This window comes from Pogona vitticeps, chromosome 4 (genome assembly GCF_051106095.1).
Source record: "Pogona vitticeps strain Pit_001003342236 chromosome 4, PviZW2.1, whole genome shotgun sequence".
NCBI lineage: Eukaryota > Metazoa > Chordata > Lepidosauria > Squamata > Agamidae > Pogona > Pogona vitticeps.
The window spans coordinates 112900116-113188473 of NC_135786.1; the positions used below are offsets into that span (position 1 = coordinate 112900116).

At 41.0% G+C, this 288358-nt stretch overlaps 1 protein-coding gene and 2 long non-coding RNA genes across 8 annotated transcripts; 1 reads left to right on the top strand and 2 right to left on the bottom strand.

The window, feature by feature from the left end:
* Positions 1 to 25881: 25881 nt before the first annotated feature.
* Positions 25882 to 211260, bottom strand: C4H1orf21 (chromosome 4 C1orf21 homolog). 6 transcript variants are annotated; one of them, XM_020795104.3, is made up of 6 exons: positions 211166 to 211260; positions 150160 to 150383; positions 122622 to 122716; positions 55784 to 55860; positions 43032 to 43092; positions 25882 to 26651 (listed from the first exon to the last, which is right to left on the bottom strand). In XM_020795104.3, exons 2-6 carry the CDS (start codon positions 150251 to 150253, stop codon positions 26613 to 26615), a joined length of 366 nt encoding a protein of 121 aa, XP_020650763.1. In that variant the 5' UTR covers positions 150254 to 150383; positions 211166 to 211260; the 3' UTR covers positions 25882 to 26612. The 6 variants fall into 6 exon arrangements, with proteins under 6 accessions (XP_020650763.1, XP_078248472.1, XP_072854230.1 ...); XM_078392346.1 differs by lacking the exon at positions 211166 to 211260 and adding an exon at positions 210062 to 210284; XM_072998129.2 differs by lacking the exon at positions 211166 to 211260 and adding an exon at positions 209942 to 210284.
* On the bottom strand, positions 64227 to 76114 carry LOC144588865 (uncharacterized). The gene is made up of 2 exons (XR_013544602.1): positions 71349 to 76114; positions 64227 to 71200 (listed from the first exon to the last, which is right to left on the bottom strand). It is a non-coding gene; the product is annotated as an uncharacterized LOC144588865 (long non-coding RNA).
* A 133-nt stretch (positions 211261 to 211393) lies between the features above and the next one.
* Positions 211394 to 217374, top strand: LOC140706742 (uncharacterized). Its single transcript, XR_012086583.2, has 2 exons — positions 211394 to 211648; positions 212011 to 217374. It is a non-coding gene; the product is annotated as an uncharacterized LOC140706742 (long non-coding RNA).
* The last annotated feature ends 70984 nt before the right edge of the window (positions 217375 to 288358 follow it).

Here is a 288358-nt window from a genome sequence, read left to right on the forward strand (position 1 = left end):
TTTTGCTCTGAAGTCCAAGAGTTATTGATCGGCCCAATGTCTCTGAAATTATGTAACCTTTTAATCATATCTACACCTTGTTGCAGGGATTTTTCCATATACAGTATTAAGTGTGTGATCAATCCCATTCTCACTGCTAGTCTATTCAACAGGGGGAGCCCAGGTTCTAGTATTATATAAGGTATCAGGGGAGACTGTTTAGCTGGGCAGAGGGTCTTAAATTCTCAGCTGTGTACACAGAGATTACAACACATCGAAAAGGAAATTAACAAGATGATGTGCCATTCTGGAAGCATCCTAGAAGGATCCACCAGCACCGCCACAGCAGACTGAAGTTCTCTGCTGTAGAGTTTCTTCCAAGTTAACAAAGAATCTATAGCAGTGCAGTCTTCCCTTGAGTTCTGCTCCTAGCAATGCTCACATGAAAACCCTTAGCAAAAAGTTAATGATACACACAACAGGTAGAGATTTTCTCATTTAATGCATTACCGTACTGCTCTGAGGAAAGTGGCTGAGTCCGTAAGACCCCATTTTAGTATTCAGAGACCCCAATCCTTTGTCATGTTATCTATTCAGTTAAGAGCTGGCATGTTGAAGTGCTTGCCCGCCCCCCCCCCCCCGTCCTGCAGCAAGAAGGAAATGTATGTAATGCTGTGCTTGCTACTTCCTTTGTCATGGGACAGGCAGGGAGACTAGCACACAAATGTCTGAAGGAAGGAGAAGCAAGGCAGTTGCCTTGACAGTAGTTCTCAACAAAGACAAAGAAAAAAAGAGTTAAGCATAAGATGCCAGGCTGGCCACAGAGTGAAAATCTGAGCATCTAGAGCATTGTGTTAAATCAGAGAAGACAATAATAGGCTGACCAGCAGAGAGTGGACCCCTGGGACAAGGGGTGCTGCTGTTCCCCTCTTGGTTAGAAAAGGTGACGGAGGCCCCACCAATTTTCTTCCCACAAAGAATCATGTATGACCAGGAATGTCAACATGAATTTTTCCAGGAAAGAGGTGAGCTGGCATAATGTGTGCATAGAAGTGTACACCATTTCTAAACAGTATGTTTGTCTGGATCACGATATGTCATCAAGTCACATTCTGCCTTTTCGTGCCTCTTTGCAGGGTGTTCTAGGGCCTAAGTACTCAGAGGGAGAGTACCGTTTTGCTAGTGGCGCTCTAGCAGCTTGACCAAGGGTAGGCAAGCTGATTCTTCTGTTGAGAAGCACAGTAAGGAATCAAAGCCCCAACCTCTGGCTCCAGAGCCAGGTACCCAGCTCACAGTGCTATCCAGATAGCTCCATCTGTGTAGATTAATATACTAAATAAATTGAGGATTGGGGCAGGAAATGTCTGGCCCCCTGTGGACCCCCATGAGTGTGGCAGTGTGGAAGCCTCCCGAATCAATGTATTGACAAAATAAAAGGGAGTGAGGACACTCCAAAATATTATAGCACTTTAACAACTTTATTTCAGCATTCACTTCTTCAGACACAAATGCATGCCTTCTATATTTAGACATATCCCCATGGTATTGACAGTCATGATCTGGTGAGGAGACAGATAATAGACCAAGTGACAATGGTTTGTTAATACAGGAATAGGACTATTGAACTCTAAGTTACTATTACGGGTCCTGGCCAGGAGAAATATTTGTAGGTCAGGTGGAATGCTAGGAGATGCTTTTGAGACAGAGGTCAGCGTGTGTCAAGGGAGACAAGTGTTCTATACACATAATATATTACAGAAACCTAGGTTCTTAAGCTTTGTAATGCTTAAAAAGCCTTCTTCTCTATTGTAGCTCTTTGAGATGCATTGGAAATGGTGTATGTCATCAATTCTTGCTCTCTCTCTCTCTCTCTCTCTCTCTCTCTCTCTCTCTCTCTCTCTCAATCCCCCTTTTGTCATTCCTCCTTCCTCTGCCCCCAACTACACTAGCCACTCTGGTCTCTCTGTGTTGCCATGGTGGCAGTTTTCTGACCCATTGTTTATTTTTTAATTTTTTATGCAAAGGTGCCCCCTTCTGTCCTCTGTAGAAAGCAGAAGGGAAGTGCCGGCAGAAGACAACATAAACAACATTAGAGGAGAAACAAGTAAAATGACAGTTGACGTTGTGGTAGATGTTGCTAGGACTCTTGGTGGTGGTGTCAGTAATGGGGCACAGCTGGCATCTAGGTTTGTGACAGGGTCTTACTCCTGATTCCATGTTGTGTTACCTCTTGTGTGTTCATTGTTGCTTAAATCTGTCTGTAGGTAATTATACCCTGGTAAAAGAAAGCATTGTTCTCCAGAATGGGCTGCTGGTCCTTAATAGTGGGCCTCCATGGCCTCCATCGGAAGCTAGCTTGCGGTTTTTACTACTTTCTTTTTCTTTGCCAACATGCTGAGACAGACTAGCATGCCTACTCCTTTAGAAATGGAATTAACATAACATTCTTCAGTACAATTAGAACTTAGACGTCAAGAAGTTATGCTGTAGTTTCATTGCAAGGAAGGAGGAAAGGAATAAAATTAGTTGGCACCACCTATTGTTGGTTTTGGCTTCTTTTCCCTTGGCCGCCCTTGATTGGCACCAGCCACCACCAGAACCAACAATTTCTCCTTACAGAGAACTCGGTCTTCTAGCTGAAGCCGGGCCCATTAAAGAGACATTGTAGCTGCAGATACAGCTAAACTGTGTTAAGAGACTGGTGTTCAGGAAGCTTGTTCTTTAGGGTGAATGGGCTCTGCCCCATCACAGGCTTATGGTGTCCCTAGCCAGCCTCCTCAGAAACAGAACATGTATGTAAGCCACATAGGCTACATAAGTTTAAGTCTGGATCAGACAGCCTCTCTCTGTGTGTGTGTGTGTGTGTGTGTGAGAGAGAGAGAGAGAGAGAGAGTACACAAACACACCCACCCACACCCCTATATGTACTTTTGCCTGGGCTCCATCTTCCATTCGTTGTGGCCCTTCCATCCCACACATCACAACCGCTAGCTGCTGCTGGATAAATGGTAGACATAATGGTGTTTGGGAAAAGTCCCCCGCCTATTTATTTAGGACTTCTGCAAACTATAGGGCGCTTCTCAACTGACTGCTGCCTTCACTACTTGTGGAGATTGGTACCATTTTCACATCCAAAGGACCAACAAAATAAGTTCACTTGCTAGCAGACTGAATCTTTTCACCCTTGGTCGCCCACTATCTTGACATCAACAGCACTTATCCAATCCTTGGGTTTTCCCTGAGGAGTTCTTGCTGCCTCTCCCTGCAATCACAACTCAAAAGACCAGTCTTCTTAACCTTATTAGCGGTGGTATTGTATCAGACTGGAAAGAGATGGAAGGGAGGATAATGGGGGAGAAATGCAGGTGCTTCTGCTGCTATAATAGTGGTACCTCCTGAGTGAAAGACAAAGCCTCTGTATTGTCTGCTTTCCTATTTAGGGGGCTGCTTGACACAGGAGGTGCCTATGGAAGCTAAGCATTTTCATCTCCATGTTTTTAAGAGGAGGCACATACACTAAGCACGTGTCAAACACAGTAGTTGCACTCGTGTCTTCATTCAGCCTAGCACAAATGCCCCATGGGGTGTCTGCGAGGGTGGCACTCTGGAGATTTGCCGTGTGGATGACATCTGTACATGAACAAGGCCCAAAGTAATTATCTGCTTTGCTTTGGCAACAGTGTTTAAGGAGGCAGTGAAAACCCTCCACTGGATGTGAGCTAATCAGAGACTTTACTCAGAAAAAAGAAAGGTAGTTTCAGGCCACAGGAAGTGTGACATGAGCACAGGGAGTTCTGTCCTGAGTGAGAACAGTGGCCCCGATGGAGGATGGGTCAGGTAGAAGGGCTGCTGCTTCCTACTGCTTGCCCATCAAGCAAGAATCATACCTACCCTACTTTTCTGCTTACTTTTGATGGATGGCAGCCATTGGCTGGCTGGACAGCTGAGTGAGTTGGCAGGTCAGGAGTTCAATTCCCCACAGTGCTTCTCAGGAGGAGAGCCATCCTGTGTAGCCTTGGGCAAGCTACACAGTCCCAGGGTTCCCCTAGAAGGTTGTAAACAATTTCTGAGTACTCCCTATCTAGGAAATCGTGGAAAGGATTGCTATAATGAGAACCTGATGGGATTATGGTTGCTGTCTTTAAAGACAACCATTTTTAATGTGGTATTTTCAGTGGGCTTTGATCATTTTTAAGGCTATTGTACATTTTCAAGGCCTGAGAATCTTTAGGGGCCTTTGGCAGCAAGGGAAAAAAATTCTCAACAGTGCAGGCAAATTACACGTCTGCTGAAAGCTCTTCCATAGACATTGGTATATACTGTATGCAGACTCCCTACAGAGATTCTAATGAGTTGGCATTGGTTGTAATCAATTTATGCCATATACTCCCATACCTCTCACACTCGTTCTAGTTTACATAAATGGAACAGGGCTCTAAGAAAAATAATTGGGAGCATCTGAGTGCTCAGCATTGTGTCTTCACACACTTACCCTGCTCCTGCTCCGCTCTAATCCCAAAAGATGCTTACAGAAATTGACTATTTTGTTGTTGCTGTTTTACAAGAAGAGCTCCTCTACACTCTCTATTATCCAATTTTGTTGTAAAAAAAAAAACACCCCAAAACCTTTTTTAAAAAAATTTTTTATTATATAAATCCAACCATATTGATTTAACATCGTGTCACCAGGGTACATCTTATAACCATTTGTAAAACAACTGCTACACACATTACCCTCCTAATCTATATAACAACCTTCTAACCATTGATAGAATAAGTCCCATGTTTGATAATATTTTGTATCTTCTTTTCCTTTGATTTTCAGTGTTAGTCTGTCCATTTCGGCGCAATCCAATATCTTTTTAATTATTTCTTGATCTGTAGGTGTTCCTTCATTTTTCCAGTACTGTGCATAAATAATCCTCGCCGCTGTTAGAATATGCAGTATTAAATATACATTTTGTCTATCAACACTTTCTGGTATTATACCTAACAGAAAGAGCTCTGGCCTAAAATCTACATGCTTTTTGATTATTTTAACAAGCCATGTATGTATTTTGTTCCAAAAATTTTTTGCTTTATCACAAGTCCACCAGAGGTGATAATAGGTTCCAGTTTTTTTATGACATTTCCAACATTTACTTGACCTGTTAGAATACATCTTAGCCAATCTATCAGAAGGTAAATGCCATCTATAAAACATTTTGTATAAATTCTCTTTATAAGATGTTGCCATTGTCATCTTATAGTTTCTAGACCACAGCCCTTGCCATTTTTCTAAGTCAATATTGTACCCAAAATTTTTTGCCCATTGAACCATCGTTTCTTTGACCTGTTCATCCTCCATTTTCCAATTTAGAAGGACTTTGTATACTTTCCTAATTAATTTATCATCTGATGTTAACAATATTTGATCAAAAGTTGTCTGTTCTTTATAAAAATCATACATTTTAAGATCCCGTTCATATCTTGATTGTATTTGCATTATAGACCACCACGATGCATCTAACCCCTGTTCTATAAGATCTTGTTTTGGCTTTAATCTCCTATCTTTGTCTAAAATATCTGTATAAGTCAAAATTTTTCTAACATTCAAAAGGTTGGGATGAACAAATGCTTCTATGCCCTGTATTGCTTTCAAATAGGTTATGCCGAATACAGATTAATGTTCCGTAGAATAGACTTGTCCTTCTTAGCCTCCCCTTCAGAGCAGCGGACCGCTCCTCTCTTTTGTCGCCGCTTTTCTTCCACAGGTAGGGGACAGCTTAGAGTTCTTCTGTCTTTTAAGGAGTTATTTTAGTCAGGAATGTTGATAGAGTTAGTAAGAGGAGAAGAAAAATAATCTCACCCAGGTTGATAACACGATGTAAAATATCCAAAACTTAGTGCTGTTTTCTTCGGCAGCCGATGACTTGGACAAACCGCTAGCAAGCAAGCGGTTTGTTTTCCTCCTGCTGGTTTGGGGAGTTTCCTGGATCAAACGAAGACAATTGCCATTATCTTCGTGATCTACAGGTATCTCCCCCTCGCTCGTCACCTCTCCGGGGTGACTTAAGCCCCTTGGGGCTCCCTAGCAGGCTGGAAAGCAGTCTCGGGGAGCAGAGCTCTGTCTCCCTGGACTGTATCGTCACGACACGACGTCAAGCCGGTAGTCCACCCCCAAAACCTTTTAAAGGGCGATAGGTAAGGATGCTGGGGAAGGGCACTTGAAACAGAGCACAGTTGCCCCCATGTCTCCTGCCGGGTACAAGGGGACATTATGAACCAACCCATATAAATTATTTTTAAATTTTAATTATTTTTAATTTTGGAGTATGTTTAAGAGTGCTGAGGCCACAGTTGAGTCCTTTGATGTGTGGCCTTATGGCCATATATTCCTCACCTCCAACCTAGAATTAGTGGTTTCTAAATCAAGGAAGGGGGTTTACAAGTATAGAGCAGGTCCCACTCTCTAGGTAACCACCTCATGTACTGATGGGGAAAGGAGGCACTGTCCTATTATATTTCTTCCATATGAGAAACTGTGGCCCTCCAGATGTTGCTGGGCAGCTGGAAGGCTGGGGCTGCCCACCTCCACTCTCGGTGAATGTTACCAGGCAGGTGGGAACACCTGCAGGGGGCTTTACAGTAGTGGCCGTACCTTCTCTCTCCTCCCAAATTCTCATATGTTCTGAACCAAATGGGGGAGATGTGCTAGTGAAGTTCTACAGTATGTATACTATGTCAAAAGGAGAGAAATGGATCAATTATTCACTGTCCCTTTTAACAGAATGTTAAAACTTGTTGACTTTTTTACAGGCTGGGGAGAGGTGTTTGCAGGATTTCTGCCTCAGATGCCAAAATAATGTGGCAGGCTTTGGGCATGATGGGTCTTGAACTGGAAGAGAGAAGGCATTTGCTGTTTCAACTAAGATAACAAAATTGAGAAGGGCAGCCCCCCTGCCCCCCCTGCATTTTATGGCTCAACACAGGTATGAACTGATGTGTCATACTTTAAGTTCCAATTTTTAGAAATGGATAGATAACCAGCTGTGGAGGGAGCCATTCCTTTGTTAAATGTCCCAGGAGCATTGAAAGCTGTAGCCTACTATAATCAGGGCCCGTGCCAGGCTTTTTTGCACCCTAGGCAAGACTAACTGCTTGCGCTCCCCCCCCCCCCAAACCAATTTTCAAAAACAGACAAATTGTAGGAAAAACTGAAAGTACAAAAGTTGAAATTGTGAAAAAATTATTTTAAAAAACTGAGAGACCAATATAACAGTCTTCAATTTTCTTTCTCAAATACAAAACAGTTTTAGCACACAAATCATCTTGAATCATCGTATGAACTGTAATGTCTCTTAAATGCTTCTATTTTTGCCACATCAAAATCTCATTTTGTGTGCCTTTTCTTTTGCAAATTTTGTCACTGATTCCTTCAGGTCAATGGCTGATGCTTCAACATGTTCAATTTATATAGCTGACAAACCAACTAGTCTACTTTGCAGCATTGTTGGGCATAAATATGTTTTTGTAAGCTTGAGCTTTGAGAAACTGCGTTCACCACTAGCCACTGACACCGGAAGTGTAAGAAGGATCCTTAGAGCAACAGAAACATTAGGCAGACTTTCCAGGAGTTTTTCTTGCACTGTGAAGAGAAGTACTCCTTGTGGTGGCATAGACTTTGGAAGTCTTCGAGCTATTGCTATAAGGTCACAGCACAGATCAGCATCAATATCTCTGCTTCCATTGTGCATCAATGATTTTTCCAATTTCTTGCAGGCCTTAAGTACATCTTCAGTATGTTTTTTGTTGATTTTATATATTTCATACAGGAAGCCGAACAAGGAATTATATTGTTGTAGCTGTTGGAATCTCTCTTCAACAGATTGTATGGCCATGTCTAAGACAGCATAATAGAAACTTATTTTGAATTTCTGCTTTGGATCTTGTGGTGCCCCCTCTTGTGCTTCATACTCAAACTGCTTTTTTGTTCTTTTTCTAACTTGTTCTTTCTCAAAGTTTGGTAGTATTTCTAGCTCCTTTGTAATCTCAGTAGCATCCAACAAAACGTTGAAAACCCGCATCAAATCTAAAGCCCACAAATTAAATCTTAGTCACTTGCTTGTAGCTGAATTTCAATCATTTTCCTTATTTTATAACAGCTTGCTTGTAAGATTAATTTCAAAAAGAATATTGTACCATATAACAAGGGATACCACAAATTTGAATTTACAAATTGCATCAGCAAGGGCCTTAGCTTCAATTTGAGAACTATTTCCAGATAAATTCTTTAGGCTTGTGTCATCAAAGATCTCTATTAAAGCATCATATATACTACCAAGATGATATATCAGGGGTTTTAAAGCATTGATCCAACTCTCGTTTGACTCAGTGGCTTAACAGTTACGCCTGATACATGGCTAGTTAGAATATGCCAATGCCGAGTTGATGCAGAGAAATAATTATAGATCTGTGGAATCAAACTGAAAAAACTTGTTGCTTCCAGACAACATTTAGTGGCATCATTGACTACCAAGTTTAAAGAGTGTGCATTGCAGGGCACAAAAAGGTGCATGGATTTATGTCTAGGACTCTCTTTTGTATGCCATTTTCTTTGCCATTCATGTTACTCCCATTATCATAACTTTAACCACGCAGCTCGATTGGCTGTCCATTTGCTCAAGCTGTCCAAGAAGAGTTTCTGTCATAAAGACACCTGTAGTGTCCTTTAGTGGAACAAATCCCAAGAAAAGTTCTTTTATCATAACCTCAGGGTTGGACATCTCAGTATCTGATGGTTTGATCACATTGACAAAACGTACAATCATTGTCATTTGTTCAGTATGACTAACATCAGGTGTGCAATCCAGGATAACTGAATAGTATTTGGCTGCCTTTATATCTGCTAACATTTTCTGTTTTATAACATCTGCTAGAAGTTGTATGTTCATTCATGAGAGGATCAAAAAAGGCTAAATATTCTAAAAACTTCAAAATTTTCCATTGTTAGCACTGTACAACTTTTCAGTAGTACCACGGAATGCCAAGTTTTGCACACCAAGATGTCTGACCAAACCAATCAAGCATTCCAAGATTTGTTGCCAACATTATTGTTCTTGCCTGATTTTCTGCTAGTTAATATCATCAACTAAGTGAGAGAGGGAAGCTGCAGGATCTTCACCAAAATTGTCTCCCCCACTGTTGCCTGTTCATCAGCCCTGTTTGATGACTTATAACCCCAGGAATACCGTATTTGCCAGCGTATAAGACTGGGTATATAAGATGACCCCAACATTTCCACTCAAAATATAGAGCTGTATACTCGCCATATAAGACTACCCACTCCTTCTGCCTTTTACCCCCCTCCCCCCATAGCAAGGCATGCCACGAATTGGGGCCCAAGCAACGCTAGGGTTTACCTGAGGTGGGGTTTTAAAGGACGCGGATAGGTAGTGGTGGGGCAGACCGACAGGGTGAGCCCGCTTTTCATAAGATCCTCTACCCTCAATCACAGCAGCCGGAGATCCACTTGACAAGGGCTCGGAAGCTTGGAGGGGCAGACACCGCTGCGGCAGGGCAGACTGGCCGGGGTGGCCGTACCTGAGTAACCCCAGGAGGCTTTCGTTGGTTTCAGCGGCAGGCCCAGGGGTGGGGAGGAGCATCAGGGACACCCTTCCTGGATGGCGCAGCCTGCGTTCGTGGGTCGGCCTACCCACTTCTGGACGTCTTCTCTCGGCGGGTGCAGGCAGAATCCCGAAGATGGTAGCCAGAGGCCCCGGCAGCCTTGCCTTTCCCATCTGCGCTGGGAAGTCCTGTGCCTGTGTGGGCTGCCTGTCAGGGGCACACGGATATATCTGCTCTGGGCTGTTGGAGTTTTCATCAGTTTGGGTGGGGGAAGCCCCTGGTGTGAGGAGGAAGTAGCAGGACCATCAAAGAGTGAGCCGTCCCCTCAACCAACCAAGATAGAACAAGAGATAAAGCCTGAAAGGGAGTTAGGAGCGAGACCGAAAGAACAGCAAGTGACAGATGCGCACGCGAAGGAGGAAAGAAAGATCCGTGAGGCTGAGATAGGAGAGGGAGAAGGCAGGGGAAAGCGCGAGGAGGAGAAACGGAAGAAACGGTCAGAAACGCCAGTTGAAAGTGAGGGCGAAAAGTGGGACCGTGACAGGGAGAGAATAGACGTGTTTTTGACGACGGAAGAAGGGAATAGATCAAAGGAGACGCAAAAAGTAACCGTGATAGAGGAGAAAGCGACTGAAGAACCAGACGAAGAAGTGAGGGTGTTCTCAGTCCCACAGAAGAGGCTAGCCGAGAGCGAAATAGATGATGAATATAAAGATCCAGCTAAAGGAAAGTTCAAGCCGATAATACCTGGTCTTAGCCCTGAAGAATGGACAGTTCTGGTGTATCACAGGGCTCGAGGTCCAGAGAAAATGGTACATCAATTAGATCCGGAAGTAGAGAAAGAGCTGTTGAAAGAGGGGGATTGGGCCCGCCATCCCTGTTGCGGGACCCTCTGTGTAGTCCGCAACGGGTTTCAGAGAATGCCAACCGAGAAAGAGAAAAATGCGAAAACCTACTATTAAAAGAGTTACCTGTTGACAAATCGTTAGCTTGGTTTTGGGATGATTCCCCACCTCATTTGATGTTACAAAAACCTGTTGATGTTGAAAGAAGAGTTGACTCAAGATATGTTAATAAAAATTCTTTATTTCTTAATCCTGAAGCCTCTTTCGTCATTCCTGAGGCAGAGTCACATAAAGATGTAGGCGAACCCCCCCACATTGGCGCCCAACCCGGGGCTGGTTCAGAAACACCGAACGAAAGAGAAGAAAATCTTAAACAAATAATAACGCGACAAGAAAAGATGATAAAATTCTTAGCCGAGCAACAAAACCTCATTCTAAATCAGTTGGCAAAAAACCCTGAAAAGAAGACGATGGGAACTGAAGATGGTGGGAAAAATGCATGGGTGGCGGGTCCAGCCCCTATTAGATTACAGAAGATGACAGCTGAAGACGACCCTGAAGCTTACTTAAACACCTTTGAAAGAGTTGCGTTGGCGGCGGGTTGGCCGAAAGAACAATGGACTCTAATTCTCACTCCCTGTCTATCTGGTAATTTACAAGAAATAATCGACACGTTATCTCCAGTAGAAGCGATGCAGTATGATAAAGTTAAATCTACTATTTTACAAACTTTGAATTTAACTGAGGAGGCTTATAGGAAGAAATTTAGGAATTTAAGAATGAAGCACGGTTTACATCCTCGTACGTTAGTACAGAAAATGAAAGCGAACTTGTTAAGGTGGTTAAGGCCAGAAGAGAAAACCAAAGAAGAAATCCTAAATGAGATAGTTATGGAACAGCTTGTCACGACGATGACTACTAACATGAGAGCTTGGGTGCAGAGGAACCACCCACGTGATTTGGAAGCTGCAATCCAATTGGTTGAAGACTTCTGTATCGCTGACGAAGGAACACGTGAAAGCGGCTGGGCAAATCCGGAGAGGCTGAAAGCACGGGAAAAGATGGCGTCTGAAGGCAACAGTGCTGCGCAACGCGCCGGAATAGCAGGAAAAGAAGTTAAAATGGAGAAAGCCGGAGGCAGCAAGCACAGAATTATGGAAGCATACCCCAACTGGAAGGAACAGCGCGAATTTAAGGGGTCTTGCTTCCGTTGCGGGGCCGAGGGACATCAGAAAAAAAATTGCCCCGGAGTGGATTGCTCCTGGGTTAAGCAGTGGAGCCAGGTGACTGGGGGAAGTGCTGGTTTTAATAAAGAATGGGAAATAGAAGTGTTGGTTAACGGAGGGACAAAGAAAGCCTTGATCGATTCAGGGAGTGGTAAAACTCTGGTGAAGAGTTTGGATGGGGTTGACGCGAACGGAGAAATGAAAATTAGATGTATTCACGGGGATATAAAGGCGTATAAAACCGCGTACGCTACAATAGAAATAAATGGGGATAAAAGAAGGATGGAAGTTGGTGTAGTACCCGGATTGGTTAGAGAAATGTTATTGGGAAGAGACTGGTTGGGAATCGATAAACTGATGAAAGATAAAGAATGTAAAAAAATTGAATGTGTTAATATTGAAGCTGTGGATGATTTAGAAGAGATATCTCGGGAGGTAACACGATTTTGACAACAAGACGACGTATCTCTGGCTAAATTCTTTGAAAGAGCCAAGAAAGAAGGAGAAGTAAAGAAAGGGGAAATAGGATTTGAGATATGTGATGGTTTATTATATAGACTGTCTATCGACGGGGTTAAGCAACTGGTGGTGCCGGGAAAGTGGAAAGAAAAATTATTGTATTTAGCACATGATGTTCCCATGGCCGGTCATCTGGCCGTAAAAAAGATGGGTCCCAGAATTTTGCAAAGGTTTTGGTGGCCTAATGTTTGGGCAGATATTGAGAATTATTGTAAAACATGTAAACAATGTCAATTGACGCAGCCAAAAGCCGAGCCAGGGGGAGAATTAATACCTATGCCTTTGGTTGACACTCCATTTGAACGGATTGGTTTAGATATTGTGGGACCCTTAACGAAATCTGCTGGAGGGCATGTGTATATTTTAGTCATAGTTGATTATGCAACGAGATATCCTGAGGCAATACCTTTAAGAACTGTAACTTCTAAAGTTTTGGCTAAAGAATTAATGCAAATTTTTTCCAGATTGGGATTCCCTAAGGAGGTAATAACAGACCAAGGGTCAAATTTTATGAGTCAAACTTTAAAGGAAATGTGGAAGCTATTAGATGTAAAGCCCTTACATACCACCGTCTATCATCCTCAATGTAACGGATTAGTGGAAAGATTTAATAAGACTTTGAAAAGCATGCTGAGAAAATTGGTCATGGATAAACCTAAACAATGGCATCTTTTGATTGCGCCTTTAATGTTTGCAATTAGAGAAGTTCCACAGGCATCTACCGGTTTCACTCCATTTGAATTATTATATGGAAGGAATCCCAGGGGAATACTAGATTTGGTGAAAGAAAGTTGGGAGTATGGTAGAGACAAATCTCAATTGCAAATTAAACAAATTATAGAAATGAGGGAACATTTAAATCACATCTCTAAAGAAGCTAAAAAACAGTTAAAAAGAGCACAGAGTGAACAAAAACGTAGATACGATAAAAATGTTAGAAGACGGACATTTGAAGTTGGGCAAAAAGTATTGTTATTACTTCCCTCAGAACAATCTAAGTTATTTGCCAATTGGCAAGGGCCGTATGAGGTAATTAGAAAGTTGAATGACGTGGATTACGAAATAGCTACCCCTGATAAGAAAAAGGGAACAGGAATTTTTCACGTGAATTTATTAAAGGAATGGAGAGAGAGAGAGAGTTTCTTGAGTGAAATAGAAGAGGAAAATTTTGGGCCAGAAGTTAGAGAGTGTATAAAACCTGAAGAAGAATTAAAGTTGGAAGACAATCTTAACAATGAGGAAAAGATGAAAATAAGGGAAATTGAGGGAAATTATAAAGATGTATTTTGCAATAAGCCAGGATCTACGAATATGGGAATACACTGTATTAATACTATACCCGGTAAGATAGCAAGATCAGGTGGAAGAAATTGGCCGCATTATATTAAAGAAAAGATAAATAAAGAAGTGGATGAGATGTTGTCATTAGGAGTAATAGAACCATCGTATAGCCCATGGAGAAGCTATCCGGTAATGGTGCCTAAATCAGACGGTAGTGTCAGATTGTGTATAGATTTTAGAAAGCTGAATGAAATCTCTAAATTTGATGCATACCCTATGCCTAAAATAGAGGACTTGTTAGAAAAGATAGGCGGAGCTAAAATTCTGAGTTCATTAGATCTGGTAAAGGGATATTGGCAAATTCCGTTGAGGGAGGAAGACAAAGAGAAAACAGCTTTTGTCACTCCAAAAGGACTGTTTCAATATTTAAAAATGCCATTCGGTTTGCACGGAGCTTCCGCGACATTCCAGAGAGTAATGGACAAAGTACTAGAGCCAGTAGAGAAGTTTGCAGCTGCTTACATAGACGACATCTTGATTTTCAGTAAAGATTTCAAAGAACACTTAATACATTTAACTAAGGTGTTGAATGAGTTAAGGAAGGCCAATTTAAAGGTAAACCCCTCTAAGTGTAAGATTGCTAGAGAAAGTATAAAATATTTGGGATTTCTAATTGAAGATGGAAGGATACAACCCACACCCGATAAGGTTGACAAAATAACAAAATGGCACGTTCCAAAGGATAAAAGGGAAGTACAGCAATTTTTAGGCTTAGCAGGGTATTACCGGCAATTCATTCCAAATTATTCAGAGGTCACAGCGCCTTTGATAGATTTGACAAAAAAGAAAAAAATCAAAAAAATAATTTGGGGTGATAAAGAACAATTTGCTTTTGATAAAGTGAAGGAGATCTTAAACTCATTGCCTCACAGATATGCTCCTGATTTTGAATTACCATTCTTGGTGCAGACTGACGCATCAGAAAGAGGAATAGGTGCAGTGCTGTCTCAAATTAAAGATGGAAGAGAGTATCCTGTCATGTATATCAGTAAAAAGTTAAGTGAAAGAGAGAGAAAATATTCTACGATTGAAAAGGAAGCCTTGGCTGTGAAATGGGCTATCCAATCATTTAAATATTATTTACTAGGTACAACTTTTGTTTTAATGACAGACCATGCTCCTTTACAATGGTTAAACAAAATGAAAGATTCTAATGCAAGATTAACCCGGTGGTATCTTAGCCTGCAACCGTTTTCCTTCACGGTCCAATATAGAAAAGGGAAAAATCATATTAACGCAGATTATTTCTCTCGGCAGGATATCGAGGAAGAGATAGATGTCGAGAGGATGGCCCACTCAAGGGAGGGGGCGTGTGAGGAGGAAGTAGCAGGACCATCAAAGAGTGAGCCGTCCCCTCAACCAACCAAGATAGAACAAGAGATAAAGCCTGAAAGGGAGTTAGGAGCGAGACCGAAAGAAAAGCAAGTGACAGATGCGCACGCGAAGGAGGAAAGAAAGATCCGCGAGGCTGAGATAGGAGAGGGAGAAGGCAGGGGAAAGCGCGAGGAGGAGAAATGGAAGAAACGGTCAGAAACGCCAGTTGAAAGTGAGGGCGAAAAGTGGGACCGTGACAGGGAGAGAATAGACGTGTTTTTGACGACGGAAGAAGGGAATAGATCAAAGGAGACGCAAAAAGTAACCGTGATAGAGGAGAAAGCGACTGAAGAACCAGACGAAGAAGTGAGGGTGTTCTCAGTCCCACAGAAGAGGCTAGCCGAGAGCGAAATAGATGACGAATATAAAGATCCAGCTAAAGGAAAGTTCAAGCCGATAATACCTGGTCTTAGCCCTGAAGAATGGACAGTTCTGGTGTATCACAGGGCTCGAGGTCCAGAGAAAATGGTACATCAATTAGATCCGGAAGTAGAGAAAGAGCTGTTGAAAGAGGGGGATTGGGCCCGCCATCCCTGTTGCAGGACCCTCTGTGTAGTCCGCAACGGGTTTCAGAGAATGCCAACCGAGAAAGAGAAAAATGCGAAAACCTACTATTAAAAGAGTTACCTGTTGACAAATCGTTAGCTTGGTTTTGGGATGATTCCCCACCTCATTTGATGTTACAAAAACCTGTTGATGTTGAAAGAAGAGTTGACTCAAGATACGTTAATAAAAATTCTTTATTTCTTAATCCTGAAGCCTCTTTCGTCATTCCTGAGGCAGAGTCACATAAAGATGTAGGCGAACCCCCCCACACCTGGATACCGCATGATACTGGACGGTATGTAGAATGAGGTGGGCGGGCATTGGGAGGCTACTATGGGCACCGGGTGAGCATCAGAAGGCCACTACGGGCAGCTATGTCTATCCCAACTGAAGTGCACCCGGCATATAAGACGACCCCCCCCTTGGAGGCATGTTTTTCAGGGCAAAAAACTAGTCTTATACGCCAGCGGATACAGTAGGTCACAGTGGCTGGTGTCAACGGGACATTTGTAAGAAATAAGGGTTGCAGCAGGGGTCACCTCAAGGGGAGGTACTCAAGGGTACGCAGTACTGGCAACTCTGAAAGTGCTTATTTATTTATTTTTACTTACCCAGTGGTTTTTTATAGCTTATTTCCATTGACACCAGGGGTGATATATGCAACTGATTTATGCTAATGAGAGTACCAGCAGCTCTTTTTTAATGAAATGACCCAAGTTGCAGTATATAGAAAAAAATTATAAGACTTTATAAATAATTATATTCCATAGCACTGTTGTGGTATTTATCTTAAAATTTTAAAATATAAAATTTCAATTGCATTTTTTCTCAAGAAACTAGCCTGTATAAAATTGCCTCTCTCAGGTCAGTTCTGCGCTCCTGAGGTCAGTTTTGTGCCCCTCTCAGGTTTGCACTCTAGGTGGTTGTCTAGTTTATCTAGTGGTAGCTCCGGCCCTGACTATATGCAGCTCCTGCGAAAATCGTGTGTGTTGATTCTTTCGTCACTAAAGAATAATTTTCAACTCTTGGGCCAGCATAGTAGATAAACTCTTGATTAGTTCTCACTTAAGTTCAAGATAAAGAATACAGTAACATCCAGAGAAAAGATACAATGAAGAAGCTCATGCCAGAGAATCTGTGTCGTCACATTCTGCAGAAACTTTGGGTCAACCCAAGATAATTCTTTCTTATTAGGTAAAATTTATTATTTAAAAATTATGAACCGCCCAGAGACCTCTGGGTAGAGTGGGCGGCATATAAATTAAATAAATAAATAAATAAAATAAATGAACCACCACCATGGTAGACTGCTACATCAACAGGAATACAGTGTCCAGATCAAGAGAATCATGCCACTCTGTTCTGCTTTGCTCAGAACTCACCTTGAATACTGTGTCCAGTACTGGGCCAGGCCATTTACGGATGCTTACATGTCCAGATGGCAGCAGCCATGATGCTAAGCTTTCCGTGATGAGGAACAGTTGAAGAGTACATTTTGCTTGGATATGATTAAGACGTGGTAAGACAGCTGGCTTCAAATATCTGAAAATTGTTATATGGAACAAGAATGTTTTGTACAGTTCCAGAGGGTAGGAACTGGAACAATGGATTAAAATTACATGAAAAGAAATTCTGCCATAGGAAGGGCAAGGACAATGGAACATATTTTCTAAGTTGGGGGGCAGGGAAATTAACTCTCCTTTTCCGGAGACTTTTAAATAAGCTGGACAGCCATCTGTCAGTGATGCTTAGCTCTGGATCCCTGCTTTAGCAGGGGGTGTGACAAGATTCCACCTCAGGTTGCATATGACTCATTAATTGATTTCCTCTTCTTTATTTAGCCCTTCCATTTCTTTTGATTAATCATAACGTTATACATACACATGGATAGGAAACCGTGAGAGTGCTGTCTCAGACTGCATATATTGTACATATCAGCCACAGCACTGGTTCATGTGCTGCTCGCAGACATTGCATGCCTTGTTTTAAATGAAACCATGGATTGGTGTACTGGATAAGCACAGTGAGACCCACAATCTTTTAACTGAAAAAGGAGGCTCATTCCCCTTTGATACAGTTGCTGTGAGACATGAAAAACACAATTTCATACCAAATATTTTTAAAATTTCCCTTTTTGCATGCATTCAACTTGAGAAATTTAAAGGCTTGATTTCTTGAGATATCTTCCCCATCCACACAGCAACATCAATCCAATCTGGGCTTTGTCAAATTTGTAGGCTCTCTGTTACAGAGCAAGGGAAAGAAATTCAAGGTTGTACTGATCACTTTGCAATCTCATGGCGCTGGCTTTGTTTACTGACTCAATCCATTTTATTTATTTATTTATTTGATTTATACCCCGCCTATCTGGACTACCAGACCACTCTAGGCAGCTTCCAATACAAAATGAGGCAATAAAACACTGACAAGTACATGATGATTCAGTAATAGCTACAATGAAATAAAGAATAGGGAAAAGTAAGAAAAAATCAAGAGTTGGCTGGAGGGAGGCCTGAATGAACAACCATGTTTTTAATTGGGTTTTAAAGATGCCCAGCGTAGGGGCCGTGTGAATCTCCGGAGGGAGATTGTTCCAGAAGCGAGGAGCCACCACCGAGAAGGCCCAGTTTCGTGTCTTCTCCTTCCGGGCCTCTCTCGGCGTCAGGCTCCTCAGCCTCCTGACTAGTGTGGGTGATCCGGGTAGACCTTGGTGGAAGCAGACGTTCCGCCAAATATCGAGGTCCTAAACTGTTTAGGGCCTTGTAAGTAAGCATTAAAACTTTGAAGTTGATGCGGAAACAAATGGGCAGCCAATGCAATGTGGCCAGAGTTGGAGAAATATGTTGGTATTTTCTCACTCCGGTGAGGAGTCTGGCCGCCGCATTCTGCACCACCTGAAGATTCCACATCAGCCTCAAAGGCAGCCCCAAGTAGAACACGTTACAGTGGTCTAATCTTGAGATTCTGAGCGCATGCACCAAAGTAGTGAGCGCCCCCGTGTCGAGGTAGGGTCGCAGCCGGGCAATCCGCCAAAGATGGAAAAAGGTGGTGCGGACTACCGATGCCACCTGCATTTCCATGGTGAGCGTCGGGTCCAAACATATGCCCAAGCCGCGGACCCCACTCTTTGCGGCCAGGGTGACCCCCCCCAAACGTGAAAGAGCCACCCAAGCTGCCTACCACGGGAGCACCCACCCTCAGAACTTCTGTCTTGTCCGGGTTCAGCCTCAGCCCATTCTCCTGCATCCATTGCAGTATGGCCCCCAGGCAGCGCTGAAGGGACAGGACGGCATCACCTGCAGTTGGTGAAAAGATGTAGAGCTGGATGCCATCGGCATATTGATGACACAAAGCCCCACATCCCCTGATGACCCCACCCAGCGGCCTCATATAGATGTTAATCAGCATTGGGGAGATGATCGACCCCTGTGGAGCCCCACAATTGAGACTCCACGGGGCCGAGACACTCTCTCCAAGCTGTACTCTCTGGGGATGGTCCCCCAAGAAGGAATGGAGCTAGATGAGTGCCGAGCCACCAATTCCCAACTCGGAGAGCCTCCCCAGGAGGATACTGTGATCGATGGTATCAAAGGCCACCGAGATGTCGAGGAGGACCAACAGAGACATTTTGCCCCTGTCAGCCTCCCTCAACAGGTCATCGTACAGGGCGACCAATGCCGTCTCTGTACCATGGTGCGGCCTGAAGCCCGACTGAAACGGATCCAGGGCATCTGTTTCATCCATGGGCTTAGAGCTGATCAGCCACCACCCTCTCCATCACTTTGCTCATGAAAGAAACATTGGCGATGGGCCTATAATTGCCAATTTCGTCCGCCACCAAACTAGGTTTCTTTCTTATGGGCCTAATGAGTGTCTCCTTGAGGGCAGATGGAAATCTGCCCTCAAGGAAAGACCCATTTATTATTACTGTGGCCCATTCTGTTGTTATCGGCCTGGCTGCTTTGATTAGCCAGGCCGGGCAAGGGTCAAGGGAGGAGGTGGTGGCACAAAGCCCCCCTGTACCTTGGCCACAGAATCAGGCGTTACAGGCTGAAAGTAGTCGAAAATCACTGGGAAGATGGAGCGCTGGACATCTCTGCTCGACTCACTCTCCTTTTTTAGAGAGCTCCTGGCGGATGGCCTCCACTTTAGATTTAAAGAAGGCTGCAAACTGGTCAGGTGAAAAACTAGGGGGAGGCCTATCACCTGATCCAGTTCTGGATAGGTTGTGCACTATACGGAATAACTCCGCCTGCTGGTTGGATGCTTCGCTTATCCAGTTAGTGAAGAATGATCTACATGCAGCCTTTACCTTAGTCAGGTAAAGGTTAGTTGCGACCTTAACAACTATCCAGTTATAATCCCTCGGGTTCTTCCTCCATCTATGCTCTAGCCTTCTCCTATATTGCTTCATTGCTCGAAGCTCCTGGTTAAACCAGGATGCAGGCCGAGCTGTGAGCCGGAGAGGGCGTTTAGGCACGATCGTGTCTATAGCCCTAGTGGCAGCGATGGACCAGCTGTCAACCAGAGCCTCGACAGGAGCGCCAGCCAGGTTAGCTGAAACACCTCTCATGGCCTCCTGGAATCCAACAGGATCCAGTAGCCTTTGAGGGCGGACCATAGAAATAGGTCCCTGCTCCCTGCGAGGGGGGAGTGCCACTGAGAGGTTACATTTTATTAGGTGGTGATCTGACCATGACAAGGGGAGCGACACAAGGTCGGTCACCATCAGATCACACTCACTCCAATTAGTGGAAAAGACCAGGTCCAATGTATGGCCTTCCACGTGGGTGGGGTCGATGACATGTTGGGACATGTTCAAAGAAGCCATGGTTTCCAAGAACTCAAGAGCTGGCCCTGTAGTCTTTGCCCCCGCGTGCATGTTGAAATCGCCCAAGACGAGAAGCCTCAGGGATCCCAACAATGCCGCAGAGACAAAGTCGGCCAGCTCCAGTAGGGAAGTGGCTGGGTCGCGGGGAGCACGCTAACCCAGCAAAATCCCAATACCATCCTTAGCACGTGACACGAGGCACGACACGTGGAGTGCCTCTAGACCTGGCTTTACCACCAAAGAGCGCCTAGTAACATCTAAGTTGGATTTGTAAACAATGGCTACTCCCCCCATGCCTCTCCAGTCTACCCTGGTGCTGGACAGCATAACCGGGCGGGCAGATGACTCATCTTGAGTCTTCCTCTTTCCTTATGGTCTTCAACGTCTACCAACTTTGTCTTTTCCACTCAATGTGCATGTATATGTTTCATTCATGTATGTGTGTTTCCTTTTGCCTTTCCAGGGCACTGGCATAGCTGGTGCATTGAGGATGGTGAAGGAGAAATGGCAGAAGTCAGCCTTGGAGGAGGACCCAGAGCCTGCGGTGGAGGAGGGGGGAGGAGCAGCAGAGCTGTGCACCACAGTGGAGGAGGAGTCTGCCCACAGCCCATCTGAATGGACTAGTCCTGCAGCCGTGTTCACGTTTGGGTCCTGTTTCCTACCTCCTAGGTGTATAGAGGTAGTAATTGCTTGGATTAAGTTCCAGTGTGAGCAGCCCCCCTCCGGTTCCTAATTGGTGTTGGCTGGGTGGTCTGTCTGTGCAACTACTCAGCAATACCCATGGGTGGAACTGGCATGTGAAGGGTAGTGCCAAGTCTTGCGTGGGACGCCCTACTATAGGACTCCATGACGTAGCAGGCAGGACATGTATCTAGTCTTCATGGTCACTAATGATCTGGCCCACTTGTGTTTCGTGTGGTGAAGACGCTTGTCAACATCCAAATGTATGTGGTACACCCAGTATGCTACCTATAGAATAAGGTGTGCAGCCTGCATAAGTGTTTTGTCCACCTGGAGGAGAATCATTGGCAGTGGAACCTCTTCCACAACCTGGCTCAAGAGTCCAATGTGCATCAGTAAGTAGTTAATAGTTTTATTATTGAATGATTCACAAATGGCAATAGGATTTCGGCCATTATTAGAAACCAAGACTGTGATATTTATTAACATGAGCTCTTTGGCAATTAGACTCTTTCTGATATACAAGTGCATATACAATTGACTATACCAGGTTTGTATGAACATTCCATTGTACGCCTGTATATGGGCAGAGTGCCAGTATGGTTGGCAGTTGTGATTTAATTCTTCTTGGTTAGTGGGACTTGAATGTTTTGGGGAGGAAATGGGCTCTATGGCAGTTTTTAGAGTTCAGTTTAGAATCAGTTAGAGAGTTAGATATGAGAGTTTGATACAAGAGAAAGAAGTCTGCCTGAGAGCCAGGAGAGGTAACCTGTGTAAGAGTCTATTAAGACTCTGTAAAGAAGTTATTTTGGTGTTAAAATACATAAAAAATACTTTATTGTTGTTTTAACCTTTATCATTCACATCCTAGAATGTACCTTTCCATTAATATTTGCCAATCTGTGGTTCCTCAATAAAATCTTCTTGGTTTGTTTAAATCAAACTCTCCTACACATGTGAAATAACACAAAAGCTATAAATATGACATTCGTGCCATAGCTTTGCCAGTAGATGGGGGGACTGCTGAACTTCAGGAAAACGCAGAACAAGAAATAGATTTCTTGGTAATTTGGCTATCCAACAAACAACTTACCGTTCCAAGGCTGCCCATTTTTTTTACCCATTTGACTAATTCCATATAGAAACAACAGCCAAAATTAGTCCCCCCACCCCACCCGGAGAACTTAATACAATTTAGAAGTGGAACACTTTAGTAAATAGTTTTCAAGTCTTGTTTCCAAAGTCTACAAAACCTCAGAAACTGAAGTCTCTGATGCTACATAGTAGAGGGAGGGTATAAAAATGTTTGGAAGAGAAAGAAAAAGGCTGTCTACTCTACCATCTTTCCATGAACTCTGAAGACAAATGAATTGTACCTTGTTTCAGGCCCGGCAGATCCTTAAACAAAAACACTTTGGTTATAATTTGGGAATTAAGTGCAATGTTTTGTACTACAGTGGCTGTGGATCTGATCAATACAGTATTACACAATTCAGGCCCAGAACCCCAGGAGAAAACATTAGCACTGAATGCTTCATTCACATGTGCCCCCATCCCCACTGGAACAAAGCAGATTCCACATGGATGTCTGTGCAGGAAAGGGCACCTCTGTATCAAAATGCCTGCAGCCAAACATTTTAACTTCCATACAGAGCATGTTCTACTAAGGAGGGAGGCGGAGGGGAGGGATGGGGGGACCCAGCTAATTGGTACATATATACTAAAAGCACGTTTTTGCACCACTGTTAGATCCCAGCTCCCAAATTCTATCTTACAGTATTGAGAACAACTTAACACTATTAATAAATGATTTAATGTGCCCACTGGCTCAGCATTTTTTGTTCTGTTTCTTTATGCTGAGGCCTCCTGCTTGGTTTTCTTTTCTTCTCTCCGCTGGAAGAACACGGAGAAAGGGTGAAAGCAATTTATCCCACCATGGAGCTCCCATTCTATTGCTTTTCTGAAAAATCTGTGGGTTTTGAGCATTCATGCAACTCAGAAACATGAGGACATAGGAAGAGTCATGCTGGGACAGTCTAAAGGCCTAACTTAGTCCAGCATTTTGTCAACTAGGAGCCAATCAGATTCCCATAGGAAGCCTGAAACCATGAGAGGAACATATTAGTGCTCTTTGCTTGTGTTCCCCAGCAATTGATATTCAGAGGCCAAGTGCTCAGCAAGTACCTGAAAATTTGGGACAATGTGAATCAAAAAACTAAATATTTCCCTCCAGACACCGTATGGGAGGATTCAGGAGAGATGTAAGGAAAAAGAACACATTTTCTGTTTCTTTCTCCTGAAATCTTCCCAGTCACTCTATACGGCCATGAAATCATCCTGGCTGGTTGGCAGCCTCAAATCAGAGACATTTCACGGTCTTTAAAACAGCAAGGGAACAAGCAAAAGATACCCTAAAGACTGACTGCAAGACTATTTTTGTTTCAGGCTGGCTAGATCACAGAACCTCGAGGACTGGGAATCAGCTGCAGTATTTTTCTCTGGGTCTTACTTTTCCATACAGTACATGTTACTCAACTGGTAAAATCAGGTAAACATAGACAGATACTGTATGTCTTTCATATCTGGAATCTTATAATCCCTTTGGGTTCAGGTAGTTTAACTCACTGTAGAACCTGCCCCAATTCTGCCCACAGGTTAAATTTAAAAAGCCCCAAACCTCCTAATGGCAGGCTGCCTTGTTTGAAAAAAAAAAAGCATCATTCATGAAAGAAAGTCAACACCAGATAGGAGAATAAAAGCCTTGGTTTTAATTCTAGAGAAAAACTGACTCTGATCAAACAAGACACAGGGAACCCAGAACAGCAACGGTAACTTCTAGTAAAGATGGAGAAACTAGTATCAGTGACACTGTACAAATAGTCAGGAATGGATAAAATTTTGCATATGTGAATTTATCTGATACCCAGTTATCCTTATTTTTAAGGGCAATTTACCCTCCCCATTAAAAAACCCTAAATGATTGATGATATCAAGGAAAATGCTGCTTGAACAGGCTATATCATGAGTACCATGAATGTGGTTCCTGCACATGAATGCTTCTTCTACATTCTTCTTCCTATTTTCTGTGCTTGAACACTTCTTGCTGCTTGTAAGAAATCATTTCTCACTATGGAGCCAAGTCCCTGTCCAGCTCTATTGGCCTCCAGAATGGATCACTGTCCTTTCTCCCAGGTGTGATTACAGATGGCAGTGGCAGAAGATACAATTGAGCACTTATCTATGCTTTACTCTGTTTTATATGTTTACTCCTTTTATTTTCTTTGGAGATCAAAGCATGAGTGGACAACTGTGGCCCTCCGGATGTTTTGGGAATTCAACTCCCACCAGTCCTAGCTATAATGGCCAATGATGAGGGACCATGAGAACAGCTGTTCAGCAGCCTCTGGAGAAACATCTTCTAATAAGAGGGCAAGGAAACTTGGGTCCACTTCTGGTGCTTAAATTTACTAGTCCCTGCCCCAAAAGGTAATACACTCATTATTTATTTATTTATTTATTTAATTTTATTTTATTTATTTAAATTTAATTTATACCCCGCCTATCTGGTCAATTTGACCATAAGCTTCCAATGTGAAGAATACATTGCAAACAGAGGAAATTAAGGCATGAAAGTTAAGGGGAGTTAAGGACGGGGGGGAAGGCATGAAGTTAGAGGGAGAGATGGTGGCCAAAGAAAGATTAAGTGAGGAGTTAAATTTTAAGTAGTTAAACATGTTTTGTTACACACGAAGAAGTGCATCAAAGGAAATAAAATATTTATTGTGAGATAATGTCATCACAGGCAATGGAGTGGTATGGAGAACAACTGGGAGAATATGAGGTATAAGGAGAAGAACAGAAGAAGAGAGCAAGAAGGAAAGTTAAAAAAACAAAGAAGCAAGCCACTGAAGAGAATTAGAAGTTAATGCAAGGGTTTTAAATGGAAATGAAAAAGCCAAATAAAACTGATAAAAAGGCATCAATGAGACCTCTATGCTGTAACAAATTTTAAAAGACAGGTATCATTTTTTAAGCAGAACCCCTGCTTCTCATTTCACTTGAAATACTTCAATATCCCCTTAACAGATTAATATTCAAAATATTGCCATTCAAATATGCACTGCATAGTGTGTAGTAATATTTCCATTGTTTAGTTTTACAAATGTTGAGCACCAACCTTGGAAGCAAAATGCCCAAGCAGTCTGACATAAAGCCCCAAATTAAAAGACTTTCTGAGACACCTGCTAAGGCTAATGTCAGAGTGGTTCGACCAATGGCAGAAAGAAGTACAATACCTACTTGTCCTGCTAGGGCCGTGGTAACACCAGAATGAATGATTTCTCAAAATGGAGATGAGGAGAGATACTTATGTCCCACTGGACTCATGGATCATTAGGTAATGACATCTAATTCAAGAAGTTGGACACATGAAGACAAAAACTTCAGGGTCTACCTTGATTCCTGGAAACAAATATGTTACAACTGCCACAGAATGTTTCAAAGTGTGCTTCCCACCCCAACTGTCTAATTTTATTTATGCGTTGCCATCTTGATCCCTGTTAAGGCAAAAAAAAAAAGCAGTCTCTAAGAAGCATTTTTATGGTTATAACTCCCCAAAACACAAAAGCGAATCCTTAAATAATAAATGTATGTGTGTTTTAAAAATAAATCTAGAAGTGTTTTTTCCCCAAACCTTCGGATTATTTTTACTCATAACAATATTTCTTAAAAATATTACATCTTGCCTTTGAGAAGAAAGAGAATAATCTTTTTATAGTATGGAAAAATAAACTCTACAAGACGTCCCAAATTGGCCCACAGGTGCTTTAAAATAACATCCTCCCCAATTATAGTTCCAAAGTACTTTGCCCACTCCATTTTACCCAATTACTCTTAACACGCTTGGACTGTATGAAAGGGTATAAGACAAGAATACCTAAAAACAGTAAAATGTTTATTTTTCTTTAAAAAAAAAGAGGGATCCAAACTGATTGGGATCACAACTTCCATCTGCAGTCAGCAAAGCCAATACTGAAAGCTTATTCCTCCACTGAAATACCTAGGAAAAGATAAAGTGTTTTTAAAAAATACAGATTTCTGCTCCTGCATCACCATATCTGGCATTTCTGTGACAACATGCTTTTTAATTGGTAACTTCTTCCTAGCAGAGAAACGAGGTCTGTCATGGCAAAGCATCCCATCTCCAAAGCTTTAAATTGTCAGCATTAATAAGAACTCCACCATCCACGGGTGGGTTGGTGAACAGGAAGAACTGGAAGGTTCAACTGCTCAGTTATGGAAGGTTTTGTACAACACAATTTTCAGCCAATAGAAAACAGGCCAACAGCCCAAGTGAGATCTAGAATGTCACTCAGATTTCATGTTAAAGATCTGCTGAGTTCCTCGACAAGGTATTTGATGAAAATCTGCAACAAGTTTCAACCAGGCATGGCAAAGGCAGTTCCACCACAAAGCTGTTCTTCTTTCCATGAGCAATGTCCATTGTATGATCATTAAGAAACACTGTAACTGAATGGAGCATACAATGTGAAAATGATCGTTTGTTATGTAGTGCTGTTTACTTGAAAAGACTTCCAAAAAAATATCTTGACTGGACCATAATCTATTTACACAGTAGTATTCCTGTTCTGATTAGCATGGGTACTATGTGATGTCCTCCTCTTCTGAACAATAATCACGACCCTGTAAAACAGAAAAAGAAAATTAGGTTACATTTATATAATAAAAAAAATAACAATAATAATAGAACTGCAGACCTGGAAAAAAACTTAGAATAAAAATCAAAGCACTTCAAGACGCAAAACAAAGAGGAGGCTTTTGACTTCCAGATTGGTTTTTATATTATAAAGCCTGTGCTCTAGCTTGGATAGTGAATGGTTTTAGAAAATGACAGAATATTAAAACTAGGACATGATTTAAATCTAGGGCGGCATGCTTTCCGATGGCATCAAAACGCAAAAGACAATAAACCATTTAAGAACCATGTGATAAGGAAAGCTTTGAATTGGGTATGGACTAAGATCCAGGAAGAAAATTACCAAAAAGTTCCTGAATGGGTCTCACCAATGGAAGTATTCACACAACCAACTTTAATGGAAAAGAAGAAACTCTTGAGATATAGAGATTGGTTGAAAAAGGACTTAAGTATGAAATCAAGGAAAGGATTAGAAGAACAAGATATAATACTCGACTGGTAGACAAAAATGCAAATAGATTCAAGGTACACAAAAGATAAAGCAATAGGTCTTGCAAGGAACAGAAACCATTAGATAAGGTACATCTGAATGTTAAGTAAAAACTGATTAAAACATTGTGCAATTATTTACTAGAATTAAAAATGCAAGATTAAAGAATGTATGATAAAATGGACTCAAAATGTGGGCCACAATATTAACCTGGAGTCATGGTCACACGCATGGGAAAACAATATTAACAAAATCAGTTAATCATAAAGAAAATATATATAAGATTATATATGATACTGAAAATATATACACAGATTATATATGACACCTAAAAATTATCAAAATATATCAGAATACCTCTAACAAATGTTGGAAATGTGGTGGTTTTTATCATAGGTGGTAGATTTGCAGGGAAATTAAAAGCTTTTGGAAACTAGTCCATGAGATTTTACAAAAAATGTTATCTTGTAGAATTCCACATTAACCTGAACTGTTTTTGTTGAATATAGTACCAGACTAGATGGAAAAAAGAAAAAAGATACTTGATCATACATGTAATTACAGCAGCAAAATTTATATGCAAAATACTGGAAAAAGGAGGAAACATCAACAACCCAGGATTGAATAGGGGGAAAAAAAAGAGCAGCAGAGATTTATATTTTATCGGAAGTATTAAAAGACAGAGAAACTGTTGAGGCTAGAAAAAAAAGGGAACCTTTGTAAAATTGGATGAGAGATGAGAATATGAATGGGTTAAGATTATAAGAAAGAAGACTTAAGATATAAATGTAAATCTTAAAGGCTTAAAAAAAATTGGCAAGATTAGTATGGAGTAAGTTTAGTAAGAAATCATATAGGTAAAAGCAATAATGATATAAATTGTTCTCTGCCACATTCTGTATTTTTACTTACCCCTTGCCTACTTTCAAATCCCCTTTCCTGCGATCTTCATTTCCCATTGGGTCAGGGAAGATCGTATATACACTTGGAAAGACTTGGAAAGGGCCTTAGGGATCACTCAGGCCACCCCTTGCCAAGGAGGCCCAGTGGAGAATCAAACTCTCAACCTACGCCACTGAGTTATCCAGCAATTCCATTAAAACATAAAAATTAAAATGGAAAATGGAAACGAAGGATATACTGAAGAAAATAATGATTTGGGTTTATTAGAAATTTTGTTTTCTAAAAAAAGGGGAATACTTATATGCAACAAACTTCTGCTTATGCCTTGAATTTCCTAGGTAAGCCCAGACAAACCACAGCCTCATAGCCTCAGGCCTACAATATGGATAACCACGGGCAGATAACATTCACCCACAGCTGCAACATCAGGCAAAGCTGGAGAAAAGTGCCTTCTACCACGTTTGTGCCAAAAGGGGAGTAATATCCCATCCATAAAAGTGTGAACACCCCCTTTACTACATTAGATTTAAAAACTTATCTGCTGCATTTTCCCCTGTCTGTCAGTTTGCTGCTCCCCACCCCCCGGCAACCAATCCATGTCTAATCTGAGGCATTAATTCAGTTTCTTCAGTCTGTCAACGGAATCTGATAATCTGAATTGGGGGAGGGGAACTTGGGGGAGGGGCAGAGGTGCGAAACTGGCAAGCCCAGAAGCCCATTTTCTGAGGCCACAAAGTTCACCAAAATACTAAAGCCTCGCTTAACGATTTTAATTGGTGCCAAAAAATTCATCGCTAAGCGAAACACGTTTTCCCATAGAGATGCATTGAAAACCGGATTGCCATCCTTAAGCGAAAATCGCCATAGGAAACATCGCTAAGCGAAACACGGTTCCCCCACTGGAATGCACTGAAACCTTTTCAATGCATTTCAATGGGGGAGAAAAAAAATCACCAAAAATTCAAAAAGAGTCAGAATGAAGCCAAATTTGGTTAACAAAGGGTTTATTAAGTGCACCAACGATTTCAAGCACTCTAAACCCTTTAAAACAATTTAACACCTTTTAAAAATAGCAAAAACAGAGCTGTCAAAAACATTGCTAAGCGAAACAGGGGGACCTAAACTGTCATCGTTAAGCAAAGCAAGGTCCCGAATATTGCTATGCGAAATTCCCCCATTGGAAACATCACTAAACGGAGCGCAAGATTGCTCCTAAAACCTCATCGCTAAGCAAATACATTGTTAAATGAGGCAATCGCTAAGCAAGGCACCACTGTATAAAAAAATAAAATGACATAAAAGAATGAAAATACCAGTGGTTAGAAGTCCCCTTCCAGTTTTGAACATTTACTTACTTATAATTAGTACTTTTACATATCCGGGTAGGGGAGCAGGAAATCTAATGAGACTCACACCCACCCAGATATGTTACCACCCCATGCCATTCTCAATGCTGGTTTGGTGTCATCACCAGTCTCTCCTGATGATGCTTAACCCAAATCTCCACAAAATTCTCCTCAGCAGTTCCCAATATGCTGAGGGCTGTTTGCTTATTTGCTTTATTTTTTTATTATTATTATTTTTTTTTGACAAGACACAGCTCTATGGTACACTGTAGTAAAAATGCAGAGAAATAAACCTGGAAATAATCAGATAGGGGAGGAAATGTATACGGGCAGCAAGTCTCAAATAGTCAATCAAAAAAAAAAAATCTAAGAGTTGTCTAGGAGATTTAGTTGAAACACACGGTCATCTTGCCTCAGGCCCAGTCAAACCTTGGGCAACCCAAGACTGTGTTGCTGCCAAGCCCAAGCCTAAACGTAACCTGAAATAGACCTGGAACTGTAGATCCTAGAAGGGAGGGGAATCCAAGAATACCCAGAGCTGCTCATGTCTCTAGCTCCCAGCCGACACAGTTCTGGGCCCCAGAAGTGTCATGCTTAATATTATCTTCACATGCTTTTTCCCCATTTTTTACTAATGAAATAAAAAGCAGCAGCAGGAAGGCCCTAAAAAGGCAGTATGTATGAGAGGAGGAAAAACTTGTTTTCAGTTCTCTTCAGCCACCTAATCAATCCACCAGGGGGTTTTACATCCTGAGTAATTACTATCTCTGGATTTGAAATTTGGCTTAAACTCTTGCTCTATCTTTTAAAAATCTTGTCAGCTCTCTGATTGTTTTGTGTAGGAAGCCCACAGCACTTGAAAAGGGGAAAGGAGAGGACAGGAACATACACAGTGGTTAAGAAACAAGGGGTACAGCCCACGTCTTCCTGAGGCATGACAAGCAGCTCTTGAGCAAAGACAATTTCTGAAAGCAGCTACCATGGGAAAAATGGGATCATGCCCGAACTTATTAATTGAAGAAGCTACCATAGTATTATATTTTAATATAGGCCACCATCATACTAACGTCATGCTGATGTATTTCACCTTGAAGTTTTCCAAGTATAATAAGCATTCATTCTTAAACTCTGCCTCATAATATGGACCAAATAAATAAACTTCCATCAAATAATCAAATAGGGAGAACAGAAAATATTTCAGGAGGCAAAATGTCCTTTTATGTACACAAGTTGACCTGTTGCCGTCTCCCACATTTTGAAAGGACTAAAGTCTCTCTTTGAAATTAAATGGCAAGCATCGTAATGGGACAGAGGGAGAAGAAAGCAAGGCATTCACAAGTAGGTAAAAGTAAAGGTTCCCCTTGACAAATGTCCAGTCGTGTCTGACTGTAGGGGGCGATGCTCATCCCCGTTTCCAAGCGGTACAGCCAGTATTTGTCCATAGACGACCTTCAGTGGTCACGTGGTCAGCGCAACTAGACATGGAACACAGTTACCTTCCCACCGAGGTGGTACCTATTTATCTACTCGCATTTACATGCTTTCAAACTGCTAGGTTGGCAGGAGCTGGGACGACCAACGGGAGCTGACTCTGTTGCATGGATTTGATCTTCCGACTGCTGGTCTTTTGACCTTGCAGCACAGAGGCTTCTGCGGTTTAACCCACAGCGCCACCCACATAAATCCTGTAGCGTATTAGCAGGCAACAGGTATCCAAACAAGTATTTTTACATATTCTAAAATTTCCTGCCATAAGAATGGTCACTAAAACTAAATCTAAGTAAATTGTTATTCCCTGATGTATAACGTCAGCCTTCAGGTCTTCGTCTCCTTTTAATCATCTTGTCAGTTTTCAGCTTACATTGTGTGGGCAGAATTACATTAATAAGTACTAAGGCCTTAAGAACGACACTCTGTAATTGCAAGAGAGAAATATAACTCTGTACTTGAGTTAGAAAGATGTTTGAAAAATGTCGTGGGTGGTATCAGAAGATCTGAATGAGCAAAAAGAAAGAAGAATGCAAGACAAAAATCAAATTCAATTCAAAGAGAGATTTTTCAGGATTGAACAGTCTGAGGATTCATTCAGAGTCCCCTCCCTTGCCCCCATCTGAGAACATTTTAGAAAAGGAAAATTGTAAAATAAACAGAGTTGAGTCCAGTTAGCTTTGGCCAGGCCCATGAAAGTGATGCTCATGATATAAAAATGACTAAGCTCTGTAGGCACAAACAAATCACAACGTATTTCCCAAAGTGATGGCTTACATCTTACACAGACTATTTCATTCAGTGCAAAATTCAATTATTTAAAAACACACACACACACACACAAACAAACCTGATTTATGAACCTGGGATATTGTACTTGTGTATCTATGATTCAAAGCATCAGGAAATACTGATACTGCTGCACAATATTGTGCCCACATGGCCAACAGGAAAGATGATTTCAAGCTTTGCTATGTAAGGGCAGCCTGAATGTTGACAACATCAATGGCAGTTGTCAAGATTACAGCACTGTTTCCCAACCTTTTCGAATGTCATAAACCTCATTTATAATAGTTTATAATAGTCAGGTAACCTGCATCCACCCTGTTTGCATAAAAAGGCATTTTAATGAGGTAAAGTCATCCTTTCTCAGAAAGTAGAGGTTTCTTTCTCCCCTCAAAGGGCCTGTTTCTCATATACAGTGGTGCCTCGCTTAGCGATCGCTCCGTACAGTGATGAAATCGCTTTGTGATGGACTTTTTGCCATCGCAAGAGCGATCGCTTAGCAATGGTCCCTATGGGGAAAATTAGCTTTGCGATGATCGCGGGGAAGCGATTATCGCAAAGCCCCCATTTTTGCACAGCTGATCGGCAGTTTCGAAATGGCCGCCGGGAAAACAAAATGGCTGCCCGCTGTTTTGCCTCGCTTTAGAGGCACCGAAAATGGCCACTCCTATGGAGGATCTTCACTTTAAGGTTAGTTTTAAGCCCATAGGAACACATTGAAGGGGTTTCAATGCGTTTCTATGGGCTTTTTAAAATCGCTTAGCAGCGATATTTGCTGCACGGATTAACATCGCTAAGCGAGGCACCACTGTACACACATTCAGGCCAACTTTGATGTTCTACTCTGGAAGGTCAAGGAACAAATGATTTAACAAGAGCTACAATATATATAAGGCAACCTGCAACCCCCCTTGGGAGTGACAATCCCCAGGTTGGAAAACACTAGTCTATAGGATACTCTTTTGTGCTCACTGCCATTCACAAAGTGACATCATGCAAGGGAAAATCCCAGAAGATGACTCCTTTTTTAATCAGTTAACCCAGCGGTCCCCAACCTTGGGCCTCCAGATGTTCTTGCACTACAACTCCCAGAAGCCTTCACCACCACCTCTACTGGTCAGGATTTCTGGGAGATGAAGTCCAAGAACATCTGGAGGCCCAAGGTTGGGGACCCCTGAGTTAACCACTTCTCACCCAAACACAAAGCATCCATCTGTCAGGGCTATTTTTTAACAAGTATGAATGGTAGTGAGCAAAAGAAGGTATACTGTAGGCCCTCTTGACTGCTGCCACTAGCGTCAAGGTCTGAGCTGCCCTTTGTTGATCAGATCCTACTTTGAGGATACAAGAGTATACTGGACAAAAGGTCTGAGGACATGGAGACTGAAATGTCCTACAGATATATGGCCTATGGATTGGATTACTGATTGACAGAATAATCTGCCTATGGAATGGCATTGAGGAAATCTTTGGGTTGTTTCATAAATAGCACAATGGACTGTTTCCTGTTAGCAAAAAGGGCTGAGGATTCATTCCAGCCTAATATTTGCATGATGGAATGAGAAAAATAAAATAAAATAAAAAGACATATACATGATTGTTCTAACAGTATGGATAGGCTACAAGGTTGGATACTTTCAGTGGCTCCAGGTCCACAGTGTACCCTGATAGGATGCTGCAGTCACAGTGTGTGCTGCCGGACAAAAGGATGATTAACCTTCTAAAAATAAAGAAAAGTGGTGCAATACACTTTCGTACCCAGCTTGCCATCTACCAACAGAGAACTGAATTTTAGGCATGAAGGCAAGGAAGCCAGCCAGAATACAGAAAAATTAAGGGCATCAGTGGGGCAAAATACAATTGTTGCTTGGGACAAGGAGACTGAGTCACATTCTTTCACACTCACACTTACACTCACACACAGATGGTTCTCGGTTCACTTTTTCTCATGTAATTTTTACTTTTGCAGATATTGACTGCTCTTGGACATTTGAGTCTGAGTTTGTCTTGATTCTGACAGAAGCTTCAGTTTTTACAACGAGGTGGACTACTCCTTCTAGGAGATTCTTCACCTACCTAACTCCCCCGCCCCCAGTGATTTCACTACTTTATTTAAAATTTTTCCTTTTGATGTTCCCATCTAGATTCTTCTGGATCGATCCTCTTGCACATTCCCCTGAATCTTCAGGAAACTGTTCCTTGCAATAGGTAGTTGTATGTGTTTCTTTCTCAATCTTTAGGCCAAACAGCTGGAACACAGTGAGCTTCAACTAGGCTGATGGAAGATTAGGGGCAAATTGGTGGTTTATGAAGGGTGGCTAATTTTGCATAACTATAATTTCATCTGATACTTTAACACAGATTATTCTACTTTGCACTCTTCATTTCACCATTACATTGTATTGTGCCAGAAATTCATTGATTTTTCTTTTGATTTCTTTTATATATTTCTTTGATTTCTTTTATGTAGAATAGACTAACAAGAGCCTCGTGGCGCAGTGGTTAAACCACTGTACTGCAGCCAAACTGTGCTCACGACCTGGGGTTCAATCCCAGGTAGCCGGCTCAAGGCTGACTCAGCCTTCTATCCTTCCGTGGTCGGTAAAATGAGTACCCAGCTTGCTGGGGGGGGGGGCAATGTGTAGCCTGCATAATTAACTTTAAACCGCCCAGAGAGTGCTTGAAGCACTATGGGGCGTTATATAAGCAGCACGCTTTGCTTTTGCTTTACTGTGCCTTCATTTTGTCGATCTTATTTCCTGTTTATCTGCTGTGATTTAAATAAATCTTCAAATTAACTGCTCCTGTGGATAACCTCAGATCATCTCTGTTTACACCTTTTACTCACTGGGGTAAATAAAGGACCTCATTTTCACACTTTGCGATGTAAGCTTGGAATCTTTTCTCCTGCTGTCAACGTGGGCCTGATACTGTGCAGCAATATTGGGTCATTTCGTGATGCTCTGAATCATGGGTACAGAAGCAGAATATCTCGCATTGATAAACTGGACATTTTTTTAAGAACTGCATTTTGGAATCAATGCAACAGCCAGCCAGTACGGTAAAATGCACTGATAGGCAACATGTTGTCTGCAGGATACATACAGCACTTAGGAGGCATTTTTTGTGACTCACAAAGGTACCTCAGACCATTATTGGTATTAAATAGATTATTACCCCTCCTGGAGACCTACAAGGTGTAGTTTTCACTTGAAGAGTCCCTCAAGAACTCTCATTCCCCAAACCAGAAACAGCCAGTATCTCTCCACTATCATTTCTGGTTGTTTCTAGGCCTTTTGTGGTGAGATTTGGGGGCACAAATTTGTATCCCCAAGCCCAGTGAGATCTCCCACCCCCGCTGTGAGAACAGGACTGAGAAAACCAAACCTTACTCAATCACACTGAAAGGGCCATCTTGGTAAATAAAAATTTCAGTCTGACCCATTTCACACATCTGCTGTGAAAAGAATAGAAGGACAATCACGCAATCCATCACTCTTTGGATGTAAAAAGGGCTAATTCTTCTAAAGTAGTCTTCCCCAACCCAGCACTTTAAAACACATATACTGTTTCAAATAAGGGTGAGTTACCAAATGAAGAAACAGATAATCTAGGTGAATTCTAATGCTCCTATTCTGATCATGTAATCTTAAAAAGCAATAGGTAGGCATCCTTCAGTCTCAAAAGACTATGGTAACGTGCTCTGTATGGAGGACTTGGAACAGCGTCTAGTGTGGCTGAGGAGGCCAATTTGAGAGCGACAATCTCTTCCACACTGAAGACAAATCCAATCTGTCCCCTGTCCAGCTCCCTGGTTTTGCTGCTTTTGTGACTTCCTCTTTGCCTCGGCCTGCTGGACAAGGGTCTCTTCAAATTGGGAGAGGCCGTGATGCAACACCTGCCCCCAGGCTGAATGTTCAGACGTCAGAGTTTCCCATCTGTTGAGGTCTATTCCTAACGCCTTCAGATCCCGCTTGCAGATATCCTTGTATTGCAGCTGTGGTCTCCCTCTGGGGCGATTTCCCTGCACTAATTCTCCATACAGGAGATCCTTTGGAATCTGACCATCAGCCATTCTCACGACGTGCCCAAGCCAGCGTAGACGTCGCTGTTTCAGTAATATATGCATGCTGAAAATTCCAGCTCGTTCTAGGACTACTCTATTTGGAACGTTGTCCTGCCAGGTGATACCAAAAATCTGTCGGAGGCAACACATATGGAAGGTGTTCAGTTTCCTCTCCTGCCATGCACAAAGGGTCAAGGACTCACTGCAGTACAGGAGTGTGCTCAGGACACAGGCTCTATAGACCTGGATCTTCGTATGTGTCGTTAGCTTCTTATTGAGCCATACTCTCTTTGTGAGTCTTGAGAACATGGTTGCTGCTTTGCCAATGCGTTTATCCAGCTCGACATCTAGAGAGAGGATGTCAGAGATGGTTGAGCCAAGTTACACAAAATCATGAACAACCTCCAATTCTTGTGTGGAGATGGTAATAGAGGGAGGTGAGTCCACACCCTGGCCCATGACTTGGGTTTTTTTCAGGCTGATTGTTAGTCCAAAGTCTTGGCAGGCCTTGCTGAAACGATTCATGAGTTGTTGCAGGTCTTCAGCAGAGTGGGCAACAATGGCTGCATCATCTGCAAAGAGGAAGTCCCGCATGCATTTCAGTTGGCCTTTGGTCTTTGCTTTCAATCTAGAGAGATTAAAGAGCTTTCCATCTGATCTAGTCCGGAGATAGACACCTTCTGTTGCAGTTCGAAAGGAATGCTTCAGCATGACAGCAAAAAAGATCCCAAAAGGGGTTGGTGCGAGGACACAGTCCTGTTTCACTTCGCTTCGGATGTCAAAGGGATCTGATGTTGAGCCGTCAAAAACTACAGTGCCTTTCATTCCATCATGGAAGGACCTGATGATGTTAAGGAGACGAGGTGGACATCCAATCTTGGGAAGTATTTTGATAAGGCCATCCCTGCTAACCAAGTCAAATGCTTTTGTAACGTCTATGAAGGCCACTAAGAGTGGCTGTTGTTGTTCTCTGCATTTCTCCTGCAACTGTCGGAGAGAGAATACCATGTCAGTGGTGGGTCTATTAGCTCAAAATCCACACTGTGATTCTGGATAGACTCTGTCTGCAAGCACCTGGAGCCTCTTCAGCACAACACGGGCAAGCAGCTTCCCTACAACACTAAGAAGAGAGATGCCACAGTAGGTATTGCAGTCGCCCCTGTCTCCTTTGTTCTTGTACAATGTGACGATGTTTGCATCCTTCATGTCCTGTGGGACTCCACCTTCCCTCCAGCAGAGACAAAAGACTTCATACAGTTCAGTGGTGATGATCTCCTTACAGCATTTCAGTACTTCAACAGGGATGTTGTCCCTTGCAGGTGCCTTGCCGGAGGCGAGGGAATCCAAGGCCGCTTTTATTTCTGCTAAAGTTGGTTCGCTGTCCAGCTCTTCCAAGACAGGCAGGCACTCAATGTTATTTAATGCTTCTTCAGTTACTACATTCTCTCTGGAATATAGCTCAGAGTAGTGCTGCACCCAGCGTTCCATCTGCTGTGCTCAGTCCTGGATGATCACACCTGTAGCAGACTTCAAGGGACCAGATTCCTTCTGTATTGGACCTAAAGGCCTGCTTGATACCATCATACATTCCTTTGATGTTACCTGTGTCTGCTGCTATCTGTATCTGAGAGCAGAGCTGAAACCAATAATCATTGGAGCATCTCCTGGCAGCCTGTTGGACTTGGCTACGAGCAACCCGAAGAGCTTGCAAGTTGTACTCGCTAGGACAGGCTTTGTATGCTGCTAGAGCTCTTCTCTTATCCTGGATGGCTGGCATTTTGATACTTCAAAGAAATTCTTAAATTCTTAAATAAAGGCACAATTGGCACATAAAAGGATCAAATACAGAGGGATCAAGAGTTTGAATTCAGAAATCTCCTGGCTTTCACATTGCATAACCCCTAATTTTCAACTGTTAAAGATTTGTAATAGTTCTCCTGGTTCCTACTCGCATACTGCGTGCATTTACAATAGCCTTTTATTTGCTGCGTCATTGTTTTAAAATGACAGATGAATAAACAAATGCACACCATAGGAGTACAGGGGTTCTCCAGGCTAAATGACTCTTTTGTGGAGCTATAAAAAGTCTTCCACAGTGTGAAGTTGGGGAGGGAGCAGCGTGTATCTACAGCAACAGTGCTTTCTATTCCTTTAACGTTTTAACAGTGGGAATCCATTTTCTAGCTGACCTTTAACAGGAAGCAAAGGGAGAGGATGGTCTGCCTGGTGCAGCGGCAGTAACTGTGTACCAAACAGTTTCTCCTTTAACTAATTGCAAAGAGCACTGGCAAAACAGTCACCTTTTTCATGAATTTAAATTCCTCCCTGAAGCCATAAAGAGGTGGCTTCCTACTACAGGAGCTACAACTTCTGCTTTTATTGAGTTCTTCCCAGCAACCAGCCTGAGTGGGCATACACCCAAATGCGCCATGTTGAAGTTTGCCTTTACTACAGGAACAAATGATTCCCTCAAGAGTGAACCTTCTTAAGTTAAACAGCTTGCAGAGGAATAAACCCGGTCATGACAGGAAAAGTCGCAGCGTTTGTATGTTATTGAGAAAGGGCCACCATGTGCCTCTTTTCATGGTTTCACCACTAAAGTGGTCTACTGCAGCACTGCTGCAGGATAGCTCATGCTGATACTAGTCCCAACACTCACCTCTTTCCTAAACAAAAGGATATATAATGGCCTCCCCTCATTTTCAGTAGGTGTTAAATGCCATCTTCTGTATTATTACCTTTTAGGCTTACTGCGGCTTTGTTTGGAAAGGATGTGGCTTGGGCCTGAAGTACAGAGACACTTTCTCCGCAGCAAACCTCACCAAGTTTTGGATCCCTGATGTTGGTGGACTTCAGTTCCAGAAAGCTCAGGCCAGCATGAACAATTGTGGGAGTTGCTGTTCTCCACAATACCTATGGAACTCAAGACTGGGAAACACTGCTCTAAAGCAAATATCCAACAGCCCCTGCTGGTATAGAGAATGGAGGAGAAATTGGGGGAAAGGCAGCATACAGATGAAACAAATCATATAATAGATGGTGGGGAGTTGCAGTCCTAAACTATGTTCAGCCTAGGTACAGACAACGGGTGTGATCCAGTGCTGTCCGACTCTGACAGATGTTGCTTCCATGAGTAGAATCTGGGGGATGCCATTTCTTTTAGCTTGCTGCAGCATGGGCCAGAGGGCTGGGAAGCCCTCCACAGTAGGTTTTGAGGCAGCAAGAAGAACTGAAAGGGGGAACAGTAAAAGGAATGAAGATGTCAGACTGGATGTAAATATTTATCTAAAAGACGGTATTACCAGACTTCCACCCTTAGCTTAAATTGCTTTTAAAAGGTCCTATTCTCCAATAGGCCCCAAGACATTTCAGTGCCTTCTGTGGAAACCTCATATGCAGTTTCTAATCCTATGAATTTACAATTAGGTCTAATCCACCTGGAAACAACAGACAAAAGTAAGGCTCTAGTTAATTCTAATAGGACTTGCATGGAAAATTCTTCTGTGCAAGGTGGACAGATCTTTCCCCCCCATGCTAGGGTTTGCTCTCTTTCCAACAGCAAAGAGCAAGTTTCAGATGGCTTTGCCTGAATCCAACAGTATTCTTTCTGAGACTAATTAATTAGCTTCAGAGAACTATCACCTGTAGTGACTCTCTCAGAATCCTCAATTTTTTATTCTTCTTGTTTTGCTATCTCCCATATCTACAGTTTCTGATGATAATATTCATGCCTTGATTTTTAAGGTCAAGCTAATTACTTATCCTTCTGACCCAATCCCCTCTAACTGGCTCCCGGGACTCGTTCCTCAGAACTAAATGAAGCTATTAAAAATTCTCCACTCTCCATAGGGAATCTGCCCTTGTGATATTTGGCTATGCTTTGGTGAGTCTTATTTAAAATAAATCTTTAAGCTTATTAAACTTTCCCTAAATACCTCCCTGATTATCTTTGCTTCTTTGCTTCTTCCTAATTTGTGTAGCCTATTATTTATCTTGGATTATATATTAACTGCAGGATCATGTTTGCATTGAAAGGCTTGGACTCTCTAATGCTGTGACAAGATACTGGATTCAGACTCCTCTATGACACAAGATGGGAAGAAGCAGTAGGAATCTGAAGTGTTAGCTACACCTGACAGTGGCCAGCTGTTTTAGAGACTCGAGAAAACTGAACAGGGTCTGTGAATCTAATATCAAACGATGGGATATATGAACTTAATACCAAATGACTAGTAAAGTTGCAGGCTGTCAACTCCTCTTTTTTGCACTGATTTCCTTCAAGGTGTCCTAAAGCAGGTGACCATAATCATCATCAGCTGCCAAAAGCTATATATGTAATCCCCCTGCTTCTCTGAAAACCCCATTCTGCCTACGACAAAGATGGATATTCAAAAATATCTGTATCTGAATTTCTTGATGCTGAAACTAGGTGATCTAAAATGACAGTCTCTATTACAACAGAGGGTGTGGAGAGGCTTCTTTAGTTTTTTTGAAAGTTAGTTCAACACATTTTTGCCTTAACGCCTGAAAAGAAACAGATTCACCACAGCATAGTTCTAGCAGTATGATGTCCTGTCAGATTATGGACAGCAGTAGTATTTCAGCGGAATCTCCTTGACCACAGGCTGTGATTGACTTATAGTACAACAAAAGCCCAAAGTCTTTCAACTGGTTAATCAAGATTTGAATGTCCTACAAGTTCTCAGTATGTTCTGACTTCTTTTTCAGCAGCAGAATATATACAATCACTCTTAGGTTTCAACTAAAGAAATGTTTTGTGTCAAATTTTTGAGTGGTACAGACAGCTTCTGACAAATAACATTTGGGTATAGGTTTTAGATACTGTTGCTTTACAGCAGGCATGACTTGCCACACTACAAGAAATGGGTATATTATTCCCGACAAATAAGTGCTATGTATCAGTTCATTAGATTGTTATCTTATTTTGGGGGTGGGTGGCTGGGTCTCTGGTCCTCAGGGCCGACCAGTCGAAAGAAGGTTCGGGCTCCACATCCTCAAGCTCCATCCTATGTAGATGATGCTGTGAGAGGAAGAATGTGTGCTACCATCTCTCATTAGGAAGAACCTCCACTAATCATTTAAAAGGAGTCCAACATATTCTTCCACTCTTCTTGTGTAGTTTACACAGAAATAATGAGGAATGAGACTTCTAGACTTGTTTAGACTCTACTTAACACCACTCCCACAGAAGCTCAGATCATAAATTCAGCCATTCTGTTCCACTGTCCCGTGATTATAAAATAATAACAAAAACACATTTGTCCCAAAACTGAGAGATCTGAGTTCCTTTAAAGAACCAAACCAAACCGGATTCTGTTATAAATAACCCTCTGCCAGTCTCATCAAATCATTATTGACTTGAAATGTAAGAGATTGCTATTCTGCTTTGTGGCAGATAAAACAGAATGGTTTGCCTTGGCAAGTGAATTTCTGGTCCTTTGGAGGAAATAATTTTAAATGAGCTAGAAACAACCAACGACATTCCATATAATCAAGAAGTGAGAATAAAGGACCACATTTGTTCTATGACTCCTTCAATAAACATGTCATATGAAACAATTTAGGTAAATGGAGTGTATTCTTATTTGCTTACAACAACAAGTTTAGCCTCTCTTCCCCTGGTCTCCATCCTCTTCCACCATAATCATACAGAAGACAGTGTGTCCAAACCCAGCAAATTGTGGTTAATCTTACCCATAGTTGGCAGAAGCAAGACATCTTCAAATCACAGCTGTTTTCAGTAATCATAGCTGGATTTGTAATGGAAGTTTCATGTTACACAGTAAATTTAAAATGTAAGCAGGTGAATCTTATCTCTTCCTCACCACCATTTGTACCTTATTCGTACCTGCTGATGTCACTGAATTAATTATTTATAGTTACTTGCTGCATTCCTTCCACTAATAACCAGATTTTGTTACCAACGATAATGACAATATGCACCACCTTGGATGAACATGATATATTCTCAGAACAAACTAAAAAGTCATGTTAAAGGGCAAGGAGCCCTGAACAGAAGCAACAACACCAAAATACAGAACTGCAGTTGATAAATGTTAGGCCAAAGAAGAGGGAGAATAGTCACAGTACCCCATCCCTCTTAACTGCTCTACAAGCTCTCAAGCTGGGGTTGCTTGCTGCTCAGAGCAGCTAAGAGGCCTGCTCTAGCTGGCTATGGACTGCCATTGTCTGCAGCCATGGCTGGTGTACCTAATATGGCACCGATACAGAATAATTCCTAATGAAACAGAATAATGTTCTCAAAGTAATTTCTTTCCCTTTGAGATGCTTCTTTCTTCTAAAGACCCGCCTGCAAATTTATTTGCTCCCACAAAATGGCAATTAAGCACACTTTCACACATCTGATTTAAATTATACACAACAACAACAATGGAAACATAAGGCTGAATTATACTTCAACTAGTTAGCAGCTGATCATTACTAACAGAGTGTAGATAATAATCACATATCATTAAGTCAATTCCAATTTATGGCAACCCCTTCCAGGGTTTTTCAGGTCGAGAGTACTCACAAATGTTTTACTATTTCTCTTTTTTGGGGGGCACCCTGGGACCGTGGAGCCTGTCCATGGCTATACAGGCTGGCTCTTCTCTCAGGAGGCACAGTGGAAAATAGAACTCTGAATCTCTGGTTTCTCAGCCAGAAACATAAACCACTGAGCAATCCAACCGTGCACGGTGTAGACAGCACTATATTAAATTTTCTTCTGTGTCAGCAATAATCCCCCAATGGCCTTGTAACTCAGCATAAAGCTTCACATATCCCAATGTGTCACATAGGTAAAGGTTCCCCTTGATATTTTGTCCAGTCGTGTCTGACTCTAGGGTGTGGTGCTCATTCCCGTCTCCAAGCCGTAGAACCAGTGTTTGTCTGAAGACAGTTTCCGTGGTCACGTAGCCAGCGCGACTAGACATGGAACACCATTACCTTCCCACTGTGATGGTACCTATTTACCTACTCGCATTTACATGTTTTCGAACTGCTAGGTTGGCAGGAGATGGGACAAGCGATGAGAACTCACTTCGTTGCATGGATTTGATCTTACGACTGCTGGTCTTCCAACCCTGCAGCACAGAGTCTTCTGCGGTTTAACCTGCAGCACCACCACGTCACATAGAGCTAACACATTATTTTGAAATGTTTTTATACCACACTCCATCCTATTTAGTGTTTTGGGTTGGTTCTGATCAACCACATCACATTACAAATACAATAAAAGAGATTAAATGTTCTTAGTTATTCTCACCTTTTCAATTTTCTCATCTAGCATTCTGAAGAATTCTTGTTGGCTTTCAGAGATGTGCATGCTGTAACACAGAAAGAACAGCACATTATGATGCTGTGAGGTATTCACACTCTGACACGGTTCATTCAAAAATATAGTTCCTTCATCAATTTTAGGATTTAGGTTACTACTGCAAGAAAAAGAGAGCAACCCAAATCCAGTGCCTTTCTGCGTTAGCATGAGTACTAATCAAGACTAACGCCCCTCCCAATTCTGATGGATAAGTAAATGACAATTTAGTATTATAGTCAAGACCCATGTTCAGTTCTTACCCATGTCCATTTCTTATAAGCACCTTGAAAACCATCAAGTTTATAAACCAAGGCCTCAGCTGAACTATTTGTGGGCATCATTTTTAACTCTGTTATGGCAAATTTTACTGGATGAAGCCATGGTTAAGACTTCATGTGTCACATTTTACACCATTTTATTGCAATTTTCTTAACAGATCCCAAAAGGTTTTCATAATGTGTATTCTTTGAAAATCAAATAACTGGCTAACAGGCAAATTATTTAGCAGCTAAAAATACTTGATCATTCATTTATGCCATTGAAATACAGTGACTGCCAGGCACCATTCTGTATGCCCGTATTTCCCCGTGGATATGTGGTTTTGAGTAGATGAGCATGCTTATTACTTCTTTTGTGAGGTCTCGGCTCCAAAGATTTGTGGTGATGTGGTGCCACCTGTTCCCCTGCAGATATGCAAGGCAAAGAGGATGAGGAGAAGGAACAGCAGCATATCGGCACTCCACCCAACAGTGCTCATCTTCAAAGCAACTTGGGTGTTCCTGCAGTGGATGAATATTGGAGCCAGATGTCACCCTCTATCCTTTCCTGGTTGCATTCCAACTGCATATTGTATCCTTCAGCTCGAGCCCCCACCCCAAAGAGTGTAGTCTGTCCAGTAGCCATGAAAAATGCATTATAGTCACCAGCGCCTATTAAAGAACATCAACAGCTCTTGGCTAATCACAAAAAGAACAGAACTTTCACCTCTTCAGCTGAAACAGCACGGTATCATCCTGGTTAGCAAAATGCTCCCCTATGCAAAAACATCTGGAAAACGGGCTGGAGAAAAATAAAGAGATTCTGCTAGAATCTTTTGTTTTGGCACTAGAGATTTACACATACTCTTGGTGCAACTGTGTACATTTATCTTACCGGCAACAAAAATGTTTATTCTTAACATTCCCTGTTATGCATTAATGCAGCCATGAGAATTGAGGAAAAGATACCACTCTGGCCAGCCTGTGGTGTAAGTACCCACCGACAGGAAGCAGGAGTTTCTGGAAAGCCTAGACAGAAGCAGGAAGGATGGTCACCTGCCCGTGACCACATCAGACGTCCACCACTTTTATCCTCCTGGCATGTGGCTGCCATCTGCTCCTCAACCCAGCAGACTAGAGAAAAAACAACCCTGAGACACAGACAGGGTCCATCTGTGTTGTAGTATGGCACTATCTCATATTTTAGTTGAACTGTGTCCCCTCTATCATTGTTCCAAATGAGAATACAGATCCCTGCTTACATTTAGAAGACTTTATTTCATGTAACTATCTGGATTGTGTCCCTGTCCATTCCTACTAATACCGTATTTTTTGCACCATAAGACGCATTTTTCCCCACAAAACAGGGGGGTGGAAAGTCTGTGCGTCTTATAGAGCAAAGAAAACAGATTATATTTTCCTGTTTTCTTCTCCTAAAAATTTGGTGCGTCTTATGGAAAGGTGCGTCTTATGGAACGAAAAATACGGTAATTATTATGTGCTTTCACATCCATTTTGATGTATCACAGCCACTTCCAGGTTCTCTAACTATACAGCATTTGGAAGTGGATTACCATTCTCTTCTTCTGGGGATCTCTGGGATAATGCAGCTTGTTCAAGATCATGCAGCTCTTCCCCTGCAAGACACTATGCGTAATCAAACTCCCAACCACATTCCCTCTAAGGCAGTGCTCCCCAACATTTTTAGTGCCAGGGACCAGTTTTGTTGAAGACCATTGTTCCAAGGACTGGGGGGGGGGGGTTTGCCACCGCCAGCATCCATGAATGGGGGCGTGGGGGGGGTGCGTCCATGCGTGGGGGTACTTGTTATGCAGTAGTATTGGACTGCCAAAAAGACGAACAAGTGGGCCCAAGATCAAATCAAGCCTGACATTTCTTGGGAAGTTAAAATCATGAAACTGAGGCTGTCCTACTTAGGGTACCTCATGAGAAGGCAGGAGGGGTTCTTTGGAAAAGCCAATGATGCTGGGAAAGGTCGAAGGCAGCAGGAGAAGAGGAAGACCCAATAGGAGATGGACTGACTCCCTCAAGGAAGCCATAGGGTTGAGTTTATAAGAGATGAGTAGGTCTGCTGAGGGCAGGACATTCTGGGCATTAACAGGGTCACCCTAAGTGTACAGAGGGGGTGACCTGAGGGCACCCAAAAGCAGCAGCAGCAGCAACCAGAACCACTACCACCCCACACTTCAGCGGGAGTGTGGGAAGCAGTAGCACAAGTGGGATTTTGTGCTTCACGGAAACCCCACCCCAGAACGCCTCCTGCTCCTTGGCTGGTCTTCGGCTTTCTCCTGGAGGGAGGAGGCTGGGCCTTGGAACCGAGCACAGGGGGAGGGTTTTCAATGGGGCGCCTCCTGCCTGCTGACTGGCATGGTGGGGCCCACTCAGAGGCTGTCTCATGGGGCGGATGAGCAGCCTATGGTTGTCGCTGTGCCAGGCGCCGCCCCACAGGAGAGCCATGGGAGCCCCGACAGGTGTGGAAGGAAGGCTAGCCAGTCCCGACCAAACCTGGGGGGGGCCTCATGCCTCTTTTCCTCCTTCCTGCCCTCCCTCCCTCTCTCCCCCTTTGTATACCCTAGCCTCAGTCCACAGATCAGTCTGCCCAGACACAAGCCAGGCCGATCCACCTGCGAGGCACTGCCTCGGTCCCTGCTCAAGCCAGCCGGGCACGCGTGGGATGCCCACGACTCGGGCAGCCGCCCGGTGGCAACGGAGGCAGGAGCCATGGACTGATGGACGGACCGACGGATCCGGGAGCCTCGGCCTCATGTGACTTGCAAGCCAGGTGCTGTCCGCTGCTGCCCGTAGTCGCCTGGCCACGTAGCAAGGTGGGCGTGGGGGAGGGGGCGGGCTGACCGGCTGGCAACTGTGGTGCTCCCTCCGGACCCTCCAGGCCTTCAAGGCGCCAGGCAGAAGCTTTGGCCAGCTTCCAGCTTGACGCTCCCCTCTGATTTTGCTACCCCAGGCCTGCCCGCAAGGAGACCGCCCTGGAAAACTGCCTAAGGTTTGGGTCTCCACACCATTTTCGGAGGATCCCTCCCGGCGGGGACAAGGCATGGGGCCGAAGTCCCACTTTCCCTCCCCCTTGGCAGACTTGGCTCGCTGCCTCTGAAGCGCCGGCTTCGATGGGCGCTGGAGCAAGGGGCTGGAGGTGGGTGCGTGTGTGTTGCCGGGTCGGCTCAGGAGGTGCCTGTCCTCCTGCTGCCACCACTGGTGGGGACCTGAGACACGCCGGACCCACCACCAACCGTCCTCCCTGCAGGGACAGCACCAGGCTTGCAGCTCGGGCCCCGCCACTTCTTCTTGGGAGCTCGAAAGGAGGAGCCGCCACATGGGTGCCTCTGGAGCATGCGCAAAGGGGTGGGGGAGCGCTCACGCCAGTGCTGGCATGTGTGCACGTGTGCAAAGCAGCTGTGGGGAGGGGAGTGCATGCGGGGGGGCGAGGTCTGTCTTCGCAGCCCAGTCCCACTCAGGCCACGTACAGACCGACACCAGGTCGCGGACCGGGGGTTGATGACCTCTGTTCTAAGGTGTGCGCATAGAGCATGGGCAACCGGCAGCCAGTATGTATATGTCCCATTTTGGATGAAGCCCTCCCCCCCCGCCATTCACAAGCGCATGGGGCAAGGCTCCTGCATAAGCAGGAATGAAAATTAGAGGGAATGTTGCTCCCAACCCTTGGCTCTGCAGTCAGGTGTTCTATCTCCATGAGCTATCCGGTCCACCAGCCATAACTGCATTTTATAAAGGCAGGGGATAGGCCATATTCACTTGCTTTCTGGTTCTCTACTGAACTGATCTGAAATCAAAGATATCTGTTCTTCTGGCTGAAAGTATGCTAAAAAACAGCTTTAAAAAACTGCAGTGTTGTGTATTATACAATAAAATCATTTTCAAGTTCCTGTACTTACCCATGTGCACAATAGAGAAAAAGTGCATCTACATAAACAACTTTTCAGAGTTCCCCTAGATATTCTTATTATATCTGTACTGAACACTTATTTTATTTGCTTTGTATTATATTTGCTTTACATTATATTTATCATGCATACAACTCTTAGAGGTTTTTAACCTTTAAAGGCAACTGAAAAGTAATTTTAAATAAGAATAAAGATGAATAATTTTATTTTGACAATGGCTACAGGGAGGCCTAACCCTTAAGAATGTTACCTGCAGAACTCCTAGACAACAGAGGCACTCCAAAGAACAGATAAGAGGAAAAGCAGAAAAGAATAGGTACATCTAAAACATAATAGCAGACTTCAGTAAAAGGAGCAAAAACAAATAAATGTGTAAGCCTTTAATGCGAGGGTGTCTGTCCTTGGGATTTTTTTTCCAAATCATGGGAATTAGGGGTCTCATTAAGAGTACCCCCACTCCATCTCACCCCCACCAAATGTAGGCATTCTAGGTGCCTATGCCGAACATAAGGATTTTACAAAACCTCTCACAGAATCCACGGAACATATGAGAAAGTACAGCTCAAATAATATATGCCGTTCCACCCTCAAAGGTGCTTTAGATGTAGCATAGTAATTGCTTCTACATTTAGGCTAATTAGGAATCTCTGTACATGCTGACAGTTCCCAGGCCAAGTCCTCCCTCCCCCTCCCCCCAACCCCCCCCTTCTTTTCCCTCCAGGCAGAAGGTCAGATAATTTGCTTCCATTAACAACGCAATACCATGGGACAGAAGAGGGCAATGAGACTATGTTTCACTGCAGTGGACAGGACTGGGAAAACACTATTATTAGTTGTTGGCAAAGTGCTGTCAGCGCATTTCTGTGGATATAGGACACAAGACGACAGACCCTGCCCCAGGGGAGTATAAAAGCTGAACGCGGGGAGTAAGGTCAGATACTCCCCTAAAGCCAGAGGACATAGAAGGCTCAGGGAAACATCCTGAGCATTGTGTCTGTACATATTTGTTTGTCCACTTAAGAAATCAACAGAAATCTTCAGGGTATGTTTTGGTTTTAAGAGAGTCCAGTATACCAGGATACGGGAAAACATGAACTCTAGAACTTAAGAACTCAAACAAGGGAATGACACAGCTCCAGTTTATATAATGGCACTATCTGTGGCCAGTTGCTTTCTTCTCCCCACATCACAGATAAGGAACACAAATTACAAGCTGGGGCAAGGGAGTACGGGACTCATTCTTTCCAGATCAGGACCATCACAGCAGTGGCCAGCAGCAGGCTGTCAGCATTCAGAGGGGATGCACTGGCTTTCAGCAGTGCATCACTCTAAAGGTGATGCTAGGCCACACTGATCCATCATAAATAATTTGCATTCGTACTTTAAGTTACTGTAAGAGACCAGATGGTGTGGATTCTGCTGACAACAGTACTGACTGCTGGGTCAGGAAGTACACAGCAAAAACGTGCTACGGACATGCAACTTGGGCTGGAAGAGAGGTGTGCATCGCGCCTGGAAGATGGTGTTGGAGGTGTTGGTCCCTGATGTGGTGATAGTCCACCTGGGCAAAAACAATCTGCCTGCACAAAAGAACTTGAACTTTGATCAAGGCAGCAGAAGATCACGTTGCCCTGTTCCAGCTACATCTGCCTGGGACAACACTAATTCGATCGGACATGATTGAGAGGCAAGTCAGACAAGACGGCAAAGCCCTTGCTTGGCAAGGCTGACCTGACGCAAAGAAAGGAGGCCAGGATGGATTGTTACCTTAGCGCAGCACATGTGGCTATATCACGGAGGTATCATCTTTAAGCAATCTGAATTATTCAGAGCAGATGGGGTATATTTATCAAACCACGGGTAGGTTGTATTGTTGTTAGTACATGGCATCAAGTTGGAACTGACTGACAGCAACCGTAATAGGGCTTTCAAGATACGTGAGATATTTAAAGAGGTTTTTTTCCAGCCCTCCCATGAGTTTCCCCCCATGGCTGAGTAGGGATTCGAATTCAGGTCTCCTAGAGTCCTAGTCCACTATACCACACTGGATATCAAGGACTTGTGTGCACAAGATGTATAGCTAAAGAATATGGAGGATGGACTTGTATCTTTGTTACAGCAGTAACAGCTGGATTAAGAGAGGCAGGCTTGTCAGCACTACCCCTATCTATGGTGGATCCAAGGAAGGGGGAGGAGATAGCCAGTCCAGGATAGGTATCTGGGGGACCAGGGCATGAGCAGAGATAGTGGTGTGCCCAGCTCAGAGGGAAGTCTTCCCTCTTCACAACAAGTGGCAGAGAGGACCCCAAGTGATCCAATTTGGGTTGCCACCCTGTGTCTCCCAGCTGAGAGGATGGTATTGATGATTGGATCCAGTCTTTCTTGTGTACCACTGCTATGCTGCCATAAGCAATAAAGTTGTGGCCCATGTTATTTCTATTATAACTGGTGATAAAATGTATGCTTTTTCTGGGCAGTGGAAACTGCACGGCCCATTTTGCTGCCTGGGTCAGCAGTACTAGGACAAAGGTGACAACAGAGCAGCCATGAGCAGGAAACCTTAAAAGATGGGGTTAATTGACCATTAGCTTCTTTTAGCTGGTATGCAATTTACACATTGAGGCAAACGCCTAAACAGAGCTATTGTAGCAGCAAGGAGACAATATAGGAAGTAAGAGAACAGAGGTAGGAGTATCCAGGGATGAATGTGAGTACAGTGGTACCTCGCAAGACGACAACCTCACTAAACGACAAATCCGCATAACGATGACTTTTTGCGATCGCTATAGCAATCTGCAAAACAGTCATTCCAATGGGGGATTTTCGCTGGACATTGAATAGGTCCATGCTTCGCGAACCATTTGTTTGCAAGACGACAATTTTTTCCGCTGATCATTGGCTTCGCAAAATGGCTGCCCTGTGTTTTCCAGACCCATGCTTCGCAGGGCAGCCATTTTTACAGCTGATCGGTGCTCGCAAAATGGCTTCCCTGGATGACGATGTATTTTCCCCACTGGAAACCGGGTTTCAATGCATTCCAATGGGGAAAGGGTTTTCGCATGACAACTATTTCACTAAACAGCGATTTCAATGGGACGGATTGTCGTCATGCAGGGCACCACTGTAACTGATTTTACACACAAGTTTCTTCTCATAAATACCTGCTTGTGTCATTCATTCCTAACTTTTCTCCATCATGGGGAGTCATGTCAACATAATTCAGCTGTCCTTGGAAACAGCTTATCTTTCAGCAAGGAATTGCTTTTTAGACAGAAATGTAATAATTTGGCTGGGAAATCAAAGCCAGGCAGACATGCCCTAACATTTTCCTCTCAGATCAAGCCAAATGGAGAGTAAGGAAACACAATTCTGATGCCAGGTGATGTAGCCATTTCATAGCAGCTTAATACACAGAGTACGACAGGCACAATCAAACACCCATTGGAGAACTCACTTGTCCTATTGTGTCATCAAAGGCACTAACAGTAGAACACGTGACATTCAAGTCTGTTTCTGGATCTCTCCGGATGCCATCAGAATCAGACTCACGCACAAAACAAAAGTTTTGTTTTTAGGAAAAATGGAGCCAAAGGAAGAAGTGTAAAATTTGCCAGTATCTTGAAGTGGCTCTCTTCTTAAGCCACTTTAATGTTATTAGTAAATTAACAGCGTGCGAAATAGGGTTGCTTGAGGTCTGGGTGCCATTTGAATGCGTGGATTGCACTAAAGAGCATCCTGGACCTTCTAGTGATCTTATTTAGACCAATCCAGCCTGTTCCAAAACAGGCACTGTGGACAAGCCTTGATTTTGACACCAAAGGTGATTAATTGTTGACTGATGTCCATAACCTCATGACATTATCTAATCCCCTTTTAAAGCATCCAGGTTGGCAACCACCTCGTGGCAGTGAATTCCACAACTATATATTAGTGGTGCCATATGTTTTGCTAAAGCACAGCAAAAAGAATTATACAAGCAAAATCAAAAGATGGGATGCTCCAAATAAAAAAACATTACCATGAAAATGAACTGGAGATTAATACCATATTCGGCATAGATATAGCAGAAAGTATGCTCTTGCTCTGTGACAAATCTGGAGGCATTTGGGCCAAGGGCTTTTGAGTTGTGATTTTTTAAAAGGCACAAGTGACCAGAAAGCTATAGCTAATTGAAAAGAGATGAAAAACATAGATAAAACAATATTGGCATACCTGGGGGGGTATGAAATCGGTGCCTTTTTAAAATAAAATCTGACAATTCCGAAGGAACTACAGTATCTGCATAGCAAAGCATTCTGGCCAATCAGAATGTGTCTTCAGTCAGCCCACAGGGCAGATGTTTGTCACTTTTAACCATGCCATTGCCTTTAATGTGGAAGAATAGCTTTTGAAATATTTACATAAGAAGGAGCTTAGAATGTGTGACTAGGAAGGAGTTAAATGCTTTCTTTCACACTGAAGGCAATGGCAGGGTTAAAAAGGCACTGATTTCAGAAGTTTTTAGGGTTAAAAAGCAGTAATTAAAAGGTCTGATTCAGAGCCATGAATGACTCATTTCCTGTGAATGAAAAAGAAGAGGTTAAAATGGAGGGTTCCTCCCCCGGCATGCAAATGTTGTCTTATCTATGTCTTTCATCTCTTTTCAATTAGCTGTAGCTTTCTGGTTGCTTGTGCCTTTATGGGGTAAAACAGTGCTGCTTTTTTAAAAAAATCACAAATCATGACACACACACCCATGCATGGAGCCCGCTCCCCACAACCATTCTGTGGCCCCAAAAAGGTTGGGGACCGCTGCCCTAGAAGACAAAAACAAAATTCAAAATGATCTTGCTAAGATGGAGCACTGGGCCGAAAGCAACAGAATTAAATTCAACAGGGAGAAGTGCAAAGTACTGCACCTTGGAAAAAGAAACCAATTGCACAGTTACAAGATGGGGGATATCTGGCTCAGCAAAACTACGAGTAAGAAGGATCTTGGAATTGTCGCAGATCACAAGCTAAATATGAGTCAACAAAAAAGAAACCAATTGCACAGTTACAAGATGGGGGATACCTGGCTCAGCAAAACTACGAGTAAGAAGGATCTTGGAATTGTCGCAGATCACAAGCTAAATATGAGCCAACAGTGTGGGGTGGCTACAAAGGCAAATGCTATTTTAGGCTGGATTAATAGAAGTATAGTTTCCAAATCCTGAGAGGTGCTAGTTCCTCTCTATTCAGCACTGGTTAGGTCTCACCTTGAGTCTTGTGTCCGGTTCTGGACACCACACTTCAAGAAGGATGCTAACAAATTGGAAGAAGTTCAGAGGACAGCAACAAGAATGATCAGGGGGCTGGAGACCAAGGCTTATGAGGAAAGGCTGAAAGAATTAGGCATGTTTAGCCTTGACAAAGAAGACTGAGGGGTGATATGATAGCACTTTTCAAAAATTTGAAAGGCTGTCATAACAGAGGAGGGGCAGGATTTGTTTTCCATCATTCCAGAGTGCAGGACACGCAACAATGGGCTGAAATTAAAGTAACTCAGATTTTGGTTGATTATCAGAAAAAAATTCCTAACTGTTAGAGCAGTAAAACAGTGGAACCGGTTACCTCGGGAGTCGGGGAGTACTGGAGGCATTCAAGAAAAACTTGGATAATCACCTGGCAGATATGCTTTGACTGTATTCCTGCACTGAGCAGGGGGTTGGACTTGATGGTCTTGTAGGTCCCTTCCAACTTCACTTTTCTATGATTCTATGAAATCTTATTTGCACCCATATACTACACCACAGAAATCATGGGTCCTTCAATGGATGGCAAAAACAAGAGGTGCAAAAACATGGGGATGACACACAGATCCTCATGGGGCCACATGATTTTTCTGAAGTATCATCCCAAAACCATTATCCACTCACAGGCACCATTTACGCCCATAGGTCCCATCTCTGCCCACATACTAAAACATAGAAATTGTGGCTCCTTCAATGCATATCTTTGCAGTTGCACAAAAACATAGATCTGAAGCACGGATCCTCATGGATCCACGTGATTTTTCTGCAGGATTGTCTCACACCACTGTCTAATCACAGGTCCTATCTCTGCCACAAACTACAAGACAGAAATCACGGGTCCCCCAGAGCATGGCTTTGCAGCAATGCAAAACACCAATGTAAGTCAGAAATGTTCATGGACCAACATGATTTTTCTGCAGGATCATTCTCAAACCACTGTCCATGCATAGGCCCCAGTTGTGCCCATAGGTTACACAATAGAAATCACAGGTCCTCCAGTACATGGCTTTGCAATGGTGTAAAAACATGGATTCAACATAGGATCTGTATGGATCCACATCATTTTGATGCAGAGTCATCCCCAAACCACTGTCCAATCGTAAGTCTCATCTCTGGCCATACACTAAAACACAGAAATTGTGGGTCCTTCAGCTCATGGCTTTGGAGTTGCGCAAAAACATGGATTTGAAGAAGAGATCCTCATGGATTCATGATTTTTACACAGGATCATCCCCAAGCTACTATCAAATCACAGGACCCATCTTTGTCCACAGAGTACACCAGAGAAATCATGGGTCTACCAGTACATGGCTTTGCAGTGGTGCAAAAAGATGCATCTGATGCACAGATCCTCTTGGATCCACATTATTTTTATGGAGGATTATCCTAAACCACTGTCCAGACATAAGCCCCACTTGTGCCCATAGATAACAACAGGGAAATCATGGGTCCCCGAGTGCATGGTTTTGCAGTGGGGCAAAAGCAAAGGGACAAATTTTGGAAAACATGTACACAACATATCTGTAGAAGTTTTGGTTTAAAACAGCTTTTCTTTCTCAGCTTGCCTAACTCAGAGAAAGGGATATGAGACTGGAACATAGCTTTCCAGTCTGCATTTGGCGGAGTGGGCACGGCAACATTGGTTTAGCCAAGAGGTTAAAGTAGGGTGTGTATTAGAGATGGGCATGAACCTTGATTCGGAGGTTCATTCTGTTTCATCGACGTGGCACCACAGGCCTCCTGGAAAATCTTAAAAAGCAGACAGAGTTGGGTGTCATCAGCACACTGGTGGTACCAGACTACAAAATTCTGGACAGCCTCTTTCAGGTTTTTCATGCATATGTGAAACATTATGGGGAATCATGGAAGCCTGAGACACTCCACAGGTCAAGGTGTTGAACAGGAGTTCCCCAGCACCACTATCATTCACAAAGTGACATCACCCAAGGGAAAATCCCAGAAGCTGACTTCTTTTTTCATTAATTCAAAACTTCTCACCCAAACACAAAGCAATTGTCAGGGCTGTTTTTCAATAAGTGTCAATGGTAGTGAGCAGAAGAGAGTACACTGTAGACCAGGGGTCTCCAAATTTTTCAAAAGGGGCACATCATAAATTTTCCGCATTTTCAACGGCCAAAGGAACACACGCATATCCACACATGTCCAGATAAAAAGGCAATGCGGGCTGGATGTGGCCCACAGGCTGTAGTTCGAAGACCCCTGCTGTAGACCATCTTGACTGTCGTCATTGGTGTGGCCAACATTCAGGCTGCCCTTTTCTAAGTAAAGCTTGGCATCCTTTACCTTGCTGGCTATGCAGACACAATATTTTGCAGCAATATTGGGCCATTTCCTGGATTTTTGAATCATGGGTACAGAAGCACAATATCCCACATTCATAAACCAGAGGGTTTTTTTTTGAAGGACTAAATATTCTGTGCACAAAGAAAAATGTTACTATCTGAAAGGAACAAGGAAGGAAGGCTGTTCAGAAAGTAATACAACCTTCTAGTTGCACAGTTTAAATATTAAGTCCCAGGCATGGGATTTTCAGGTTTTTTTTCACCCACTACATTTTACCAGGAGCTCCCCCAACTAGAATTCTGGTAGAGTTAGTTGAAAAAATCCAAGTTCTTAGAGGAGACTCAGGATCCTCACCTGTTCCTTGCTAAGGCTCTTTTTGAAGACGGCCATTAAAACACAGACATGGATGGAGCATTCTAAGTTCCATGAGAACAGGAAAGCATTTGGAGACTGGCAGTCTGTTGTTGTGTTTTTTTGGAGCGGCACCCTCTACAGCAGTGGTGTCCAGCCTTGGCCCTCCAGAGGTTCTTGGACTTCAACTCCCAGAAGCCTTCACCACCTCCTCTGCTGGCCAGGATTTCTGGGTGTTGAAGTCCAAGAACATCTGGACGGCCAAGGTTGGACACCACTGCTCTACAGGGCCTAATGAACAGAGAGACTGGCGCCCCCTAATGCTTTGCTGCAATACTGCAATAAAAATTTAAGGCAATAGAAAAATTATCATAAAATATGAAGCACTCAAACAAAACAGAACAAAACAAATTCAGGCATAATGCATAATTGAAATAAGAAATTTAAGTACTGTATTACCAGAAATGCAGCTACTATTGGGGGAGGGGGTGTTGGGGACTGGAGAAACAAAGCTAAATGCTTCACTTGCACAGGAAGATTTCTATTAAGATAAAAAGAGCAAGAGCGAGAGAACTTACTTTGTTCTAGGCTGATGTACTAATCCTGGAAGCTCTTTATTTGTCTTAAGTCTTACATGTGAACTGGCACTTTTTTCCTGGGGGGTAGAAACAGAAAAGGAAATGGGATAGTGAGACAGACAAGATAAGACATAATCTATTAGAGTTTATTTTAAAATATGGAACATTTATCTATCATTAGATTGCAACTAGACAAAGAGGTGATGTGTAAATATAACATTTTAAAATACAGAGTGATCAAATATTGCAACATTGGGCTCTAGAATGACCAATGTCTTGTCTGAAAACTTTATATTAAGCATTTCCGGTTTCTTTTCATAAACACTAAAGTCTCACAAGAAATAGTAATATTTTGTGCTTACATGGCAAAATATAGTGTATTTATTCTAGAAGACACAAGGCAGGAATGTGGACAGTGAAAAAGGAAACATAGCTTCAGACCTTTAAAAAAAGCTTAGGAGACAGCAGTGGAAAGAAATGCCACCAAAGAAACAGTTGCTTTGGGGAGAAGGCATCATCATTTGAAATCAGCAGATGGAATCAAGTCAATGGACAGAATCTGGTGTAAAGGAAAGCAACACACCAGAAAAGGCAATCTGAGAGTTGGGAGTGGAAGAGAGAAGGAGAACCATGTGTTGGAGGACATCTCTATGAAAAATACGATAGAATAAGGATAAAACAAACCAGATAGAAACATATGGAACAGGAGTTGGAAATCCTTCTATCTCCCTCCAGCCACACCTCCATTTTGAATTACCCTGAAATGTCAATAGATACTCTCAAAACCATTAAGATCTTTTTTTTTAACTGAATCTGAATCCTCCAAGACATCTCAAGTACTATATCGTAAGAACTTTGCTCACTTCTCTTTTCTACTCCTTGGATGTTTCACACAACTTCTACAGAAGCAATAATAAGTTACTCCTGTTTGCATCTATGCAATAATGCCTAGATCTTCATTTGCAAATGGGTTCCTCACTTGCACCACTGCTGTAGGGGAGGAGGGGCTTGAATGACAGAATTATCCCTCGTGAAATAATAATACAGTCCTATCTCTAGAATGCTAGTATATCAGGAAATAGTGCAGGATTTCCAGATTTCCTTTCAGTATGAAAGGAAATCTGTTGTTGTTTGGTAGAGCATTCAGTCATACACAGATTTAAAGCAAAAAAAAAAAAAAAAAGGACAAGATTTATGATACCTCAATGATCTAGGCCTCATCCATTTGGATCGTTTAACAGTCAGCTGCTTTTCATTAAAAAAATCTTCTAAATGTGTGGATTTAGAAAAAAAACTAAGGGATAATTACATGAAACTAGAAATTATAATAATTACAGGCTTCCTGTCAGTGCCCAACACCTTCTAGGGATATGAAATGATTGGTTCAAACTGAGAGACTAAGATGCAGATAAGCGACATTATGGGCAGGCGTTAGTTCAAAGCTATCAGTCTTGCCAGACCTTTCCACTCCTTCTTTAGTGATACAATATAAAGCCTCAGAATAAAGGGCACGGCCCATCTGCTGAGTTCTCATGATCCCATGGGACAACTTTTTAATCTTGCTTTGCAACAGCTATTTCTGTTTCTCCTTTTGCCTGTTTTGCCTACATGCACCATAAACAGATATTGCTCTCAAATAAAAAATGGGCTGGTGGATGGGTGGGACAGGGAGAGTTAATAAGATTGCAAAGGCACGGCTCCACTGTAAGGGTATAAAACTGGAGATACAAAGTCAGCATCCAGTTGCACAAATCCATATGCTGTCTTTTTGCTTTTTGTTACTCATGGGAGGAAATAAACCACTAGTTTACAACTACTGAAAAATACACAAGTAAAAAGTGAACTTGCATTTGGTTATATATCTGCAGCATTTACCCATTTGGAAATGAGCTGATGGTTACAAGCTTATTCCTGACCTGCCCCTTGCGTACATATAACGAATTTTCTTTGCTCAAACTAACTGCACCAAGTAATGTAAAGAAGCGAAGTGGACTCTCCTCTTAAACATACAATCTGAAGTCCACATGGAATCAAATCCTGGATTACACAGAAAACCAGGTTGGCTCTAACTTGAAACTGCCCAAAGCCTCCCAGTAAGTTTTAGAGCAGGGCAGGGGCTTCCCACTAGCTGAGCCTTCCCCAGAGTTACCTAATCCATACTGGCTACTAATCTCTGTACTGGCCATCAAAGCACAAAACCATAGTCTGTGGTTTTGTGCTTTGAAGCCTTTTCCCGTTTCAGCCATAGCTGAAGTGGGGAATAGCAATAAGAAAGATCTTCAAACAATGTGCATCTGGCTCAGTTCGAGCACCAAGACAAATTATGGTTAAAGAAACTGAACTATGGTTTGACATGATAGAAAGGATGAGAAATAATGCTTTCTGCCTAGCCAGCAAATCAGAATTAGAAACCATGGTTTTTTAAACTGTATTTGCAGCAAATAATGGGTTGTGCTGTGATGCACTGTGATGTCCACACTGAAAAAACGCTGCTGCTCCAGTGCGTGCTTGCCATACCACAGAAACAGGAGTATTGAGCAGAGTTTTAAAATGATTCTGAATAATTAAAAACTCAAACCGTGATTTGTATTCTAAATTATGGTCAGCGTACCACACAGTTTGAGAGAATACCTCAACTGAGTTAAGTGTTAATAGTTGACGCATACATTGCACTTTTCAGAGGTAATCAGGGATGGATTTTAACAAAAATACATTGTTTGCTAAGTATATCTAAATTTCTCTAGCCACTTAAATAGTGTTGTCTAGCAGGAAACAGTACAGCCTCTATTTTCCATCTGCTACTCAGCAGGATTAATAAACTGCAGGAAAGAATTTAACAGCAGAAATAAAACTGAGCTCAATGAAAACCTGTTCACTCATTTTTAATCTGGCAGATCACACTGTTTATATACTTGTACTTAACTGCAAGCATGTATGCACAGAAATTCCAAAGACCCACTCACATAAGGAAATATTCCTCATAAACTAATTTGAGATTGTCAAAATTTTTAGTTTTATCTGGTTTGTAGCCTCAACTGAATTTGTTATTTCTCTTTCAAAATTAAAAGGTTTTAGAAGACATAATCAAGAGTTCTTCCCAGGGTTACTGGTTTTTAAGAGTTTTATCTCAAACCTTTCAGTAACAGAGAGTGAGACAGAGTTAAAGGAGAAAAAAAGCAGTACAAATTTCTTTATATCTCTCCAATGATCCTGGGTGGCAGTGACAAACATGAGCTATACTGGTTTGACTAATGTCTGAGGCAGTCTAGGCAGCACTAGAGTTTCTTTTTAATTGCCCTGGATACCACTGTCAAGATCAAACACCTGACCAGATTTTGTAAAGGACTGTAGATTGTTCCACATATTTCCCTTAATGGATACTCAAAGAGTATTGGTACTAAAATATTGAACAAAAGCATTTACTCAGCCATGAAGAGTACTAGGTACTGTGAAGCCAACTATAGTCAGAGTCTGATAATACAAAAATACGAATACACACACACACACACACACACAAATAAGACAATGCAGAGCACCATAAACAGTGAAATCTCAAATCAAATGACTCAAATAGAAATTAAATAAAGAACAAACAGATGAGAGATACAATGTGAAATATAAAAAGATCAACTATGGAGAATTACACAAGGGCTCAAATCTTCTTGGTGTAAACTAGACTTTTGGAAGGGTTTTGATGCCACCAGCAGGAGGAGATTTTGGATAATGAAAGAATTCCACCTTCTCTCCTATGGCTTTTCTGACTTAACAAGTAATTCATTTAATGTGGGAGCCATAGGACAGAAGGAAGAAGTATTTAATTACTGAGAATCTTCCCCACCAGCAATGTAATTTGATAGTGGTGAATTCTGGTAATGAAAATCTTCCTCCTTCCATCCTGCAGCTCCCATGTAATGAAATAGATTATTTGCAAGTCAGAAAAGCCACAAGGAGGAAATCTGTCATAACCTAAACTCTCCTCCTACTGGTGATACCACTTTCCAACAACTATAGATACAAAAACAGGATTTCAGCCAAGAACTTCTGAAATAAAATTAGAGAAGCCAAAGAAAAATGACGACCCAACAACAGAAATAGAGAAACCCATCAAAGATCTATACGTATATCTTTTGGTCAAGGAGATCAAAGATTAAGGAGGCAGAAGAATGATGCAAGGAGCATCAATGGCCATTACTGGTGGATAGGGCAAATTTTTTGATACTCGACACAAGGATAAAATCATGGCGTCAAGTTAATACTGTACCTTAAACAGCTATTTGAAGATAATAACGCATTGAATTTAGTCCACCAGATGTTAACACAAGAAACACAGAAATCCAAAATAGCTGGAAAAGCACCTGATTTTGTACAAGTACTGAAACTAAGACAATTTATTTATTTATTTAAAATATTTTATCCCACCATCTTCTTAGAAAGAACCCAAGGTAGCTTGCATAATTAAAAAGACAATATTTAAAAACAGAGGTATAGAAATATTTAAAAAGAATTAAACAAGTATTACTTTGAAAATGGTAATAAAATCAATACTAAAACACATTTAAAACAACAGAGCACAACAATCCATTAAAAAACCCTTCTCAGACCACTAGTTATTAAGGGAAAGCCTACCTGAAGAGAAAGGTCTTTGCCTGCTTTTGGAAGGACAACAAAGATGGGGTCAACTTAGATTCCTGTGGGAGGGAGTTCCAGAATCTGGGAGCAGCAACAGAGAAGGCCCTCTCCCGTGTCCCCAACCTGTGAAGACGGTGGGACCGAGAACAAGGCTTCCCTTGATGATTTTAAAACCTAGGCAGGCTCACAGAAGGAGATGTAGTCTTTTAGATAGTGTGGAACAAAGCTATTTAGGGTTAAAGCCAGCACTTTGAATTGTGCCTGGAAATGGATTGGCAGCCAGTAAAGCCGCTGTAACTGGTGTGTGTGTGTGTGTGTGTGTGTGTGTGTGTGCGTGCGTGCGTGCGCGTGTGTGTGTGTGTGTGTGAGAGAGACACATGATTGCAAGATATTGCTACATGTTTTAGTGTATCTTTTCCAATTAAATCTACAGAATCATTTCTGAAACTTGGCTAAGCTCAACTACAGAATAACTTTAATAAGCCATTTGCTAAAGATTTTTGTAAATACAGGGCAGAATTTACAAGCAATGTGAAAGGGCAGGCAACCCAGTGAAGCACTGTTCTTCATAACTATACCTTGGGGCAATGCTGTGACATGAATGTGGATATGTATATTTGCTTAAAGGATGACAAGAAATCCTTTGACAAATCCAATATGGGAAGCTAACAGAGCTATTGCTAACAATGGCCTTGATTCAAGAAATATTCTTACCATTCACAATCTGTACGGCAACAAAAAGCTGCAGCAAACATTGGAAATGAGAGAACAAAGAATGCAAGAGTTTTAAATAGGAAATGGCAAAGATGTATACAGTGGTGCCTCGCATCACGACGTTAATTCGTTCCAGCGAAATCGCTGTAGAACGAAAACATGATCCGATTTTAAAAAGCCCATAGAAACGCATTAAAACCAATTAATGCGTTCCTAGGGGCTTCAAACTCACCGTCCAGCGAAGATCCTCCATAGCGCAGCCATTTTCACTGCCTGTGTAGTGAGGAATCCATGCGAAAAAACAGTGGGCGGCCATTTTGTTTACCTGGTGGCCATTTTGAAACTGCCAATCAGCTGTTAAAAAGATCATCGCAAAGCGAAATTCCCCCATAGGGAACATCGTTTTGAGATCGCTTTTGCAATAGCAAAAACATCAACGGCAAGCGATTTTGTTGTCAAACGGAGCGCCCATCTTGCGGGGCACCACTGTACTTGCAGAATGGCTTTTAATTTGTATGCTGAGAAAATCTTTAGAGAAGTACTTCCTGATTCAAATGACAGGATTATCAACAATGGTGAGGTACTCAACAACATCCAAAATGTAGACAATGCAATACAGTGGTGCCTCGCATAACGAGCATCCCATTTAACGACGAATCTGCATAGCGATTCGTTTTTTGTGCCCACTCTGAAGCGCCGGCCGGCCGGCATTTTTGGGGCGGGCGCGTCGGAGCGGCCGCGGGCGAGGGCTCTCCCATGGCCGCTCTGAAGCACCGGCTGGCCGGCATTTTCGGGCAGGCGCGTCGGAGCGGCCGTGGGTGAGGGCTCTCCCGCGGCCACTCTGAAGCACCAGCTGGCTGGCATTTTCGGGGTGGGCACGTCGGAGGGCCGGAAGGCTAGAGCAGGCTGGGCCCCTGGCCGCTCGCCCCCGGCCTGCACAGAGCCAGCAGAGCACCAGGAGGCTTCGGACCGGTAAGTCCTTTTTAAAAAAAATTTCTGTGTGGGTTTTGGAGGGTGGATTTGGACTGGGGAGGTTAAAGTTTGTGGTTTGTGTGTGTGTTTTTTTCGCGGCATTTTCACCTCGGGCGCTTCGGACTGGCCGCGGGGGAGGGCTCCCCCGCCGCCATTCTGAAGCGCTTCGACCGGCTGTGTGAAAATGGGGGCTTTGGTCCTCCCAAAGGCCCCATTTTCACACAGCTGATCGGCGGTTCCAAAATGGCCGCCGCAACCATTTTCACACGCTGCCCTCCCTTACCGAGGCAGCAAAAATGGCCGCCCCTATGGAGGATCTTCGCTGAACTGTGAGTTTCTGCCCCATAAGAACGCAAAAAGATGTTCCCTATGGGGGAATTTCACTTTGCGATGATCGGTTCCCTGCTTCAGGAACTGATCATCGCAAAGTGATGATTTTTTAATAGCTGATCGGTGGTTTCAAAATGGCCACCGGGTAAACAAAATGGCCACCTGCTCTGTTTTCGCACGGACTCCTTGCTGCACAGGCAGCGAAAATGGCCACGCTATGGAGGATCTTCACTGGACGGTGAGTTTGAAGCCCCTAGGAACGCATTAATCTGGTTTTAATGCATTTCTATGGGCTTTTTAAAATCGCATCACGTTTTTGTTCTACAGCGATTTCACTGGAACGAATTAACGTCGTGATGCGAGGCACCACTGTATACAAGTCAGCATTAGGCGTACTCAAGTCACTTGTTTGACTTTAAAAAACAACATCTCAGTCCATGGCCAGACCACAAACTTTTTAAAACTTCTACTGGTCTCAAATGTAATAGTACAAGTTCAAAGCTGCATAGTTCTCAGAACACAGCCTACAAATAAATAAACCATACATTTATAATGTTCAAAGCCGAACGCTAAAATGGCCAAAATGCTAATTAAATCAGCCACACAAAAATGGCCTGATTCGCCTGGAATGCTTAACGAAAATTAAATATTAGGCCACCTCCTTGCCCTCTTCTCTAGTATGGTCATAAGGAGCAATGGACAGTTTTCACTTCTGTTTTCAACTAGTTGTACTTACTTATCGGATCCAAAAAGGGGAAAGTCGTTACTGTTAACTATGGTTTATGGAAACAAATCAGGGCCGTTAATCACAGATAGAGATTAGTTTAGTTATCATGGTTAACATTAACTGCAGTTTGTCTGGTGTTCAGTAAGGGTGATATTCAGACAGTATGTTACTCAGGCCTCATAGTGGATAACTAGGGTTCAGTGGAAAAGAAAGAGAGGCTTCCCATCTGGTCTTCTCGGGTGACAGAGAAGGTGGGGCATATGAACTCTGGATTCATTATTATTCCTACACCTAGCACTGAACTCTGGGTTGAAGTGATGCACAAACACAGCTTCTAGAAAATACTGCATTCCAGTTCTAACTATCATCTGTTTCAAAGGATGTTCTAATGAGTTTACTGGGTACACACATGGATCCAGCCATAGTGGTCTTAAGTAACCTAATATGCAGAAGAAGAAGAAAACTAGACTAATCCTTGTTTTCAGAACAGTGAGTAGAAATACACACACCAATTGTTTCCTTGACACTTTAGTCTGTGGAAAAGTTCCAGAAAAAAAATAACTCATTAGAAGTGAAGGCTGAAAGAAGAAATGAGGTCACAGACCTCAAAAATACACATTTCTTTGCAATCCCAAGACAGGATTTTTCTGTTCATCAATTAGATGTCTCTGGAAGGTAAAACCAAACCAAAAGAACCCCATATACTTAGTGTTCATGATCAGTCACTGTTTATTTATAGCACCAGGCGATCAAAGCTATAATGTTTGTGAGGGGAGCCAGATGTAGGCATTCATTAGGGTTCCACCAGATTTCGTCTCACTGCAGAACAACTGTTCTTAGGCAGAAGAGGCACAAAAATATTGCCTTAAAACCACTAACAGTAAATATGTTTATTTCTTTAAGAAGATTAGTTGCCATTGTTTCCCTTTCTGCAATGACTTCTGTGCCATCATTTCTCTATTTTCTGTATCACCTTCTTTCTGAATTGATCACATTAACAATCCCAGCCAAATCAAGGAATCACACAGCAAACCAGAATATGTCACACTGCTACAGTGCCAATTATATTTGCTCTAAGGCTTTAAGAACAAAGGAAAATGAAAGTGAGACCAGTGCCTTCGGCTTATGACATCTGTTATCCCACTTGGACTGGCAACCACATAGCGAATACACATGATACTACAAAGCCTATTAAATGGAGTTATGCTCCAAAATCACTGAAGGCAAATTTGAAGTAGGCACATTGTTCCCTCTATACATGCAATATATTTGAGGTTAGTGCATTGTTCCCTTTGTAGATGCAATACTTTCAAAACTCTCACAGAAAAACATCAAAGTGTTTCCTGATGCTGCCAAAACCATTCATAAAAACCAATTAGTTCTTTTAGTTCACCACTGATTAACTGATATTTCTCAAGTTTGTTTAACCCTCTGGCAGATTTCAAATCTATCACTACACGTTGGCATTGAAATCTGTAAACTGATTGTGAACTGTGTAAGGATGTACCCTCTTTTGCCTATCTTGAATCCACTGCCAATCAACTTTATTACATGCCTGAAGATCCTTCAAAGCCAACACTTCCATTCTGCATAAAAAGACTCCGTGAAGTTCTGATTACATACTGTTCAAGTGAAGATATAACTCTGAGCTTAACATCTGTATACTCTGCTTGCCTATTTGATTAAATGGTCAGTGTTTCCTATGATCATTTCAGCACACATGCACCTCTGTTATCTGAAGATTATTCGTATACCCTTTCGTGTAGAAGCCAACATCAAAGCCAAAGTGATTATATTTGCTGAATGTGTTAATTATCTTTTCACTGCACTAGGGCAGCTTCACTTGGAAGAATTTCAGAGTATTAACAGAGAGTGGCAACTGTGTGGCTAGGTGCTAACGGCAGAGTAGGAACAGCATCATCACTATAATTGCCTCCCAGTACTCTTCACTACAAACCAATTTCAAGTAAGTTTATTAATTCCTTTTAAAATAATTCTCTCTCTCTCTCTCTCATAACTTACCTTGGAAGACTGCAGATCAGAATCTATATCTTCCTCTGCTACAACAAGTTTTCACACAATAGAACCAATCTTTTATTGGCTTTGTAAATCTCATCATCCACATCACCAGATCCCTATGTAGAAGGCACTGAGTGTAGGAAAGCTCTCTATAGAGCAGTGGTTCTTAACCTTTGTTACTCGGATGTTTTTGAACTGCAACTCCCAGAAACCCCAGCCAGCACAGTTGGTGGTGAAGGCTTCTGGGAGTTGATGTCCAAAACTCCTGAGTAACCCAAGGTTAAGAACCAGTGCTATAGAGCATCATTTAATGATCCCACATGGGACTTTGCAGCTGCATGTCAGGGGAACTGCAAATGTCATTTTATCTTCCTAGCTGTGTAACCCTAAATACCCAGGATGGCAAACCCGACTGACATACCGTTGTATGTGACATCATACTTTAGAGGGCCATGCTAATTTTAAAAACCTGACAATGCATAAATGAGTCTTAGGTTTCTGTGTATAGCACCAAACTTACATTTTCCTTTCCTTTTTTAAGGACAGTCATTTCCTTGAGATCCATTTTTTACTCCCCCTCCCAACCTTCTGCATCAACAATTTGCAACTCACCAAGTCATTAATACGTACATACAAATAAAAATAATCTTAGATGGCAGTGATAACATTTAATAATGAGATGTGCTTGTTTTAGTGTAAACCACAATTGTCTCTTCTTCAGGGCAATGACCTATCAAAGGTATCTCATAAATATTTCAACAACGATGAAGGTATTATCAATAATTTATATGCTTCACTGTGGCAGGACTCTTCAAACAAACATTAGGCAACAGCATACAGTAATTTTGTGTGTCCCAAAAATACAGCCACTGTTTAACATGGAAAAAAAAAATCCTCCCTTTTTATTACACTCACAAAAGTAAACTCCTGCTTGCAGAACACAGGAAGCCAGAGAATGAATTCTCCTTATTTACCACCACAATACAGAAGCAGCTTTTTGGAACATTAACCCTCAGAGGCTGCTAATCCAACCCAAACCAGCCCAGCCACAGGCTCTGATTTACACCTACTTCGAGCAATTGTCCCAAATCCCAGGTAAGGCTGTTTTCTTTTCAGTACTCTATACGCTTGAGACAGGATCTTCTGGCTATTCTACTGGGTGAAAAGCACACATACAGACTTTCTCTGAGTTCTCCACTTCCACCTCAAATGCAATAAAAATATTGCAGCATGTTTGACCAAACGCCTTAGTTGTTTTCCTTGCAACTTTGGCATTACATAAAAAGCTAGTGACAACAGGATCATCTAAATACAGTATAGATTTCTAGTCTTATTTGAATCCATTCCCCACTTCCTTCTTTTTTAGTGTTTACGTGAACAACTATTTTGTTCTAGTAATTAAGTTGTCAGCCTGCCAGAAACCTCATGTTATGCAGGCCACATCCCTAATTTCCTACCATCACAAGCAGTACAAATCAGCTGGAGAGCATTGATTATGCTGTAAACTTACAACAAAGTAGTATTTAGATGCATTTGGTGGCGGGAGAATAAATTCAGGTTATCATGTGGCTCTACAATTTAGTATTGAAACTGCACATTGTTTTCCCCAAACTGGCAAGCATATGCACGGACATAATTGGGAGCACTATTAAAATATTCCAACATCCTTCTGTAAATAAAGCCACTGGAAAAGATCGGCTCTTTAACAAGAGTCCTAGCCCCTTTCAATGCAATCATGGAAGGTAATGATTATTTTACTGTTCAGATGGCGTCACACAGACGCCAGTATATACAACTGTGACAAGAGTCGATAAGCTTTGGCACAGCTCTGCTATTGATGGACATTTTGCCCTGGGCTCCCAGAAAAATACATTTCATGATCTGCCACTGGAGCACGGCGTCTCTTCTTTATTTATTTATTTTTTTAAAAAAGAATCTCTCATAATTGAGGCACTTCAGGCAATAATGGAGCCTGGCATGTTTATTTTACTAGATGGTGCACAGCTTTTGCCCACAGCCTCTGAGTCGTGCAACAGTTTAAAATATGGTTTATGGTTGCATTCTACTGGAGAAAGAATTATCCAACTCTCCTTGCCCTCATATCAGACAAACTGCTTTCATTACAAGCAAAACAAAGAAGCTCTTACATATTTCAAAAACAGGAAACAGATTGGTAATGTTCGCAAGACTGAAGTCTCGTGCATCTTTTATGTACCTAAAATGTCAGACTGCGTGAAAGCATGAAAGGAAAAACACTACAAAAATAGAAGCCCTTCTGAATCAAGAGTCAGAAAATCTCCAGTAATCTCAACACTCCATCTTTGGCTTTTAGGAGAAAGGGATGAGCTAGATTGTTTACTGAATGTGAAGCTTTATTTAAGCTACATCTTCCATATAAATCTTTTAGAGCCACTTAATATTTATCAGATCTTTGGGGTGAATAATAGATGATGATGGCAGGCGAAATCATTTGTGTCCTTAAAACATTTTCTTCAGAGTGAAAAAAAGCTGAAGACAACAAGTCCTGGGGGAATTTCTTTGGGCAAGGAAAGAACAATCTGTTTTCCTCAACACTTTACACTTCATTAGCACATTTTCCTCTAGTAGTCTCAGAGGAATTTACAAACAGTAATGAATTGAACATCTTAAATGGAAGAAAGTTTAAATCATAACTATACATCAACTACAGTAGGGCTTAGAAGTCTGGGAAAGACCTTCTGCTATAGCATTCTGGCCATTTAGCCATTGGTGGGATTTCTTCAGGTTGCTACACCTCTCTCTCTCTCTCAGAGGTATACAGTGTAAGGTAATTTTAAACGTATGCTCAATTGTGCAGACAAACCACTGCATCATCCATCCATTCATCTGATTGACCGGAGGTACATTTACCCTGGCCCTTTTGGTGTAGCCTGGTGCTGTCTAACCAAGGTTGCTTGAGATCGGAGGGAGGAGTGAGATTTCATTTAGCATGATCCTCACGTCCAAATGGCATATCAACCTCTAGCGACCATACAGATTCTTCCATTGTCAAACAAACACTTCCCATGCTCCTCTGCAGAGGGGCAGGGGGAAGTGAAACAATTATTTTGTTCATCTGCTACCATTTCGCCGAAAATAAGACCTAACCTGAAAATAAGCCCTAGTATGATTTTTCAGGATGCTCGTAATGTAAGCCCTGCCCCAGAAATAAGCCCCAGTGAAGTAAAACCCTGCCCTCCACCGTTGTGCAGCAACCAGAAGAAGGTGACATGACTGTATTTGAATAAATGTAGATGGTTGTATATGAAAAATAATAAAACAACCCCTGAAAATAAGCCCTAATGCATTTTTGGAGCAAAAATTAATATAAGACCCTGTCTTATTTTTGGGGAAACAGGGTAGACTATCACAGATGTGCTGAACCACTTAGATTAATTAAAAATTAATTCCATTTCCCTTGTGTATAGTACCAATCAAAACCATGGGTGCAGGCAGTTCCTCAATCGGCATTGCACAGCAGGAATATTTTTTAACATTTAATCTAACAGGTTTAGCACTTAAGCAATGGTTTAGCAGAGGCAAAAAAAAAGTTTTGGTGGGGGGCAGGGGAAATGTTCATTTTGCTGATATCCCGAAGCAGCTCATTTATCTTCATGTTACCCGAAATCCAAACTGGAAGAAGCCTTGGCAGCTTTGTCAACTGCAAGCCTCGATTTTGGTCCATTCACAGCAACTGCACACACGGGGAATGAACAGCATTAGTAGCTGCCTGCACACAGCTATGTATTTTCAGTCCTACAGTACAGCACTGTGGAACTGAGGAATTCCACAGGTTATTATAAAAGATATAAGCATTTTAAATAAAGATTTATTGCAGGATAAACTAGAGCCACTTTGTGATCAGTAACAGTAGCAGGTAATATGTAAAAAGTTTAAAACACTGTACTGGTAACCTTCCCTTCATGGATTGCCGGACCATGAAGAAGGCTGACCACCAAAGAATTGATGCTTTTGAACTGTGGTGCTGGAGGAGACTCTTTTAATTTTTTTAAATAACCAAAACAGATACAAGAATACAAAATACTTACTAATACAATCTAAAATACAGTGCACCCCCATACCCACGGGACCTTTTGGAGCAACACTTTTATTACGAACCTCCTTTCCAAAATTGTATTGATTGTTGCTTAGAGGCTTTCCCCTTTCCTTTCACTAATACAAATTCAATAAATTTACCCCAAATAGCATAAAAATATTTAAACTTATTTCCCCTCTTTTCATCTTAAGTTCAGTAGTCAATTTATCATTTAACATAATGTCCCATACTTCATTATACCAATCTTCTAATTTAATATCATTTTTATCTTTCCAGAATCTAGCTATTAATATTCTAGCACTTGTCGTAAGATTAGAAATCAATTCCTTTGAGCAATAATCAAATTCTATCTTATAAAAAATTGAGAGCAAAGCAATTTTAGAATTAAGTTCAATATCTTTTCCAAATATATCACATATTTCTTTAAAAATCAATTTCCAAAATTTCTAAATCAATTTACACTCCCACCACATATGATAACATGTGCCAATTTCTTCATCACATTTTCAACAGGCCTTAGAATAGTCTGAGTTTATTATGTTCAATTTCATCGGAGTCATGTACCACTTTAAACTAATTTTAATATTTTTCCTTTATTCTTACTGATATTAATCTTAAAACCCTCATCTTCCAAATTTTTGTCCAATCCTCTGTTTTAATTTCTGTCTTTAAATCATGCTCCCAAATTGATTTCAAACCTTCTATTTCAGTCTCTTTTTCCTCTTGTTCCAAAATTAGGTTATAAATTCTGCTTACCACTCCCTTCCTCAAAGCATCTTTCTGCATGTCTTCATGTGATGATACAAATTGTTCATAGTACATTCTCTACATTTGCCATTAATCTTCAACCATTCATTTGTCTAACTATCTAATTGGATATAATTATACAATGATAGTTTATTAGTTTGAAGTTTAACTATAATCTGATTTTTCGATCTCATTCTAATCATCTAATCTTCAATCTGGCAACTTTTTAATCCTTAAACAAATCAGCTAAACCCTTCATGTTTGCTGGGAAATTTTCTATTTTGGTCACTAATTTTAGTAGTGAAGTAAAGGGACATAACTTCTTTTTATATCTGTTCCAGGGGTTGTTCACCTGATTTATTGTGTTTTTTTACTACATTAAACAAATATTTTTCAATATTCCCATTTATTTCTGAGGATTCCCTATTCCACCAAATTAACCTTCCTTTGTTATATATAATATCTCCAATAAATCTTAGTTGATTTGCTATATAATAATTTTTATATTAGCAATACCTAAACCTCCACTTTTTAAGCCTTATACCAATATCTTTTATTTATTCTTGATTTTTTTTACCTTCATTACAAAATCCATTAATTAATCCCTGCCAATACTTAAAATCTTCTTCTTCTAATTGTGTTGGGAGCATCCGGAATAAAAAAGTAATTTTTGATAATATTTTCATTTTTATCATAACGATTCTCCCAAACCACGATAGTTTCAATTTAGAATACTTCTACAATTTATATTTAATATCACTTTTGCTAAAATTTTGCTCCTTTAATTTTTGAGTCACTTTAACTATATTTATACCTAAATATTTAATATATTTACACATTTTAAAACCATATTTACAAATGTTTCTTGTTCATATTTATTGTAATTAAACATCATTATTTGTGTTTTTTGCCAGTTAATAGTTAATCCTGTTATTTCCCCAAATTTTTCTAAATGATTTTTAATTTTATCCATACTTTCTAATGGGTTTTTAATAGTTAATAATTAACCACCAGCAAATAAATTAATCTTAATTGTCTTTTTTACCTAATCCTTTAATTAATTCATCATTTCTTATTGCATTAGCTAACAGTTCTATAATCATACAAAACAATATTGGTGAAAGTGGGCAGCCTTGTCTTGTACCTCGGCCTAGAAAAATCCGCTCTGTTAAACCATCATTAACCATTACTTCTGAAGTATTATCTGAATATAATTGATCTATAACCCCAATAAATCTTCTACCAAATCCCCAACTCTTTGTAAGCAGCTTTAATGTTGGCCATTCCACACAATCAAAGGCCTTAAATATGTCTAGTGATAAAACAGTTGCCTTTGTTTTTTCCTTTTCTACCTCATATATAATGTTCAAAACTCACCTAGTTAAATTATCCATTTGTCTTCCCTTTATAAAAGCCACATTGATCCTCTTTAATATAATTTGCTATTAAATCTATTTAATCTATTTGCTAATATAGCAGTAAAAATCTTAGCATTTTGATTTATTAGAGATGCAGGTCTATAAGATCCTGGATCTGTTAGATCCTTGTTCGGTTTTGGGATAAGAATTGTTAATGAAGGTGGCATTGTCTCTCCTTCCAATATTTTATTATAAAACATTTTTAGCTTAGGTATCAAAATGGAACTAAGATGTTTATAATATTCTGGACCCAATCCATCAGGGCCTGGTGTTTTACCATTTCTCAGTTTATTAATGACTTCTGCAATTTCTTCTTCTTTAATCTCTTCTTCTAATATTCTTTTATGAAATTCCAATAATTTAGTTTATAAATTCTCATTTCTTTAATTTTCTATATGCTCTTTCAGTACATTGTTTCCTTTATATGATTTGTGATAAAATTATTGAAAAATCTTCAATTTATCTTTCATTATATTACCCCTCTTGCCTGCTCTATCTTTAATTATCCCAATCGTGTTTTTAATCTTCTATTTTTACACATTCTAGCTAATAATTTTGAGTTTTTATTGCTAAATTTAAAAAAAATCTTCTTTATATACATCAGATCCTTCTGAACTTTCTCTAAGTTTTCTAGTTCCTTTCTCTTTGCCTGAATTTCTGCCATCTGGAGGAGACTCTTGAGAATCCCCTGGACTGCAAGGAGAACAAACCTATCCATTCTAAAGGAAATCAACCCTGAGCGCTCACTGGAAGGACAGATTCTGAAGCTGAGGCTTCGATACTTTGGCCATCTCATGAGAAGAGAAGACTCCCTCGAAAAGACCCTAATGTTGGGAAAGTGTGAAGGCAAGAGGAGAAGGGGACAACAGAGGATGGGATGGTTGGACAGTGTTATCAAAGCTACCAACATGAATTCGACCCAACTCCGGGAGGCAGTGGAAAACAGGAGGGCCTGGCGTGCTCTGGTCCATGGGGTCACTAAGAGTCGGACACGACTTAACGACTAAACAACAACTAGTAACCTACTCATCCTCAAATTAATCTTAGGCATTTTCCAACTAAAAGACTGCCGCAGAGCTGCCTTTTTATTTAAGAATTACAGTTCAATACATGTTGTTCACGATTTACAACTTTTATACGGCAAGCTGTCCTCTCAACACATCACAGGCAAGCAAAACAGAGTCAACTTTGCAGTCTTTGCAGTTTCTTTAGCAAGGACCTTGTGTATACCTGCCAACCTTTCACAGATGGAAACTGGCAGATTTGAATTTGTAACATGCTGAGGATCACTACCTGTGACCTTACCCTCCGTTACCAAAGGCTGAAGGCTGCTCTTTCTTACTTTGTCTACTATGTGCAGGCAGTGCTATCAATAAACCTACTGTAAACATTTACTTAAAGCTGAATAAAGTTTAATAAGACATTTCATTTCACAGTGCAACTTGCTGAGCATATTATAGAACAGCTGCAACCCTCATTATTATTATACAGATTTAGCAATAGTTATTGTCCAGACAAGAGAACCAGAAGGGAAAGAATATGCTGCATTTTGTGACTGTGATATGCCTTGCAAGGCAAATGAGCAAAAATGTGCCAGTACAGTTAAGAACATTTAAGAAGGCATCTCCAGCTTCCATCTAGAAGGCAAAATAGGGTTAGCAAGACCAGAATATGATTTTATACACTGATATGTTTATTTTATTATTGACAGCCATTCATAGATAATCATAAATTATTTTCTCACCTTACATTTAATGATACCATTTCCTTCTGGCTATTGCTATTTTTTGTATTTACTGCTGGTTTATTGACCATAATAAAATTGCTGATAAAGATGAAGACAGAGACTGTCTTTAGAAAATAGGGAGACTGAGCTGATGTGGCAGAGTAGCTGCATACTCGCATCAGGCACAGCTGTAAACAGATATCTCTGAATTAAGAGCCTTATTCATTCATTCATTCATTCATTCATTCATTCATTCATTCATTCATTCATTCATTCATTCATACATTCATTCATACATACATACATACATACATACATACATACATACATACATACATACATACATACATACATACATACATACATACATACATACATACATACATACATACATACATACCACCCATTTGGCCACTCTGGGAGGTTTACAACATATAAATACAACCAATCAAATACAATTTAACATAACAAAGAATGGAAATAATAAAATGTGAATAAGCAGTAACTCAAAGCATAAAAATACATAAAAATAAGAGATTTAAAAACATTCAAAACATGTAAGATGGTGGACTGGCCAGATAGACTAGTTAGGCTCAGCTGAGTTCGGAGGTATGATGTCTTCAAATGCCTACCTAAATTACCAGGTTTTTAAATGACTTTTAAAATTCACCAGTGAAGGGGCCAAACGAATTCCAGAGGGGACTTCATTCCACAACTGAGGAGCAACCACTGAGAAGGCCTGGTTTGTCATCTTCTCCCTCCAGGCCTCTCTTGAGGTTAGCATCCTCAGCTGGCCTGCTTGGTGTGTTCTTCTAGGATGGGAAGATCTTGTTTGACGTATGCATTCTGCCAGGCATTGAGGTCCCAAACTGTTTTGGGCTTTATACCTTAAAACCATCACCCTGAAGCTGGCATGGAAATGGAAGGTAACCAGTGTAAGCCAGCCAGAACTGGGGTGATATGATGATATATATTCACTCCACTCAATAGTCTGGCCGTGGTGTACTGGATCTGCTGAAGTTTCCATGACAGTCTCATAGGTAGCCCCACGTAGAGAGCATACCTAAGGAGTTTAGTTGGTACAAGAGATCAGCTTTATTTATCCAACAATGCCCACCATCAGCCTTGGGTCCCCACTAGGGAAGAAAGGCAGGATAAACATCTATCCATCCATCTCCTCCTTTCCCTCCAAGACAGCCCTAGACTATTCCACTGGATTGTAATTCTCTAGCAGATTTTTCTAAGAATTTCAATAAATTAAAAGCCCAGAATGGATTCACATGGAGCTATGACACTCAAAATAGCTTCAAACTGGTATAATTACGTATGTAATGGAGATACATCTACACACTCATCCACACATTCTTTTAAATTAAAACTAATGGCACACTTCCTCCTTCCACTTGAATAGGTTTATTTTTACTGGGTACAAATCTGCTCATTTGTGCAAGAAAACTGTTGCAGGCATGCTTCCTAATCACGGAAGCAACTTCAGCAAGTAATGATTCTTGCAGTAATACCACAGACCGCATCATTTAAGGGCAGCCAGCAACGCTGCCTCTCTACTGATGGGATCCTAACAAAACAACACACATAGATAGAGCAGCTAGCCACTTCTATGGAGGAGTCCTTTCGAGATCAAAGGAACCCTCAATTCATTTTATCACAGTACCAGAGCAGTTCTTGCTGACTGGGAAATACCACCTTAAGATAATGAGCTTATGGGGTGTGTGGCCTGGAACAATATGGTGAAAGGCTGAACTTCCCAAGAGTTCCTGTCCTGTGGAAATAGAAGACAGAGGAAAGGAGGCTCCAGTGACTTATGGATAAGTAAATTCTTATTTTTTATGAAATACAGTATCCTGGGGAGTAGGAGTGAAGCAGGAGTAAATTAAAGTGAAGTGGAATGCCTGCAGCAGTGGTTGGAAGAAGGGGAGGGGGAGCCTTGGTGACGAAGTGGAAGCCAAGGGAAGGAGAGGAGAGGAATCATCCCCTCATCTCTTGATTGCTGGCTGTGAGGCTAAAAGAGTAACACCCCACTGGCTGATGAGAGTTGATTAAGCTGAACGGAATGTAATACATTGTTTTAAAAGTCTCCTACTGATACTGGGAAACTGAAAGAGTCACAGGCTGAAAAATGTTTGATGCTTAGATGAACTGCCCGTAACATTTGATTGCTCCCTGTTCCCTGAGCCCAAATATCACCTGGTGTTTGAAAATAGTGAATAAATAGAAGAAAAATAAATAGATTAACAAGACAAACTAAAAGTGAAACTAGAGAAACTTTGTAATGTTTTGCTAAGCAGGACTGATAAAGTGCTCTTGAGCTCCATTTGTTGGTGCCTTGTATAATTTCACCCAGTTTCTTTCTTTCTTTCCCCCCTCTATTTGCTCTTTTGATTCAAGTATTTTGCTGGTGACCTTACTAAGATAATTTGGACTGTGTATAAGACTGGACTAAAGAAGATTATTAATGAGACAAGGAAGATCAGGATAGAGGGAAAGGAGAGCTGCAGTTAAAAATATAAGAGAAAGTAGTGTTGTTTGGAACAGAGTAGACTGAATCAAGATCAGTATCTAGTTCTGGATCTAAACTTTCTAAACCCCCTGTATGTATGTATGTGTGTGTGTGTGTGTGTGGAGCTGAGCCAATGGACCAGACAATGCCCCCCCCGAGGCCAAGAGGCCAGTGGAATTTAATTCAGAAGAGGTAAATAATTATAGGTGGGATGGTGAAAGGGAGGGAACTTTCTGTGTAATAATGTTAGTGGTTGCTATGTCATTTATAGGGACAGTTAGGGTGTGCACAAGAAACCTAGGATTAGGAAGGAGTATAATGGTTAAACAGATAAAATTAATTACTTGGAATGTTAGAGGCCTAGGAACAAATGTAAAGAGGGCAAAGATACAAAATGTGTTAAGAGTAATGTGGACATAGTGTTTTTACAAGAAACTCACCAGAAAAAAGGAGGGTCTAAATCAGTGGTTTAGTCAGCCTGCCTTCTAAACGTTTTGTGCTATTACTCCCCATCAGCCCCATTCTGTATGTTCTATGATATAGGACTACGGCAAGTTGTTTTCCAAAACATCTGGAGGGCTAACCCCACTAGTGTTTCAGAGCATGAAACATTAAGAAATGGCTGGTTTCACAGGTGCTCATTAACAGCATTTTCACTTGTGCTCCTCACCTGGCTGGGCTTCTTGAGCACCATGCTCACAATCAGGAAGCACACACAAAACATGGATTCATGGAGCTCTTCAATGGACACCATTCTCAGAGTCGGTAATCTCACTGCTCTTATAAATTAGGAGCGCTTTAATCAAACTTCAAATGGAGACAGAGGGGAATCTGAGATTACTGGCAGCCTCTTCTGCAAAGAGGTTCACTGGGATCACAGACGTCTTTAGATAAGAAATCAATTAATTTCTTGTGTCACAATAATAGTCCTCTCAGAGCATGCTAGTAGTTTGTTTTTGTTTTGTTTGACAGATTGAGAATAAGCAGGCTACAATAAGAAAACCCATTTTCTTAAATTGAGTAACAGTTTGATGGAATAGAGGGCAGAAGCCCAATGATGCTGGCAAAAAGAAGACGAAATGCTTTAATCTGTGCAGAACGATGGGAAGCTACTGTACAACTACTCTGCACAACCAAGTCAGTACACAACAGCATTGATACCTGACAGATATTCCATCCAGTAACATTAAATTATTCAGATTTGTGACAGGGGATGGGGTCTCTTATTGAGTGGTTTCAGGCCGTACATATTTTTATCTTTTTATCTGTTTTTATTGTGCTAGAAGTTAATAATTATAAAGGAAAAACATGACAGATGTCCTTGTAGCAGAGAAAAGGTCCCATTTAGCTCTGTGCAATTTTAATATGCTTCTAGATCAGAAACATTGACTTGGAATGGACACATTCCAAGGATGTAACATTTAAATTATGTGACCACAAAGGCTGTAATATTTAGAATACATGGCTACAAAAGGCATACAAGATGGTGATCGTCCATGCTAGAGGAAATAAAATTAATTTGCCTAGCTATTTTATTGTGAGCTACAATGGAAATGTTCACTGAAAGGGACTGAAAATATTTATTTATTAAACTGATATCCTACAGGCGTTCTAACCAGCTACCAATAGCAAAATGTGGAGTTAAAAAAGAGGATTTTGAGGAAATTGTAAAGTAATAGCCAATAAATTAAAAATGCAACAATGGAAAACAGGCAGAACTAAAGCAATTAAACCTTTTTCAACAACAGACCAGCTTTCATATAAATATATGGAATTCTCATCAAGGTGCAGAAATCTTTTTACAAATTCATGGACATAAGCTAAATAGAACCTTTCTGTTCAGAAGAATTAATACCTCTTCTTAACAGATGTTTCTAGACTGGGATAGAGAAAGCCTGGCTTTCAGATACTGCTGACTATAATGTTTATCGGCCTCAGGCTGAGGGGAAATGGGTATTGCAGTTCAGCAGCATATAGAGAGCCATGGGTTCTAAATTGTAGAGTTTTATTTACAACTTTGCACACTGTAGTTTAGAGTGACTGGGAAGGATTTTTCTAGGCTGAGGTCTATCTAACTGATTGTTCCTTCAAGCTTTTGGAATTCAAAGAAAGCCCCAACTCTCTGCTGAGTGTTGGTTGGTTAGTGGCAGCTGTTTGTTGCTCTTGATCTCTTTGGTTAGTTGCTAGTATGTGTGCAATAAAGAAAACATTATACGAAAGCCTGTAAGTTCACGCAAATGTAAGTAAATCACAGAATCATAGAAAAATGAAGTTGGAAGGGGCCTACAAGGTCATCAAGTCCAAATCCCTGCTCAGTGCAAGAATACAATCAAAGCATATCTGCCAGGTGATTATCCAAGTTTTTCTTGAATGCCTCCAGTGGTGGAGCACTCACCAACTCCCGAGGTAAGTGGTTCCACTGTCATACGGTTCTAATAGTTAAGGTGTTTTTCTGATATTCAACCGAAATCTGGCTTCCTTTCACTTGAGCCCATTGTTGTGTGTCCTGCACTCTGGAATGATCGAGAACAGATCCTGTCCTTCTGCTGTATGATAGCCTTTCAAATATTTGAAAAGTGCTATCATATCACCCCTAAGTCTTGTTTTCTCAAGGCTAAACATGCCCAATTCTTTCAGTCTTTCTTCATAAGAAAGGAAAGGCCTGGTTTCCAGCCCCCTGATCATCCTTGTCACTCTCCTCTGAACTTGTTCCAATTTGTTAGCATCCTTCTTGAAGTGTGGTGTCCAGAACTGGACACAAGACTCAAGGTGAGGCCTAACCAGTGCTAAATAGAAACATTTTAATCCTTTTTCCTACAAATATATCAGAATGAGTCATTAAGACTTTAAGACTTAATGAGAAAAGTGTGGACTCTGGGGAACTTGTACCTATTCTTCTCTGTGGCTCTCTACTGTGAAGCAGAAAGAGAATTTTACCAGAAATCCAAAACTCTACAACCCTATTCTAGAAGCATCTCACTGCACACTTTTAGAAACAGAATGCTACATCAGATGGGCCCTGCTCTAAAGCAGTTCTCGTGTCTTATAAGTGCAACAAGGTAATTACAAGTTCGTAACTGAAAACACACACACACACACACAAAAGGAAGCTGATCTTTCACATGTTATCTAAATCTTAAGTATGCCAAACTATGTATGGTCTACGAATGTCAACACACTCACATGATTTATTTAGCAAATTATATACACATTGGAATAAGCAAAGACTGGAGATTACATCCACCAGTAGGTTTATAAATGCTAGACTGATTCTTGGAGGGAGTTTTAATGCTTGCAAAGCCCTTAAAAAGGCTGATGAACACCAGATATAATGTTTTATTTCTAGTGAATCACTTTGAAATTTTTCATTCTGTACACACTGTTAAATAATTAGCGTGTTTGGCTTTTATGCTAGAGCTGATCTCTCTTGCTGCTCCTCTGCACCAAGCTTGCAAAGAATTCTTACATTACTCTCAAATGTCTCTCAAAAAAAAATTAACATCACAAGAATCTAGTAGCCCCTTTAAACAGGACAACTCAACATAAAAAAAAACTATTATTACTGGGAGCCATTAACACATTTGCATTGAGGCATAAGTAAACTGTGTTGGAGGGATACCACAAACCATGGAGGGATGCCACAAATGTCTTACCATAGCCTAGCATTACTTTTCTGGATATGTTTTTGTGGCCAATATAGGTAATCTAAAAATGATCTTGAATACCATGCTGTTCATTACAGTCTTGCTTTCACATCAGTGATGGTGATAGTGCATGGGTGAGAACGTGTGGTTCTCCAGATATTACTGGTTCCCACGATCTTTTGCCCTTTATTATATGTAGTTCACTGAAATGGTGGAGGGCCAAATGTTTTCCATCCTTGCAACAGTATTTGCGTCTGCTGCTCTGTATGTCACTTCCCTTAGTAAAGAAAGGCTTGCATCAGGCAGAAAAAGTCCTCTAAGAACTGTAACCACCAGAGTACACAAGATAAATATTTTAAAGCCTCACTGTTCTTTATGGAACTTACATTTTTTGAGAATGAAGAAATTCGTCTTCATAAAAAAGAGGTGTAGATGTAACATTTGATTCAGACTGTTAAGTCTGTGGGAGGCTCTATTAGGAGATCTCTTAGTTAGCCAAGTAAACAACAATGGTGATTCGATCAGCTTTAAAATCAACTTATTGTTCTATTCTCCGGAGCAATAAAGCAAGCAGAAGGTTAAACCTAAACAAAGGCTACCAGGTTTATTTAGGGGGAAAAAAAACATTTTTGTCAGAAAAGCTTAGGTAGAAGACTACTGTACATTTGAAGGCTTGTGGCCCTGAGAGGAAGAGCTTAGCCCATTCTCAGTTAAGAGATTTAATAGCTTGAGGGTCAGAAAAGACGGAGAGGAGTCGGTGCAAAATAGTAAATCTTTAATTCTTTAGGAGAGGCAATAAGACAGAGAGAGCCAATGAAAGGAATAGCTACAGCCTACTTCTACTTCCAGAATTGAGCACCCATGCGGAGAAGAGCCAAAAAGGGGATGTTCTTGAGGATTTTCCCGAGATCATGTGGGATGCTAGAACTTTGTAATGTTCAGTCCTCAGCTCCAGAATTTTGTCATTCAGACTGAGAAGTAAAAGGAAGATGCCTTTTCCTGCAGTTTTTGTTAAAATCGGAAGAATCGTTTGTGCTCAAAATTACACAACCACTCCTTCCCTGCCTTGTGGCACTGTAGTTGAACTACAGGTATGCAGCCTAGACTCTGCGCGCAACCTGAGTTCAATCCTGATGTGCTCAGGCAGCTGGCTCAAGGCTGATTCAGCCTTCCCCCTTCCCGAGGTCAATAAACTGGGTACCTCTGGGGAAGAGCAATCTGTAGCCTGCATTAAACTGTAAACGGCAGAGAGTGCTTTAAGCACCATGGGGCAATATATAAGCAGCACACTTTGCTTTGCGTCTTACTTATTTAAAGTATTTGGATTCTGTCTTTTGTCCCAGAATGGCTCTTTTCCAAATGATCTGCCAGGGGCAGCAGGAGGGATGTGGTTCCTTTTACTTTTAAAAGCCAGTTGCTATTTTAAATGAGGCGAACATGGCTGTCTGCTGCTTGGAAAGACAACTGGGGTCCCTTTTCCATGAGGGTGAACTTTTTAATGCAACAGACCATCCCGCCCGGGCTCAGAGTCACAACTGCTGGTCTCACAGTCTTGAGATCCTGATTCCTATGACTAACTCCATCCCCTTATATAAACCAGCTGAGTATGACTTCTGACCCAAACAGTGCCTGGGAAAGAAAAGAAGAAATTACATGAATCAGAAGTGCACTGTACAGATTTAGAAATGTCTATTTGAGTAACTAAGCAGAGTATAAATCAAAGCAAAGCTGCCGAGACATTTTTGCTCAGGAGAAGCATAAGCAGCCATGAAAGGAATGGCGAGGAGTCAGAAGAAGCTGACAGCATTTAATACATCAGCATGAATTCGTCATGCTGCTGAAAGACTTAGGTCATTAATTGCCTGTGGGTATAAAAACCAAATGTGTAAAATCAGTGACAATGACAAAATGGCAAAAATGATGGCGGGAAGATCTGAAGCAGATAATAGGATGTGCTTTTTTGCATTTGGGAATTTACTGAAACAATGTGCTCACAGTTCAAAAGCATTTTCTTCATGGGAATTTGTTCTGCATGCAGGATTAAATGCTCTTGCAGTTGCTTCCTCACAAGTAGTTTTTACCTTTTGTATTTATAGTTAAAACGGATATAAAATTCATCAGCATACAGTGGACCCTCGACTTACAGACTTTTCGAGTTACAGACTTCTCTGGCCGCAAAATTTAGATTCGACTTGCAGCCGGAGAATCGACTTCCAGACCAGAAAAAAACCAAAATGGAACAAAAATAGAATAAAAACTGCCAGTTATGGGATTAATGGGTTTTCAATGCATTGTAAGTCAATGGAGATTCAACCTACAGACTTTTCGACTTGCAGCCACCATTCTAATACGGATTAATTCTGTAAGTAGAGGGTCCACTGTATTTTCCAAAGCTGCCCATTCAGAAATGGCTTGGGTTTAAATCAGGGAGGGGAAAACGTAGCCCTTCAGATGTTGTTAGTTTGCAATTTCTTAAACAGCATGGCCAACCATGAGAGACAGCTAGAGTTTGACTAGGGAATCACACATTCCACGTCCCTGGTATAGACTAAGATTTATTTCTTCTTAGCTTCAGCTATGTAAAATTCTATTCTGTCCATCCATTATCCAAAAGGATACTATTATTTATGTTACTGAAAACAATTTGATTTACAGACAAGGAGGGATTTTGTACTGCTAACTTCCAAGTCAGTGTTGGCAAAACAAGGGGCACAAGAATGGTTCCCTAGTATCAGCATTCAGTGCAATACTTGAAACAATTCTGAACTGCACCCCAGAATATGTTTCTCATCTTGTTCCACAGTCTTCTGTAATAGTCACCGAAAACTGAGCCTTCCACACAGTGTGGCCCTAATATCTTGTGTCATTTCAAAATACAGTGCTGTCTTGACTTACAACCGTCCCGACATATGGCAATTTTGAGTTATGACCAGTTCCGGCTGAAAAAATTTGCTTCGACTTGTGGCCAGAGCTCCGAGTTGCAAACAGAAAAGAGGGAGGGGGAAAAGGTGGGGAATTCAAATTAGAGTACTAACTGTTGGTCGGCGAAGAGCTTATTTGCATCTCTTTCACCCCAATGGTTAGAGTGTGTGCGTTTGCAGAGAGGCTTCAGACTGCCTAGTGCTGCTTTCTGCTTGTGGGTGATTACATTTACTGGGTTTTGCAGGGTGGGTTTCGGCTGGGAGGGTTATGTTTCTGTGCTGTGATGTTTTTTGGTGTGTTTGGTGTGTGGTTGTTTTTTTTCCCCCCAGCCCCATCACATCCGATGGGGCCGGCTGCATGGTGGTTTTTTTTCCCCCGTCCGGAACGGATTAATGGGGTTTCAATGTATTCCTATGGGACATGGTGTTTCGACTTACAACCATTTCGAGTTATGCCCATCTTCTGGAACACATTATGGTCGTAAGTCAAGGCATCACTGTATATTTGTTCTATTTTTATTCTGTTTGGATCTATGACAAGTTGATAAAGAACCTTTCATAACCTTTAAAAAGGATGATCAGGGAGAAACAGCAACAGAGGAGGATTAGTATGGGTGAGTGTGTATATACAGCTTGGGGGTTATAACTTGTGATCAGCACTAAAAATGCCAACACCAAATCTATCCCTGAGATGAGATCCATCGTTCTTATTGTGGGAAAGAATGCAAGCACAAAGATTGCCACCTAAAATAATAAAATTCCATGCCTGCCACAACCAATGTAGAAGTCAGGAAAATACTCAGGAATGTTTAAACTGCAGTACTGCAAGTCAAAACTCTGCTCATGACATGAGTTTGATCCTGACAGGCTCATCTAGCTGGCTTGAGGATGACACAGCCTTCCATCCTCCCAAGGTTGGCAAACTGAGTACCAACCTTGTGGTGACAGGGTAATATGTAGCCTGCATAATTAAATTGCAAACCACCCAGAGACTGCATTAAGTCACTGGTCCCCAACCTTTTCCAAACCATGGACCAGTTGGGGGGGGGCAAGTCCGTTCACAGGGGCACCCCCCGCTCATGGGTGGGCACGGTGCACTCATGGGTGGTTGTAGTGTGCTTGCCTGCATGTGCAGGGCACCCATGCGTACAGGTGGGCAGGTTGTGAGTGCATGTGGGCGTGCATGGGGGGAGTGTGTGCAGGAGGGGCGGGAGATCTGTCTCCACAGCCCGGTCCTGCGAAGGCCACGGACTGGCAGCGGGCAGCAGACTGGGAGTTGGGGACCCCGGCTTTAAGTGCTATGGGGTGACAAATAAGCAGTATACTTCATTTGCTTTATAACATAAAGTACTGTCTTTCTCTGAGAAGAATCCACGTTACATCTGGAACATCGTGAGAATGAATGCAATAAGATTAAGGGATTATCCACAGAGCTATAACTACCCTGAGTCTTATAATTTAATATTAGAAAACACAAGTCACTCCAGAATCCACCCTCTCCCCCTTCTGTGCAGTTCCCCCCTTCAAGAACACACCCCTAAATGCTGGGTTTTGTTTGAAATGTAAGAACCAGATTAGACCAGGCACACTAAAGACCAGCAACGGCACGCAATTTTGATTGTCTGGCTCCTGCCTGTTCATGTTCCTATCTTCCAGGGATAAACTTTTTCTGCTTCAGAAAATAAATGTCTGTACTTGCCACATATCATGACATACTGTTAGCATTCAAGGCTATCTGAAAAAAACAGTGTCCATAGCATAGGAGCAAGAACAATTAAAACTTTTTTTTATTCAGCAAAGCAATCTGGAGTAAAATAATAGAGTCACTTAGAATCAGAAAAGTCGCCAGGTCCCATCTAGCAGAATGGAAAGAAGACAAGATCTGGTTGATTGGGATATCATGAAGGAGGGACAAGTATGATCACATCATCTAAGCCTCAAATTTCCCACTGGAAAGATAATAATGAAAGTCATTTGTCTCCTAGGATCACATCATCTCCCACCCTGAACTGCTTGGAAGTACTCCCAAGACATTGTACTATACTTCTTAAACCCTGCACCAAGAAAAGTCATCATCATCTCATAAGTGTCTCTCTCTCTCTCTCTCTCTCTCTAATCCTGCAGTCTTCCCCTCCTCCATCCCATTGCAAAAGGAAAACTGGCCTCTTCTCACGAGTTTGGTCAAATTCATGTTGGTAGCTTCAATGACACTGTATAACCATCTCATCCTCTGTCATCCCCTTCTCCTCTTGCCTTCATATTTCCCAACATCAGGGTCTTTTCCAGGGAGTATTCTCTTCTCATGAGATGGCCAAAGTATTGGAGCCTTAGTTTCAGGATCTGTCCTTCCAGTGAGCACTCAGGGTTGATCTCCTAAAAAATGGATAGGTTTGATCTCCTTGAAGTCCAGGGGACTCTCAAGAGTCTCCTCCAGCACTACAATTCAAACACATCAATTCTTTGGCGGTCAGCCTTCTTTATGGTTCAGCTCTCACTTCCATACATCACTACTGGAAAAACCATAGCTTTGACTATGCAGACCTTTGTCAGCAAGGTGTTGTCTCTGTTTTGTAAGGTGCTGTCTAGGTTTGTCATCGCTTTCCTCCCAAGAAACAGACGTCTTTTAATTTCGTGGCTACTGTCACCATCTGCAGTGATCAGGGAGCCCAAGAAAGTAAAATCTGTCACTGCCTCCATATCTTCCCCTTCTATTTGCCAGGAGGTGATGGGACCAGTGGCCATGATCTTTTTTTATGTTGAGCTTCAGACCACTTTTTGTACTCTCCTCTTTCACCCTTGTTAAGAGGTTCTTTATGTCCTTCTCACTTTCTGCCATCAGAGTGGTATCATCTGCATATCGGAGGTTGTTGATATTTCTTCCGGCAATCTAAGTCCGGCTTGGGATTCATCCAGTCCTGCCTTTCGCATGATGTATTCTGCATATAAGTTAAATAAGCAGGGAAACAATATATAGTCTTGTACTCGTTTCCCAATTTTGAACCAATCAGCTGTTCCACATCCAGTTCTAACTGTTGCTTCCTGTCCCACATATAGATTTCTCAAGAGATAAAGTGGTCATGCACTCCCATTTCTTTAAGAAATTATTGTTATAATTTGTTGTGGTCCACACAGTCAAAGGCTTTTGCATAGTCAATGAAGCAGAAGTAGATCTTTTTCTGGAACTCTCTGGCTTTCTCCATAATTCAGCGCATGTTAGCAATTTGGTCTCTAGTTCCTCTGCCCTTTCGAAATTCAGCTTGTACTTCTGGGGGTTCTCAGTCCACATACTGCTGAAGCCTACCTTGTAGGATTTTGAGCATAACCTTGCTAGCATGTGAAATGAGTGCAACTGTACGGTAGTTGGAGCATTCTTTGGCAATGCTCTTCTTTGGGATTGGGGTGTAGACTGATCTTTTCCAATCCTCTGGCCACTGCTGAATTTTCCAAACTTGCTGGCATATTGAGTGTAGCACCTTAACAGCGTCATCTTTTAAGATCTTAAATAGTTCCACTGGAATGCCATCACCTCCACTGGCCTTGTTGTTAGCCATGCTTTCTAAGGCCCACTTGACTTCACTTTCCAGGATGTCTGGCTCAAGGTCAGAAACCACACTATCTGGGTTGTCTGGGACATCCAGATCTTTCTGGTATAATTCCTCTGTGTATTCTTGCCACTTCTTCTTGATGTCTTCTGCTTCTGTTAGGTCCCTACCACTTTTGTCCTTTACCATGTCCATCTTTGCACAAAATGTTCCTTTAATATCTCCAATTTTCTTGAACAGATCTCTGGTTTTTCCCTTTCTATTATTTTCCTCTATTTCTTTGCACTGTTCATTTAAGAAGGCCCTCTTGCCCCTCCTTGGTATTCTTTGGAAGTCTGCATTCCATTTTCTTTAACTTTCCCTCTCTCCCTTGCATTTTGTTTCCCTTCTCTTCTCTGCTATTTGTAAAGCCTCGTTGGACAGCCACTTTGCTTTCTTGCATTTCCTTTTCTTGGGAATGGTTTTTGCTTTATATAATTTATCTCTGTTGTGAAGGTTTAAGAAAGGGAGTGCTAAAATCCTAAATATAAGCAGCTTTATTATACTGATTTCCTGTCTGCATATAATTATCTGATTGTATATCTGCACACTTGCAGTTTTACAGTGTACATAATTTAAGAGTTTGAAATAATTAATACATTTCATCAATTGTTATTACAAAAATTCAGCCTCAAAAGGTTTTTACTTCTACAGCATTTGATTAACTCAAGATACTACAAATTAGTATGAATGCTACTGTAATGTATATTTAGCTGGTTAATATAAAATTCATTGAATACATTACACTATCCCAACAAAAACAGACTGTACTATATAGCTGATCATATTATTATAAATTTAATCCATAATTAATTTGTGAATACTTGACTAGAGAAATTTCCTCTGTACACCGAAACATTACACTGAGCCCAAAATTTACTCATACACTTCTATTACCAAGGGAAAAATCTCTCTACTCCTAGCGGAGCGACAAAGATATTCAAGACCTCCACTTGATAGTTGACCACAGATTGAAGGGACCACTAGAGCCACTGTAGCCACCAGTCTCCCACATACCCAGCTTAATGTAAAGAAGATGCTCTACTACTAGACCCATACAGAGTGGTTAAGACAGCCAAGAACTTAAATGTGGTGACTCTGAACTCATGTTCAGGAGGATCAATGTAATTAAAAGAAAACAGATATCACAGAAGCGAGCAATAACACTCCCAGATGTGGTCATGGTACAAGAGGCCTATTTCAAAGCGGTAGAACAACATCAATTAAAAGCTACCTGGATTCAACAAACAATTTCATGCAAAAGGCTTCTCCAAGTCCAGGGGAGTAGCTGTACTAATATCCAAAAGAGTTTGCTTTCATCACATTGACACACAAACAGACCCTAAAGGACACTTTATTTTTGTTAAAAGAAACCTTCAAAGTGTGGAGAAACCAGTGTATGCTCCAAATGACAAACAACTGACATTTCTGGAAGAAACTTTATGGCATTTTAGAATTTTCAAGGATGAGAATTCATTATAGGGGGAGACCTCAATCAAACAGTAGATCAAAATATGGATAGATCCAGAAAGAAATCAAAATGCACAAAGCTCACAACTCCTGAATGAAAGCTTGCTAACCTTCTAAAAAGCAACCATCTGATTGATATTTGGCGCCATCTACATGAATCCAAAAAGAGATTATACATACTACTCTCCAAAACATGACATATACAGTGGTGCCTTGCTTTACGATTGTCCCGCATTACAACGAATCCGCTTAACAATGATCTAAATGGGGGAATTTTGCTTTGCAATGATCGGTTCCCTGCTTCGGGAACCAATTCTTCGCAAAATGACGTTTTTCTAACAACTGATTGGAGGTTTCAAAATGGCCGCCGGGTAATTAAAATGGTTCCGTGCTGTGTTTAGGGATGGATTCCTTGCTATACAGGCAGTGAAAATGGCTGCCATATGGAGGATCTTTGCTAGATAGTGAGTTTTTACCCCACTGGAATGCATTGAACGGGTTTCAATGGGGTTTTTTTTCTGCTTAATTGCGATTTTCCTGGAACGGATTATCGTTGTTAAGCGAGGCACCACTGTATACAAGAATTGACTTTATCTCCATTTCTTCCTCCATGACAGATAAAGCAATTGCTTCCAACACTGGCAACACTACATGGTCAGACCACTCTTGGGTTAATTGTAAACTATCTTAGACAACCCCCCAAGTGACTGTGAGCCGCTGGACACTGAATAACACTTTATTATATAATGAAATGGGTGCCAAGGACATAGAAACGAGGCTTCAATTATATCTGGAGGGGAATTCAGCAAAAGAGACCACTGCAGCAGTTAGATGGGATGCACTCATAGCCACTATGTGTGGCCACATGATCTCGTCCTTGAGCGTGAAGAAGCAAAGGAATGAGCAAACAGAAGCACTACTACAAAACATCAAACAACTATGAAAAAGACATAAAATAACAGGATTCTAAGAGATATAAAGCACTAATAGCCAAAAGGAAGGCCTTGGAAACTTTGGAAAGCTCTCACATTGCTAAAAACTTGCTATAATTACATCAAACGTTTTGGAATAATTCACCAAAGACTCTGAAGATACTGGTGTGGAAAGTGAAAAACAAAAGGATGAACAAATTAATAACTAGAATAAAAAACCCATCAGGACAACTGAAAACCAAATCAGAGGACATTACCTCAAAGTTTGCCAAATTCTACTCTTTGTTATAGTCTAACAAAAAGCCACAGGATTCTGAAATTCAAAATTACCTCTTCAACAACAAGGGAATCAGAAAAATACAAGATCATCAATGTCTCATAATAGGAAGGCCCACAGAACAACAAGAAATCATAGACTGTAGAGGTCCAGATGAATTTGTATGGGAGTGGTACAAAAAATACGCAAAATACTCCCTGACCAATAATTTACTGGCAAAGATTTGTTGTGATCTTAAAGAGAGGCAACAATGCACTCCTGTTTCCATTGTGGAAAAAGGTAAACTCTGTACAGAAGGCAAAAGTTATTCACATCTTGTTTTCCCAAAAGGATACAAACTCTGAGGTTAAAAAAAAAGGATCTTTAGTTTCAGTTCTCCATAGCCTTTCAATGTGGCTGTTTGACTGCAAAGATGACAAAGTTCAACCCATAATGTCTCACACTAGCAAATATAATGCCTCAAAACAGCAACAATACAGTGGGGTCTTGACTTGAGAACTTAATCCGTATTGGAAGGCGGTTCTCAAGTCAAAAAGTCTGTAAGTCAAGTCTCCATTGACCTACAGTGCATTGAAAACCGATTAATCCCGTAACAGGCCGTTTTCGTTCCATTTTGGTTTTTTTCTGGTCTGTAAGTCAAATCTCAGTCTGCAAGTCAAACCTAAATTTTGCGGCCAGAGAAGTCTGTAACTCAAAAAGTCTGTAAGTCAAGCCGTCTGTAAGTCAAGGGTCCACTGTATTATTTATTTTCAATTTGTCGTATCCTATAGGACTGGGTCAGCTGACTCCTGTGAAATATGACATGTGCTCCATCTATGAATCACGAGTCTATGCTGAAATAATCAGAGTGTAACTTCTTCATCATACCTTCAGAAATATATTTCCATGAGTAAAAGTAACTTTACCACTACAGTGGTGCCTCGCTAGACAGTTACCCTGCATGACAGTTTTTTTGCTAGACATTGACTTTTTGCGATCACTATAGCAATTCACAAAACAGGGATTCCTATGGGGGAATTTTGCTAGACAATGTTTGGTCCCTGCTTCGCAAACCGATTTTCGCTAGATGACGATTTTGACAGCTCCCTCTGCGGTCGCAAAACAGGTGTTTTCGGGACCTAAGCTTCGCAATACAGCAATTTAAACAGCTGATCGATGGTTCGCAAAACGGCTTTCCTATGGCCGATCTTCGCTAGACAACAACGATTCTTCCCCATTGGAACGCATTAAACAGGTTTCAATGCATTCCAATGGGGAAATGCTTTTTGCTAGACAATGATTTCGCTAAACAGCGATTTCAGTGGAACAGATTATCATTGTCTAGCGAGGCACCACTGTACTCTCTTGCTTCTTGTCTCTCTGCTTATTTGGTGTAATACCATGAATTTTATAAAAAGCCACTTAAAATAAAATAATACTAGCAGAGCAAAGAGTGAGTTCTGTGGACACCCAAACTGACACTTCAGTTCAAATGCCAGTTAAGCCAGATGTGTTTAGGGTAACCTAAAGAAACTATTCTCTTTCCTCTTGAGTATCCATCTGTACAAATGAGAAGGGTGACATGCTCAGAATATTTTAGCTACCTGCCTGAGACTTGTGGGCAGATGTATTATGTATTCTAAATCAGTGGTCCCCAACCTTGGGCCTCCAGATGTTCATGGACTTCAACTCCCAGAAATCCTGGCCAGCAGAAATGATGGTGAAGGCTTCTGGGAGTTGTAGTCCAAGAATATCTGGAGGCCCAAGGTTGGGGACCGCTGTTCTAAATAATAAGAAAGTCAAGCCAAACCTCAAAGGCTTCAGAGAAATGCCAATTTTGTACGGGGAAGAGACAATTTCTAAACAGCATTTTTTGTAATTTCTTGCTTATTTTATTGGAAACTACAGTTTCTCCAATAATTGCAGTTGCAATTATGTGACAGCCTGTTAAAAAAGAGTTTCCGCAGTTCCAAACATTCCTGCTTAAAAGAACCTGTGGCGTGGATGACACAAACACAAAATGAATGTACGTCGTCGTGTAATTAATGACAGATTCATCACCTCCATGTCACTTGCTCATGTCTGTGCAAAGCCCAAAACAAATAAAGAGGCTAAAGAGGGCAGTATAAGAAGCAAGTCCTATCCATTTGCGCACTACTTCCTAGTAGCACTGACAGGGGTGGAATGTCACTCTATATTTACAGCTAAACAGAAGCAATCTGAAATACCTGTATTTTGAAGCCCCTGTAGTTTAATACTCTTTCTCCCAAGTATTATTTTTCAGCTTTTAGATTTCTAGATACACCCTTGAAGGAAGGCTTAATAAACTCTTATCATATTACTATTTATTATTATTTATTTAAATATGTATAAATATTTAACACCCAAGCCACCTGACAATATTAAAAATAGTATTTAAAAAAAACCAAGCCACATGCTCCTTTTACTTAGCTCAGATATTTGTAAACATACCCTTCTGCAAATGACATTCATTCATTCATTCCCCACCTTTCTCCTTAAGGACCCAAGATGGCTTGCAACACTGAAAGATAATATTTAAAGTTGAAAATAATGAGTATACAAAGGTGGTTAACATCATTATAAGAATTTAAGAAGAGCCCTGCTGGATTAGGTCAAGGGCCCATCTAGTCCAGCTTCCTGTATCTCGCAGTGGCCCCACCAGATACCTCTGGGAGCACATGAGACAACTAGATCCCTCTCTTCTGATACCCCTCCCCTGCATCTGGCATTTAGAGGCACCATATTTTTCCCTGTATAAAACGCCCCCCACTTTTTTAAATCAATTTTTTTCTTTCCAAGAAAATGGAGGGGGAAAGTTTTTGTTGCAAAAAAGAGAAGTTACTTACCTGTAACCATGGTTCTTCAAGTGGTCATCTGTGAATTCACACAAAAGGGTTAACCCAGCGCCAGCATCGGTTCTCTCGGAACATTCTCGAGCTTTAAAAGTAACAAAGTTTAAGGCTGCCTATACCACGCATGCTCCTCCCGCCCCAGCCTCAGTTCCATTTATCCGCCACAGGTACCTGAGCATGAGCTAGATACTGCCAGTGACAGATAGAGGGGAGGCAGGGCGGGATGGTGTGAATTCACAGACGACCACTTGAAGAACCATGGTTACAGGTAAATAACTTCTCTTTCTTCATTGTGGTCTTCTGTGAATGCACACAAAAGGGTGATTAGCTCGCTTATTTACCAGACGGTGGGCTGTCACTGGAGGACAGACATCAGCACCACTCTCCCGAAACTCGTCTCCTTGGCCCTCAGGTCTAGTCTGTAGTAACGAAGGTGGAGACATTAGACCAGGTGGCAGTCCTGCAGATGTCAGGCATATCAATGCCATGCAGTAGGGCAGTAGAAGAGGCCATGGCTCTGGTAGAATGAGCCCGGAGTCCTTCAGGTGGAATCTTATGCTGAAGCTCATAAGCAAGGGAGATTGTGGAGACAAGCCATCTGGAGAGCGTTGAAGACAATGCTGGGAAACCCTTCTTTTTCCCAAAGTAGCAGAGGAAAAGTCTATTGGATGACCTAAAGTCCTTAGTTCTAGAGACATAGAAGGCCAGAGCCCTCCTGACATCCAGAGTGTGGCGCATGCGTTCAGTGTCATTTGTAGGATCAGAGAACAGAGTGGGAAGCAATAAAGGCTGGTTGAGGTGAATGTCCGAGACAACTTTTGGAAGAAAAGATACATCGGGGTGCAATAATACCTTATCCTTAAAAAACTGCAGGAAGGGTTAATCAGAACGAAGCGCAGCAAGTTCACTTGCTCGTCTGGCAGAAGTGATGGCCACAAGAAATAACGATTTCAAAGATAACATCGTGAGGTCACATGTAGCCATTGGCTCAAAGGGAGGGCGAGTGAGGGCATGCAACACCAACTGAAGGGACCACTGTGGAACAGGTGGTTGAACTGGAGGTCTCAAATTAGTGAGTCCTTTAAGAAAGGCTTTAACTGTAGGATGGGAGAAAAAACGTGATGAAGTTGAGTCCTTAGGCTAATAAGAGGTAATCGCAGCCAGGTAAACTTTAATAGTGGAGAGGGATAACTTGAAGTCAAACAGGCAACGCAGGTATTGTAACAAGGTAGAAAGAGATACAGGGGATGGTACAAGACCCCTGGCTTCAGTAAACTTTTCCACTTGTAGCTGTATAACAGAGAAGTGGATGGCTTTATGGCTTGATCTAGCACCTCCTTGATCTCGGGGAGATCCTCCATGCCGTTAGATGAAATGTTTCTACGTCTGGATAGAATACTTTGCCCGCATCCTGTGTCAGGAGATTGGGTAGTGTTGGTAGTCTCCTGAACTCTGAGGACATCCTCAGCAACATTGGAAACCATACTTGCCGAGGCCAGTATGGTGCTATGAAGATCGCCCCCACAGGTGAGTATCGAAGCTTCACTAGAGACCTCTGTATTAAAGGAAGAGGAGGAAACATGTAGAGGAGTCCCTGATTCCATGGGATCATGAATGCGTCCCCTAACGAGTCCTTGCCCAGGCCAGCTCTGGATGCATAATTGGTGCACTTGGCATTGTGATGAGAGGCGAAGACGTCTACGGTCGTAATCCCCCATAGGTGACAGAGGTTCTGGAACACTTGGGTGTTCAGTTCCCACTCGTGTGTCTGACATGTGAGATGACTCAGCTGGTCTGCTAATACATTGTCTGTCGTGGCCAAATGAATCGCTACAGGAAATACATGGTGCTGGAAGCACCACTCCCAAAGATGAATGACAAGGTAAAGAAGCGATCCTGAGCATGTCCCTCCTTGTTTGGTGATATAGTACATGGTCGTGGTGTTGTATGTTACTAATTGAACACCACGACCCTGCACCATGGGAAGAAAAGCTCTGAAGGCTTTGATGACCGCTATGATCTCCAGATGATTTATATGGAGGTTTCTTTCCTGAGCAGACCAGAGAGCATGAACCTTGTGCCGATCGCAGTGGGCTCCCCAACCTGTCAGACTGGCATCTGTTGTCACCTGCACAGTGAGCTGAAGGGGTCGAAATGGCCTGCCCACCCGGAGATGAGGAGGATAGTTCCACCATTGGAGCTGTTGAACAAGTTCTGAGGTTACACGAAGGCGTTTTCTCTGTCTGTCTGTCATGGGATTGAAGAGTGCCAGGAACCCAGACTGTAGGGACCGCAGTTTGAGACGTGCGTGTGCCAGAGCCGGAGTAGTGGAAGCCAGCAGATGTTGGACATGTTTTGCCCTCACACGGGCCCTTAGCCGAAACTTCCTGAGGGCCTTGTTTATCTTTTGAATGCTGTCCCTGGGCAGAAAAATTCGACCTCTGATGGCATCTAGACATGCCCCGATGTAATGCACTATCTTGGATGGTTCAAGATGTGACTTCTCCCTGTTGATGGTGAGGCCTAGCTTTGGCAGTAACCTTAGAATGAATTCTGTGTCTTTCAGAGCCTGGGCCCTGGATGGAGAGACTACTAACCAATCGTCTATGTAAGGGTAGACATGGATGCCGTTGAGATGTAGGTAAGCTGCCACAGGTGCCATGACCTTTGTGAATGTCCTGGGAGCTGTTGAAAGTCCGAAGGGCAAGGCTAGAAATTGATAGAGGGTTCCTTGAAAGATGAATCAAATGTATTTGCGATGATCTGGATGGATGGTCACATGGAAGTATGCATCCTTCAGATCCACCACTACAAACCAGTTGTTTTTCTTTAGCAGGGGCAGGATGGACTCCAACGTCACCATCCGGAAGTGTCTTGGATGCAGGTAAGTGTTCAGGATTCTTAAGCCGAGGATAGATCTTATACCTCCACCCTTCTTTGACACGGCGAAATACCGGGAGTAGGATCCATTTTTTAGATCTGTAATAGGGACAGGTTGAATGGCGTCCTTTCCTAGAAGAGATAGAACTTCCTCCTCTAGAGCAGGGTCGAAAGATGTGTGACTTATGAACCCTAAGGGAGGAAATTCTATAAATTCCAGTCGGTAGCCAAATTGGATGATTTTTAGTGCCCATGAATCGTTTGTGATGGCAGCCGAGTTTGCCAGAAATGGTTGTAGCCATGTCGTGATGTGATTTCCGTTCATGTTTATGGCAGAGTCAAAGATATTGTTTGGATTTTTTGGCAGGTGGCTTCTAGGATTGCCTACGCTGTGACTGCTGAGGACGGTAATTGGGAGCAGAGGAAGAAGCCTGAGATGCCCTTTGCTGAGGTAAGTTCTTATAGGGTCTGTACTGCTGTGTAGATTGCTGATATTGAGCATAAGACCTTCTCCATTGAAATTTTTTAAATCTAGGTTGTGGCTGGATTGAGTAGGATTTGGCGGTCTTCTTTGCTTTGTGAAGCTCCTCCAAATGGTTATCAGTTTTCTCATTGAATAGTCCGGTAGCATCAAAAGCAAGGTTCTCTACTTTGGTTTTAACGTCCTCTAGGATGTCGGCAGATCTAAGCCAGGCATGCCTACGAATAGTGACAGCCGACATAAGAACTCTGGCAGCAGTTTCCGCTGCATGCCTAGTGGACAATCTTTGATGCTTTGATACAGTCTGTGGTTCCTCATAAGAATTCAGGAAACCCTGCCTAACAGACTCTGGGGTCAATTTAAGACCAGGTAAAATTTTAAGCCAGAGCTGCTTTTGGTATGCTCCTAAGGCAGTTTGATAGTTAATGATACGCAGGAGCAGTGAAATTAAGGAGTAGATCTTTCTCCCAATGATCTCCAACTTCTTTCCCTCCTTATTTGTGGGAGTAACATGTGATTTCCCAGAGGGTTTAGTGCAACTTGTTTCCACGATGAGTGAGTTTGGTATTGGATGTTTGAGCAGGAATTTTGTGTCACTGCCGTGAACACGATAAAGATTCTCTGTGTGGCGAGAAATAGAGGGAGAGGTGGAAGGCTGCTCCCAGAACTATTTTATAATGTCCATTATCACTGGGACGAAGGTGAGACTTGGGGGAGGAGATCTTTCTTGATTGTCACCAAAAATAAGGTCCTCCCCAGGAGGTGTGGGCTGGTCTACCTCCAGCTTTAAAGCTCTTGCTAGTCTTGAAAGCATCTGCGAGTAAGAGGAAAAATCCTCTGAGGAAGATGAAGCATGTGGGTCCCCTGTATCAGAGCCGACAACCTCACTCTGAGATAGGTCTCCTTGGCAAGGCTGTGATGGTAATTCTTGCTCAGAATCAGAGGATCCCACTGAAGAGACTTCATCTGGATCCAATGAAAAAACATCCCGCTTCCTTCTGCGAGAGTTGTCTTACGAGGTTGAGATTAGAAGACTGAGTTTGCTGAGACGAAATAGGGGCTGTCGATGTGGATGGAATAGGCTCTGCAGGAGGTGGTGCTGGTGCCCCATAACCTTCGAAATCGACTCGTCGGCGTTGATGGCGGCAACGGGAATGTGGAGACCCAGAAGAAGAAGAAATGTATACATATTTAACCTTCTTATGCTTTCGACGTTGATCGCTCGACGTGGAAGAAGAAGAATCCGAAGAGCTATAGTCCCGTCGACGTCGATGGCAATGATGAGCCCTCGGTCTATCAGAGTCATCAGAATCTGAGGACCTATTCCAACGTCGGTGCTTGGATCGACGTTGAGTTGAAGAGCGGTGTTTCCTCTTCGACGAGTGCTTTTTTCAAGGGGATTTTGACCTCGAACACGCTGACGAGACCGAAAGAGCCGAAGACCCCTGCTATGTGGGGCAGAAGTCAAGCCTGCAGTGGCTACAGCAAGCTGACTCGGTGTCGGAGATGAAACGCCAGCTGGGAGAGAAGGCTCAACTTGTCGAGGAGGGAGCGATTGGGCTGCCTCCGCCAAGGATTCATGGTCTCTCGACAAATCCTCCAAAATAGGCGAAGGTAGAGTCTCAGAAATAGGTGGAAGTTGAACGGGGGGTTCCTTGGTTTTAACAGGAGCCTTCCCCTTTGCTTGTTTCCCAGGTTTCGCTGTAGCAGCAGCAGAAGATTTTGATGTTGAAGCGGATTTCTTCGAAGAGGTCGCTTTTTTTGGAGGTTTTGTGACTTTGGAGACAACCGATTGAATGGAAGTTCCAGATGGAGGGGTGGCCGAAGGTGAGGCCATTTCCAGGTCAGAAGGTTTGGTAGAAGCCAAAGTAGATTCCCACAGGTGGTACTTAAGACGTTGTTGCCTGGCTTTCAATGCAGCCTTAGTGAAGGATTTGCAATGTTCACAGGACTTAGCGATATGTGATTCGCCTAAACAGAAAAGGCAACGATCATGCCCGTCTTGGTGGGGGATCTTCCTAGAGCACACAACACAACGGCTAAATGGTCCTGAAGGGGACATAAAAGCTGAAAAGTCTTACTGGTAGCCGTTAATAAGGCGGGAGGGAAAGCGGGAAAGTCCGAAGCAGCCAAAATTGAGGGGAAATCCAAAAATGGAGCGAAGCCAAAGAACAGTCCGCGTCAGGGAAGGAAACAGTTCACAAAATCCATTCAATCCGATGTCAAAAGCTGGAAAAATCAGTCAAAATAGCTAAAGTGTATAGAGCTCGAAGTGAGAGGTTCCAAATCGCTAGGCAGAAAAATGGAACTGAGGCTAGGGCGGGTGGAACATGCACGGTATAGGCAGCCTTAAACTTGATATTTTTCTCTTAAAGCTCGAGAACGTTCCGAGAGGACCAACACTGGCGCTGGGTTAACCCTTTTGTGTGCATTCACAGAAGACCACGATGAAGAAGCATTTTTCCCCTCCACGTTTTGCAAAGAAAATGCAGGGGGAAAACGATTTCTGCTTCCACCCTCCATTCTCATTGCAAACATTTTGCAATGAAAATGTAGGGGGAAAGTAGGAATTGCTTTCCCACTTCATTTTCTTTGCAAAACCTGGAGGGGGAAAGCTGCGTTTTGCAACAAAAATATAGGGGGAAAGCAGAAATCAAAGCAGAATACAAAGCAGAAATCACTTCCCCCTCCATTTTCTTTGCAAAACATGGAGGGGGAAACAGGGATCAAAGCTTTGATTCCTCCCCCCTCCTGAATATAAAACGACCCTCAATTTTTCCTTTAATTGTTTTAGGAAAAAGTGTTGTTTTATACACAGAAAAGTTCTTCCTTTTAAGCCTGGAGATCATACATCCCCATCATGGCTTCTAACCTGTGATGGACTTTTCCTCCAGGCATCTGTCCAGTCCCCTTTTAAAGTCATCTAGGCCAGATGCCATCATTGCATCCTGTGGCAAGGGGTTCCACAGACTAACAACATGCTGGGTCAAGAAATATTTTCTTTTGTCTGTTCTCACTCTCTCAACACTCAATTGGAGTGGATATCCCCTGGTTCTAGTATTGCATGAGAGGGAAAAGCGCTTCCCTCTATCCCCTGCATAATTTTATACATCTCAGTCATTTTCCCCCTGAGGCGCCTTTTCTCTAAAGAGCCCCAAGTGCTGTAGCCTTTCCTCCTTAGGGAAGTGCCCCAGCCCAGTCATCATTTTAGTAGTTCCCTACTGCACCTTTTTCCAGTTTCACTATGCTTTTTTTGAGGTCTGGTAACCAGAATTGTACGCGATACTCCAGGTGTGGCCTTACCAGCGTTTTGTACAATTGTATTATAATATTGGCTGTTTTATTTTCTATCCCCTTTTTAAGGATACCTAGCATGGAACTGGCCTTCTTCACTGCCACCGCACATCGGGTTGACACGTTCATCGAGCTGTCCACAAGCACACCAATATCTCTTTCCTGATCCACCACGGACAGCTCAGAACCTGTTAGCTGATAACTAAAGTTTTGATTTTTTGCCTCAATGTGCATTGCTTTACATTTTCTTTACTGAAACACATTTGCCATTTTGCCACCCATTCTCCCAGTTTGGAGAGATCCTTCTGGAGCTTTTCACAATCCCTTCTGGTCTTCACCACTTGAAAAAGTTTCGTGTCATCTGCAAACTTGGCCAACTCACTGCTTATCCCCCATCTCCAGCTCATTTATGAACAGGTTGAAAAGCACTGGTCCCAGGACAGGTCCCTGGAGCACACCACTCTTCACCTCTCTCCATTGTGAAAATAACCCATTGACACCTACTTTGTTTCCTGGTTCTCAACCAATTCTCAATCCATAAGAGGACCTGTCCTCTTATTCCCTGACTGTGGAGTTTTCTCAGCAGCCTTTGGTGAGGAACCATGAGAAACCACTTCTGAAAATCCAGATAGACAATTGGGTGCTCAGGGAAAAGGGCCAGAAGCAAGGCTCGCTCGCCAGCTCTCCTTCAATACAGCGCCTCTTGCACACTCCATCCGGAACTGCAGCCTGCAAAAAAAAAGTGTACCATGCCCTCCATTTTAGAGCATCCTGCTGGACAATGTCTGTCTATACCATGTTGGTCTATGTAATGTTCCTGAATCTATTTCATAAACTAATTATAACCCCAACCTTCTAATAGAGGTTGCATCTCTGTACTGTGTGGAGTCATTAGTAAATCCTTTGTTTGGAGTTTGGGATGGAAAATTTCAACCATGCTGCAAGGGAAGATGCTTGAAACCACACCTCCCAGGTGACTTTACAATCTGGGTCGGAATTCACCTGACACAACCATCAATTTTTGGGACTCCGACCTACAAGTTTTGTGCACTATCCATGGAGGGGTGGAACACAGCCTGAGGAAGTGAGATTTTACCCATGAAAGCTTGCAATTTTTGTTATTTTTAGTGGTTCAATAAAAGTATACTCTTGCATCTGTATAATCTTGAACCACAGGGCCTTTTCCTAATTCTTAATAAATACATTAATGCTTCAGAATAGAACCCCACAGAGTTAGAGAAACACCCAAAATTCCTCTACTGTTAATTCTGATGTCTAATTCACCAATTATTAATTTTATATTTGTTATCTGCATTGGACAATATAAAATTTTATTTATTTATTTATTTTGTATACCATCCCATTAGTGCAAATGCACTACTCTGGACAGTTAAAAATCAACTAAAACAATACATATAATAAAGATGAAACAAAATAAGATCAAATTATTTGATCTTTACTGATGTTCCACCATTGATATGCATTGCTGACACTAAACTCATGTCGGGTCTCCAATTTCCACCCCCATAAGTCCCCAATTAGGATGGTCATTGAGGTGGGAGTTCTATTTCAACCTCTGGAGAGCCTAAGATCACCAGCATTCAATTTAAATGAGCTAGAATTATTCTAAGTTCATCGTACTCTTTCATTCGTTTTACACATATCTCATCAATTTTATTTTGAATTATTGATTGTCCACAAGTTTATGGTGCATCATCATCAAATAGTATGACAGAGAGCTGACTTGCTGCAAATCAATATTGGCTGCTTATTTCTTAACACTCACCTAAAGAAGAAAACAAAGTACAGGTACAGTACATCTGGCAAGAAGATGTAAGTGTAAAGTCAGCAAGCCAGAAGAAATTAAATTCTACCTACAAGACAACTTTGTCGATCTGCAGTCCAGTTTAACTGTCCTGCTTTATAATAACCTACAGGCCTCACAAGATTTATTTTATTAGACAATTCCATTAAATTCACCTGGATTTCTGAATTTAAGAGAAGTGCCTAACACAATAATGGCCCAAATCCTGTTGCATAGCATAGTAAATCACACTAGGTCTACTGAATCAATCCAGATTTGGGGAGTCAACTCCCCCATAGGTTCCATTGATTCAAATGGGTCTACTCTAAGTGTGACTTACAACAGGATCTTGGCCAATGTTTCAAAAGAGGCTAAGCGCAGAATGAGATGAAATGGTAAATGATGAGGTTGACAACAACCTTGTCTGACATTTGTTTTTGTCTTCTCACAATTTATTGCTAAGGAAATGTAACATACTCAAATACTTTGTTTCAAGTAAGCCCACTTGTTCTCTCAGCAGAGTGTTGAGGGGTCCTCAGTACTCCTGGGGCCTCCCACTCTCCAATTTTTTTTAATTTGTTAAAAAAATTACCAGTAGAGCAGTGGTCCCCAATCTTTTCCCAACTGGGGTCTGTTGGTGTGCACTCATGGGTGTGTGTGTGTCACGCTCGCGTGTAGAGCGTGTTGCGCTCATGGGAGGCATGTCACACTTGCAGGGGGTGGAGTGCGCTTGTGGGGGGAAGGAGATCTGTGTCCATGGCCTGGTCCTGCCTAGGCCATGGACTGCTGCCGGGTTGCAGACCGGGGGTTGAGGACCCTGCAGTAGAGGGTATAAAGGATACAATCAGCATAAACTCCCCACTTGTGCAAGAAAAAATTGAGCTGGTGGGGATTGTGAGAAAAAGTGCAGCCCTCCAGGGAACAGGTATTTATGACCTTCAGACCTCTAGAGGTCACTCATCCCTGCTTTAGGGATACAAAGAGAAATGTAGGAGACAAAGGGAAATGGAGAGAGCGCTGTGCTGCACAGTCACTGTAATCTTTCAAATTAACAAATATGATGTCTAAGAAAATCAGAAATGCCCGCTTCTGCACAAAAGAAACAACACAGCATATGACTAAACATCACATCAACTTAAGCCCTTGGACTATTACTTTGAGTGATGGTCATTTCCTATAGGATCCTTCTGCTTACATCACCACTGTGAACGTTTGAATTACAGCTGGATTTGTGAAGATTCTCAGTCTTCCAGGTGAGGTTATCTGGAAGTTCAGTCAAGGCAACTGCACTTCTTTCTTATTGGGGTGAAACGTTTCAATACTCTTCCAAGTAGCTTCTTCAGTCTGAGGAGAGCTGGTAAAAGACCCCTGATATATCCTCCCTGTTTGTTTCACTTCCCCAGAAAGATCAGGAACACATACCAAAAAAATCACTGTTAGCAACTGTTAATGACCCATGATAATAGTTGAAGAAGGACTGCAGAAGTGGGATTTTCCCTCACTCCAGTCCTTTTTCCATCTAATGAGCCTATTCAGACCACAAAAGGTTTTTACATTAACTCAAGGTTGCTCTATCAATACAGACCCAAATTTCCAAAATTTATCTTCACTACTATCTCCCTCTTCCTTACAATCTTCCTCTTTCTGGCTGAAATCCTATTGGCACAAATTTATACTGAGCAATTAGGATAACTTCATCAGTTCCATAAGGGTAATATTTAATTTGATTAAATTTAAAACCTCTCATTTACCTGCTTCAGTTTCCAAGGCTCCTTAGGGCTTCCTTTTGCCCTGGGGACAGGGTTAGTGGTGAGAGCCTTTCATACCCAAAAATTGCCGCTGCTGGTTCCACTGCCAATCTGGCAGTGATTTTTGCCTATGAAAGGCTTCCCCGTTCCGAAGCCCCCCAAGGATTTTCCTGGGCCAAAAAGATCCAAAGGAACCTCAGAACATAATGGGGAGAGGAGAGGGATTTCAGGAAGCATTAAAACAAAGCAAATCAACTGATACTGTTGCAGGCTGAGAACATGACACTAGTTGGATCATGTAAAGTTATTATTATTATTATTATTATTATTTATTTAATTTATATGCCGCCCACACTACCCGAAGGTCTCTGGGCGGCTTACAGCATTTAAAATACAATAAAGTTATGTAGCAATTAAAATACAATTAAAATATATATAAAATTGCCATCGGACCCACAGCTAATATTATTTCAGTTAAAAGCCTCTGGAACAAGAAGGTTTTGACCTGGCGCCGAAATGTCATCAGTGTCGGCGCCAGACGAATCTCAGTCGGGAGGGCATTCCATAGTCTGGGGGCAGCTGCCGAAAAGGCCCTTTGTCTACAAGCCATCCCTCTTACCTCCTTGAGGGATGGCTCTTTCAAAAGGGCCCCCTGGCTAGATCTTAACTGCCGGGTAGGCTCATATGGAAGGAGGTCCTTCAGGTATCCAGGGCCCAAGCCGTTTAGGGCTTTATATGTCAAAACAAGCACTTTGAATTGGGCCCGGGCAGCAACTGGTAGCCAATGTAACTTATACAGAATCGGCTTGATATGTTCCCTGGCGGCCACACCACTCACCAGCCGCGCCGCTCGATTCTGGACCAGCTGCAGTCGCCGGACCGTCTTCAAAGGCAGCCCCACGTAAAGCGCATTGCAGTAATCAGTAAGTTATGCCAGAATGATTTTGCCTGTGTATGTCTATGGGTATATGCATGTACTGCGGGGCATTACAGACACTTAACTGAGTATGCTATGATCCACATGTTCCTCATCCCCTCTATGCTTTGGAGGAACTTCTTCACTTCCACCTTAACTCCAATGAAGTCATTTACAGTCATGTGAAAAAGTACAACCTCTTTGAATTCTATGGTTTTATGTATCACAACATAATAAACTCATCTGGTCCTTATCAGATCTGAAAATTAGGTAAATAAAACCCCAGATGAACAACAAAACACAACATATTACACTGTGTCATGATTTATTTTACAAAAATAAAGCCAAAATGGAGAAATGTGTGGAAAACTAAGTACACGCTTACTGCATCCATAGGAATTAAGAGGCTAAGTAGCAGCCAGCTAATGCTAACCAAATGCCCTTGAGTAACCGATCATCAGCAAGTGTGACCACCTCTATAAAAGCCAAAATTTTAACAGTTTGCTGATCTGGAGCATTCAGGTGTACATTAACACAATGCCAATGAGGAAATGCATCAGCAATGATTGTAGAAAAGCAACTAATGCTGCCCATCAACCTAGGACAGTTATAAGGCCATTTCCAAACAATTTAAAGTCCATCATTCTACAGCGAGGAAGGTTGTTCATAAATGGAAAACATTCAAGACACTTGCCAATCTTCCCAGGAGTGGACATTCACACGAATTCACCCCATGTCAGACTGTGCAATGCTCAGAGAAATTGCAAAAAAAAAACACCAAGAGTTACATCTCAGATTTTACAGGCCTCATTTAACATGTTAAATGTTAAAGTTCAAGACAGTACAATTAGGAAAAAACTGAATAAGTATGGTTGGTTTGAAAGGGTTGCCAGGAGAAAGCCTCTTCTCTCTCAAAAGAACAGGACAGCATGACTTAGGTTTGCAAAGTTGCATCTGGACAAACTATAAGACTTCTGGAACAATGTCCTTTGGACAGATGAGACCAAAGTGGAGATGTTTGGCCATAATACACAGCTCCACGTTTGGGGAAACCCAAACATAGCATATCAGCACAAACATTTCATACCAACTGTCAAACATGGTGGTGAAGGGGTGATGATTTGGGCTTGTTTTGCAGCCCAAGGACCTGGGCACCTTGCAGTCATTGAGTCAACCATGAACTCCTCTGTATACCAAAGTATTCTAGAGTCAAGTGCGAGACCATCTGTCTGACAGCTAAAGCTTGGCCAAAATTGGGTCATGGAACTGGACAATGATCTGAAGCACACCAGGAAATCTGCAACAGAATGGCTGAAAAGGAAAAGAACCAAGATGCTGCAATGGTCCAGTCAAAGTCCAGACCTTAACCCAATTATAATGCTGTGGCGGGACCTTTAGAAAGCTGTGCATAAACAAATGCCTGCAAACCTCAATGAACTGAAGACGAGTGGGCCAAAAGTCCTCCACAAAGATGTGAGAGACCGATGAAGTCATGCAGAAAACAATCCAAGTTATTGCTGCTAAATGTGGTTGTACAAACTATTGAATCATAAGGTGTACTTAGTTTTTCACACATGGCTTCTCCATTTTGTCTTTATTTTTGTTAAATAAATAATGGCACAATGTAATATGTCATGTGTTGTTGTTCATCTGAGGTTGTATTAATCTAATTTTCAGACCTGCTACGGATCTGAAGATTTTTATTATGTCCTGATACCCTGTTTCCCTGAAAATAAGACCTAACCTGAAAATAAGCTCTAGTATGATTTTTCAGGATGATTGTAATATAAGCCCTACCCCAAAACCACTGTGCAGCAACCAGAAGATGGCATGACTCTATTTGAATAAATGTACATTAAAAAAAATCCCCTGAAAATAAGCCCTAATGCGTTTGTAACAGCAAAAAAATAATATAAGACCCTGTCTTATTTTCAGGGAAACATGGTATATAAAACCATAGAATTCAAAAGTGGTGTACTTTCTTTTTCACATAACTGTAAATCATCACTAAACAGCAAATGACCAGATAGGTGGGGTATGTATGTATGTATGTATGTATGTATGTATGTATGTATGTATGTATGTATGTATGTATGTATGTATAAATAAATAAATAAATAAATAAATAAATAAATAAATAAATAAATAAATAAATAAGATTTCTGTTAAACACTGAAATAAACTATAGGTTTCAATCCTGGTTTTAAAAGAAGGTCTTGGTAGTTGTTGCCAAGCTTAGATGCAGCTATCAAGGCAAAAAGGAGGAAATTCTCTCCAAGCTGGAGGAGGCCAAGTACACACCTGTGGTCCACTTATGGGTCAGTAACCTGTTGAATCTGCACTTAGCAGAACATCCCATCAGCTCAAAAATACAGAATTGTGTCACTTGCACAAGCGTACGTGATCACGTTCTTTCTGCACAGATGTTCCGCTCAGCTGAGGATTAACAGGATACTGACTGTGACCTCTTTACAATGTGTTCTAAAATATGTTTTCATTCATAGCGATTTTCAACAGCATGGGCTTGATCTTTTAACTTTGAGCCAATACAGCGAGAGGAGAAGAATCATCCTTTACCCATAAGGCACTACTGCAGTGATCACAAAAAATAAATTTTAATTCCTACACCACTCCCATACTGTGAACATTTACAACAGACTAATTAACCCTTTAAAAAATCTATTACCTCTATCGAGCATTCTAAGTCAGGAATAAATTTCAGAATCCAGGAAAGGTACATGGAATTCACAGTTGTGTCGGGATAATTAAAGTTCATTATCTTCTCCAATATCAATCTGATCACTAAGCACTGATTAAGCTTTAGGTTTCTCATCAGCTAGCTGGAAAGGGTCAATGTTTGTTCTACTTGTATAAGGGAACAAAAATTACTCTTAATTGATTTTGCTTTAAACAAGATGAACATATTTAAATATTTACTTTGAAACAAACTTGCCTGTATAATGGATCTATATACATTTACCCAACTAAATTTCTGTCCTTAACAGAGAACCATTTGTGCTGCAAGGTAGGTGTCACCACCCACAATTCTGTAGCAGATTTTTTCCCCGTTATCAGGTCTATTTGAGAAAGCAACTGTGATACGAGGGGGTGCTGATAAGTATTGAGCCTTTCCCAGAAAAAAAATTGAGATAGGAAGCTGTTACTGCCACACTATTCTACATATTCCCCCAGGAAGTCAATGCACTTGCGACATCTGTCCTGCAGCTTCTTAAGTCCCTGCAAATAAAATTCTTCCAACTGCTGGTGTAATCACTCATTTGCAGCATTAGTTGCCTCTAGAACACTCCCGAGTCATTGTCTCCTTAGGTGGTTTTTGAGTTGGGGAACAGATACTAGTCAGAGCCAGGTTGGGAGAATAGGGTGGATGGGGCATCACCCGAAAACCTAAGGACGTCAGTTTTGCCATTGTTTCACTGGCAGCTTTCTCATTTCCAAATCATTGTGGATAATGGCACCAACCCTCTCACGTGATATTCTCAGATATATAGCAATACTTTTGGCTGATATTCGGTGGTCCTCCATGATCATGTTATGGATGGTGTAGCGAACAGCCCTGCCTTCACCAGTCCATTACAGCACAACAGTGGAGAACGAGCCAATGAGAGGATGGGAGGCGGAGCCAAGGGGGGAGGGAGCTGGATATAAAGGCTGGTGTGTAGAGCCTGGAGAGAGAGACTTTCTGAAACTTGAAAGTGAACTAAGAGTGAGTTAGAGATCTGTAAGAGCCTAGATTGAAATATAGGTTTCAAAGAGTTTTAAAGTTAAAGTAGATATGATTCAAATACAAATGATTAGCAACTTGTGATTTTTCTCTTGAATATTAATCAGATATTAACTTCCCTGATCTAATAAATGACTTAAGTTTAAAAAGCACACATGTCTCCTTGATTAAATGGTATTAAAGCAGTAATACCTGGTGGCAGCAAAGAAGGAAGAAGAGTGAGAACCTCGTGAAGGCCCGGGGGATAGGGGCTTCAGAGGAACTCGCCACAGATGGCTTTCACATTTGCAGGCACAGAGACAGAAACAGGCCTTCCACTGGGTTTCTCACTTTCAACACCGGAATCGCCAGTTTTAAAATTGATAGCCCAATGTTCATATGGAGGGCCACTGTCACCCATAGTTTGTGACATTTCATCATGGATTTGCTTTGCACCTTTCCCTTGGAGAAACAGGAACTTGATAATGGTCCTATGCTCTCCCACATTGAACTTTTCTGGAAGTGCCACCATGTTCACTTTGGACCTGAACATGAAAGATAAGTTAAAATCATAGGTAGTTAATTTTTGCACCATTGAACACAGACAAATTGGCCAATATACCCTGCAATTTATAGCTTCCTAGCTCAATTTTTTCTGGGAAAGGCTCAATACTTATCAGCACCCACTCCTATATGGGGTGGTTAAAATATGTTTATAGTACTTGAAATATAGCTTGCTTATATCAGCATGACATCCAAATACTGGGGACTCTGAAAATCTGTTTTACATAAGGCCAGCTCTTGACAGGACTGATAGTTAAAGACGTTTTTTTTTTTTCATTTTATTTGGGGAACCCAACAGTTGTGAAATAGCACTGAGGCAAATAAATCTGAAGATTCAGAAGGGAAGCTGTCCAATTTAGCTTCCCAAGTTATGACAAAAAAGCCCCAGCATCAAGCCCAAAATTTGCATTTACAAAAATTGCCCAAGAGCAAGAAGTCCGGGGGGGGGGGGGAATTCTGACAATTCCTATCAACATTTGTTAACTCGATGTTTTGATCTGCAGAATATCGAAATGAACCTGCTGACATCTTGAAATGACATCCTCCCATTTCTTTTCCATCTATAAACACAGGAGTTTATTGTCTACATAGCTTCTATCCTTCCTCCAGCAGATATCCACCAAGAGGCAAAAGGTAACCAAAATATACTGCTAAAGACAGTCTTAAACACTTGCTGACAGTTTACTTTACCCTGGGGTACCAATACCTAGTGCAAACTGAATCAAGCCAACATTCACTATATTATAAGGAATTCCCTTAGAATCTATTTCGTATATAAAACAGATTCAAAAAAATGGCACACAATGCATTACAACACAAAAATTTTAATTTGATTTAAAAATAGGAAACACCCACTCAAAGAATCCACAATTGCTGTTCAGGATTTGTAACCCAAAATTATTTCTGTCAATCAGCAAGTCTAAACTAAAATTGCCTCTGAACTCATACAAAACGTCATTTCCTTTCCACCTCAAAAGCTACAGCCTATTCCTTTGACGTAATTAAGGAGAAAGGACAATAGCACAGATGGCGTAGTTCCAAACGAGTGTCATTAGACCAGATTTCTTCCTGAAAATTAAATATTGTTCCTATTTTCCTAGGAACACATTTTCAAAACAAGCTTTAAACAGGTTAGCTTTCCCTCTTCCTGAAAGAAATCTATTCCAGATTTTTTTTTTCTTGGAGCAGCACCCCTTTATAACTCTCTCTTGCTTGTTTTCCCCTCTATCAGCTTATAGAGTGAGAAAGTAGCTGAAGCCATATACAAGCTGAAGAACAGAGAAATACTGAATGCACTAAAAGGGAGATTTTACACTGCTCTCCATCTTCCTCCATGTAGTCAGTCCTCAACCCAGAAAGCCAATCTTCCTGTTTTCAAAATCTACCCGCAGTTAGAATGAAGCGGCCAGAGTTTATTGATAGCCTTGGCAGATAACCTGAAAAAGGAAGATAAACTAAAACATAACACTAGGCAGTGAGCCAGATACTGAGAGAAATGGATGCAAGCAGCCCCACCCTACCTACCACCCATATCTGTGGTATTTCCACAGATGGGAGGAGAAACCACTTGGAGTCCATTGAGAATTATAACGTAGTTTATCCCAAAAATGTACAGAACTTTTTTTCCTCCTGGCACCCTGATTTAACTGCTGTAATACAAACAGAAAGGTTACTTACCTGTAACCATGGTCTTCTGTGAATCTACACAAATGAATTGTGGTGAATTCTGTGCAGGGCCTCTCAGAAGTTTCTAGAGCTTAAAGACAAGTGATTAGTGGGACGTTCCCCCATGGAGCACACGCTCTGCCTGCCTGAAGTCCCCTCGGTTCCCAAAAAGTCTGACGCTGTCAGAAAAACAGATGGAGATAACAACGTGACAGACAGAGGGGAGGACAGGCGGGATGTGTGGATTCACAGAGGATCACTCGAAGAACCCTGGTTACAGGTAAGTAACCTTTCTTTCTTCTTCATGGTCTCTGTGAATGCACACAAATGGGTGACTAGCAAGCTCACTTACCGGTTGGTGGGACGTCTGCCAAAACCAGCTTCATTCTTTGCTCTGACATCAAGCCAATAGTGAGGCACAAATGTTGAGGGAGTTGACCAGGTAGCCACTCAACAAATGTGGGAAACGTCTATACGGCAGAGAAAAGCAGTGGAGGTAGAATCTGCCCTTGTAGAATGGGCTTTAATAGTGTCCAGTGGCGGTTTTCCTGCTAACTCATAGGCCAAGGTGATTGCTTGGACTATCTATCTGGACAGAGTTTGTGAGGATGCTGAGGAACCCTTGTGTGGGCCTTGATAACAGATAAACAGATGTGGAGATTTCTGGAAAGGTTTTGTTCTGCCCACATAAAAGGCGAGAGAGCGTCTAACATCTAATGTATGGAGCTTGCACTCGAGGTTCAATGTTGGAGATGGAAAAAGAGAAGGAAGGACTAGAGGTTGGCTGAGATGAAACTCTGACACAACCTTAGGTAGAAAGGAGACATCTGGATACAGAGTAACCTTGTCAGGGTAAAACTGAAGATGGGGGGGGGATCTGCTCTGAGAGCTGCAAGTTCACTGCCTCGTCTGGTTGATGTTATAGCCACGAGAAATAAAGTCTTTAGAGACAGACGCTTGAAATTGGTAGTGGCTACTGGTTCGAAAGGAGGGCGGGTGAGAGCATTGAGCACTGTTTGTAAAGACCACTGTGGAAGTGGAGGACACTGAGGAGGGTGAATATTTTGGAGGCCCTTAAGAAATTTCTTGAGAGTAGGATGAGAGAATAGCCGAGCAGAGTCAAGAGTCTGATGGGCTACAATTGCTGAAATGTACACCTTCAGGGTGGAGTGCAACAAGCCCATGTGGAAAAAACAGAGCAGAAAAGTGAGAAGTGACTCTAGGGAGATGGGTGTTGTTGAGAGTCCTTTGAAAGCAGCAAAGGTGGAGAAATCCATCCATATATAGCTATAAAGGAGTTGAGTGGAAGGTTTCCTGGCCCTGTCAAGAACAGCTGTTATGGAGGGAGAATCCTCCATGCCCTGAAGTTGAGGGACTCCAGGTCGGGGTGGTGAATCCTGCCATTGTCTTAGCAAGCATGTGGCGGGGGAGGTGAAGGAGGTCTGTTGACATAATTGACAAAGAGCCTCATGGCGCAGTGGTTAAAATGCTGTACTGCAGCTAAAACTGTGCTCACGACCTGGGGTTCAAATCCCAGGTAGCCGGCTCAAGGTTGACTCAGCCTTCTATCCTTCCGAGGTCGGTAAAATGAGTACCCAGCTTGCTGGGAGGGGCAATGTGTAGCCTGTATAATTAAATTGTAAACCGCCCGGAGAGTGCTTGTAGCGCTATGGGGCGGTATATAAGTCCAATAAATAAATAAAAAAATAATTTTCAGGTGAGTGAACCAAGGTTACCAAGGCCACAAGGGTGGCGTTTGAGTGGAATTGGTGGAGCCTGACCACTGTGCATTGAATGAGAGGAATGGGAGGGAACAGCCAGAGAGTCATCCTGCATGGCAACGTGGACAGAAACTGAAAAGATTTGGTGGGTGTAACACCATTCCCAGAGATGGACTGCGAGGTACAGCAGAGAGAGGGAGTGTTTGTTTATGTTATAGGGCGGTCATATTATCCATGGCTAGCTGAACGGCGTGTCCTGCGATGAGCGTATGGAAAGCACGAAAGGCTTTGATGATTGTGAGAAGTTCGAGATGACTGATATGTAAGGCTTGTTCTTTTTTTGTCCACAGGATGTGGATCCTGTGGCCCTGGCAGCGAGTGCCTCATCCTGAGGGCATTGGTGGTGACTTGAATTGTGAGCTGGAGAGGAACGAATGGATGGCTAACTGTGAGATGTGGAAGGAAGGTCCATCAAGTGAGTTGGTGAGTTAATTCTTTGTAAACTTGGCAAGAGTTCATTACGATTAACCACTCATCGAGATATGGAAAGATGGTTAAGCCTTGTAGGCGGAGGTGTGCAGCGACTGGAGCAAGGCATTTGGTGAAGGTCCTTGGGGCGGTGGAGAGGCCAAATGGAAGGGAGCAAAACTGGTAAGCGGTGCCGTCAAAGTGGAAACAAAGGTATTTGTGGTGACGTGGATGGATGGAAATATGAAAGTAAGCATCCTGGAGATCTACCACCACAAACCAGTTTCCCTGTGAAAGGAGAGGTATGATGGTATCGAGTGTAACCATTCTGAAGCGTCTAGGATGGATGTATTTGTTCAAGTGTCTGAGATGGAGAATGGGACGGAGACCTCCATCTTTTTTTGGAACTGTATAGTAACGGGAGTAGAAACCATTGTGAAGATAGTGGTTTGGAACCCTGAGAATGGCATGTTTTTGAAGAAGGATTTCATCATGAGGGGCCGGTGAGTATGCCGTGTACTTGATCTGGCCGACAGGCAGAAGATCTTGAACTCGATGATATAGCCGTGGTGGATAATGGACAACACTCAATGGTCTTTTGTAATGTGAGACCAGGAAGGGGGGGAAAGAAAGTAAACAGAGGAAGGAAGAAAACCATGGGGACTTCAGGCAGGCGGAGCATGTGCTCCATGGGGTAACGTCCCACTAATCACATGTCTTTAAGCACTAGAAACGTCCAAGAGGTCCTGCGCAGGTGCAGAATAACTCACTTTTGTCCATTCACAGAGACCACAAAGAAGAATCCCTTCCTCAACATTTTGGGTTTTCCAGAATAAACTTTCTGGAACCTGGCCTGTTGGTATATGTGGTTGTCGAAGGCGAGGAAGCCTTCAAGTGGATAAAACAGAAGTTTTACGTATGAAGTACAACAGTGTATTTTTCAGGGTGTTGATCAGTCATAAATTACATCTCTTGGTATAAACAGGCAAATAGATTTATGCTGAAATCTAGACTAGTCAACTTTGATGAATTTATTTTTAAGGGCAGAAATAAGAATACAAATACCTTCATATTATTATTTTTTAAAACTATACAACAATTCCCAAACGTTTTACTGAAGAATCCCAAAAGCAATATCCTGCTATAGGATGGACTTACTGATCCCAATTATGGTGTATTGTGCAGTAATTAAAGTATCTAGACTAGGCCTAGAGAAATCAGTGTCTAAAATCCTGATTTAGGCAATGCTATAATATTCACTATGTGTCCCTGAGTCAGTCACAAACTCTCATCCTAACTTTCCTCTGAGGATACAAGAAGATCAGGAACAGCCTCTCCTATGGTACCTGTTTTTTCTCATCCCCTGGCTAAACTCTTATAGCACACTGAGTGGCAGAACCCGGCCATTTAATTGGGGAGTACTCTTCACCGGAGCCTCTTCTGTTGACAGCACCATTAAAACTTTAATGTTTCAGAAGCAGGGTGGAGAAAAATCAAACAATTTTTAAAATCAAATTGATTTAAATCAAATCCACCCTGTTCAGAAGCTACGTACCTCATGCCTAATCTTTTGGTAAATGGAGTAGTAGACTGATCAGAGAATTGCGAGAGAAACAGACTAGAGGGCTGTTAGGTCACAATGAGTCTAGCCCATAATAATCTCTGCCTCCAAAATGCCCAGTATCCACAAACTCAGCAGTGCAAAACAGTCTAAGGAGCCCTGTTATGCTGGATCACAAAGCCTTCCCAGGTAGGCATTTTCTCCAGGTGAGCCACATTTACGTGTCTGTAGGTGAGGGTCTGTCAGGATGAACGTTCAGAATGGAGAATTATGAGGTCTGAAGCATCCACCCACCCACCTGCGAAAGTCCCATGTCTATACGTTCATCCTTGCCCACCCTCCTCAAAGAACCATGAGTTTAATACAGTACTTCTGGTCCGTATCCAAATACTGTAGGCAAGAGAAATAAAGAGCAGATTCAAAATGAACAGCTATGCCTTTCCACTTGATGGGGGGGGCAGCCTGCTGCCTCTACTATACCTGTGACACATGCAGTCACATTCCACACATCAAAAGGAAACACAGCACCTTATTTCCATGTTCAACATAGCAACGTTATCAGGTGTGTTGTTTAGATAATGCAAGCAACCTCAGAAGAGGGTTTAAGCCTCTTGCCTCTTCTAGAACTCGATGTGAAAACCTGAAAGAAAAAAACCCACCGGGGGATACCCTTTTTCCCGTTGTTTCCCAAAATAAGGGGGATTTTTTTCTGTGGTTTTTCCTCTCCAGGCTGTCACACATCTGGGTTCAAATCTTCAGCATCCTTGGTACCGCTCCCTACGTTAGACATTCTCTCGAAGTCTGCTGTCTATGGTAATGCAGCACTTCGGAAATGTCTTGAATCTGAATCCCTGATCAATTTAACACATTGTACATTAAAACACTATACTGTACACATCTGTACACACAAAGCTGGGGTGTGTAGAAATCTATGGAGTGAAACACTAATCCAACATTGGCAACATAAAGGGCACATGGTATCTTAGACTCTCCTAAGACTGGTCCGCCGGCGAGGGAAGAAGGGAAAAAGAACTGCTTGTGCCTAGAAGTTCTCATCTACTTCCTTGTGCAACTTCTACGGTTGACATAACAATGTTGGTGACAGAGGTGGCTAAGTTTTGGAGGCTGGCAAGCACACATAACTTCTATTCTCATTCACATATTGATCTCTTTGAAATAAATAGGGTTGCAAAATAAACAAAACAAACATTAGACATAAAGTCCTAAGGCTCTCTCCTTCTGAAACCTGAGTAACTTCATTGGCCAAGAGATATCCAGTCTACAACCTATGAAAAAATGGTCAATTCAGAACCTTTCATGAAAGAACACAATTAGTTGACTGCTGTCCAAACAGCTGCTCAGTGCATACTGCAATGCCCTTAAAACCAATCTACCATTTTCTCCCTTTCAGGGTTGGATGTTTGTCACCAGAAAAGGGTGCTAGAATACCACCCAGCAAAAGCTATATACAGCAGCTGGTGTTAGGTAAACCCTTCTGTCACACACACACACACACACACACACACACACACACACACACACACACACACACACACACACACACACACACACACACACACACACACACACACACACACACACACACACACACACACACAAGCCCTGAGCAATTCCTCCTGCTACGTAAATGGAAAAGTATAATTAGAAACACTGTCAGTTTGTGGCAACCAAACATCATGGGGGGGGGGGAAATAAGAAATGTAGACATATGGACCTCAGAGAATGTCAAAAGCAGCAGATGCCTTAACTCATAAACAGATGTCTATCACATTCTTCCTCCCCTCAAAAAAAGGAATGAAAAAAAAAGAAAAGGAAAAAAGAGATACGTACTTGATTTGAGACAAGTAACCTCTTCTTTTGATCTCAAATTCCCCTTCTAGTATCTACCAACTCCTCTATACATTATCAGACAATAACTATATGCAATTGCTAACACTGATCTGAAGAATCAAAACTTCTTCAAGATTTTGGCTCTGATTACATTCTTTCTGGAGAGTAAAAAATAAGGCAAAAGGGGGAACCAGGTGAACATTCTACTTTATAGCACTGAGCCACCTGAATAATTCAGTCCCTGAAACTGCCCTTAACATTAGGGGAACACCAGGTACTCGAGGCAGTGAGGAAACCTCTTGGCTGTTCCTTATAAACTTTTTGTTTGTTACTTTCTTTTATGAAAAATAAACTTGTATGCCGTCCAACCTTTTGAGTCCACTCAACTTTTCTACAATATCCATGAAAGAAGTACAGTGGTACCTCGCAAGACGATTACCCCGCAAAACGGTTTTTTCACCAGACGCTGACTTTTTGCTATCGCTATAGCGATTCGCAAAATGGCTTTTCCTATGGGGGATTTCGCTGGATGACTTGGTCCATGTTTCACAGACCGTTTTTTCGCAAGACAACAATTTTTACAGCTGATCAGCGGCTTCGGAAAATGGCTTCCCTATGGGCAATCTTCGCAAAATGGGTGTTTTCAGGACAGATGCTTCGTAACACAGTGACTTAAACAGCTGATCGGCGCTTCGCAAAATGGCTTCCCTATGGGCAATTTTCACTGGATGACAACTATTTTCCCCCACTGGAATGCATTAAACGGGTTTCAATGCATTCCAATGGGGAAACGCTTTTCACTAGACAATGTTTTCACAAGACAGCGATTTCAATGGAATGGATTAACATCGTCTAGCGAGGCACCACTGTATTATTCTCGTTCTTGTCAGACAGCAATGCAGGTAGGGCTGGCTCTTCAATCCTGTTCATATTTTTGAATAAAAGAGAGGCGTTTCCCCCAGAATTCAAGACCTTTTAGCTCTTTGGAGGCATTTTAAGAAACCAGCAATCACAGTGGGCAACACCAGCTGGTATTGTCAAATCTTTGGTTTAAAAACCCCAATGAAGAAGAATCCACCACCTTCCAAGGTAGTCAGTCCATTAAATCCTCAGACAGCACTTATTCTTAAAATGTTCTTCCTAATGTTTAATCCACAGTCTTGTGATCTGAAGCCACTGACTTGAGGTCTACCTTTTGGAGATGCAGAAAATAAACTTGTAATATTTTCCAAGTGACAGCCATTCAAATATTTAAAGATAGTTTTGTTGGTCATCAGCAGTTCTGCCTTCTGTCACCCATTACTATTTCTCCATTCTCTCCACACCACTCACCTACTCCTTTTTGTTCTCTCCTGCTCCAAGCACAGGGTTTTTTTTGGGGGGGGGGGGGAGAACATCTTTTTGTTATTTCTAACTTCTGCTGAAAACCTGAACTCGTTCTAAGCTTTAGCCCTTCTGTTGTCTAAAACCATGTCACTCACTTTGATTCTCTTTGATCTCTAAGGTTGATCTCAAATTTCTGTTCAGGAATCTGTTTCAGATACTAGGCATTGCAATAATTCAATCTGCTTTTTTGATGTGCATTTTCTGATGGCACTTGTGCAGTATCATGTGGACACACTCCTGATGCCTAGTGCCATGATGGGACCACAGGCTGATTGTGAAGCTGCTGTTTATAGAGTATAACCAGCTTTATTCTACCTGATTATATTTAAAGAGATAATAGATCATACACAAGCATAATCCATAACTTATCACTCAAACAAAGCTCAGTGACTCAATGAAGCTCTCAGACAGATAGTTCAAACTATATCATTATGGGTTTCAAAATAAGTTAATACAAAGAGCACACAACAAACCACCATGGCCTCTGTGGGAGAGACAAATGTCAAATTACACCAATGTATAAGGAATCATATTTTAAATTTCTTAGAGATAACATTTCCCATGGAAGTAAATTCAGAAGAGGAAGTCGTGTTAAGTCTGTGCTAGCATATCAAGAAAAAACAGGAAAAAAATAAACAAGACAAAAATGATGTGGCACCTTAAAGACTGCAATATTTTAATGTGAACTTTCATGAATCCACTTTCTCATGACATTTCAATTAAGCCAATGTTGTTGTAAACAAGATATTATGATGGCATTTCTCTGAACTTAATGCATGTTATCAAATTAAAACATTGAGTTCCTTCTGAACTAAAGATAAATAAGTATTTATAACTGTGTGATTGGGTTCATTTGAAAGTTGCGGCAGTTCCTTAGCTTTGGCGGGAAATAACAGCTGAGACTTGTCCTTACTGTTTACAACTTCGACTTTATTAGCCCTCAGTGTTTCAACAACCACCGCAATCGGATCATAGTAAGACAAATCAAGCAAAGGTCCATAGCTAGATGAGGATAGTTCTTCTTGAAAATTAACTCACTGAGGGGCTGGACCAAAACTCTCCTGATCCGTGGGATTCCACTGAGGGGCACTCCGTACCGTGCAAATGGTGTCGCAACATGGGTGTCAAGCCCAGTCTCCCTTTTTCGGTGGCTTGTTGCACGTCTGATGCAGCCAGATCACCTTCCTTCCACCTCCCTGTCCCTGCGGGAAAACAATCACTGCCCATTCTTGAGTTTCAGATGTTGTCTCTCCTCTTTTCACCTCCGGGTCTGGTAACAACCCACCAACCTTTAGGTTAGGAAAGTCTTTCAAAAGACCACGCATCCTCCCATACTTTGAATCTGCTCTTTCATTCTCAAATCTACTGCCTAATCTCCTCTCTCCTTGATCTTTTATACAGTGGTGCCTCGACTTACGAAATTAATCCGTATTGGAATGGTGGTCGCATCTTGAAATTTTCGTAAGCCAAATCACCATTCCCATAGGAATGCATTGAAAGCCATTTAATCCATTCGGGCTGTTTTTCATTCTTATGTAGAGGCGCCGTTCTTAAGTGGAAGCATTACTGTAGTTCAAATTGGAACTAATGCAAAACCGGTTAATCCGTACTCCATCACTAGGGGGAGAATTTTTCTTCTTTTGACCTAAGATGAACTTAGGTCAAAAAAAAGGGCAGGAAAGGAGGGAAGGAGGGAGGGAACACCTTCTAAACAGAACACCTTTAAAAACAAGCCCCTTTTAAAGCCAAGCCAATTTAAAGAGACAGAGAGGTTACAGTACACAAACCCTAGAAGCCACAGAATCCAACAAGCATTATTCCAGCACAGAACTCCTCATCACAAAGAGTCTAAACTGCATTTTACAGCCTGCCTGCATCAACAGCCAGCAACCATTATTACAGCAAACAGATCCCTAAAGAAAAAAACAAGACTTTAGAGTCACATTTTAAACCCACACATTTTCAAACAACAGAGAGGTCCCAGTACACAAACCCTAGAAGCCAGAGAATGCAAAAATAGATAAATAAATTTTACGTTTTAAAATTACAGTCTAATTTTCACATTTAATTTAAATTTGATATTACAGTCTACTTTTCACATTTTAAATCCACACTGCAAGACCCATCAGGGCACAGAAACATAACCCCTCACCTAGCACTACCCTCCACCAAGCTGCAAAAAACCCTGTACAGTACAGTAACTACTGTACAGTGTATGTACTCACCCAGAACAGGCAGTCTCTCTGTTTTAAAAAAAAGTCAAAAATAAAAAAATATAAAAATAAAATAAAAGTAAAAAAAAATACAGTCCGTACAGTACATACCAGGCAGTACTGTACAGTACCAGGCAATACCAGGCAGTACCAGGCAGTCTGAAGACTCTCTCCCTATCCACTCTCTAACCACTGGGATGAGTGAGGGAGCAGACAAACAGCCTCTTCGCTGGCCAACGGTCAACTGAAAGTTCAAATTTCGTGCTTTCCCCACCTCCTCCATGTTTTTTTTCCTTGTAACTCGAAGCTCCGGCTGCAAGTCGAAGCAATATTTTGCCTCCGGAGCTTTTCATATCTCATTTTTTTTGCATCTAGAGATGTTCATAAGTCGAGGCACCATACTTTCCTCCCATACTGATGTTTTTAGCTCCTCCCCTTCTCCTCCCTCTCCTTCTACCAGACAGATCTCTATCTTCCCTTTCTCCTCTCCTTTGGTGTCTCTATGGGTGAGGATGGCTCACTTTCCTCCTTTCCTTCACAAACTGGTACAACACCTTATTTATAGTAGTCTCATGTCTGTGTATTTCTAAAAAGAGCATTTCCAGCCAAGGTGCTAGCTTCTTCTAGAAGTTATTTATTTATTTTAATACATTTTATTTTATTTTATTGAACACTGAAATGTCTAATACAAAGTAACTCACAGATTTTAATATCAAGAACAAAACATTGGCTGCTCTCAGGGCCAACTCATTTCCAAAGAGAGAAGACAAGTTTTATGAAATTAGAAGTTCAAGAACAAAGACAATTCTCGGGGGGGGGGGGAGCAGGGTGGGACAGAATATACTCCTTATCTGCTCCGGAGATTAGGAGAATGAGAGTTATGGTAATGCTTCTATGAAGCAGGGAGAAACAAGAAATCTGACGATATTCATAATACTTCTAATGCTCCACACAACATCCAGGAAACCTCTTGCCAGCTTCCCTGTACTTCTTAAGTCTGAGTGGTATCAGAAATAGTCCTGCTTTTCTTATCAAGGAAGGGCATCCATTTTCTTTGAGTGATAGTTTAGATAGGGGCAGGCAATCAATCAATCATAACTGTCACTGTGAATATAATGTATTTGTGAGCTATTTGACAATAATGCTGAATAAGGTAATAGCACCAGCAACTACAAGCCTACAAGCCCACGGCAACAACACACAAGCAGCAGCAGCAAATCTCCCAAGCCTGCTGGAATAAAATCACTTTTTGCTGCCCTTCTTAAAATGACAGAAATACCAGAAGTGCTGCATAATATGCCCATTCTAACTATCTGTGGACCTAAACTGCAGCTTATTCACCAAAACGATGTCTACTAGACACGACAAGAGCTTTTTGGGGAAGGCTTGGGTAAATATGCTAAGTACTGGCAATGTAATATACTTGGCACATCTCAAAACTAGGGAAGTCGGCAAGTCTCTGGGGGGTCACAGTCCCAAGTTCGAGTCTTTGGTACCAAGTCCCATGTCTGAGTCAGAGTCATTGGTCCCAAGCCCCAAGTTTAAGTCCCTATTAAAAACAAGCTTTTTTCCCCTGGAAAAAAGGGAGGGGTGGATGAGTTCTGATTAGCAAGTCAAGTCCAAGTTATTGAAGAAGAAGAAAAAAATCATGAGTCAAGTATGAGTCAAGTTGCCAGTGTGACTTAAGTCTAACTTGACCATGAGTTGTAAGACATGAGCCCCCATCCCTGTCTCAAACATATACCCTGTTACATCCAGGCCTAGATTATTCTGAGGGGCAGTTATACACATTAACATTGTAATGGAACAATTTCTACATCTGGTAGATTTAGCACATTTTGTTAAATTTTTTGTCCGTTTGATAGAAGGTAGCCAACAATCAAAGGAAATGAAGTTCTCCATGCTCTTATAGCGGCTGAACAACTCATGCTATAATTCTGGAAAGACAGAAAGCCACCTTCTACTACTCAATCAGTAGAGGACCACATTGCTCTTTTGATACCTGATCGTGTGACATATTGGTGGCAACTGAGTATGGATACTAAACTGGACATGTGGTCACCTTCACTGAAGTTTATGCTGTTTTAAAAAAAATCCTCACCCTCTCCTTTCTGGTAGTTGTCATTACTACTGCATTGTTCTTTTTCTTTGTTACTTTGCTTTTGCTTTATTTCTTTATACAATTTTTGCACAACAGCAATGAACTTAATTGTATTTTATTTCTTATAGAAAAAGATAAACAGACTCTTGCCATAGCAGATCTGGAGACCACATGACTTTCCATATAGTGCTGGACTGCAACTCCATCAATCCTAATCAGTATGGGCAAGGATGCGAAATAATGGGAGTAGCAGTTTAGCAATATCTGGAGCACTGTACATTGCCCACTCCTGCACTAAAATCTGCAAAACAGTACAAAATCTGATGATAGACAAGGGTCAACAATTGTGTTGCTTAACAAATAAAACCAGTAAGCTTAATAAACAACCATATCCCAACAATAAAAGCAGTAATTACAGAGAATATGGTATCAACTTATTTTTAATGGGTCACCATCACAGATGATATAACTATAAAAGAACACCACACATGCTTCTCATAGAAATCACACATCGGCCTCAATTCCTGGAGAGCAAATTAGACCATTCCCACCTCTTTTTCCTAGTCAAGATAAACCTGAAAAGTTGAACTAAAATATTTCCTTTTTTAAGGTGGGGTTTACAGCCATTTATTATGGGTTACTTAATGTAAAGATCAATAATAGTTGCCAAGGTTCCTTGAAACATGGGTGGCACTATCAGCAGCATTTTTACAATTTATGATTGTTTTTGTCTTTTGGTAACCAACTGCTTGAACTGGCAAGTTACACTGATTAAGAAATATCATCTAATTTGGTCAAATTCATGTGGAGTTAAAGCTGGTCAGCAGAGAGTGCTTGCAGGATTTTGACTGGTATGTATAAACTAAACATTGGCAAAAACTGAAGGCAAAAAAAGCAAGGCATGTTGCTTATATATTGCTTCATAACACTTAAAGCACCCTCTGGGAGGTTTACAAGTTAATTATGCAGACTATACATTGTCCCCCCGCCCCCCACCCAGGAACCTGGGTACTCATTTTACTGACCTTGGAAGGATGGAAGGCTGAGTCAAGCATCAGCCTGTTATCTGGGATTGAACCCCAAGTTGTGAGCACAGTTTTGGCTGCAGTACAGCAGTTTAACCACTGTGCCACATGGCTCTTCATTTGGTAAATGGATCAGCAAATAAAATTAAAAACAGAGGGCAATCCCTGGTCCGATAGTTTGATCTCTTTGAAACAAAAGGGAGGTATAAAAGCTGCATACTTTGCTTTGGAAGTGTAAAAAAATGCAGGAACTTATTATCATATGTGGTGGACATGCGAAAAGGTCAAAAATTATTGGACACAGGTATGGGACTTAGCAAAAGAAATTACCCAGCAGAAAATAGATGTAAAACCTGAAATGGCATTACTGAATGTCATATCAGGAACTAATGATAATAAATTGAAGCGTTGTCTTATGTATATACTCACAGCAGCCAGACTACTCTGGGCCCCAAAATGGAAAATCGAAGAGACCCCAACGATGGAAGAGTTGTTAAAGAAGTTATGGGATACAGCAGAACTGGACACTCTATCAGAAGTACTACAGGAACAACCAAGAGACTATGTAAAACAAAGCTGGGAACTAATATACTCTTGGGCTCAGAAGAAGACAGGAGTGTAGGGCAAAGTTTATGATGTATGTATATCTACTCAGTATATACTGGAAATGAAATTGGGGGAGCAGAGGGGTTAACGAGGCTGGAATCTCTGACTCCAAAGGGGGAAGGGGATAGTTTAATTTGAGGAGTTAGTTTTTTCTTTTTTCTTTTTCCCTTATTTTTTTTCCTTCTCTTTTTCTGTGAAAATAAAAATTAAAATTAAAAAAAAGAAATGTGCAAAACCTCAAAAAAAAAGCTGCATACTTTGCTTTTTTGTATTTGCTTTTGGAAACTGAATGCAAAACTGATTATCTTGCCATTCAAATTGTGCACCATGAAAGACTGGCTGTTTATGTAAGTTACACTACATTAAGTGTTCCCGTTTTGTGTGATTATTCTACTTTTTGTAGTACTAAGGAGGGGGCACTTGGTATTCCATTCCCAAATAATTACTTCTCTGGCTCCTGAAATAGCAGAAAGCATTGGCCATGTACCTATTTGCAGCTAAAAACATTAGGAAGTGTAACTCTGCTTCCTAATGCAACAGAGCATGGACAGAGTTCCTACTCCAGTCCTCTGAAGATGCCGGCCACAGAGACTGGCGAAATATCAGGAAGAACAACCTTCAGAACACGTCCAAAGAACCCAAAAAACCCACAATAACCATCGGATCCCGGCTGTGAAAGCCTTCAAGAATACATTAACTCTGCATTGTTTCTACTGTGCCACAGAATTTCAGGATACATGGAAGCCCAACAATATGTAACTGGGGATTAAAAAGAGAATAACACAAGCCATAAAGCCCAAACTAAGAAATTAACTATTATCTGCAACCAATTACTAATACACTGATTCTTTCAATATTTTCTACTGTGAACACATTATATATCTTCAAATATCTAACTATACAATGTGGAGAGTAAATAATGATAGACATGTACTTGGAAGTATGTAGTTTCTTCCTGAAAGGCAGTAAATTCCTGCATTGCTAACAGCTCCTTTGAGCACAAACACATTCATCAGGAGCCAAGCTGTATTACAACTTGCAAAGGGGCTGAATACAAATGCCCATTCTATCGGAGCACACTTCACACTAGTAAGGGTGGGATAATTCATAAAGACAACCAGGGAAGATAGAGTTTTGCACTTTCCCTGTGAGCTATAAATAGCTGCAGCATTTTCAAGACAGCTCTTCTCCAGTGCACTAAGTGTTCTACATACTTTATATTTCATTACAGATACAGAGCAGCAGTGTCCAAGTTGTTAAATAATAATGTTCAACCCTTACCAAGTTTTCCTGGTTTCTGGCAGCTATTTTCTGATCCTCTTCTCCTCCATTTTTCATGTATTTGACTTCTTCCACAGGTTTGATCCTATACTCATCTGAGGATCAAGACAGAAACAAAACGCACGTAAGAACAATTAGAAAACTTGGTGAAGCCAGCAAATGAAAATGCAGATGGGTGAAGAACTGGGGAGGCCAAACCAATGAGCATTTCGTAATGCAAAGCAGCTGTTTAGACATTCTTCTCCTGTGCTGTCCCAAAGGGCTAGAATCCAGTCTTGGGGAAAAAGCACATGACTTTTAAGTGCACCAGTATGTTAAGAGCACTTTCAGATATCACCAAGGACTGCATCTTAGATTACAAATGAATAGGTACATTTTATGGAACTAAACTGGGCAACCACTGAAATATCTGCAACACGCAAAAATAATGTATGCCATGGAAATGTAGCTTCAAAAAGCTAGACCAATTGTAGCTCGCTAGCTAATACAGGTCTCCATGGGAGATGCTCTCACCAATCTGTAACCGGTTAGAGAGCAGGCAGTTAAGAAGGCTAGGGCAATGCACTACAAACCTGCAAAACAAAACAAAACGAAGTAGTCCCAGTGATTCTGCTTCCCTCTCAGGCCAAGGGAACTTTAAGCCTGGGCAAAGCTTTCAAAGCACCTGAAAAAGCAAGGTCTGCCAACCTAGTTTGAGCAGTGTGGCTTAAGAGGCTTGCAGAAGCCAAAATCAAAACAGTCGGTGAGGAAAAATCCCATGAGGCCAGGCCTACCTGGCAGACGACCTTTGCCTAACTGGTCTCCAACCCAGCTAGGCGCATGATGTAGGACAAAGAAGAAAGACATGGAAAGAAAAGAGGCAGGGAAACCACAGAAAATCTCCACTCTTTTTTAGAACAGTGAGAACTATTCAGTTGTTGCCTGGCGGGCACTATCTGAAAAATTCCAGATAATTTTTTTTCTCTAGAAAAGAACTTGATTGTTGGCCACTGGGAAGGGTGTCCCCAAGGTTCTGAGAAGCTTTTGAGGAATATGCAAGAGTACAAGCCTCACATGGGAAGGAAGACTCTGGATTCCTGATGCTTTTTAGTTTGTTCATAAATAATCTGGAGAGGGAGGGGTCAGGAAGGCAGTCATGTCTACTGATGACATCTTGTTTTTCAGAGAAGCAAAACCAAAATACTTCCTAAAAGTATGACAACACAGGTGTGCACTGCATACACATTAATGGGCTGTCCTGAAGCTCATTTCCACATGGGCAGTAGTGATGATGTAGTCAGCAGTGGCTAATCACTCCTCATTTAGAGCCTCTCTTGGAGATTTTGGGGTGCATGTGACTTCATAGCATTGTTCCTTTAATCAGCCATGATTTGCAGCTGCTGATATCATCCCTATTGCACATGCACAACTGCTCAACAGGATTTCAGCCGCAGCATTATGCACAGAATAAGCCCGAATATCTTTAGCCCCATTCAAACATTACTTTAGTTCTCTCCAATGTGCAAGCAGCAAAGAACCTCTCTTCTGCACTCAGAGATGGATGTGTCTGCCAAGCTGAGGTTCTGGCTCATGTGTAAGCTCTCCTCACAAGCAGGAATCTCAGTTTTCTAAGAGATTTTGGAGAAAGCAAAAGAGGAGTTTGGCTTAATGTTCCCCTGCTTGGAAGTCTGAAATAACTGGGCAGGCAGCATCTGGACTGAGCTATGATACAGTTATGACATGGGCTTGGAATCCAAAACTAGGCTGCATTAACAAAATTAATAAAATTCATCTGGTTATCCAAGTATACAAACTGTGTGCTCGTGTAAGACCTGTTGTCCAGGATCCTTATTCTGGGTCTTAGGAGCAAAGTTTAGATGTTCCTAGTGCACTTCTTTACTACCATGCAAAACAAACAAACAAACAAACCTAACAAAAAACAGCACACATGTGATATAGTTAAAATCTCTCCAAGCTGATTCCAGAATTGGATGTGTGATTAAAAATTTGAGAGTAGTCACTAGGGATGGGCAAGAATTTCATTCCAATTTCTTTTTGTGTCAGAATTCAACAGAATTTGAAAACACCTAACACAAAAGAAAAAAAAGTTGACATACCGAAGGGATGCGTAAGAATTTCACTTCAGTACATTTTTAATATGAATTTACCAACATATGCCAAGTTTGAGGAACAGAAACTTGATTTGCCCATCATTAGCGGCCACTAAGGATTCTTCTTTAGGCATTTGCTATTGTGTTTGACTAACAGAAAATACAGTGAACATAACAGATACAATTGTGTAACTGCATCAGATGAATAACATAGTTTGAAACAGATAATTGTGTATTGCAAAGCTTGGAGAGATTCGAGGGACAAAAGGCCAAGGCATTATTCAGGACAGATGTCATTTTTTCTCTGTGCAGCTGATACATTTTTTGGAGAACAATATATGATGGTAGGGAGACAGATCAAGATCATGGCATTAAAGGAAGGTTGGCTTTGATCCTCTGCCGTGGGAAGTGCCTTCCATTTGAACAGGAAGTACGGGAGAGATGTCTAATCAATCCTATGTTGACCATAAAGGCTCAACAGTTTCTTCCTCCATGCCACACTCCCAATGGGTGATATATACAGTACTCTATGCGTACTCTGTTTTTAAGCTATACAAGAGCAAACTACTGTATGTGTCAAACATCATGCATAGTCTGGCCAATCAAAGTGAGTACTAACATGCTTTCAAATTTGGCCATACAACCACTATTATACAAACTATTCAGCATTTATTTAGTTTTTCAAAACTGAATGCATGCCTTTCCACTAAATTGATGCCCCCAACAGGTAACAGCTTTGCTGACAAAGTGAGATGGACTTATTTAGTACTGAGCAGAAAGTCAAGATAATCTTTTATACTTTTCACTGCTACTTGCAAGATTTTCCTGTTATGAGTGGGTTGTAAATACTAATTTTACAAGACATTAAAAAATCGCCTTAAACATGGGTAACACTGGATACAACTAATAAGGGGCTGAAAGAGGGAAATCTACACACCGGAAGAGAGAAGCCATTGTTTCCTTAACAAACATTATGTTAAGAATGCATTCCCTTCTTCTGTTTCCCAAACATTAATGTCAAATGCTCTTTCATAAGTCCAGGAGTCTTCTGCTGAACCACAAAGATTTTTCTTTTGTCATGCTATCGGAAAAGAAGTTTAAAATGTGTGTTGCCAAAATGAAAAATCACTTGCTAGAGGTAGTTTAAAACACTTGAAATTCTTCAATCTTTTGCTCAGAAAACAGAAGTGTCTTCTAGGTATTTTGACTGCCAGTGTTAAGAGAAACATGTGACTAATTATGACCCTCGAGCAGTGTAAGATGAATCATAGCAAGGATAAAGAATCTTTCTTGGAACTGATCCAGTGCTCTTTGGATTGAAGAATTGAGCTTTATGAGTTCAATAGCCACTTCTATAGCTCAAATCCAGACACCTGCAATCGATGGCTACTCTGATAATTCAACCGAGTGTCAAAAGAACAAAGGATCTCTGTGTGTTTTTCTGTTTTTTCTTGGTAGGCCTGCATGGAAACATATGAGTTCACTAAAAGATTGTCATTATTAAACAAATCCAATGTTAAGTAGTCACAGGACCACGTTTTCAATATAATGCAGTGTTCCTACCAATTCAGCAATTGGTAACATGGTGTACTTTCACAAAGTGCTAACAGCTCCTTTACAACTGTATTGCATTGTTACCGGGGGGGGGGAGGGGAGAGAATAGGTAGCAGTAGCTGCATATAGCATGTAATGCATATATGTCAGAAAATAGATGTTCCAACTTCGTGTCACATAAACATATTTCACATCTTTCACTTAACAAGCAATGTGTCAAAATTTGAGTTTAAATAGAGAACTGCCTCAATGGAGAATCTACTTCGGTATTTTACTTTCAACATTGGTCAGCCAAATGCTTTTGGAAGCTCAGAACCTAAATTTGATTTTCATAATTACCATTTGAGGGGCAAACCAGATGTATCAGTGTCAACATAATCCATGTCTTAAAGCACAGATCAATTTTTTAAAATCAAAAACTGGATTTTTAAAATTGAATTTTTAAAATCTAATTATTTTTATTGATATATTGTTTAAGGAAACACTACATAATAATTTTAATTTAAAATGGGTCATAGCTTTAAGCTGTCATTACGATATAAGGATAATCAATTCTTATTCTATATTATTATATACTGACTGAAATCGAGTTCAAGCATAAAGTAACGCATGCAGATGTATGCTGGGTCATATGTCCAGGAAGCCAGCATTGTGCAAATGAATGCACAGTTCTCACTGCAATAGATTGTGTAGTTCATGTCAGGATTGTTGTACAACATGCCTATGGAAGAGTTTGTGAATACTGTATTACTTCCACCCCGCCATGATTTCTTCTACTGCTTCCACAGCTTCGTATTGTTATGCAAATTTCAGTCAATGTATTCATGCAGGCTAGTATCCTACTGTAGAACTGCAGAAAGAAAGGTCAATTGTGTAAGTATTCTGTCTGGTCTGGCAAGTTTCCTGCTATCCATCAGGAGAAAGGAAAGGTATGAAATGGGAAGCCTGCTACTGCAGGGAGTAAGGCTTACACGGATGCCTTTCTGCTTCATACTTCAGCAATAGGACACTGGCCAAAACAGATAGCATTGAGCAGTTCTTAGATTCAAGGTTCAGCTGTATGGGTTTCCATAAGCTAAATAAGATTATTTCTGTCTCTCTTGTCTAGAAGACACTGTCAGAAAAAAAAAACTACTGTTCTCAGACAGCAGTGTAAGATGAGAAATAACCATTGGTTAGCCTTATTTTCCAACCCTGCAGCTATTTCTGGACCTTTTTCTCTCTCAACATGATACAGTATTTGAAATTCTTGGAAACCCTATTAAAATCCTCAGGTATGCAACGTTCCCTCTAAGTTGTGCAGCTGTGCAGCATTGCATTTGTGCCACGCACCTGCTCATTTGTTCCGGCCATGGCCGGAACTTGGTGCACATGGGGTGAGGTTTCCGCTCAGAGCTGGTGGAAAATCAGAGGGAACATTGCGGGTATGCCTTCAATAATTTTCATGGAGTGATGCGGGTCCTTTTAGAGTGGCAACCTTAGTTACTGGTCCTCTAAAACTTTGTGTAGAAGCAGACAAGCCCTTATTTCTCTCTGGAAGTACATGCTTTCAGACGCTGACAGTCAATGAACACAGTATTACTGAAGGTGGAGTCAATATGGGCAAGAAAACTGCAAAAAGTATGTGTTGTGAACAAGTACATCATGGAAAAGTTCTGCTGAATTCCTTTCCCAGCCGATACTTCTGTCACAGAACTGAAATTCCCATCTCTGAGATTTCATAGAGTTGTTAAAGCAAGCCATTTCACGTATACCATATTTACACAGGACAACTTTCTGATGAAATATGTACAGTATTTATGGTTGTTGTAGGTTCTGAAATATGTATCTGCAACCTCCTTTCATGGCATTAAGTACACAACATAATTTTTAAAAAATCTCTTATTTTTGTTCACTAGCAAGTCCAGTAATTCTCACACTTGACTCCTGTTCAAGTAGTAAGCAACTGATCCTGAGGGTAAGATTCTTTGCATTAAGATATCAGTTTATATCATATAGGGCTTTAGGTGGCAGATTTCTTGAATTTTTAGACAGACAACTATATCTGTGCAGTAAATCATTATTTCTTGCATTTCTCCTTTTATTTAGGAGTTAACGGTTCCTTGAATTAAATGCAGGGGTTAAGAATGAAATAAAGGAAATCGACTGTCTTGCTGAATTTGCTGTCAAAATTAGGATACATGAAACTGAAGATTGATCAAATGATTAGTGATTCTACAAACCTATTATTTAATCAAACATATGATAACTGAGGGATGTGCTGCTATTTTTTCATATTCCAGGATTTGGAAATGATTTTATATAAATGCCTATTATTACGCAGTTGAAATAATTACTAAATTAAGGCTGGGACTGTAGTAAAACAGTGTCAAACAAGGACAATTTACTGTCTATTATTTTGAAAAATCTGACTATAGTAAAATATTCCCTGGAGTCATTAATATCTCAGTGTAGGTGGTATAGGACACTGGTTCTTAACCTTGGGTTACTCAGGAGTTTTGAACTGCAACTCCCAGAAGCCTTCACCACCAACTGTGCTGGCTGGGGCTTCTGGGAGTTGCAGTTCAAAAACATCCGAGTAACAAAGGTTAAGAACCACTGGTATAGGGGATGTGGTGGCGCTGCGGGCTAAACCGCAGAAGCCTGTGCTGCAGGGTCAGAAGACCAAGCAGTCGTAAGATCGAATCCACGCGACAGAGTGAGCTCCTGTCGCTTGTCCCAGCTCCCGCCAACCTAGCGGTTCGAAAGCATGCAAATGCAAGTAGATAAATAGGGACCACTTCGGTGGGAAGGTAACAGCGTTCCGTGTCTACGTCGCACTGGCCATGTGACCACGGAAGATTGTCTTTGGACAAACGCTGGCTCTATGGCTTGGAAACGGGGATGAGCACCACCCCCTAGAGTCGAACACAACTGGACAAAAATTGTCAAGGGGAACCTTTACCTATAGGTGGTATCCTTTCTGTTATTCTGATTTCTACATATCCTGATTTCTATTGTTATTCTTACAATAGCAAGATCAGGAGAGAGGATTTCTTGTTACTTTGTTTTATAGCTGATCATTATTACGTGTGCTTTCTACCATTTTAAAATGAGATTCATCAATAGATGATCTTTGGAGATCCAGGCCTTCTCCACATTATATACACTTGTATCTGTTTTATTTAAAAATTGTAAAGATTTAATCAAACTAATCATCTTTGACAAGAAGGTGGAGGCTCAAAAATACTTTCATATTTTAACCCTCAAGTTCCAGGATAAAAAAACAACTTGAATTAAGTATGCATTACAGTATTTCCTGACCCTAATGAAAATTCCTGGGCATGTTCCCATTTTTGCCAATCTAGAGAACAGGATTCAAATCACCATTTGGCCATGGAAACTAACTGGGGGAGCTGTTAAAACCACTCCTTAGATATCTCACTTACACTGAAAGCCCTATTAGGATCACCATAGGGTGGTTCCAACTTTTACACACATACACACATGTATATACACATACATGGCAAGAGGTTGGAATTCAGGTAATTTACAACTGTTGAGGTGATAAATATCTAAGCCTAGTTCTGAATTCTATAATAAAACATATATCTGGGGGGACTAAAATCTCTCATTTTGGTACTTGAGAGGTGAACTATTTCCATACCTGAAGTATTCTATGCAAGGTTATTAGATGACTTCTGGACTTGAAAAATCCCCCTTGCTCAGATTAAATAAATTACATTTCTGGAAATGTTCTGGCTCCATTCTACAACAGCTTGGAATGCAATTTCCTTAATCACTTTCCCATTAAATATGTAAATTTATTTCCCATATTTTCATTCAACTCAAGGAGCATAAAATATATAGAACACAATTTTTAACATATAACGAATTAGTCACAGGCAGTCACTTGCGGGATCAGGTCAAGAATATTTCCAACAATGGTCAGCTTCCAGAGACTCACAGGAAGATTATAATATAGAGTGACATGCAGAAATTCTAACCTGGACAATCCCTAGCTAAATTCTGTAGTAAACTCTACAAGCAGCTTTGCATAACTTCCTCTTTTTTCCCCCTGCTAGGCCAGATCTAATAATTTGAAAGCATTTGAGAATTTCTCCATGCTTGTAAATAGTGGCAACTGAAATTGTAACAAAGGCAGAGAAATTCTACTTGCAATGGCATCACATCCTACAGTTCTTTCAAAACATATTACTGCTGGCTGGAATAGGAGCACAAGGATTGTTTTATTTGGCAACTATCACAGGCTATTCATCACATTGATTCTGCCTTAGACAGGCAATTCACCCTAAACTTGGCACCCACCTTATGTAAACAGTAACACTGGCCTCCTAAAAAGTCAGATGCAGGAATAACTAGCATCACCAATGCAAAACTGTATTGTGGGGATGTAAAACTGACAGCTGCAAAAGCAAAAATATGAATGCTACAGATGCCACAACTGGATTACAAGGAGTGAAGAATAAAGAATGGGGTCAACAGGAGAAGTACACACCTGCTTTCTGCATTTATAGAAGCCTAGATCTTCATGTCAACTAATAAAGGCAGTCAGAGGAAAGTCATAGTACAAATATCACTTTGTCTGAAGGATATCTAGGTTGATTTCCAGATTCTCCATGCTCTGAATATCAGTTCCTTAGTCCACAATTTGCAATAAGCTTATGACAGGATGGATAAAAATCTGTGATTTTTAAAAAATCAAACTGTTTGATGATTAAAATTTACTTGACCAATGATTTAAATTTTAAATATCAATTTTTATTAAAACAGTTTAAAAAATCTGATTCTTTTATTTTAATCATGATTTAAATCAATTTGATGCAAATCAAATCCACCCTGTTATATGATAATACAGACATATATCAGCTGCAGTTCTACAGGATTGCATCAGAGGAACAAGCAGAAATCCTCAGGGATGGGATTTCCAGGTATTTTGAACTACAAATCCCTTAATTCTCCATTTTTGAATTTCTACCTGGCAGACACCTTACAAACATCTAAATGTGGCTCACTTGGGAGAAAGGCCCCAACTAGAAGGCTTTGAGGCTTAGCTCGTCCTAATTTTCAACAGCTTCCTGTTCAGAAATGAAGCCCCAAGCTAGCCCTGGGGCAGGAACAGGAACCTTAGCTAAGCCTCAAAGCCTTCCAGTTGAGGCCTTTCTCCCAAGTGACCCACATTTAGATGTTTGAAAGGTGTCCATCTGTCAGGCAGGACTTCAAGAATGGAGAATTACAGGAGTTGTAGGCCCTAAAATCGCAAGATCCCATCCCTAGATATCCCCCTCTGAAGTCTTCAATGAAGCCTTGACCTACTGGGTACCTTCCTCCAGGCTCATGCAGAGCTTCTGTCATGGCTACTCCCTCACATATTGGACATCTGATCAGGGAGGCAGAAGCGCGATTGTGTTTAATGTTGGTGGGCAGGAAGGGAGGGGATATGAACCATCAAGATTCATAGCTCCTTTGTAGCCCCAACCATGTACCCCAAAGAGATTAATTTTAACCATCTCCAAGGCTGTTCTCCATCAATTCCCTGCCACTGCTGGAAGAAATGTTGCTGTACTTTGTTTTGTTTAGTCTAAAGGGGGGGGAGGCAAACAAGACAGCTGTTCCCTCAATTCTATTGTGGAGAAAGAGGCCAACAAGGCTTTGGAAACATTGGAAGCGCTGATATTACAGTATTCCCTATTTTGGATCTCCTCTACTTCAGGTCTGCACTCTTAGCCATAATGTCTGAGGCACCTTGCGTTACTTCCAAACGCTAAATAAATTCATATTATTGTTTATTAATATTTATGTGGTAAATAAGCAACTCCTTTTAAAAGGAGCATTTTTAGGATACAATTTTCTTTTAAAAGACAATTCACAGGCAAAACACAGGGCATAGTAAAATATTTTACATAAAAGCAGAAGACACCAAGAATAATCTTTAAATCAAGAAGTATTTTGTCACTGCTACAAAATAAAACAGACTGAAACAGAAACAGTGGATATAAGAACAGATCATCAATAAAGAGGCAAGAAAATGCCAGACATATTATGACTGCACACATAATGTACCCTTCCACAGTCTTCTAATGGATATAATAGCCTTTAAAGCAGACAGTGGTTAAGCAAGTAAAGGTTGGCCAAAAAAGAGAAAAAAATCAACAACATTACACAAAGGGACCTACGTATATATATGTTCTAGAGAAATTTTGAAGCAACAACAGTAATAAAGGTAAATAAAGATTTCCATTTGAAAACAGATAACTCTACCACCCAGAGGTACCATGGCAACATAATGAAGAAGCACAGCATTCATTAATAACAGTCTCAGTGATGAATGAGCACATCAGCATGTACTACTGGAACAATTACAAAGGAAGGAGAAAAGGCAGAGGAAGCAGTGTGAAGAAGTTTCAGCACTATGTGCATTCCAAGAGAGACGCATTACAGAAAAGACAATGGAAACCCTGACCACAACTTAAGAACCCAAACAAATGCATCTGGAAATAATAAAATTTTCACAGACACAGAGCTGATTAACTGACTGATCAGACATTGCACACAAAAAGCCTAATATTTAAAGAACTAGACTAATTAATAATTAATTATTATTATTTAACTAATAATTCTCCCAACTGCAAATGGTTCTACTGTAAAAGATTTTAGTCCAGCCTTCCCCATTCTAGGGAGCTGCAGATGTTCTGGACTCTCACACTCCCTTAACATTGCCCATGTTACCAAGGGTTGAAGGTAACTGCAGTGCAAAACATCAAGTCAGGGAAAACTAGCTCAGTTCCTCTCAGGAGCTCTGTACAGCACCACGTAGGTTTCTTGCAGCAACATGGACGCCATAGCAACCCCAGTTCTTCAATGTATTACGGCTTCCATGGGGGTTTTTTACAAAGCTCCTGCCCAAAATTTACTGAGCAATGTTTTCATTCAAGGGAGAGAAGAAAGAGTTAATTTTGTGGGCTAGTAACTAGCTAAAGAACAGAGATGGGGGTGGGGGAAGAATTTCTGCATATAATGTAAACACTGGGTCTCCCTAATATCTGCACTGGACCAGTGATTTTTAATTCATTTGTAAATGAATTGAACAGTAAGATAGTCAAGCTGGCCAATAACAGCTATTAAGAAATGTAAAAACAAGAAGTTAGCAAAATGTTCAAAAAAATCTCCAAATTGGATGACTAGAAATTAAAATACTGTACCAAATGCAGCTACCATATTCAACATAAAGAGATGAACATGGTAACAAAACAATCCTAACTACAAATATATGCTGACGGGGTCTGAGCTGCCAGGAACTAACACATAAAAGGAACTTTCAATTGTGACGACACCCATATGCTGACCAAAATCCTACTGCCATTTTACACTTGCCAACTTATACGTGAGTAGGGGAAATCATCAAGTCTTGGTGGCAAACTGCAGCTCATTAACAAAGTGCTGGTTGCTTTCCTGGGTGTACACCTGATCAAGAGTACAGTTGTAATCAAAATTATTCAACCCCCTTTGCAACTCAAGTCTATTGTCAAAATGTACAGACTTTCAGCTGTTTGCAATGAAGAAATCAAACAAAAGCAATTGAAATAGCTCAGCACAACAAATGCTTCAAGTGGTTTCCCCAAATTCAACTGAAAATGCAACTTTTAATGAATTATGCACTCTCATATCAATAAACCTGATTTGCAATAGGGGTTGAATAATTTTGACTACAACTGTAAATCAGCAATAGGATTCTGGCCACTACCTCTAATATATGAAGCAGTACTGTATATCCCTCAGTATCAGTTGCTGAGGAACACAAACGGGAAGATGATATTGTGATCTTGTTCTGCTTATGGGTTTTACACCGACATCTGGTGGGGAACTGTAGGCAAAGAGCAGTGAATTAGGTAGGACTTAGGTTCTGATCCCATTATGATCCAGCAGACCTATTCCTATGAAGCAGGCCAGTTTTATAAGCCAAGAAGTTGGATGGTTTTAATAAGCCACTGCTAGGTCTATTTACTGGTTAAAAACAAAGGGGGAAAAACTTCTCATCCCCTCAGTCATACAAGATAAAATAAACTTAGCTCTGAGCATGCGCATATATTGATAAATCCTAATTTATCATTACATCTGAAAGCAGACAATGTAAATGGGATATCAGAATTTGCAAAGCAAGAGCAACCTTGCAATATTCTAAAAAGCTGTTTCTTTTTCTGACCACAGCATTCTCTGTTGCCTCTACAATATGATAAACCCATGATCTGTTTTTTTAAAAAAAGGCAGGCTGCCAACTGCAGAAGGATGTTCTTGACACTGCAGAACATTTGACAACTGTATGATGTCTTTCAGTTCGATACACTTGAGCAGTCGGCTCCCATTAGTAAACAGTGCTACATAGGAAAAATAAGAGATTCACTGAATATATGCAGAAATTTTTAACAAATGGCAGCTGTTCTTCATTTTAAATACATTAAGAACGACCTGGGGAGTGGGGTGCGAACAGAGACATTATCAATATAAACTTCTGGGTAGCAAGCAAAGATGAACTGTTTTGGGTACATGGTTAGAATGGAAACATATTATGGTATATGTTAACAGCTCATGCTGCTTTTTATTAGTGCTAGGGGGGAATGCAACCTCAGAGGTATCTCATTATTTATTAAACACTAATAAAAGATGAGCATAAAAGCTGCCGCACACATGAAAATGTATTTTCTCTCAGACACACATCGAATAGCCAATAAGATGTGGCAAGAAATCGACTTTGCTCTCCATTTGTCGTGCACTGCAGAAGTTACTGAAAACAAGAGACCCCTATAACAGTTCTTTGCCTTAGGCAAGCCTTTTCCAGTAATTTAGGTAACCTTCATTTGCACAGTTGACTTTTCCATTCTCCTACTCAGTCCAGCAGGTGAACATCTGAGCTCAGTAGATTACAACACAACAGCAGAACTTGCACTGTCACAAGAACACAACTAAGGTCAGACAATAAGTTACTCCTTAGTTGAGGGCAGAAAATGGCCAAGTTCTACAGCTGCTCAGGCTACTCTGAAATATCCTGCCATACCAGAAGATGCCACCTTGGTTTTCATCTGATTTAATTAACTTTTGTGTTGAGCCATTCAGATGTCATAGTCCCAAAGCCTGGGATCACAAATGGATAGAGCAAGACAAAAACACTAACAGTTACTGAATAGGCCTTGACAAAAAGGCCGTAAACAAAGTACTCTAAACATCCAGGGTATGAAGCAAAGAACAGGCCCTTTCAAAATAGTTAAAGCTAAAGTATAATTCTGGATCTTTCTATAGTCATGACTCAGACCCAAATACAGTACAAGTAACAGGTACACATAAAGCATGGGAGTATCCACAATAACACACAGCTTCCTACAAGTCATTCTCCTAGTAAATCCTGTTTCACCCACTCTTCTCCCTCTCTGTCAGGCTGCAAGTGACATGGCAGGTTTTGTAAGACAGGGGTCAAAGAATGGAGGTGATCTGTACTTTCATGGTTCCTCTTGAGCTATTGCATTAATTGGTCCTGCCTATTTTATTCAGAGAATGGAAATGATTTTTAAAGGAAAGTACAGCTACCAAAAGCCCCCCTCCCTGGCATGGAATCTTGAGGGATTCTGGGAGCGGCACTCTTAAAACAGGGAAACTTTCCCAAACTCTGGCTTTACTCCAGGGTTCTTCTGGCTATCAGATTCATTTCCCTGTTTAGCAGTACATCCAAACTATTTTATATGTTGAGTAGCCATAAATCAGTGTTTTATGTTAAAACATTATCTACATTTCATTATTTCCTGTTTATCTAACACGTTTAAGGATTTTGTATTATTATTTTTATTTCTTCAGCATTTAAGTTCAATATTTGTTTATAAATTTATTGTACTTCTCATAACTACTTTCATGGTGTCCCATAGCACTCCTATGCTTCATTTATTGACCATATTTCTATCCATTCTTTTTTAGCGCATTACATCAATATACTGAAAAATACTGTATTAGAATCTATTCTCCATCTTCTAGCCTCTATATAATCTCTCTTAACTTTCATCTCCATCGTCATCAATGCATGATCTCTTATTGTTATCACATTAATATCTGTACTATTTTAGAAATTAGGATTTGATATACTTAAAAAGGAATTTTTTGGAGTATAGTAACAACTCAAAGTTTTTAGCCAGAGTATCTCAAACTAAAAGATTAAAAAATACAACTGGAGTGATTAGAGGTAAAACAGGAAAGAACTGCAGCCTGGTAAAAGAAAATTAGTAATATTACAAGAATTTTATCAAAATTTATATCAAGGACTTAATATATCAAAAGAAGATATAGAAAGTTATATTAAAGAAAATGTAAAGAGTTAACTATTAGAGAATGATAAAAGAGAATTAGAAAAAGAGATAAAGGATGAAGAGATTGCAGAGGTTATCAACAAACTAAAATATGGTAAAACTCCAGGCTTTGATGGAATGGGAGCAGAATATAATAAATAATTTAAATCAATTTCTGTTAAGTTTTATAGCAGTCAAACTGCCCTACAGTACTTCGTAGACATTTTGATCTTTCGGTCAAAAGGAGAAATACAGTTAAGATTTAGTGGTGGATTTCTGCTGACAAAATGGGAAGTTCTAGCAGAACCATGAGGAGTCAGTGCCTCCTTTTTGCCCCCCAAAACCAGCTCTGGGGGCTGAGGTGCCCATTAGAAACCCCTTTTCAGACATCATGGAGGGCTGCAGGGAGTGGAAAAGTTCAGCTGCTCTGGCAGCCCACCTCCTTTGCAACACTGAATTTCCAAACTTCACATCTGCCATTCTCTGAAACAGAAGTAAAACTGTAACCTTGAGATCACGCAACTGATAAGCTTTCTGGATGCACAAACTAATTTACGTTTGCATCACTGAGTAATCATAAAAGACAGTTAGTCTATTCACTGGAAAAGTCCTAGCAGTTTGGTTGCAGCAAATAAACAAAAGCAGATCCTGATGCGATCCAGACTCCCCAGCTCTGCCTTATAAAGGATGAAGAGGTGTGAAAGACCAACGTTTGGCTGAATCAGATAATACCTTCTAATTGACAAATGTGGGTCAGGTTTAGTGGCAGTCATGGTGGTCCCTTTGCTTAGTGGATGCTATCTGAAGTGACACAATTTACGCTATATATGGTAACAAAAGTTACCTTTTCCACTTCAGCAGTATGCATCACACTGCCTAACTACTACTGGTGTTTCCTGTGTGTGTTCACATACAAGAATAGTTTTAAACTCTGTCCAAACAAACCTCCCATTGTCACAAAAGAGAACACATACACATACACATACACACACAGACACACACACACACACACATTTAGCCACAGGATTATCTACATTAGTAGCAAGCACTGGAAAAGATAAATGTGGTATCATGTTCACAGTTCTTGAATAAGAAAATATCTCCCCTAATTAGACCAGTGGGAAATTAAATTGATAGTGAGTCTCCATAAATGGCACATTTACGGCCAGACTCCTTTATAAAAGGGCAAATTATAAATCTAAGTCAATACACACACACACAGCCCACACCAGGACAACTCCTCACACTTTACCAACCCCTGACAAGCTTTTAAGTTCCATCTGCCAGAAAGATACTCACACGCCTTGAATCTGTCAAAGCAAGAAAGAGGGAAGGACCTAAGCAACATTAGCACGGACAAAAGAAAAATGATCAGAATCTGAAACTAGTATGTATAACCTCTGGGGAACGCAAATCAACTCATAACCCTCACAAGATTTCTCACATTCCTAGAGGTTCCTACTAAAGGCAGCAGAGGACACTGTGTGAGATTGTTGCAGCGTAATCATAATCCACAGCTCTAATTGAGATTGCTGTCTGTGTAAACCTTCCAGATTCTCTGCTTGAAGGGTAAAGTCGTATCAGTCATGGCAAGCTCCTCTTGAAGATAAACCAGGTATTGTTAGATTAACTCCCGTTGGCCCTTGGGGGCCTTACATATCATGCCAACGGGAACCCTAAACTAGCTCATACTTCTCAAGATATTCATGCCCTGCTACTTCTGTTGGTAATTCTGTGCCCTAGATCCTCAACATTTTTGTTCTGGTAAAACTACTGGAGTCGTATAGGGCTATAGGAATTCAGTATCCAAGCCTTTAAAACACAGTTTTCTTGTAATAATAAATAAATGTGCATGTTTATCTCCCTCTCTCAGCCTTACACATATTCTAAGTATGATTGCAATATCTTAAAATATACAAGTTCAACTAACATGCTCCTCTGTTGCTGTTTACTTTGTATTTATTAGATAAAAAGCAAACTCTGCAATGCTCAAAATAGGAGGGTTAAGGTTAAGGTATTTGGTTAATTAATAATTATTCCTTGTTTGCAGAAAACCAGCCCTGGAACAGGGCACATATTTTCAAGCAGTCAATACAGTATGTCTTATTTCAAGGATGTCTAAAACACTGCTAGAAAGGACAAGAAAGAACAGTAGTGGTCAGGAAATTCTCAAGTGCACGTCTGGGAACAACTTTAGCATAGGCATACATATGGAAACATATGGATTATATAAATCAAGCTTTTTGTTAAGAAGCTTAGAGCAGTGTTGATTGGTTGTGAAAGCATTCTGCAATCCAAATTCCGACAAGAGTCTAACCTGCTTAAAATTAGAAACAGAACTGTTACTGGGTGCAGAGCTCTTATCAATACATCATTGACTGCTAAAGCATGCAACTGCTACACTTATCAAGGCATAAATTCTGCAGAGGCAGACAATGCAGACGACCATGCAAACTCCACAGAACTCTTCATCAAACTCCATCAGTCTCAATAGAAATTCATACCAAAGAAGAATATGCACCCAAACCGTTTTCTTCATACAGCATATTTTCCAATATTAAAAGACAGGAAGGAGGTGATTTCAACCAGGAGAATTTGTCACAAAAATGAGAAAAGCTACCCCCCCTTGAACAAATACTGAATAATGCAGAAAGCCTGTCTTTTAATCTGGCCAATCAACATAAAACAGAATTAAAACAAGCAGAGGTTTTCCATTTTAAAACTCACCATATGTTCTAATCAACAAAGCATTTCAGAGCACTGCAGTGGCTGGAAATCCTAAATTTATACATCTATTTTAAACTGAGCTGTCTTTATTTTTCTTTTCTTTTTTTTCTTTTTGATAAATGGCGGACCCCAGGTTGGGAGGGCTGTCTGCTTAAATACACACAAGACATTTGTTAGCTTATAGGATACTAAAGAAAAGAACTCTCTGTTCATTCTATAATTTCTACTCCACACTGACAAGCAAACTTAGGTACTCCCTATGCGCATATAGGTTTCTCTTGGCAAGCATTACACAGCTAATATTATGGTTGCTGTAACTGGAGAGTTATTTTACAAAGTTAGATCATTTAAAAAAAATCCTTCAAGAACACAAGGCTGCTATACTTAGAGGCAGTGGCTAAGTTATGTCGAGTGCTTCTAAAAATGCACACAAATTTAGAGAAATAACAGTTGGTGCCTTATAGAGATGCCCTCATCTCACCTTCCCCACAACCCATTTTTAGAGTTATTTTTGGTATCCAGTAAAAGGGAGCCAACTAAAACAATTTAAAGCAGAAAGGGTTGTTTCAGCTGTATGTAGTTCAAGTGGTTTTGAGTTCTTTTTTTAGAAAGTCATTTCTTTGCAATCCGAGGGAGTTTACATTATGCACTTTCATCCATTAGTTCACAGAATACTAATTCTTGCCCTAATACCAAATGTCTCTACACTGGATTATGTAAGACTTGTTCCCTGAAGCATCCCATAGGGAGAGAAACCACATACAGTACTGCCAATTCAAAAGAGGACTACGACTGGAATACTGTATTTATATATTTTTACTGTACTACCAAACATATCACTTAGCACCACACTCTTAATTTAAGTATGGATCTGAATTCATACAGTATGACTGCAGTCTAAACAAAGACGCTCTAAGTCTCAATGGTTCAGCAAAGACAGCTCAAAAGTTCTTCAGAGATTGAAACTTTACAGTTAATGCCATGTTGCCACAAAGTTCTATATAATTTTTGTCTAACACAGGTCTCTTAGAAGAATGGTTCCTGCTTTGCATTAGACAATGTTGTCCAATGCAGAAGGCCTTCTATTTTTGCTTAACAGAGATAGTGATGCTCATAAAGCCAGAGCTCCTTTCTGACAGGTGTTAAACAAAGTAAGATAGAATTCAACATGAGTAAAAACACACTAGTGATATATAAATATGATCAATTTCAAACTATATTTTCCATTGATCTTATGAAAAACAATTATATGCTTCTTAATTCTTTCTTGTAGTTTCTGACTGACTTGATGCTTTTGAAGCCAAGGCAAAAATCTCACAAACTAGCCATGACAGAGACGTAATTAAATATAAATATCAAGTGATTAAATAATTATATCAACTGGGTTGGTTTAAAAGGGGAACAAAAAAGCTTACAGTAATGCTTTGATTTTTCCAATCTGGAGCTTCATATTCTCTAATAAGTTTGTTGTGCTCTACATATATACAGCATGGAATAGCTTTTACTCATGAGGCATCTTCAGTAAATAATCATTAGTTGATCTGTTATTTATTCATCTAAATAATATCAGCACCACAGATAGGTTTCGAACTCCACAAGGTGATTAACTGACAATGTGGATCTAAGATCCACTTAATTTATGAAAACAAATAGTACTTGTACATATATTGTTTTTTTTAAAATATGTTGTACATTAAATACATGCCAGATTGGATGCAAAACTTGGGAATGGGAGATTTAAAAATGAAAAATGTACGGTACTCCCCAGTTGATAAGTATAATAATGTTTGCTTTTCTACCAGAAAATAACTTCAACATTATAAACAGAATGCAGTACATTTTAAGCAAGTATACTTATATTTGCTGTCATTGGGAAGAACTGGAAAGCAGAATTTTACAAGTCCATGTAAACAGTTCATATATTTTTTAATGAAGACCAACCCAAAAAAATTATCTGGTAATTATTACACAGACATTCCCAACATTCTGAAACCAAACTTCTTATTAATTTGAACATCCAAAATACTGAGAATTTTACTCCATTAATTAATAATCTTCCATGTGTGCATTTCTATATCGTATCTTGCACAATGCATAATGGTAAAATATTACTTATGTACTGGATTTTTAACATCTGACACTGTGACTGGCTGTGTTCCTTGATGGTTCCTCCTTAACATAACCCTAGAGAGAGAATTACACCAGCCCTGGAGGCTGCAGAGTTCATACTCCTCTACTCACTGGTATCAAAGTGAAGGAGAAAAAAAATAGCAAGGAAAAAACTGAAAAAAGGCAGAAGGAAAATGCTGTTCTTCCCCTTCTGCCTTGTTCTTCCATTTTTTGGATTGCTTTGCTCCCATTAGTAGGACTGCTCTGCCTATGAATAAGACTGATCCAGTACATGTAAATGCTACAACACAATAGATTTCAATTAAGAGACCAACCAACTGCACATTTAGCAATTGTTCTTGGATTATGGTTGGAAATATAGTTAACAATTATGCAGTAATGTAATGCCTTTGAGGGAAAAGCAATCCAATTATCAGACACCTTGTTCATTGCAAATGAAAGCTAGCACGGAGAATTCATGCAACTAGAGCAAACAGTAATTATTTTCTTCTCTGTTGGTCATTGTCTTTCTATTTAAGAAGACATTTCACCACCCCATGCCCCCTTAGACAGGCAAAGGATCTGGAAAGCAACACCATTTTGTCTTCTCAAACTGTCAAATTCCCAACAAAATCTTCATATGGCAGAACAGGGCTTCTCAGTTTCAGGAAATGTGAGCAGTTACAGAAGTTGCAGAGGTAATAATAAGATGTGTAATAGAAGAGGAAAAAATGAATGCAGCACCCTGCAGTGTTATAGCAAGCTCAAAAATATAATCTGAAGCAATTCTCAAAGGCCCTGGTAATGAATCAGACAAATGGAAACCTCTTTCATGGGGAAATAAAACTTCTGGGCAAAAGGCACAGAACCAGCTTCATTCTCTTCCTGGAGTTGGTCACAACACTGCCTATCCTCATATCAACTAGAGGGCTGGCACAAAAGGAACTGTATGTGTGAACATACACCATACACAGAAAACATATCCACAATGATTACTCAAAAATAAATTGTTTGGAAGGCCTCAGGAAGATGCTGAAGTCTAAAGTCTATTTATTATTTATGATTTATTATGTTTTGTTAATTGATATTTTGATATTTTTGGATTTATGCTATTATAATTGTATATTTTTATGTTAGCCGCTCAGAGTGGTATTGACGTACCAGATGGGCGGGATACAAATCAAATAAATAAATAAATAAAAATAAAGATGAAGAGTGAAGAGCTGAGCCAGTATTTTCCAAAAGAAACTCCCTCCCCCGGTGAATCATTCAGAGATTTCTTTCATGATAAAATGTCACCTCAGAGAAATAACCCTCGACTTACGAACGGCCCTAGTTACGAGCATTTCGATTATGAACTGCTCTGATAGGAAAATATGGACTCGACTTGCGAACTGGGATTCGAGTTACGAACAGAAAAAAGTGTGGGGAAGGCATAGAAAGCGGGAAATTTGAACTTTCAGTTAGGGAAGAGGCTGCTTGTCTGCTTCCTCGCTCGTCCAAGTGGTTAGAGAGTGGGAAGAGAGACCTGGGACTGCCTGGTATTGTTATTTTTAAATGTAAAATGTAGTTTAAAAGGTGCTTTGTTTGGGTTAAACGGTGCTTGGGTAAAAGGGAACCCATTTTTAATTAAAACCTGTTTGGGTAAAAATGTGCTTGGTTGCTTTAAAAGCTACTTGTTTTGATTTAAAAGGTGCTTGGCTGAAAAGGTGCCTGTTTTGGTGCAAAAGGTGCTTGATTTAAAAAGTGTTCTTTTTAAACAGTGTCCATTCGTTCCCTCCATGGTTTCCTGCCTTTTTTTTAACCTACGCCATCTAAGGTTAAAAAGATTTGCCCCTAGTGGTAGGAACGGATTAATCGTCTTTGCATTAGTTCCTATGGGAAATGCTGGTTCGAGTTATGAACATTTTGACTTACAAACTTCCTTCCGGAATGGATTAAGTTCGTAAGTTGATGGTTGACTGTACTGCCAAAGTTTATCATCTGTTTTCTGGGAGGGGGGCAAAACTAGTGTTGTTGCAACTTGTAGCAATCATGCAGAAAGCAAAAATCATTTGTGGAAGGTGGAACAAAGCTGTGCTACCCTGTTTCCCCGAAAATAAGACAAGGTCTTATATTAATTTTTGTTCTAAAAACGCATTAGGGCTTATTTTCAGGGGATGTTTTTTTTTCATGCACAACAATCTATATTTATTCAAATACAGTCACGTTATCTTATTCTGGCTGCTGCACAGTGGTGGAGGGTGGGGTTTCACTTCACTGGGGCTTATTTTGGGGGTAGGACTTATATTACGAGCATCCTGAAAAATCATACTAGGGCTTATTTTAGAGGACACAGGATAATATTATTACTACTAACCCTGAGCCCCCATCTCTGACAAACTGTTCCGGAAGAACCCTTTTCCCTGGAGAAATTCAGTGTAACTGCCCCTGCTTCTCTTCTATAAACAAGGTGGAGTATTTTAAAGGTCTTTTATGCACAGCTATACTTTTAAGAGATCCAACTTGGATTTTATAGAAGGATAAGTAAATGTCTTACTTTACCATATCACAAACAGTACAGTACTGTGCATAAAGTAATTTCACATAGTTAAAAACATACAAGTCAGCTTTAGCACCCTTGATTCATGCATAGCAACGTTGTTCTCTGTGTTCCACACTGGTAACTTCTGCAGTAATGCTGTATGTTTGTGGCTGGAGAGAGAACCAGGGACACAGACACATAAGAGCTTATTTTGTAAATGATATGTTTTTGTTGCTTAAAAGAAAATCTCAGTAAAAAGAACAGTTCATGAATCAATGTCAAAGCATCCACAAAGCAACATATTGAACTATGTAGTTCTTAAGGAAGGAAGGAAGGAAGGAAGGAAGGAAGGAAGTTCACCTTAAAACAAATTAACTCTTGTCAGTAAGATTTTTTCAGGGGGGATTCAAATTGGTTTTATTGGTAAGGCAGATCAGGACAGATTCATTGGCGAGAGCCAGCTTTAATCAACAATGTAAGTACTTAATCATCTGGTTGTAAATAAGGAATTATCTTTTTACACTACTCAGACTCCATTATATTGCTGCAAAACAGGAAATCAGTTGATTAATTGTGGCCCTTTGTACCACCAGGAATAAGCATTCTGTTTCCAAAGTTTTAAGTTCTCTCACACTACCTTCAGTAATCCAAAAGTGTATGTACTGAGACTCTAGTAATATGTACATTAATTTTATTTTTAATCTATCAGCTACAAGGCATATTGTGACCACTTGGGTTAGAGGTTGGTTGCCAGATATATAACATGATACTGTATCTTAAAAGGAGCTTAATTTTTTAAAGTTTTTTTTTAAACTTCCAGCAGCTTTATATTACACTGAAATCAAACAAGGTAAGCCTGGGTTCATTGCATCCTGTTACCCTCCGTTATTTCCATTCTTTTTAATCTAAAGGTATGAGCAATATAAATAAGAGACATCCACAGATCATAAAAACATTTTATTTCTTGTCTGCTTTTATTTACTGAATGAAAAGAATATCTGAGTTATTCATTAGTTGCACCTAAAATGTGACAGACAACTTTTCAAAATAGTTTCTGATTAGAGATGGGGGTTTTCGTATTCATATATAAATACAGATATCCCCACACAACTGGAAGGCTAGAGACAGAAATGAAATGTGATACACAATTAGCTCCATACTGTAGTTTTCTGTTTCAAGCTATTTAAATATAAGCAGTAAAAAATTATAAGGTACTATAGAAAGAGAGTAAACTACTCAGAATATAAGCTTCAAATATTGCATATTACTATATCACCTGAAATACACCTGGTAATTATTGGCGAATGCACCGAACAGAGGATGACTTTTTTTAAAGAAGTAGTGCTAAGGATCAATGGCACATTTATTCTTATAAGAGTGTTTTGATTTCGGCATGTTACCAGGTGATGTAGAAGAAAAAGACTGAGGATGTTCTCTTCTTCTAGCGAAGAATGCCAGATTTGGTTAACAAAAAATGCTTTAAGTTCTCTTACTTGATCAGGAAATAAACCTGTATTGGATTTTGGTAAAATAAAAGTGCATGTTGTTGGTATCCATTAATCAATTATTTAAAAGACAGTCCTAGTCAGAATGCCAGGAACACTTAACTAAACGTGTACAAACACACTGTCACGTTCCTGCCTGTCCCTTGGTTGTTTCACCTATCAAAGGGCACAAGCTACATGTCATATTGCTGACACCAGTTGATTACATCAACATTATGTATTATTAATAACAGAAGTCCAGGCAATGTGTCATTTAAAAAAAAGAACCAAAGAAGAGTTATTTATTATTACAGGTGATGAAGGTACAATTAATGTCTTTAACTCTTAAGAAAACATCCTACTTCATCCACTCTCAACTGCCAATCCTCTCTCTATCCACCCCAAACTCCAAAAACACCCAATCCCCCAATCTAAAACCTCTCAACCTACCAACCTCTAAAATTCTGTCTCTCAAACTACCAATCTCTCAAACTTTCAGTCTCTCCATCTAAACAACTCCTCCCTGTTGCAGAGAATCTTGTATCTCGTGACTCTGCCTCTCCAGCACTCTCAATGGTCCATGCAGATAGCTCATTAATATTCATGACCTGGGTGGATGCCGCACACATGCATCGAGTTGAACAGTGGAACTCCACATACCATTTCAACCAAAGAGGTTATGGAAGATGCCATAAACATCATACCTAAAAGGTATATGTAGCACAAACTCTTTAAAATATTTTCAAAATATTTTAATTATAAAAATTATAATTTTACTTTAAAATTATATATGATTAATTTTCAACCAGGATTATCTTCTCTCTCTCTCTCTCTCTCTCTCTCTCTCTCTCTCTCTCTCTCTCTCTCTCTCTGTGTGTGTGTGTGTGTGTGTGTGTGTGTGTGTGTGTGTGTGTGTGTGTGTGTGTGTGTGTGTAAAAAACAGAATGCAATCTTGTCCTTAAGAAAAAGGAGATCAGTCTGCCTTGATTCCATTAAAGGAAACACTTCCAACACTGGATATGTCTTCTTGGATCCTGGCTGATATGCATACCTTTTCTATAAAACAAATAGCATAAGAGTAAAAGTTAAGAAGCTTCTCTTTTTCCCAGCAATGGTCTTCTGCTTCACAACACACCCTGAGCCTTAGCAACTACATGACAAAAGATGAATAAAGGACATCTGAAAAGAGACATGGAACAACATGCAATGTTCAATTCAAACCACCCCCACTCCCTACAAAATTAGATGGGCAACACATAAGTATATTACTTTATGACTCAATATCCTAGTCAGTATCCTTCTACAACACCATCTAGCACTACTTGCCTTAAACTGAGAAAATTACGACTCTCCTGAAGAGGAGAGGCTCACTGTTTCCTTAAAGCCTTTTGGGAATATTTCTACAAATGAGACTTAACACTATCTTGTTCAGGATTAAAATGCAACTGATCTGTAGCAACTTTCTAGAGCTCTGTAATGCTGCAAATCTAATTCACATCATGTATGTAACTGCTTAGCAGGTCTAGTTCAATTTCAGGGGAAAGACAAAAGAATGAGTAGACCTGCTTGGTTCTTGTAAAAGCAGAATCCCCTTTCGAAAGCTGAAAGCCACCTGACAGTGGTTTTCTCTGGTATCTCAATGTCAACATTCAGTAAGCCTCAGCTTACCTCTTTAGTAAAGGCACCAATTTTAAATTCATTATACCTTGCGTCTCCCAAATGTGTCAATGTGTTCCCAGAAGGACTGCTGTAGTAATGAACAGATGACTGCAGCAAATATGGAAAAGGAGAGGAGGCTGGGGTATTTTTGAATTTAGCAGCCAACATGCAAGAAGAACAACACCATGCAGAAATGGGGTTGAAGTGGGATTTGGCTTGTCCAGCCGGCCATTTATTGCAGAAACATATATATCTCAATAGCTGTCAGCTCCAAGCAAATCATGTTTAGCTTCCAACATTCACCTCTCAAGAGAGAGGGGACACTTATAATTTTTCCTTCTTTCTTATTCTAAATGTTATGGTTCAAAAAGCAAAAAAGCGTTCAGGTTTTCTGAGCAAAAAAGGGTTCAGGTTTTCCCAGGTCAGTGCTCAAATCTTCTCTGCCCTTAGAGACTTTAAATGTTGAGACTGCATGCTTGAAACTGCTCCTCTTGGGGGCGTTACTGATACAGGAGCCAAAGCAAATAAAGTAGTATCCAAATATCAGAATTAGAGATGGGGGTACGGGTATACGAATATGAATATCCCCCACACAGCTGGACTTAATGAGGGTTCACTCAAGTCTCTGGAGGAGGCCTCACTCATCCTTCCAATCACTCCCAGAGCTCCGCTCTCTTCCCGCTCGGCTAGCAGCTCCAGGCTGCGGGGAGGGAGGACGAGTCTCCCTGCAGTGCTCCGGGAGTGATTGGAAGCATGAGTGAGACCACTGCTGCAGCCGCCGAATGCATGAGTCGACGGTTCGGCCCCAGGAGCTGAAACCTGTTAAATCCAGCTGCACAGGGATATTCGTATACGAATATGAATTTCCCTATTTCTAATCGGAATCATGCTCAGCATTCCAGAGAATGGAGGCAGAGGCAAGATTAAGAACATAATACCAATTACCACACTACAGACAGCCTCAAAGTCATCTTGAAGGAGTGATTAAAAGTTATGTAAGCTTTCAAGAGATGGTAAGTATAAAGGAGGGAGGGAGGGAGGGAGGAAGAGGTTCCTGAACATCACCCCTGGGAAGAAACTACTACACAGTGGGCCTAGACTCTTTCCCACCACCCCACTGAAACTACCACTGCTTGGGAAGATAAATGGGTGTTCTCCCATTGTCCTTATGAAAAAGCAGCATCGTAAGCTCCCTTGAAGTTATAACTGGAGCCCAAAGACCCAACAAACCCACTTCTACTCCTCAACTTGGTACAGGGAAGTGCTGAACAAGGGGGCTAGCTGTATCATAGTTTCATTTTTCTTGTTTATATTTTCCCAAAATATAAAATAAAAGCCTTGCTTTGGAACTGAGATCCACAACTGTTACAACAGGTCCTTTAACATGTGCACACTTGTAGACAAGAGGACCCCTTATTCCCAGGGGTCAAGCACAAGAGTTATACAGTACCTATAAAGTGGCTCACTCTCCTCACGTTTCAAACAGGCCCAAACAGATTATGTATCCAGTTCCCTCTCTGAAAACCTCTAAGCCAGTGGTCTTCAATCTTGGGCCTCCAGATGTTCTTGGACTTCAACTCCCAGAAATCCTGGCCAGAAGAGGTGGTGGCATAGGCTTCTGGGAGTTGTAGTCCAAGAACATCTGGAGGCCCAAGCTTGGGGACCACTGCTCTAAGGAATGAAATGTTTATATTGTTCAAATTATTATTATTATTATTATTATTATTATTATTATTATTATTATTATTATTATTATTATTATTATTATTATTATTATTATTATTATTATTATTATTATTATTATTATTATTATTATTATTATTATTTATTTAATTTATACCCCGCCTATCTGGTCAGTGAGGACCACTCTAGGCGGCAAATATAAACAATCTTCCAATTGTTCCAATAAAACAACATTTGTCATCTTAATGGCCCCAAAACAAGCCATATACAGGACACAAAGCATACTTCTCCACAGGTTAGAGGGGGCTCCAGGAAAAGTTAATACATGGACATATAAGACACCTAAAGCAACATTTAAACTCATGGCTAATTTTTAGCTGTTTTGCTACACAGGATAGCTCTAAAACTTGCCTTCTGCATATCACACATACTCTGTTAAATCCACCAACTTCAGGGGGACTTCACAGCAGGTTCCAGGAAAAGTCAGATAAATGAAACAAAAGTGCTGCTATAAGTACAAGACATGGCAGCTTCGCCATGCAAAATACTTTTTTGTTGATTTCCAGGAAAGTCAATCATTTCCTTTGAAAATCATTCTTTCTCTCAATGACTTTAGCTGAACATATTAACAGCTATAACTTATTTATTCTCAGCATTCAGACACAAAAGAAGAAGAAAAATCAACAGATGCCATTCAAATGAGCCTAGGAAACAAACATAACTGGGACTTTTAAGTGGGGTTTGTTTCAGAATATCTAATTAAGGTTATGGCCCATGATAACCCAAATTAACTAGATTCTGCAAAAAGAAAAACATGCTGCTGCTACTGATAAAAGCTATGAAAAGATGTATGTGTTCCATTACGCTACTACATTATTTATTCTACTTCTGGTAACCACAGAGAAGAAAAGGTACAACATGGAAAGCACTGCTCCCAATGGCTGCAAATTTCAAGAGCCCAAGGCACTGGGGAGAACTATCAGCATACATTGCCCTATACTTTCGAGCATGTGTTTTCAACAGCAAGGAGTAGAAAGTTGAGTTTAAAAAGTAAACACAGATTTGTAGGAAGCTGAATTAGGCATTCTGAAACAAAGACAATTTTTAGGAAATCTGGATCCAGTACCACAATCCATACCTCCTCTGAAAGCACATAAATCAAAGCACTTCATAGTATATAGAGCAAAGCTACAATATAGACATATTTATCCCAAAATAAGGCATTCCAAGATTAAGAGGAAATTTTGGAATGTATGTGAACACTCCTCTTACTCTTCAAAACATGACAAAAGAAGAGAAGGCATTTAGACTAGTTACAAGAAGAATGAAATAACTTGGGCAGCTTCAAGAAATGGTCAATGACCATGGACAACTGACACTCACCACCAAATACATCTCCGTTCTGGTAGTTTTTCCCCTTCTGAGCTTCCTCTTCATTTTGTACAGCAGAAACATGCTTGGCTGATGCACAGCCCATAGTTTCATTTAGTCAGCTCCAGCTTTACTGAGCCGCAAACCATTTCTACAGATGTCCGTGCATGGTCTTTTTCCTCTTTTAACAGAAATAATCCACCTTCTAGTTTTGTAGTCCAGACACCGTTTGTAATCTGTTGACACAATACAAGAGAAACAAGAAGGGGAAAATCAGTAGGTATACGAGTCAAACAGCTATCACTGACACTTTCTATGGTGGAATGCCTAAAAAGAAGAAACAGTAGGGGTGACAAAAACTGTTTTACATATATTATCAATTAAACCTTTATCTTCTATAAGAATGAGACATGAGAAACCATGGTTTCTGCAGTCCTTAACACTCTTTTAATATCCACAAACTGCATATAAGGACAAAGGGAAAGGTGCTTTTGTCTTGGAGGACAGAGGACAAAAACAAACAAAATGCATTTGTCTTTAAAGAAATATAAATGTCATTACACACAAGAGAAGTGGATTTGATCAAACATTCTGGCCTTGCTGTACAATTACACAAGTTGGATCTCTGCTTTAACCTTGGGAATTCTGTAAGTGAAACATCTATGGTGAGCAAGTAAGTTCCTACTGTATTTCCTTGTCAACATCTGTTCTGAACCTTTAAGAATAAGGTCAGTTGCCAGTGAAGGCTGCCTGAACCCCTCTCAGTTTGGCTTTCAGACTCAAAGCAGTTCCAAACCTTCTCTTTATCTCTATCAACAGAAAGTATAGCTAACTTCCTGAATAATAATAAACCCACACAATTACTCCAGCTTCAGCCAGTTGTATCCAGTACATGCAGCACACATTGCAGGATCTCACTTTTCAGAGATAAAATACAAATCCCACCTTCAAAACAGCAACAACAAAAAGGCCACCCAGTCCTTAATACTCAAAGAAACAAATAGTATTTGGAAATACAGACTAAATACCCCTTGACATGACACTCATGACTTTGAACAAAATATTACAACTTTGGTCAATATTTTTTAAAAAAAACTCTCCAAACTACATCGCCCTTATAATAATGGAGATTACCTTCCTGAAAATTCTCTCCATCCACAACATTCTTAGAATCATCACCTTGGCTCCCAAGTGGTTGATTTTAAAACCAACTGTATTACTAAGGCAACAGATCAAAGATTTTAGACACTCCTTTGGTTGGCTGTTTATGTCCATAGGTTTCTAGCCTAAACAATATGTTTGCGCTTAAATGCAAGTGTTACTGTGCTATCCTACTATGTGTCAAAATTTAGAGGCGAGTACTGTGTCACCTGGTGACACTGCGGGTTAAACCACAAAGGCTGCAAGGTTGAAAGATCAGCAGTTCGAATCCATGCGATGGAATGAGCTCCCGTCGCTTGTCGAATCCACACGATGGAGTGAGCTCCTGCCAATCTAGCAGTTGAAAAGCATGTAAAATGCGACTAAGTAGGTACCACCTCGGTGGGAAGGTAACAGCATTCCATGTCTAGTCACACTGGCCACGTAACCACGGAAACTGTCTTCGGACAAACGCTGGCTCTATTGCTTAGAAACGGGGATGAGCATTGCGCCCTAGAGTCGGACACAACTGGGCAGGTTGTCAAGGGGAATCTTTACCTTTACTGTGTCAGAACAAGAGGGCTGTGGAAGATGTGCCAAAGGCTGAGCCCAGTGCCAGTCTCTAGAGAGACATAGGGTACCTTCAAGATACTCAGTGGCATCAATATTGTTGGAAATCTTCCTTGATTGTGACTTTACATTACTAACTTCTCAGTCTTAAGTGCAAATAAGCTCCCTAAGACAATTGTCCTTCAAAACCAACCTGCTTAAATGCACAGCAATCATAAGAGGCGTACTCTAGCTTGTCCTTTCAATTTACCCAGGATGAAGGAGAACACAAAGGGGTCTGGCCGGTTCTTTGTAGGAAACTGAGCATTGTCCCCTTGAAGGCCTCCCAAAATCCTCTGAAAGGGGCACTGTAGCTCACAAATAGAGAGGTTGTGGGCATACATAAAGGTTGAATGGATTTTCTGAAGTTAGAAACTTTGAAAAACAGTGCTGCACAATGCCATAGAGGCATATCTGCACACCTGGAACAGCAAGAAATATCTCACTGATTTGCATAACTAAAAGAGTGCCACGTATTAACAAAAGTATACAATTCTAAGGCAGAAACACTGGCAAACAGTGGCACACTTTTTCAATGACCAACAACAGTAAACAGAAGCAGTACATTTATTAAGCAGGTCATTATTTCAATGATCAAGTCCTTTTCAATCCCCTGTTCATGTCTGAACTCTTTTGATATATCATTTGGTTTCTGAGAAACCATTTTAAACATTTAAATTTAGACCATAACAACACAAAATAAAAGCAAGCTTCAAACTCACACTTAAGTTAACAACATTTGGACTTTTCTATCTAAAGACTTTGTAGAAAGGTTGACAAAGGACTGTGAAGCAATTATAGATTAAATACAATGTTATTATTTATTTTTTTATTGTTTATTTAATTTATATGCCGCCCACACTACCCAAAGTTCTCTGGGCGGCTTACAACATTTAAAATACAATACAATTTAGAACAATTAAAATATATATAAAAATTGCCATCGGACCCACATCTAATATTATTTCAATTAAAAGCCTTGTGGAACAGGAAGGTTTTGACCTGGCGCCAAAATGTCATCAGCATCGGTGCCAGACGAATCTCAGTCGGGAGGGCATTCCATAGTCTGGGGGCAGCTGCCGAAAAGGCCCTTTGTCTACAAGCCGTCCCTCTTACCTCCTTGAGGGACGGCTCTTTCAAAAGGGCCCCCTGGCTAGATCTTAACTGCTGGGTAGGTTCATATGGAAGGAGGTGGTCCTTCAGGTATGATTGATTTAGTGGGGTATTTTAACCAGTAGTTCATTTTATTTATTTATTTTTAACTTTGTTATTTGCAGCAGCTTTTGGTTTGCTGTTAATTTGCAGTACCAACAAAATCCCAACAGAAATCTCCAACACCTGTACTATATTCTGAAATTAAAAGTAATTAAAAAGACATTTCCCCCTAACTTCTTATCTTTGCATTCTTGATAGGACACGGTGTTCTTTTTATACCAGACAGCTGCTAGGAGCAGGTTTGTTTCTTCAGCATAAATCATTAGCAGGAAGAGGAGTTATTTGTATTTTTAGGGGGGAATGGGCTCACAGAAATAGCAGAATTGGCTACACTTCTTATGTCAAGGTACTGCTTTTATGCCCCCAACTTAACTCCACAAAAATGCAGCAAATTATTCACACAAAAGGCGTAGGAATGTTGTAACAGATGTATGCATTCCAATTATAACTTTCTATGTTTGTCTTTCTACAGAGAGAGTCAGACGAACGCTCGTTCATAAAAAAATACCATTTGAGGAAGGTTAGGCTGAATGAGAATAACTGATCTATAACAAACCACCCATGAACTTCATGACCAAGAATGGATTTAAACCCCATCAGCAACTTTAAGTCTAGCACTGCACAGCAGAATGCTAAAACAAAGAGCATAATTTGCTTAATACAGTACTATATTTCATGAATTCTTCTTGAAAACTCAAGTTTCACAAGCAAATGACACATATTTGCTCTGAAGTTCTCAAAACTGTAGGGCAACTTATGTAGTTTCCAAAAATGGAAGCATTCTTTCCTGTGTATTCCATGTCTTCATGTTCTCATTTCTATCACACCTATACTGTACGTGTTCTAAGCACTGCATCCCTCCACCTCTTACACAACCTTGGAAACAATCCAACAAACATATTAATCCCCTCACATGTGTGCACCCCTACCTGCAAACACACATGCCTCTGCAAGTAATCTGCGGACCATGAACAGAAGCAGAAAGAATGGGGTAAAAGTGTGTTAAATAAATAAATGTTTCTATTATTATCTTGGCAGTAGAGCCTCTCTGTTTCTCTCTCTAGCAGAACATATGGTCAGCATCAGCTATTAAGTCAATTTTGACTAATACCAACCCTCCGAGAGTTTCCTAGATATTAAAAAAAATCTGTAAAAGTAATTTAACAATCCCTCCTTGTGGCCACACTCTTGCGCTATCTGTCAAAGACTGCACAGGGGGTAGTGCATATAATCTCATTAGCCACACTACTTTGATTTAATAAATTAAAATAGAAAATAAATTTTCCTTTCTTTATAAAGGGTCAGTATGACAAAATTTGAGAAACACTGTATTCACTTTTCTTCATTAGTCAGAGTTTAAACAAACATACACAAACAAACACTTTTGGATGGAAATGTAAGAATACAATTTTGGTTTCCCAGCCAATTAACTTTCAAACAGAACAATGAAAAGGTCAAATAATTATGCATACAGATAAAAACAAAAATTTACTTTTTACTCAATGGAATTATCTCACCTCTGTGATACATCTGCCACAAACCATAACATGCATTCAGCATTTATTAAAACTTACTCAGTCATTTCCAGCTGTGAACTGATCAAGTTATTTAAAGTCTTGACTTGGACAGGATTGCAATTTGTAGTAGTATTGTGGTTTTATTTTATATTTTTCTTACATTATAATATATTATAACCTGCTGTGAACTGCTCTTGGATCTTTTGAACAGAACACAGATGATGATGACCATTCAGGGAAAAACCCTACTTTGACCAATTTTGCCCTTCTGTTAAAGTGAGCAGTTTTTAACACTTGTCAGGCTGATACAGACAACATCTGACAATCCAGTATAAGACACCAAAAAAAACCCCACACACAATCTTTTCGACTTCACGTTAACACAGCATGCACTCTACATCATACTTCTGCAGCTCCAGGTTGCACACAACGATTAATAGTGATGGGTAACCCCTCTCTTTCAGGGAATCTTGTCTACTGTTTTTCTTTTAAACCAACAAGCTTCTAAATAAATCCAAGACTCCCCAGAATACAAGCTTTAAACTACCAGAATAAGCTATACAAGATACTCACTATTCAACATCCACAATTAGTTTCAAATTAGAATTAAAGTAATTTTTTTATAGGAAAGTTTTCAAAATGTTGGACTGTTCCTTTTTCAGGTATCATGAAGTATGAGAAAATAAACAAACCAATGCAATAAAGTCTGGCGACCATATACTTAAAAAAATTATTTTGGAAACATAACTCCTAATCTGATTTTTTTTCCATACTCTCAACTACAAGGCTACTTTCTGTCTTGCTATAGGTCCCCAAAATAAAATAATTATTCACATGGTATTTGAACACACAAATTGGGGTTCTGTTCCCCACCTCCCCAATATTTAACTCAAGTAATCATGCAATTAACACAAAGCAGTTTTTTCCAGTTCCTGTTTCATTAAAAATATTACATCATCTCCCTGCAATTTCTACAGAAAGAATGTGTTATTCTCAAAATAATATGCAATCACCTTGTCTGAACAATTTAAGTAGTAGCACTTCATTAAATGAATCACTGATATGAACTCTGATTTCCCTATTTATTGTTCAAATTTATTCTCATGTCAACACTTTTGTGTTAATAACACCAAAAAGATAATTTTCTTCTAAGAAAGCTAATGCTTTTATTATGTGTTTCGATTGCCTTTTACCCATCAACTGTACTATAATGGTCTGTCTTTATGAATTCAAATAGAAATAAAGCTGAGTAATAACAACAACATAAAAGGCTATAGGGAGGAGAGGGAAGGATTACTACCAAAGAAAATATTAGAGAGCAGTGAACGCATTCTTGAATGATAGCCAAGTTAGTGATTGGATACAAAAATATCTCTCTCTCTCTCTCTCTCTCTCTCTCTCTCTCTCTCTCTCTCTCTCTCTCTCTCTGTGTGTGTGTGTGTGTGTGTGTGTGTGTGTGTGTGTGTGTGTGTGTGTGTGTGTGTGTGTGTGTGTGTGTGTGTGTGTGTGTGTGTGTGTGTGTGTGTGTGTGTGAGAGAGAGAGAGAGAGAGAGAGAGAGAGAGAGAGAGAGAGAGAGAGAGAGAATACAGTATATCAACTTGTGCCTATGTATTATATGTGTCAATTGAGGATATCCTTGCAACCATATAGCTAGGGCTTTTAAGACAAGTGAGATATTTAAAGAGTCGTTTTAAACACAGGCCTCCTAAATCCTAGATCACTCTGTTTAGTCCACCATACTGGTTATCACACATAGACACACACACAAACTATATATATATATATATATAATTTCAGAGATCTATTTCAAATATTAACCAAGAACACAACCATCTGTAAAACACATACTTGCCCCCCCTAGCAATATGAATGCTTTGATTTAATGCCACTAACTAGGATATTAGTATTAGTGGCTATCTATTCCATGAGTAAATTTGCACTAGACTCCTCCCCATGCAAAAAATGTTCTGAAGACTCTTCAACTACACAATAACCATTTATCTTACATCCCTAAATTATAACAGAAACCTCCCAATATCTTTTACCATGAATCTAATTTCTGAAGATTAGAGCAATTCAATAGCACCATATTTTAACATGTGGGTACATTTCCCTCGCCCCATTTTAGTCCATTAAATGTCCCCATTTTTTCTTAATGAGGTTACTTTATGTTTCTAATTTGACACAGCTAAGTGAAGGGATGACGGAGAAAAAGAGGGAATCACACATCAATTGTCCATTGCCAAAACCTAACTTCTGTCAACACAATATGCTCCAGTAAACACAAATTAGACCCACTTTTATAAACCTTGCTTTCACAAAAATCACTCACCAACTGACAGACAGAAAGAAAACTATTTTTCCAATAGCAACTGAGTGGCCAAGAAGGCTCTAGATGCTCCAAATAAAGGAAAACAGGCCAACATCCTGCTGAAGTAACCAGGCCAATATGCAGTTCAATCACAGAGACAAAGCAAAAGCTTGTGCGTAATGATTATACACTGTGGTGTCTTATGCACACACCTCGACTTCTCTATTTCAAGCTCCTTCAGGAAATGAGTTGAGGATGAGAGTACCATAATTCATCTTCTGACTAGCTAGGAAACAGCACATTTAGCATGCCTCCAAGAAACCTTTCTCATTTTGATCTCTCTTGAAGAACTCTGGGAATCTGTCACAAAACTCCTGCAAGGCCCGGGCAGTGGGTGGGCATAATCATACAATGATGACAGTTTTTCTTCAATCCATCCATCCATTATTAAAATTAACCTCTAGTTCCAGACCTTACCACTGATTACTTCATTCACTCTGTAAATCTTCATTTTGAGACTGTGCCTACAATGCAGGCCTCATGTTCACAACACTTCCCACTTCTTTTCCTGCCATCTAGTCTAATGAAGTATCCTGGAGAATACAAAGTCTGTACATTCTTTTTTTGACATATTGGCTGGCCCTTCTAATCAATGTACCGCCCAAGTGTATATTTTGCACTCTTTTTCCTCAAGTATACACATGGCCATATTTGCATCTTTAAATCTAAATGATGAATTTCAATAAGGAAGCCCATATTATCATATACAAGACTAGAAGACCTTAATTACACTTTCATTTGTAATTCCCTCTTTTGCCCACATTTTGACAGTTCCAAGTGTGAAAAGGATACTTTTTGTGTGCCCTTCTTTTCTGCTACTTTCGGAAGGAAAAGAGTCAGAAAGAGCTATTCCTGCTGTTCCTGCTGCTCCTTACCACCACTGGTGTCTGCTTACCAGCCCTCTCCTAAGGAACAGACAGACAAAGAAGCTAAGGAAACACTAACAGCAACTTAGAGGAGGAACGGCAGAAACAGCTAACTTGTTCCTCTCCTGAAGAAGCAGGTGGGCAAGGAAGCAGTGGCCAGGCAAGCAGGCACCAGACACTAACGTTTCTCCATCCCAGCAGCAATGTGGGCTGGGATCAACCTGGGCACAATTCTCACTGCTGCCCAAAGCAGGATTGTGCACTTACCTGGGCTTAGGGGAGACTATACCAGATCCAGCCAAACATCACATGACCATTAAGTACCATCACAGCCACCAATTTTGTCAGGGCCACTAACTATTTAATGAGAATTCCAAAGTATTGGACTTTGGTCTGACCCTGCAAGGCAGTTTTCACGTTACATATATATGTATATATAGGCACTGCAGTTAGGCGTACTGCCAGAATTTCAACCTACAGTGCTTTTATGTATCTCAGGGGTGGTCTAGACCAAAAAAAGGATCTCCTCAAGGCAATGTGAGTAATAATAGACTAGTTTACAAAGCTGACTGAAGCAGACAATACTAAACCCAAAATACTATTCATTCAACATGACTCAACAGTAGGTAATTGCCAGACCTATTTGGCTCCCGAATGTCGGGGAAGACAGTCACTTAAGATATAACAGAAGAAAATGACTCTTAGCCATAAAATCAGAACACACCACACACTACTAATCTATCAAAGGGACATGGCATTTGGAGGAATAGCACTGACTAATGATTCATGTGGCTGAATAGAGCAGCTCCTTCTCAGATGTTGTTCACATTATATCATGTATGCTGTTGAGCTCTCTTCATACTGCAAAACACAGGCATCTGGGGCTGTTTTAAGAAATTCATGTTTTGCTTCACAGTAAATGTTATTAGCAGTCTTTGACATACACTGGTTAGTACAAAGAATTTCTTAGCTAGGTTTGGTGGACATGGAGTAAGATTAGCCGTATCTTGCTTATATGTATACCTAAGCTGCTGAGAAGGCTCACAGGACAAATTAAATAAACGAGAAGGCAAGCACTGAAGAATTCAGATCATCTCTTTTTAGTTAACCCCAAGAAACAACAACAAAAGGTTAAAATTGCAGGTCTTCTCAAAGTTGGAAAACAAGGTTGGTAAAATTATTTGTTTGCTAATTTTTAATGTTTAAAATGCCTTGACAATAGAACTCCTCAGACATTCTGAATTCTCAAGCAGTTACTGTAAACATCAAATGTCAGGGACCCTGCTAGCTCTGGCCCCTCAGAGGGCAACTTTCTGGGGGTAAAAAGCCTTCTGCACCTGTCCAAGTTCCCCAATATTCAAATTTACATGCAGACCCTCCACAGATAAAACAGGTTCTTCTTTTCATGAAACTGACCACATGCATGGAAGGTAACAGAAAGGACAGCTAAAGGGAACAGGCTAATGTGCTCCCACTCATTATATATTTTCATTATCCACCTTAAGAACACATGCATAGTGTAGTTAATGTGATCAACTATTAGACAAATATATCTGTGAAGATTCTCAGTCATCCAGGTGAGGTTATCTAGAAGTTGAGTAATGGCAACTGGACTTCTTTCTTGATAGGTTGAAACCGTTTGCTACTCATCCAAGTACAGTAGCTTCTTCAGTTTGAGGAGTGTTGGTAGGAGACCCCTGATATAACCTCCATGTTGGTTTCACTTCCCCCTGGTCTGAATAGGCTCCTTAGATGGACAAAGGAGTGGGGGTGAGGGATAAATACTATTAGGCAAATAGAACACCCTTAACTATATGAAGGTGATTCTAAATGAATATAGTATGTACTTGCAAAAGAAGCTATCTAGTAATAAAATTCAGACGTTAAGACACTCAAGAGATGTATTTATTCAATTGCTGTTCTATAATCTAATCACTTATGTAGTAACTTGATAATAAACATGTTGCTCATTACTTCAAGTGAAGTAACAAGCTTCAGTCTCCAAGATTTTTAAGGCACTTATACTGAGCTATTTTTAAAAAAATGCAGCAAAGACATTGCGATATAACAAGCAAGAAATGCCTGATGTTCAAGCAGGATTCTGAAAAGGAAGAGGTACTAGAGAACACCTTACAAATATTAGTTGGTTACTTGAGCATACCAAAGAATTTCAGAAGATAGACATGTGTTTTACAAATTGCAGCCTTGACTGTGTGGATCCACAAGAAGGTACATATCACTCCAAAATAAAGGGGTGTGCTGTCAAATACTATCATTTAAAAAGGATATGAAGAGAATTGTTTCTCATAGACAAAATTGTCAGGCAAGGTGTATTCTATCTCCTTACCTGTTCAATCTATGTATATGCAGAATATAGTATATCACGGAAGTGAGTACACCCCCTCACATTTTATAAATATTTTAGTATATCTTTTCATGTGACAACACTGAAGAAATGACACTTGGCTACAACGTAAAGCAGTGAGTAGACAGTTTGTATAACAGTGTAAAATTGCTGTCCCCTCAAATTAACGCAACACTCAGCCATTAATGTCTAAACCATCGGCAACAAAAGTGAGTACACCCTTAAGTGATAATCTCCAAATTGGGCACAAAGTATCAATATTTTGTGTGGCCACCATTATTTTCCAGCAATGCCTTAACCCTCTTGGGCATAGAGTTCACCAGAGCTTCATAGGTTGCCACTGGAGTCCTCTTCCACTCCTCCATGATGACATCACAGAACAGGTTTATGTTAGAGACCTTGTGCACCTCCACTATCCTCCATCTGTGGGGCATTTCAGGATGCCCCACAGATGCTCAATAAGGTTTAGGTCTGGAGATATACTTGGCCAGTCATTCACCTTTACCCTCAGCTTCCTTAGCAAGACAGTGGTCGTTTTGGAGGTGTGTTTGGGGTTGTTATCATGTTGGAATACTGCCCTGCTGCCCAGTCTCCAAAGGGAGGGGATCATGCTCTGCTTCAGTATGTCACAGGACATGTTGGCATTCATGATTCCCTTAATGAACTGTAGCTCCCCGGTGCCACCAGCACTCATGCAGCCCCAGACTATGACACTCCCACCACCATGCTTGACTGTAGGCATGACACACTTGTCTTTGTACTCCTCACCTGGTTGCCCCCACACACACTTGACACTATCCGAACCAAATAAGTTTATCTTGGTCTCATCAGACCACGGGACATGGTTCCAGAAATCCATGTCCTTAGTCTGCTTGTCTGCAGCAAACCGTATGCGGGCTTTCTTGTTCATCATCTTTAGAAGAGGCTTCCTTCTGGGATAACAGCCCTGGAAACCAATTTTATGCAGTGTGCGGTGTATGGTCTGAGCACTAACAGGCTGAACCCCCACCCCTTCTACCTCTGCAGCTATGCTGGCAGCACTCATACGTCTATTTCCCAAAGCCAGCCTCTGGATATGACGCTGAGCACGGGCACTCAACTTCTTTGGTTGACCATGGCGAGGCCTGTTCTGAGTGGAACCTGTCCTGTTAAATCGCTGTATGGTCTTGGCCACCATGCTGCAGCTTAGTTTCAGGGTTTTGGCAATCTGCTTATAGCCTAGGCCATCTTAATGTAGAGCAACAATTTGTTTTTTCAGATCCTCAGTTCATTACCATGAAGTGCCATGTAGAACTTCTACTGGCCGGTCTGAGAGAGTAAGAGCAATAACACCTGGTCCCCCTTCACACCTGAGACTTGTGACACTAACTGGTCTCATGACACCAGGGAGGGAGAATGGCTAATTAGGCCCAATTTGGACATTGTCACTTAGTGGTGTACTCACTTTTGTTGCCAGTGGTTTAGACATTAATGGCTGTGTGTTGCATTATTTTGAGGGGACAGCACATTTACACTGTTATACAAGCTGTCTACTCACTGTTTTACACTGTAGCAGAGTGTCATTTCTTCAGTGTTATCACATGAAAAGATATACTATTTATGAAATGTGAGGGGATGTACTCACTTCTGTGATATACTATACAGTGGTGCCTCGCACAACGAGTGCCTCACACAATGATAAATTCACACAACAATGGCTTTTTCTGAAAAATTTGCCTCCTCACACAACGATGTTTCCTATGGGGAATTTTCGCACAACGACGTCTCTTTTCACTCATTTAAAAGTGCCTTAAACTGTTTGAAACCTGTTTTAAATGCTTGGCATCGATAGTCCAGCTTGTGAAACGTAAGCAAACTTAATTTGGTGTTGTTCTGAGGCGTCGTTAATTTTTGGTGAATTTTTTTCTCTCTCATTGAGAAGCATTGGACGGACTGTCCAATGCTTCTCAATGAGAGAGAAAAAAATTCACCAAAAATTAACGAAGACTCAGAACAACAGCAAATTAAGTTTGCATAGGTTTCAGGAGGTGGGCTAATGATTGCAAGCATTTAAAACAGGTTTCAAACAGTTTACGACACTTTTACAGGAGCGAAAAGGGACTTCGCAAACCCATTCAAATACATTGAGTCGGCTTCAATGCATTTCAATTGGGGAACCGCGTTCCCCTCAATGATGTTTCCTATGCCGATTTTCACTTAAGGACAGCAATCTGTTCCAATTGGAACGGATTAACCGGTTTTCAATGCATTCCTATGGGAAATGGTGTTTCACAGAACGATGTTTTCACAGAACTTTTTTTTAACCAATTAACATCGTTGTGCGAGGCACCACTGTATATCATACTGAAAGCTGAATTAGATTCAGATGAAGTAGGAATGAATATTGGTGTATCAGTTAATATGTGGATGATACCATACCCCTGGCAAAAAGCAGCAATAATTTGAAACAATTCCTGATGAAGGTGCAAGCGGAAAAGCAGAACATCAGACAAAGATTAAGATTAAGAAGATAAAAATCATGTCTACAGAAGAATTACGTTAAGTTTCACGTTGACAATAAAGAAACTGACATCCTTAAAAGATTTTGTATACCTCAGTTCAATCACCAGTCTAAATGGAGACTGCATACAACAAATCAGAAGACTGACACTTGAGGAGGAGGAGCTTCGTCTTGGTGAAGCTAGCAGCTCTCGGGAATAGCTCCCGGGGAAAGCTAGAACCACTTCGGTCTGGGACCCTTCCAGAAATGGGGGGGGCAAGGAAGAGTCAGGAGAGACCCTTCTGCAGCAGCTGGTGAGCCACAGAAGTTAGAAGATTGGGCAGCAACTCGATTTGTCTTTCTTCTGGAAATTCACATCAGCACAGACGAAGATGGGCGCCATTTTTGGCAACTAGCCAAAGACAGCTCCGTTCGCCGAGAATAAGAAAACAGAAGCACGGTGAAAGTATACATCAAAGTAAGTGGAAACCCTTGCTCTATGAAAAACCTCATTAAATGAAGAACAAGTGATTGTGTGCAAATTTATGACCAAATGAGATAAGGAGCGGCATTCCTAGCATTCCAGCTTTACCCAAGCTGAAGGTCGAGTTATTTCTAAAGGAACAGCCAGGCAGAAATAGCTCGTGTCTCCATTAAAGGAGGAAAAATAACTCTTGAAGAATCAACTGACGGGCCTTGAAAAAATAAATTCTGTTGCAAGCTGTTCACTTTGGACCCCTTTTCCTCTGTGGTTATATATTTTTAGACTGTGTGGGACTCTGCTTTCCGTGGATAATATATTGCCGGGACTCTGATTGCTGGATCTCCCTGTTCGGGGGAGGAGAAGGAAGTCTTTGGAAGTAAAAGGAAGAAACGGACTGTGAGCTGTGAACTGGGGGCTATGTGGTTTGAACTGAACTGGGATCTTGACAAATGACATTCTAATAATAGAGTCTTGCCGGGTGAAGGTTAAAACAAACTTGGAGAAGAGGAAAAGAAGAAGCAACCGGTCTGAAGATATTAGCGACGTGTAAAAAGACTGGACTACAAAGACACTTGAGAGATTTATGTTTTAGATTTCATTTCTTACTTGAATGTACCTGCTATCTTATTGCTAATATGGTATAGTTGCAAGGTGAAATATCAGAAATATTGGATGTGTACTGGGGTAAAGGGGAGAGGGAATTTTATGTGAAAATCGTGGAAACAGAAAATGGAACCTCCCCCTGAGAAAATTACAGATCGGTGGCTAGACTGGAAAACCTCTTTTCAGATGTCACTGTTGCAAAAATTCATGCAGGTAAATTATTATATTGACCAGATGGAAGACGTGATTGGAGGCTCTAGGGGAGGGAAGGTAGCAGAGGTTAAATTACACCAAAAAGAGATCTCAGAACCGGTTGTATTGATGAAGATATCAGATAATATACAAGGGATGGAGGACCACCCAGTAAGAGATGTAGCGATAGCAGATAAGGAAATTGAGGTTGAAAAGCAAACTTTGAATGATATTGTTTCCCCTTTTAAAATATGGAAGAAAAAAGAGTCGCAGAAACAAAACAAGCACAGGGAGGAAAGGGGAGGGGAGAGCAGGATTTATATTATTTTGGGTCTGCTGAGTGTATTCTCAAGAAAAAAGGAGGGTGAAAGAGGGGATATATTTCACAATTGGCCTTGGTGTTCTGATGCTGTGGGAATAACATAGATTTAAGCTGTATTACACGTATAAATTGAAAGCTAAAGAGGTTAATACATAGACAAAATAGTCAAAAGAAGAAGAAGAAAAAGAAGAAGAAAGATGAACCTTTATTGGAACATGAATAGATTAGATGTTTATATACTTGATATGTAAGATTGAATGATTATGCATTTGATGTTTTCTTATTCTCAAAACCCTTTTTCCATTCCCCCCCACTGCCCTTTGCCTTTTGTATTCCTTCCCCATTACCCAATAGTTTTGAAAATAAAATTAAAAAATTATATATATATTAAAAAAAAAACATCTGCTTAAGAAACATGTTTCTAATGGAACTTTTGATTTTTAATAGTCTTATTAAAAAGAAATCAGGCCGTTTTGAAAAAAAAAAACAAATCAGAAGACTGACACTTGGAAAGGCAGCTATGATGGAACTAGAAAAGATCAACAAATGCAAGGATGTTTCCTTGGAGATCAGGACAAAAATCTTCTATATTGTGGGAAAAAGAAAATCTACTCATTTTAAATGTGATATTAGAGGAGCACTGTAGAAATACCATGGACCATCTGACAACCAAATAAGTGGGTGCCAGAGGAAATCAAGACTGAATACTTTTTAGAAGCAAAAATGACTAAACTGAAGCTATCATACTTCTGGCATATAATGAAAAGACAACACATACTTGGGGGGGGGGAAATACAATGCTTGAGAAGATTGAAGGCAACAGGAAAAGAGGAAGACCAAACATGAGATAAATTGGCTCAATAAAGGAAGTCGCAGCATTGAGTTTGCAACTCGGCTGGGGAGGACTGCTAATGACTGGACCTCTATGACACTTAACAAAAACATTTTTTTTTCAAATGGCTGTAATCTTTTTTCTGTACTATTATGAAAAACAAAGCAAAGCATTCACTCTAAGGTGCAGCTTCACGAGCAGATGATCAGAACAGCGCAGGTCACTGAACATGTCGAGTAGGAGCTCCTTTTAAAAGCAAACCAGAGAGACAGGAGATGCCAGACTTAGATGCTGCAATTGGCAAGAATGTCATGAGCATAAATGAGCTGGACGAGACATGAAAAGGAATTGACAGACTGTCTACGCCAGCACTCCCACTGCTGATCCATCACCTGAGGCAGGAATGTTCAAAGAAATAAAAGTTGAATAAAGCATAAAAGAAGGAATAATATACAGTACAGATTGTTACGGGTCCACACAATTACTGACTCTATCAGAACCTGAGATATAACAGCTTTACAAACCAGAGCTTGGAAATGTCACATTTTTGAAACTACAACTCCCAGAATCCCTCAAGCCATACCCATTTACCCAAGGAAAGACTTATCCAGATTCCTGCTTGCTTTGTTTTATCACAAGGGGTGTTGATCACAGCATTTGGAGGAAATACGTCCACCTGATATTTGTTCTGCTTACAGGCAAAGCCATGTTCACTCAAGAAATAAATCTTATCGCATACAGTGGTACTTGCTGTTGTTATTCTTGTATGTTGTCAAGTTGTAACCGACTTGTAGTGACCCTAATAGGGTTTTCAAGGTAAATCAGATATTTAAAATATGGTTTTACCAGTTCCACATCCCCAATAGGTTTCCATGGCTGGGTGAGGATTCATACCCAACCCAGGCCTCCTAATCTGTCACTTGATCCACTACAACACTGGGTATTACACTGAAGCTTACTCACTGGTAAGCATCTACATGATTCCAGCTCAGGTGTCTCATCCTCAGCTGCCCAAATCTCTCCTGCTTTCTGTAGCAACTCCACCAATTCCATCTTACAGCTTTCTATATTTAACCCTCTTCCAAAACTCTCATGTGTGGGTAACCAAGAAACACAGCACAGTTACACTTCTTTTCAGATGCTGGATCACAATTTCCCAGACAGGTTTATGAATACTTGTGAAAGGAAAAACACAACCCACAAATTATCCCCTTACAACACTTGAATTTAGCAACTATCCTTCAGTCTGTCCCTGCACTAGCACTAATTGCTCTAGATAAGGGCCCTGATTCATTCAGCACAGAGCATATAGCTATCACTACACAGATAACAAAGTGCAGGAGAAAGGCAGTCCTGAGAGGAGTCACTGTTTACCAAGAGGTACAAATTAAGGTACAAATGACACCACCTTCCACTTAATGTTAGATGATTGCTGAGAAGCACAAGAACAGCAAACGTAAGCACTGGCACTTCTTATGATATGAGAATGATGCAGCTTCGGAGAGCTAGTAAATACAAAAACCTGTTTGAAAAGTATGTTCCACCCACAAAATCTTTCTTTAGTTGAGTATTAATCTAGATTACCAAAAAAAAAAACACCCCACAAAAAATAAAAACTGTATGTGCTCCTCAGCATTAAACTCATGCAAGATCTGATCCAGCAGCAGCAGCATTGTATTTTGTCCACAAAGGGAGCAAATCTTAGCTTACATACGAGTAGAGGAACCAAGCACAGACATACTAGCTCTACTCCATCTCCCTTTCCATTATCACCCACATGTAGAAGGTGACTGTCTGAAGGGAGAGCCACCAGTATCCTGCATCCAAACAAAGCCTATAAAATGAACTAGAGTCTGGATAAGCTCCTTGCCAGGACAACAGACAGGAGAAGACTATTTACTTCTTTTGAAAACCAGGGAACGAACCCTCTCCCTCACACTCTCTGCATGCCACCGGCTGGCAGAATCAAGAGAATATATCTCTAAAGGAAGAGTTTCAAAAATGTAGAATAAGAATTAAGAAATGAAGGTAGCCCTGCTTGTGACAGTGGCACAGGCCTAGATTCAATCTATGTAAGTCATTTAAAATGACTTATGAACCAATGGAACCTATGAAGGAGTTGATTCACTAAATCCTCATTGATTCAATGGACCTACTCTAGTGCAATTTACTATGCTAAGCAACAGGATTTTGGCCACTAACTACTCTTCATCTGCCATCTACCACCCCAGGATTTCTACTGAAAGCCACAAAGACATTTTTACAATAATTTTACTTTAGAGTCCAAAAAGAAAGTATTGCTAAAACATTTCTTGGGGAGGATGTTTCTTTTTTAATAAATACAACTAGCCAAGACATACTGCCTTTCATCTTTCAATAAATATTATACAATAAAAGATGAACAATGTCAGGAAAATGGAAGGAAAAGTATCAAGCACAAACAAGTCTACTTCACCTTAGTGAACCACCTATAATATGGCTATACATTAAAAGGGCTCCTCACAGTAGGACAGCAAAAGACGCTTTGCAACAGTACTAAGACAGAAAGATAGGAAGAAGTACCATAGCAACAAGAAAACAATCCAGGGAAATGCTGCATAGCAACTAAATGCTACTGGCACCAGCCTAGACGGAGACTTTTAAAACCAAGGGAGAAAGGAAAGAGGAAATTAACAATACTTCCTTCTGTGCATGTCAAAGTAGAATGTTCCCTTGAGTTACTTCAAGTAATACAAAGATGTGAAATGTGACCAATGGATGCATGCATACTCATATACATACACATATGTAAACCCAAAATAGACTAGAGCCACACGGGTATCAGAAAGAGGTTATTATAACTGCTGATGTATTTGCCAGCTCATTCCTTGCCACATATATGCTTCAAAATCAGGAGTGGGGGCACTCTATGTTTTCCCCACCAATCTAGCCTGGTAACCTTCATCCGTTACAATGAGAGGCAAGCTCTTCTACACTGTATATATTCATGAAAATTAAAATTTTCACAATTTTCTGCATTTTGCATGAATTATGTTGCAATTTTTTTACTATTCTGTGTGATATATTCTGCTTCTGTAAAAAGCTAAATGGTCCACTAGTGCCTTTTCCTCAGTCGACCAAAAATTGTATTTTAGCCACCTCTGTTTTTTAATATTTCAGCAGACACTGTCTACACTTACTTTCCCCAGCTTTCTTCTCTGGAATCAATGGGATTAGAAAGCTTCTTTTACAAAACAACATACTTCCATTAGAATTTTATTTTATTTGTTTTTGTATTATGTTTTTCCTTCAGAGTGTTCAAGATGTGGAGCCTCACTTCTCTCAGAAACAGCCCTGTGAGGGAGGTTAGGCTGATACATGGTAACTGACATGTGTTTGTCTTGTAAACTTTGTGACTGAGCAGGAATTTGAACCAATGTCTTCCCAGTCTATGCTGGACAATCTTAACCACAACTATTAATTTCTGTGTCCATTTCCTATTTATTCATGTCATGATCTCCATAATAATCTTGACAGATTATTGTCACAGTCACCTATGCAGTGTGCCCTCAAAGGGTGTGTCATTGTACTAAATACAAAATAATGGTGACTTTTTCTCAAGGGGCTTTCAAACCAAAATTCAACAAAGGGACAACAATTGCAGGTCGGAGTAAAATATCCACCTGTTTCAGTTACATGAACTTAGGCTATCAGAGCACAGGACCTAGAAGTTCTGCTTAAGGGATCACATGTGTGTTTTCAATAGGGATCTGAAGGAACAGAACCACAATATCAAACAGCTACTCTTGAAGGTAATTCCAGGCAGGAGGAGCCAAAGATAAAAGGCCATTTTGAGAGAGCAGACGTCCTAAAGGGTTAATCACCACGCCTGGAGGCTTCTAGAATCAGTTTTTTACCTTTCGGTTGCACAAACACTGTTTTGCTGGATGGTCATTCAGGGACCTGAGAGGGGTGGGTTCTTGAGGGTCACAAAACTAACCTTGGTGGAGCAAGGTGACCCAAGGCTGCACTTTGCCCACTCCAGGGCAAAGAGCAGAAATTGGACTAATGTGATTATAGAAATTAGTCACTAGGCGTCACCTAGCACAGATTTTCTGACTGTTGTCCTGTTCCTGATGTGAATACAATCAAGTCCATGTCTAGCTCCTTTATGTTATTTTATGTCAATGTATTTATTTTTAAAAAATTTATAACTACATTTGGCTCTAAAAATAGTCCCAAGAGTGGCCTACAAAATAAAATTGAATAAAATCTTACATCATCAATTAAAAAATATTTTTAAAATAAATCAAAGTAATGTTGTATTGCTAAGATGTGCTGGATCATGGAGAAAGCCAGAGGATTCCAGAAAAACATCTACTTCTGCTTCACTGACCACACAAAAGCCTTTGGTTGTGTGGACCACAGCAAACTATGGCAAGTTCTTGAAGAAATGGGAGTGCCTGACCACCTTATCTACCTCCTGAGAAATCTATACATGGGACAGGAAGAAACAGAACTGGATACGGAACAACTGATTGGTTCAAAATTGGGAAAGGAGTACGACAAGGCTGTATATTGTCTCCCTGCTAATTTAACTTATATGCAGAATACAGCATGCAAAAGGCTGGACTGGAGGAATCCCAGGCAGGAATTAAGATTGCCGGAAGAAATATCAAAATCCTCCGATATGCAGATGATACCACTCTGATGGCAGAAAGTGAGGAGGAATTCAAGCTCTTAATGAGGGTGAAACATGAGAGCACAAAAACTGTCTGAAGCTCAACATCAAAAAAACTAAGATCATGGCCACTGGTCCCATCACCTCCTGGCAAATAGAAGGGGAAGATATTGAGGCAGTGACAGATTTTACTTTCTTGGGTTCCACGATCCCTGCAGATGGTGACAGCACCCATGAAATTAAAAGACACCTGCTTCTTGGGAGGAAAGTGATGACAAACCCAGATAGCATCTTAAAAAGCAGAGACATCACCTTGGCAACAAAGGTCCGCATAGTCAAAGCTATGGATTTTCTAGTTGTGATGTATGGAAGAGCTGGACCATAAAGAAGGCTGACCGCCGAAGAACTTATGCTTTTGAACTGTGGTGCTGGAGTAGATTCCTGAGAGTCCTCTAGACTGCAAGGAAATCAAACCTATCCATTCTGAAGGAAATCAACCTGAGTGCTCATTGGAAGGACAGATCCTGAAGCTGAGGCTCCAGGACGGCCTGGCGTGCTCTGGTCCATGGGGTCACGAAGAGTCGGACACAACTTAATGACTAAACAACAACAACAATGTTGTCACTACCTGCCTCAATGCCATCATGGATAAGATAATTTCACCTGCTTTAGGGCATAAATCTGTTATTGGTGTACTGTTACAGAGAAGACGGTACTTTACCTTCCCATCAACCTCTGGTGGTTGGCTAAATAAACAAATAAAAATCTTAACAACATAACAGCAGAGCCATGGGCTAGGGTGGGGTCTTTTCAGTCAATTTGCTTTCTTATTCAACTGCTGAATGAGAATTTTCAAGAACGGTATACGGTATTTACCTCCGGTTTTAGTATTTTTTTAAAATTAAAAAAAAACCTGATTTCATTGTTCAAGATGGGGTGGACTGAGAATACTATGATTTCAATAGATATGTTCAATGCTTTTAATATTGCACCTATGGTAAGTCCCATGGTATATTATCAAAAGCTTTCTTTGACTTTACAGACAAATATAGAGCTATTTTCCTGGAAGCTTATATGGACCTTAGTCTATAATATGCCACCCTAACTGATTTCACCATCCTCCGGCCTACATGTAGGTAATATTGCTCAGCTTGGCAGAAGCCATGCACATGTTAGCTCTTACCCATCACTATGCTGGAACTGAGCATGATTTAAACTGGTTCTTCCGATCTCTGACTACTGCAATCCTATTGCACATCAATGATTATAGAGTGCATCAGGCAACACGGCAGTTACTAGTAACTCACTAATCATTGGGAAGTACTTTAAAATAGCTGAAATGCAACAAGAACTCAGAGAAAATCAATTCTATTTTACCAACTCCACAGCATCAACAATTAACTTCAGCAGCAGCATCAAAATTTAAAGGGGTGGGGGTTAATTAGTAAATGCACTCACCTTCAGTAATACAATGGCTCAACTCAAACCACTGTATCTGTCAATCAGAGAGAAGCAGATATTTTCCATTGAACTGCCATGAAATACACTTTTGACACATTCAGAGTCATATTGAAGGTCAAGCTCAAATATTTTCTCTGAAAGACTCCAATCATTCCAGACAATGCACCCCCCAACTTTTCAGCACAACCACAAGGCAACAGAAGACAAAAATTGTCTTTAGGAATCAAGATTCAAATTCATCTGAACAGGGTGTTCAATTTCTAAACTTAATCAAAATGTCTGTCAAAACTCATAAACAGAATACAAAGGTGTTCATCTCCAACAGTTGCCAGGTCAAATGTGTTTTCAATTCATATTTTGCGGAAACATGTACACACATCTCATACCTTATGTCTGGAGATGGCATTTAATTTCGTTGTATGGAAGTACAATGACAATAAAGTAAATTCTATTCTATTCTAACAATATCTAGAAACTGTCTAGGTCAATTTTTGAAAAGGCCTGATTTAAGTTGCTTTTAACTATTGGCAAGGTAAGTAAAAATACAAACTCTCTCTTCCACATATAGCAGCAGAGGGGAAAGAAACTCAGCACTTGACCTCAATGAGGTTTGACAGACATGGCTAAAAACAAAATGATGGTAATGCTCACTGGAAAAAGAGAGAGAGAGAGAGAGAGACTGATTATTTGCACGCAACGCTGGTTGTTATGAAAGGAGGACAGAATTGTGTGATTTGAGAACACAAGATCTATCTTATACTGTATTCTCAGATCCATTTCCAGTTGTATGGAGTTTAGACAGAAGTCTGAGACACCATTTCAGCTCTAGGTAAATGGAACCAAGAAGCAGCATCTTTGAAAGGTAGAGTTGGACGCCACAACATCCAGTAAATCCAAAGAAAGAGGCTGTGAGTCTGTATACAGGACTGAGTGAAATTCAGTCTTTGAAAAGCTTTGGCATCTAGGACATTTTTCTGCTCCATTGTCTGATAGTCCCCAAAGCAACATTGCGATAATTACTTGGGGAAAACCTTAATCCAGAGATATGAATTAGGAAGGAAGAAAAGTTTCCATGATTCACTTACTCTTTCCCCTACTTTAAATATCTCAACAGACAGCCCTGTTGAACAGGAAATCCTTTGCCAGAGCATGACTAAGCCTCCAATTTCTCATTCTTAAACCTGGACTGTGGTGCTACACAACTACCAGACAACGACAGGTCTAAAAACTGCCACAGTGGCGACAAATATAACATGTAATCCATTCCTCAAAGGACCAAACACACTGGAAGTCCTTCATTCTGAGCAATTACAATAAGAAAGCAGTCCTCCTGAGGTAACGCTCTCCAGCCTCAAAATCCACCAACTGCATTACTTTACAATTACAGGAGCAACCTCTGATAGACTCAATTCTCATCTCCAGCCAGTAAATGATGGGAACTAATGGCTAAAATATCTGGAATCAAAGTCAGCAAGGTGGGGCTAAAGCAAGCTTGATGTCCCTGAGAAAACATTACTGTATGAACAAAGATCCTACATACACTTCGTGACTGAAACAAAAGAATTAAACCATGCAAAATTTTCTGTCCCTTCTTGTCTCCTTGGGCAGAGATACCCAAAAATAAGGCCTAAGACAGCTTTGCAAATTTGTCCAAAGAAGTTACTATTCAACACCCCCCCAATAAAACAAATGAGCATCTCCTTTTAATAGTCTTTCTTCCCACATAAACCAGTGTTAGGAGTCCAAAACAACAGGATGAACAGTATAAACTAGCTTCACTCCAGTCTTACAAGACAATTGATTACAGTATTTACATGCCTCCTGATTGAACTGTCGTGCTCTCAAGCATTCATCATTCAAGAGTCCTCAATGCTCTAAGACCAATACATGTAATTACTAGGATGAACTGTTTGCTGAATCTGAAAGCTGGTCTTTCTGACAGTAAAGAAAAGATGAAGGAAGCTAAGTGAACAAAAATAAAATTTGCTGGCTTGTTTATCATTTCAGCACTATTTGGTGAATTGTCTCATGTGTTCCTGGAGGCCACAGTAAAATGCCAATCTCATTACTGCCAACAAATGAAACAAATTTGTCTTGAAATGCCAAAGGTTATGGGAAAACAAGGAAAGCAGGATAAAAATCTGAAATGTAACAATTTATTACCGGTAGCTTCTCAAAATATTTCTCTGGCAACACTATACATCAGAAAAATTGAAGTAAAAAAGTGTTCTTTGAGAACCAAAAAGAGCAACCCAATACATCAATTTATTCAATGAAAAAATAAACTCTGTTTTCCACCACATATACTATTAGAAACATTATCTGAACTTTTAAGGATGTAAAAATGTAGGGATCAGAAAAAGCCTGCCCAACTTGAGAAAAAAATGTCATTTTATCATAGTACAGAAAAACATCAGCTTTATGGAGATAAAGTAGCTTAATTATGTCACTCCCACCAGAAAACATTTAAATTATGTATTCTGGAAGTCTTTTTAAAAAACCTGTCTGCCACTGTTTCACATGACCTTTAACTTCTTGTACCAAAGATATGGAAGAGTCTGTTAGTCAAAGAGGAGGAGGATGGCGATAGTGGAAACATTCCAAATCATCACAATGGATAGTAACAGCAATTTTGAAGGAGGTACAACTAAACTGTGAAGAGAAAAGAAGGAAACTAGGTTTCACCCTTAAAAGCTAATGAAGAAATTAGATTTCAACATATCCTCTGGATAAGGAAGTCTCAAGAGTAAAATTTCATAACTAAAATTAATTCAGCAATTATATTATATTTACATTCTATGCCGAACTTCTCTGACTGATGTCAAGAATCACTTTTTACAGTATCACAATAATGCTTATAACTTCCACATCACTTTTAGAAGTACTGTACAACACACTATGTGTACATTACCTCAGTAAATAATTTTCAAGAAGGTACTGCAAGTTACCACACATTCCTATAATTCATTTATTTATATAGCTTGGAAATGTTGTAGAGCATGTGATGAAACTCACTTCCAAGTAATTGTGCAGGCTGAAAAGTATTCCCAAAGCAAACAAGAAATAGGTTTAAAAGCCAATAATCTCTTCATTTATAAGGGATTAGGCCCTACATTTTATTAAAATGTCAATACCCCTTTGTTTAACATCTGGTAATCATGTATTTAAAAGTTTACATGCACAAAATTAATGCTTACATGTACAAATTTAAGAACAATCCATAATAAGGAAGCAATGACTTGTGTGTCCCACTCAATCATACTGATTTTTAAATTATGAGTTCTCCTTCACAAGTCTTTTATCAAAACACAGAGAATGCCACTTGTCTCACATTTTCATCTGCAGACACTAAGGTGCTACAACCCTAAAAATAAACTCAGACTCTTCTCAGAGTTTGCATTCATTAGTTCTTAATGAGGTAAAATAAACTAAGAAGTGATCTGATCTAGGTTCCACAGTGGAGTTTTAGGATCAGCATTCTTCAGAATCTCCTTCAACTGATGTGCTTCTTCCAAATTCCTGATCATCTTGCAATCTTTATTGAAAAGTACATCAAATTTAAACGGACTCTCCTATTTAAATCTTTAATTTTAAGTTCATCAGTTAGAAATCTAATTTTCTTTCTTCTTGTCAACATATTTCATGCTGACTCTCTCAGGATTTCAATTACCTTCTGATCTTGAAGCAACCATAAGCTTGATGCCCTGAACATAATTCCACAGAAGTAAACCTCATAGTTTCAACAGGGCATTCCAATGTTAGGTTTAAAACATCTGGATAATAACAAAAAGTCTATTCCCCTCCTCTCAACCTAATTTTGCTGTGTGTGTTTTCACCATTAAAATTTAGTGTACCTAAGGTGCTGAACACCCAAGACTTTAGCTTATTAGCTAAGTTTGCTGCTGAAACTTCTGAAAGGCTCTAACAAAAACATCACCCAATGTATACCTCTAATAATTTGCCTCCATTTACTGGTACATGCAAGAAAATGTTATTTGTATTTCCCAAATAGGAACAGAATAACCAAACAGTACAACAAAAGATGTACTGGTTAACAAAAAATGGTTGAGAGCAGAATCACACAAGACCATAAGAAAATGAGACATGGTCACAATGAATTAACACAGAAGATGGTCTGGATGAAATACAATGTTCTTCAGGTTCTCAGCCTTGTGGAAATGGTATGCAGCGTATAATCTTAGGGGACAAAGACAACACAAAACTCAAGCCAGGCTACCCCTCAGAATTGACAACCACGAGTAGTAAATACTTTATCCCCTCCATCTCTGGTCCTAAGACATTCCTAGAAGATTAGACTAAACAATACTGCTTAACATTTACAAAAAAGAATGCAGTGGAGGGCTTATGTTGCCTAAAATTAGTAAATTAATCCATAGAGTTGAAACATCTCGATCTTGTTTAGTCTAGGGATTCCTCCCCTGCCCCAATTTTGAAAAGACAGACAAATTGAAATAGAAAATAGACAAATCTGCTTAAAGTAATGAAAGAAGTTGTATGTGGCTCAAAAATTCCAGTCATAGTAAGCCCTCCATGAAGGGCATAACTTTCCTTAACTGGGAGAAATGAGGATGAATCATTCTGTGAGAACAGCATGAATAACACATTCTTGACTACTGCACGGTAGATGTGTTGTGTAACCAGACACAAAACACTTGGGGTGGCAAGCATACATTGTGTTTAAGACTCACACCACCTGTCACTAGGATTCTCTTATATAGTATCAGGGTCTGAGGCTGGAAAACATTTGAAGAATTTAACAGCTCAGCATTTCAATTTTGGCTTAGAACTGAAAAAAATCACTTTTTTCGACACAAGCTTTTAAAGAGGCAGGCAAGCAATAAACATAAACAGAGAGGGAGGGAGGGAGGGAGGGAGGGAGAGGGAGAGGGGCAACCAGACAGGGAAACTTCAGGACATAAGATAAATGGAAATAGGTTTTTAACAACAACCACAAAAATCACTTTGAGACTGTCAAGGGACTCTACATTCACTGAGGCAAAACCTGATACCAAGACAGTTCAAGTTGATTCTTGAAATTTGCAATTTCCATCTTGGAACTTCAGTTTAACTACAGATCCTGTGGATTGAATATCAAGCCAGATAATACCTGGACTTTTCTGTTTTTCCTGCTAGACCAAGCTCTACAATGCCCAGCTTAATGAAGAATTGTGGAGGACCTGAAAATTTGCCTAATGTTATTTTAGTGGTCCAATAAAGGTGGTCCCATCCCAACTCTGATTTTAGATTGTACTAATAAGTGAGATGATAATATGTGGGCCAGTTTTTTTAAAAAAGGTAATATCAGGTAATTACTTTGGAGTCCTGAGATCCCACTCTCAGCACTAAGGCTGAATACCCTACACAGCTTGCCTTCTCACTGCAAATTACAGTGGTGCCTCGCTTAACGAGCGCACCGTTTAACGAAGAATCCGTATAGCGATCCCTTTTTGGAGATCGCTATACGGATCAGCCCCAATCGCCGCACTCGCTTTGCGACGATTGGGGCCTCCGGCGGCCATTTTGGAGCCGCCGATCAGCTGATCGGCGGCTCCAAAATGGCCGCCGGAGCGAAAACATCGCTGGAGGGGTAAGTTTCCACGCTTATTGGAACGCATTAAACTAAGTTTAATGCGTTCCAATAGGCTTTGCTTACCCGCACAGCGATGTTTTCGTATAGCGAAGGTTAATCCGGAACGGATTAACCTCGCTATACGGGGCACCACTGTATAAGAGCCAAATTTGGTTTTTTGAAATGTCATTGTTACACATACATCCTAATTTTACATGAGCCTCTCAGTTTATAATTTATAACAATAATACTTTCCCATGACCTTAACCCAATACATATCCACCCTACAATTTGACATCTCCCACAAACAACTGTGCACTCTTTTTATCAGGTATGTTGGCAAGTATTTGGGTCTAAGTCTTTGGTACCAAGTCCTGAGTCCCAAGCCCCAAACCCCAGCTTCTACCGTGTTTCCCTGAAAATAAGACAGGGTCTTATATTAATTTTTGCTCCAAAAACACATTAGGGCTTATTTTCAGGGGATGTTTTATTTTACAGTCATGTCATTCTTCCGGTTGCTGCACAAAGGTGGAGGGCGGGGTTTCACTTAACTGGGGCTTATTTTGGGGGTAGGGCTTATATTACAAGCATCCTGAAAAATCATACTATTTTCAGGTTAGGTCTTATTTTCAGGGAAACAGGCTATTAAAAACAAGAGACCAAGCCATTGGATAAAAAAACTGAGTCAAGTCAAAGTCAAGTCACCAGTACGACTTAAGTCCAACTTGACTGTGAGTCACACATTCCTGCTTTTTATCTCTTTGCTGCTGCTTCTTGAAATGTCTGCATGCATTGCGTACACTTATACTCCGGCATCACTCCAGGCCATTCAAAATAGTTTATGTGGCTCTTCTCCCCATTTTTACTCACAACATCTCTCTGAGGCAGGTCACATCAAGAGGCAGTGCCTGTCTAGAGTCACTCATGGCGTTTTATGAATGACCACAGAAGTGAACCTGAATCTCCTAAGCACTAACCACTTCATCATAATGGTCATCTGGAATTTCTTCCAAAAAATAGCAACATGACACTAGCTATCCCTCATCTTTCACATTCCTCCACTAAGCATTTTCCAGAATCTATACTTTTAATGTTCATCTCTTACTGAAACAAAACCTAAATATGTGAAAACCAAAATAAGCATATTTTTTTCCTAAAGTACCCTCCTCTCAACAATTCTTCCTTAACTTGTAGGATATTAGATTGCACACTTCTCAGGCCAAAAGTTACAACTTCTATATCACTATGTGAGGAAACTACATAGTCTAAATAATAATAATACAGTAGCAGCAGTAGTGAATTAGCTTAAGAACTTATCTCTTTTTTTAGCCACAACTGAACAGGACACAGTATATTTAATACATAATAAAAATATAACAAAGTTATTAAAGAGGCAATAAAGTCCAATTCCTATAAAGTCCCGTGATCTAATATGCAGTCTCTACCTTCTGATCTATGTTTGTTCTTACATATGTCTAACCTGGAACAAACCATTTATGCAAAATTTAAAAGACAGAAAATACTGTGAACCTGGCTGAATGTTTACGGTGTTCATCACAGAGATCCTAACTACAGTGAAACTTGTCCAAGAAAACTGCCCATAAAAATATTCATTTATTTTAAAAAATACAAATCATTATTATTATTATTATTATTATTATTATTATTATTATTATTATTATTATTATTATTATTAGAAAAGGAAAAGGAAAAGGAAAAGGAAACAGACTTGACAAAGAACAAGAAAAAACTGTCCAATTGTATTTTTCTTATCTTGTCAACGTTTAACCACCTAAACAATTCTGTCCAAAGTTGCTAGAATTGTCAGTTCTTGATACTGCAGAACAAAGACAGAAAATGGACCTTATGGATATGGCATAGCTGCCAGTGAAAGCAGCTCCCTCAAATCTCTCTAGCTTTCATGGTAATGTCTAGTAATCCACAACACAATGCCAGCACATTGTGGGCTTGGGTGTTTAAACAAACAGCAAGTAATGAAGTGGCAAGTGATTTTCCCTCTCCAAAACAATACTGTCATTCTGGTCTGCTAAACATTATAGGGAAGAATAGAGAACAAAAGGCTATAACTTTTGGTAACAGCTGTGCAATCTCTGTTAATAGCTAATTTTAACCTCAATATGTTTGAAGACCATTGTAAAATGTTAGAAAGCATCTCTATTTTGAAGATGGTGTTTTTCTTTATTAATTTTAGACACAGAGGAATAATATAGAAAAATGGCTCTAATACTGTCTACTGAGAAAAGGATGTTAAGATGATCAGCTTTCAGATATTTTACCAAAGCCTCATTAAATGTGGCTGAGGTATCAAAAGGAAGTACAAAATGAACACTGGCAACAAGGAAAAGTACTATTCATTCATTGCTACCATAAAAGAAAAGACTATTCATTTAGCCATTAGTTTAAACAAGGTGTTTCCCCTCAAAGAAGAACAGCCTATTTTTCAAAAAAAACCTACATAGATATTTCCCTTCAACACAAGCAGAATAAGAGGGTAAAGAGGAACAGGAAAATGTACGTAGGCCCTGCCTTCGGCTGCTGTTGACATCCTCTTGTGTTCTCCGCTTCTGCCCTATCCATCCTGAAGGCACAGCATTATTGAGGAACTTGATTCTTGATGGACCATCAACAGAAAAAAAATGTTGATAGTCCTCCCTCAGGAAATCTCCATCAACGTCCAGCATATAGAAAAAAATATTAATAATTTCCACTTTTAGGGGAAAGTAAAATGGATGCCATTGCAGGTCCACTTTGTACCCAAAGAAAATAGCACACTCCAGAAGGTTTCCCAATGAATTATTGTCATCATCACCAAGTGCTGTCGACTCGATTCTGACTTATGGCAACCCTTTTTCAGGGTTTTCCAGGTAAAGAATACTCAGAAGTGGTTTAACATTCCCTTCTTCTGGGGTATCCTGAAACTATGCAGCTTGTCTGGGGCCAAAGACTCCTTATACAGTGGTGCCTCAACTTACGAACATCCCAACATATGACCATTTCGAGTTACAACCAGCTCTGGCTGCAAAATTTTGCTTCGACTTGCAGCCGGAGCGTCCAGTTACGAACAGATAAAGGCAGGGGAAAAAGGTGGGAAATTCAAATTGCTAACTGTTGGTGGCGAATAGGCTGATTCTTTGTAGCTCTTTTGCCCCAGCAGTTAGAGAGTGTGTGATCGGAGAAGGCTGCCTGGTAAGGTAAGGTGCTGCTTTCTGCTTTTTAAAAAGTGTTCGGGGTGTTTTTTCAGTGTGGTCTGGGGCTGGGGGGTTATGTTTCTGTGCTGTGATGGATCTTGGAGGGTGTGGTTGCTTTTTGGAGTGTTTTTCCCATTTCCAATGGGTCTTTGGGGGGTTGGTTGCTTTTTGGGTTTTCCCCCATTTCCAATGGGTCTTGGGGGGTTGTTTGTTTTTTGGTGTTTCCCCCCAATTTCTGATGGGTCTTGGGGGGTTTGGTTGCTTTTTGGGGGGACTTTTTGGGGTATTATTCCTAGAGTATACCTTTGCTTTTTTATATATAGTGGTACGCACGGCTAGGAATAACATACAAATCTACCAGAGACAAATTCCACTTAAAATATCCATCTGAGGGCTGAATTTACCTAGAGTTCGTGGCAAAGACATCTGGCAAATTTCTTTACCTCCCTGCTTTCCACCCAAAGTCTAAAAATTTTTTACAGCCCCATTACTTGATGTTCATCCACAGAAAACTCAAAAACCTGTGCGTTTTTGTGGAATTTTAATTCATATTAGAATTAACTGCATTATCTGCACTCTGGATTTTTCACCTTAAATCTAATAATAGAAAAGTTATCCATTTTTATCATAGTTTTCCTCATGTCTTCCAAATTTAAACAGACAAAAGACCCTCAAAGCATAAGAGACGTAGATTCTGGTCAATAACACTCTTCTCAGATTTAACAACAAAAATTGTATCCTGTTAGGCTCTTTCATGTGAAAGGATCCTCAGTGGCTAAAGTCTTAGGCACAGGTCGCAGGCTTAGCCCAACTCCAATAGTGGTTTAAACTCAGTGTATACACTTAACCTTTTTTCTGTCAGCTAAGCATCATTGACTACCTCCATAGCAACAGGATAAGACAGAACTGCTAACAGTAAAATCCTTCCCTCCAACCCTGACTACAGATGGCTCATTCTACTCTTCCTACATACTCATTTACAATGGACTGGGAACTCTGCTCGTCTTTTCAATGCCCATCATTAGAGTTGGGAACGAATGATCAAAATGGCAGTTTGTCTTGGTTCATGGTTCATCGAAGGCCATGAACCACAAACCAGGAATTTCTGATATTTTCCCCAACGAATGACAAATCCATTCATCGGCACTATAAAATGCCCCCCAGGCACCTACAGGTACCCACTGCCCCCATTAGCTCTCTGCCTTTTGCTGCTGCTGCTGCCGCCTCCGCCACCACCACTGCTGCCATCTTGAGAGGCAGCCTGGCTGGCTCCTGCACGCCTGCTGCCTCTGCACATGTAACCACCTATAATAGCTGAGAGGCAGGTGCATGTACAGAGGCAACTGGGGCCAGAAGCTGGTGCTGGCTGCCACTTAAAAAAAAAAAGGCTGGGTGCTTCAGCTGAGGCAGTGGGGCTTTTTTTTTTCTAAAAAGAGGCAGCCACCAGTCTGTTTAAAACAGCCAGCTTCCAGCTGAGAGCTGGGCACATGCACAGAGACAGCCTGGCATGTGGGAGCCACTGGGTTGCCTCTCAAGATGGAAGCAGAGGAGGTGGCAGCAATAAAAGGATGGGAGGCAATGGTGCAGTGGGAGGAGCAGAGGGGGGCAGGAGGAACAAACCAGGAAGTTCAGGGAAAATGCTAAAAAGTTCATGATTTGGGTCAGTTCAGGTTCCTCTGGTTTGGAAGCAACCCAACCCCATGAACCTGCAATATTCCACGAATTTCATGTTTTATCTTTCGGTTTGTGCCCACCTCTATTTATCATCTCTTACTGAACCACCCCAAAAACAAATTGCACCATAACCAGAACAGCTTCAGATAACATAATATTGCATTTAAAATAATATCCTCACTGAACACAACTGGCCACTTACTATGCATCAATAACCTACCTATTAACATCTGTGGCCCTAAAAATCAGAAATGATGCCATATAAAGGTGGCATTCTTAAAACAAGAATTCTAACCATACATTTTTCAACAAGTAGCTTTCTATAATCTGTAAAGGAACCATTAAGGTTTTTTTTCCAGTTTAGCTTTTCTTATAAAGAATGAAAATACAATCCTGAATGAAAATGAAGCACTCCACTGAATAACTGTTCCCTTACAAAATTTTCAAAATAAAAATAACGCTTGTAGCGAAAACACAGGGTGCTTTATTTGTACACACAGAACTCGTTCTGTTTGTTTGTTTGTTTTCTCAACAGCCAAATTTATGCACCACCCTGCTTGAATGGTGGCATTCAAAGTACAAATATCTACAGTGGCGTCCACCACAGTCCAACTCCTCAGCAATAGGGCAGAAGGAGAGGAAACAAAAAGGCTGCTTTTATTCTCTAAAGGGATATTATAGGCCCCTCAGAATTCACTTCAATCCGAATAATAAAGCAAAACAGCTACAAAATGACATACAATTCATAGCAATTCCAGAGCTGCTTCATTCTCAAAGCAGTTTTCAAGGAAAGCCTCCTCTCTGAATGATTGCGTAGAGGAGAGACACACAGTGTGTTACTCAATAAAGGACAACACAGCCATTATTTTAAATTTGGCTGAAGAACTTTGGGGCAGGAGGGATGTAGATATAACATCAGCTCCTTTTCAATCACAGTTTAAGAGATAGTTAGCTATCTCCAAGATAATAAATATCCTTGTACTTCCTCCCTCAAAGAGAACTAAGCTAAGAGACAAGGAATGCTGGGACTCCAACAGCATCTGGAGGGCTGCACTTCGCCCATCCCTGCACTAATCTATAGTTTAGCATGACGTGAATGAGCTGCAACTTGCCTCTGACTCATATGTTCATGTTTCCCTTTGGAGTGACTGCCAGTAAGACTTCTGGGGGGTTTATTGCCCATTTGCTTTCTCCATGCAGTCCAAACTGACAAAGTGTGATTAATGCTAACCACAGTTAAAACAAGAAAGCTTGAATACGGTTTATTTGAAACAATACAACTTAATAACAACAATCATGCTAAACCAGGATTTGGTACAAAGCTAGGGCCCCCTTTTTCAGGCCAAGACTTCTATTCCAATATAGGAAAGGCCTCAAGGAAGCAGGACCAAAGGCAAAATGGAAGGGACTAACAATTGGCAATATTAGTACAAACATAGGTGAAAAACCTGTTACTCAATAAATAAGTTCTTTCACATTTACATCACAATCCCAGACATGTCTACAACCAACCTATTTGTTTGTTTGTTTGTTTGTTTGTTTGTTTGTTTGATCTTTACCCCGCCCCTCTAGACCATGTCTACTCGGGGCGGCTAAGTTCCAGTCAAGCCTCCCACCTCTTGTGAAGTACCACTCAAGTTGTGCATAGGATGCAGATAAAAATCAATGTTTTTTTAAAAAAAAGAAAATCAATTTCAATTACAATTTAAATTTTAAAAATTGATTTTAATTTAAATTGTCAAAAAATCAAGTTTTTAAATTTAAATTCTGATTTAAATCAAATCCACTCTAGTAGGATAAAATATATAACAATAAAACTACCAATCAACAGGGCAAACTCAGCAATGTAATCCCTGTTCCTCCCTACCCTCCCAAATCATTCAACCTTACTAACCTGTAGTTGTCAAATCAGCAGACACAGAGTCATTGGGCACCTAAGCTCATAAGTAACAAGGTGCACTGTGAAACTCTAAGGGACCTCCAGAGATTATAAGGAGCCACCAACAAGTTTTGATGATCAACAAAAATGATTAAAGCCCGGCAGAAGCACCCAAGAAGGTCAGAATAGAACAGATGTAAGTCAGCAAGCTGGAAAAGGCTGGAATATTTTGTATGAGCAGAAATCACATTTCAGCACTGCCAAAGTTTTTATTTTTTAAAGGCAGAAAACAGCAAGGGGTATGCTGTTCTCCACCTGTGAGAGTTTTACAGACAGATCCAGACATGGGAAGAATCCACCTGGCTCATGGGCAGGAGATCTGGAACAGTGGTTCCCAAACCTGGGAGCCCAGACATTCTTGGCCTACAACTTTGAGAAGCCCTAGTGAGCAAAGCCAGTCATCAGGCCTTCTGGGAACTGCATTCCAAGAATATCTGGAGCCCACCCCTTTGGGAACCATTTGTTTAAAGTGTTGTCCAAGCATGGTCAATGCCACAGCTAATCCATCCTGGAAGGCAGAAACAGTTCGGGTTTGCTTTAACAGAAAGGTGATTTTACCATCTGCTAGTTAGGATGAAATGTTATTTCTGTCTTTGGAGAAGACAATTTTTACCTTCGTAATTATTTCTTTTCTCTCCTATGGAGACACTATTAGGTCAGCCCATCAAAACCTGCCTATCTTAATTCCAAAGGCCTGGTGACTAGAAGAGACCACCAGCCCACCTCTGTCCATCTAGCTGAAGCTTTACAGCTTCATTCCAACTCCAAGTTCCTCCCCATCTTAATTTAACCAATAGATGCCTAACAGTTACAGTGCCCACATGAGCCTCACTTGGACACACCCAGAAAGTCACACATTTTGTTCACAGCAACAGAATTTCTGAAATAAAAGACAAAAGCACAACAAATTGAGCATCATCCAGGTTTTTTTTTCAGACTACATCTTGAAAGAAACATTTAATTCACATTATATACTCCTTGTCATTTTGAAACATTAATTCGAACATTTCAGAACTCTATGTTCTAATTTAAATATTTCTGAATCTGTATCTATCCAATAAGTACTTAAGGTGATATAATGTAAAACTCTTCCAAACCAACGCTATGCAAGACTAAAGCTTGGATTTTTTAAAGCAACTTCTTGCTAGACTTGCTTGCATTGAACCAAGTTGTTAATATATCACTCAATATTGAAAGGGCAACATATTCATGACACATACCTAACCCATCAACTCTGGTTTCTTGGTGAACTTTTTTTTTAAAAAAATGCCAGGTTTATTTAAACAAAGTGGTTAGGAATCTAACCAAATGACTCCCTAAAAGCAATGTTTTGGGAGGAACAATAAGTACTAATTGTAACACTAGAAAAGTAACAGCAACACCAGTTATTTCATTACTCCTCAAAAGTCATACCGTTATACTGATCTCACACTCCCAAAGTAATGTTGCAATGCATTACTTTCTACTTCTTGACATAATTGATCAAATGTGTAACAATTTCTAACAGAAAGGCTGTTAATACCAATGAACAGTATTAACAAGTTGCTTCAAAGCAAGCAAACCTAGCAACAAGTTACTTTTAAAAAACAATATTCCAAGGTGCTGCCTATCATTAGCGTGGAATGGTTTTACAGCCTGAATCCTTAAAAATTTGAAGAAACAATACAACCATCTTAAGTCCAATGACAACTTCCAAAAAGAAATGCAGAGGGCTCCTGCCTTGTGTTCCAATCAGTCAACCACCACCTCTCCTCTTCCAGAACAACATATTGTATTCCTCTCAACCCAATTTTGTCCCCTCCCCCCAGGAGTATTCTGCTGCCATTGAACATGCTCAGTTCTCTGGACTGGATTACTCTCCCTGACAAAGATTTTGAGATGCTACTTTAGAAAACTTTAGGAGTGCCCTTTTCTCTTCCTGAAAGGATACCTGCCCTGTTGGTTCAGTGGTGCTGTTTTGAATAATGACATAAATACCACACTCAGAGAACTGCATTTGCCATATATGTGGCAGTGAGAGCAACAATAATATGACTAGGATGACAAAAAGTTGCAGTCTGTGAATTGATACTTAAGCATATTTCACTCCAGATTACTTTTTCACACAATGCTTCAACAATGTACTGATGGAAGCACATGGTTCTCCTACAGTTCCAAAAATTTAGAGCATCTTTGGATTTTTTTTTTTACCGTACACTAAAAACTCTAATCTCCCACCGACCTTCCTGAATTGTCTTAAATTACTTGTTACATCCTTAAAACGACCACATACAATAAATTAGGCCGAGAAAGACAGCCCAAAGTCACCCAGCTGAGTCTCATGGCTCAGTAGTGCCTTAAACTGGTTCCAACCCAATGATCTTATCATTTTACCACACTTTTAGTAGTATCACTATCTGTATAAAAGCTGGTTTATTTTAATGCTTAGGTTATTGTTCTTACAGCTTACATATTTTGTTGCAAGCTATTCTGGAGGTACAAATATGACAATAAAGACAAATGTATAAGTCACTTTGTACTTACACAGGTATAATTATCCATGACACCTCAGAAAGAGCAATTCTGTCAAATGAGAATTGTATGTGGGTTTTCCTAATTTTATCTGGAGCTGGAAAGGGCCTATAAGGCCATCAAGTCAAACTCCCTGCTCAATGCAGAAATCCAAGTCAAATATATGTGACAGATGACCTTCTCTTGAATGCCTCCAGCACTAGAGCACTCACCATTTCCCAAGGTAACTGCTTCTACTGCCGTACTGCTCTAATAGTAAGGATGTTTTTCCTGATACAGTGGTACCCCGCATAGCGACGTTAATCCGTTCCGGATTAATCGTCACTATGCAAAAACATTGCTAAATGGATCGAAAAACCCCATAGGAATGCATTAAACTTAGTTTAATGCGTTCCTATGGGGCCCAAACTCACCGTTCAGCGAAGTTCCTCCATAGCGCCGCCATTTTCGTGCCCTCAGTAAGTGAGGGCAGGGCGCGAAAACACTTGCAGTGGTCATTTTGGGCACTCAGTGGCCATTTTGGAACCACCGATCAGCTGTTGTAAAAACATTGCAATGCAAAGATCGGTAAGTGAAACCCTTACCGATCATCGCAATGCGAGTTTCTGCCTATCTAAACGTCGTAATGCAATCGCTTTTGCAATCGCAAAAGCGACATCGCTATGCAGATTTGTCGTTAAACGGTGCGCTCGTTAAGCGAGGCACCACTGTATTTAACCAAAATCTGGCCTCATACAAGTTGAGCCCATTATTACGTTTCCTGAACATAACACATGTCTTCTCTCCTATAAAGCAAATAAATGCTGATTTGAAGTTTAGAGTACAGTGGTGCCTCGACTTACAAATGTCCCGAGATACGACCATTTCGAGTTACGACCAGCTCTGGCTGCAAAATCTTGCTTTGACTTGCGACTGGGGCTTTGAGTTACAACCAGAAAAAAGACAGGGAAAAAGGTGGGGAAATCAAATTGCTAACCATTGGTGGCAAAGAGGCTGCTTCTTTGTAGCTCTTTCACCCCAGCGGTTAGAGAGTGTGTGATCGAAGGAGGCTTTGGACTGCCTGGTAAGGTGCTGTTTTCTACTTTTTAAAAACTGTTCTGGGTGGGTTTTGCAGCATGGTTTTGGGCTGGGTGGTGGGATTATGTTTCTATGCTATGATGGGTCTTGCGGGGTTTGTTTTTTGGGTTTTTTCCCATTTCCGATGGGTCTTGCAAGGTTTGTTTGGTTTTTTGTTTTGTTTTGTTTGGGTTTTTTTGCATTTCCGATGGGTCTTGCATTCCCTGTTTGCTTTTTGGTTTTCTTTTTTTGCATTTCCAATGGGTCTTGCAGGTTTTGTTTGCTTCTTGATTATTTTCTTTGCATTTCCGATGGGCCTTGCAGTGTTTGTTTGCTTTTTGGGTTTTTATTCCCCTTCGGCTGGAACGGATCAATCGTGTTTCTGATGGGTCTTGCAGTGGTTTGTGGGTTTGTGGTTTTGGTGGTTTTTTTCTTCATCCGGAATAGATTAATTGCATTTCAATGCATTCTTATGGGAAATTGTGCTGTGACCTACGACCATTTCGAGTTACGACTGGAGTTCCAGAACCAATTAAGTTCGTAAATCGAGGCATCACTGTACAAGTGCTTCTATGGAACAATAACAACAACACAGTAATTTGTAGGACAGTAAAGCTAGAATAGATTATGGATCTACCTAAGGCAGCACTTTATACTGAAGTTGGATCCTCAGCACCCCACATTCACACAAAGATTAGACCACATCACGTTTGTTGCGGTGAGAACTGAACAGTGAAGCACTGTCGAGAAGTAAGTTTAGTGAAACAGATGGCCCAAGCAAGCTTGCTAAACAAATATTCCAGGCAGTGTGAAATTATCCGTTCAGATATTCTTGTAACATGACTTTAGTGATTTGGGAACCAGAGCACCATGTAATCTCCCAAAGCAACAAATCCAGAAATCTCAGAAATACCAATGTTGCTTATGGTCATAATTTCCAAATTTGGAAAAACCAAATGGACCACAATGTAAAATAGAAAATTCAAATGTGCAGAACAGATTACATTTGAACACATGAGACAGCAATTTAGAACTTGCAGAAGAAATACATGCATTGTTTTTTTTTTTTTAATAAGGGTTGTCCAGCAACGCCCTTATTTGTCCAACTCCATATTAAAACAAGAGACATTTCATTACAAAGCAGCTCCCCATCATGTTGGATCTAACACCTGGCTCTTTCCCACACTGGTGTCATCTCTACCTTGTAGGCGGAAAATGCAGTAGAAGCTTCCATTGCAAAACCCAGAGAACTTCTAAGACTTCCCAAGAGACATTTAACTCTCAAGTCACAGAAGATTGTCATCTGACTCATAAAATAACCACCCACTTGTTTGCCCGCAGCAAATAGGAATAACTATCAGAAAGCCACACATGGGAACCTTTGTAAACAGGAAAACACTCCCTGTCCATTGCAGGTCTGGTGTACCCAAAATATTTTAAATAAATATTAATATATTTTAATAAATAAATAAATAAATAAATGCATACATGCATACACACACACGCACGCACGCACGCGCGCACACGCACGCACGCACGCACGCACGCACACACACACACACACACACACACACACACACACACACACACACACATACATACATACATACATACATACATACATACATACATAAAATGACCAAAAATAGGCACAGGAGGAAAGGAGCTAGTCAAGCTCTGCCTAATTATTTGGAGGGCTGATGATCACGATAATGTACATTTAAAAGGTTACATACAAATACCCTGGAATTTTATGTGTTAAACTTGTTCCTTTAAAAAGAGAATTAAGGACTCACACTTGAAAGAACAACATATATAACTAAGTATCTGCACAAAACAAACAAACAATAATAAAGCTGAAGAATATGAAGGTTCCCCACTGACTTCTGCTTTGCACGCATATTTCACCTGCATACACATGTGGGCACACACACCACCTAAACTCCTAAAAATAACCAGAACACCTAAATGCTTAGACAACACACCTAGCACACTTAATATCCTACCCTACGCTGCCACTGCCCTGTATGCAAGACAAGTCCTGCAGTTTAATGGCTAGCCAGCCATTCAAAAGATGGCTTTGCCCAACATGTTGTGCGCCAAACATATACTGCAACGCAAAACCCAGCAAGCATTCAAAGATGTTTCTGCACCGAAGCAACACTGGAGAATCAGTAGGAAAATAACGTTACTGTTGTTTTAAAGAGCCTTTACCTCTGCCATTTAAACTATCCAGGAAGTACAGACTGGTATTCATTTGGCTCCTCTCAACAATCAAACAGCCTCAGGAAGTATACTGACTTCTCCTTCTCAGATTCACAAAGAACTAGTGACAAAAAAATTACTACTCTGTTTGCCAACATATTAACCATGAGGTAACACACCAGCAGCCTGGAGGAAAAAGAAAGTACCTGGAGTTGCCTGGAGCCATTTTTAAATTCAAGGTTAAATAAAACAAGCTAGATTCAGTGATCAAGAGATGCATTTTGGGTCCAAACAAAGAAATAATTATGACCAACTAAGCCAGATTAGAACTGGGGCGGGATACGTGGGGAGTTAAAAAGAAAAGGAAGGCATAAAGTAAAATGAAGACATTTCATGTAATTTCACTTGTTACAGTGAAAATAATTTAGAATAGAACTGATATGTTTTAGACTTAGATGGCCAAAGAGAACCATCTCTTCCCTTTAGCAGCAGATGAAAATTACGATGTGCACCATGAAGCTTTCAATCTGGATCCTTCAGCTTAGATTCATAATATCCAACAGCCACCAAGGAATGCAGTGATACCACAACTGTTCCCTGTTACAGCTCCTTTTTTTATTTTTAACCATCAGATATCTCCACCTCATTATCCAAACAGCTCATAGCAAAAGAAAAAAAATCAATTTCTAATCTAAAATTCAGAACAAAACCTTCATGGGAGTATTTTATATATTTAAAATGCACACATTTTTTCTTATCACAGAAAGTTAATGATGATGTAATTTCCTTTGGAAGGAACAAAATGAACTTGAAAATAAAAAAAACTGCTTAAGCTGGCACTGTATTTTTTCCACAGAAATCGCAGTCTTGGATTCTCCTAAGAATTTCCCCACATGCCATTGGGGGGGGAGGGTGTCCCCCAATTTGGGGATGAGTGAAGTAATGGAATAGGAAAACAGAGAGGGGAAGAAAAGGAAGTCAGGCAATGGGGGAAGGGAGAGGGAGAACAAAACAGTGTGTAAAATATGCTTACACTGAGGTAAAATAAGCATTTTATATAAATAACTATTTCAGCATTTTCTGAAACTCAGTTCAAGAAATTACCAAACACAGTTTATCTAAAATTATGTATCTGAGCTTCAAATTACTGATTTCTTTAAAAATCCTACTCCCAGGTTTATTTACATTCTGCATGGCACAATTTTAAACATAACTATATATTAGAAGAACTGGAAGGCCAAATTCTCTAGTAGGTTAAAAGTATTGTACTATTCAAACTATTACAGTTATAGGATGATTTCAAAAGGCTTTCTTTCTTAAAAAAAAAATCCTTACATCCTGTAACTGAAATGTCAGCTCATTCCCAACAGTCTACATTTTTGTTCCTGCTTCTTATTTGCCACAAATGAAGGAAGACCTTTAAAGTACTGTACTTAAAAGGGAGGCACTGTCAAAAGCCCTGGCAAGGAAAGAGTTAACTAAGAGACACAATGGCTCATTAAAGCAGGCTTATTTAAAATACAGCCAGAGATCTCTTATCTGTGCAGTGCTTACTCAACCAATTCATTAAATCTAGTGGCCAACCACCAGAACATTGCTGTTGGCAACTCTGGCACAAGAACAGAAGGAGCCCTGAAACTGACTAAAAGGCAAGAGAGAACCATCCTAATCAAAAATAACCCAAACAACACTTTGAGAAACATCCTGGCATACCCACAAGAACTGCAAAAGCCCTTCCTCCACCTCTTTGCTTTTCTTTGCTTTTCTTCTCCTTTGGCAGCAGTGCCTCCCACGAGTGCTAGCTCCTCTGATACAGAGAACAGACAAAAGGGGTTGGTTTTCACCAAGGCTGTTTTTTGTGGTTTACTGATATGATATCGACACCACATTCCATAATGCAGGCTTCGACTCAGCTGCGCCCCTCCCCCCCCGCAAAAAAAGACAAACCTCAGTACAGTCTGCAAACTCACACCCCACCGGCACAACTTTGCTTTCTTGAGGCAGAACAGTCTTCAGGTAACTGGAGGTATGAATCAAAAAGCCACTGGCTCTGCATGAACACACTGCCACGCTTTACACTTCTCTTCAGTTTCAGACATCTCATTTGCAATATAGGAGATGACGCCTTACCGGCTTTGCTACACAGACTGCCGGGATAGAAACTGCATTCAAACCATCGAATCCTAGCTTACTAGATTAGGCCAGTGGTTCCCACCTTTGGGTGAGCCAGGTGTTCTTGGACTGCAATTCCTAGAAACCATGGGCAGCACAGCTGGTGGTAAAGGCTTCTGGGACTTGCAGTCCAAGAACACCTGGGTTGCCCAAAGTCCCCAAGGTTGGGAGCCACTGGATTAGGCAATTAATAAGGTTGTGTACATGCACACAGCCACTTTGCTCCACCAGGTTTCAAACCCTGGCTTGTGTGAAAGCCATTAACTACAGTTTCCTATTTCAACAAAGTAAGCAGCTATGCATGCTTAAGTGTGGTTTCTTGATTTGCTTGTTTGCTCACATTCATTCATTCATTCATTCATTCATTCATTCATTCATTTAACTTATATGCCGCCCACTCTACCCAAAGGTCTCTGGGTGGTTTACAACAATTAAAATGCAATAAAAAAGATAAAACAATTAAAATACAATTAAAATATATTTGAAAGGAGGAGCAAAGAGGCAGGGCATATGCTGATTTAATGTCAGGATTTCATCATCAAAGTCTTAATGTTTCAAATGTGCCTTATAATTATTGCTGAATCATTCTTATTGATTTTATCCTAAACCTATTGTCTCGCAGTGTATAGGTAACAACAGCCTAACCCTCTGAATTGGTAATAAATAGTAACAGAAACATTAGCAGAGATTCCCATTAGCCATCCAAAGTAGCACCTGCCTTTTTATCACTGAAAATTAAATCTGATACCTATGACACAGCTTGTGTTTATTTATTTATTTATTTTTATTTATTATTCGATTTCTACCCCGCCCCTCTAGACAGAGTCTACTCAGGGCAGCTTACAAGCAGTTATAAATCATCATTTAAAATAGTCATCATAGCTATCACATAATTAGCATAGCACTTTATACAGAAGTAAAATATCTTCAGCAGTAGAAACTCAAAATGACTACAACCATCCAAAAGGATCCGTCCACACATTGCCATGTACATCTGAAACCTTCTTCATAATGTTTTCATTTTGCAGAGCAATGCAATTGTATGTAAACTAGCCTCTGTCATGCTTAATAGCATTCTTCTTTTCTCTAGCAATGTTTTCATCTTGAGTTAATTTTTCAGACAAAGCTAAGTCCCAGCTAGGACCAGCACTGTCCTTTTATCATTGGACAAGTTCTTGTCTCACTTCAAGGGGGAAAATGTAATTTAGATCTTTAGGCAGTCAATTTGAATGGCTATGAATGAATGAATTTAGTGACAATAAAGAAAGACATTAACATAACAGTTTGTAATGTCTTACATATTAGTCTCTTTTAGCATGCATAACAAAAATAAAAACAAAACAGCTGTGGCACCTAGAAGACTAACAGAGTTGCTTCAATGTGAGTTTTCATTGATTGCAATTCACTTCCTCACACGTGAATTATCAGCTGATATCCTGTTGTGCTGCTCCATGTGCACAAGAATAATATGAGCACAGATAGCAAACAGCCACTAATTAAAGGCTTTCTTCAAGAAATTTCAGGGTACACACAGCATTTCCTATTGTGTATCATCTATGCACACTGCAAAATCACCAAAGGAAAGATTTTAATCAGCAGTGATTTGTCAGTGCTAATGACATAATTCTTATTGTGAACATGGAGCTACACAATAGGATTTCAGCCATTTTCTAATTCATCTTATTTCAATTTGTGCTAGTTAGCAAAAGTGGGATGCAGTGGGACAATCCCACCACACACAGAAGAAAGTGTTCCTACTCCAATATGCCCCTGATCACACATTTGCAGGATCATCAGAAATCTATGCAAGCTTCAATGAGTTCTAGTACTACTGGTAAACTATTGCACGTGTTGCTTTCTATGCTCCTGGATATATTGATGTGCATAGCTTTTGCCTTCACAACCTATTCTATGTCTTAGTGGCAATGTCATATTTAAAAGCTTGTTCCTATATCTTACACATGACTGCACTGGAGTGGTTAGCAGCCTTGATCACGATTATCCCATTAAAACCTTACATTCCATACCTGGAATATAGGAGATGTTCAAAAGCAATGGGAAGTCTCATAGCTTGGCATTTCACCTCCTTTTTGTCTATAAAATGTAGAACTTGGTGAGTTAATCCGTTCAGGAAGATGGTCGTAATTCGAAATGGTCGTAAGTCGAAACACCATTTCCCATGGGAATGCATTGAAATACAATTAATCTGTCCCAGCCAAAGAAAAAAAATCACCAAAAAAATCACTGCAAGACCAAACTACACTGGGTGTTGAACACAGCAAAAATGTCTGGGTCGATTGACCCAACAGAAATGCAAAAAAAGAAAACCAAAAAGCAAACACACCCTGCAAGACCCATTGAAAATGGTGAAAAAAACCAAAAACAAACCCTGCAAGACCCATCACAGCATAGAAACATACTCCCACCACCCAGCCCAAAACCACACTGCAAAACCCACACAGAACTGTCTTTAAAAAGTAGAAAGCAGCACCTTACCTTACCAAGCAGTCCGAAGCCTCCTCCAATCACACACTCTCTAACTGCTGGGGTGAAAGAGCTACAAAGAAGCCTCTTTGCCATGAACGGTTAGCAATTTGAATTCCCTGCCTTTTCCCCCTGCCTTTTTCTGTTTGTAACTAGACGCTCTGGCCGCAAGTCAAACAAAATTTTGCAGCTAGAGCTGGTCGTAACTCGAAATGGTCGTAAACCGGGACATTTGTAAGTCGAGGCACCACTATATGAAAGAAATAATGTTCACATTTAACCCTGTAATGGAAATTAGTGTCCATTTATTGTTCAGTCACAAATTGACACAGAGGGCCTGATTCGAAAACTAGTCATGGTTCAGCACATTTTAAGTTCTGTCCCAATTTCAGTGACTTCCTTATACAAGTTGAAACAAAGAGGATGATACCATCTGCAAATAGGCCAGTTTTGTGCTGTTTTCCCTCATCTCCTCACAAAATTCTCCTGTAATAAAACTGTACTGCAGAATTCTGAGAAGTGTGAATAGCCATAACTGTATTTCAGTTCCTATACTGGTTTGGGAAATGCAAAATAGGTAAATTTGCTTTAAAATGTAAACTAAACAATCCCCCACATCCTTTAGCTTCAATACCTCAAAGAGCCTTTTCAGCTGCCTTGGCAATTTCTAACCTAAGAAAGTCAGGCTCTCCTAATTCTACAAAACCTCTCTATTACTGGTCCTCACCAAAACACCTGGTCACTTTTTGGTTTCAACTCTTGCAAGTTTTCTGTTCATCTCTGGGTAATTACTGTATTTTTTGCACCATAAGACTCACTTTTTTCCCACAAAACAGGGGGGTGGAAAGTCTGTGCATCTTATGGAGCGAAGAAAACAGATTATATTTTCCTGTTTTCTTCTCCTAAAAAATCGGTGCGTCTTATGGAAAGGTGCGTCTTATGGAGCGAAAAATACGGTAATTTAGGATTCAACTCTGCAAATATTTTAAAACAAAGATGACCAACATCTGCTCCATGGCAGAGGTGGGGAATGTATAGCCATCCAGATACTGTTGAGCTGCAACTCCCAGGAGCCCTCCTATTGGTTATGCTGGCTAAGGCTGATGGGAGTTAAGAGTTCAACAACATCTGGAAGGTTGTACATTCTACATCCTGTTCTATAGCAAACCTGGCATCACCAAGAAGTCATGCTTTCAGAGCCACGGACTAGGAAACCCCAAGGATCTCATAGTTTCAATCTTTTTTATAAGTGAAACAGTTAGCAAGAATATTAACAAACACACACATATTAGGAGGGCAAACCAGCCCTGTAGGCCAGCCCTGGCCATCTGGATAGCTCTAAGAAAGTGGGAAATTTTAGGCGAGCATGAATTATCTGGATGGTGACATTACCCAGATACAACAGTGAATCTATCATTTACTGGGGTACTGAAACATAGACTTCCATGCTGAAGTAAATATACGTTATCAACACCAGTAGCTGTTTTGAATGTTCTTTTCTTAAAGAACACTTCTCATATTGGCAAACAAGTCAGGAAACCTGCTGGCTTCTCATGACTTTTTCTACGTTGTATATTGGCACCGGGTGTTGAACACAGCAAAAACGTCTGGGTCGATTGACACTACAGTGGACCCTCGACTTAGAGACGGCTCGACTTACAGACTTTTCGAGTTACAGACTTCTCTGGCCGCAAAATTTAAGTTCGACTTGCAGCCAGAGAATTGACCTACAAACCAGAAAAAAACCCAAAATGGAACAAAAATGGAACAAAAGCGGCCAGTTACGGGTTAATCGGTTTTCAATGCATTGTAGGTCAATGGAGCCTCGACCTACAGACTTTTCGACCTGCAGCCACCATTCCAATACGGATTAATTCCGTAAGTAGAGGGTCCACTGTAAATACAATCAAATAATACCCTATTTCCCCGAAAATAAGCCCTAACCTGAAAATAAGCCCTCATATGATTTTTCAGGATGCTCATAATACAAGCCCCATCCCAAAAATAAGCCCTAGTTAAGTGAAACCCCGCCCTCCACCATTGTGCATCAACCAGAAGAAGATGGCATGACTGTATTTGAATAAATGTAGATTCTTGTACATGAAAAAAATAAAACCTCCCCTGAAAATAAGTCCTAATGCATTTTGGAGCAAAAATTAATAGAAGACCCTGTCTTATTTTGAGGGTAACATGGTAGCTCTTTAACTCTTTTACTTATTAGAGCAACAAATTAACCAACAAATATAAACATTAATGTTAGTTCAAAAAACACTTTTTCAAAAAGATAGTTATTAAAGGTGGTAGCAAAGAGAAAACTATATTGGATTGATGGAATATTTGTGTTTGAAGCTCTGCATGCCTACACTCTTAAATGTAGAAAACTCTAAGACACAATCTAGGTACAAAGTCCATTCACAAGCAGCACTGTCCAGAATCATAGAGCCTCACTGTTAACCCTGTATGTCCTCTAAAGGTGCAGTCCTGCACAAACACACTATACGCTAAATGCCTCTGCTTTGAAGCAAGGCACGGATAAGCTTTCATTCCAATAATTCTGTACTTCTGATCTTCCCATCGCAGAAAATCTTTCACATTTCGAAAGACTCCCACAGTTCCTTGGAACACAGCATAGAAACCACTGCTTTACAGCAGTAGGTTTATTACCATATATATACTGTATCTGTTCCTATACAATACTCATATTTTTATAAAAGGTGGGTGTGGTGATTGCCCACGTCACTCATGCTATTAATATTCATCAGCTGATTTGCACGAACCTATGAGAGGACTGGACAGGCGGAGTCAGCAGTTACATGAGGCTTGGCGGGAGAAGGCGGAGTCAGAGATTGAGAGAGAGGGAACAGATGCTGAGATAGATAGGGTTAATCAGAGAGATAGAGCTGATTAGGAAAATAGGTAGAGAAGGTGGTAATGATATTCCAAGAGAAAAGAAGTATGTACTGAGAGTACTGTTGATGAATTGCTTATGTATAATGTGTATCTGAAGAACTTCTGTTATTATTCAATCTGCTTCACTCCAATAAATAAGTTCTGTTCTGTTCACAAGACAAGTGTTCTGACAAACGTCATTTAATTGTGGACTGAGGTAATCCACTGGTGGCAGTGAGAAGAAAACGCAACGTGAGCCTTTATGAGGGAAAAACAAGCAGGGGCCATGAGGGCAAACGTCACAGTGGGTAACAGCATTTTTGGACAATGTAAAATCCTATGGGTCCAAGGCAGCAAATGTCGCTTCCATCAACAGAAAAAGGGTATATGTCTCTAAATCAACTATCATTACAACCTGTCCATTGGTATCTCATCAGCCTTCACTTTCTCGGTGATATTGTTCAACCGTTTATGCTGGATGCAGCAGAGGCACTCCAACATAACACCAGCCACCATCTCTTCCTGAGTGCACTAATAATTTTGTTTTGAAGCCTTTTTGAAGAGATTTTCTGCAAAACAGACTTTATGAAAATACGATTCAGAAACTTGAGGTTACAGCAAAAAACAAAACAAAAAAAAACAAAACATAAAACCTTTTTCTTCCCACTGCATCAGTTTTTCTAAAGTTCTGCTTGTTTGGGCCTGAGGCACTTTTTTCAGCACAAATGAGAGGTTTTTCATCTTAGAAACAGAAGAAAACTGTCAAGAGACACAGCAGAAATGTCTATTTGTTTTCAAGTGCAAAAAAAAAAAAAGCTTGAGATGGTGGTCAAGGAATAGAAATCAGCACCCCTTCTCAAAATAATCTCAGTTGACACCAATCACTGTAAATTCTAGGATAGAAACAGCAAAGCCACCTCAAGTGCTACTTCTACAAGAGCTTCATACAATGCAAACTGATAAACACAGACAGAGGATAGATATATATATGCCTCTTTTGCAATCTTGCAGGTTAGGTATTATTTCTATACGACACAGATGGGCAAAGTGTGGCCCTCCAGATATGGTTAGGCTACAACTCCCAGAATTTCTCACTATTGTAGTGGGTAGGTCAACAAGGGTTGGTGGGAACTGTAGTTTATAAACACCTGGAGACCTGCACTTTACCTACCCTGAATAACTACCACCCTTCTGGGATTACAAACAACATATTGTACTTCTGACTATATGGAATGGGATTACAGAATACTGTACTGGTACCACTATAGCTGAACCCATCAGGAGACCAACCTTTATAAACTCCAAATGCACAAAGCTCAGCTATAGTGATGGTATACGCAAAGGAATGTAACATGAGCATTTATTTTATTCGCCTTCAATGGAAATATATACAGTAGTGCCTTGCTTGACGATTACCTCATTAGATGAGGAAATTGCTTGACGATTAGTTTTTTTCAATCGCTACTGCGATTGCTAAATGATGATTCAATTGGGTTTTTCCATTTTATGACGATCGGTTCCCTGCTTCAGGAACCGATTTTTCGCTTAACGACGATCAAAAACAACTGATTGTCGGGTTTCAAAATGGCCACCCGCTGTGCAAAATGGCTCCCCGCTGTGCTTTAGGACGGATTCCTCACATTACAGGCACTGGAAAATGGCCGCCCTATGGAGGATCTCCGCTGGATGCTGAGGTATTTCGCCCATCGTTTCGCCTGACAAGGATTTCGCTTAACAGCGATTAGAACAGAACAAATTATCCTCGTCAAGCAAGGCACCACTGTATGGACAAATCAGCATGAATCTTAGCTCCAACTTGGGCAGACCCACTGAATCAATGGATTAATCCAGTGGTTCTCAACCTTTGTTACTCGGATGTTTTTGAACTGCAACTCCCAGAAACCCCAGCCAGCACAGTTGGTAGTGAAGGCTTCTGGGAGTTGCAGTCCAAAACTCCTGAGTAACCCAAGGTTAAGAACCAGTGGATTAATCAATGGACCCTAGACTGTTTGGAAACACACAGCACGGCATCCAACAAATGAGTTTCCCATGCAACACTGCAAATGGATATCCCAAAAATATAAGAGTGGTATCCTTTCACTATATCAGAATATGTCCCAATATTCCAGAGCCATAGGCTGACCTGGCATTTGGCAACAGACTAACACCTGAGAACCCCTCGCCTGCTATTCTGCAGCTGTTTCATGAAGGTGCATATGCAGTGAAGAAGAGGTGGACAGGAAAGAGAAAAGGGTGTTGTTTAAATGTCCCTTCCCTTGCTATTTTCCTTCTGCAAAAGGGATGGGTGACTTTGAGAGGTCTAGGGGCTATATACACCTCCCTTCGTGCCTCAGAGGACTGTCCCCATCTCCTGGGCACATTTTCCTAACCCAGAAAGGTGCCTTTCATCTTCCTAGAGACACTGGTGGAATTGCATCACATTCCCCCGATACCTGCTATTTAAATCACAGCTGGTTTGGAAAAAAAGTCCCCTGCTCTAAAAGAGTTTGAGGACTCCCAAGATATGATACAAGTGCACCACACAAAACTCTAGCAGATAGAATGGGGTATTTGGGCCAGGGAGAAAGAACAGGAATATAACAGGTGCTTGGGTATCACATGCTCTACAACCTCTGACCTCATGGTCATTTTTCTTACCACAGGGCCAACACAAATCTACAATCTCATTTTAAGAAAAGCATTTAGGGAGACAGACATGAGATTACATGATTTCTTCTTCCTGACTACCCCCTTTAATAACCTCTGTCCGTGGTTCTGCAGTTGTTCAGCAGCAACTCAGGCCCCCAGATCAGAATTGTAGCTAAACTTCTAACTCAGTCCTAATTCAGTCAAACCATTCTGATACCAGAAATCTAATATCTGATACCAGATATCTAAAAACAGCTGCGCAGTTTCCAATTTTTTGTTGTTGGTAGACCAACTTCATAAAGCAGACGTCTTTTGGTGTAGGTTGATAACTATATCACAAGTTTTCATTTAATGGTACAAGATTTCATTTAATTGGTACAATGATACAGGAGAGTGTGGCACATCCCTAAAATGTAAAAAAAGGAGAACATTCTCTCTCAGAAAGAACATAAGCTAGATATTAAATTGCTCTCATCGCCTCCCTCCAGAAAGAATTTGCAACCATCTCCTCCCAGAGCAATTTTGTCTCCTATTATACAGAAGTGGGATGTTCAATTTCCTTGATATTATTTTGCTATGAACAGGCATGCCCAGACCATAGAGATGCATTATGGGGTCAACAGCATCCAAGAACTGAATTGTATGTAAACATAGCCCCCTTAGATTAACTGTACATACAACACTCTTCATTTTTCACAAGGCATGATTTGAAGGAAAAGCCAACTCAGAGAAGAGCACTGCAAGTCAGGACCCATATCATGGCAAAAATAAGACACATTTAGTTATAAGGAAGCATTTGGTCACAAAAATGAAAATTTGGTAAGATCCATAATAGTTCTAGCAATGCACAAATCTTAACCAGGAGGACAAATTTTAGATATTTTATAGTTGATTATAATGATGGTCTCTCAACAACTGATTAATTTATAGCTTCCTAATGTAATGCTGAAATCCTTGTCCAAGGCGTTCTATTAACCATTTTAAAAGGGGCTGTGATTTGGTTGTGGGAAAAGTATAACAATTATAATTACGGTATACTCCAACGTATTTTGACTACAATAAAGAAAAGAAATAGAGAAACAACCAAATTTCCTTTTTCAACTGTGTATCTCCAAGTTAAAACAATTCATATTCAATGTCCATGTTTGAATATAACTTGAATGCTCAATTTCTGTGCATATTTTACTGATCATCTCTGGCATACATAGAATTGCAAATATACAAAAGCAGGAATTAAATGTTCCTTCAATGAATTAATGAGAATTTAATACAAGGTACATTGGATGACTATTTCAGATTTCAATTGCAGAAAGCTAGAAGGAATATCAGAATTCAGCTCAACTTTATTGTAACGGTAAAGAATCCCCTTGACATTTAGTCCAGTTGTGTCCGACTCCAGGGCGCGGTGCTCATCTTTGTTTCCAAGCCACAGAGCCAGAGTTTATCCGAAGACAGTTTCCGTGGTCACATGGCCAGTGTGAATAAACACGGAACACCGTTACTTTCCCACTGAGGTGGTACCTATTTATGTACTTGCATTTTTACATGCTTTCGAACTGCTAGGTTGGCAGGAGCTGGGACAAGCAACGGGAGTTCACTCTGTCGCATGGATTTGATCTTACGACTGTTGGTCTTCTGACCTTGCAGCACAGAGGCTTCTGTGGTTTAACCAGCAGTGCTCCCTAACAACTTTATTGAAAGCAAGTAAATAAATCATTGTCCACTGCCAACTTTTCAGAAAAAAAGCAACCATCTGAATACCTTCTATATCCAAAGAAGGCATTACTAAAAAGTCACTAAAACTCAGGACAATTACATCAGCTGGTCTTCAGCACAAAGAATAACAACTCTTAAAAGCTTATCTTTGACCAAGTTTCAGTGGCAGTAACACATAACATGCCGTATATGCTCTTGAAACATCTGAACGAACAATAAAGTAAACAGATCTTATAAGTCTCTGTAAACACTAGTTATTTGCCAGAAACCTGTGCCTTATAATCTTGCACAATGGACAATAAAAAACTTGGAACAGAAGATTTTCATCAGTCATTAACACAAAGACACTGTTTCACCAGTGAAGAACTTGCCAATATTCACCAGTATTTGGAATTCTAAATGTTTAGATTGGCTTCAAAACTAAAACCATTACTGTATTTTGAAAAGAATACTCATCATTTTCTTTATTTTTACATCTCAACAACAATCACAGTGCCATAAGCACACCAAAAGTATTTCTCTCCCTCCACCCCATTGTGGGTTTCCGACTTTGCCTTGCATACTAGGCCAAATTACTGCAAAACAGTAATCACTTAGCATACAGAACCTAAAAGCTAGCCACAGCTACAGATGCTCATGATGCATAATCAAACCACAGAGGGAACAACCTTCCTAACGTCTGTGAATGGCACTCTGGCTGTTGTCCAGCTATAACATTGTCCACAGTGCCATGTGGAACAGCCATGACATGGTAAATAGTGAGGTTTTCTCCATGGTATAAGCCTATCAACTCTTCACACTAGCCTCCAACTGTACTGAGACATGCAACTGCATTTAAAGTACAGTTGGCATAGCAACAGACAGGCCCACTGTGATGTTATTTTTACCAGAGGCCTCCACTCCCATACTTAAAAACCTCTCTAAACACACATTACTTTCCCAACTCTTGCTTATCTTACCTTAGGGTTGGAAAGCATCCACCTGTCCACCTCCAAATAACTGGTCCACCAATTCCATCTCTCCCACCTAGGGTTGCAAGATCTCAAAGTAGCAGGTAAAGTCTTAGGGTGTTGCTGTGCTTCTTCAGGCAGGAAGACAAATCTCATAACAAGCGGTATTGGAAGAAAAAGTCTGAATACTTCAACTGAAGTGGCTCTAAAGTCTGAGCACCCCTCACCACTCAGCCCCAGCCATTACCAGAACTCACTGATTCAGCGAAAAGGCCCAACAAAGTGTAAAAGTGTACAACCCAGTGTACAAAAGGTATACAAAAATGGTGGCACCATTTCCACAATCAGCTGGCGCCAAAACAATTCGGACTCTTCCCCAACCCCTGCCTGCCTTGCCTCTAGTCTTAGGTTTGGGCCTAAAAACTCGGGAGAATGGGATGCTAGTGACCTAGTAACCTGATGGCAAGTTACTGTGGGAGTTGTACACTTAAAATATCTGGCGGGCTAAAGCATGGCTGATGCTGCAGACAGCAATTATTTATGACTTGTGACTGGTTGCCAGTCACTGCTGATTCATCTGTTGACTACTGCTGCTGCTGCTGCTGCTGGGGGTTGCTGTCTCCCTCATCTGCCAACCTAGCAACTGAAGCAGCACTATCCTGTTGGCTTCTGCGATTCCTGCTCTGTCCCATGGCCTGGGAAGGCCAGAGCTGCCATAAGCTGGCTGCATCAAATACTGCTACTTCAAGAAAAATCTGAAAACACCTGAAAAATTGAAAAGTGAGAGCTCTGGGCACAGGGCTCTAAATCTCTCAGTCCAGCGCACCCGGCTGGAGACAGAAAGGGAACTCTTTACAGCTCATCTGAGCTAAAAAGAAGTCCAGGGCTTGGTCCTCATCCAGGTGCATTGCCTGGTTTCAAGACTGGGGCTTCTTCATTCCTCAGTTGAGTTGCAGAGAAATCCCAATCTTCACTGCTGGCAGCTCAGATCATCTGGAGAGAGATCCTGGTCTGGTTTTTATCCCTGTTCTTGTGCACCAGAAAAGGTGGTTTTCCACCACAATGGTGGAGACTCCACCCTTACTACCAGTCTGTGTGGAAGAACAAAGAGAGTGGATCCACAAAGGGCATGTATGTATTAACTAGAACAACAAGTGCAAAAGCAGTACTGGGGAGCTGAGAATGTTATGTTTGCATGCAGGACAGAAAGGTACATGTTTTTGAGAATAGGGTGTGTGCAAGAGACTCTGGGGAATAAAGGAATGGTGTGGGTGTGGGGTGGCTGTGATGGTGAAAGAGAGCAAATGAGAACGAGTAGAATATTAGCCTGGGTGTGAGGGTGTATGAATCCTTGCCTAGGAGATAATGACAGTGGTGAGAGCAAGAGAGGGATGAACAAAAATTCCTTTCCCTCCTTGGGCTGCTTTTGCTTTTTTTATTGCATTTCCCAACCCCAAATGTAAAAATATAGCAAAAAATAGTTGTTTGGAGTAGTACGGTAATTCTCAATGGGGGCCACATGGTTCCCAGGGGGTGGCTAGCACATTTGAAGGGAGCTACAGACTGGAAATAATTTTTCACACACCACCTTATAAGGTTCATTACATGACTATACTTTTTTCATACAGTGGCGCCTTGCTTGACGACGTTAATTCGTTCCAGCGAAATCGCTGTAGAGCGAAAACATCGTCAAACAAAATTTAAAAAACCATTGAAACGCATTGGAAACCGTTCAATGTGTTCCAATGGGCTGAATACCTGCTCGTCCAGTGAAGATCCTCCATACGGCAGCCATTTTCTGGTGCCTGTTAAGCAAAAAATCACTCCAAAAAGCAGCGGGGGGGCATTTTCTTCAGCCGGTGGCCATTTTGAAACCCGACGATCAGCTGTTTGCTGATTGTCATAAAGCAAAAATCGGTTCCCAAAGCAGGGAACCGATCATCGTGAAACGAAAAAGCCCCATTTAAACCATCGTTTTGCGATTGCAAAAGCGATCACAAAAACTTCATCGTTAAGCGGATTCATCGTAGAGTGGGGTAATCGTCCAGCAGGGCATGACTGTACTTTGTTTATGGCCATGGCCAAAAAAGGGTTGAGATAGGCTGGTTTAGAGAATGACATTTTAATCGGGTGATTGGGTTGGCCTATGAAATCATAAAGCTGGAGAATGCCCTGCAAAAGGTCTCACACAGGCACCCCAACCCTTAAGTTCCAGCACACATCACTGTAATGCAAAGGCACATTATAAAACCCATCCTCATCACATAGTGGACAGTGCCGCCACTCCTGGGCCTGGACAATAAGACATGAAAACATTGCCTCTGCTGCAATTAAAATCTATGGCAACAACATCACTCAGGTCAAAAACAGTTATTACTATACGTGGGGCTTTCAGACTGGTTTCAGCACTCATTCATTTTTCAGTGACACTTAGTTCTATAAAGTAAGCCAGTAATTACTAATAAATGTAATCTATTTCGCTTCTTCCCCACATTCACATATGCACCCAGAAAAGAAGATGAAGCACAATGGTGTGAGTGACCAAAGAAAGGGAAAAAAACAGGTGAAGGTCTTAGAAAGGGCAAATGGAAGAACGGAGAGAGAGGAAACACACACATGACCCAAAAAAACCCCTGAGATGTAAAAGGTTGACATTCACTTTTAAATTCTGAAGCGAACAAGCAAAATATCCAGCTGCAAGAACTCCACATAACAACCAACCCTGTCTTTCATAGACAATCCCCAGTTTTCAGCAAGCCCATTTCTTTTCAGAACCACCAGGCAACAGAAAAAAACACTGCAGAAAAGCAAGGTTTGAAGATATCCATTTCAGTGCCGATGTTTCAGGATACTGTATGTTCCAAAAAAAAAAAAAAAAAACCCAACACAATGCACAGATGCCGTCTAACACCATGAAACCTTGTTGCAAGACACAAAGCAGATAAGAATGGCTTTCAGCCACCAAAATTATTGCACAATAAACACCCTGCTGTGCCTTGCTGCTGATACAACATGCACTATTAAACCAGGAACATAACATAGACCTTGAAAATAAATAATCACATGGAAACAAAAATCACAATCTTTGTGTCACATTGCCCAGAAGCCTGTTATTTGGACACCTGGCAACACACCAGTAAATTACAACTTTGAAGACTATCAAAATGTACATCTTCCCTGCTACCCTCACCAAGCAAGTACAATTTATGAGAGCTCACTCATGCCTTTAACCTTTCTCAAAAAATAATCACAATAAATTAATACTTCTCCCAAGGCACATGTCCTCAAAACGCAGAGAAAAATAAAAAAGTGTCAGATTTATTAATGTCATTAAAATCAGGAGACCAGTAAACCAGCTTTAATATATAAAAGCCACATCACACACAATACCTGATGCAAGAGACTATGACAAAGATAAGGCAAGATTTGTGTACTATTGGTGTGATATGGGGAAGTAGGTCTGAATACGCTCCTCCACTAATGCAAGGGTGGGAAACATTAGGCCCTGGACCTAATCCAGCCCTCCCCCAGTCTTAATTTGGCCTTCTAGAGGTCCACAGATGGTCATGTCCCCTTCCCAACGAAAAAGTCACTCCACAGCTTCCCAGTTTCTCTAAGGATTTATTTCCTGTTCTGAAAGGTTGAAATGGCTCTTCAGCAGCTTAATTAGTCAGAGTAAGAGCTTTAAGCTAAAATATGTCAGCATTTTGAAGGCATTCGCCATTGTTTAGTCATCTGGTCATGTTTGCTTCCATCCTTTTGCCTTTGGCCCCACCCACAGTTGGAATGTGGCCCCCTCCCCGAGAATTTTTTTGGAACTGAACTCAAACCTTTGGCTGCAATAGGCACTCCACCCTTGTACTAATTAATATGCTGTGTTCTAATCTGCTATATATCTCCTTCAATGGCTAAATTCCCCCACATAAAGAAAAACACAAATAAGGAGACTGCAGATAAGTGATTATGGTACTAGAATCTATTCTTACACTGTAATAATAGAACTATACAGTACACTCTTGCAAGGCTTTAAAGAAATCTGTTACTGCCTTCAAAAACAGACATGCAAATAGCTACAGTACTTATTTGGCTGTATGTGGCAAGTAAGAATCAATTGGGACAGAGTATGTGGAAATGCTGGTTTAAAATGAAAAAGCAAACTTCTACAGTTATGCAGCAGTTCAGACAGAGACCCACAGAGCTGATTAGTATAGTTATTTTACAAGTCACCCTCAAATGAATGGTACCCCTTATAGTATAGTTAGTTTTTAGCCAAATCTAGTCAAATTGACCTCACATTGGTATAACTGGCATACAGTCTCGACAGAAATTGTCAGAGACTCTTGGTTTAGATCACACTTGTCCAACCTGCGGCCCGAGGGCCGCATGCGGCCCAGGTCGGCTCATAATGCGGCCCAGTGCAATTTATTATTTTTAAAGAAATTCCAAAGTTTCAAGTTACACTGCCGGTGCTTGCGGCCGGAATGTGGCCGGGGCACGTCACAACAGTAGAGAGGGAGAGAGGGAAGGAAGGAAGGAGTGGGAGGGGAGGGGACAGGGGGGCTGCGTGACTGCATTGCGCCGTCCCCATCAATAGGTGGACCCCTTTCTGGCCCCATAAAGCCGCCAGAGTCGAAGCTGGCAGCCTCTGCTGTCTGAGATCGCAGCTGCCAGTAAGCGTGCTTGGAGCGGGGCTGAGGAGGATGGCTAGCCCTGCCCCCCCATGCGGCCCAAACCAAATGTATGTGCGGCCCAAACCAAATTTTCATCTTCTAATGTGGCCCAGGGAAGGTGAAAGGTTGGACACCCCTGGTTTAGATAGAATAAAAATGTTTCTCTTTATTCACATAAATCTTGTCAAAATAAAAACAACACATGTTCACTGGTTACTTATTATGGTGTCTTTAATACCTGCTGGCTTCATTAGTTGGTTCTTTATTAGTCTGGTTCACTTCGCTTACTGGTTACACCTATATTCTGAACACTGACATTACTTACTTGCCTCTAACATTTCTAAACACTAACATACTCATGTTTAAAAACTGACACTAAATCCTGACAGACTCTAACTGAGGTAAAAAGGCAGGTAACAGAAACTGAGTTACAGAGGGAAACAACTGTTTACTCTAAATGACTGATATTCACCCCAAGGCCCTCCCATTGAAACATCTTAAAAGCACAATATGTTGATTGCTATTCCAACAAAATTGTCCCTAGGTAAACAGACAAAGTAGATTTACTGGAAATTTGTGATATATTTTATTCTAGGCCATAAATTACCGAGACAGGTATATCCAAACCACGGTTTATGACCATTAACTTTCATGGTAACCTTGAAAAATAAGGTCATAAAATAATACTACAGGTGTCTAGAAATTTCATTTTTTTCCAGTTTAGAAGACAAATTTTATGTTCAATTTATTTAATCAGTTCTCATATACTTAGTCGCAACAATACTCAATCCATTGGGTACCTTCCAGCTCTGCAGTTCTAAGACGATGACGATTAAGAGAGTAAGGAACGTTCTTTTCAAACAACAAAAAGAAGACCAAAATTAACAAGAGGAACCCTCTCCATCAAGGATAAGACATAATGCTGCAAATTACAGGGAGAGAATTTGGGGTTAAAATATCACAGGGAACCTTGACAATTCTTAAGAGAGCAATTTAGTATTGGAATATCTAAAGAAGAGAAGTACTTCCTGGGATGGGATAATTCAAGTAATCCCATCACTTCCTTCCAACTCTGGACTACTCCACACCTACAACTTGTCTTAACACTTAATGAGTCCCCAACAACATGTGTCACCTGATTACCTGCCTGGCATTTGAGGCCTTGGCCAATAGGAGCATTCTTTCAGCAACGCCTAAAACTATAACAACTTGTTTACACTCGTGTCTCTGAGTAATGAGCATGCATGTGTGAACAAGCCCTCCTGTTCTTATGTTTATTCTTGTCAAGTAGCATATGGAAGTGGCTTGCAATGGTTTCCAGTAACTTAACCAGGAGGAGAGTTCAGAGCCTCTGGAGCAAAACTAGAGTGGATCTCTGGACAGAGTTGCTCATTCTTAAATGGCACTGAGTCAAATCCTCCAATGGCATATACTGTGTAAGGCGAACCCACCATTTCTTCTCCTCCTAGTGCCCCAAAATGTTACAGGATGATCCCTAAAAAACAGGATTTGATAGGTTCAGGAAGATGCCTACATAATACACAGTAATGAACTGGCAATTCTGCAAGTGCGAGAGCTTCATCATGACAGTCCCCCATACCTTGCTCCTCCCACAACAGAAGTGTAAAAAAAAATGCAGGCAGCTGGATCGATCCATATCAACAACAGAAGAGGTCTTTTGCAAAGGTAGTATCTCTTAAATGTCCATGCAATACCAATCCACACCCCCCCCAGCTTGCAACAATACAGTCTATGCTTCCTGGGGAAATCAATTTCTTTACCAGCTAATGCAGATATGCTCAGGAGAAACAGAAGCTGGGCCAAAGGGAAGATGATGTCATAGTCCCTCCTATTCAGAAGGTCCTGGGACTTCCACCCTCTGAGCTCTGGCTCCACCATACGCAATATGCACATATATTAGGATTTCTCCGGTAGGGCAGAATACGTTCCTTATACAAACAGAAGGCCCTCCTCTGGCCTCTCTAGGAGGGACAGTTACAAATCCATCATTGCAATCTAGATCCTGTATTATGCATCACATTTGGGGGCACTGACGGCGTGAACTGCTAGCTGCCTTGTAGCCACTGCATACTTAAATACATTTTAAGTAAAATGGAAGGACTGTAAACACTTCTCTCCCCTAGTCATTCCTCCAAAAAGATGATCCAAATACAGTAATTGTTTAATCTTTCACAAGCCAAACGCAACGACAGTGTATTACTTTTCTAAATCCAGTTTTGTGCGTGCTTGGAATATTCCAATTATATTAGACTCATAATATAACAACAAAGAAGAAAAAGTGACACTGCTGAGGTTGCTTAATGGGAAACGAGATGGGTCATCATATGAATCCACTATTCCTCCCCAATCCGGCAAACCCGGAATAATCAGGGAACAGCCAGAAGCATTTTGCAGGCTGCAGAATTAGAATAAATCTCTGATCAGCCCAGCCAGCGCTTACCTCGCCAAGAGGCAACAACGATACCGTCTGGGGGCGGAACAACACCATGATGCAAAATAAAAAGGTCAGCATTACATGGGAGAAAAGAGGGGGTGGGAGAGGAACGACGGAGGCAAACCCCAGAGGCCCTAATCACCTGCAAACACACACGTAAACAAACACACCGAGACAGGGGGAAGACGATCGCCTTGGAAACTTGACTGGGGTAAAGCCTGGGTGGGTTTGCACTGATCCAAGAGCCGCTCGCAGCCAAGACTAACATTTAGGTTGCAAAAACCGAGCAAAGTCCGGGCCTCTTTAGGGTTGAAAGAGGGTGAAGTATTTCCCCCACACACACACACCGGCCTTCTATCTCCAACATCAGCTGCTACTGCAGCAACGGATCCCACCGTTTATCAGTGTCCCCCCCCCCCGCCACTAAACGACGCGCACACGAACACACACACATACAAATACATTCAAAAGAGGGAGAAACCCGAAGGTTTTCCAGACGATACAGCACCTTAGGAGCCCCACCAGCACCGGCCGGCCGGCCTGCCCCCCTCCTCGGCCGAGCCGCTCTCGGGGCTGGCGAAGGGGCGCTCGCTGCGTTTCAGCTCCCGGGTGCCGCTGGCTGGCTTACAGGGAAGCGGGCAGACTCGGATCCAGAGCCTGCTCGGCGGCGGGAAGTAAGCTGCGCTCGCCCGGCCAGCAGGCTGGCTTTTCCGCGGGGGCCGAGCGTGAATCCAAACGGAGCCGCGCTGCCCCGGCTTGACGCGCTCGGAGGCAGGCAGCAGCCACCCAGGCGAGCGGGCGGGCGCTGGGCGGCCTCTCCGGGGAGCAAGAGGCGGGGCCCGGCCGGAGAAGGGGCGGGAGGCGCGGCGCCGGCGTCAGCAGCAGCAGCACCTCGGGGCGGTGGGGGTGAGAGGGGGCAAAGGGGGACGCCGTCGGCAAGCAAGAAATAAAGGAGGGAGAGAAGGGCGGCCGTGGGAGCCCCTAAAAGGCTGGTCGCCGCCCCATCTGCCCTGCGCGGGCCCTCGGCTGGGAAGCGAAAGCTGGCAGACCGAAGCGCCTCCCTGCTGCCCAAAGCCACCGCCCCCCCACCCCCCGGAATAGGCGTCCTTCTCCGCCTCCGCCTGCCCGTGACAGGAATCCAGAAGGGGAAAAAAAGCCTGGCTTGCACCGCTCCCTCCCTCCCTTCCGCGGGAAAGCCCTCCACACGGGAGCAGTGGCGGCGGCGGCAGTAATAATAATCCTCCCAGGGTCAATTGCGTTGCTTCGACAGGAACATTTTGGGCGGAGTGGTCGAGTCTCGAAGCCCCGACTGGACTGTGCCGCTTCAGGCGGCCGAGGGGAGGGAGTGTATGTTTCTGAACGTGCCTCTTGTTTGAGGTACGTTAAGAAGGAGCGATCCTAAATCGATCTCCCGTGACGCGGTTTTTTCCTCCGTAAAGGAGAGCTTGGCGCGCCCCCGCTCCGGCCCGCAGGCTCCCCGCGTAATCCTCCTGCTGTTCCGCCGCCGCCGGCCCGTGACAGAGCTCGGCACCAGAAAACACCCGGGCTTGCACCTTGAGAGCATCCCTCAATGGAGCTTCTTTTGCATTCCCGAGTGGAACAGTCCGGAACACGAGAGCCCCGCTTGTACCACTTCTTGGGACTCCCGGACCGCCCCGTCTGCGCGTGCGAGTAAAACGAAGGGTTAAAATCCCGAGGTAGACGTCGTGCCGTTCCAGTATACAGTACAGACCTGCTGTGCTGGTTTTCTCCTTTCAGGGAATTCTCAACGTAGGAACACTCGGAAATGGCACTGCCCACCTGCAATCTGCTCCAATACCTCATGGATCTTCTGCCTGGCCCTGTTGCATGTGAAGATGATGCTTGAGTCAGATGCTTCTCAATAGGAAGGCCACCTGGGGGGAAAAAGGAGGCTGGCCTCCTGTACCTTTTAATAGGTCTCTGGAAGAAAGGCTTCCTGCTACACCTGCTGAAGTTCCTTCTTCCACATACCTAGAAAAGTACAGTACAGGTGTGTTGCCCTCTTCTTCAAGGGACTACCTTAGACTGAGGATAAAGTGGGTATCTGGGCATGCCACAGGATCCCGTTCTTGTTTGTATGATTAGGACTGCAGGGGGTGAATAGCTGTTCCAGTCTGGGCTGCTGTCTGTAAATACAAGCCTACTACCCACAGGCAGTGAAGGGGAGCTGCCACTATCCAGCTGGGGAGAGCAGGTGATGTCATGTTTTCTTGTGGGCTTTTCACCTCATTTGCCTTGCAGCAAATTGTTCCTGGAGGCCAAGCTAGTCCTCTTGATCTCTTTTTCCAGTTGTTGGGCAGTTGTGTCTCTATAGTTTGAGAAATGCCTGACTTAAGTCCTTAAGTGATAAGTGCCTGCCTATCCACTGAATACAACTAAGAAAGTTTGTGGTGTAAGAGTTAGCTGCAGTCTGTAGTTCTGTAGTGTCTTCTGGGTGGAAGAAGGAAGCATGTCAAGTATATTTAGTGATCAGTAGATTTTTTTTTAATCTAAGAGGATGCTTACATTTTTCTTCTTCTCGCTCTTGCTTTTTCCTTTCCGTGTCATCTCTTTCAGGTTTTAAGCCTAAACATCAGCAGGACAAAGATCACACTGTGTGTGTATGTGTGTTTAAATTAATCTGTAAGCTGTTCAGGGAGCCTCTCCACTGGACAGAATGATAAAAATAGATGGTTTATAAAGAAACTATTCAGCTTTCTGTCATTTTGCAAGCTGCACTTTTCTCTAGAAGTTTTACAAAAGCAAGGCGACATTGTAAAATGTGTTATTTCACGTGTCACAGTTGTATCCCACCTTTCCTCTAATGAGCTCAAGGCAACAAGTATGGCTTTCCTCTTCTCTATTTTATCCTTACAACAATTCTGTGTCATTGTTACACTATGTTTTTCATTGCCAACTGGGAATGATAACAGTTCTTCTGAGTCTAGTCCAGTACTATAACCACTATGCCATTAATGACTCCTTTAATTCCACCATATAAGGTGTTAAAGTTTTGCTTGAACTGAGTCACCCCAGATGGAGTATGCAGAGGCAGGGCTGCGTGTTTGATTGTTCCCTGATGTGCTAATTTCCAGTGTGAGTGGAGGTATGTGCTTTCAACATCCATTTCCTCTCTTGCACTATATTCAGTGGTACACTGCGATAAAGGTTTACCAGGGATCCGCAGAGCTTCAGATTCAGCTGGGGCTTCCAACATACAGTATAAGAATCAACTGTATCTAAATAAGACAAAAAATTGATTTCCAACAGCTTATACAGTATTTAAATCTTCATAGAAACAGCTCTCAATATGGACATTAGACTTAATTTACTTGGTTAATAGCCACAAAGCTAATGACCAGATGCTTGTATGAATTCTTCTGATAGAGGATGATCCGGCTTTATCATTTCAAATATGCCTTTTTCTAAAAAGCCAGCAACAAAGCAGGTAGTGTTATTAATTTATACGTTTAAATTACATCCTTCCTTTCTCTCTAGACTAGAACCCAAAGTGGCTTCACAATATGATTTTTGACAGAACATACAGCTAAAAAAAAAAAAACCAAAATGTTGTCATATTAATGGGGGCCCACACCCTGCAGGGCCTCCATGTTCCAGTGAATCTAAACTGCAGCAGGGAGTGATCTGCTATCGCGACAGAATGATAGAGATTTCCTCCACATCAAGATGGTTTTCATCCCACCCAGTACAAAAAGAACAAGTCCCGTGTATACCTGCCAAATAGATGTGTGCAGATACTATTTGGTTGCCAGGGATGACATCAAGTCTGAGCTACCCCTGATAGACCTTACCGTATTTTGAAATGCCACAGCAGAACAAGCAGCACCATCCCCAAGATCATCTCAGCTAGCTCAGAAAGGGAGGTTGTTTTGTAATGAAGTGGCACCAAAGAATCCCTGTCCTCTCACAGATACATGCTTTGAGATATACTCAAAACCAGTGGACAGGGGGATAGAACACCTGATGAGTGGGTGCAAGTCCCACTGAACTTAACAGAACACTGGACCAGGAATCCTGCTTCATCACAACTCCAGATTGCAAAGTGTTCTACTGGTGATCAGGCAAATGCAAGTGCCCTGCAGACACCAAGAGTTAAGAGGTTAGTGGCACAGTTAGTGCCTGCAGCCCCCTGTCCCTTGCATATATCTCGGTACACATGCAAGAGAGCGTGGAAATGTTGTGTTTTGAATCACAACCTGCATAATCTCATGACCCTTCTAACTTTTCCAATCTAACAGGCCTATAATGCTACCAAAAGAGGGTCGCCTTGTGGCAGCTGTTGATTACAAGTTACTGGAATGACATCATTCCCATAGACGACTGGATCTGTAGAAGTGTTCAAACAGTTGATTAGGTGCAGTCTCTTTATAATATGCAGGAAATATGTTAGTTGCCACAGAGGGCCTTTCGCCCACTCATCGGCTCCTAGGAACTTCCTTTCTGGAGTTCCACTGAAATTAATCAACTTTTCCTAGCCATTGCTGAGCATCGGCATGGGAGAAAAAGAAGCTTAAGCATGATGGTCCTAGTAAAACACAACAATCAATGAACAGTGCAATATGTACAAAGGTGATTACAGCTGCATAAGACATGGTAATATGCATAAAATTGTTAGTTCTACACTGTGTGTGTGTGTGTGTGTGTGTGTGTGTGTGTGTGTGTGTGTGTGTGAGAGAGAGAGAGAGAGAGAGAGAGAGAGAGAGAGAGAGAATGACTTGAGTTGTGAATCAGAAAATCCCTGGTTTAAAACTCCTGTCAGACATGAATACAGCTGGTGATGTCAAACAAACAAACCATTCTGTCTCAGCCTCCCCTTCCCCATCTGCAACATGGGGATAATATGTATTATGGTCTTATTTTACAGAGATTTTGCTTATAGGTATCATTTATGCCAAGTACTCTGCCCACACTAAAAGCACTTGTACATGCTAAACACGGTAGCCACTGTTTTCACTTATCGTGGTATGATTGCCACAAGTTGTTATTTTCCAGTTGCTCTGAATAACGCCTCTCATGGTTTCTTGAGTACTTATTGATCGTGGTAATATTAGGCAAATATTTATAAACAAAAACATCAAGATTATGAAGCTGATTTGGAAGAGAGGGCAATAGTCTGTTGTTGCCTTAATTGGTGCAATCCAGTTAATCGCTTTCTAGCATAATTGTATGTGTGTTCATTTGGAAATAGGTTTCTCAAAATTTCATGGGGAGAGCCAGTGATGAGATAGCACATGATTCTACATTTAGTTGCTGGCAGATAAAACATATGATCCTAGGTTTGGGAAGATCTCTGCCTAAGGCTTTAGAGAGCTACTCTAGGTACAGAAGGGGGAACAGGGCTAGAGTAAACAATGGATTCAGGACCAAAGTACCGGGGAAGCTAAATTTGCAATGAATTAGTTGATAAAAGTTGATAAAAACCCTTGGAAGGTACACTCTTCAGGTAGCCATGGCTGCACATTCAATTTGCAAATGAAGTCTGGGCTTATCTTGAGGTGACGCATCAGCAAACAAAAGCAAACTAACTTGTAGCATGTGTAGCTCACTTGTGAAAAACCTCACACTAGAGTACACAAACAAATTTCATTTTTAAAGGAAACTCTGCTTGTAATGATGAGCTTACAGTATTTGTAAGATTTGTTTTGATTATCAAAACATTACAGTTTCTTAGATTCTGCGTGGAACTGATGTCTAGAAAGGGTGCTAAAGACAGCGGCTTTAGTCCCTCTGATTTCAAGAGCACCATTAACATTGCTGAGCATTTTTAAAATCACCTCGTTTTATCAGGATCATGGCTTCACTTTAATCATTCCTTTTGTACCCAGGATTCTTGGTAGTCTTGTTGGTTTTATTGAAACAAAAGAGAGCCATGTGGTCATTGCACAATATAAATGCAGGAGCAGGTTATATTTTTATAGGTCACTAAAGAAATCATACAATCTGCTTGCTTTCCTGGATCTGGGCCCATTCATCTGGCTTCTTGAGGATGATGACAAGGGCACCACCAGTGCAAGCCCGGTGGAAGTGGGTCCTGATCCACAAAGGCTAGCATTTTGTTTGATTTCTCTAGTGGCCTATAAAGGTCTGACTCCTGCCTTTGTATTGTTGGCTCAATGTTACAGTTTTATGGCTATGATTAACCAGAGCAGAAAATGATCTAGAGCTTTTCTGAAGAAGGAGCCTTATAAATGCACAAAAGAAACAAAAGGAGTGTGAATTCATCTTCTGTCAACATATACATGTCATGAGTCAAAATGGCATTGCTTCACATGCACATACTGTAGTTTTCAGAAGTCAGATACTGCATTATAGTTATCATGCTGAATTAATATGCGTCATTATATTTATTACCTTTTCCAAGGAGCTCAGGATAGCCCCCTGAAACACTCTTTTCTCCTCGTAACATCCTAGAGTGGTAGATTAGAAGGCTAAGAGAAAACGACTGGTCCGAGATCAACCCATTAGGCTTCGTGGATTTGGCTTGGGATTTGAATATGAACCTCTGATCTTAATGGGGAACTCTTACCACTACAGCATATTGGCTTTTTCATCACAAAGCCAAAAATAATTGATATGCAGTCCTGGTTCCACAGTTATGCTGCATATTAGTTCTCTTACACATTTAGTGTTTTTTATGTAATGACTGCAAAGTCAAGCAATCATTTGCAGGTGTGACTGGGTTAACAGGGTCAACTTTTAGCCCCTTTCAGCATATCAGACACAATGCATTTTAGAATACTGTAGTAGGATGTAGAGGATTTAAACTATAAGCAAATATTTGAACCAACCAGACTAATGTTTCTACCAGTCATCCAGCTAGCTTTTGAAGGTGATAGCACTGTATAATGTGTCCGAGTCATATTTGAACAATATCTGTGATTGCTGAACATTTAGCATCCATTTCACACACAGCAGAGGCATGAAAATTTGGCAATGTGCCCAGAATTATTTTAACAAATTATGATTTTAAAATCATATTTTGAGAAGAAAAGAAATTTTGAGACGGTATGCAGATATAATCTTGTACAAAGTAGTTTTTAGAAGATTGTTTTTCTATAAAGTGTCACCATTTTACTCTCTAGAGCAGACCTGGGCAAAATGCAGCCCAAGAGCCGCTCCTATCCATCCCCCCGGTCATCGCTCCAGTCAAGTGTTCAAGCACTTATTCAATCCCAAGACAGACTGGATTCCTCTCACTGAACAAGTTGAAAATCAAAACCATTTGTAGCTTTTTGTCTAAAGTTGATCAGTTGCTTATCTTTAACATACTACAAAAAACCTCTTTAGTATTTGTGAAGATTAACAAGTTTAAAATAAAAACAATCATAACATCACTGTTTCATTTTATTTTTAAGTAAAGTTGGTTCGGCCCCCGAACACAGTTCAGATTTTTCATGTGGCCCCCTATAGAAATTAATTGCCCACCCCTGCTCTAGAGCAATAATGTGGAAATTTATTCTCAGACTAGCAAATGCTAAGTTGTGGTGAGTTAGATAAAGAACAGTGGCTGGAAAGGTTACTTTTGGAATATGAGTGTTGTGGTGGTCGTCCCACATCACTCCTGTCAATCACATCTAGGGAGTCGTTTACACGAGCCTATGAGAGGAGTGGAAGGGCGGAGTCACGAGATATAAGGGGCTTGGCAAGAGAGAGAAGGAGGGGGTTGATTGTGGAGATTGGGGGTTGTTAAGAGTGGTAGAGAGAAATTGCAGAGAGAGAGATTGTCAGGGAGATTGAGATAAAATATAAATAATAGTGATAAGCTGGTCAAGATCAATAAATATACTAGGTGGTGATTGTGTATGTAGAAAATTATCTGACACTTGAAAGATTTGATTGTAAGTATTAAATAAAAGAACATCTGTGATCCTGAACAACGTTAATACACCTTAATAAATAAATAACTTTTGTTGGCAGTAATCAGACAAGTGTTTGTCTACAGTTCTTGGTATTGTGGGTAAAAGAAAATCCACTAGTGGCAGCGAGGAAAAAGAAGAAACGTTTGAAGAGGTCAGAAGGCGTAGCGTGAGCTCCTTGTGTGGTGAAGCAGGAAGGCGCCACGTGGGTAAACGTCACAAGTGTTATGTGCCATCAAGTCATACCCTAATAAGGCTTTCAAGGTAAATGAATGGTTTTGAATGGTCAGTTCCACCTGGCTAGATTGCTCAGTGAGTTGGTTACCTGGCTGCTGAGTCAGAGGTTCATAGTTCAATTCCCTAGTGTGTCCCAGAAGAAGAACCCTCCTGTGTAGCCTTGGGCAAGCTGCACAGTCCCCCAGACAAAGAAAATTTTAAACCACTTCTGAGTACTATATACCTAGAAAACACAGAAAATGGTCCCTATAAGTCAAAACTGATTTTACAGTACATAATTATTATTACTTTATCAGTTCCACCCCCTGCCACTGAGTTTCTGTGTCCAAAAAAGGATTGGAGCCCAGGTTTCCTGGGACCTAGTCTGTCCCTCTATCGAGTTAACACTCCAAAAAAACTGAAATCCAAAAAACCCACCAACTTCTTTTCTTAAGCTGTGGAAAGGAAAATATATTGTCCAAAAGGACTATAGAGCAATGTCACTGAGGAAAAAACACACACCACATAATTAATATTCCATACATTATTAAGATGAATCAATACAACACTGAGAAATTCCAGCAATTTTCCAAAAGTCTATCTTCAGAAAGGCAAGATTAACACAAAACCTTACAATGCAACATATAAGGTTTAAAATAAAAACAAATGAATACAATTTAAGATCAATACAAAAATAGATGTACTCTATAAATGTATATCAATGTTTATTTTCATTATCAGTTACACTGCTTTGCAAGTTGGGAGCCTAACCGGATACAGTACTTATTAGATTGAAGAATGCTGTTTACCTCACCTAAAGACTGAAGGACTGAAAATGTAACACCACTTTTTAAAAAAAGACCCCAGAAATTATCCCAGAAAGTAAAGGTCAAGGATGCATAATTGAAAAATCTATTATAGCATTTGTAGGGTGTCAATAAACATGTAACGGTCACCTCTCCCTAAAGAGAGTATGATGTTTAGACAGGGACAGTTTCCCCCCTCCCCACAAACACAGAGTGAGCTTCCATGGCTGAGCCAGGAAATTTAACCTAGGCCCCCTGAGTCCTAGTCTTTCATTCAGTTCACTACACTGGGGTCCCCAACCTTTCTCACCCCGCGGACCGGTTGGGGAAGGCAGAGCACGCTTGTGCACAAGCGGTGGTGCAGCGCTTGTGCGGGTGTGCTCATGCACATGTGCAAACAGTGGGGTGATGCTCACATGGGGCACGCACACTCATGCGCATGTGCAAATGGTGGTGCGGCACTCGCACGGGTGCGCTGGAGCGTGCGTGCATGTGCAAATCAGCTATACGGGGTGAGTGTGCGCAAGGGGGGGGCAGGAGGTCTGTTTCCATGGACCGGTTTGGCTCAGGCCACGGACCGGCACCGGGCCACAGACTGGGGGTTGGAGACCTCTGCACTACACGACCCTGAGTCCCATACTGGACAAGTATATTTGGCACAATTTATTATCTGAATTGGTGTTTATGGGCCCATGCCAATGATTAAGTTGTATTATGACATAGTCATTTTGTATCCATGTGCAGATTTTTTTTCCATGCATGTGTATTAAGTTCAAGATGCATCCACATTCCACATGAATACTCATCACCTAAAAATGTAGGAATGTGGCTGGATTAAATTAATCATTCTAACAATTTTTAAAAAGCATTTCCAGCAACTTCTCAGTAAACAAAATATAAATCAAGAATATGTAGAGAAGACAATATGGGGGGGGGGCAATGTCTTACCAAGGAAACAAGAAGTGTGCATGAAATAATTGGGGCCTTTGATACCTTACTTAGCAAACAGCTAGATGGGAAGTTGTCCTGGGTTAAAGCAAAGTTTTCCATACCACAGCCCAGCACTTTCCCCTGGCTGAAATCAGTGTTGTTGATCAGACAGGAAGTGCTTAATTACCCTGGGAAGGTGCATTGCAAGTATCCACATAGCAAAGGACACATTTACTGTACCTCATACCTTGTTTGACTATTACCTCTTCCCCACCAGCCCCTTTTATTTACTCAATTTACAAAGGAACCTAGTGCTGAGTCAACTGTTATGTCTACCAGCTGAGGCTATTTTTGGCTCCCACTGATCTCCCTGTATGTGGATTTAATGTGTCTCCATGCCTTCCAGAACGTTTTTCTCTGCTCCAGAGCTGATCCAAATGTTTCAGCCAAGTAGGATATAAATGCACTGTGAGGGGATCACCGCTGGCATCCTGGGTGGGCTATCTGCCCTCTCCCAGCAGCCCCAGGTGAGCCTGGGAGAGCCCTTGGCTCCTGGTTGGCAAAGGGAAGGGACATCAGCCACCTGCAAAGGAGTCAGAGCAAGCAGGAGCAGGCAGGAGTGGAATAAAGGAGGAGGAAAGGGAAGAGAGAGGTTTTTTTTTTTTTTTTTTAAGAGAAACAGAAGGAGACACAGAAACCGTGGGGGAGGCTTTTGAGGCTTGGGACTGTCAGTTTTGCACCCTGAGAAAGTTGGAAGTTGAAATTCAAGAAAGGTGGCAGAACTAATGTACCCCTTAGCACTGCCGTCGCAACCTTTGCATGTGTCCAATGGGAAAATGGGCTCCCAACAAAAGTGCCAGCACAGGAGACAGAGGAGGCTTCACCACGAGCAGAGGAGTGGACCTCAGAACCCCCACATCGGGCTTTGTTGGCCATCTTTGAGAGACCTGAGGCTGGGACGCATCCTCTTCGTCTGTCTTTCAAGGCCAGGCCTCTGGTCTCAGGACTTCTTCTGATATTAACAGGGCCCCTCTTGAAGACACATCTCCCGGCGGTTAGTGTAGGGAACTCAATCCTCCTGGAAGCTCACAGAGGGAGTTAAAGGCACTGTCTATGTTTCTGTCTGCCCGCCCATAGAAATAAAGGCTTTTAGTGATTATCCCTACAACTTGGGGCCCATGGAGTTATTACTGGGAGATCATGTGGCTGCTGGCACTAGAGGTGATGGGACTGGCAGTGTGGTCTCTCTGTGTGTCATAAACAAAATTGTTGCTTAGGGCTTGCTCAAAAAATAATAATACAGTGGTGCCCCATTGGAATGCATTGAACTGTAGGTTTGACAGCTGTCAAACCTACAGTTCAATGCATTCCAATGGGGGGGGGGGGAAATTCACCAAAAATTAACGAAGACTCAGAACGAAGCCAAATTAAGTTTGCAAAGGTTTTACAAGGTGCACTAATGATCCCAAGCATTTAAAACAGTTTTTGAACATTTTAAGATACTTTAAAAATAGCAAAAACAGACCTGTCAAAACCATTGAAATGCACTGAAACCTATTCAATGCATTCCAATGGGGGAACGGCGTTTCGCTTAGCGATGTTTCCTATGGCGATTTTCGCTTAAGGACGGTAATCCATTCCCATTGGAAAGGATTATCCGGTTTTCAATGCATTCCTATGGGAAATGGTGTTTCACTTAGCAATGTTTTCCCATAGCGATGTTTTTTTTTTAACCAATTAACATCACTAAGCGAGGCATCACAGTAAATCCAGCTGGGAGAAAGCAGCTCTGCCCTGGATATTATATATACATAATAGGCAGCGAAGCAGGTAAAGGAAGAAAGAATGGTGGAAGAAAGATAATCAGGAGATTAAATCATCACCCATTAAAAAAAATAATAGGTGCCATTGTTTGACTCTTTTTTAAAAACTTACATTTTGCTGTTGTCACCTTAGGGAGCTGTGTGTGAGCTGTGTGTGAAGTCCAGGCCAAAAAGTCTGGGAGCCTCACTTCTAGAAGAAAGTGGTGGAATACTGCACACAGTAGTTTGAAGACAGTTTATGGTGAAGATTTGCTTAAAGCTTTTCTGAATGTTCCTATAGCCTGCTGTCTTTTGCTAACTTTGCCAATTTCAAGCTGGGAATAAGAAAAGGCATTCTCTAAATTAGTCTTTATTGAAGATAAGTTATGTTCTATAACAGTAACATTGAAACGTTTGTCAGCATCTGTTTTATCCACAAAATGGGATGATCTGAGAAAAATGTCTTTGATAATCCCATTTTGAAATTTGGTGACAAGAAAATGGAAAAAGGATTAGATAATTGTCAAAATATTCTGAATGTAGTTTGTCACTGAAACTAAATATGTTTTTTTTAAATTTTAGTCATAAAATCTTAACAAATATTGGTCTTCAAAAAGACATATGGCATGCATAATTTCTTTATTCCTGTGGACCAAAACAGATTGAGAGAGAGAGAGATTGACACAAAATGCTGTGAAAAGGCAGCGGTTGGGAGCGGGAGTGGTGTCTCTGTGTGTGTGTGTCTCACACTGCCCTGGACCTCTTGGTGTCTTAAAAAGTCCCTGCATCATATAATAAAGCCTGATGAAAATAGGAAAAAGCAGTCCGTGGGCAAGATAGGAGGGGAAGCAAGGAGACGATGCCAGCTCTTAATTCTGTCTCTGTTTGATAGGCACTGGCAATGTTTTTGTTTTGTTTTCTTTTGTTTTCGAACCTGACTGATACCTCAGCTTTTCCCATAAGAGGGCATATATTATGACTGGAAAAGGCAATGATTCCATCATCACAGAGCCCGAGCTGAAACTGTTGGGTGTATGCGAGAAAGAGGAGAGAGATGAAACAAAGCAGACTGTTTGATTGGCAAGTGAGACCTGACCTGAATAAATGGGCAGCAAAGGCACAGCTGTGTGTTGCTGGAACTGCCTCTAGCCATTGCTCAAGCATTACAAATGGGTCTGCCTGCCTTCTTCCTCCTCTCCTCCTTTTAAAAAAAACAACAACAGCCTGCAGAGTCAATGGATGAATCATCCAAGAAGGGGCAGGAAAAGAAGGGAGAAAACAAGACTTCCCCCCAAACAAGGCAGGCTTGGTGAAGGGTGCTGAAAGCTGCCATGAAAGAATTAAGTGTATTTCCATCTAAAATAAATTGTAATGGTTTCCTTTAAAAACAGAAAGAGCAGATAAATCCTCTTCTGCTTCTATGAACTATCCATCCTCTAGCCATAGATATTTGTTGACATTCAAGCCCCCCTTTCCGGGAGGGGAGGTACAGCCCATGATCTATTTTTGTTATCTGCTATGATTTGCATTGGCTAAATGTGTTGTTATGAAGCATTATTTATTCTGGGCTGCAGCTTCAAGACATCTTTTATTCCTATTTTTTTTCTCATTCAGGAAGTGCACACATATATCACAGATTATGATTCTCACTTGCATGACATAATGACAATATTAATAATAATACAGTACATTTTTATTTTCCAATTCCTTTTACTGTGGAGGCATCTATTCCGACAAGCATGCACACATTGTGCAAGTACAATATTGAGAAGGGCACATCAGTTGGGATATTGGAAGAGACACTTTAATTACAAATATATTCTTAATTAATAGTGAAAAGCTTCACTAAATCTCCATTAAATGGCAGTAAAGCTGTCTTAAGGGGCTGAATATTATATTGCTTTGTTATATGCAGAGGTAATTTTCCAAAACATAATGTAAATTTGTTTGTTTAGTCTTTCTATAATGTCTACTGAAAGGCTAGAGGGTTGGAAATACAAGTGGAGCCAGAAGGAGAAATTGAACTTGGAACCATTCCTATCCTTTGGCAAAGTGAGATAACTGCCCCAGGCAGCACATGCCATGGGAACAGGGCGAGTGGGTGGATAAGTATTTTATTTCCGAAAACGGACACCAATAGAATGATTATATCCCCATTCTGTAGCCCTCATTGGCTTCCCCACAAGGAAAGGGATCCTAAAGGAAACTCAAGAAGGGCAGATATCAATTTTTTATTTCTGAAAAATGGCCATGGCCGATGACATCATCAAGCTTAAGTGGTGCAAGTAGTACAACAAGATTTCAGCCAATATAGTCCAAATTGTTCCTAGTATCTTGTCCATGTATCAGAATCAGATGCAATAGTTTAATCTATATATATAACTCCCAGAATGCCCTAGCAATCCCAACAACAGCAATTTTCCAACTTTAAATCATCCCCCTCCCATTCCACAGCTCTTGAAAGTTTCCCAGAATAAAAGGAATCCCTAGAGATCCTAACATCTGGGGTTGGGGGGCTGGGGATTTTTTTTTATTGCTCTGAAAGGACTGAAGCTCAGTTGCAGCTGATGACATCATCCTCATTGCAAGGAGTAAAGTTGTGTAACAGGATTTCAACCATGAAAGGATAACTTCATTCCTTTTGAGTTGGAGTTGTAACTCATAGTTGTTTTTATAGTTATGATGATTTGACCTTACTTAATGGTGAAGGAGGAATCTTGCATGGCTCAGCACCGTATGTGCTCCGCCTTATGGGTGCTGAGGTAACGATGAAGTATTCTACTACAGTTACTTGGAGCATTCAGATGTTTTAAAATTAAGAGTGCCTATTTTAGTTATTTTAACAGAGAAGTAAAGAACTCTTTTTTAAAAAAAATCACAATTATAATGGTAACTAATTATTCTGTATGACTTTATAAATCGTCATCATCATCATGTGCCATAGTCAACTTTGACTTGCAGTTACCTTTTTCAGGGTTTTCCAAGTAGATAATACTCAGAGGTGGTTTACCATTCCCTTCTTCTGGTGGTGTCCTGGGACTGTGCAGCTTGCCCAAGGCCACACAGGATGGCTCTTTTCCCAGGAGACTCAGTGAGGAATCGAATTCCCAGTCTCTGGCTCAGCAGCTAGATACTGTACCTAAAACACTGAGCTACACAGGTAGCTCATTAAAGAGTCTTACAACTACTTACTTTTTAAAAGTAAATTTTCAAGCTATAGTGCAAAACAAATGAAAGAAAGGCAAATGATCTGAGTCTAGCATAAGACAGCAAAACCTCTAAGGTCTGAAGTGTGAAATCCTCTTGATGAATATATGGAATTAAGGGTAAATGTGCCTCTGCCATCACTCTTTTGATAAATATACACCACTCACAAAAGTTTTTCACTGTTTCTGAGATTTTTTAAAATATATTGTCTTGGGGATAGCAAAAATGACTCTTGAAGCAAAAACAACTCTTAGTTTTCAAGCTAGCTGCAATAAATGTTCCTTATTTCTATATATTTTAACAGAGATGCTGCACTCCCTCATTGTGTCTCTTTTGTTATATCTTCTTGAGGTGTTCCTTTTATATTCCATATTGGACATTACTTTGCTGTATACGGAAGCCAAAGTCTTAATTGCTAAATCACAGTGAGCAACTGTCCAGGGTCTGGGGCCTATACCTGACCAAATTTCATCCCTCCTAGAACACACTAGACAACACTTGACTATCCTTATCTCTGCCTTTTTTGAAAACCAGAAGTGACTGGAACTTTACTATTCGTTTTAATTAAAGGACATTTTGAGAATAAAACAGACAAGAGTACTGAGTTGAAATACACTTCTCCCTGCAGTTAGGGTCACTGGACCACCCTGTAGTTCAAAATCCCTGTTAACTATAAAGCATAAACAGTGGATTCAGAGAGGGGGGGTTTACTGTATTAACTGTAAGTACAAGATGATTACAATACCACACTATATTTATAATTCATATTTATAGAGGTCTTCATCCTTCTTTTCACCACTTTGAGTAGGTTGAGGGGGGAGGAAATGTAACTTTATGGAAATACATCATAATTTATTTCACTTTTTTGCCTTTTAACTTCTCTTCATTTTTTTCTATACAATAGCTATCCTTCTTCTGCTGTTTGCTTTCGTTTTAGTGTCCATCTCATAGAAGCCCATGCCGTAAAAAAAAAAATCAAAAGCAATTTTGAATAATCGGAAACTTTTGCAAGATTGTTTCATGTAAAAAATTTTTTTCTGGCATTGCTTCTTCTACATCTTCTTCCTCATCATCTGACACTCATCTCCATCAAGTCATCTTTTGTTCATTCCTATTAACTCCTGAATTTTTTTCACGATTTGTATCTTGAAACTCTTCACCCCACCACCTTTTTTGGGTTGTTGTTTTTTAATTATTATAATATTTTTTTTTGGCCATACCTACAATCTCTTCCATGATATTCTTGTTGTATGTCCTGGCAATTTATGTACAAAACTGGACACAGTTTTCTCCAGCAGGAATTTATTGTTTGGGGCTTGATGCCTTTCACAGCTTTTTCTATAACAACAATAGCATCTTTAATGGTGAAATTCCTCCAGGCTTTCATGATGTTCTCTGTACCAGGGTTCTCTTCCATAACATTGCCAGTCCTTTCCATATAGCACTGTGTGTAATGAGCCTTAAAAATAGCCAGTCAGAACAACAAAAAGCTTTTGAGAGGCACAACTGGCCATCCTGAGGCTGCTCAGATTTTTCAGCTGGGGAGGGGATTTGGGGGATAGTGGCTCTAGTCAGCCGCCGGCAGCCTACAGCCTGTATAATTCCAGCCCAATCTGCATGGAACTTTACACATCAGCATTACGTTGCATTTGTGCAGTCTGTCATGGACTGCATGCAGTAATATAACACATTTTTACACATTTTTATACATTTCCTGAACTCTTGGTGCTCTCTGTAACAAGAAAAGTCAATGTTAATTTTCCACATATGAGATGATACAAATCATATTGGCTCATTTAACCAGCTCGAAAATATTTGATGATAAATCTTCAAGATACTAAAGGAGATACAGTGAGTGTAGTCACATAACGCACTGGTTCTTAACCTTGGGTTACTCAGGAGTTTTGGACTGCAACTCCCAGAAGCCTTCACCACCAGCTGTCCTGACTGGGGTTTCTGGGAGTTGCAGTTCAAAAGCATCCGAGTAACAAAGGTTAAGAACCACTGACATAACGTAACAACAGCTAAAGAAGGTTGTTGGATTCAGCCTGAAGGACAGAAGATTGAGAGCTGGTCAAAGACCGTAAGGAATGTCACATAGAAGACGTGGCAATTGATGTGGTGAAACAAGTAAAGTTTGGCTGTACATTAGGAAGACATCACTGGTGGCAACAGCTATTCAAAAGCGGAAGATGATGGATTTCACTCATTTGGAGTCTTTCAAACAGAGTTTGGCTATGGGCAGCCATCTATTTGGGATGCTTTTTAGACACTGATTCCAACTGTGGTGGGAGTTGGTCTAAGTGGCCCTTGGAATTCCTTCCAACTCTACCATTATATTATGATCCTGTGACAAGCCAGGGATGTAAAAGAAGCCTAGCTTGTGATGCCTGAGTGGTGTCCTGGTTGTGTGTGTGCTGCTCAGTCTCCCTCACTTCTAGCCAAGGATACTAAACAAACCTACAAACCTTTGTCTTTTCAATAGTTTCTCATATTGGCTGGCAGAAGGAAGCTTCATTGTGATGGCTTGGCTTCTTCTAACAAACTAGGGAACAGTGGCAGAGAGAAAAAAATTGATTTGTTTCCTGGTTTATTATGGGGAAAGGGCAACACAACACAATAAACTGACCACAAGGCAATGCCCCCTGATCTCTTTAGCTGCCCTTGCTGCAAATGCGGGTGACTGAGTAATATCCACTAGCACATATCTCATTGCTAACAAATCAAGGTTGCCACAGATTCCTGGCTTGTAATGTGGGGCAAACACACTGATTGTGTAAATCAGTGGTTCTTAACGTGGGCGATAATGCCCCCCAGGGGGCGATTTCATTTTTCAGGGGGGCGGTAGAACGAAAAGGGGTGGCGTGGGGGCGCTGGAGCAGAAGGGGGGCGGTAGGGGGGCCCTGGAGCAAGCCAAACCTGCTAAGATGACTGCAGCCTTTTTACAGTGTGCATGAATATATATTTTCCTCCAATCTTAATTTAGTTTCAGAGTTTTCGTCTTGAAAATTTTAGTTCCTGCATTGTGGTTTGTTTTTATGCCCTTTTTATAGTTCTTTTTGCGTCTTAAAATTCGCTTGCAACTAAATCATTAAATGTTTTGAGGGCATTTAATTTTCTTGGAATTGAATTTTGTTTTCAGGGGTCATTGGATTTAAGTGTCATAAATAAATAAATAAATAAATAAATAAATAAATAAATAAATAAATAAATAAATAAATAAATAAATAAATAAATAAATAAATAAATAAATAAATAAAAGATATCATCACCACGGGGAGGGGGGTGGTGATAACTTCCTCAATGGCTCAAGGGGGCGTTTCTTTCAAAAAGGTTAAGAACCACTGGTGTAAATGTTTTGTTTTTTTAAGCATTAATCCCTTTTCCAAAAGGAGCATAACAGAAGAGGACATTGGCTGAAGTACAGTAGTCAGTCACATCTAGAGTAAGCCCCCTGAACCAATGGAACTTAGAGATTAGTTGATTCACTAAACCCTCACAATAATTGAGTGTGCTCAGTGCGTGCGAGGAGGTAGGAAGAGATGCTTCCGGCGCGCTGTCTAGTCCCAGCCCAGTGCCTCAAGAGGGTGTCATAACCTGCTGTTGTGCAGGACAGATCCAGGCTGCAAGACATGATGATGCACAAAGAAAGTGACAAAGAAGAAAAGGAGGAATCCCTGGAGTCCATGCATGTCTTGAAGCACAGTGCAACTCAAATAGGGAATCCTCCCACCAAAATCTTAGAAAGTCCACCATGCCCTACCGAAATGCCCAGGATGGGGCAACTCAAACAGATCTTCTCGCCCAAACCCTAGGGATTGCAGCTGGCATAGTCCCAAGAGAACACCCTCTATAGGAGGGAGAAGGTGGCAGAGGGGGTTGGGGAGACATTGGAGGAAGTGGGGGAGAAGTCTGAAGGAGAAGGAGAGAGAAGGGATTCTCCCGGTGTAATAGTAGAGGAGGAGAAAGGGCCTTGGGGAGATGATCAAGAAGACTGCAGGTTCCATTATCTCCAGGCAGCACACAAGAGTTGGATGGTGGGAACTGTAGTTCAAGAAATGTGGAATGCACCAAGTTGGGGGTGGTTGTTCTAGAGGAGTGATGGGACTTTTTTGCTTGGTAGATAACTAGTCCATTTTAACATATGCTCAAATCCTGCCAGGATGGTTAACAAACAATCTGAACTGTGCTATTATTCCCTTAGGCCAACCTCCCTCAATATGATGTTTTCCATGTCTGCTGGATGTTCCCAACGTTTAGGATGAGGCCAAAGTACAGGCAAGTAGCTTAGGGGACTCACACTAACAGTCGGCAATGATAGTTGCACAGCCCACATAAATAACTAGGCAGTCTGTCACAACATGGTGCTCAGAAAGTAAGAGATCTGAGAGCTTTATCTTCAGACAATGTATGGGATTGATCTTTCTACTCTTCCTGATTACCTCTGTCAGGAGGATTATGAAGTTTTGCATGACTGTGATTGTCCTAGCCTGTGGTCAGAGGAGCATAAAGCAAAAAGCGTGCTACTCATATAACGCCCCATAATGCACTCTCTGGGCGGTTTGCAGGTTTAATTATGCAGGCTACACATTGCCAAACCAGGGACTGAGTACTCAATTTACCAGTGTCAATAGGATGGAAAGTTTAGTTGATTTCATGCCAGCTACCTGAGCCCACGATCAAACTCAGGTTGTGAGCAGAGTCTTAACTGTGGCAGTGCAGTTTAATCACTCCAACACCAGGTTCCTACAGAACTAACTAATTTATGTTAATTCAAAAAACTTATACATCTATCTAGCCCAGCAATTATCAGCCTTTGCTCCTCTAGGTGTTTTGGACTTCATCTCCCAAAAAACGCTAGCAAGCATGGACCTAACCTGGCAATGTCTACTACCAGCTCTGCTGGTAGGGTGATTCTTGGGGATGCAGAGCATAAGGTTACAAATTGTCAAACTATTCCACAACTACAGGACACAAGACTGGAGTCTACATGTAAGACCTGAATGGAAAGAAAGCTAAATGGCTTCTTGAGATAATATCTGTCTGAGGAATCTCAGAAAAGGCAAACCAGATGAAGTATTATCCCTATCACTCACTCACAGTTGGGGCAACCAGTGGCAGTTTGCTTTGGGGTGGGGTTTGTGACACAGTGTGAAAATTGTGCATGTTGTCAAGAACATTAATGGCTGGACTGAAAATCAGAAAGCAAAAGCCAGTGTGCAACTGAAAATGAACTTGGGCAGATGTTAAGCAAGGCATAACAGCTGTGACTACCTCTGTCTATACATTCAGCAAATCTGATTTTTTTTTCTGCAGGGATATTTCACAGATAGCAAAATGTAAACAGCACAGTCAGCTTTCCTACATATTTTGAAAAGTTGTAATATAGATACATGAAGATGCAAAGGAAATGGTTCAAAGAAAACCAAGAATGTGTTTATTATAATTAATATAATTATTATTATATCAGTAGAAATATAACTGAGCAAATAATAGCAAATATCAGAAGATTTTTCTCTTAATCTAAAATGTGATCACATTTAACAATATGGCATGTTGCTTTTCTGTCCCCATTTTGAAAAAAGTCTTATAATGGAGCTGATAAACTAAAAGAAAGTGGCAGTAAAAAGGTTGGAGTACTTTCCCAGTTAGAAAAAAATTGTGAAGTATTTAGGGGCTTTTAGATGTAGAAAATAGATGCCTTAAGTGGAAGAAATTGGGGTTCACTGTATTATGAGTTGGAGAGACTTGGTTTTTCCCCCCTTTACAATTAAAAATCAGGGTCACCCCAATGAAATTGATCAGTCATTGATTCAGGTCAGGCAAGATAAATCATTACTTCATATAATTCATAGTTCTAATGATAATCATGTGCTCTCAAGTCAAGTCAATTCTGACTCATGGTGATCCTTTATTTCAGGTCCAGAATACTCAGAAGTCATTTACCCTTCCCTTCTTCTGGGGGCATCCTGGGATTGTGCAGCTTGCCCAAGGCTACACAGATTCACTCTGCTCACGGGAGAAGCAGTGGGGGATCAAACTCCCAACCTCTGGCTCTTCAGCCAGATACCTAAACAACTGAGCTATCCAGCCAGCAAGTCATAATTATAAGTATACGCTACATTAATTATAGTGTTCCTCCATATATGGAATGCCCCCCAAGAGAGACCTGCCGGCATCCTCATTCGTAGCATTTAGACATCAGACAGGCATTCTAGCTGGCACTCAATCCTGAGTGTAGACTTCTGTCTTTGTATTTATTGATTGTTTCATTGCTGGATGTTAAATTTCTAGTATTTTATTTTGAACACTATATCCAATATTTTGAAATCAGTCTGCCAATTGTTTTATTGTAAAATTTGTGATCTGACTGGTTCTTTTTAAAAAATGTCCAAACCACTCTGAGAGCATTGCCAGTCAGGTGAAGTTTAAGCATTTTAACTAAAAGTAATAGAGGAATAACATGGAATTTGCTACCACAAGATACAGCGATCATTATTGGCTTGGAAGTGCTGTGTCTCTCTAGGGTAGGCCCATCCATAAGCCAAAGCAGGGAGACCACGTAAGAAAGTGTAGCACTGCTCTCCTCATGACAAGAGGAGCCATACTGCCCCCCCTGGAGATCCTAGGGTTGTCCTACTTCCCAGCTGGCAGAATATTGACTGGATTTGCGACATGGCAAGTGGTTCCTGTTTAGCCCATCAGCTAGCTCAGATTCTAAGCTCTTGTTTTGTTAACCAAAAAAAAAAAAAGTATGTGTCTAAACCTTATATGCAGAGTCGGAGATATAAGGCAAAATGGGCAGAAGCGGCTTTTCTGTGTAATTAGCCAATGACAGCTTTGCCCTCCAGTGCCGAACAGACCCCAAATTCTCCCATGACACCTTGCCTAGAATGCCCAGAGCTAGGCATTTTGAGCAGGATGCCATGGGAGACGACGTATGCCACTAGCATCCCATCCGTGCCTGTCTCTGAGGAAATCTTTGCTGGCGATTAAGCTGCTAATGATTACAGCTGCAATTTTATATGCACATATGTGGGAATGAGTCCCACTAAAGTCACTGGAACCTACGTCATAAAAGTGATGACAAAACTAACCCAACATGATCATTACATTGTGAAAGAGCAAAGTTATCCCATGTCCAACTGCAATCATAAAGTAAATTAGTTTATATCTTCATTCTTTGAAAAAACAATTAATGACAGCTGACCGACACGGCTCTTACTTCTGTTCTTACACTGACTTATGAACGATTATGATAATGCATAGCTTTTTCTTTATTGCCTTTCAGAGAGCTAAACTCCTTACACAATCCCCTACCCCATCACAGTTTAATAACAGAAAACAAATGGAAATTACGTGCATGGAACAGAAGTTCGGATGTGTTTCTCTCTCGTCCTAAACATCTAATTGAGAACAGAACGAACTAATTTATTTTATGTGCATTACAAATAGAATGGGTAGCTACTCCACCAGGGAATGTGAAGATGCTTCCTGTACCAAATAGTTGTACCTAAAACAGCTATGGGGTCCTTTCAGCACCTCCATTCTGGAGACTGTCTTCAGTGCCCAGAAAGTGTTCACCAGTGAGATTGTTGAGAGTTCCCAAAGTGTACGGGTGAGTTTTGTCTCAGTTTGACACCCAACAGGATATCCTTTCTCCACTTTGCTCCACTTTGAACAAAGTCTAAAGGTACAGTTACACATGCCAGAAAAACCCTAGTTATAGGCTGAATCTATGGCTGTCTGTTATTTAAATCATTTAATAAATTTCCATTCACATGGTGCACAGGGTAACATCAATTCATTTGTCCAGCCAACGTTTTTCCCCCCTACCTTGCCAGCATGGCCTTTTAAAAATGATCCAATCCCAGCATAGCTTCAATGCTTATCATTTCTGCAGGTGTGAACATTGCTGTCAATTAATTTACTTTGCAAACAGGTTGGGTTTATGGGTGCCATGGCCACGGCACTTCTGTCCTTTTTAAAAAATAATAATAATGCTTAGAGATAAATCAGTTACTTTTCCTTTCCTATTTTTTCTCCACAACAGTTTACCAATGTATCATTTAGCCCATGTCTTCCCTATTGTAACCTAGTGTCCTTTGAGAAATAAACGACCCTCAAACCAGGGGCAAGGTGCCCATGGCCAGTTATGAATCAAATTCCAATACTGCCTTCTACCACAATCACACACGATGGTATATGCCGCTTTAGTGATATATATGACATAGGTAAAGTTAAAGGTTCCTCTTGAAATTTAGTCCAGTCATGTCCAACTCTAGGGCGCAGTGCTCATCCCCATTTCCAAGCCATAGAGTCAGCATTTGTCCGAAGACCATTTCCATGGTCACGTGGCCAGCGTGACTAGACACGGAACGTCATTACCTTCCCACCATGGTGGCACCTACTGATCTACTTGCATTGTTACATGCTTTCAAACTGCTAGGTTGGCAGGAGCTGGGACAAGCGATGGGAGTTCACTCCGTTGTGTAGATTCGATCTTACGATTGCAGGTCTTCTGACCTTGCAGCACAGAGGCTTCTGCGGTTTAACCCACAGCGCCACCACGTCCCTATATATATATGACATACATTTTTTTAAAAGAACATTTTAGGGCAGTGGGGACCCAGAAACAGGATAGAAAAATGAACCGATTTATGGCACATGTAGCCTACAGAACCAGTACAAATAGCAAAAAATGTACCTATTAAACTGATAGCTATGAGAACAGGCCCAGGGGTATATATATCACATGGCTATACCAACAAATATATTGAGATATAAACAGTTTGAATGGTCAGTGCGATTAGGCCCCTAGACATGTCTGATGCCCGAAGCCAGAGACCTGTGAAGGTCTGGTAAGTGGTGGAAACAGACAGGACACGTTCATTATTTTAGATATGTCTGAAGTTTGCAGTCAGTTTTTGCAATTCCCAGCAGAAACTCCGGAAAAGCTGTTCCTTTTTCCTCTTTACAATCAAGTGCCTGCAAGACCACTGGGGTGAATGAAGAACTAAGATTCAAAGGTAAAAACACCTTTGTGTACAAAGTCATATGGATGTGCAATGAGAAACTTCGTTTGTTTGGATAACCAGCTTCAACTTAACCAGTGGCAGTTATAGCACCAGAATCATCTGCTCTGAAATCCTATAGGTCATCCTTACTTTATTCAAAAAGTGTGAGACTCAAAAATATTCAGGAAACTGTTAGACCCTCTAAGCTGGTATTTCCTTCTTCTCTGTACTCCACATCCTACTCCGTCTTTTTGTCCCCTGAACAGTTTTGAATCGTTTCTGTGATACCTCTACTTTGTGAGTTTGTTTAGGGGACTCTTCTAAGCAGGATTTTGTCCCCCCGCTACATAGATACCCTAGCAGAGATCACATGCACAAACAACACAAGCCATGCTCTGCCCCTTGCAGAGCCTATACCAATGAAATATCTTGCAGTGTTTTGCACCATGTATGAGTGGTACTTTCTCCACAGCAGTCAATGGTTCTTCCTGACTACAACACAGCAGCCATTTGTTTATGAATCTACCTTGTTCAGAAACAACATTGTCCAAATTTCCTGCTGCTTCATCACATGTGTACTATCAAAATGATTTCATTTCAAACCCAGTTTTTTCCCTATGGCACAAAATAATCCTTTCTGCATGTTTAAATCTTCATTCCAATGTCCTTGTTCCTAATGTACAGCATGCATCTACGTTTTGCTATTTTCCCAAATGTACCTCTTTCAGCTTTTTACATGCATTTGTTTTTCCCAGCTGTATGTTTTAAGTCCACATTTAGTTTGCATACACATACACTAAGTAAAAATAAAAACTGGGCCTGCTAAATTTATGCAGGTCATATGGAATAGTTAGAGACAAGATTTTTCCTTGGAAGTGTTCCTAACGCATAAAAATGACATAAATGTAAGCATTCAAAACACATTGAAGCTTTCCATTGTCAAGAAAATTTGTGGTCAGAACAAAATTTTGAAACAGCATGAGAGCTGTAGGGTTATTTCCACCCCACAATCAGGCAGATGATCTATTGTTTGACAGCTCGAGGGACCTAAGATGTTTCTGAGTAAATTGATGTAAATTGAATCACAGTTCAAATCCCTTTGCCCAGGGAAGCAATCTTTCTAGGACACTGCTAGGAATATATATTAGGGATTCAAGGTTTAATTGTTTTAGCCCAGGCATGAAAACAGTCACTCTGCTGGTCATCTGTGGCAAGCAAGAATCTCCTCCAGTCAACACAGCTTGGAAACTTGTGTGAAAAGCAAGAGTTTCTTTTAGGCAACTGATGTGCCACAAATGGGCAATATAGGTTCACCTGCACAGGCAGAACAGAAAAACATGATGTCAGTCAGTAATGTTCGAAGGCTTAGACATACAAAGCTAATTTTGTGGACAGATGAATCAGTGAATGTTTTGTCTGATAAATTGGTTGGGCTAGCTTTGATCGATGTGCTGAAAGTTATAGGCATACCTATTTGTTTGTGGTTAATTTCATTCTGGTGTATTATTGTCATGCAATGAGCACACCATACAGGTACAGTTCCTGAGGAAAGGGTGATTGGTCACCCTTCCCTACTTGAATTTAGACATGTTTATATGCCAGGTTTACCTCTTCATGACATAGGAATTGGCCCCAGCAAACCTCTTTGTCTTCTTTGCTGTTCTTGTAGTTTTAACAGTAGTCCGTTCCCTCTAAAGGAATGTAAAGGCATAAATAAATGTGTTTTTTAATTAACATTTACTCCCATCCTGCAGTTGCTATTAAAGGGTGTGAGTGAAAGGAGGATGTGGTTAGCACCTGCCATTTTTCTTCTGTAAATGCACCTGAGGCCCATTTCAAGTACAGAAGAATGTTTGTAAACTTATCCAAGAAGGTACATTTGGCAGAGATAAGAGGCCAATTGGGGAATGGCTTCATTTCCCACACCACCTGTGGATAATTCCTCCCTCTCATCCAAATTTTCACATTATAAATATGATCAAAATGCTTTATGTATGACAAGAAATCATTCACACCCCCATCATAACCTTTAATTCCATTAAAAATGCAACGTAAAGTCTCCATCTGCAGTCAGAAAGGTCCTGTTAAGTGCTTGGGTGTTTCCCTGTGACAGACACGGTGTGTTGATGGTTGTGTGAACAGATGACATGAGGCCTGAAAGATGGCCTCCTGTGAAAGGGGGCTGAGGGTACTGTTGCACTAGATGTTTTACTAACATTGACAGAACATTTCATTAATAAAAGGAAAGAAAGCCAGTGGGGCAGTTTCTCAGGCCTCAGGACAGCCATGGTAAATTACGAGTTTAAATTACTTCACACTGTGCCAGTTTTTTTAAATGTCTTAAGTGTCATTTTGAATTTTGCAGAGTTTTGGAGTCCCTCACTAGACAACCTTGGATTAAGTACAAGTGTGTTTGCAAGTCCTTTTGCTTTAATACAGTTTAGAATCTGCCTTCCTCAGAACAAGTTGTAAGACATTGTTTTCTCAATGTGGGTTGCAGTTTAACAAGCAACTAGGTTTCTGTGGATGCTGAAGAGGACATAGAAGTGAACAGGCAGACTCCACAGAGAGATGCCTCCAGACAAGCATTCAGAATCAGAATGGGTGAAGAGCTGACAAGCAGTAGGGGTTGGAGCAGCCCTGCTTCCCAGATTTTCAAATGGCATGCGACTCTTCTGCAGAAATGTCTATAGATAAAATCCAGTCTCTTGTAAGCAGATTTTCCACTTGTGTAACAGGATCCTCTTCTCTGGGCCCTGTCTTGTCATAAAATCTTCTTCCAGGGGCCTCCCAACCCTCGGGGACAGCGTTTGCAAATGCAGAACCAGTTGTAGGTTGAAGAGAAATCACTGTTCTCCTTTTCCATGGACAAAAGGGATTCTGAGACTGGGGGGTGTCTAATTCAAACCAGCCCTGCGTTTCCGGCCTAATTAAATGTTCTGCATGCTAACTGTTAATATTTACTTCCATTATGTACAAGCTGTCCAAAAAACTGTGGGCATCAATATTGTCATCATCATATATACCCCAAATTCTACATCTAAAATCTAGTTAACTGTATTGCAAATATTAAAAGAGATGCACATGAAAGGCAGCAATTCCAATATTTAATGTTGACTTCATAGAATTTCACATACATTATTTCAATCAAGTAGACCACTATTTTAGATGGTGATCTGAGCTCAAGATGGAGTTGCTGTCCTGGGGCCACCAATTATTGACCCGTTTTCCCTTCCACAATTCATCCTCTCTGAGTGAAATGCTGCAGCAATCAGCATAAAACATTAAGCCCATGTCCCTCCCCCTCCACAAGGAAGTTATGAATTTATTGTAAAGTGGCTAAGCTGTTTTTTTAAGCTACTTAACGATACTGGGAAACTGAAAGTGATCACATTTCCTAGAAATGTATTAATATGGGGCAATCCTACCCACACCTAAAAAACAGTAGCCCCTGATGGGGACTCAGGCAGGTGTAGATAGGAATACTCAGAGGACAGGCTGGTTGCTGGCAAAAGGAGCAAACCAGCCCATCCCCACACTAGTCCAAACAGCAGGACAAATGCCCATTTAGCCATCACCCAAATTCCTAATGCTGGAGGCAAGCAATGGCTCTCTCTCTCTCATCTTACCACCTCAAGAAATAGCAGTCTCAAAGAGGGATCACTCTTCATGGCAGGTACATTCATCACACCTTTTGCCTCTGTTAGATAATTTCTTGTATTACTTCAAAGACCTGGGAAATTTGTTGGAACAAGAGGGACACTCAGCCAAAAACAAAGCATCACGTTCTTTATGGGACATGAAGCTTTTGCACAATCACTTTCAGATTTATTTAAAAATAACTTCCAAACTCCAACCTAAATACGTAATAGTCAGATCCTATTTTCCAAGAAGAGATCCTTTGGAAACATTGCCACATGTTACTAAGCTAAAATAAAACTTTGGTTTACCAAAAACTACTTTACTTTGCATCTTTTAGGAGGAACATACATATCAGCATTTATTTATTTATTTATTTATTTATTTATTTATTTATTTATTTATTTATTTATTTATTTATTTATTTATTTATTTATTTATTTATTTATTTATGTGTTTGTTTGTTTGTTTGTTTGTTTGTTTGTTTGTTTGTTCGTTCGTTCGTTCGTTCGTTCGTTCGTTCGTTCGTTCGTTCGTTCGTTCGTTCGTTCGTTCGTTCGTTCGTTCGTTCGTTCGTTCGTTCGTCTGGTTTCTATACCACCCATCTGGCAGCCAAGGCCACTCTGGGTGGTTTATAATAGCTAAACAATAACATAATCACAAAAAATCAATAACATCCATAAAATATATTTTTGCAAAACAAAAATACCATAAAATAAACAAACAATAAAGTAAAATAAAATAACATGAAAAGCATGGTGGTAGATTAGATGTTACATTTAACAATGAGACAGCTTAGTTAGGAAGGAGCCAGAGGTTCTTCACTGTGCTTCCTGGGAGAAAAGCCAACTTGCATGGTCTTGGGCAAACTGCACAGTCCCTGGTTTCCCTAGAAGATGGGAACGGTAAACCACTTCTGAGTATTCTCCACCTGGAAACCCCTGAAAAGGGGTGCCGTAAGTCAGAATTGACTTGATGGCACATGATAATTAGGCGAGCTAAGGCAATGATCCTGTATGTGTATACTGTATATATATATATTCCAGGGAATATATATATTCCAGGGAAAAGTCCAAATGAGTTCAATTAATTCTGGTATTCTTATTGCAAATGAACTTCTAGAAATTACTGGTGTGGAAATAATCACCATCAGAACAGAGCGAGCTGCTGCATCTTCTCTTAGATGCCCAGTAAAATTCTTGAAATGTTCTAATCCTGGGCAATTATACATGAGAATATTCTTTTTTCAATTTTCATTGACTTTAGAATTTATCTCCCTTGGGGGTTTCCTGCTATAAGCCCTTATCTGCTTTAGACACTTGTTCAGCTCCTTATTAAGGCTAAATTTAAACAGCTTCATAGGAAATGAGAGCTCGGAAAAGAGTGAATGGTCCAGTGAAAATCAGGTAAAGACTTTGCATGACAGATCAATTTAGACAAGAGAAATGTTTACCATAGAATTTTACACCCTGAGAAATCTTAAACTTGTACTCACCCCTGCCAATGGCAGTTTGCCAGCAGAAGGCTTGCTCTGCAGCATAATTTGGTGTTTTTGAAATTCTAGCAATAAAATAATACCAGCTCCATATTTAAAGCCAGTATATATTATCTAGCAAAATTGAGTGGTTAAAGTCCTTCACCAAGAGGCAGAGCAACACAGTAGTTTTAGTAATAACTTCTACTGGCCAACTCATCAGTGTCATCATTGGTGAGATCCTCTGTGCTCCTTACAGAAACTTAAAAACAAAACAAAAACAGAGCAGCACAAACAAGTACTGTACCAACTCCAAGAGCCACTCTCTCAGTATCCATGGCAAGAGGTCTTGTACATATCTGTCACAGAGAAGTCAGCTAGCAATGCACTCCTCTTGCAAGCAGGGCATGGATCAGTATGGAAAGAGCTAATCAGTGTACAATAATGGGGAAGCTGCCTGCCATGTGCAATCCATTGGATGCGAGCTTATCACAACACCCTCAAATCTTTCATACATTGTGGTAGAGGTAGCAGGCTTTTACCAACCGAGTTACTAGGGAAGTCTGAAGTTAAGGGCTTATATTCCTATGTACTACTCTGCCTACAACCATCCTTCCTTTGACTGCAGCAGTACAGCAGGAGAAAGAGATATACTGTATAATAAACACATATGGTACCTGTGTAGTGGGGATTGAAACGGAAATATGGCAGGTAGATCCATGGACCCACCAAGCATTCTGTCTCCCTTGAGGATGTATTAGGGATGTGATGGACGGCTTGCTATCACTCATGAAATCCATGGATGCATAGCCCTTTCTTCTCATCCATGTGAGAACAAATGACTCAGCCAAGAGGAACTTCAAAGAAATCACATCACATCCTCTGGGAAGGCAGCTCAAGGACTTTGGGGCCCAGATAGTCTTTTCATCCATCCTACCAAAATAAAATACTCCGGGTGAACAACTGGCTACAACGGTGGTGCCGATGTGAGGGATTTGGGTTTTGAAATCATGGGTTATTCTTTCCTGGAAGACGGATTGCTATCAGGTGATGAGTTGCACCTGACAAGGACTGGGAAGAATGTGCCAGGTGACACCATGAAGAAGAGGAGGGTTTTAAACTGAATTGGAAAGGATAGGCAGATGTAAGCTCAAAGATAAAGACAGATGAAGGCTTATGCACAATAAGAGGAACAGACCAAGTAGCTCTAATGGAGCTTAATAATAATCTTCATAAAAATGTATGAAAGAAAGCAGTCCCAATTCACACCATTTTTGGTGTCTATATACAGATACCAGATGTATGGGAAAGAAACAAGAAGAACTGGAAATCTGGATATCTGTTGGGACGCAAATTCTGCCAGGTATGACCCTTCCAAGAAATTCCTGGCTTCTCTGGCTGATAATTTTCTCCTTCAAAAACTAGAGGAATAGCTATCCTTGGCTTGATTATAACCAACAGGACTTGGTGGAAGAAGTGGCTGCAAGAGGAACTCTGGGAAGAAACTGACTATGTTCTGCTTGAGTTTGTGACTTCAAAGGAAACCAAAATTGAATATAGCTGCAGATGTGCGCTGGATTTAGGAAAGCCAATTTTAATAAATTCAGAACAATGATGAGTAAGATCCCATGGCAGGAGATCCTAACAGGAAAAGGAGTCCAAGATGAGTAGGGGTTAGGGTTAGGGTGTGTTCAGCCTAACGTAATGCTGAGTTAGAGTTGCCACCTCTTTACTCTTAAGTCAAACTTTTCACCTTCAACACATATAGGGAAGGTGAGCAGGTTCACAGAGAGACAGAGAGACAGACACAAACAACATTATTCTCTCTGTGCTGAAAAAGCTGTACCTACTGATGTCAACTGATGCAAATGGGAGAATATTTTTTCCTATACCTTTTTAAAGGGTTCAGCATGCATTGCAGAATTGATATATGAGATCTTGAGGTTTAAAGAATCCAAATGAAGGAGAAAGAAAAATAGTTCATTTCTCCCATCCTTATTAGTAAGGTTTTGTAGTACAGCAAAAGCCTCTGATCAAATACTGTTGAATACACTTCTGTTGTACCACCTTCAACTGCCTGTCCCTAATCTCAGATTCAATGGCAAATATAGGGTGTGCTAAATTTGGCTTACCTCTCAGAGGGTTTGTGTTTCAAAAAGTGGGGGGGGGGAACCATTTGAGCAACTGGAGAAACAATGTTAGGCTTCCTGACTAGAAACCATATCATGCTATGTTTAAAGCATTCTTATTTGTTTCTGAAAGTATAGTATTTGGGGATTTATTACAGATTTGACAGGAGTTTGCTTTGCTGTTTGCAGTAGGATTTGCAGTAATAATTCTGCAGGAAACTGGTTTATTACAGCCCTTTTAACAGCTGTAAGTGGTGGATCTCATCCTTCAGGTGACTTAATAGAAACTGATTATAGTTTTAAGGTCAGTGTTGCATTCAGTATAAGGTAATTGCCATTAAACTCCGGGCCCACAAGATATGACTTCTAGTTTCTTTACAATGTTTTGGATGGTTAGATATTGCTGTTGGGAATCTCCAGGAATAGTTGTTCTCATATAAGGAAACACTGTATTTCAAGAACTATGTCTCAGTTGTTTGGGGAATATTACTCTGTATCAGCTAATTGATTTGGTCCTTGACTCCAAAAACTGCTGGCTGCAGCCATGGACACTGAAGTGATAGACTTTGATTAACTACAACACAGCACAGCACAAGCCTGCATTATCTACTTGCAATCCAGTTATAACAACTTGATGGGATAACCAAGTTCATCCTCCTGTATCTCCGTGCAGGAATTCCTTCCTTCCTTCGAAATGATGGATTATATGAACTATAGGTAATAAACTGAAAACAAATTAAAATTTTAGAATTTATTGTCGCTTGTGGCCCTAAAGAAATTGGATAAATTTATAGTGCAGTGCTTCCGGAAGTGAAGGATAGGCTGGCTGCATGCTGCTGCCCAAGGGACGCCAATGTGTACTCATAATGCTTGTAGCGTTTGTGATTATTTGTGTTTTTATGTGTATTAGAATGGGATATGTAGTCCTAAGATTGTCCCAATAGCATCCATTTTGATTTAAAGTCTGCTCTGTAGTAGGAAAGTTTTACATGCTGTTTCAGAGAAGCTTCGCTCTCTGGTTATCTCGTTGCTAAGCTGAGTAGAGAGCAGAGACTTTCGTAGTCAAAATAATTCTGCCACAAAGTATGATAACAACTGAAGCTCCATGAGAAAGTTAGGCGGAACAACAAGACCCAGGATGGGGTGTTCCTTATGAAGCATTCTGGGAAGAAGAAGGAAGTTAGTAAGGAGTTGGAAAAAGATGGAGATGGTCTAAGAAAGGGCAGACACGTGCTTTTCCCATAATGGACTATTTTTCCTACCTTGGACTGATGGAAGTCAACTGGTTTTCATCTAGCATCAGCCTATGAAGACCCAAGACACGTGAGATGGACTATGTTACCCTTTATATTAGTTAGCATAGTTTCATTTCTTTATTTTTCCAGCTGGAGTGGGGGAGTGGAGTATTCCGTTTGCCTTGATATGAAAATGTACCTACTATACTATTTTACTATCAACTGAAATCTTTTCTAAAGCAATTCTTTTCAATAAAGCAGTAATGTCTAAATCTGCATGTATTAGTTCTTGAACAGACTAGCTGAATGTCTAATTGGCCACGTGTGTTTGCTACCAAAGTTTCAGAGCCAGATTATTCTGAGTATGGCTCATGGATTTGTCTGTGTGTGTTGCTTTCTTAATAAAGGAGATTGGCTTTTGAGGAAGAAATTTAGACAAGACCTGGCTGGGAACTAAGTGGCTCTGCTCAGCAGTTAGAGGTTTGTCTGGATTTCGTACTCATCCCAGTTTCCGGCACCCCCATAAATCTCTTTGGAGATAAGGGGCTGCTTACAGCGTTCAGCCCTGCCCTCACCTGTCCGTCACAGCTGAGCAGTGGAAAAGGAGCCAATGAGGGAACGGGAGGTGGTGCTAAAGGGGGAGGTGCTGTGATATAAAGGGGAGTGTATGGAGTATGAGATGGAGTTTAGAGATCTGTGAGTCTGTGAGAGAGTGAGCCAGAAAGTCAGTGAGAGTAGGGTTCTGTGTATCAGTGAGAGAGAAATTGATTAGCAACTTGTGATTTACTTATTATACAGTATATTACTGATCAAATAAACAAGTTTAAGGTTCAAAGCAACACATGTCTCAGTAAATAATTGGTACTGAATTGATATTGGTGGCAGCAACTTGTGAAGAAGAGTGAGCACTTCCTGGAAGCCTGAGATAATAGGGGCTTCAGCGCACTCGCAACAATGCTTTCCCACTCTTAGTATCCTGATATAGTCATACAAGAACCTGTGGCTTCTTCCCACACCACTGTTTGATGATGTGGAAGCCAAAGCCCCAAGCATGGAGCTAGTCACTTAATCCCTTCTTGCCGAAAGTTGGCCCAACTCAGAAGGCATCAATATGACTGAAATAATATGGCTGTGCAGTTGGCTTTATTTGTGCACTTCTGATTTGCAGGCCTTACAGCAGAGCATGTCAAGAAACCACAAGGGAGCATTTCCCAAGCTGCTTAGCAGAGGTCAGTAGGGCAATCAATTCAATATTAATTATGCATATTAATTATGCATCAGGAAATGTGTCTTCATTCATTCTCATAAACTTGTGAAGGTTACTCCTTCAAAAGTAGAGGATCACTGTCACTGTTGCAGGGTTATTATTTCTAGTAACATTTTGCTTTTTTAAAAATTACATTAATTTTTTAAGTTATATGGGAGGTTGTTCATTTTTAAAACTTAAAAAGCAGCCAATGTGTTTCTAAACAAGTCTATCATAATGCCTCAGGAAAGCATTTACAGTATTTCTTTATTTTATTTACTATTGATTTATATACTGCCCATGTGGCAGCCAAAGCCACCCTGGGCGGTTTACAACAAGTAACATAAAACAACAAAGTAGCAAAATAGCAAATAACAACATCAGTACATAGGGGCACAAATCAAAAGTCATTCCATCAACAATAATTAAAGGTAATTATTAGATGTTTTTCATTACATGGAAAGAAAGAAAAAATGTTAATAGGCATGCATTATTTGTAATGGGAATGTATATGGCTTTGGGATGGGTTTGGAATAGGAATATTGTTGTTTTTGTTACCTGCAGTGGCAATTTCAGGTATCATTCTTACTTCTAATGTATTACTTCCAAGTTCCAATGCCATTAACATTCTGTTGGACAAGCAGTAATAGTTGTAGTCATTAGAAGCCACATGTGGATATTTCCTCAACCACTTTGTTGGCTTATTAAATAAGTTGCCTTATTTGCATCTTAAAACAACCATTGGCGTTTTCTCTCATTCCTTTCCTGTACCTGTCAGACAACAAAGTTGTGATCCCAACTGTGGGAATAAAGAGCATTTCCAAGTGGCCCACGACCTTTGAGGATCCATTTGCCAAAAGAATCCTGAAGCTTTTTAAAGTTTCTACATTCTTGCAATCTGTCGCTGAAGTCCTATGTTACAGATGGATGTAAAATGTTCATAGAACATGGGTTGCAGGAAAAGGCTATCAAGACTGTATGAAAGCAGAACTCAGTGATCACAGTGACCACTGCTTGGAACAGAGACCTGAAAAGGACAGGATATTATGAGAACAATTCCTCCTGCCTTCTTTGAAAGCACAATGGCTAAACGAAGCAATATGGTTTGTCTTTGGAATATCTGTTCATCTAAATACTTTTAAAACCCTCCAACTTTAAGCTTGCTATGTCATAATGTGTAAATAATTAAAAAAATATATTCCCAGATCTTAAGCAGGAGGCTGCAGCTAGATTTAAAACTAGTTTCTCCAGGAGCTTTACACATTACTGACAGACAGGCAGAGAGACACATGGGGTGTGCATGCTGAATAATTTACGAAAGTTGATGTGGAAGAGCACAGGCAGGAGACCACAAAAATAATTATGGTATGGAGAAAATGGAGCTTGGTCTGTATAGACTATAGCTTATTTCACCAAGGAAGCCAAATACAGCTTCCTCAGTTCTGCCTTCACCGTGGGTTGGTCTGACAAATGGCTGGCCTCTGTAATACGTCACCTCTGCAGTGTCATGTCAGTCAATGGTGGCACGTTATTTATTTACAGTATGTTTGTATTTTGCCCCTCCTTCAAGGAATTCAAGGTAATGGCAGGTGTTTTTTTTTCTCACCAGGTCCACAATCCTGTGAAGTAGGCTGAGACATACAGATAGTGACAGCCCAAACCTACCCAGTGAATTTTGTGGCTAAAAGAGATTATTCTGTGGTAGCTAGTTGTTTATTTTTGTTTTTCCTGAGGTAAAATTCTAGTAACAAACATTCAGGAGAGAGAAATGAATTACAAGGAAGGAAAAAGGTTCTGGTTCATCTGAGAAAGTGATTTCTAATGGTTAACAGCAGTTCAGCAATAGAGCATGCTCTCCAAGTAATTGTAATACCCACTCTAGTTACAAAATAAATGTTAAGTTATCTGGACAATGTGATCTGTAACTAAGACTCAGACTAAACATAAAGGGAAATGTTAATTCCCTGCAATCACCCTGATTTTCCTCTCAGAACAGAACATTCTCAGATATAACAGCATGATCAATCATACTTGGAAATTAATGTTTCCCTTCTAATTGCTACTCACAAAATAAACCATGATGGAATATGAGATAGAGAGGTGATTAAAAGAACAATGTTATGACAGATACCTTTTTATCCTGGGAGGGAGCACTGCTTCTAAATATGTGCTAAGCAGATCATCTAGTTGTCCTAAAATGTCTTGCTTTGGGGTGAGAAGATAAATTGACAACCCATTAGATCCTTTCGCTAGAGTTCTTTTGTTCTGCGATTTACCCACTGTACCCCCCCAATGCGGATTAAGGTAAAGTTTTCACCCATAATTCTTTGTAGCTCATTCTTGGAAAGAGGAAATCCACTAAGCACTACCTCCCCTTTCCTTGTTTTTCCTCCTCGTATACCTCTTTTGGATGGATCTGCACTCATTTGAAATAAAAGACAGACCCTGAAAATAAGGCACAGGACCAGTTAAGGCAGTGGTCCCCAAACTTGGGCCTCCAGATGTTCTTGGACTTCAACTCCCAGAAATCCTGGCCAGCAGGTGGTGAAGGCTTCTGGGAGTTGTAGTCCAAGAACACCTGGAGGCCCAAGGTTGGGGACCACTGAGTTAAGGAATGGGATAGGAGAGTTATCAGATTAGTTACATAATAGTAAGATGCTATAAAGACAATATTTTAGCAATAAATCATATTTTATTTATTTATTTATTTAATTCATACCCCGCCTATCTGGTGCCATGACCACTCTAGGCGGCTTCCAACAAAGAATAAACAACAAATAAAATTACCAAGGTACAACATTATCTAGAGTTTTCTGATGGTGCAGAATTCATGGCACATCCCAAAGATCCATCTAATCATACATATAAAACAAAGAGATTCTCACCACAGATAAAGTAGTGTAAGAACGCAACACTGGGGGGGGGGGGGAAGTAGTGTAAGAACACAACGCTAGGAAAAAGCAGTCTGGTGAGCAGTGCAGTCCTCAGTTCACCTTCAATTTGGCAGAGAGGGAGTCTGTCTCCCTGAAATTCCTTTGGGGCCTGCATAGAGTTTTCTATGTCTATTTACAGCCTACAAAAGTTCCAGAGAGACGCATGAACTGTATTTGTTTGTTCTTTCCACTGACTCAGAATGCCCAAGGCATTGCAGAAAAGGTTTTGATGTCGTCAGTGTGATGTGCTTTTCTCAAAAGCTCCAAATCTGATAGTTTTTCAGACTTTTATAAATCTGGAAGAAGATTCACGTGCACTTCTCTTTTCCTTTTGGGAAGAGAAGAGAAAGCTAGAAGAAGCATGTGTAGAGTGGTCTAAACTAAAGCATATTCTACTGCTCTGAAAAAGCAGTTACTTTGGAACTCTTCAGGAACTACAGCAGAATGCATTGTTCCGTAGAAGAGAAACGATGAAGAAGGTGTCCAACAACAGCTACTGTCAGACAATGTAAAGCTCTGGGATTAGCTCAGCTAGATATAAATACCAGGAGCTTTGTCTTCTGCTTCTCTGTTTCTGTTTAATAAAGTGAAATATTCAGAATGGGCAAAGTTTACTTTTTTGGACTATGAGTTCCAGAATCCCCTAGCCAGCATAGCCAGAGTGTACTTTAAAAAAGGCAACACTTTCCTAGGCTGTGCTTCAGCTACTGTTTTTAGGCCAAAACCTCTGTGCCCTGAGTTGGAAAAGACCTCTTGTGGGTCAGGGTGTAGGCATGGCTATCGCCGGCCATGCCCCAAACAGATATCAGGGACACTAAAAATTCAAAAATTCAAAATCAGCTGAACTTTCCCTGTAGGTGAGACATGCCATTTACCAATTACATTTTGAATGTAGAAGTTTAGTGGAGGATTCAGCTGTAACCAGTTTGCTTTAGGTTTACTAGTGTCTTTTAATTGCTCATTAGGTGGCAGGCATGGAATACGGGTCGTCGTAAGCTGTAAATGATCGAATGCTGTTGAGTGTTTCAATCATTGTGAAATGGCAGCTGCAGTGCAACTATGGAGTGCAAAATTTTCAAAACAAAAAGCCCTGAAAATTAATTTGTTCACATTTTTACATTACTGTAAAAGCTGGACTGGAGTGAAGATGTGGTGGGGACAGTGGTGGAGCCAGAGGTAAAGTCTGTAAGAATCTGAAAAGAGCCTGACATCAATATGAATAATCCTATCTATCTATCTATCTATCTATCTATCTATCTATCTATCTATCTATCTATCTATCTATCTATCTATCTATCTATCTATCTATCTATCTATCTATCTATCTATCTATCTATCTATCTATCTATCTATCTATCATCTTCCATTTATCTTCCATTTTCAAAGTCCACTTGTAAACTCAAAACTGTCTCCATCCTGGCAGAACTTGGTAGACATTTGGTAGATATTGGTAATAAAGCCTGTATGTGGCACAAAACAATAAGTAAATAAAACCTTTCAGGAGACTGGCTTTGAAGACTATTTGCTTTTCTAATCCAAAATCTGGTTACTTTCCCAAAAACAAAATAAAATAAATCATAATTTATTTAAAATGAATACAAAACTTAGTAAAAAAATTGTTTAAATAAAATTTTAAAAGAGCAGAAAATTTTTTCTTGAGAAATGCTAAAGACCCAGGTCTCTCGGATATTTGCTTAAATTGGATAAAAATAGTTTTTCTTTATGCAAATTTTGCAGTCTTGCCCTTTCTCCCAAAATTTCTGAAACAGTGGTTTAAAAATAAGTAATTGAATCACATTTCACAGTGAGAATAGCTGTTCTGGAACACTCAAAACACCCATTATTGCTCGAAATGGATGCTTACAATTGCACAAAGTCTCAATAGTTCCTACTGCAGGTGAAACAAATTGTAGTTTACCTTACAGGCAAACAGGGTGCCAAATTAGGTATTTTTGAAATGTGAGAAGCCCTGATTTGTAGAAGAGTCTGTCTCCTGGTTTAATTTCTTTTCCCCAACAGCTTTACAAAATATGGACTACGGGAGGGTTCCCCCTCTTCTTTCCTGATGTTTTCAACTTTAAATGACAGTAAAGTGACAGTACAGCAGAAGAGGCCAAGAATGGGCAGATATCTGATTAACATAGTTTCCGAATCTACTCAGCCATGTGTTTGGAAATCATATTTCTGCCAACATTTTGATGGTGATTATTTGTCCCTTGAAGAGCAGATAAAATGGCTAGATGCCTCCCAGCCTTGCCAGAATTAGATGTGACCTTGACCTTATGTTCTTGACTAAGAGCCCTATTTATATTTTTCTCCCCTGATAAACTGAATGATAAATATGATAAATATAGCCCACAACAATACTTCAGCAGAAGTCTACCTCAGAACAAGAAATTAGCACATAATGGACCTTGAGAACTATTACAATAATCTTTGATGACTCCCCCCCCCATTTAGGTTTGGTAAGAGAATGGCAGAGAACTTGAAAAATCCCTATAAAAATAATCTAAAGATGCCTTAAAATGACCCTTTAAAACTTTGTTGAATGACTATTTATTTATTTATTTATTCAATTTATATGCCGCCCAAACTACCCAGAGGTCTCTAGGTGTTAGCCATCATGTGATTAGCTGCCAGTTATGATACATACATACTTTATTGTTACGGCATTGAGCCATACATAAAACAAAATTGAATACAAAACTTCAAAGACTGGCCTACACTATAAGGAGCCGTACCAGAAATACAAAAAGTAAAATATCTAAAACAGCAAATACAGCAATATAAGACCAAGGTCTAAGGGTTTAGCTGTCTATTCTGGCTACTATAGCACGCCGCCCAAAATTTTGCTACCAATTCCGTAGTAGTCCAATTTTGGTCGATTAATAATTGATTACAGTAGTCCGAGTCCAATTGACCTGCCATATCTTTTAGAAGATGTGCAATACAGTATTTTTTCCTCAAATCTTATTATGCCTGTTGCATCTGAGCATCATATGCTGGATAGATCCTATCACGTCAGATCCACAAGGGCAGAATCTCTGTTCCCTTGGGATCTTCGTAAATCTGCCTTCCAACACCACAGAAGGGAAAGCCTCACATCTAGCCAGAGTAAAGGCTTTCCTAAACTTACACGTCTCAAGCTGTGATAGATAGGTCATAGGGAGTCGACAATATTTATGCATGTCTATTACTCTAAAATTGGGGCATCTACTGAGATCTACATGTCTCTCCATATCCATTATTCTCTGTTTAAGGGCTGGTTTTGGTTCATCCCACTGCATGCTCAATATTGCTTGAGTTGAGAAGCCCATTGCTTGCAATTTATTTAGGACTACTTTTAGCCACCTCGATTTAAAATTGTCCTCTAGGAGTAAATAAGAGAATCCCTGTAATTGAAAGTTTATTTTAAGCTAGTACTGAAGGGTGGCTAGTACAATTTTGGCTACCATTGTTAGTGAGACTGTCTCTAAACGAATTTGTGCATTTGTTACGCATCTGGGAAAGTCAAGTTTGCTCTGAGAGATTTAGACTGAACCTGATCCTTCGGGTCAAAGTTGCTGGGTGGAGGCCCCATAAAGGTGCCGTAAAGCAATTGGCTGACCACCTTTGTCTGAAAGAGTTTTTGGGCTGCTGGAATATAACGAACCCTTTTTGAATGGTAGAACCTTAAGATGGTGTTTGCTGTTTCTTCCCCTTGGGTGGCTGCATATTGTATATGGGAATTCCTGTCCCCAGTGGATTGCAGGGCCATACCTAGATACAGTATTTAAAACAGGAAACCTGTTCAAGAGATTGCCCATTTATAATCCAAGACCTTTTCTTTTGTCTTCTACCAAAGGCCATAATTTTTGTATTTTGATAATTTATTTCTAATTCCTTCATTCTGCAGAAGTCTGCAAATTTCTTAAGGGCTCTCTTTAAGCCAATTGGAATTCTCATTAAAAGCATGGCATCATCCACATAAAGAAGGATAGAAATATGTCTTTGGTGTAATTTTGGAGAGTGAAGACTAGGAGAATTCAGGTGTTCTACTATGTCGTTTATGTATAAATTAAACAACAAGAGGGGCCAGTAAGCAGCCTGACTCCTCTATAGGTGTTAATTGGTTCTGTTAAATTTCCTTTCTTATTGAGCCTAACCTTGAGATTGGTATTATTATGTAGCACGCGCAACAGTAGAAGCAATCATTTATCTATTGAGATGGCTTCTAAAGCGGCCCATAGTTGCTGTCTCGAGATCGAATCAAAGGCCGTTTTCAGATCAACAAATGTGGCATATAGTGAGGTTGGACCCTTTGCCGCGTATTTCTCTATAAGGTGTTGAATAATAAGGCAATGGTCCATAGTGGATCTACACTCTCTAAAACCAGCTTGCTCTACAGCAATCCTATTTTCTTCAATCAACCAGGTCTCAAATTTATCCTGCAGATGCCTAGCATATAGTTTACTGCATATGTTTAAGAGACTAATACGGTAATAATTTGCCGGCTCATCTCTTATTCCTTTTTTGAATAAAGGTACTACTCTTGCTGTATTCCATTCTACAGGAAAGAGGCCTGTAGAGTCGATATAGGTAAATAATGCTGCAAGGAAAGGAGCCCACCAGTCAATATTTTCTTTGAAAAGTTCCGGAGGTAAACCATCTGACCCTGGTGCTTTGCCTATTTTCAGTCAGGCAATATGGGTTTTAATTTTCTCCTGGGAAACTGAAGGTCAGGCTGGTAGATCTTTGAATTCATCAGCTGGGACTGGTGTTGGTGGAAGGTGTTTATAAAGCTGATTAAAATAGGCAACCCATTTACAATTTGGCAGAGGAGATTTTGTTTCTTGACTGTAACCAGTCGCCCGAACTTAAAAGAGTTTTTCTGTTTCGCAGCTAGAATTATTTCTGCCCATAGTGAATGAGTGTACAGTGGTGCCTCGCATAGCGAGGGTTAATCCGTTCCGGATTAACCCTCGCTATGTGAAAACATCGCTGAACGGATCAAGAAAACCCATGTTTAATGCGTTCCAAATGGGCCGAAAACTCATGGTTCAGCGATGTTTTCCTATGGCCGGCAGCCATTTTCGCGCCCTCCCCTCGCTTACCGAGGGCGCGAAAACGCTGCACGCGGCCATTTCGGGGCTTCTGGCGGCCATTTTGGAGCCACCGAACAGCTGATCCGCGGGTCGCAAAGTGAAGGTCGGTAAGCGAAACACTTACCGACCTTCGCTATGCGAGTTTTGCCCATTGGGGCCATTGCTTTGCGATCGCAGTTGCGATCGAAAAAAACCCTCGCTATGCGGATTCATTGTTCTACGGTGCGCTCGTTAAGCGAGGCACCACTGTATTCTTTTGATAAATTAGATGTTTGTATGCCGCTTTTTGAACCCCAAGCATATGTTGGATTTCCTGTCTTAATTTGTTGTTTGATTTTTTTAAAACAGGTAATAGATGGCTGAAAGGGCTTTTCTTGCTCATTAGCAATCTTTTTCAAACCAGGGTTTGGACTCCCTAAACTATGTTAATGGGTGGTCTTTAAATTCAGTTAAATTTATTTTTAATTCCTGCATTAGACTATTATAAATCTTAATGGGGTCATTCTGTATGTTGTGATCCAGGTCTTCAAATTTAGGAATACGGTGATCTTTGACATCTATTATTTCTCTAAACCTGGATTGGATTTGTGCGGACCATCTCAATCTGTGGCTTGATACTTGTGAGCATTCATATGAAGGCTGATCAGTCATAATTTGAGTTGTAAATAGGAATTTAGCCTGAAGCAGTAGGGGAAAATGGTCAATCTCTAAGTAGGGGAACACCTGAAAGCTAGTTATCAGAGGGATTAGTGAGGCACAGACTAGCATATAATCAATAGTACTAGATCCTTGGCCTGACATATAAGTGAACTCCGCCGGATGATCCTCTGGAGAGGTTCCATTCAAAAGGTACAGACCCAACTTGGAGACTACTTTGGCCAGATACAGTCCTGCAAGGTTTGGTAATGAATCTTTAAAAGCCTAGGTGTGAAGGAGCTCAAGGGAGTGCGCCGTCCTCCACTAAGAAAGAAGACGTAGAGGAAGGAGGATGTGTGGAAGGAGTGCTAATAGAACTGGACCAGACTGAGGTGGTGACTGAAAGGGCAGAGGAGGTGTGTCTTGTTGAGGAAGGAGGGGAGGAGTTGGATTTAATTATGTGGGAAGATATAAAAGAGGAAAAAAAGCACGCGGGAGTGTAGAACTTGGACATACTTGAATCCGGAACAACCAAGGCATAGAGGGGTGCAGACTGAACCCATTCTCAGCCAAAATCCAATGATTGACGCGGCTCTGGGATTTCCTAATTTAATGACTGGAGGTGGACTGCTCCCAGACCTGTCCCCTACGGGAATCAGAGGTAGAGTCATTGAGCCACTAGAATGGAAAGTATCGGTTTTCCCTCTGAATTACCCTGGGGGCAGGCGGCGGGTGATTCGTCCCAGGCCAGAATTCCAGAAGAAGCCCTTGGAGGGCGATTGGACCCGCCACCCATGCTGCGGCACGGTTTGCGCGGTGAGGAGCGCGCCTTTGCGGCAGATGAGCGACCGGGACAAGTTTGGGCCAGCTCCCTTTTAGGGAACCAAGCCACGGTACCTGTTGTTTGCTCTAAAAATTATAATCTGTTGCCGGATCATCTGTTGCAGGATCCGTTTGAGTTTTGCGAGTTGGAAGCTGTTTATAATAAAACTGTTATTAATGAAGATCGCAGTGAGCCTCCTTGTCTTTTTCCCCCCTTCACTACCAGTGCCCCCCCCCCGCCGGAGAAGGACTTTCTTACACTAGGGAAAGGGAGAAATTTATGTGAGTCATCTGGATCACTAAAAAAGCTGCCAGTTATATTGCTCTTTACCGAAACATAACTAGTTACAGGTAACTATGTTGCTTGTAACTAATTATTTCTGTCCTCTCCTCTTCCCTCCCCGTCACTAAGTTTGACATCCGCTAGAGAGCCCCTGATCATGCACCTGTCTTCTAGTATTGCCAAACGGGCATCTAATAGATGGAACAAGGGCCTTCTCAGCCAGGAACCCAGCAGACAAAATGACCTCTCTAGGAGACAGGCTCTCAGCCCAGATGTCTGTGGCTTTTCAAAATAACACAAAACATTTCTTTAGGTTTGAGGCGCCTGTTTCAAAAACTGCTGCTTAACTGATCCTGACTGTGATAATTTATACTTTGGTTTAGTGTTACTGGTTTTAATTTTTCTGCTATTTCTGAAAGTTGCATAGAAATGAGAGAAATAAATACTATTGCTATGAATGAGAAAAGAGTTGTATTCCTCTGCTCATGTCAAAGTCTACAAAAGGGAAAAATATGAGGCTCCTTTAAATTTTTCAGCAGTGCCTGGCTATAACACATAATAATTAAATGCCAGGACAATTCTGAGTTATGGCAACTCGTTCCAAGATTTTCCAGGTGAAATAAACTCAGAAGTGGTTTACTACATACTGTACAGTGGGGTCTTGACTTAAGAACGGCTCGAGTTAAGAACATTTTGACTTAAGAACCACTTTCATAGGAAAATATTGACTTGACTTAAGTACTTAGATTTGAGTTAAGAACTGAAAAAAACCACGTGGGAGGCAGGGAAAGTGCAAAATTTGAACTTTCAGTTAACTGTTGGCCAGTGAAAAGGGTGCCTGTCTGCTTCCTCACTCCTCCCAGCGTTTAGAGAGTGGATTGGGAGACAGTCTTCGGACTGCCTGGTACTGCCTGGACTGTATTTTCCCTGCCTTCCCTGAACCTTTCTTGACCTAAGAAAAAAGAAACAAAATATCCCCCTCTAGTGGTCGAATGCGGAATAGCAGCTTCCCATTAGTTTCTATGGTCGGAAAAGAGCAGATACGGATCAAATGGTTTTCAATGCATTCCTATGGGAAATGCAGATTTGACCTGAGAACTTTTTGACTTGAGAACCGCCTTCCAATACGGATTAAGTTCTCAAGTCAAGACCCCACTGTACTTCCTTCTTCTGCAGGCACTCTTAGATTGTAGCCTGCCCGAGGCTACACAGGCTGGCTCTTTTCTGGGAGGCACAGTGGGGATTCAATTTCCATGCCTAATTCACTAAGCTATTTTGCTAACTATACAAAAACGGTTTTATATTTCTCCTAACCTTGTTTCCGTCTCTCTGTTCCTTCTGGGTAATATAACTGATTAAATTGAAAGCAATTCAAAATATTTTGGACTTCAGTGACTTGTAAGAAGCAATCTGGGTTTAGGATAGACGATAACAACATGAATTTCCCCCATTCCACAGAGTGACACCCCCTTCATTGCCATTTTATATGTAAAGGTTCAAAGGGCTTATCTACATATATATCAATGTTATATTTAAATTGTTTTATTTTAAGTGTAGTTAGCCACCCAGAGTGGTCAATTGATCAGATGGGTGGGATATAAACAAACAAACAAACACAGCTCAATTGGAGCAGACTGGAATGAGTTAAATAGGGTCACTTAAGAACAGGTAGAGGTTGGTATGCCATTTGGTGTGATCCTTGCATCCAAATGGCATTGCACCACAAACATCCCTATTTGGTCCGACTTCTTTAAAGACAACAACAACAAAAATCTCTGCCCTTGACCCTTTTGTCTTCTCCCACTTGCGGGAGGAATATTTCAATTTTTTAAAAGTTCTGTAAATGATGCAGCACATCAGCACTGCCTTAACTGGTTAAAAAAATATTTTTTTTTCTTCCCCTGCTCTGTAGAGGAACAGAGGCAGGACATTTTTAATTTCCCTATTTAGCTTACCGATTTTCTTATATAATTAAGTGGTTATGATGTCTATTTAATCCACTAATGACACAAGGATATTGAAACCAGCTGGGAAAATAAAGCAGGAAGTTTGTTGTGGTTCGATCTGAGCAACCACATGCACTGGAAATGAATCAAAATACAGTGGTGCCTCGCATAACGAGCGCACCGTTTAATGACGAATTCGCATAGCGATCCGTTTTTGGGATCGCTAATGCGATCGCATACCAATGCTTTCTATGGCCAAAAATTGCTTTGCGATGATCAGTAAGCGTTTCGCTTACTGATTTTCGCATAGCGATTTTTTTAAACAGCTGATCGGCGGTTCCAAAATGGCCGCCGGACGCCCAAAATGGCCACGCGCAGCGTTTTTGCGCCCTGCCCTTACTTACCGAGGGCGCGAAAATGGCTGCTGGATGGGGAAACATCGCAGAACGATGAGTTTTGGGCCCCATTGGAACGCATTAAACAAAGTTTAATGCGTTCCAATGGGTTTTTCTGTTCCGTATAGCGATGTTTGCCCATAGCGACGGTTAATCCAGAACGGATTAAACTCGCTATGCGGGGCACCACTGTAGTGTGATCCTATCTGCACTAAAAATATAGTAGCCCATGACAGGGACCCAGAAAGCTGTGACGAGGAATGCTCTGGGGATGTGCTGGTTTGCTGCAGCAGTCATGACACTTAATTGCCAGAAAAAAGAGTGAACCAGCTGGTCCCAGCAGTGAAACAGCAGGAGAAATTCCTGTCTGATCACACCCTGAACTAACAATGCCAGATCAGGACTAGTAAAAGAGTGACAGAGATTGCCATACACTTTGTTTTTAAAAAATAATTTCATAAATTCTGGGGTTATGTACCAAAAGATACTTGAGAAGCTGGGGGTGGCTGACAATATCATTCCATTTCAGCTATGAATTTAACAGCATTCACAAATGAGGGAAACTGAAACTGGCAGATTCAGCCCTTCAGACCTAGGACTTCGGGCATTTTGTTCATAAAAATCTCTGTGTTTTCAGCCGTGTTTCCTGGATTAAATTAGGGTTGTCATCTCTTTCTTGCTGAGAGGTTGCTTTGCCTAAAAGTGCAGACAAGTACAACATGATTCTCTTGGTGCTGGAAATACCTATAGCTATTGAATTTAGCCAGTGCAGATGAAGGAGAATTTCATCTTAATTTAGTTAACTGGAGGAGAAATTTTATTTATTTAAAAATATTTTTGCCCCGCCTTTCTCCTTGAAAAGGACCCAAGGTGGCATACAACAATGCAAGGCAATATTTAAAGTTGAAAACTAAGAGTATAAAACGGTGGGTAACATAATTTAAAAATTATATTTAAAAATTATGGACAATGAATAAGGAGGCATCCTACATCAATTAACAGGCAATATTAAGGCAAAGATCAATAAGTATACAAAAAATTTTAAAAATGTAATTCTGCAAGGAAAACACAAGTACAGTGGTGCCCCGTATAGCGAGGTTAATCCGTTCCGGATTAACCTTCGCTATACGAAAACATCGCTGTGCGGGGCAGGAAAACCTATTGGAACGCATTAAACTTAGTTTAATGCGTTCCAATAAGTGTGTGAACTTACCCCCTCCAGCGATGTTTTCGCTCCGGCGGCCATTTTGGAGCTGCCGATCAGCTGATCGGCAGCTCCAAAATGGCCGCGGATGGCCCGAAATGCCCCCCCGCAGCGTTTTCGCGACCTCCCTAAGCAAGGGGAGGGCGCGAAAACGCTGATAGGGGCCATTTCGGGTCATCCGGCGGCCATTTTGGAGCCGCCGATCAGCTGTTCGGCGGCTCCAAAATGGCCGCCGGAGCCCCAATCGTCGCAAAGCGAGTGCGGCGATTGGGGCTGATCCGTATAGCGATCCCCAAAAAGGGATCGCTATACGGATTTTTCGTTAAACGGTGCACTCGTTAAGCGAGGCACCACTGTAGTACTAACAACCCAATCAAAGCAATAATGCATAACAATCTTGTGACGTGTGCCATGACGTCACCTGCCTGTCTTGGCTAAGGCTGGAGTTTCCTAGCCTATGGCAGGGCAGGAGGTGGGTCTTAAAGGGGTGGAGTTTTTGTATATAAGGGGGGAGTGCAAAGGAAAGAGAATTATTAGTGAGAGAGTGGGAGAGTGAGAGAGGGCTTGAAGGAAGATCTGTAGACAGGGTTAGATATAGGTTAGGTAATTGAGTAATTGAGTGTTAAGTAACAAAGAACTGTGCAGGGTTAAGGTCTGAAGAATATAGTGTGACAAGTGATTCTTTTACTCAGTGATTTCCATTTTATTTTTGTATTCAATAAAACTTCATTTTTATTTTGAAATCCATACTAAGTCTGAAGTGTCAGGTCTATGTGTGGTTGGTGGCAGCGAAGTTGTGTGTGTGTGTGTGAAGGATCGTGACCTGTCATCTCTTGTGGTGACGTGGGAGGAGGTGGCAATACTAACAACCCAATCAAAGCAATAATGCATAACAATCTATCTAAAAAAATCACACACAGGTAGCTAGTTACTGAGGGAAGGCTTGCCTGAAGAGAAAGGTCTTTGCCTGCTTGTAGAAGGATAGCAAAGATAGGGCCAGTCTGGCCTCCTGTGGGAGGGAGTTCCAAAGACTGGGAGCAGCAACAGAGAAGGCCCTCTCCTGTGTCCCATCAGAAACACCTGTGAAGGTGGTGGGATCAAGAGAAAGGCCTCTCCTGATGATCTTAACACTCAAGCCGGCTCATAATGGGAGACACAGTCTTTGAAATAGCTTGGACCCAGGCCATTTAGGGCTTTATAAGTTAAAACCAGCACTTTGAATTACGCCCGGTAACTGATTGGCAGCCAGTGGAGCTGCTGTAAAAGGGAGGTTATGTGATCCCTGTAACCAGCCCCAGTCAGCAATCTGGCTGCTACCTTTTGGACCCACTGAAGTTTCCTGACACTTTCCAAAGGCAGCCCCACATAAAGCGTGTTACAGTAATCCAGCTCGGAAGTTACTAGGGCATGAATCACAGTGACCAGATCAGATCTCTCCAGAAATGGACTACTTCAAGGGATGAATCCAGGAGCACCCCCAAGCTGTGCACCTGTTTTTTCCATGGGAGTGTAATCCCATCCAGTACAGGCTCCATCCCTATTCCTTGCTCTGTCTTTCGACTGACCAGGAGCACCTCCGTCTTGTCTGGATTAAGTTTCAGTTTATTCACCCTCATCCTTATGAGGTTTTTAAAAAAGGATATTGGAGAAAGTGGAAGTGACACACCTCCCCACCTTCTTTCCTGCAACACCCCCCCATTAGGTTTTGTGTGTATTTTCCAAGCCAGGTCAGCACGTAATGTGTGAAGTTGTCACTAAAGGTGGTGTGTATACACTTACAAACAAAAGAAATTGCTGCTTTTTGACAGGAACCTATTTCAATATCAAACGCAACACTGGGGGAATAAATGGGGTTATGTAAATTCTGACAGTCTATTAATAGGCAGAGTCCAGGTTGTTATTTTGAGACAGGTGCCAAATGCCAGGCCAAATCTAGAAATGGTGGATGATGTAAAGCGATAGGATGTGACCTGAGCTGCCTGCTTTGAAAAACAAGGAAGGGAGGGAGGGATTTATTCTTCACCCTGCTGACAAGTTATGTCTTTTAACTTTATAATGAGATAGGAAAAGGTTCCCTCTTTCCAACTGAAGAGATTGCTTTCCTCTTTTCTTAAATTTGCCCCGCTGTAAAATTTACTTCCTAAAACAAGTTGTTTGATCAGCTACAATTAATACTTAGCATATTAAATATTGGAGCAAGGTTGCAAAGATTGCTATGCTATTCCTCGACCGATCAATTACCTGAAAACATTTTTACCCTGCCTTCCCCCAGGAAGAATCCAAGGCACTTAAAAACAACAGAAGCAACCACAACAACCCACTCCTAGGGAAACAACCAGCAATGGGAAAAGTGACTTCATTTCCAGTGAGATCTAGCTGCTGTTCCATTTCTGTTTCTCCTTCTCAGAAAAATTTAAGTACAGTACCCACATATTTTCCTGCCAACCTAGCGGTTCGAAAGCATGCAAATGCAAGTAGATAAATAGGGACCACCTCGGTGGGAAGGTAACAGTGTTCCGTGTCTAAGTCGCACTGGCCATGTGACCACGAAGATTGCCTTCGGACAAAACGCTGGCTCTATGGCTTGGAAACGGGGATGAGCACCACCCCCCAGAGTCGAACACGACTGGACAAAAATTGTCAAGGGGAACCTTTACCTTTACCTTTACCCACATATTTAATACTATGATGTTTAGGGGTACCCTGGAGTTTGTTTTTTGTTTGTTTAGTCATTACAGCACATACTTTTCCACTTGCCACAACTGACCATTAGCCCCTTCTTACCTGCAAGAAAGCCCTAAGCTGGTGGAGTTTGTGGCCTGGCTAGGCTTAGTTCTGCCTTATTTCTAGTTCAGAAAGGAAAGTGTCCCACTGCTGGCTGGGAGCTTTCTTTCTGAACAGGAAAGTAGATGGTGCCAGGCCTCATTAGGCCACAAAACTTTCCAGCTTAGAGCTTTCTCCCGATTGAGCCCCCAGAATGGCCTTGTTGGTTCTGGAGATCGTAGATCGAAAAAAGAGTAATTATTCCTATCTCAGGGAGCCAGAAAGAGATTCAGCCCTTTCTATTGGATACGGAGAGCCCCACTTGTCCAAGGAAGTAGAAGACAAAACAATGTTAATACAAAAACAACTTTTTACCATTTTGCCGCCATTTATCTTTGAAATGTGGAAAGGCAAGTCAACTCAAAACTCAAGTTATTTAGGCTTAAAGGGCAGCTTTGATGCAGTTTTAGAGCACTGTCGATTTCCATCTAAGCCTTGCTCCACTGAATTTACAGCTGGCATTTTGCCAGTCACCTCACGTACAACGATGATGGCTGTCTTCCCTGAGCAAGAGTTCACTCCTCTTGTTCTACAGGGTTTGTCTGTCTTCCAGGTCTAGAGGTATAGACCAATTTAGCCTCTCAGCACTCAACCACTCGGCTGCTGTAGGTATCTCCAGATCAAATTACAGTACTCAAAAGATTTCATGCACTTGAGTTTTGATAGCTAGAATCACAATTTATCCTCTGTTTGAAACTATTAATTTAAGCAGGAAGAACCAGTTAGAGTTGCCCAGTAAATGGATGAAACATCTGATTTCAACATACTTCAGGACGCCTCCTCCTGCATTTGTATTGTTTCTACAACCACGTGGCCTTTTTCTGATCATACTTCAGGACATAACATTCTGGTTGATTTGAACCCATGCAGCTGTGTGGTTTGCTTTCTGAAGCTGAATAACTCACATTATTATACGAAGTTAATCTGGCCATCATGCAAAATGAACTCTGTCTCTTAGCTGCCCAGACTTTCTGCAGGTCTTGCTCAAAGATCCTTCTCAAAGATCAGGCACAATGTTGATTCACCCAACTAGGCAAGAAAACAGTGACTCCACCACCCTCCACCTGTTCCATCAGCCTGTCCAGAATCAGTCAACAACTTTTATTTTCAAAACCACCTGTTTCTCAGTTTCAGGAACTTCAGAACCTGCTTGCTGTTGCTAATGTTTTGATTGTCAGATCAGGTTGCAAGCTGAAGTCCATAGCTTTGCTATGAGACATAGGTCAGTCTCTGTTCTGTAGGGCAGCATGAGTTGCAAGTACTGTAGTAACTTGACCTGTTCACACCAGATCCTCTTCTTTGGGTTTGCCACCTTCTACTGATTTTGAAATGCATGGTGAAGTGCATCGATAGTCTTGGGGCTGCCATGGCCATATGAATTTGGCAGAAAGAAAAATACGATGTTGTGCTTTGTTTATTCATTTGTGGTTATGCAATATCTCATCTTATGACTTCCTTTTTGTCAACCCTGATGGGGAGAATGAAAGCTTCTAAATGGCATCCTCAAAATTCTCCTAAAATATCAAAGTTCAGATAACTATATAGCCATCCTGCCTAACAAGAGCTTGGGAAACTTACTTTGGTGGACTAGAAATCTCAGAATACTGAAGCAAGGATAGTTAGCTACTGCCCAGGCTGGCTGAGGGCTTCTTGGAGTTGCAGCTCCCAAACTAGGTGGTTGACAAATCACTTTGAGGACTGCATACCACAGTGTTTCCCAACATTTTTGAGTCATGACTACCTTTTGTAAAAGCCAAGTAACCTGTAACTCCCCCCACATCATATTTGCATAAAAAGGATTTTTACTGGGGTGAAGAAAAGACGTTAAAATAGATTTTTCAGAATATAGTTCTAAACTAATATTTAATGGTTGTATTTGCATCTGGACAACCAGATAAAATATTTATGTCTGTTTGTTAAAGCCACTCCCCCCCCCAGACCCTTAACAGGCTCCAAGAAGTGGAGGTAATGAGGGTGGATTAAAATTGGATTTGCCATCATCCTTTTCATCCTTCCTTCATGTGGTGGCTTTGCCACCACAGCCTCCTCAGCCATCCTCTCAAGATGGCAGCAGCAATGTGGAGCTGAGGTATGAAGGCAATGAAGTCACCTCAGCAGCAACAATAGTAGCCTTTTCCAGTCCCCCAGCCCTATTTCTACCCCTTCCCCTCCAGCCTGCCGCAGGCTCCTCACCTCTCAATCCTTCCTGCAGTTGGCCTGGCCTGCAGTTGGGTCCCACCTCCCGCCGCTTCTTGTCCTGGCCCCCTGCCTGAGCTAACCAGAGAGCCACCAGAGTCAAGGAGAAGCTGCTGCCACTGCGGGTGGAGAAGAAGAGCATGCAGCTGGACCTCCCTGGGTCTCCAGGAACCCCACAAAAGGGAGCGAACAAAGAGAGCTTGGCTTGTGGGGGAGTGAACAAGTGAGGGACAAGTGGTGTGTGTGCAGAAGGGAACCAGGGAGGGGGTGTGAGTCAAGGCCAATGTGTTCCCCCTTGGGGATCATGATTCACAGGTTGGGATGCCCTACCACAGCATGTGAATGATGACCACTATTTTCCTATGTGATTGCTGTCTTAGAAGCTGTTATTGAGTGAGTGGGCAAGTGAAAAAAAACCAGAGATTTGAACTGTATTTCTCTGTGATGTTATACACTAGTATCCATTTCCCCACCACTATAAATGTATTTCAGGGTTGGGGAGATGTAGTAGAGCAGTGGTTCTTAACCTTCGTTACTCGGATGCTTTTGAACTGCAACTCCCAGAAACCCCAGTCAGCACAGCTGGTGGTGAAGGCTTCTGGGAGTTGCAGTCCAAAACTCCTGAGTAACTCAAGGTTAAGAACCAGTGTAGTAGAGAAAAAACTCTTAAAACTGCAGCTCTGGAAAACCAGAATTTTGCCTAGCTTGTCAATCTATGATATAATCACAGGAGTCATCTTCATAATTTTTCGGAAAGAGTAATCACTGTGTCTTTTTAAGTCTGCATTGTGTGTTTCTGTTCAAATGAAACTGAAAACCATGTGGATTTTGTTGTGGTTTCAGTTTTCACTGGAAACATTTTGTACCGCTTGGCTCAGCAGCCCTTTTATCCTAACACCTGATCTTTTCCATTAGCAACTGTTTCTGTTTGTCAGCTGGACAAATATCTGTCCTGGGTCTGCCTTGCCTTCATGGGACACCCATGCAGATGACTGGACACTTGGACAGCCGTGTGGTTATGCTGGGGAGCAAGAGGAACCCTGATCAATTAGCTCTCCTGAGTGCTTAACTTCCTGAGATAATTTATTATTTTATAACTCGTATTTCTAATTTTTCTCCTGCTCAACATTTTCATTGTTATAAAAGGTGGCTTATAAGAAAAACATAACATCGAGCATGAAATGAAATTAACAGCAACCAGCACTACACACTATATGATGTGTGAGAAAAATTGGGTTCTAAATCCTGAGATAGTCTGCAGGATGGGAGGGAGATTGGCAAAGTGCCCTATGGTGGCCCTTCCTTCTTACAAAGGTACCCTCACCCCACACACATGCCCTGCACTCTCCTGGCTGCTTGCTTGTTCTCTCACCTATGGGCTTATGTGGCAGTGGCAGGTGAAGCTGAGAAACCACCTGCCATTCAACATTTCCTGCAGTATTTTGGAGCGATGCTACCTTTACGACGTGCTTGGGCTCTGGCAATCACCTTAGGATGCCAGGTGCTGCTGTTGGCTCCAGATAAAAGGAAGATAACTCCACCCACCAGGTTTTACCTTGAAAATGTATTGCAGCCAGCATTGTTTTTTCCCCAGCCGGTCTTCGAGACTAGAGAAATTTGAGCTCGGGAGAGGTGATGGCGAGCATAGAAACTAGCAGTCATGTTTGCCTAACATCCCTTATAAGAACTGCTGGATAGCTCCATAGTTTAGGTAGAGGTTGGGAGTTCGATTCCCCACTGTGCCTCTTTGGCAGAGGCTGGACTCAGTGATCAATAGAGTCCCTTCCAACTCTGCAGTTCTAAGATGAGGATGAGGATCATAAATAACCCCCCAATTTCTGCACCGGGAGACAGGTCTTTAGCAAACCTGTGTCTTTGAGGTTTTTACTATAAATTCACAACTAGTCAGTGGAATATTTTCAGAACCAGTCCAGCAACACTTAAAAAAACAAAAAGACTATCTGCCACTGCACTGAGAGCTTAACAAACTTGTGATTTGTGCTGATTGGCATCAAGTCACTTCTGAATCATGGCAATCCTAATAGGGGTATGGAGATGTTCAAGGAGTATTACTACCTGTTCTGAGTTTCTACAGCAAGTGAAGATTTGGACCCTGGTCTCCTGAGTCCTAGCCTGAAACTCTACCCACTCCTCTGTACTGGCTCTAACAAAATAAAACATTTTAATGACTTCCTGAAAATTGTGGAGAAAAGTGCTCTGTACGCATCAAGAGTAAATCTGTTCTTGAGTGGTTTTCCCAGGGTGAAAGTCCCCAGTCCTAGTGATTGTCAGTGCAACACTTGAAGGGACATCTAGCACAGCCTGGCCCCAATATCTTGCTATACAACAATGTTCTTACAGGAAGCGTCACCAGCAGCTCAGACAGGCCCATGGCCGAAAGACAAGGCCCATCAGAACCAACAACCTTAGGATGGAAGGACTTTCGGCTGTCAGGTATTAGAAATTCAAACACCAACATTGTAGCAACAAAACTGAAGCAGGTGGGACCATTACATAGCTGGGTGGGCTTGGGTATCTTCTCTCTAAGTAACTACTCATTTGATACTGTATGTAAATTGCCCATCTCAGGTTGTTCCCTCTCCTTCTCAGGAATTAGTAAAGAAAAGAAAAGCATGCTGCTTATATACGGCCCCGTAGTGCTTCAAGCACTCTCTGGGTGGTTTACAATTTAATTATGCAGGCTACACATTGCCCCCCTCCCAGCAAGCTGGGTACTCATTTTACCGACCTTGAAAGGATAGAAGGCTGAGTCAACCTTGAGCCAGCTACCTGGGAATTGAACCCCAGGTTGTGAGCACAGTTTTGGCTGCAGTACAGCGGTTTAACCACTGCACCATTCTTTGTTAGAATGGTAGTGGTTACATACGCAGGCTTGTCTCTATGATGACACCATACTTATGTGAATCAAAACCCATGTTTTTAAGGGCTTCTCCAACCATAACTGGGGGCAGGTTTGTTTTCATTGAACTACCCACATTTCTTCTGAATTAATAATATTTATTTATTTATTTATTTATTTATTTATTTATTTGATTTATATACCACCCATCTGACAGCCAGGGCCACTCTGGGCGGTTGATAAGTGTAAATTCTTCTTTTTAAACTTTACTATACATGTGCAGAGTTAGGCATCCTTCAGTCTCGAGAGACTATGGTAACATGCTCTGAATAGAGGTCTTGGAACAGCATCTAGTGTTGCTGAGAAGGCCAGTTTGAGAGTGACAATCCCTTCCACACTGAAGACAAATACAATCTGCCCCCTGTCCAGCTCCCTGATTTTGCTGGTTTCGGGACTGCCTCTTTGCCTTGGTGTGCTGGACAAGGGTCTCTTCAAATTGGGAGAGGCCATGATGCACTGCATGCTACCAGGCTGAACGCCCAGATGTCAAAGTTTCCCATCTGTTGAGGTCAGTTCCTAAGGCCTTCAGATCCCGCTTGCAGATATCCTTGTATTGCAGCTATGGTCTATCTCTGAGGTGCTTTCCCTGAACTAATTCTCTATACGGGATATCTTTTGGTGTCTGACCGTCAGCCATTCTCACGACATGCCCGAGCCAACGTAGATGTCGCTGTTTCAGTAATGTGTACATGCTAAAAATTCCAGCTCGTTCCAGGACTACACTATTTGGAACTTTATCCTGCCAGGTGATACAAAAAATGCATCAGACACTACACATATGGAAGGTGTTCAACTCCTCTCCTGCTGTACACAAAGAGTCCAGGATTCACTTCAGTACAGGAGTGTGCTCAGGACACAGGCTCTATAGACCTGGATCTTGGTCTATGCCGTCAGTTTCTTGTTAAACCATACTGTCTTTGTGAGTCTAGAGAACATGGTAGCTGCTTTGCCAATGTGTTTATCCAGCTCCACATCTAGAGAGAGAGTGTCAGAGATCATTGAAATCATGAACATCCTCCAATTCTTGTGTAGAGATGGTAATAGAGGCAGGTGAGTCCATGCCCTGGCCCATGACTTGTGTTTTTTTCAAGCTGATTGTTAATCCAAAATCTTAGCAGGCCTTGCTAAAATGATTCGTACGTTGTTGGAGGTCTTCAGCAGAATAGGCAACAACAGTTGCATCATTGGCGAAGAAGTCCCGCATACATTTCACCTGGACTTTGGTCTTTGCTCTCAATCTCTCTCAATGTGCAGAGTACTTGCTCCTATTTAATAGCCATGAGTTCCTAGAACTAGCTGCCGTGCTCTGCTAGCATACATACCAAATATTCTTACAGCAGGATATAACCAACCTCATTTGTACTGTAGAAGAATTGAGAAACGCCTGCAGCATGTCGAGTGACATGTTATTATACAGAGAAAATGCAGTTCTTCTAGAGCAAACAACCCCACCTAATTACTCAGCTCTGATAATTTGGTAGACTTTAGCAATGACTTCCAATGCCTTTGGTGCATTTTTCCATCCATTTAGCTCCAGTGGCAAGAGAAGCAGAGATTACCAAGTCTTCCTTTCTTGATGAACCCCAAAGCCTTTGCTCTAAATTTAATCAAAGCCACAAATTATTTATGCATTATTTCCAGGACACAGAAAAAGCCATTGCACATTGCTAAGAGTAAATGTGTCATTATTAAGACTCACATTCCTAAACACAAAATTCCATCTGAATATGTCACAGAAAATCTGGCTAACAAATTATGCTGCAAAATAACCAAGGCAGCCTTTTGTTACTAAGAGTGAGCAGAAAGTCTACTGTATTTTACAGATGGGGCACAGGAAGAGGAGAGGGAGGTGGGGGGAGAGGGACTTAGGGTTTCAGTCCCCTCTAAACCAGTGGTTCTTAACCTTTGTTACTCGGATGTTTTTGAACTGCAACTCCCAGAAACCCCAGCTAGCACAGTTGGTGAAGGCTTCTGGGACTGGCAGTCCCAAACTCCTGAGTAACCCGAGGTTAAGAACCAGTGCTCTAAACCATCCATTTATCCTACAAAGAATGATGCTATTCTCCCCCTGTTCTAAATGGACTGCTCTGCTCCTCCCTGTTCCTCTCTCCATCCCATCCACTCCAGGAATGAATACTACCTATTTCTTTATAAAGGAAGCAAAAGGATGCTACATTCAGTGAGTTCTCTTGATGCCTCAGTGGTGGCTTGTAGATTGAGTGGGGGGAGGGTGCCTCCCCCCCCCCCCGCGGCCCAAATCCAGAGTGGTACACTCTCCTAATCAGCTCACAAGTCATTTATGCTTCCCTTCACCCTGTGGCCAACAGCAGCTTAGGCGGAGGGAAAAGTTTTCATTGTGAGCACAATATGGGGAAAGAATCTGGATCCTGTTCAGGCCCAAAACACCCCATCATGATTGTTTCCACTGTAAGAAAATAAACACTCCAGCTGTTTTATTGCAGCAGATGCCATATATAGCTTGGTCCCAAGGAGGTTACTATATGTTTTGGGTGGGGAAGAATTATTGAGTTCTCTTCCTTAAAGTTTCCTCTCCTACCTGCAGTGAGTCATTCCTGGATCACTCCAGGAAAGAGGCAGTAGGAGAACCTAAACAGAACATTGTCATCAGCAGGTCTTTTCTCAGTGTCCTGTTGCCTACACCTTGAAGCTTGGTTTCTCAAGGCTTCCTTCATCCCCCAAAGAAAAATGCCCGTAATGCAAGGTTGAACAGGCAACATACTCCCGATACTGTTGGACTACAACTCCCATTAGCTATGATATGCATTTCCAGAGTTCTCCTCATGCATGCACTGCCATCTCAAAAGGTACATCTGTACTAAAATGCATCCCTAATAGTAATATCATGATTTTTCAACTGGGGCAATCCTATGAATGAGAGATCTCCAGAATCCTCAACAGCCCTGCTTAGCTCTTGCAAACTCAACTCCGTGGCACTCTTTAGGGAACTAATTCAACTCGTACTTGGTTTTCCTCTTTTCCTGCTGCCTTCAACCTTTCCCAGCATCATTGCCTTTTCCAGAGAATCTTGCTTTCTTCTGATCTTCCCCAAGTAGGACAGCCTCCGCTTCATAATTTTTTACTCCAGAAATAGATCAGGCTTGATTTCATATAAGATCCACTTGTTCATCTTTTTGGCAGTCCAAGGTATCCACAAAGTTCTCATCCAGCACCACATTTTGAATAAATGAATTTTGTTCCTGTCGGCTTTCTTTACTGTCCAGCTTTCTCATCAATACGTGGTGATTGCAAATACAAGACTGTGGTGATACTGATCTTTGTCTCCAGTGGCACATCCACACACTTGAAGATCTTTTCTAATTCCTTCATGGCTACCCTTCCAAGCCTCACTCTTCTGATTTCCTGGCTGCAGTCTCCATTTGGATGGGTGATAGAATCAACGTATACAACATATTTCACTATTTCAGTTCCTCCACTGTCAGCATTAAAGTTGTGTAGTTCTTCTGTAATCATGATTTTGGTCTTCTTGTTGAACTGCAGTCCTGCTTTTACACTCTCACTTTCACTAAAAGTTGGTTCAAGTCATTGCTGCTTTCTGCTAGTAAAATAATGTCATCTGCGCAGCTTAAATTATTGATGTTTCTCTCCACTCAATTTTCCCTCCTCATGCATCTGAATGTAGTCCAGCTTTCCGTATATGTTAAGCATATAGATTGGACAGATAAGAGGATAAAATACACCTTTGTTGACACTTTTGTCTATAAAAATCATTCTGTTGCATCATATTCTGTCCTAACAATAGCTTCTTGGTACAGGTTACACCTCAGAACAATCAAGTGCTGAGACATACTAATTTCTTTCAGAACAACCCATACCTTCTCATGATCTAAAAAGTTCAAGTCTTTGCTGTAACCTATAAAGGATATGCTGATCCTCTTCTGAAATTCTTCAGTAGCCAGTGGATATTTGCAATATGATTTCAAGTACTTCATCCTTTTCAGAATCCAGCTTGAACATCAAGCATTTCTTGATGTAAAAGCCTTTGTTGTAACACCTTTGTTGTGACACCTTGAGCATCATTTTGATTGCATGGGAAATTAAAGCAATGATCCTATACCTACTGTACTCCTTGACATCTCCTTCCTTTGTGATTGGAACATATATTGAACATTGCCAGTCTGTGGGCCATTGTTTCATTTTCCATATTTGTTGGCATATTTATGTTAGGATTTTGACAGATTCATTCTCTTTACTTGAAATAGTTTTATTTATACAGTATTCCATCTACCCCTGATAATTTATTTATTTCTAGTGCTTTCAGAAAAGCTTTCACTTCCTTTTCTAGAACTGCAGGTTCTTCTTCAGAGAATCCATCTTCAAATGAGGTATCCGTTGTTATCCTTTTATCTCTTCTGTATAGGCCTTCAGTATACTGTTTCCATCTTATCTTTATTTTCACCTGGTCAGATAGTATGCCTTCCTGTTGGTTGTTCAATATTCCTAATCTATGCTTAAAAATTCCTTTGATTTCTTTAATCTTTTGGAAGAGGTCTCTTCTTTTTGTTCTGTTTTGTTGTTCTCTATTTCTTTGCATTAGTTATTGTAACAGTTCTCTTTCTCTATATGTAAGTCAATAAAAAAACGTATTTAGGATTCTGATCCTATTTCTTTCACCTTTTACTTTTGCTTCTCCCTTGTCCTTTACAATTTTCAGTGTTTCTTCTGTCATCCATCTTTTTACTGTAGGAATTGTATTTTTGTATTTATATATACATTCAATGGTGCTTTGAGTAGGTATAAGTAGGGGTGTAAAAAATTTAAAATGTGCCCCTGACCCAAGAAAGGAGAAGACTAGAAGAACCTTTGAGTTCATCCAGGTGTCATCCTGACCTAAAAGAGTTGGCAGTGGTCTGAGTCAGATGTCACACCTACTATTCAGCAGAGGTCTAAACCAGGTTAGAATACTAACAGCAGCCAAATAAATGCTGACTCCATCATATGAAAAGCTCTGAGACAAGTTTCTTCTGGGCAGTGTTGTAGTGCAGGGCTGGAGAACATTTGGTTCTCCATTTTGATCTATGACTCCCACAATCCATGCACAGTGGCCAGACAAGCTGGCTCCAAGATGAATTATTCCAAGGAGTGCACAGCAGAACAGTATTTCTCTCATTCCAGCAAACTCCCTGTTGCATCCTTAGTCTTGCATTGATAGGAAGGAAGCCTGCCAGAGTGATGAGTAGGGTAGAGAGCACTTCCAAGGTTATCCTTCTGTTCCACATTGACTGATACAGGATTATTGTTATTGTTTAGTCATTAAGTCATGTCTGACTCTTCATGACCCTATGGACCAGAGCACGGCAGTCCCTCCTATCTTCCACTGCTTCATGGAGTTGGGTCAAATTCATGTTGGTAGCTTCGATGACACTGTCCATCCATCGCGTCCGCTGTCATCCCCTCTTGCCTTCACACTTTCCCAACATCAGGGGTTTTTCCAGGGAGTCTTCTCTTCTCATGAGATGGCCAAAGTATTGGAGCCTCAGCTTCAGGATCTGTCCTTCCAGTGAGCATTCAGGGTTGACTTCCTTCAAAATGGATAGGTTTGTTCTCTTTGCAGTCCAGGGGACTCTCAAGGGTCTCCTCCAGCACTACAATTCAAACACATCAATTCTTCGGCAGTCAGCCTTCTTTATGGTCCAGCTCTCACTTCCATATATCGCTACTGGAAAAAACATAGCTTTGACTATGCAGACCTTTGTCGGCAAGGTGATATCATCACTTTCCTCCCAAGAAGCAGGAGTCTTTTAATTTTGTGGCTGCTGTCACCATCTGCAGTGATCATGGAGCCCAAGAAAGTAAAACCTGTTACTGCCTCCATATCTTCCCCTTCTATTTGCCAGGAGGTGATGGGACCAGCGGCCATGATCTTAGTTTTTTTTATGTTGAGCTTCGGACCATTTTTTGTTTTCTCCTCTTTTACCCTCATTAAGAGGTTCTTTAAGTCCTCCTCACTTTCTGCCATCAGAATGGTATCATCTGCATATCTGAGGTTGTTGATATTTCTTCCGGCAATCTTAATTCCGTCTAGGGATTCATCCAGTCCTGCCTTTTGCATGATGAATTCTGCATATAAGTTAAATGAGCAGGCGGACAATATACAGCCTTGTTGTACTTCTTTCCTAGTTTTGAACCAATCAGTTGTTCCATATCCAGTTCTAACTGTTGCTTCCTGTCCCACATATAGATTTCTCAGGAGATAGATAAGGTGGTCAGGCACTCCCATTTCTTTAAGAACTTACCATAGTTTGTTGTGGTCCACACAGTCAAAGGCTTTTTCAGTGAAGCAGAAGTAGATGTGTTTCTGGAACTCTTTGGCTTTCTCCATAATCCAGCGCATGTTAGCAATTTGGTCTCTAGTTCCTTTGCCCCTTCGAAATCCAGCTTGTACTTCTGGGAGTTCTTGGTCCACATACTGCTGAAGCCTCCCTGTAGGATTTTGAGCATAACTGTCAAGGATAATTTCCAGGCCTGAACAGAACAGGCCTGTGTTAATGAGCAGCCATATTGTACAGGTGTGTATGAATGCTGAGTCATGCTGATTCATGGATGCTGACTCATGGATGATGTAACATCTAATGTGATTGATTACATGCAAATGTGTATATGTGTGTATATATGTGAAACTGCACAGGAGATGTATTCCTGATTTGTGATGAATGCTATCATGTTATGTTACCAAACTGAACTGCTGTATATATCCTGTAAATACACGTTGGTGTTGAGAGACGCTGCCTCTGTGTGCATGAGTTATTTGAACTACCTGGACTGGTCAGTACTCTGCTGATGCTGCTGAATTTCTGCTGATTTTGCGCTAACATAACCTTGCTAGCATGTGAAATGAGTGCAATTGTACGGTAGTTGGAGCATTCTTTGGCACTGCCCATCTTTGAGATTGGGATCTAGACTGATCTTTTCCAGTCCTCTGGCCACTATTGAGTTTTCCAAACTTGCTGGCATATTGAGTGTATCACCTTAACAGCATCATCTTTTAAGATTTTAAATAGTTCCACTGGAATGTCATCACCTCCACTGGCCTTGTTGTTAGCCATGCTTTCTAAGGCCCACTTGACTTTACTCTCCAGGATGTCTGACTCAAGGTCAGCAACCACACTATCTGGTTTTCCAGGACATCCAGATCTTTCTGGTATAATTCCTCTGTGTATTCTTGCCACCTCTTCTTGATGTCTTCTGCTTCTGTGAGATCCCTACCATTTTTGTCCTTTATCATGTCCATCTTTGCACAAACTGTTCCTTTAATACCTCCAATTTTCTTGAATAGATCTCTGGTTTTTCCCTTTCTATTATTTTCCTCTATATCTTTGCACTGTTCATTTAAGAAGGCCCTCTTGTCCCTCCTTGCTATTCTTGGAAGTCAGCATTCAATTTTCTGTAACTTTCCTTATATAAACCTATAAAACCAGTAGGTTGCTTAATTTTGATAACTTAAAGTAATTGCCACTGTTGTCCATTTTTTCTTAATAACTTTGTAAATGGAAAAAAAAATAAAGGATTTCCCCATTTCTGCTTTCCCACCTGAGTTTTATTTCAAAGGCAAGCTGCTGCTTATTAACATCCCAACTCTTCAAATGGAAATTATTTGGAGGAGGGATGGTCCATCTGTGGTTCCGCAAGCCAGATGCAAACACTTAACACAGTTGGATTCTCTTGTCAGGCAGTTGCTCACCTTTACAGTGGTGCCTTGCTGAACAACATTAATTAGTTCCAGACAAATCGCTGTAGGGTGAAAACAGCTTAAAGTGAAATAAAAAAGCCCATTGAAACGCATTGAAAACCCCTCAATGCATTCCAATGGGCTGAAAACTCACCGTCCAGGGAAGATCCTCCATAGGGGGATTTTTGCTGCCTGTAAAGCGAGGAATCCATCCAAAAACACAGTGGGGAGCCATTTTAAGCAGCCGGTGGCCATTTTGAAACCCAACGATCAGCTGTTTTTGATCATCGTAAAGCGAAAATCGGTTCCCGAAGCAGGGAACCGATCATCGTTTAAAAAACAACATTTAAAACATTGTTTTGCAATTGCAAAAGCGATCGCAAAAACTTAATCATCAAGCGATTTTGTCGTAGAGCGGGGCAATCGTTAAGTGAGGCACCACTGTATTTTGCTTTGGATCAAAATGGCCACTCCAATATTTTTTCTATAAAAATGAGGCAAGAAGTTCTTCTTTATGAGACATAAAGCAACCCTCCACATGTATGGCATCTCTTTTTTGTCCTCTAGCATAACCAAGAAATGAAAATCACAGCGTGGCTGACTATGTGCTAAAGCTGCAACCAAAGGTCAAACTAGACATTAAAAGGAATGCATATTCCCAACAATTTAACCTGTTTTCCCTCCAACAATGGGACTGCATCAATAATGCATGCCCCAACAATCAGAAACAATGGAAATTATATACAGAAGAACAAGAGAGAACACAACTATGACAGATTCCTTCAAAGAAGGCTCTTTTGATGACAAACCTGCAATTTTAGAAGGTGAAATGGAAGATGCCCCCAAAGCACTAGAAGAAATAAATCACCAGGAATAGGTGGGAATACCAATCGAATTCTTTCAAGCTAAAGAGACTCAATCTATCAAAATCTTAGCAAGAACCTACAAACATGTATGGAAAACAAAATTGCACTTTTTGCTGCTGCCTCATACTCTTTTGTGACTACTGAGATAGTAACAAGGTGGATGGGAGAAAATGTTTTGTAGCTTTCAGATTTGAAGAAGGAAAAAATATTTAAGTGAATTGTGCTGTCCTCTGAAAATACCGGCCACAGAGACTGGCGAAACGTTACGAAAAACAACCTTCAGAACACGGCCAAAGAGCCCAAAAAACCCACAACAACCATTTAAGTTAACTACTTTTGAGAAGTGAAAATTATAATAGTAACTGTCTATTGAGGAGTTGTGAAATATAATGACAAATATTTTAAAAAAGAAAATGCCCATGCTCTGGTATGTCGCTGGATCTTTTGCCATCTTGCAGGGATGTGACACTTGAAGGAACCCTGCAACATCACTCTTGGAAATTGCATTGCTTCTTTGGCAGTTTCCACACTGTTATTCTTCCATATGACAGCTTGGATTTCCTTGTATACTTGGTCAGGATGTAGCTGGACAACAGCAGCCTTGCAGTTGAGAACGCTAAACTGTTCTTTACCACTCTGGAATTTTTAAAGATACACAAACTCCATGTTCACTTGGAGGTGGCAATGATGTGTGTGGATAATTTGTATTATAATCTGTGCCGTAATTGGACAAATCTTTTAGCAACGACATTGCTAGAACCAACAGCTGGGTGTATCTGTTCTTGTTTACATTTGGTACAGCCAAAGTTGGAAAAAAGCTTTTAAGATGTGACCCTTAGAATAACCTCCATAATTCAATTACAGGGCTTGCCACTCATTGAACAATTTGGGTGAGTTTTGCTGTTGAGGAGATCACAACACTTATGAATTGTCAGGTATCCTATAAATATGTTTTGTTAATGTGAGCGAGCTGATGTTTCTTGTCAAGCGGAACATAGATTGTTTATCTCGTTCCTAGTCATTTAAACATTGCGTGTGTGGCTCTGCAGAGCATCACAGAGCTGGAGACGAGTCCACAAATTGGACTTCTGATATACCTGTAGCTGTTTCCTGGATCACCAGGACTGATAGAAAATATACGTCATATAAAAGAAGTCTGTAATTTGGCTCCTTCCCATGCCAGGATTGCCGTTCCTGGAGATAAGTATGCATGTCCAATATATGTGAATAAAGACATTTGAAATGTGATGCAAGTAGCTTAAACACACATTTTGTATTCTACCAAGATACACTGGAGGTCCTATATTGACGTTTAGGCTACATACGTGAGGGCTGAAGGTAGGGAGCTACTGTGGGTATGTATTGCAGCCCTGCCCACAACTTCCCCAGCCCCATATACTTGGGGCAGAAGGAGACACTAGAGGGAACATAAATAAAATAAATGAAAGCATATTGTTATTGGAGGATCAATAAAAGGATGAGGCTCTGGTGTTGTTGGAGGATGCAATTACACCGTCTTTGAGAAACTGGGCTTCAAAAGAATGCTGCAAAGTCCTGAAAACCAAGCATATGACAAAGTGTCTGCAAATTCTGAAAAGCGAGAGGAGCTCCATACAATCCCACACAACTAGCCCTAGGAGATTTTCCTCTTCCACTTCTGAGCTATTTCCAATGATTTGTTTCTGTCTTCCTGTTTTGAGAAGGAGAATATGAATAGAAAGCAGCTTCAGACTCTTTATACAGTATAAGGAAAGGCAGGAAAAGCAAAAGCTGGAGGTGGGGTGTGTGTCCACACCCACATTTTCAGTCCAATTTTAGGCCTCAATTGAGTAGGCGGAATGCCAACACAGGATTCTTTAAGGCAGGAAATACATGTTTGAATGACTTTTGACACACTTTAGAATATTCTTCTTTACATGTGTTCACACTATGTGTGGAAGGAGGATAAGTAGGCCTTCATGTGTAACGTGAGCAGCACAAGAAGGACTTACAATGCTAGATGGGGGATTTCTGAACTATAACACTAACTGCTACTTTGTGGACATTTTTAAAGTGTTCCTTAATATAAAAAGTTCTCTGCACACACTAAATTAACACCACGGGGACAGGGGGTCATGCTTATTTACCTCCTAATTTGCTAGGGGTTTTATTCTCATTTATAGGCTAAGAGCTTCTTTTTTAAAAAACAAAGAGGAAAGAATTTAAAATATAATCACCTGACATATAATCTAACATCTACAATGTGTGTGTGTGTGTGTGTGTGTGTGTGTGTGTGTGTGTGTGTGTGTGTGTGTGTGTGTGTGTGTGTGTGTGTGTGTGTGTATGTGTAAAGTATTCAAAGCATAAACATCCCAAGGACTTACCGTAACGATATGCTCTTAATTAAAATAGACGAATTGGGAAATTGAATTGTACTCCCTCTCTAAGGCAATTCTTTTCATGCTGTGTCTGAACCCTTACTTCCAATGAGGTGGCAATCCATTAATTAAAATTTTCAGCCAGATTGCTTGCGTGTGGATCCTGCTTTCAATCCATCTTTGTCAGTCCAGAAGTTGGATGATCTGTGCGCATGTTTATAATTTGTGGGCAACAGCATCCATCAAATGACAGTCTGCATATGTTAGAATCAGCCACTGTCGCAAATAGAAGTCATCTGGTGCCTCTACGTATTGTGATGAAGCTGAATTTAAATACATTAATGAATGCATTTGATTGAATGTCATTGCAAATGCTCACATCATTAAGTGACATACATGTTTGAATCAGCTCTTAAATTAACGTCATCTGGAAACAGGCCACAAGATCTGCTGAACTCTGTATATAATTTGTACCAATGAATAGACTGTCAAATTGTGTCTGCTTAATATTTATTGCATTATCCCCTCTTTTTTTAATTAATAGAAGACTTTTTTTGATCTGGAAATTAATTTGGTCCACCATGATTCCCAAAAGATCATTTTGTTCTTCCTCTTTTTCTATTACCTTCAATTTTTCCTATCATTATTGAATCTTCCAGTGAGTCTTGTGTTCTCGTATGTCCAAATTTAATGATCTTTTATTAGTGAGAGTTCAGACTTGATTTAATCTAGAAAACATGTATCTGTATTTATTATTTATTTATTTATTTATTTATTTATTATTAAACTTATTACCCCGCCCCTCTAGACAACGTCTACTCTGGAGGTGTGTGGTATCTATAAAGCTCTTGACCACCAGCACATTTCAAATGAGTTGATATTTTTTCCTGTCAACTTTCTCACCAGCACATAGTAATTAAGAATATCATAGTATAGATAGTACTGTTTAGGAATTAGAGGTTACATCAGCAGAAGAGAATTTATTTTCAATGGTGATGTGGGCAGAGACGTCCATGAAGGGCAGCTACTGGGCAGCAACAGTAGTGGGAGGTGAAGTTAATGGAGGATCTTTGATAGACAACAGCACAGCTACTCGCGCTAACTCTTGTTAGTGCTATTCAGAAAAATACAACAGTAAACCATTTCTGAATATGTTATGCTTCAAAAACCCATGATGAGGCATTCCAAAATATAGTGCTTATTTTTAAGGATTTTAAAGTGTTTTATGCAATAACGAAGAATACAATGTAATGCATACAGTCAATGTATCATGTGAGGGATCTGGAAGGAGCCTCTCCGAAGAATGTGGAGGCTGTGATCACATTTAGGAGTTCCCTGGGCAACAACAGCACCTGTCACTTGATCCTTTTACTCCAGAAGCACTACCGCATTGTTTCTGACTTGTTTCTGACACAAAGAAGAATATACCATATTTATATCATCTCTAAAAGAATGGGAGAGGAAAATGAGGTCCTCTGTATTTTGTTAGACAGCAACTACATTTGGCTTTGCCCGGTATAACATATGATGAAGAATGCTGGGAATTGCAGTCCAACAAACATCTGGAGGGCTGCACTTTGCCTACCCTATTTAAGAGAAAAGTACACGGTAATACAAGCATGTTATCAACATGGCACTAAAAGTAAGATGAATGTCTAGTACTGGGAGAAGGACATTCCACACAGTGGAATATTTGCATATCACTTTAATTGTCCCACTATAAATGAATGTGGAACAGTCTTCAAGGAAATGAATGGCACCACAGAGAGATCTTGCCATGTGAGCTGATGGATTGAATGGATCTACAAGAAATCATTAATCCAAACGGAGACTGCAGTTAAGCAATCAGAAAATGACTAAGACTTGGAAAGGCAGCAATGAAGGAACTAAAGAATATCCTCAAGGTTATGTCATCCAGACCACAACCAAGGTAATTCACACTATGTTGTTCACGTTATTATGTGTCAAAGCTGAGCAATGAAGGAAGCTGATGGGGAAAAATCAGCTCAAAAGACAGCTTTATGAATACCGCAGAGCACTAGAAAGATAAATAAATGAATGAAATCTGAATTAGTTGAAGCTAAATGAGTAGGTAGAGGCCAATCTTATCTTGGACTACCATGTGAAGACAAGACTAGCTAGAAGGGGCAATAATGTGAGGAAAAGTTGGCAACAGGAAAAGAGGAAAACCAAATACAGTGGTGCCTCACATAGCGATCGCTCCGTATAGCGATGAAATCGCTTAGCGACTATTTTTGCGATTGCAAAAGTGATTGCTTTGCGATGTTCCCTATGGGGAAATTTCACTTTGCAATGATCGCAAGGAAACGATCATTGCAAAGCCCCCATTTTTGGCCACCTGATCGGCGGTTTCAAAATGGCCACCGGCTAAACAAAATGGCCGCCTGCTGTTTTCAGGCACGGATTCCTCGCTTTAGAGGTACCGAAAATGGCGGAGCTATGGAGGATCTTCACTTAAAGGTGAGTTTTAAGCCCATAGGAACACATTAATTGCGTTTTAATGCGTTTCTATGGGCTTTTTATTTTCGCTTAGCGATGTTATCGCTTAGCAGCGATTTTTTTCTGCACGAATTAACATCGCTAAGTGAGGCACCACTGTATGAGATGGATTGACTCAGTAAAGACAGACAGATTAGGTAGGCTTTCAACCAGATCTTTAAGAGAAAAGCAAACAAAAGCTTTTGGGATAAAGCTTTCCATTTCTCTTTCATTTTTAAAAATTCATACAGCACATATTTGCTGCCCACTACACACTTGATTTCCCCCCCCCCCATTATTTGGCCCCTCCACAAAGCTGAGGAAGTGATTAATGTGTCAATATCCTGAAGTGGCTGTCTTCTTGAGCTACCTCATATTACTGGCAAATCGACAGCAGGCTGCTGCAGACCAGCAGTGAGGTCCATATGCCATTTGGATGCCAGGATTGCACCAAAAGGTGTATCAGACCTCCTAGTTGTGATGAGATGGGTTTTTGAGTTAAAATCTTTTAAAGGCATATGGGTTTTGTAATTATGAAGTGAGCCAGAGAGGTTCCATTTTGTTTCTTTGTATATAGTATCTGTGCTATGCTGACAAATTGTTTTCTAGGCGAGCAGAGAGAATGTTATTCTGAAGGCCTGAGAAGGACTCTGTGTGATTAGATAGATGGGAATTGTTGTGACTCTTTGATAAACCACCGTAACCCAAATAACATCTGCTGTGTATGAGAAAGAATTCATGTGATGTAACAGGACTGTTTGCCTAGTAACGAACTCTGATTGGATGACATCGTGGGAAGGTGCATTAGGCCCTTGCCAGTTACTCTTGAAAAAGGAACTTTTTACCTATGGACATTGTCTTTCCAAGACCGACCTTTCAGTGATTCGTGACCTACACTTCAGCCATTTGGGACTTACCCTGATGTCTTTAGAGAGGGTTTAGTGGCCTACCTACATGGACTGGTTTCTATGCTTTGCTGGATTACTTTTAGACTTATGGGATTTTACCTAAGGACTGTGCATGGACTTTTTTCTATGGACTGTTCTATGGAATATTCTTTATGGACTTCTTTTCTTGGAATACTCCATATGGACTATGCTCTTGTAATTTTGTAAGGACTATGGTATATTTACTGGATTTTTCTTTTCTAAGGACTATGGGACATATAATGGATTTTTACTTTTGTTTAGGGGTTTTTATTCTATAGGATCACTGAGGACTATAGCCTTTTTATAACCAACTTGGATTAACTTGTTTTTACTAATGATTTCCTGGACTGGAACTGTTTTGATTCTTTTTAATGTCTTTTTGTATTTTTAATAAGGTTTTTGAACTCTTTTATATTTTTCATGTTTTCTTTGCCTCACTACATCTGTGTAACTAAACAGCACAATGCTAGTTTATTTGTTTTGGTTTAATTTGGCTCTGATACTTAGTAACATGCTTTTTCTTTAATAAAATAAAGATTATAAAACTCATTTGGTTTCCTGAACAGTACACTTGTCATAGGGTCATCTGAGAGTGCTGCCTCGGCCTAGCTTACTTAGAGTCCTGTCAGTGGTGCAAGTTAAGTCTAAGGACTACAAAGCCCACTTGACCTTTTCACAATAATATCTGAGAGTACCAGGGTGTTCTTATGTGGGCAGACCTGTGAGAAGGAGTGTTGTATCATGGCTGGCTGAATTGGACTCTTTCAGCTCATTTTAGCATGTGCAAACTCCTGATTGCTCTCTGTCCAAGCTTACACGTGTGTTTTCGAACCTCGTGTTCGCGGCACTAGTAACCCTATTTAGCCCTCTCCAGCCCACTCCAATTACCACATATAAACAAGCCCTTAGTTTAGCCTGATTACAAGTACAACAGGATGATTAGGTAAGTTACCAAATGAGAAATAATTAAATATCTGACTTTACATGCACTCTGTATCTGGCATGCATTCCTGGACTGAACTAAGTCTCCACTGCACTATTTAATATTGCCAATATCCTGAAGTGAGATGTTTTCTACCTCTGTCTGAGACAGGCATGTCTCATTAAAATGGTTACAGATGGCCGAACTCTGTCTGAGAACTTGAAGAGTTGCTGCCAGCCTGAACCAACAGGCTTGGGCTGGAATGGCCCACTGGCCTTGTATGCAGCTGACATCTTAGATTTGACATCTGCTTGCAGAACTCCAAGCACACCAGATGACTCTCTCTGTTTGACAGCCATGTTTTAAAGCCAGAATTACAGATCTTTTTAGGGAGATATAATTTGTCTTTTATGAAGGCAGCAAAGCTACTTCCATGGTCAGTCAACACTGTCATTGTGTTTAGCAAAATTTCACTAATCCAAGCATGGCTGCCTTGTGAAGCGTTGGCAAACAATCTATCCATTCTGGAGAAAAGGCAGCTTGTCTGAATGGAAAGGGGTTTACAGCCAATAGCTGTAAAATCAGATGCTGTCAAGGAGGGCTCTGCTTGTGCATTCAGTTGCAAGGAAAATGCTAGATGAAAAGAAAAGTTTCTAGGAATGTGTAGTATATTCAAGCAGATATTAGGGCTAGCCTGAGATCAGCAAAACCTCAGCTCCTGCCTCCAGGTCCCATGCTGCTTTTCCTCTGATATCCCTGCAAATGCTCAAGCTAAAATTCTTAGCTTGTGCAATGACTACTAATGCTATGAAAGCTGCCAAGCCAGCTCCTTGGGTGGAGGCATTTCTGCACCATTATGCTACTGTTGAATATTGGCTACTCTATCTTGGCTTCTGGAGCCTTTCAGGGTCGAGAAAATAATTATGCAGATGTCTTCCTGCCTTGCTCTGTAGACAGCTCACGCAGGAGCTATTTGTTCCTACGTCAGAGCCTCTGCAAACAGCTTGGCTAGGAAACTGAAGAAGAAAGAGGCTTTTCAGCCACTGGTGGACAAAATGCCTAATGTTCTGCATGCTATCTATAAGCTGAAGCAGAGTATCAGCAAAAGGGGAGTGTGTGTGTGTGTGTGTGTGTGTGTGTGTGTGTGTGTGTGTGTGTGTGTGTGTGTGTGTGTGTGTGTGTGTGTGTGTGTGTGTGTGTGTGTGTGTGTGTGTGTGTGTGTGTGTGTGTGTGTGTGTGTGTGTGTGTGTGTGTGTGTGTGTCTGTTATTATTGGGATCCAATTCCAGTTGTGGCAGATTATTTGATTTTTGGATTAGGTTGTCATCTTCCCGCCTCTGATAGAAATACTGTTGTTTAATATTTGCATCACAGGCAAAGCTACAATGGGTGTTTATTTCCTGTACTAGTGAGAGAGAGAGAGATGTCTGGTGAAATTCTGCCTGTCACCCAGTTCTTAGGTGCTCTTTCTGAGGAAAGGTGGCAAGCCTAATTTGGAATAAGTGCTCCATTCATACCTTCCTGTAACTATTAATTTATTTTCTAACGGTTCCCAACCTTGGGTGCCCAGATGTTCTTGGACTGCAGTTCCCAGAAGCCTTCACCACTAGCTGTATTGGCCAGAATTTCTAGGAGCTGTAGTCCAAAGAATATCTAGAGATCCACAGTTGGGAAGCACAGATTTACCGTATTTTTCGCTCCATAAGACGCACCTTTCCATAAGACGCACCAATTTTTTAGGAGAAGAAAACAGTAAAATATAATCTGTTTTCTTCGCTCCATAAGACGCACAGACTTTCCACCCCCCTGTTTTGTGGGGAAAAAGTGTGTCTTATGGTGCGAAAAATACGGTAATTTGAGTCTCAGTTCACAAGAGCAGTAGGGATTACTTGTGCATAATATAATTTGACAACCTCAAAATGTTTTTTTTTAATTTGTTTCTTTTTGTTTTTACAAATGTTTTACAAATGTTAACTATTTATCCAGTTCAGGGGCACATATTTCCCCAGTGTGTCTGAAGTCCCCATGGGTTCTGCCCTGCATTCCTTCCCTGTCAAGATTTCCCACCATGGCACTTTTTTTCTTTCTGTTGTTACTGCTAACAATAAGAGCAAGAAAGAAGCAGTATCCAGATCCATCTGGAAGGAAAGAAGTGCCTTCTCTTTACTGCTCTTCCAGAGATCCTCCTGCAGATTTCCCAGGCTCAGAGGGAAAATTGGGAGAAGGTTCTCTACTTTCCCTCATCAGGGGAAGATGCTACATGCACAGATGTGTGCATATATGCCCATGTGGCCTCCAACACTTAAGAAACATTGCACATAGTTATTGTGGCTGCTAAGGTTGTGCACTTCCAATATACATCCAACTATTACTCATTGATCACAACATTCAGAAGTAATTTCTGACAGTGGTAGGAAATAATCCTTAAAATCCACATATTTTGAGCACTGAGCTATCATGAATGGACAATTTAAAAGAGGTGCAATTTACTTCTCGACAGTCGTAGGAGAGTCTGGATTTAATGTTGCACTTTTTTCATCTATGAATGTCTCATTATAACCAATATCCCAATATCTCTATCCATTTTTGCAATGTGCAAAAACTGAGTAACTTAGGAATAATAAACATGTATTGGCTGATGTAACCGGGGGGGGGGGAATACTGCACTATAAATCCCACATATCTCTCTTCTTGTGACTCTCTACTTCTGCGGCTCTCAGCCAAAACTGGTACTTGCATTGGCTCATTAGTCTTTTTAAGACCTGAGAAAGAAAGTGCAGACATACGGAGGACAGTTGGAAGCAACTTGAGATGCATGTCTTTGCACAGGGAAGAGTACAGACAGGACTTCCTCAGACTTTCTGGACTGTCCCTGACTGCTGGTGACCATCTTTCAATTTTGATTCCTATGCTTAGTGTTACGGATGTTAATCCCCCCCACACACTTCTCTCTCACCCCCAACAAGAAAGAGGCATCTAGGGATGAGAGAAGCTGCCAGAGCTGCTGTCATCTCTGACGTGGGGCCTGGTAACACTATTGAAATGAATCAGGTGATGGATTGGGGGGTTTTGCATTCAGTTTAAAGTCATGTGGTAGTCAAACAGCTTTTGGGTTAGTGTGTTCATTCTCTTGGGAATTTTTAAAATCTGTCTTTAAATTTTATATGGTGACATATAGTTTTTATCAGTAGAGATCAGCAATTCCTGCATGTGTTACTTGAAAGTGAGGGGTGGTAGTAACTGATGAGTGGTGGGAAGGAGGTGCTCCTGAATGGAATCATTCTGAGTTGAGAATCATGTATTTTGCAAAATTACTATTCAGGCTTTTCATGTTCTGTATCCTGAGACTATGAAGCACATTTTCCACATTATTCTTCTGTTTCTATAGAAAAGTTTTTCAGAAGTACGGTAGTGTGAAGCTTGACTGGAGAGGATCCCCAGAGAGGATACTTGGCTCAAAGCCAGGAAAGTTCTACCTGGTTTGGCTGCTAACAATGCCTGGTACATTTGCACAGGCACATACCCCCTTTCTGAATCATCCTGAACCGTATTAGGGGACACATGCAACACTTCTCCCTCTCCGCATCACCCTGGCTTCTGGCCAACATATCTACCAACCCCTCCTGTGGCTCTTTCCTGGCTGCACATATAAGAATCTTACCTCATCTGGGGAATTTTTGAGACAGTTCAGTTGGGTTTTCAGCTGCTTCGCCCTGACCCTTGGCCAAAATCTCACTGCACTGTGTAGGTGTCTCCTTGGAGGCATAATTTTCCTTACCGTATTTGCCGGCGTACAAGATGACTGGGCATATAAGACGACCCCCCCAACATTTCCACTAAAAATATAGAGTGGACAGCTCTGCTGCGGCGCCAGCTGCCCGGGGGTTTGCCCAGGCCCGCCCTGGACGTTCATGGCCGGCGACGAGGAGGGTGAGGAGGGGAAGTGGCTGGGCGGGCGACGGTGGCAGCGGAGGAGGAGGAGGGAAGGGGAAGTAGCTCTCTGGCAGCGCGCAGGCAAGGGGGCAGCTGGCTCAGCTGCGAGGAGGGCGAGAAGGAGGGGAAGCGGCCGGGCAGCCAGGCGGTGGAGGAGGAGGAGGAGGAAGAGGGGAAGCGGCTATATGGCGGCGGCCGGGCGAGCAGGCAGCTGGCTCAGCAGCACAGGGCAGGGGGCAGCCTGGCGCTGGGCTCCAGCCGCTCAGGCATGGCCGGCTCTGCTTCCCTCCCTCCGTCTGGACCGACCGCCTGCTTGCCCACCTGCCTTCCTCCCCGGCCGGCACAGCCCCGCATCACTCACTCAATGGCAGCAGCAGCAGCTCCTTCCTGGCCCAACTGAAGTGCACCCGGCATATAAGATGACCCCCCACTTGGAGGCATGTTTTTGGGGCCAAAAAAGTCATCTTATACACCAGCAAATATGGTAACTCTCAGCTGCACTTCTTACCGCTCTGGGCTATGGGACTTCTCTGGGATGCAAATCATTAAAGGGTCAGCAGGAGGGAGGAATGGAGGGAGGAGGGCTGTGGGCTGGCATTGCAACCAGCAGGAATAGTGAACTCCTGAATCAGTCCGAAGCCCCTGTTTGCAATCTGAGATGTAGTACAAGCTGTGAATCAAGTTGCAGCAAAGCCGAAACATTTCGATTCAGCTCTTCAATGTAGCCACACCCTCAGTTAGTGGCACATACTGTAGAACCCATTGAAATCATAGGACTTTTATTATACTGGTTGTTCAACTAACATAGACTAATGTAGCCTTCATCTAACTGACATTTAAATGTTCCAAGAAAATCAGCAAGATAGCATGATTGAGGTTTTCCAGGATTGAAAAGACAAACAAAGATATAATAATAATCAAATTCAATTTAAAAAACACACTGCTATTATACCTTTTGACTGTTGACTAAATAAAACATCAAAGCAGAAGTAATTTTTCTTTGTCTAAGGTCACCCTGAAAGTAACGCGAAGAGGAGTATGGGCACAGTGGAACGACCATCTCTCTTGATGCATCAGAACTTTGAAGGAAACAAATATAATTTCCAGGCGAATGTCTGGCAACTTTTAGCAGAACAATATGGGTGTTTTAAAATATGGCAGCAAATAAAGAGATTGCATACATGCATATCACTCGGTTATCACCACAGACTTTTAAAGGAAGAGATGAAACATTACATTGGCTGTTATAAAAAGTGTGTCCGACTTCACCTTCCTTACTGTGACATCTAGTAGAACTTACCTATGTGTATTATGACATTGTGTTGTTCTGCTAGCAGGGTGGAGAAAATCTAGGACCTTGTGATAATCAGGAGAGATAGAGAAGGGGCGAGAGACAGGCGCATGCCACTTTTGTGGACAGCTGCATATTCAATACAACATCTCATTTCCCCCTGTGTTCTAGGTTTATGTCATGACTCTGCTAAATTAAGGTTGTTACACAGATTGCTCTTCTATGTAGCCGGTTTTATTGCCTACACACTTGCCAGCTGTTGCAAATTCCATTGCCTTAATTGAAGCAATTAGCTCACTGAGGAAGGATTATCAGCAGACACCTTTAGTTTGTTTTTCTAGCAGAATCTCCTCCACCACCCCCCTCCCTCTGGTGCAGGAGACTCTGTGATCATTTTGTATACAGGGCTCTAGTGAGTTAGGAAAGTATGGAGCATTTGTACTGGCTTCACTTTATAGTCAGATTTGTTTTTAGCTACATCATAGTGACTTCACTGCAGACAGAAAAACAATCTGTCTGCACAATAGGGTAATTAGAGAATTGCTTGGCCAAGGGCCGTGCAGCCAGGGGGAGTGATGCATACTGAGCTTGAATGTCCAGTTAAGATCACTTTGGGATTGAGAGCCAAGAGGGTCTGCCTGCTGTGTTAGGATGGTTTCTCCTTGGGATACAGAACCTTGACTATGTACAATTCTGGCTTGCAAAGGGAGCCCGCCACATGCACATCAGACTGTCATTCACAAACCTTCTATCTAACATGCGAAGGAGGCAGGCTGAGCAACGGGGATACAAGAGTAAGGGCATGTCGACTGTCCCCCTCATCCTGGAGGATATGAATGTCTGCTCAGGACTTCAGCAGCAGCTTGATCTGCAGCTAAAAATGCTGATGCATCTGATGGCAGCAGAGGAGTGAATCTGCTCTAGGTTTTAGTCTGAACTTCACAGGGCCATCCAAGATTATGAACCTTTTTAACCAAATAGAATTCAGCATCTTGGATAGCTCTTCTAAGGTAAAGGTAAAGGTTCCCCTTGACATTTTTTTAGTCCAGTCGTGTCCGACTCTAGGGGGCGGTGCTCATCCTGCTTTTCAAGCCATAGAGCCAGCGTTTGTCCGAAGACAGTTTCCGTTGTCACGTGGCCAGCATGACTAGGGAACACCGTTTTACCTTCCCACTGAGGTGGTACCTATTTATCTACTCACATTTACAAGCTTTCGAACTGCTAGGTTGGCGAAGAGTTGGGACAAAGTGATGGGAGCTCACTCCGTCGCGTGGATTCGATCTTATGACTGCTGGTCTTCTGACCCTGCAGCACAAGCTTCTGCGGTTTAGCCCACAGCGCCACCACTTTAGCTCTTCTAAAGTACACACTAAATCCAGATTTTCTGCCCATTCACATTGCAGGCGCTGGGCTCCACTGTTTGCAGCCAATGGTCCATCTGATCTCAGAGCCACAAAGAACTTTGCATGCCTTCATCCACACATCAGGTGCTGTGAAACTCACAGAGGCAAGAGCCAACAAAGGGAAGGGAAGGCAAAAGGGTAGCAATCTATCCAGAACGTACTGAGTAGAGAAATGTCAAGCAGGTTTAATAAAATCCTTCTGGGGCCTAAGCCTGAAATAGGGCTGGCCTGAAATATTTTGCTGCTTGAAATAGAGCATGGAAAGGAGCACAAATGAATCATATAAGACCAGAAGCAAAGCATCCAAAGCTAACTAACAGATTTGACATACGAAGCAGAAAACTCTACAAGTGCCTCTCAGCATCCCTGGAAATTAATATTACCATAATGCAACCATTTGGAGAAGAAACAGTTTGCTGTCTTTTCATGACACTCCAAATCTGCTAGCAAAGGCAGCCGCCTCACGCTCTCTAATGGTAGGCCTGGTCCTGCTTATCTAAAAGAGGAGAGGTTCATAAGAGAACAGGCAGCTATTCAGCTACTTGGGTCTCAAGCCATTTAATAATTGGTGAATAAGATGAAAACCAGGGCTTTGGAAATAAAGTGGAAGTCCATGAATAAATGTATTTTAACACTGGCAAAATACATTATGTTCTGCTGAATTAGTGATTTGCCTAGAACAGGGGTCTCAAACTCAGTTTACCTGGGGGCCACTGGAGGCAGAGTCTGGGTGAGGCTGGGTCACATCAGATTAAAAAAAAACCTCACAGAATCGCCTTGCCAAAGGAGAAAAGCCCCCATCGGTACCCCCCACAGATGCACACGCACGCACACGCACACACACGCACACACACACACATGCACACGCACGCACGCACGGATGTCTGGCAACCTTCCTCTGAGGCACCCCCCTCAAAAAAGGCACACTCAGCAGCAGCAGCTACCCCCACCATGACAGAGGAGCAAACTTTGCAAGGCAAGCCCAGACAGCCTTCAGAGCCAAGGTGGCTGAAGCAGGATGAAGAGGAGGAGGAGGAGGAGGAAGCACCGCCGGGTGCTGAGGTGGCCACTGGCCGGGCTGGTGCTGGGGGTTCTGTGAAAGAAAGAGAGCCAGAGAGCCGCTTCCCTGGAAGGGGCGGCGGCAGCAGCTGCTGCTGTTGAAGGCGATCTTTGAGGACGGGCCAGGAGCGAGCTCCGCTCTCAGGCATCGCTCGGCAGTGGCTTGGGGGAAAGGGCCGGCAGCGCGCCTCACCCGCCGGCTCTCCCCCAAGATAGCGCCTCTTGCACCCTCCATCCGGAACTGCAGCCTGCCAGCCAGCCAGTCCACCTGTCTGCTGGCTGGCAGGCTGCAGTTCTGGATGGAGGGTGCAAGAGGTGCTTTCTTGGGAGACAGCCAGCGAGCGAGGCGAGGCTTTTTTTGACTCTTGACAGCAGAGGATGTGTGGGCGCTTCAGGGGGGCAGGCAAGGCGGGGGCCACAAACTATCGTCCAGCGGGCCGTAAATGGCCCCCGGGCCGCATGTTTGAAACCCCTGGCCTAGAAGAAATCAACATTTCTTGGCAGCTTTCAAAGACAGCTTCACATCTTGCAGAAATTCTGCCTGGACATTCTAGAACCATGGACAACTCTAGCAGGGTTACAGGAGCAGGGAGGCATGCAGCTCATGCACCACCCCAAGTGTCCGTGTGTTGTAAGCAACACATTGTGGAGTGCAAGAAATAATAGCACCAACCACTGCAAGTTTGGGCACATTTTGCTGCCTGGCTATTGAATAATAAGAATGTTTTCTGCCTGGTCAGCTGGGTTCTGCCCATACTCTGTGTCCCTCTTCCCAGATTACTCTGCTGCCTGTTTCCACAACCAGCTTGCTCGGAAACAATTCTAGCTCCTTTCTGATCCCTAGGCTGCCTTGCCTCTGTGACATCACAAGGGCCTGCTCCCAGGTCTCAGGCTTTGGCTCTGAAGTCTTAGGGAATGGGTTGTTACAAACCTTGTAAACCTAATCCCTTGGAGGGTGACCAGACAAATGAAGTGGTGTTAACCCTTCGTGTCTATTTGCCTGTGCACTTGTCTGATTCTAAATGCTTTCTCTAAATATTTTCCCTATCCTCCTAGCACAAGTCAGAAGGTAGAATTACCATAATCAGGAATACTGGAACACATCAACCTCCCCTGCTCCAGTGTTGGGCTATAGGCAC

Excerpts from the sequence above, each read along its gene's own strand:
- C4H1orf21 (XM_020795104.3), bottom strand. The coding sequence starts at position 150,253 with ATGGGCTGTGCATCAGCCAAGCATGTTTCTGCTGTACAAAATGAAGAG. Across the intron at positions 43,093-55,783 it reads GTACATCAGCCTAGAACAAA|CATGCACATCTCTGAAAGCC; the intron begins GTAAGTTCTCTC and ends TCTGTGTTACAG. Across the intron at positions 26,652-43,031 it reads TAGATGAGAAAATTGAAAAG|GGTCGTGATTATTGTTCAGA; the intron begins GTGAGAATAACT and ends TCTGTTTTACAG.